The sequence below is a fragment of the Symphalangus syndactylus genome, chromosome 13 (assembly GCF_028878055.3).
Source record: "Symphalangus syndactylus isolate Jambi chromosome 13, NHGRI_mSymSyn1-v2.1_pri, whole genome shotgun sequence".
Classification (NCBI taxonomy): Eukaryota; Metazoa; Chordata; class Mammalia; order Primates; family Hylobatidae; genus Symphalangus; species Symphalangus syndactylus.
This window is the reverse complement of record NC_072435.2, coordinates 79,707,846-79,996,203: the sequence shown is the minus strand read 5'-3', so window position 1 is coordinate 79,996,203 and position 288,358 is coordinate 79,707,846. Positions and strand designations below refer to the sequence as shown.

The following is a 288,358-nucleotide window of genomic DNA, read 5'->3' as shown; positions in this document are numbered from 1 at the left end:
CCCCAAATCCCAGTGACCCTATTTCAAAAAGTATACTTGAGTGAAAATTTAAATATTTAATTCATTCTGCAGTTTAAAACAGCTTCTTACTTTTGTTAAATACTTTCATGTAGGAAAGACTTCAGTAACATGCCAATTCTTTTGTTTCTATGCTGACATATTGCTAATGTACAGAAGATAGAAATCTATTTTGTGAAAATAATTGATCTTGAATGGGATCAAATTTTAGTTCATTCAAATATAATGCTAAATTGTTAAAATTTTCATGGGACATAAACAAACATCTCAAATATACTGGTTATGCTCACAAATTGATGTATTAATGAATTTTCCTCAACATGGCTTATGTTCACAATTTGATGTATTAATGAATTTTCTTCAACATGGTTTTATCACATAAATCCCTTAGGGTTTATTATCTGAAACTCCTAATCTGTTTGAAATTGCTTGGAGGGTGGGGATTATGCTGGTTATTGGGTTCCTCAATACTGTTCTTCGTACGCTGGCATTTTTCCTCCAAAGCATAAAGCATCTTAGCTGAAAATGCTCCTAAAGATTATTTTCAGTACAAATCCATGCCAAAGACTTAAAAAAAAAAAAGACTGAGTATATTTGAGGGTATAAGCAACAAAAAGAGGTCTGACTAAATTAGTGCAAACTATATACAAATTAATACTGGAAGGATTTGTTCCATTAAGTAAATCTGTAACTCTACAAAAATATTTTGATATTTTTGTTCAAAAAGAAAAACAAAAAATTAAGTCAGAAAAAAATAGTCAGATTTATTTATTGTTTTGGTAATCTACACATTTTGAAAAGTCCTTGTAGCTCAACACTTGATATTTACATTTTTTTTTTTTTTAACCAGTATTGAACGTCTCTTTATATGAGAGAAAATGTGTTCACATTTTCACTATGGTTTCTATTAAGGTTAATACATTCTTTTTCCATGTCAGCATCTCTTGTAGTATAGCCAAACTTATCCTTAGAGAATTGGTTATTCACTGCAATAGCTGGACTGAAAAGATGCAGAAAGAGGAAATGTTTAAGGCACTGGAAATTGATCAGTTGCTCAATACAATGCTGGAAAAGATTATGCAAATCAGAAAGTTTAATAAGAGAAATAAAATCTGTATGCAAAATGAATCTCCTGGGAACAACTGTAACATGAAAAGGTTTAATATTTCAGCAACTGCTATTGATTTTTCTTTGTTGTCTCTCCCTCTTCCTACCAGCTGGTGAACTCCCTTAATGACATCTCTCTGTATGATCCCATAATTTGTATTCACATTTGGTTATAATAATGTCAGATGTTAGAGACTTCTTAGGTGGGGAGTAAGAGAGAGCATGGCCTCACTTACTTCCTCTGTCTGTTCTAGCCTGTTTCTGCTGCCAATGCTTCTTCAGCCATTGGGTATAAGAGAATGGCAACTTACTTATTTTGCTTTTCTTCTATTTTTCACGGTAAATTTATAAAACATTTCATCCTGTCTTATATTCAGAAGCAGACAAGGTATATTATGCCAAGAAACAGGCTTTTAAGAGGCTTGGCCTTGAAGAATTCAGTAACTTTGATCTCAACAGGGTGCTCACTGTCTCCACCATAACCTGCATTCTCTGGAAAGCTCTGAAGACCAGACCATATGTCAATCAATACCTCATACAGGCTGTACCTTGTAAAATCATTATACTTGGGGAAATTTATAGTGAAGAGAAATGGTTTTTAATAAGTGTAAAACTAAAATGGCAGCCGAAAAAAGATAATACATTTGGAAGTAATTTAAAAGAGCATTAAGTCAGAAAACCTAGATTCAAAGGCATTCATTGATTAATCCAAACATATCATCATTTATTCATTCAACAAACGTTTTTCAAGCTCCTACTCTATTCAAGGAGCTGTGATGGGAGCATGGCGATTACAACACATAGCTCTTTCATCAACAAATAATGGGTTCAGAAATGTACAATGTTATCTTAGTATCTCAGTATAAACTTAGCATAAAAAACAGAACAGAATAGAAAAACTACTATATAAGATGACTTTGTAAAAAGATCATTTATCCTGCTGTTGAATAATAATATCTTGGAGAATATGAATTTGTCATTATTTATTCTCTTTGGAAGGTCTAAGAACATAAGCCAAAAACTATCTATCTGTCTGTCTGTCTGTCTATCTATCTATCTATCTATCTATCTATCTATCTATCTATCTACCTGTCTATTTATCTATCTAAAAGCAAAGTTAATACAAACAGAGACACTGGTTAATATTCTATGAGTAATTTTTAATTATATCTGTTTATGGAATATTTAAAGAAATTGAAACTCAGATTAGACACAATTAAAAATATTTTAATATAACTTGTAAACATATATTTATGCTAAAACGGTTTATTTTAATATATCTAAATTTTAAAAATTATAATATTAGGCAAAAACATGAATTAACTGACAAGAATTGAACATTCTATATACATTCTAGATATTTCCATATATGTACAGCATAAGTAAAAGGTACAATTTACAATTTGATAAACAGTAGGTTTTTAAACAATGTTAATGGCATTGATTATCATAAAATTTTTTTAAAAAAGCATTCCTTACATAGCAACAGAGGAGTAAAGGGGCACAATAGATTCAAAGGAGCAATACTACGACCTACTGCTCAATATTTAAAAGAAACAATGGAACTCAGAAGGCAATGGGATACTACTTTAAAATCTAGAAAGAAAATAACTGCCAACATATAATTCTCTAAGAAATAAAAATAACTTTCAAAAATCAAGTTAAAGACATTTTCAGCAAATAAAAACTTAAGGGTTAATGGGACAACAGAATTTTAATAAAAGATATCATTAACTGGAGTTCTTCAGGTAGAAATATCGAAATCTCAATGAGAAACACAGAAATGCAAGAAAAAGTGAGGAAAAACAGAAATGGCAAATATGTAGATAAATATAAATAAATATTTCCTCTAGAAGTTGGTAATAACATCTTGTGTTCATTAAAATATAAGTATAATCAAAATGCATCAAACAATAAAATTAAGATGCGTATGAAATAAATGTAACTAAAGAGTTCTCTTATTATAACATTATTGAGGCCAAAGATAAAAATTTTTATTACATTTTAATTAATCAAGGAGTCATTTTAATGTTTAGATAACTAATAATTCCATAAAGAGAAAACAGGATAAGAAAATACTTTTTATTAATTTTAAAAAGGCAAGAAAGCAGATAATAAGTAGTTTATTTCTTCATTCAACAGAAAGTAATTAACATCATATAGACCAAATAGAAAACAAATAAGAAAAATGTTGTTATAGTCCATATGGTTCAGTAATTATAAATCTAAGTTAACCATTCTACAACTATAGGATTGTAAGACTGGATAAAATATAAAACCCAAGTGCATGTTGCTTACCAGAAGTAAACTTTAAATCTAAAGATACGGAAAGGTTGAACTGAAAGGATGGGAGAATATAAACAGCATCAATCTAATCAATGAAGGATGAGATAGGTATAACAATATCAGAAAGTAGACCTTAACATAAGACATTTTAAGAGAAGAAGATGACTTTTCACAATGATGAAATGGTCCTACAGGAAGATATAGCAAGTTTAAATCTATACACATCCAATTTCATAGCTTTACCTGTAGGATAGAAAAACCCAACACAACTAGGAGAAACAAATAAATCCACAATCATAATAGAACACTTTCCATAGTTGATGAAATTAGCAGAAAACAGTCATGATTCAGAGGGTATGACATCACAATTAACAAACCTGACCTATTTGACATTATTTTCCATTCATATCTGTAGCCAATAATGACAGAATACAGATTCTTTCCATGGAGCATTTCATAGAGCACCATGGAATATTGCAAATGTAGCAATTCTTGACATTATGATTAAGCTTCACCAAATTTCACATGATTGCAATCACTCAGCATCTGTTCTCTGACCACAGTTAAATGAAGTTAATTATAACTAAAAGACAACTAGAAAAAATAAGTTGCATAATTGCAACTTATTGTGCAATTGATTCTATCTTATGTAAGATATTAATTCTATCATAAGTAATTAAAAGAAGTCAATTTCTAAAAAATTTTCAAATAGACTTCAAATTAAACTTAAAATGGAAAACCTGCTATATGTAGTATTTTCTAAAATATTTTAGAAGTATTTTAAACATGCTTTAAAACATCAACATTTATGAAGTAACTTGATTTAATTTGAAGGTATTCAGTTTCTCATGTTCAGTCATGAAGGAAACACTGGGCAGTGACTAAGCAAAGATCAGTAAGCCTGGTTGAGATCCTGTCATGGCCTCTTGCTGGCCATGCAATCTTAGACGAGTTACTTAGCCCCACTAAACTCTAGCTAACTCACCTGTAATACGGAGATAATGATGGTACTTACTGCAATAGCCCAGCCATAAAGATAAAAAAGGTAATGCTGATGAAGTGGTTTGTACAAAGCAGAAAAAAAAATTTCAGAAAATGTAGTGGCTTGCATCCCACACACAGTATTTTCCTGTCATGTAGTTGCTTCAATTCCACAGGATGTATTAGACAAGATGTTTCTGGAGATCAGGAGACATGCTTTGAGGCAAATATTTTTCACAACACTAGCAATTCTTTAATCTCCCATCTAACACGACTGCCTTCAGGAAAAGTTACATTTATAAATCCAGGATAAAATTTAAATACCACAATTTTGAACATAATCCACCTGGTAATAATAACTCATAAATTATTATTGTTTGCTTTTTTTTTTCTTTCTTGTGTCTGAAACAGACACCATGATAGCTATGTGGGGCTCAGAGTCCTCTGTTTCTTGGTGAAAGGCTCAAAACTGAAAGTATTAGAGGTTCAAAACAAACTAAAAAATTTTTACATTTGTCTGTCATTATTGTGAAACTGAAGGACAGGTAATATATTAAAAGAAGTCTTATGAAATCATAGGTGTGTCTACTATTTCCCTGCTTGAGAAACTCTGACATCTGTTAAGAATGATGTACTTTAAGTGTAATATGTTCACTATTCAGAGAATTATACTTTATCTGTTGACCAGTATAAAAAGAATAAAATTGACAAACTTAAAATCTTCAAAATAATTAAAAATGCCCAAATGTAAGAAATTTAACATTAAAGAATGTCAGTTTGTATTTGTTTTCTATTGCTTAATAAGAATGACCTCAACTTCAGCAGCTTGACATGATATCCATTAGCTCATAGTTCTGTGAGACAGAAGTCCAAACATAGCATGACTGGGTTCTCTGCTCAAGAATTTCCTGGCTAAAATCAAATTGTTAGATGAGCTAAGTTCAAGGCAAGAGGCTCTGGGGAAGAATCTGCTTCTAACATCATTCAGAATTTTGGCATAATTTAGTTCCTTGTGGTTGTAGGACTGAGGCTTTTGTTTCCTCCAGAGCCATCTTGTAGTTCCTAATTGACACCCACATTCCTTGTCACATGACCCCGCCAGCTTCAAAGCCAATAACGAACTGCTATTGTACAGAATCTCTCTCATGTTGAATCTCTGACTTCCTGATGTTGATCTTAGGTGATTAGGTCAGATCCATTAGATAATCTCCTATCCAATTTTCAATTGATTTGGGACTTTAGTTATATTTGCAAAATCTCTTCACAGCAATACCTATATGAGTGTTTGATTGAGTAGCTGGGAGAAGGTGCGCCACCTACTGGGAATCTTGGGGGTCATGATAGAATTTTGCCTAAGTTTAAATAATATTCTTAATTAACTGTATTTAGTTTTGTAAAATTCATTATTTCCTTTAAAAAGCATCTAATGTAGCAGAAATGGAGAGATGCTATTTTAGCCATCATCTCAATTAATTATAAAATCCGTAACTTCAATTAATTGCCAAAATAGATTCTAGTAATTTTCTCCTGGTTTTATTCAACTTTTCTTCATTTCAATTGACCATTTTTTGTCCATTTGTGAAATATTCCATCATTTATTATGCTTTACATGATCTATCTTAAAGTATTACAAAACCATTTTAAAGGAAGGCCTACTATATGTCAACAAAATTTTACCCATATTGTTCAAAACATGGTCCTTAAATTGAGTTTCTTTTATTATTTTTATTTATCTATCCTGAGTAAGATAATAAATTAAGCAAATGTGAGGGTATTATATGATTACTGAATTCTTTTCACTTTTTCTCCTCAGGTAGATTAAGAGAAACTAAGAGTTTATTAAATACAAAATTAAATATATATATTAATTGCACATAACTCAGCAAAGAGTCAGTTACATTTCTCTCAATGGCCAGGTAATAAACATTTTAGGCTTTGCAGGCCATGAGGTCTCTACTGCATTTTCTTCTTTGTTTTCTGTTTATTTTCCTATGGCCCTCTAAAAATGCAAAACCATTCTTGTGTCATGAGCCATACCAAATGAGGCCATAGACATAATTTGGCCTAAGAGAAGAGTAGTTGCCAATCTCTCTAAAGAACAAGAAGAAGAAGAAAAAAAAGAAACAAAGTGAAGAATCAACAGATAATCTTACTGTCATTCTCATTATTATTATGTAAAATAGATTTAGTGTTTATTATGTGCCAGATTCTGGTTTACATGTATTATGCCAGGAAGAAGGACTAATTTTTATACACAAACTGCAGATGAGGAAAGTTAAGCTTAAAGAGACTGAATTGTCTAACGACACAAAACTCTACTGAATAGTGTTGCCAGTATTTGACAATAAACTATAATTTTAACCCCTATTCTATAACTGAGATTATAATCTACCTGGAGAGAAACATTATTCTTTAAACAATAAGTTATAACATAATTTCAAAAAATATGTGATTTGTGTGAACCCTGAAGATGAATTATTAAAATTCTTAAGACTTTTGATTATTGAAGTTTTCCTTTCTGAGGCAATTGTATTGCTATGAGACAAAAAGAATTTCCTGCTTTAGCTGGGTGCTGTGGCTTATGCCGGTAATCCTAGCACTTTGGGAGGCAGAGGTGGGCAGATCACCTGAAGTCAGGAGTTGGAAACCAACCTGGCCAACAAAGCAAAACCCTGTCTCTACTAAAAATACAAAAATTAGCTGGGCGTGGTGGCATGCACCTGTAATCCCAGTTACTCAGGAGGCTGAGGTAGAAGAACTGCTTGAACCGGAGAGATAGAGGTTGCAGTGAACTGAGATTGTGCTACTGTACTCAAGCATGGGTGGCAGAGCTAGAGTCTGTCTCAAAAAAAAAAAAAAAAAAAAAAAGTAAAAAAGAAAAATTTCCAGTTTCAACAGTGAGAAAATATAGGATTCCATAGACTAAATATTTGTCTAATAACTGGATATTTTCCTTCTATTCTGCTGACCACCTTCTCTTTGAAAGATATTAATCAACTCTTTTTTGATGCTTTCAAAAATGACTTCTGCCTATAATGTACTTTCAAAGCAGTACAACTTATTCTTTTACTTATCGATATTGTGAAATAGTTTTCTCTTCCTTCAGGATCTTCCAAATAAGGTTTCTTAATACACTTCACAAAAATATGTTCTAAATAATAATTTACTTAAAAGATTACTTATATTATTGCTAAAACTAGTATAAAATGATCATATTATTTAGATGTAAATTCTCTACAAGGAAAATTATTAACCATTTATCAAAACTATTGTGAAAATTCCTCGGACAAATTGTTTAGAGAGGCACAAGATGTATATTTGTTGCTGTTCTAAAATAGCATACAAGCTCAGGCAATTTTTTAAAAATTTCCCTTGAGTACTTGAGTTTTAAAATTGCAAATCTTGAGTGGGGTTAGATCAGAACACTAATAAATGTGTAAATTTTACAACTTACACAACAGTAAGTTATACAACTTTTATCAGATAGATAAATTCCATGAAAGACACACTATCAAAATGAACACGAAAATATGTAGAAAGTACAAAGCCTGAAGAAATTAAAATTTTATTTGAAAATCCATCTTGCAAAGAAAAATTTAAGGCCCAGTTGCCTTTATTGATGAATTCTCTCAAACATTTAATATTACGGAATATTGTTGATAAAATAAAGAATATTAGAAATATTTCCCAATTCATTTCATGATAGTAGTATTACTTTACATTTAAACTTTATAAAGTTCTTGCAAATTTTTAAGAAGCCTACATATCAATATCTTTCAGGTACATACAAGCCAAAATTATCCAAATATACTATAAAAAGACCCACCTATAAATGCAAATAGAACATTATGCCAATAGAATTTATGCCAGAAATGCAAAGTTGCTTTAAAATGTATTAAAACAGCTAATACAATTTATTATAATAACATCACAAAGTAGGAAACAGAAGCCCAAAAAGGAATTTATAAAATACAATACCATTATGGTGAAAACTTTTAGTAAAAGAGTAATAGAAGAGAATTTTTCTCAGACTTTGAAAAGACGTTATGAGAAACTTACAAGTACCATCAGATAATGATACCCACCTAAGAAAGCTCAGGAAAACAGACATGGATTTGTCTCACTCTATTTAATATTTTATCTGCAAGCCTACTAAGTATAATAAGGCAATAAAAATGCACAAAAAGCAGATAAATCAGCAGACAAGATGATTATTGACATGGTTTGGCTGTATCTCCACCCAAATCTCATCTTGAATTGTAACTCCCATGATTCCCACGTGTCATGGGAGGAACCTGGTGGGAGGTGATTGGATTATGAGGGCAGGTCTTTCTTGCACTGTGCTCTTGACAGTGAATGAGTCTCCTGAGATCTAATGGTTTTAAAAATAGGAGTTTCCCTGCACAAGCTCTCCTCTGTTGTCTGCCGCTATGTGAGACATGACTTTCAACTTCTGCCATGATTGTGAGGCCTCCCCAGCCACGTGGAACTGTGAGTCCATTAAACCTCTTTCTTTATGTCTTTATCATAAAGAAAGGGTATGTCTTTATCAGCAGTCCTGGGTATATCTTTATCAGCAGTCCTGGGTATGTCTTTATTAGCAGTGTGAAAACGGACTAATACAATTATATATGTAGAGAATTCTAAAGAATGTCTCAAATAGCTACTAGGTACTGATAAGATGACAGGATAAAAGGTCGATATAAACGTAATTTTATGCGTACACAGCAATTTAAAAATGGAAGATAAATTCGTATGGACTATTTATGATAACGTTCAAAGCATTAAACACTTAGAGACAAATTTAGCAAAAGATTATACAGAAAATCACAAAAGTTAAAGAAGTTAAAGAACCAAATGGATGGAATGATATATCATGTTTATGTATTAAAAGACTCAGTATTGCTGAAATGATTTATTTCAAATTAATCTATAGATCCAATACATTTCCACTCAAAGTCCAATCAGGTTTTTTTTGTTTTTGTTTTTTTCTGTCAGGTTTGGGAGAAGTTTAAGAATCTGTTTCATAGATATAGAAGAATATGCAGAGGCCTATAACAGTCAAAACAACTTTGCAAAAGAACAAAGTTGAAGGACTTACATTACTTGATATTTGGACTTACTATAAAGCTACAGGAATCAAGACAATATGGTGTAGTATAAAAGACAGATGAATGGACCAATTGAATACAATACTGAGTGCAGAAATAGAATTGCATTGCCTCATTTACTTAAAAATGCCAACACATGTCCTGTAATTGTATATCAACATTCATAACAGCTTTATTCATATTAGCCAAAGACTGGAAACAATACAAATGTCCCTCACCAGTGAATGAATAAACAACTTATGATGTAGCCATATATTGGAATACTAATCAGCAATAAAAAGGAACAAACGACTGACTCATGCAATAGCCAACTGAATCTGAAAAACATTATGCTGAACAAAAGAAGCCAGACACAAAGAATACTTATTATGGCTCTATTTATATGAAATTCTGGGAAAGGCAAAATTAATATCTAACCACATAAAGCAGATCACTGGCTTCTCGAGGAGAGTAGTGCGTTCAGTTGACAGCAAGGGAGTCACAAGGGACCTTTTTGGTGTGACACTAATGATCTTTATCTTGATTATGGTGGATACGTTGGTGAATACAAATGTTAAACGTGATCATACTGTACACTTAACATGTGTATATTTTATTGTGTGCAAATTGTACCTCAGTAAAGTTCAAATAAAGCAGTTTCAAAAATAACATAGATATTTCCTATGAATTGTTTGCTTCTTTGCACTTCACTTATTTAAAACATTTGTATTACTATTTTTTACATACTTTCCACATTTTTGTGCCACTTTTTAATTATAATTATTTTTTAGTGTCAAGATCATCAGGATTTTACTTTTTGATGTTAATAAATTGTCTTTATTCTCCACAACAGAGTTTATAGCTAAGTCTGATGTCCTCCATTTAAACCCTACTTATTTATGTTTGTATTTTTTGTCTGCTGTATGCAGTAAGATTTCTATTAACATAAATATGACAAATTCTAGGGAGCCCAAAAATCAGGGTGGCATGATATTTACCCATGTACAGTGAAAACTGCATTCAAACAATTATTTTTGTATTTTTTAATTTAGCTTACTTAAAGATGGCATTATATCTTCTTCTCTACAAATCCTAAATCTCCAAATTAGGCAAAAATTTATTTTCTCATTTCCTCTCAGATTGTTGAATTTAACAATTACTGTCACAACCACCACTAACACCACTATCATAGCTAATGCCATCATCATACTATGCCAGAGACTGTGCAACACCCTTATTTGTGCATTCTTTAGTACTTTCATACTAGTTTTACATTCAATGAGAATAGTTCAAATTAGTGAGAGTTTATCTCATCTTCTTTCATGCGAGAAGGTCCTTGTTATGACTACTTCCTATGCAGTAATCATGAGATTAAGAAGAAATTCCTTAGAGTTAATCATCATAAAAATAGATGTTCTGGTTTAAATCCTTATGCCATCTTTGAATATGATGGAATTCCCCTGCATAAAGCAACAAGGCTTTTGTCCGGGTCTAGGAAACCATTTCGTAAAAAACACTTGTTTGCATATAATGTTAACCTAAAATTAAAGTAAGTTAGGTTGTTTAAGAATGTCTCATGACATGCCTTTCTATAATTTCTCTTAAATTACTCTCCTGTATTGATTTTTAAGACATGTTGGGAAAATGTGGAAAAATTAGTTTTAGGCTTGAAGCAGTGATTTTAATCTATAAGCTCTCAAAAAATCATTTGTGTGTGTTTGTACCTCAGGCAGAAAAACTCATCAAAAAAGCCAAAGTTCTTGTTAGCCAGCAAGTAAAATATAATTTTTGTTTACAGTTATCAGAGTTCTCAATGCCACTCTAGGAGTGGGACAGTGTGTGTCCTAATGTATGTCAAGGGAGCTTAGCGTGACACAGTCACTTTATCATAGGAGACACTGTTTACCCGGTAAAGGTGGCAACCACAAACAGAATGAGAAAATGTTGCACTGCTAGCTCAGAAAAATGGATGAAAGTGAGCACGCATCAAAGTTTAAAGATGCAGAAGGGTTCTGATATGTTCTGAAGAAATTCAGGTCTGTTCCTAAAAATAAGGATACATGTCTTTACATCTTCAGCCCTTCAAGTGGCATAAAAAATTAAATTGAGCTGCTAAAAGCTAACTTATACTTAATTGAATTTCACTGGGTTTCAAGCAGGGACCTTCTGTAAAATATATTGCATTCAATTTATAATTCAGTGTAAAAATGATAAGATAGTCACTATAGGAAAAACAGACTTGGATTGAAATGTAATTTTCAAATGCTTTATTCAAATTTTAATAGCCTCTGACGGTGGAAGATGCTGAGTTTTATAGCAGGTCTTGAAAAATCTTGAGTTTGGTCATTATGTATGAAATTCATATTATTGACTGACTATATTACTACTGTAGTCCCAATCTCAGCTGTGAGTCCAGGAATAAATGAAAACACAAAGGTGGAATTGGCAGAAGGGCATAATTAAGAGAGGCATCAAGCTGATTGTTTTCTCAGAAACGGTAAGAGGGTATGAATAGGGTTCAAAAGGGCATATGGACATCCAGAGAAAACCACCTCCTCCAAAGGAAAAAAAAATCCATGGCACACACATAAAAAAAATTTATGGCACACACATACATGGAAATGAAATTATAAAGGGCAAAATTGTAGGCTGATGAGAGTGAAGGAGAGACTAGAAGAGAAGGAGCATTTGATATAGGAAGTAACCCCTGAGTACTATTTGTCAAAGTATTTCCTTTGAAACATATTTTTTAAGAAATGTTGAACAAGGTTTACACTAGTTAAATTAGTTCGGTAAACACATTGCATAATATGTCCCTTATGTTGATTCAAATTATCTTTAGAATACGTAACCATTCTAGAAGTTAGAGTGTAAAGAAATCTGTTTAACACTTCATTTCCCTAACATTACAGAATGTATTTTGGGACACCATACTATAGAATATTATTTGAATGATGAAGTTGTTCTCCAAGAAAATCTTCAGCCCTAGGGTTATAATATTTATGCTAATTATGAACCTTATTGCAGAAGAGTGCATAAACATGTGCAGTAGTCATAAAATTGCATGTTATACATTTGTGAAAATAAATTATTGCTGTATACATCAATATGAATATAACTTACAGGCAAAAGTAAGCTAGATACAAGTGCGAAACTAGTAATTATATTATTTAAGGACATAAATAGATAATAGATATCAAAAAGTGAACTGATTATCCCAAAAGTCAGAATAGTAGTCATCTGTGGGGGCAAGAGAAAGTGAGATGTACTTTATTGCAGGCACACATGGCAGAGAACAGAAGGACTTCTAAGATAATGGCAATGCTCCTTTTCTTAACTAGCATAGCAGTTACACAGGTGTTTGTAATTATTCTTTATTCTGTTCATACACATTTATATACATCTTTAGTCTAAAAACATGCACGTGAGCATGAAAATAGATGTACACACACGCACACACACACACACACACACGACCACACAGCCGCAATATGGCATTCCTGAGCCGTAAAAGGAGAATTTTCTGAGTATCTAATGGAGAAGAGTAAACTTCCTTAGAAATGTTTTGGTAGATATGAAGAATAAAAATAGCTGCAGTTACTGAGATAAAAAGGACTGCAATTTAAAGGCTAAATGTGAACAATTGCAGAGAAAGAATAAGCTAGTTAGGAGTTATATCAAGTAACATACAGAGTAATATGGGAGAGTATAAAATACAGACCAGCATGTGACAAATAAAATCATAACATGAAATAGGGCCAGCTGAATGACAGAAAAATACTTAAACTGGAATTAGAGCAGAGATGTGGGCTTAATACTAATTATATATTGAAGAAGAGTTTGGTTTACTACTGAAAACTCCCTATCAATGGATGAATATTATTCATTAGCATATAAGTTGATAAAATTAGTTACAACTTTTCTTAGCAAAAGACAGGAATCCAGTCCAAATTTACACAAAAGGGGAATGTTTGACTTCTGTGATTAATATTTGGGAATAAAGTGGTGGCACTGACATCAGGGGTTCTTGAATGGGAAACTCAAACATAATGAAGTCTCTCTATATGTATTTTCTTTCTCTCTCTCTCTCTCTCAGTGTTTTGTTCTTTATTCTCTTTCTCTCTTTGAATACCTGAATTTTTTTGTTATTCGGGAAAGGGGCAGAGTCAAGAATTTATAATAATATGAATTATGTATGTATGTGATATATTACAAATTGTTAGCTCTGCCTCTCTTTCCTAACTGACACAAGACAGTTATAGCTTAGGATGTCCTACAAGAACCTATAAACTGACTTCTGCGTGCTTCATCTGCTCACATGTTCTGCCTTCACTTTATCACCTAGCAGTCTTTAACTACTTGGAGGAGTCTTATTATATCCACTATTTCTATTGTACCTCTGTTTCTTGTTTAGGAGACCCATCCTCCATTTATATTGATTGCTTATTTTGTGCCATGCTTAAGATTTTACCTTGGTCAATGATCATTAGATTCTTGAACTCATTTGCTCAAGCCCCAATACTTGGTGTTGTCCTTTTCTCCTTTCTTTATTTAACACTCCGGTCAATCAGCAAATTCTTTTAGTTCTATCTTCTAACCGCATCTTACCACCCTTCACCATGGTCCAAGCTATGATTTTATTTCACTGGAATTATTTCTACTTCAATAGCCTCCTAACTTGATTCCCTTCTTCTGCCACTCTCGCCCTGTGATAAACCGAAGTGATCATTTAAAAATATAAGTCAGATCTTTTCACTCTTCTGCTCAAAACCCTCAAGGTCTTTTCAGCTGGCTCCAAGTAAAGTCACAGCCTTTACAAGGCATCAAAAGCCCTATAAGATAGTAAACCTTGCTCTTTCTCTGAACTCACTGTATGCTTTTCTTCCCAACAGGTCATCTTAGCCTGCCATCTTGGCCTGATTGCTGTTATTGGATATTATGAACAAGAACTTTACACATGCTGTTCCCTCTGCTTGGGAAGCCTGCTCTTCTCCCACATACATGTGGACTTTTGAACTTCATTCAGGCTTTTGCTTAAAAGTCTTCCTTGGCTTTGAAGTCTTCCTTGGCTTTTCTATCTACAATTATAAATTCACTCATTCTTTATATATTCTTTCCAGCTTTTTTTTTTACCCCATTATGAATTATCTTTGGCTAATATGCTATAGGTTTGTTTATTTTTATTTTCTCTCTCCTCAAAACAAACAAACTAAAAGATTCATGAAGGCAGGGACTTTTTTGTCTGTTTCGTTTGGTGCTATAGGCTGAGTGCCCAGAATAGTCCTGACTCCTTAAGTATTTGGTGAATAATAAGTATTGGATCACTTTTGAATATAGGAAATGGATAAATTGACTTGCTTTTGGTCGTAGACCTTAAAGGAGCATAAATAATATTGATTTAAATCTAAAACTGAATATATTTTATCTATTATAAACACCCTTCATATTAAATCCTTAATGAAGCCTATTTTTATCCCTCTTTAAACTTTTTTCTATTTTTTGGTTATAACATACTCATTTGAAGTTAAATATGTAATTAAAATCCCGAACCTATAAAAAATTGAAATGTAGAACAACAGTTTCAGTTATTAAGCAATTTATATGTATTATATTTGAAGTGAAATTTCAAACTTGCTAGTGAAAAAATACTTATTTTTCTTAAAATTCTAGATGGTTTTGCATTTGTCTCTATTTCATTTTTAAAAACAATAATCATTAAATATAATATAATTTTCCTGAGTAAGCCCGATACTCTCCCCATATACACAATGAACTTGCAGCAATGTCAAGGAATGATGCTTGAGTTTATTTAAGTGAGATAGCTTTGTCTTTATTCTTTAGATATAATTTAGTTTTATATGAGGAAACCCATCAGTGGAAACCTCTAGGGTCCTTATATTTTACTCTGTCTTCAGCTTTGTAAAATTTAGTATTAGAAGTAAGCCTTATTTTTTTCCCTTTTAATATATCACTTGGTATAACCCCCTAGGTATATCAAGATTGCTTTCAAACTATTTTGATTTGTTGTGATCACTACAGCTAAAATTAATCTCATAATTTAGATGTCCCTGGAATCATTCGAATTCCCTTAAACTATTTGTGTGTGTGTGTGTGTGTGTGTGATCAAGTCCTGTTTATTTTAGAAGCATGAACAGTAGAACCAGGAAGGAGTGATGAAAACAAGGCTCCAGTCCCCTTGACAGGGCCAGATATGGCACAGGCTCTGTCCGTGCAATCAAGGCTGACCCAGCAGCCTCAATCTGCCTTTTCCTGTGAGGAGAGAGTATGAGGCAACCTGCGCACAGGTGACTCTTCCATAGGGTGAGGTTGGGGTAAGTTGGCTCTGGTTTAGCAAGAGCTGGCCTTAAAAGACTGAGTTAACTCAGCATGGGAATAAAATGATACCTACCACTTAACTCTAGAGGTATATTTCCTAAAAAGCCAATTCCTAGAGCAGGAAGTTCTTGTTGCAATATAGTAGCCCAGATGAGGCCTGTCTTATCTCCTTACAAAAAATGTAGAGCATTATGGAGAAGAATCGCTTTCCTAGAGTCCTCTATAATATGTCTACTCTGTTCTGGCTGACATAGTTTGTGTGTTAGTGCCTTAACTGCCCAATACAGCAGCCTCATAAGGGCTTATCTCCCGACTTTGCAGATTCTCTCTCCTCTCTCCTTTAAATCCTAAGCAATCAGTATAAGTGAAGGAGGGATCTGTGTTCTGAACAGAAAACAAAGGTACAATAGAAATAGTGGATATAATAAAACTTCTCCAAGTAGTTGAAGACTGCTAGGTGATAAAGTGGAAGGCAGAATATGTCAGCAGTTTGATAACTGCTTTCCTTTGCAGTGGTTTTCAATGGGCTGTCTCTGGGGAAAAAGAACAGAAAAATTTTGAAGACTACTATTAAGAAAATGGAAGAAACTAGTATTTAGAAAATGGTGGAAAAAAGAAGGAAGATGAAAACAAATAGAAATAAATAGAAAATAAGAAGAGTGCCTGGTATACCATTTGTTTAGTTAAACCCAATTCAGCTTTAGTAGTCATACTTTTATATAAAGCACAGAGAAAACATCTTAAATTTTTTTAGTTATATTTTTGCTCATGGGAACCATTAGCAAAGTTTTTAGACTATATTTTGAGCATTCCCATAGTAAGACAAATTGTATTACTTAAAATTCTGAAGGCTATTACCATCTTGGCTTTAACTACTGATAGAAGCAGGCGGCTGTTTGAATACATTTTTTTTCCTTCTCCAGACCTTTAATTACTCAAAATCACATTATTTTGTTGAAGCATTAAGTAATTAATAATTCCGTACAGGTCTATTTTATTTGACTGTATTTCCAAGAGCTTTTGATACCTTTAACAAATAAAACAGTAGGTTCTCTCTGCACTACTTAAATTGCCAGATTCTGCAGTATTAGCCCATACAGATGAATTTATGCAATAATTGAGTTAAAGGCATCTATCACCTTTTTACCATAGCACATATAAATAGAAGTAACCAGAATGTCTACAACTTGCATTCTGTTAAATGAAAGCAAAATTCTAGAAGAAAAGGTCATTTATAATTAGGTCACTATTTCCTGAACTATTATCAGAAACATTATAATTTTATTTAGCTGTTGTAGAAGGACATTAGCCAGACCCATAGTTGATACACAAAATCAACTGTTTAAAATTATTGGTTGGGCGTGGTGGCTCACACCTGTAACCCTAGCACTTTGGGAGGCCGAGATGGGCAGATCATCTGAGGTCGGGAGTTCAAGACCAGCCTGACCAACATGGAGAAACCCGTCTCTACAAAAAATACAAAAAATTAGCCTGGCGTGGTGGCATGTGCCTGTAATCCCAGCTACTCAGGAGGCTGAGGCAGGAGAATCGCTTGAACCCAGAAGCCAGAGGTTGCAGTGAGCGGAGACCATGCCATATGCCATTGCACTCTAGCCTGGGCAACAAGAGCGAAACTCTGTCTCAAAGGAAAAAAAAAAAAGATTAAAGATTATTGTTTGTTTGTTTCTTTCTTTCATTGTGTTTGATAATTACTTTAAAGTTTAGAGTGTTCTGACATGAAGGGAAAATGTTAAGTAACACTGCAGCACATTATGTCCCAGTAGTCTATTTTCCTTAAGTCACAAATTATGAGGGATGTGGGTAGTTTTCTCACTAAGAAGATTTGCAAGTTGTAAAAATGAACGTAAAAAACAATAAGCTAGCCAAAGATACCACTAAATAAAATAGCTTCAAGTGTTTGAAAAACTTTAGCTTGCCTTCTTGATAGCAAAGGATAACCAGAACCTGTTTGTGGCTGTCTGATTGTTCTTTTTTCACCATCTTCAGACATTCAGTTTAAGGACTAATTTCTGTTTTGCTTGGGATGAAGTCTGGCCAGGGTATACTTGAAGTGAGAGATTTTAAGCAAGAACTCTGTGCCAGTTATTTGTTGAAACATTTAAGATCCTTACTTTTGGGAATTGCTAGCTTTGAGGAAATACATTCTTCCCTTCTGGAGATATGAAAGTTTCAAACTATTCAAAACAGAATATGAAATACTTATTTTAAACTGACAAGATTTGTTATTACCTCACTTGTATATTGTTTTTATGTCTCATTCTATTAACTTTTATTAGAACTCTGCATGTACAGGCTAATACAAAGTGTTAAGATTTTTCTATAAGGCAGTTATGATGCAAACATATAAGAAATAGATGCAAATTACATTGTAAAAAGATATGAAAACTTATGTATATTTTTGAAGTGAGAAAAATAAAAATTATAATTGAAGCATATTCTAAGAATCATAAATATTAAAAACAGTTATCAGTAATTTATTCATATATTAGTATGTCAATGTTTTCTCATGGAGTAAGTGCTCTCGGATAGGATAAATATTGATGAACAAAAGAGATATAGCTTTGCCTCAGGGAAACCAGAGGTGCTTTAGCAATGTGACAATATAGCAGACCCTGTTGATTGATTCATTCATTCACATAGATAAAACCCTTTAAGCAGACAATATGTTTAGAAAGGTGAAAAGAACATAGCCCCAAGTCATTTACAGTGTGTTGAAAAAGACAGACCTGTAAATAGATATTACATTACAGCATACAATATAATGAATATGATTATCAGAGTTTTATATGGGTACCTTAAACAGTGCCATTAACTTTTCCTGTTGGAATCAGGCATTTTCCCCTCAAAGTATGTAATATTTGAGCAGAGATGTAAAAATATAAGTTGATCATTTTCAAACAGAGAAGGGAGGATATTCTGGGACAAGAGTTGCAATGGGAACGCATGCTTAGGGAGTCCTGGGCTACACAGGTCAGGTGACAGTCAGAGATCAGGAGTGAAGGGAGCAACAGGAGAGAAGCTGCCGCAGGTCCAGATGTTAAAAGACTGTGAGTGCCCTGTTAAAAGGTTAAAATTCACCTCTATCTCAGTCTATGATGCAGATAATATTTTGAAAGAAATAAACCTGGGTTTAGTTCAAAATTTTATAAACGTCTTAATCTTCTTTGCATTGCCAGCACTGAGCAAATCCTGCATGATGTACTAGTTGTCTTAGTCCATTCAGACTGCTGCAACAAAATACCATAGCCTGAGTAGTTTATAAACAACAGAAATGTATTTATCATAGTTCTGGAGGCTGGGAAGTTCAAGATCAATGCACTGGCAAAGACCGTGTCTGGTGAGGCCCTGCTTCCTGCTTCATGGATAGCCATCATTTTGCCATGTCCTCACATGGCTGAAGGGGATAATAAGTTCTCTAGAGTCTCTTATATAAAGGCACTAATTCTATTCATGAGGTCTCTACTCCCATGACCTAATTACCTCCCAAAGGCCCCACCTCCTAATAGCATCACCTTGGGTGTTAGAATTCCAACATATAAATTTTGGGGGGACACAAACTTTCAGACTGTAACACTAGCAGTGTTTTAGTATTGTGGTTGTTTTTAATGGAAACATGACGCCTTTGATAATAAAGGGTTCAGTGTGCAGTTTTGAAATTTTGTGAGCTGACAATGTGTGCTGAATGTGTGTTGTATAATATATTTTTATATAAAGGCTGAAAAATGAAAAAGAGCTAGCAAGTCACTCTAATTATGTCCCCAGTAAGAAGCAAGGAATAAAGGAACCATTGTGATTAGTGTATTCTATGCAAAGTTTGTTTTACACATAGTATTTGAAGTGTAAGAATAGTCGTAAGAAGAGGGAGACAATTGTGAAATGGGGGTTTTTATGAATTATTATTATTGTTCCTATTATTATTAAGGCTTTATAACTGTTGAGCACACTGTACTATGTCCAAGAAGAATTAAAGGCATTTTCTAAAAGCTGGCTACCTCACTTCTTTAGAAGAGAACAGAAAACCAAATATCACATGCTCTCACTTAAAAGTGGGACCTAAATGATGAGAACACATGGACACATAGCAGGGAACAACACACACTAGGGCCTTTCAGAAGGTGGAGGGTGGGAAGAGGGAGAGGATCAGGAAAAATAACTAAGGGGTACTAGGCTTAATACATGGGTGATGAAATAATTTGTACAACACCCATGACATAAGTTTATTTATGTAACAAACCTGCAGTTGGATCACTGAAGTTAAAATAAAAGTAAAAAAAAAAAAAAGAGAAACTATTATAGAGGTCTGGGGCAAAATGGTTCCTTCCAGGCCTACAATAAGGATTCCACACATGGTGATTGCAATATAGAGGGGTGATGCGGGGAGTATCAGACTCTGCTATGGAGCTTGAAAAAATAAAGAATAAAAATATCCTTATACGACTGCAACTCTTTACCGTGTGGGGGTTCCGTGTCAAATTGGATGTGCTCCCCAGAGACATAATAAGACAAAAATTGTAAGAGTGAAGCAATTATAATTGGCACAGACAATTCAGAGACCATTATCCTCATGAACATTCCCATTGTATTTTGCATCTTGTGTGAGGTATTTTCTCTTTCTTTCACTTCCTAGAGTACTATAGGGGTCAAAAATTCCTCCTCAGTTTCAAAATTCCTCTAGTTTTGCAGAGTCTGGAATTGAAGGTTGAGTTTTTAAAAAATTGACCCATGTTTACATATGTTTACTTCATTATTCTCTCGTAATTGAGCTATAAGCTGTAGACAACTAAGGCCAGGGGCCCAAAAGAACAGAAAATGAGGACTGCCTCTAGCTTAGAATGAAAACATTTTTCCTGCGTTTAAATTAAAGCCATAGCTAATAATATAGACAGCAAATTTGCCAAGAGGTGTGTGATATCAGTTTTTTTGTGTGCTTCTGGCTTTACACATGGCATATTTTTGGTGGTATAAATAAAGAGATCAATTGTTCCCTCATTATTATGTTATTTACTTATTTGTACTGGAGAGCTGTGTTGCCATTCAAGAAATATTATTGCTTCTAACTCTGTCTTTTATATGCAGAATTTTTGCATATTTATTTGGGGACAATTCTTGGTTAAAGAATGAGAACTCTCTATCTGCTTTCATCATCATTAATTTATTAATAATTTTTATGAAGCAAAAGAATAACATGTTTGAAATAGCAAAAGACTAGCATTTGTTGGAGAGCAGAGATTTTATTGAAAAAAATGAGAGTAGTTTATTGATTTTATTCCTTTAATTTATTAATATTATTCTTAAATAACATTACATAGTAATTCAGATATTACTCACATGTCTCAGCCCTTAACTAGTGAGGTACTTTGCTTGAATTGCTTAAAAACCTGTGCAGAATTGCAGTTTCTTTTCTTTTGTTTAAGGAGGGCAGAAAAACAAAAGTTTTATCCACAGGCATTGTCTGTGAACATGACTCTGTCCATACTCCCCTATTAAGATGATTTGGTTTGCTCTTTCATACCAGAGAAGATTGACAATACTAACCTTATTTATTTATAACATTTCCTTCTTTAATGGGGACACTTATTTTCAGATAGAAATTCCATAAACTAGTCAGTAGCAAGATAAAAATATATAATGGCTTGAAGCACTGCCTGCTATTGATCCTTCTCTCTTCTGTAAGATAAAACTTATATTTTGAGGGCTGTGTGCAATGGCTTACACCTGTAATCCCAGCGCTTTGGGAGGCTGAACTGGGAGTATTGCCAGAGGTCAGGAGTTGGAGACCAGCCCAAACAACAGAGCAAGACCCCTCATCTCTACAACTAAATTAAAAAAAAAATTAGCTGGGTGTAGTGGCCTGCACCAGTGGTCATGCTACTCAGGATGCCGAGGCAGGAGGATTGCTTGACCCCAGGAATTCAAGGCTGCAATGAGTTATGATTGCACTACTGTACCCCAGCCTGGGTGACAGAGTGAGACCCTGTCTTTTATTTATTTATTTATTTTTTCAACTTTTAAGTATGAGGTACATGTGTAGGATGTGCAGGTTTGTTACATAGGTAAACGTGTGCCATGGTGGTTTGCTACACAGATCAATCCATCACCTAGGTATTAAGCCCAGCACCCATTAGCTATTCTTCCTGTTGTTTTCCCTCCTCCCACCTCCCACCTTCCAACAGGCCCCAGTGTGTGTTGTTTCCTACAGTGTGTCCATGTGTTCTCATTGTTCAGCTCTCAGTCATAAGCGAGAACATGTGGTGTTTGGTTTTCTGTTCCTGCATTAGTTTGCTGAGGATAATAGCTTCCAGCTCCAATCATGTCTCTGCCACCCTGTCTCTTAAAAAAAAAAAAAAAAAAAAAAAGATGTTGAGAAAGAAATGCTCCAAACACTGTTTTTCTAGTGACAGTTTATCAAGGTTGTAACTACTTTTCTGTACAAACAAATAATGAATCCATGGCAAATAGTAAAAATTACTCCCAACCTGTGAGGCAGGAATGGAGTAGATTCACCTAGCAGAACGTTCCAATGAACTCTTGAGCTTTAGTACTACCTGGCTTGTCTGGAGGATTTACTATGTTGTGAAACAAGTTACTTCACATCAGGTTCCATGGCTCTCTAGCTCCTTGGTACATTTTAGAGATAAAGCCATATGTAATGTCTCCTCAGTGTAGCAAGTTAGGAAAACTCAGTTTGTTTAAGTAATGTATTATGAAATATATACTAACGTGTTATATTTATTATCGATAAGTCTATTGACTGAATAACATACTTATTAATATTTTATCTTAAAATATTAAAAATATCAACTGAATTTTCATTTAGACTCGAAAGTTTGTGGCAATGTTATCTTCTTCTAATGCTGCAATCCCCTAAATTTTATGGCTTCATCTCATAGCTACACACAGGAAACATGTAGGAGATTTGCCAAAACACAGACAAAATAATTCTTTGTAATTTTAACAGATATCATTGTTCATGCAATTTGGATCACAATAAGAATAGAGCATTGCCAAATAAAATATCGTTCCCTGACATTTGAATATCTCTTGAATATTCAGCAATGGTTCTTCATATTAGTGGACCTTTTCTGATATGGAAAACCACCAAACAATTTGGAGTTACTCCGTTTCGTTGTTGTTCCTTTTCCAGTAAATACAAGAAAGGTGAAGCAAGTCAGTTTTGAGAGGCATTCACAGATTATCTAATATTAATAGTATAAATTTGTCTATGGTTTCTATATGACTGCATCTATTTAAAAGACACAGATTCACATAGGAAATTAAAAGAATGCTGGTAGATAGGCTCCATTATATCTTTTCAGTGTAGAAGGTCTGTTGGTTGATATTGGCCATTGATAGATGAAGAATAATTATCCCCTTAATGCTATTGATGGGTCTATCGCTGGATTTAAAGTTCAAAAGATCTTCTTTAAAATGATTTTCCAAACTTAGCTTAAACTTGGATTTTGACTCAAATCCGTTCTGTTGGTGCCCCACAGACCCTGATTTGTTTTTGAATAGTGGTATCTCTTAAAATCTCATCATTGTTTTAAAAACAATTTCTTTGTAGGAATGGAAGGAGGCTTTAGGTTAGGCTCCTTTTGCTTGGCACAAACAAACTGCTCTAATCACAGATTAAATGTTTTAGTGTGTTGGAGGCTAGTAGATTTGGAGGAGGCACCCATTTTAGCCAAATGTTTACCCTATTTCATATATGCACACAGCAGAAAACATGAAACTCCCAGTATTTAAAAGGGTAAAAGCCACAGTCTACCTTGGCTGAACCTTTGAAATCTAAAGATGGATTTATGCAAATAAGAAGCCCTGTCTGGCATTCAAAAAGTAGAAATGGGGCTGTTCAATCTGAATGGAAGAAAAGAAGCAAAAAAAAAGTTACATTTTGTTGTGTTTTATATTTAGGTTGATCTGACATCTGGCTCTAATTTGCTTTCCAAGCTGAATTTCTTTCACTCACTTCATATCGATCCAAAATCACCATTTATTAAATCTTGAATTTTTAAAGCAATTACATAAGTTAGAAGATAAAATGCTATTGTAAATATCTGCACACTAGGGGGCACTAAAATATCCTCAGATGAAATGCACCTAATATTTAACCTTAGATGACTTTCGAGGAAATAATTATCATAATTTTAAAATCCTTTAAAAACCACAGGAATAATAATAGTATCAAACATCATTGTAAATATTAGCTTTGAAAAAATCAGTGTACTATTATTTTTTAAATGAAAATTACATTGGATTTCCCTAGTAAGGAATGCATCACTGAACATCAGTGTCTCAGGATATTTTATAAGAAACTCTCAAACACTTTCTTGTGTCTAAACTTCTCTTTTCTGAAGTTATAGTTACCAAACTGATTTTAATTGGTTTTCCATTTGATCCATAATAGTAACTTTTCTAACCTTCTTGGTATAATCACATCAATGTTTATAATGTCATTAAATGGTCATTGATCTACCATTATTAGTTCTGAGAGGCATCAGCTATCTATTGGATGGAAGGCTAAGGTTCAGAGCCACCATATTCAAGTTTTTGTTTTATAGCTTGGAAAGGTGCTTAAAAGCATAAGGATTTTTCAAATAGCCAATAACATATTTTCAACAGTTTTTCTTCATCTTTCTTGTGTGTTTTTTCTTTGTCCATTGTCCTTTTCCTTCTCAGTACTTAGATATTCATTCTTAAACAGCTTCTCAGAAGAAACAGACTTTTTTCCCCCTTTACCTTCTAGTTTTGTGCATCAACTACTAATAAGAAAAGGCAACTAGAACATTGTGTGCTATAGAATAGGAACTATTTCAAATCTGTCTTGATTAAGGAACCATGTTCTTTGAAGTATGCATATGAAAGTGTTAAAGGAGGAGAACTTAATAATAAATGAAAAATCAGCAATCAGAAAGATGACAAAAATGATAGAAAAACAAAGACATGAAAGCATTAATTTTATATTTATAGGTTTAAGGTAGAAATGGTTTTGAAAATTGTGAGTAGAAATAATTTCTTTTATCTGGAAAATAATGTTCAGGAAATTTGACTTGAAACATGCTCATAATAGTTCACACATTCAAAAATCCATCTGTATTAGTCCATTCTCACTCTGCTATAAAGAACTGCCCAAGACTGGTAATTTATAAAGGAAAGAATTTTAACTGACTCATAGTTTTGCATGGCTGGGGAGGCCTCAGGAAACTTAAATCATGGTGGAAGTGGAAGCAAACACGTCTTTCTTCATGTGGTGCAGGAGAGAGAAGTGCCAAGAGAAGAGGAAAAAATCCCCTTATAAAACCATCAGATATCGTGAGAACTCATTCACTATCATGAAAACAGAATGAGGGTAACCACCTTCATGATTCAATTACCTCCCATTGGGTCTCTCCAATGACACGTGGGGATTATGGAAACTAGAATTCAACATGAGATTTGGGTGGGAACACACCCAAATATATATATATATATATATATATATATATATATATATATATACACACACACACACACACACACGTATATCAAATATATTTGATATATATTCATATATATATGTGTATATATATATATATTTGGGTGTGTTCCCACCCAAATATATATTCATATATGAATATATATATATGAATATATATATATATCTACCTATGTACCCTATGACCTTCAGACATGTATAACTAGAGGTTGAAACAAGTGAGATTTTTACATCAATTTTCAGTATTTGTGTATATTTGTGTGTGACTGATGATTTTGAATTTTATATTCCTCTAATGTCTGGGTTCAGTAGAAATAAGAAACATGCATTCATATTAGCATAGCTAGGGTACATGCTATGGAGGACACAGATGAAGAATATCTACAGTAGGTCATAGGTAGAAAGACCTAAATGTAAATAATTTCAACTCAAGGCAGTGTGTATTCAGTATTACACATAATAGAGGCCAGCATGAGCTATGGAAATTGGAAGATGTGAAAGGCATTTTTAAAGATGATGATGTTGGGACGGCATGTAGATATGGGGAGAAAAATAATTCATGCCAAGACAAGCAACTTGGTCAAAGATAAAGAAATGGAAAAATGTAAGACAGACTTCAGTTATAACAATGTCAGTTTTACATAACCAATTAAAGGTATAACTTGGAGATATTGCAGGTTTGGTTCAAGACCATCACATTAAAGCAAATATCACAATAAAGTAAGCCACACAATATTTTAGTTTCCTAGTGCATGTAAAAGTTATGTTTACACAATAGTCTACAAATTGTACAAGAATATTATGTCTAGAAAAGCAATGTATATATCCTAATTTAAAACTTCTAATCACATTTTGAGTCTTCAGTAAGTAATAATCTTTTTGCAGGAGGAAGGTCTTGCCTCAGTGTTGGTAGCTGCTGCCTGATCAAGATTGGGTTGCTGAAGGAGAGGCTAGCTATAGCAATTTCTACAAATAAGACAGCAATGAAGTTTGCCATACTGATTAACTTTTCCTTTCACAAAAGATGCCCCTGCAGTATATGATGCTGTTTAATTTTACTCACAATCAAACTTTCTTCACCTAGCAGAACGTTCCAATGAACTCTTGAGCTTTAATGGAAGAGTAAATTCAAACCACTCAAATCCTGCACTGCTGTAGCAACTAAGTTTATGTAATATTCCAAATCCTTCGGTGTCACTTCAATAGTGTTCACAGATTCTTCACCAGAATTAGATTCCATCTTATGAAAACAATTGCTTTGCTTATCCATAAAAAGTTACTCCTCATCTTAAAGTTACATTATGAGATTGTTGCAATTCAGTCACATCTTCAGGCTCCATTTTGAATTCTAGTTCTCTTGCTATTTTAAACACAGCTGTAGTTGTTGCCTCCACTGACATCTTGAAACTCTCAGTCACTCAAGAGAGTTGCAAAAAATTTATTCCCAACTCATGTTAATGTTGGTATTTGACCTCTTCCCATGAATTACATATGTTCTTAATGACACTTGGAATAGTGAATCCTTTCCTGAAGGTTTTCAGTTTATTTTGCCCAGATTCATCAGAGGAACCATTATCTATGGCAAGTATAGCCTTACAAAATGTATTTCTTAAAGAATAGGACTTGAAAGTCAAAATTACACCTTGATACTTTGGGCTTCAGAATGTCCGTTGTGCTAGCAGGCTCAGCAACATTAATATCTTTGTACATTTCCATCAGAGCTCTTGAGTCACTTAGGTGCATTGTCAATGGGCAATAGTATTTCAAAAGGAATCTTTTTTCCTGAGCAGCAGATCTCAACGGTAGGCTTAACGTATTCAGTAAGCCATGTTACAAACATATGTGCTGTCATCCAGGCTTTATTCTTCCATTTATAGAGCACTGGCAGAGTAAATTTTGCATAATTCTAAAGTGCCCTAGGATTTCTGAAATGGTTAATGAGCATTGGCTTCCACTTGAAGTCATTAGCTGCCTTAGCCCCGACAAGAGTCAGCCTGTTCTAACTGGTGTGAGATGCTATTTCATTGTGGTTTTAATTTGCATTTCTCTGATGGCCAGTGATGATGAGCATTTTTTCATGTGTCTTTTGGCTGCATAAATGTCTTCTTTTGATAAGTGTCTGTTCATATCCTTTGCCCATTTGTTAATGGGGTTGTTTTTTTCTTGTAAATTTGTTTGAGTTCATTGTAGATTCTGGATATTAGCCCTTTGTCAGATGAGTAGACTGCAAAGTTTTCTCCCATTCTGTAGGTTGCCTGTTCACTCTGATGGTAGTTTCTTTAGCTGTGCAGAAGCTCTTTAGTTTAATTAGATCCCATTTGTCAATTTTGGCCCTTGTTCACACCAGTTAGAATGGCGATCATTAAAAACTCAGGAAACAACAGGTGCTGGAGAGGATGTGGAGAAATAGGAACACTTTTACACTGTTGGTGGGACTGTAAACTAGTTTAACCATTGTGGAAGACAGTGTGGCGATTCCTCAGTGATCTAGAACTAGAAATATCATTTGACCCAGCCATCCCATTACTGGGTATATACCCAAAGGACTATAAATTATACTGCTATAAAGACACATGCACACATATGTTTATTGTGGCACTACTCACAATAGCAAAGACTTGGAACCAACCCAAACGTCCAACAATGATAGACTGGATTAAGAAAATGTGGCACATATACACCATGGAATACTATGCAGCCATAAAGAATGATGAGTTCATGTCCTCTGTAGGGACATGGATGAAGCTGGAAACCATCATTCTCGGCAAACTATTGCAAGGACAAAAAACCAAACACCACATGTTCTCACTCCTAGGTAGGAACTGAACAATGAGAACTCATGGACACAGGAAGGGGAATATCACACACCGGGACCTGTAGTGGGGTGGGGGATAGGGGGAGGGATAGCATTAGGAGATATACCTAATGTTAAATGACGAGTTAATGGGTGCAGCACACCAACATGGCACATGTATACATATGTAACAAACCTGCACGTTGTGCACATGTACCCTAAAACTTAAAGTATAATTAAAAAAAAAAGAGTCAGCCTGTTTTTTTTTGAAGCTTTGAAGCCAGACATTGACTTATCTTCTCTAGCTATGAAAGTCCTAGATTGCATCTTCTTCCAATGGAAGGCTGTCTCTCTTTTTTTTTTCTTTCTTTTTTTTTTTTTTTAGATGGAGTTTTTGCTCTGTTGCCCAGGCTGGAGTGCAATGGCCCAATCATCTCAGGTCACTGCAACCTCTGCCTCTTGGGTTCAAGTGATTCTCCTACCTTAGCCTCCAGAGTAGCTGAGATTATAGGCACCCACCAACACAGCTGGGTAAGTTTTGCATTTTTAGTAGAGATGAGGTTTCACCATGTTGGCCAGGCTGGTTTCAAACTCTTGACCTCAGGTGATCAACCCGCCTCGGCCTCCCAAAGTGCTAGGATTACAAGCATGAGCCACCACGCCCAGCCAGGAGGCTGTTTCACGTACACTGAAAATCTGTTGTTTAGTGTAGCTACCTTCATCAATGATTTTAGCTAGATCTGGATATCTTGCTGCAACTTCTCCATAAGCACTTGATGCTTCGTATTGCGCTTGTATGTTATGGAGCTAGCTTCTTTCTTTAAACCTCATGAACCAAGCTCTGCTAACTTCAAACTTTTCTCTTGTAGCTTCCAGCCATCTCAGGAATTGAAGAAAGTTAGAATCTTTCTCTGGAATGAACTTGGACTTAAGATAATGTTGTGGCTGGCTTGATTTTCTACCCAGATCACTTAAACTTTCTCCATATCAGCAATAAGCCTCTTCTGCTTTCTTATCTTTCGTGTGTTCATTGGAGGAGCACTTTACATTTCCTTCAAAAAGTTTTCCTTTACATTAACAACTTCGCTAACTGGTGCAACAGGCTTAACTTTGGATCTACCTTGGCTTTCACCATATATTTCTCACTAAATTTAATCATTTCTAGCTTTTGAATTGAGAGTGTGACTCTTCCATTTATTTGAATCCTCAGTGGCCATTGTAGGGTTTTTAATTGACCTAATTTCAATATTATTGTGTCTCAGGGAATAGAAAGGTCTGAGGAGAGGCAGAGATGGAAAATGAGCTGTTGATGGAACAGTAAGAACACACAATATGTATGAATTAACTTTGCTGAATTATATTGGTGAGTGAAGTTTGGGGCACCCCAAAACAATTACAGTAGTAACACCAGAGATCACTGATCATAGATCACCATAACATATATGATAACAATGGCAAAGTGTGAAATATTGGAAAAATTACTAAAATGTGAAACATGGACATGAAGTGGGCACCTGCTGTTAGAGAAATGGTACTGATAGTCTTGCTGGATGCAGGTTTGTCACAAACTTTCAATGTTTGAAAAGCATAATATCTGACAAGCAAAATAAGTCAAAGCACAATTAAAAAAAGGTATGCCTGCATATATCAGGCACTTTCCTAAATAGATTGTATGTGTTAACTCAGTTAATCCATACTGACACTAAGAGGTAGACACTCTCATTTTCTAAAATATTATATTTAAGAAAATTGAGATATTTAGAATCTTTTTCATTGTATCAGGTTATCAGATGCTTATAATTCTAAAGGGAAGAAAGAGAATGATATGAGAAATAAATGAAGGATAAGTTTTGAAAAGACATACATGCTAAAGCCATATTATAGAGCATTTAAATATCCTTTTGTAACCTATCTTTATTTCTCTTCTCTCAACCCCCACGAATCCCTTTATATTTTACACCATAATCCCGCTATGTTGAATGCCTTTCAATTCCTCCAATAAACCTTTTTTACTCTTAATTCTAGGTGTTTGGAACCGCTATTTCTTTAACCTGCAACACTTTCTTCCCACAAGCACCAACGTAGTTTCTTCTCATCATTCTGGACAATGTAGGTGTTACTATTTTTTAGGATGCTACTCTTTTTTTTTTTTTTGAAACGGAGTCTCACTCTGTCGCCCAGGCTGGAGTGCAGTGGCGAGATCTCGGCTCACTGCAAGCTCTGCCTCCCGGGTTCACACCATTCTGCTGCCTCAGCCTCCCGAGGAGCTGGGACTACAAGCGCCCGCCACCAAGCCCGGTTAATTTTTTGTATTTTTAGTAGAGACGGGGTTTCACCGTGTTAGCCAGGATGGCCTCGATCTCCTGACCTCTTGATCTGCCCGCCTGGGCCTCCCAAAGTGCTGGGATTACGAGCGTGAGCCACCGCGCCCGGCCTAAGATGCTACTCTCGACATTCCTAGTGGCTTTCTGGCCTGTGCTGAATTCTGTCTCTTGGCCCTGAGCTAACGTAGCACTCTATTCTCCTTTCGTGGAGACTATTTGGTGCAATTGCATGCTAAAATGTGTCTTTCCTTAGACTTAAACATTCCTGAGGATCGAGATCTGGTCCAGTTTATCCATTACGGTGACTCTGTATTAATACAGTTAAAATAAGACCTGGATAAATATTTTGGGGAATTTTGGGTTTCTGTATGTAATAACAAAATTATTTTTTGAGATGATCAGTGATATGTACAGATCTGTATTTTGGAAAAATAACATTTTTTAGTGTGAAAAAAGAGAAAGACTAGATAGAAATACAAAGAAGGAGGTGAATGCTGAGACATTTCAAAATTTATACATGTGGCATAAAAGTATATGTTTTATTATTAGGTGCTAAATCTTTAAAGGCATTTTTATTTGTTGCCTTTGAGCCCAGAATATGCTTATCTTTATTTTGGTTATTGCATTTGACTTTTCTTTTAAGAAACATATTTTTCCATTTTAAACCTTAACTAGGTTGTGAGCCAGTAAGAGTTTCTAGCACAGCGATTGTTTCAGAAATATGCATAAAACTAACGGCCATGAACATTAGCCCTGGGGACTTTTCTATATTGCTGCATAAAATACCTACCCTTTTTTGTCAGATTAACCACGCTGAGGGAATGTAAGCCTGCATCTACCTATCTGCCAGTAGTCATCGTTCTTACTCTGTAAGTAGAGCTGGCCTGATGGTATGTCCACAAACAGGACAAAGTAGAATCAAGGGACAGAGAGATTTGATGCCCCTTCTGACATTGTATAATTCATGGACCCATAAATATCGAAGATCATATGGCTTTTCTTGACTTACTCATTACAGGTGTTAGTAAATGCCTTTTTGTTTTTTGCTTAAAATAATGTGAGTTGATTTCTTCTCACAACCAGTAAAAATCTGTCTAAGGTAAATTAATGAGTGGGTAAGAATGGAGAAATGCCAATTCTCTGAAATAAGAAGAAAGAAGAAAGACATAAAGGACATTATGAAACAATTTTCAGGATTCATGCTTCATTTTTTGTTGCAATGTTTTTTCCAGAATAACATTGAAATTACAATATAATTTTAATATACAACTATTACAATTTTTCAAAATTAATTTTATTTAAAAAATATATTGGATGTTAATTTCACATGAGTTTTGCATATAAAGATAAATTTTCTAGATATCTGAAATGGATTCTTTTTCTATCATTGTTTCACCCAGTTACATTTTTATACATTCCATGTTATTTTTGTCTCAGTGCTAATTCTATACTTTGTATATACATCACCTTATTACATTTTAACAACTGAATTAAGTTATATACTGTAGTTTACAGTTGTAAGTTATTGATAACTGTGTGAATTGTTGAGTTTATCTAACGCTTACACTAAATGCTATTAATTACTTTTGGTTTTGCTTTTGATATGATGCTATACACATTAAAAAATATATACACACATATTTTCATTAAACTCATATTTAGAAACAAGGATTGTCATATAATAAATATTTTTTCTCAAATAAGTGCATTTTTCCAAATTTTAAATTCCTTTAATTTTTAACCAAAAAACCATAAGTGGACATTTTCTTTCAATGAAATAAATGTATCACATATCTTTATTATTTTTCACTTCTGTGGATTGTAGAATATAATCTATTGACTTCACCCAAGTAATCAGGAAACAATGTTATTCAAGCCTTGATTAGATAATATTTAGACATTTCCTGTACAAAAAATAAGATTTTGTTTCTCATTAGGAAGGAAATATGAAAAATGTTTCTCCTGATGTGCTTTTAGCAAGATATTTTTAGAGTTGATAGTACTTCGCATAATTGGCATTTATAAATAATTTTAACTATATTTTTTGTCTCTGAAAATGAACTTCATTTACTAATAGCATTTGATACTTGCATAATATATATGGAAAATATATATAAATTATAAAGCACAATACTGTTATGAAGTTAGATTATTATGAACTATCTACTGAATCTAAGAAGTAGAAAATTTATAGTAATTGAGTCTATCCATTAGTCCCTTCTCTAATGCTTCCTCTACTTCCCCCCATCTGATACTCTAAAATTTTCTAAATTAAATATGCCCAAGAAAACAGTAAAATTGTGTAATTTAGGTAATTATATAACTTCTAATTTAGTGTTTCTTAGAACAACTATTATATGGTGGATAGAAAAGGCATATTGTAGTAAATCTAATTTTTTTTTTTATTTTTTAAGAGAATGCACCGTTTTTAAATGATAGGAAATTCGGTGTTTTCATTTCTCTACATATTGAATCACACTATGGAATTTATAGTAACATTATAACAAAACAATGACTTTCTCTTGACTTTAGGATAGCTTGTGAATAGCAAATTTTGAAATATTGGAAAATATATTACTTTTCTAAGTTAGATTGTATATGGATGTTCTTTGGAAAATTTAACAGGCATGCAGTTCCTGGTTTAGTGCAAATAATATATTTTCCCTCAAATTTTACAAATTCCTGAGTGTATAAAGTGCTTGAAGTTAAACACAGTCTTAGATTTTTAATCTAAGAATATGTTCTGTTTTACCTGCCAAAGTAACTTGAAGGAAACATTTTGATTTGACAATGAAGTGTTCAAACAGCCAGGAATCTAAAAAGAAATCTGCAAAATGTATAAAACTTGAAAATTAAATGGATTCTTTTTAGCTCTGATCTATATCTTGGGATTATTCATGTCACCTTTAAGAAATTTATGAAGGATCTGATGGCTTTCTTACAGTATGTCTTTATTTTCTAATTATGTGCATTGTGGAAAATTCTCTGCCGATTATTCCCATGTCATCAAGGAACAATGTTACTCAATTACATAATAACATCATTCATTCAGTCAATGGATATTTTATTAAAACCTTATTTATTAAGCTTATACTCTCTATCAGGCTCTATTCCAGGCTCTGGCAATCCAGTGGTGAACAAGACAAATATGCTCCCCTTTGGAGCATGTATACTCTTAAGTTTGCTAGTATCAGCAAATCTATCCAACCATTTTTTAAATTCTGTATTAAAACAGTAATATAACTTCCAAATAGAAAATATTATTTTTCGTTTAAAATTTTATCTGAATTATCCTTGTTTTGTAAAGTCTAAATTACCTCTATGTTAGGCCAACAATTACTTTTGGAAACATTATGTCATTTATTGTGAATGCATTCGAAGAAATTAATGGTGTTAATGATATTCAGCAAATGTGTAAAAACTGTCCTATGCAAAATGTTTGAATTAATATAGGTATGATTCTAAAAATGCAGATCTTTATTAAGCTAATTTGAGAGAGTAAATAGGAAGTAATAATAATCAATTAAAATATTAGTAGTATAACTTAATTTTCTGGTCTATGTGGGAGATTATACTTTCCAGAATGGACATTAAGGATAATTTTATTTGTTACACATCTTTAAAGAATTCACAATTATATTCTGAAGAACTGCATTGAAGAGAAGTAGATTTTAATGCTTACTTGCACTTCACATTCCTGCTTTTATAATTTTTATGAATTCCCATAGAGGCATATACATGTTCTTACCTAATTATGTCTGTGACTCTATTTCCCTTGGAAAAGTGGCTAAGTGGAAAGATTCTTATTATGTTACTGGAAAGCTTTTCTGCATTATGTGATATAAGAACCACAAAAGATTGAATAGCTTATTAAAATTTAATTTGTTAATGTTCAACTTGTTTCAGAAGTGGTAAAATATGATCATCAAAGTGATCTAAGTAGAAATTTTTTGTTTGTTTGGGAAATAAGTATAATTGCCTCATACTTCAGAAATACAAAGCAGATATACACATTAGTTAACTGTTTATAGAATAATTTCTGCACGTAGGTAATTTGATTGGCTTAGTGTAAAAGTAAAAGAAATTGATTTAAAAACATGAAAATAATTATAGATTCTAAAAATGGTGGCAATCCTTTCCTTTCCTCTGGTTCCATACCCTTTGCCATTTGACTCTGTGGTCCTTGTAACTAAAAAGTCAGAAGTTTTCTGGAACTGTGAAATTAACCTAGCCTTTTAACTTGTTTAGCCACTAAGATGTTGATATGATTGTGTACTATCCTTGCTCTATGCCTCAAAGACAATGTGTGTTTCTCTTGTGCCTTTGCCCTTGCAGTCATGAAAATGTGGCCAGGATAGCCTGGTGCAGGATGAAAGATGAGGAGCTGAGCTGACTCAGCCCAGTCACCCCAGTGTATGTTAACAGCCATCTAATATGCAAAAATGTGAGTTGATCCAATTGAGAACAGCAGTACTGGGTAGCTGATGACTGCAGATGGACGAGCAATATGCACATTGTAATAGTTATCTGGGGTTTTGTGGCCATTTGTTATGCATGATTACTGTGGCCTTAGGAATTGATTTAAAACTATTTAGTATTTTGAACATACTTTAAATTGTTAAGGGTCAAAGTGCAAACAAATTAATTAACTGAAGAATGCTCATATAATCCATCTTTCAGATTTTGTATCCTATGTGATTGAATCATATTGTTTGTTTCCTTTGCATAATATGTTTCAAGATTTGTTCTTGAACAACTAAGCAATAACTTATCAGTAAAGGGTGAAATGAATTAGTGATATAAGAAAAAAATTAATAAAAATATATATAAGGCTATGAAAGATTGCATATGAACACAATCCCTCTTTTGGAATGAAATGAAGTTTCACTGAAACACAGAACAATTTATTCTTAATTTACGTTTCCTTTTTTTTTTTAGTAGATTATTTTCCTATTCTAGACAGAAGTAAATGATAATAGGTTCAAATATGTTTTAATTAGAATACTTACATTTAAAGAAAACCTGGTTCTGATATGTCTATGTTTTTAGATTTTATTCAAAAATCACAAATGCAACTAATATGAAAATTAATTAAATTCATGTTATTTCAGTCATATACTAAAAAGATGAAAATGTGATCACAGAGACATTCACATGACAGACTGAAATGGCATAAACTGCAATTCGAGTTTTAAGAACCAATAATTATGGGGGCTTCATGTCTACACTTCTCTTAACTTTGGATTCAGCTTTCTGAGTGTCATCTCAAACCTGTAATTAAAAACTACATTCGTAAAATATTTCCATAAAATATTCATAATTAACCCATTGGAGATCTTTCCTTTAAACCCTAAACTACATGTGACAGAGTTTATCAGTGTTAACTCCTGTAATTCTATGGTGGTTCAAATAGATATATAATTTTCATTTAGCTCAACTGATTGCAGAAATAACATTACTCCATTCAAAAACTCAACCAATAGTGTTTCAAAGCTATCTGAAGAAACTTGTGCTCTCTCTAAGTCAAAATTTCTTTCAGGCTGTTACTTTGTTAAGGAACCTACTGCTCAAGGGTTGACATTAGTTTGGTGGTGAAAGTAGTAGATAATAAAAATGCTTTATTTTCAGATATATACCAGTGAAAACTATTTTCTCTCTGTTTTTCAATCTCTTTTCTTTTTCATTTATCTTATTCTTAAAATTTTGGCTATAAAAATGTTTTCATATTTCTTCTTTTTAAAAATAGCCATCTCATATGTATTTGGTTTTCAGCACTTTTAAAGTGTTTGCCAATTTCTACATTGCTATGTGATTACCCCTTCTGACAATTCTGTGTTTTCCCCTTGGAGCGTGCTGGATTTTTATGCTTTGCTTAGCTATCTTAAGCATAATGTAGACTAATTCAAAAGCTATGTCATTTTTATATGTATGTTGGCAAAAAAATAGAAACATATTAGAAATGCTAATGTTTGAAATTTAGAAAAGAAATCATTTTTATTGATAATTTCAAAATTATTAGCTAATTTAAACAAAGCTTCTTCAATATCTTATTATAGTTACAGTCATGTCTCATAGGGCTCTAGATCTATAACAGTAATAATAGCCATTATTTATTATTTGTTTAATCCATTCTAGGAAAAGTGTTAAATCAATGATTTTAGAAAGTTGATCTTATAGAGTTATTCTTATTTTAGAAATGTGGCAGCTGAGGCCTAGAAAGGAAGAGTGACTTTACAAAATTTATGGTGCTGTTAAGTAGTAGAGCTAGGGTGACTGATTCTAGAAACTATTTATACCTATTATAGTCAACCACCACTGAATTTCCATAATTTTTTTTCTGTTAAATTTCAGCATCATCTCTATAGCCTTCCCAACAAATGTTGTATTTGGGTTTTTCTAATATATTCATTTTATGAATTATAAGCCAATTAGTCTTTATTTTTGTAGCATTTTTCATAGTGTATTGGAGCAACAGCCTCAATTTCAAGACTCAAGTGTCAGTGTGCTATTTCTGGCTGGCAATATTCACTAGAAAAAGGCCAATTGGAAGTTGTAAGATTATGCTAAATTAGGAAAGAATAAGTTTCTCCATATTTTCAAGCTGCAAAATGATGCAGAAGAATGTCTTTAAATGTTGACATTTAAAAAAACCCACCATACACAATAAACATAATGTCATTCAAATAGACAATGTTTAGTTTTTCAATTAATGATTTTCATACCAGAGCAGACCCACGGCATTGCTGGACTAACTTTAATAAAACTGTACCAGAAATCAAAAAGGTTGCTCTATTCCTAGTTTCATCATGAACTAGATTTAAAGAAAGTCATTTGATTTTGTTAGAGCCTCAGGGCCTCATCTGTAAAATTGAGGTTGTTATAATCTCTGTACTTAATTATCTGTCACAAGCATGTAGTCTATTAAAATCAATTCAGTAACAGGAAGTGATCATTTACCATGGGCAAAATTTAGAAACTACATAAATGAAGAAAACTCTACACTCATCTTAAGAATTTCATGGTCTCTTATTTGAGTAGACATTGAAATACGTAAGTGCAATCGCCTCCCAGCTGCCTGTTACAGATCCCGACCTCCCATGTTATGAAGAGTGATTTGTGCAGCTTCCTCACTGGCTCTAAGAGAAAGTACTGTCTGGGATTTCATCTCATTTTTCTCTTTGTACAGACTAAAATGCAGATGATTCACAGCTCATTGTGGACCACGCCAGAGTCCAATGGCCAATGATGGCGTACAACGTCCAATGGCGTACAGCAAATGATGGAAGGGATCTCTCCCTGAATGACCTCACAAAGCACAACTGCCTAATTATCCAAAACTAACTGAACTGTTTCATGAGAGAAATGCACTTACTTGTGTATTTTTGTTATAACTATCCTAAATTAGCTTTCACCTTAATTAATACAATACTTGAACTAGTACTACCAGATGACCGAGAATGGAGAAGCAGAGAAATAGGAACTGATGTTGACAATACAGTAAGAAATCCAGACCTTTAAGAGGCTCAAATGTCATTAAAAATATTCTGAAGGCAAATAAAATCAAAAGTGAAAAACAATTTTAACTATGAAAAAAAGTTTTTTTTTTTTTTTTTCAGTTGTAATTTGCTTCAAATGGCATAAGATGCGTGGTAGAGAGGTCAAATGATAGCTCAAATACAGGATGGCACACTGAAGTATTCACCATGAACTAGGCAGGCAAGAACATTACATCTTGCCAGTTCCCACAGAAAATACCAATATCTTATGTTGACATGCTCTAGCTGAACTTACAATTCTTGGAAAACTAACTTTTAGAACGGTGAAAGGGACAAGCCATCCATGGATAATGTGGTAACTAGTATAATTTTGCCCAAACTAGTAACTCCAACAGTAATCCAACTTAGAGATTGGGACGTTCAGTTGTAAAGTTCTGGCTTTTACCATACAGTGGACTGTCATTGTCTGGCTTTTTGGTATGTGAAGAAATCAACTCCAAGTATTAGTCAGGTAGTGATAATTTGCAGTTTCACTCAAGTGAGGGCAGAGTTAAAACTCTTCTTCTTGCATATTCTCCTACACCGTTTTCTTTGTGGTCCTCTACAAACAAGAATAGTGGAAAAAACAAGGGGGAGTGAACCTACCGATAAGTGGATGTATAGAGAATCCCAAATTATCACTTCTTTTTTTTAAATGACAAATTAAAGCTAGGAAAGTATACAGAACTATTTACAGCAAAATTTGTTTTCTGTTTTCCTCCCAATCTGGCAATTTCCCTCTCCATATTTAGAAACTTCTAAGATAAGGTGGCCAATCATCCTAATTTACCCAGGACAAAGGGATTTCTGTGGAGTCAGGGCTTTCGGTGCTAAAACCAGGCAAGTTCTGGGGAAAAGGTGAGGAACTGTTCACTCTATTCTAGGGTGGGGAGAGGGAGAGCAATGTGATACATTGAGAGCATTGAGAATGTCTACATTTACAATAATCTCATTTTAAGTGTATTTCAGTCATAAAGCCTTTGTTTACCCTTCTCATCTGAGCTTTGTGACACTGAGGCTGGGACTCCGAAGACTGCATTTTTCCTTCGTCACCCAATTCCCTCTGTCACTGGCGGCGAACTAGAGAGGAAAGGATATTGAAACAGGTAGAGAGAAGAGATACGCTCCCTCCTGTTTATTGGTGCTATTGTCAATATAGCCCAAGCAATGATCTTTCACCTGGGTAACAATAGCTGGTTCCAGGTTTTGATACTTTTAAAACGAACTTCATTGTGTTCTCTCACGTGTATCCACACATGCTGGACGACACTATCTATCTCATCAATTTTAGCCCCAACCCTCTAGGGCCCTTCCTTGGAGCTCTTAACTTACTAGCATCAAGCAGTGCAGCAACCCTTCCTCAGAGGTTTGAGTGCAAGCTCTTTCTGGCCCCTCCCATAAGCTTCTAGATTCTGATCATTCTGCTTTCTACAGCTAGCAGCTGCTTCCTATAGTTTCTGTCTTTGCATTATCTCAGTGTTCCTTTTTGCCTTATCGGCCCTCCACACATGAAACTAATCAGTATATTAAATTCTCTTCTGAAGTATGTAGCATAATTTCTGTTTCACTGCCCAAAGCTTGACCGATGCAAACAGTTATTTAAAATTAAAATAAAAACTTTTATAAGAAATGTTATTAAAAGATTTCATACCTAAAATATCAATAAAATATTTAATAGTTACAAAGCAACTGACTTTTAGCTACGATTGTTTATTGTATCAGGTTTCTCCCAAATATGATTATAATTTCCTAATTAATAACTATGAGATCCTCGTGTAGGAAAGTCTAGTTGTAAACTTCAATATCTGATCAGATATTTGCATAAGGAATTGAAGTAACTTTATCCTTTTAGCTAATATAAATGTATTTGGCTTATTTTTAATAAAATATTAGAAAATACCCACTCGTTTTTATGCTATTTAATTGTAAAGATGAATAATTTATTTCTAGAGCACATTTAGGTTGTGCAGCTTATTTGCTATTTACTGTATAAACATAAAAGAAACAAAAATAGAAAATTAAACAAGTCTTTATTCTGAGCTTTGTGACACTGAGGCTGTTGAAAATAGTGTACAACCTTTAGTGTTCTCTATTAAAAATTGTTTGTCTTATATATTCATATAGATATTTTTTACCTTTTTCTGATAAGCCTCTCTAAGGGGTTAATTAATTGCTAACACAGAGGGCCTACTACTTCAGATACAATTATAAACCTTTTTCTTATGAATTAATTTCATTACTCAGCCAAGGTAGAATTATTATTTCCATGCTACAATAGAGGAAATTGTTGCACAGAGAGGTTACATTACTTGCCTAAGGTCACATAGATTGTCAGAGCTAGTAGCCAAATCTAAGCAGCCTGGATACTTAATGCATGCTCTAAACTACTGCAATGCTGCTCCTTACCCAAGTGGACACTATGATTAATGGTCTATATCTGGACATGAGCAAACACATGAACCAAAAACACTCATCATTTTACAGAATGGTACTTCAAGTAAGCAAGAATGTACACAACAAAATAATGTCATTCATCTTCCATAAGAAGTAAACAAATATCTTTGTTTTAACTTACCATTATTCTCTAAGTAACAAATATTTTTGTTTCTGGTTTTCTATTATACCTACATTGTTCTATTGCAGAAGAAAATAAATACCACCAATTGAGATGGATCTCTTTTTACAAGTTGTGCCTATGAATCTAGTATAAAATATATTTTGAAATTAATGGGACAGTTTACATGCAATTTCTTCAAAGAGTGACTTTAGCTTGTTAGGAAAGTGGAAATTTTTGAGGAAATTGTTTTTCAAAGAAAATAATCTTTGATATATTTCTATTACCAAAGAAGGAACATATAGCACAAATATACATTACTTAATAAGCTCAATATAGCTATAACCTTAAGATCTATTGTATTATAGAATATATAAACATATTAGGTGCTAGATTTAAGATTATAAAACAAAAATAAGAAACTTAATTTTATTCAAAAGAAAAACTATTTACATTTCATTAGAAATTGATACTCATTAACCTTTTATATATTAGGTTTATGATCCATTACAAGTATAGATTAGGATTTTTTTTCTGGTCTTCCTTTACAAACTATTCATCATTACAAAATTTTCATAGGAAAGTTACTCCTAGAAAGCATGCATATCCTAGGAATGTGAGGCAGTGTGACATCTAGGATAAAAGCAAAAGATTGCATATTCAATCGGTCTGGTTCACATCCCTATTTCACTAAAAAGCATTGTGACTTGTGTGACTCATAGTTTTGTCATCTGCAAATGATGAATGATTGCAAGAAGCACTTAAAGCCATTATGTCACATGTTCTTCCAAATGATAATAGCTATTTTATTGTTATGGATGTCTGAGGCTAGGGACAGTATAGAAGGCAAGATGGGATTAACCTGAGCCCATAGATACTGAATTTAGAAGAAATAACTGATAAGAGACTGTGATTTTGGTCAAAAGTTCCATCCCCCACATCAGATCAGACTTCTGACTTGATGTGCTAGCCTTACAGGAATTATGGTATTTCATGGATAATTGTGGAGCACTGTCAAATAGAACTGTCTACAATGATGGAAATCTGTGCTCTCAGATATGGCTATTGAGCACTGAAAATGCAGTAGTGCAACTTGACAAATTGAATAGTTTTTAATCTGATTTAATCATATTAATGGAAATTTAAGTAGCCACCGATGGCTAGTGACTATCACATTGGACAGAGGGAGATCACAGATTTGATTAAAGTTAAACAATGAAAACAACTAAATGCCAGCTGATAATTACGCTACCTAATAGGGGAAGCAACAATGTTATTGGCCTGTCTTACAGAAAACTCAGAGAGGTAAGTTCTAAGGTCACAGAGATGGTACATGGGGACTTCACTGGACACCTCAACTTTGAAGAGCTTCTATGTAGATAGAAAATACCAGTCGTACTAGGAAAGATAGTGGAAAATGTGGAAGTCTTCTAACCTAAAATGAAACGTAGTGACCAAAAAAACAACAACTCCTGAAATCATAATACTTATATTCTAATGATAGGAGAGAGACAATATGCAAAATAAGTTAAACATACAGCATGAAATATCACTTTCTATATAAAAGAAGCCACAGCTTCTGTATGAGTGCTGCTTTTATAACATGCTACAGTGACAAATGGACCCCAAGACTTGGATTAGATTTTCACAAAATCATAGGATGCAAGAGGCCTGAAGGATCATTTGTACCAAAGTTCTCATTAAATACTTAAATGTAAATAAAATCCACAAGCATTAATTAACTTACCTGAGGTCACCTAGGAACCGAATCGGACAGAGAGACATCACTGATTTGAATAAAAATACAGAAAACTCAGAGATATAATTATTGTTCCAAGGTCACAGAGAAGGCACATGAGGATTTCATTAGCAAACTCCAATTTGACCCCAAAATCTCTTTCTTTCCCTCCATATGAACTGCTTCCCCAGACACTGAATTCCACAGTTTTAGAGACCACTAGGGGTCAACATCAAATTTGCCCTGTGGAACTGTGAGCCCCTTTAGGTACAGCATCAGGGACTAACCAAGAATCCACTCACAAGGAGAGCTTAGTGAGTTGCTGCACGACAGAGGACAGAACTAAATATTATGAGTTCTGTATCATAACAATGAGTAAAACAATATCAAGCACATTTAACTGAGTACCTAAGTAATTTTAGCTTTTTAGAAATGTTCCTGGATTAAATTAAAACTAATTATTTTCCAGGCAATCTAGAGGAATTAATATCCCAGGAGCTGATATTCTCAAAGTGATAAAGATACTTGCTTTAGTTGTAAGAATGTTTAGCAGTGACATGCTGAACATTGCATTTACTAGCTTGGCAGACAAGGCTGTTTAATTTTCAGGAATTTTTAAGGCTGGTTGACCCATCTTGGTAGCTTGAAATCAGTGATGGTAGCAGAATTTACACCATGGAAAAGAGCAAATGTTACAGATGATGAGCCTTCCTACTCTTGACAAAGCCAGTTGTTAAATGTTTACCAGTATACTACTGACCTTGAGATTCTGTGATTGGTGAAAATTGCCAAAGGCTAATTATCAATGTAATTTAATTATGAACTTTCTCCAGTTTAGAATTTAATTATTTAATTATTTCTTTGTTTTTTTTTCTATGGCTCTGTAAATGTACTTTTCCACTTTTCCCCTTCTCTATCAAGAAAAATGCTACTTAACATTTTCCAGGGATTTTATTTAACTTCTTCAGTTCATGGTTTCTACTCTCTTCTATTGTTTCTTCTAGTCTTATAGTCTCTTGCGATTTTTCATTTATTCCTTTTCCTTTGTTTTCATGCTAATCTTCCTTTCCAAATAAGTGAAAATTATCCTCTAATTTATCTCATTGTAATTATCTGACACATAGTAGACACTTAATAAGTGAATGTTGGAATAATCATAGAATAAATGAAAAACCTACTAAACGATGGAGACTGTCCTCGGTACGAGGCACATGGCAGTGAATATCAGAATGAGTTCTTGTGGCAGATGGTTTTATTGTTCCCAATTATTTGCTGCCCTCTCTCTAAGAGGAATATAGTCCTCACACATTTCCATATGCCTTGCAATGTACATCCAAGTAGGAATATATCATTTTCTGTTCAATTGGCATCAATATTGGCCATGCTATTGACCAGGGCCAGTGGCCTGTAAGCATAAGTTGTGCATGCCATGTCAAGAAGAAGCTTTAAGAGGCCATGTAGATTTTTACCATTACTCTTTTCTCTCCACTATGAGAATAAAATGTCTCAGACAGTGGCTGATTCTTCAGTCTAGATTCCAGAATGAAGACTCGTACAGCAGAGCCTCAGTTGACCCACAGTTGACCTATAATGTTAACAAACATAAACCTTTGTGTTTTTAAGCCAGTGAAACTATGGGGTTATATATTTCAACAAAATGACTGAGAGAAAGCTAATAGTTCCTGATCTCATGTAGTTTACAGACACAAAAGGAAAGGCATCAAACCTACTGAAACATTTCTTATGTTCTACTTAATTAAGTTTAAATCATAAAGGAATCAACTGGACATGGAAACTTTACACACTGCAAAGAAAACAGAATTCAGGTGTCTGAAGAATGCTAGGCATCTGGCCCATATTTCTTATGATATCTCCTCATTCTGGCGAAACTCACAGTTTCTCACATCTGTTTATTTGATGTATTTCTGTTTTTCAGAGACACTTTATGCAGATGCACGTCATTGAGATGAAGAGGAACATGTAAATTTGAACAACTTGTCACAGTTTAATGTGACTCAGGAAGTTATATTCCTATTACACTGGGCCGTTTTATACTTTTAAAATACTCGTTTATTTTATAGATTTTGACGTAAGTAGCTTGTCACGGAAAAAAAAAAATACATTCTATATATGAAAGAGTCAGGGTTTGAGCCTATAGCCCAACTGAATTTCTGTGAATAGAGCCTTACAATGAGTCTAGTGTATAAGCAAATATGGGGATAAAACAGCAGGAGGGAATGCATACAACTTCCAGCCAGAAAGAATTTCTATAAGCTTACACCTCACACTCTATCCTCAGAGGCCAATGCACAACTGTTTCCAACAGCATGCTTCTTTGTTCTTTGTTTACCTCTACATGCCAAGTTTTACATTTAAACTGAAAGCAATTTTTAATACGTTGTGGCTGCAAAAAAGAAAGCTTGACTTTTATTAAGTTACCTTGCTTCTCAGGTAATTTTTTACTATGTTAGTGAGTGTTAAAATTTTTTTACAATTATAATTATATCCTTGGGAATAAACAAGGAAATAAAATCTGGGTAAAACCAAGCAATAGGAATAAGTACATAGTGAAGGATGATTACAAAATTCAATTTCAGATGTAAACTGAAAGGAAGAGGATGGTGTCATATATTTTTATCTTACTTGATTCTCACATAATTTTTAGAATCTTCTGTAAGCATGGATTCGTAAAGTCTTTCCAGAAAAAAATATTTCTTGAGCTCAAGATTTGTGTTTTTTTAATCTCAAATGTAAAATATCTCATATATTTTATATATACACACTAGTTAGAAAATATTTAGTCAGTAACTTTTTTTTTTTTTTGAGACAGAGTCGCACTCTGTTGCCCAGGCTGGAGTGCAGTGGCATGATCTTGGCTCACTGTAACCTCTGCCTCCCGGGTTCAAGCAATTCTCCTGTCTCAGCCTCCTGAGTAGCTAGGATTACAGGCGCACATCACCACGCCTGGCTATTTTTGTTTGTTTGTTTTTTGTTTTTAGTAGAGATGAGGTTTCACTGTGTTGTCCAGGCTGGTCTTAAATGCCTGTACTCAGGCAATCCATCCACCTCGGCCTCCCAAAGTGCTAGGATAACAGGTGTAAGCCTCTGTGCCTGGCCAACTTCTACTTTTTTTTTTTTTTTTTTTTTTTTTAGAATTTTATGTAATATCTGAAACTTAAAAGAGAATGTGTGTAAAATATATGTAAGCTATGAAGTAGATTAATTAATCACGCTTGAGGACAGACTACCCAACATGAACTAATCATCACAAGATAATGCTATTCCTACAATGCTGCTCCTGTCTTATCTCATACACCTGTTATCCAAGAAGGTAGCAACATCCCTGGATTTTGGTCTATTATTTCCTGATCACTAATACTTTACTAAGCACCTATTACTTATTTTTCAAACCTGTGTTTGAGAGAATGGCATGTGAAAATTTATATATAAAGACTTCATCTTTTTCCATCTTGTGCCCTACTTTAGTGCAACAGATTCAACAAATTATTATAATTAAAAATAATATACAGGGCAATGATAATAATGTTGGGGTTCAATGAACTAATTGTCACAAAACTTTTATGAGCCAAACAAAAAAATATATAGTTTTATCTCCAATTTAGAATTAATGATGTTGATTCTCAAAAATAACTCTCAATTTTTTCAAGGTTATGCTGATAGTAACATAGACATGTCGACGTCCAAGTTCCCTTAGTAATATTCTGGTGGTGAATGGTTAAGAAGCTCCCATTATGTGACAGGAACTATGCCTAGGTCTTGTCAACAAGCCACAAAGTATGTACAGTTACTACCATCAATTTTCCGTTGAAGAAATTGGGACAGAGAGAAGTTTAGCAATTCATCTGCAGTCAGGCATCAAGAAAGTGGCAATACTGATTTTCATGGCAAAGTCTGCAGAACTATGAAACCCATTCTCGTAATGCTTTAATTTTGTGACTCTCGAGTTATTTTGTCAAGTAGTTACTTTTATAATGTACTAAACATAAATGTGGTAGGACTTCAATGAAGGAGGACTCAATATAGGTTAATGTAATAGAATAATGAAATAGAAAAATTTTCTTCAAGGAGAAAGCATAAGATTTAAACATGATGGAAAGAATAAAAAATGAGAGGGAACCATAAGTGAAGTAAACAGGTGAAAAGTAGAACAGTAAAGGTCACAGAAACGAACAACTTACAGAAGGTAAAACCGTGTAAGTTAGTTATGGGATTTACAATTCAAGAGCCTTGACGTCATTAAACATTGAAGTGTGATTAAATTGGAAAATTGTATCCGTTACTTGCATGTGTCAGAATCCAAATACTTATTTAGGTAATGTATACATTGACTTGAAAACTCAACATTAACAACCATGATTTTAGCTCCCCCTTATCTGTGCAGGCCATTTGGATGTAATATGGTGTTTTCTGACCATCTATGTTTGAATAAACATTACTGTAAATGTCCTCTTTAGAATTTAGACGACTGGAATGAAGGGGTGTTCTTCAAGCTCATATCTTCTTCAGGAAGTCTCTGATTATATCATGGTCACAATGTGTCAAAATTGTGTTTTATTCATACTCCAAGTTTGAAGATTTAGGCTGGCATTAATTATCCTAATTATAATTCCAGCCCTTGAAAAGTTCATAGCATAGTCAGAAAAGTAGGCATTAATCAAAAAATATCAGTTTTCAGAGTATTATTAAAGAGGCTCAAATTTGTATGCGAACATAACATGGTATTTTCCTACTAGAAACTCAAAAAACAACCTCAGTATTCAATATCTCTTGATTCACTGCAGTCATGCTTTTCAAAATTTCTCACAAAATCATTAGTGTTTTTTTTTTTTCTAAATATTAATTCACTTATGTTATCAAACTAAGTTTGCAAGGGTCAAATATCAAACCTGTAAAACCCATGATGTTTATAATGATACCATTTATAAAAATTATGCTCAAACTCAGAGTTAAATCATTTAGAAACGTTCAACATAAAGCAATAGGGAATAATTAAAAATGGAAAAAGGAGACATTGTCTCATGCGGCAGAGTAGAATATTGAGATAAAAGGAAACAGAGACAACACAGATGTGTTTGAGCCTCATTTCCTTACTTATGAAGAGGAAAAGCTTCTAGGAATGTTTGGAAAACCTAGAACATGCATAAGGGTATAGTGGATTGATGTAAATGTGAGGATATATTGTTTCTGTGAACTCCAGAAAATATTTGTATTTTTTCTGTATATGAAACCTAGGATGGTGTCATGTTACATTATTCTATGTATTTATCAGTCATTGCCTAAATTATTGGATTGAGACATCAAAAGCCAAATTGAACACATGTGCAGTTTTAAAAACCACACTCATAAAAACACATCCTGGTATGAGAGAGTCGGGAATAGAAAACAGGATTCCTTCTCAGAATCTGTGGCCATGAAGCAAACAGACTCCATTCCCAGAGAGAAAATTAGATATTATTATGAAAGAGTATGATTTGGAAAATGATTTTTCCAACGCTTTAATAATCAAAATATTCATTAACAAAACCTTTCTGACCTAGTAATTCATCCGTATAAATAATAGGAGAGGTCCACCATCCATTATTCTTTTAAGTTATAATAATTGACAAAATTTATATATATATTTAGAGCATATGATATGATATTTTGATATATGTATCCACTGTGGAATGCCTAAATCAAGCTGATTGACATAGGCATTGTCTCACATTTTTTATAGTGATAATACCTTAAATCTACTCATTTAGTGGCAATTTTCAAGTGTAAAATATAATGTTTTCAAATATAGTCACCATGTTCTATAACAGATCTCTTTACTTATTCCTCTTAACTGAAATCATGTATACTTTGACCAACGTTTTCCCAATCCTCCCACTTCCAAGCCTTGTAATCACCATTCTACTCTCTGCTTCTATGAGTCCAACTTTTAAAAATTCCTCATGCAAGTGAGGGATGTGTTATTTGTCTTTCTATACCTGATTTATTTCATATTAACATAATGCCCTTTAGGTTTATTCACATTGTAAAAATAACCAGATTTTATCCTTTTAAAAGGCTGAACAGCATTCTATTTTGTATATATACCACATTTTCTTTATCCATTCATTCATGGATAGACACTTAGACTGATTAAAAAGTTTGGGTATTGTATTTAATGCTGCAATAAACATAGGAACTCAGATATCTCTTCAATATATTGATTTCAGTTCTTTTGAATATATATCCAGTAGTAGGATTCCTGGATCATATGGTAATTCTATTTCTAATTTATTGAAGAACCTCTATACTGATTTACATAATGGCTGTGATAATTCCCACCAACAGTGTAAGAGTTCCTTTTAAATCCACATGCTCACTAACACTTGTTGTCTTTCATCTTTTTTATAACAGCCATTCTATCACATGCGAGGTGATATCTTACTGTGGTTTTCATTTGTATTTCATTTGTATTTCCCTGATGATTAGTGATGTTGAACACTTCTTCATATATCTGTTGGCCACTTGTATTTCTTGTTTTGAGAAATGTTTATTCAGGTCGTTTGCTCATTTTTAATCAGGTTACGTGTTTCTTACTATTGAGTTGTTTGAGTTCCTTATATATTTTGGATATTAATTCCTTGTCAAATGTACAGTTTGCAAAACTTTCTTGCATTCCGTAGGTTGTCTCTTCACTCCGTTGATTGTATCCTTGGCTGTGCAGAAGATTTTTAGTTTGATGTAATTCCATTTGTCTATTTTCACCTTTGTTTCCTGTGCTTTTGGGGTCATATCCAAAAATCATTGCCCTCATCAATGCCATGGAGATCTCCTCCTATGTTTCTTTGAAAAGTTTTTACAGTTTCAGGTCTTACATGTAAGTCTTTAACGATTTTGAGTTGATTTTTGAATATAGTGTGACATGAAGGTTTAATTTCATTTTTCCTCATGTACATATCCAGTTCTCCCAACATAATTTGTTGAAGAGACTGTCCTTTCCCCATTGTGTAATCTTGGCATCTTTGTCAGAAATCAATAGACTGTGAAAGTGAGAATTTATTTCTGGACTCTGTTCTGTTGCATTTGTCTATGTGTCTATTTTTATGCCAGTACCATGCTGTCTTGATTACTATAGACTTGCGGCAGATTTTGGAATCAGGTATTGTGATGCCTCTGGCTTTGTTTTTGTTTTCTCAGGATTGCTTTGTCTATTCATGTCTTTTGTGGTTTTATAAAAGTTTTAGCTTTTTTTCCTATTTCTATAAAAAAGTCATTGAAATTTAAATATGAATTGTATTGAATTTCTAGATAGCTTTGGGTAGTATGGACACTTTGACAATATTACATCTTTCAAACCACAAACAGGAGATATCTTTAAATTTATATGTGTTTTTTTTTCAATTTCTTTCATCAGTGTTTTGATTTTTAGTGTAAAGTTTTTTCACTTCCTTGATTAAATTTATTCCTAAAGTTTTGTAAAGATATTTCAAATGGTATTTTTTTATTTCTTTTTTGGATAGATGGTTGTTAGTATATAGAAATGCTACTGATTTTGCATGTTGATTTTGTATCCTGAAACCTAATGAAATTATTTGTTGGTTCTATGAGTTTTTGTAGAGTCTTTAGGGTTTTCTAGATATAAGATCATGATGTCTGCAGAGAGACAATTTAACTTCTTTTTTTATTCCATTTTGGATAGCTTTTATTTCTTTGTCTTGCCTAATTTCTCTGACTAAGGACTGCCAGTACTATGTTGAGCGGAAGTGGTAAAAATGGGCATTCTTATCTTGATCTTGATCTTAGAGGAAAATCTTTCAACTTTTCACTGTTAAGTATGGTGTTAGTTGCAGGTTTGTCATATGCAGCCTTTATTGTGTTGAGGTACACTCCTTCTATACTTAATTTTTTGAAAGTTTTTGCTTTTTTAATCATAAAACAATGTTGAAGGTTGTCAAATGCCTTTGCTGCGTGTATTGAGATGATCATTTCATTTTTGTCCTTCATTCTGTGTTGTATCACTTTTGTTGATTTGTGATATGTTGAACCATCATTGCATCCCAGGGATAAATCTCACTTGATTATGATGAATGATCCTTTTAATATACTGTTTAATTGGTTTGCTAGCACTGTGTTGAGGATGTTTGGATCTATGTTTATCAGTGTTATTGGCGTGTATTTTTTGTTTTTCTTGTAGGGTCCTTGTCTGGTTTTTGTATCAGGATACTCCTGGCGTCATAAACTAAGTTTGGAGGTATTCTCTCCTCTTCAGTTTTTTTGGAGGAGTTCAAGAAGGATTATATTGGTTATATTTTAAGTGTTTGGTAGAATTTAGTGGTGAAGCTATCAGGTCCTGGAATTTTCTTTGTTGGAAGATTTTTCATTACTGTTTCAATCTCATTATTCATTATTGGTCTATTCAGGTTTTCTGTGTCTTTCCAATTAAATCTTGGCAGCTTATATATGTGTTCAGAAATGTATCCATTTTTTAAGGCTTTCTAGTTTGTCAATGTAGAGTTGTTCATAATAATCTCTGATAGTCTTTATATATCTGTCATATCAGTTTTAATGTACCCTCTTTCATTTTATATTATCAATTTTCATTCTAACAGATTTTTAAACAGCTTTGAAAAATGTACCCTCAATAAATCTCTGTTGATATGTAAACTGATTTATAATTAATAATGTGAACATAATCAAAATTGTCTCAAGATTGGTGAGGTAAAAATATTAATAATTCATAAAATAAATTAGTAAATATAGATAAATCAAGTCTTATATTCTCTTCTGTGATACCAGGAGTGACCAGATCAGTTTATTGATGCTTTCATTTAACATGTTGACTTTTCAAGTATAGGCAGCTCAGAGGTTATTTGAAAACTGGAACACTGAAAGTCATCAGGTAAATAGTTAAGTGAGTAATTTGGGTATTCTTTCTTGCAGTTCTGAAGGTTATTGATGTCCTTAGACTCTAGGAATAGGCCCTATTGGCAGGTACACTTGAAACTTCTACTTAAAAAAAATAAGTCTTGGCAGAATCCAGTAAAATATAGAGAATGTCATTCATGAAAATGAGTCAAGATTTCACTTACGGAATTTTAAAACCTAAATTTTGTAGCTTTATAGTGCACTTATTCTTAGTCCTAGGTGCCTTTTAGCTATTTTTCCTTTTGTGGTCATCAGTTTTTCTCCACTTTCTTATAAATTAGTGCTTCATCTCCAAAGCAAAGTAATAATTGATTTAATATTATTGTGTTATATATATATTTGTTATCACTATTTGAGAAGTAGCTCTTACTATGCCTGTTTCATAGGAAAGAAAACAGATTCCTGAAGAAAATACATAACTTACCAAAGTCAAATAGAAAGTGGCAGAACAAGGAGCAACTCAAATTCTCTCTATCTATATGCCTAGGAATTCTTTGCCAACTATGGGCTAATTCTTCTTCTACCAGTTACATTAGTATTTCAATTAGTATAATAATTTAAACTTTGGGAGTTGAATTGTTATCCCATTACCATCAATGCTTACAGTGTTCTCTCCCCAACTTTCTCTCATGACTTATCTTTATCTTGTAGACTGGATAACCACATTCTCTCAGATAGTTTTTAGTTCACGTGGTTCATCATATTTGATATTTTATGGAACATGATATTAGTTATTTGCTAATTATAAGGGTATTAATATGAAATATATTTTGATCAAAAGATAGCCTAAAACATATCCAGTGAGCTTTGAACATACCTTTGTGGATTTTCAAGATAAGAACATATATCAAAAATTCCATGGTTTGGTTTTAATCTTCAAGTCTTTGGAAATAAAGAACATATATAATAAGGTTGGTTAAATGCCTCTCAATTAGAGAAATAACTCTTGTTAGTTTTCATTGTATAACACTCTTTCTTGTTTACACATCCAAAACCATAAAGGCAAGGGTATAGATATGATCATATATAATTCATTGATGCCCTTCTACTTCTGTAATTTCCAGTGAGCATATGTACATGCAAATGTGTTTGTGTGTGTGTTTGTGTGTGCCACATATTCTTTATCTGGTAGCCAATATGAGTCTATAAATCTTCATCTGGAGGAAATCTTTATCCAGATGCTTCTTGTGGGATTCTGCTCATAGTATCAGGATTAGAGCAAGTAGGAAGGAGACCCAAATCTGACTAAATGAAATAGAACATTCTCTTGCACTCCATGATGACTAAGTGATGAGTGTCCAAATAAAACTTTGAGATACAATGTGATGCTTTCTGTGGCAACTGAAAGAAAGGCACGAACTGTTCTTTGTTAAACTTAAATCTGGAAAACTAGAGACTAAGAACAAAGCCAACATCATATATGTAGAGGCACAACATGTAGAGGAAAATAATTCCTGTTGACAGCATTGGAGGCTGTAGATCAAGCTGCACCTGAAAACTTACAGCTGGATATTTCAGTTACATGAGGCAATAAAAATGTTTTTGTACTGTTGTTTAATCCAATTTGAATTGCATTTCCTGTCATCTGCAAGAAATAATATTAGCCAATCCAAAACAGATGACTTGGATGTAGTGACCTAGTACATCCCAGTTTATATTACTAGTTTAAAAACTCAGAATTTCTAAGAAAAGAAGTTGTGTTTTATATATGGAAACAGACACAAATGGAAAATAGTTTAGAGATGGGGGGCATATGGGAAGAAAGGGAGTCAAAAAGAGTATTCATATCTACGCTAACATTGTTATTGTTATCTACATTAACAATAACATTTGTAAAGCATATTACTATTTAAATAAGAAATCAGATAAGGTCTTGAAATTCAAGGTTCTTATTAGAGCAAAAAACACGTGATTGAAAAAAACAAGTGATTGGATAAATAAATGTAATGATAATTTAGTTAAGCATAGATTTGATGACTTCTAAAAGAGTTAAATTATACAGAACACACAGAAGACTTACCCAAATACAGAGTGTTTAAACGCCATCAGAGGATTTGAGGAGTAAATTTAGGTGAATGGGGTTAGGGGTTTATGTGGATTGGAGGCTGACCCCAATAAGTATGGGGAAAACTCTGTGCCAGGAAAAAATAAATACCAACTTTAAAAGATTGAATAGTACAGTGAAGCGGAGGTGTAGTGAGAAAAAGGAGGTGGAAGTTAGATGCAAAGAAGAAATCAGCCTGCTAAGCCAAATAAGCTATACACAGAGGTAAGAAAAGACAAAAAGCTGTTGGTGGATATACATAAAGGGAAAGAATCAAGGCTAGGAGATCCCAATGAAGCTAGAGAACGGGGATGTAGTAATGGAGAAATATCGTTAAAAGCGGAAGGTAGGAAATTGTGATTCCAGATAAGGAAAGTATGTAGGAACAAAAGAGTTCATAGTGTGACTGAGATTAATTAATGAGATAGATTAGAAGTTTCTTGGAAATAATGAAGTCCAGATCTCAGAAGTGTTAGATGAGTAACCTATAATGGTATTCATATCACCCAGTACAACAGTAGAAATTGGAGTGTCACAGGAAGAAATAAACTGATTGTGAAGTCTTCAGAAAATTAGCAATGTCTGTATATGACATATAGCAAGGGGCAAATAAAATATTGAGAGTTACCTATTATTAAAAAAATGAAGTAATAGGCAAATGCTATGTATTTTATTTATAAACATTAATTAGGTTATAATAGTCTCTAAACTATTTTCCATTTGTATCTGTTTCCATATATAAACACTTTTATCCCTATCAGGTAATTACTTGATACTTTTGATTTATAGATGGGGAATCAAACTATAAAGTGGAGTAATTAGGTCACTTGTCCAGAGTCAGAATTTGAACTTGTGTATTTTGACTTCAGAACGCATGTACTCTTAAAACCTATATTTCAAGTTAAAGGTAAATTTCATGATGTCAATAGAGTAGAAAAAGTGGCAGTGGGGAAGACAAAATATACTGACCCCAGCAGAAGTTTTAGAGCAGAAGTTTGGAGTTCCATATATTAGAAAATAGCATGCAGAGTGAGGAAGAGGAGCATTTACTAAACAGGATGGGGATGCTGATAAGACAAACGATGAATAAAAGGAATACACACTTGGGTAAAATGAAATATGAAGCATAGTGGAATTAGTCCCATGTCTGTTGAGAGTTGAAGAATAGAGGGTTTTTATTTAAGGTCAAGGCATTTTAACTGTAAACTGTTGATTTCTGTACTAATTAACCTGGTGACCAATAACACATTTTGTGTGTATGAAATATCATAATGAGTCTTATTATATTGTATTTAGTTGTAAGACTACATAACCTTTTAAATTAATATGGTACCTATTAATCAGTTTAATATCATTTTTTTGCTTTAACAAATTGAGCTAAGTAATATAGCCTTAAATGTTTGGAACTTACAATGACTAGTTTAGTTGAATAAATAGATAAAAAATAAGAATATAGTTGAATCACACAAAATGTCTGAAAAATACATCTGTAGTATTTAGTAATATGATTTCTCTTTGACTTTCACATTGAAAAAATAACTTGAGTAATTGTAATTGCATGCATTTTGGATTTAGAGAGGACAGCAGTAATTATTTCAGTTTTCCACTTTAATATGGCATGCTGAATGAGGTTCATATTTCTTGTATTTCATGAGATGGTCTATCTATCAGAAAGTCCATATTTGATTAAGTTCTATATAACATTCATAGAAATAAGGATAGAGATTTTTAATTACACGAACTAAGGCCATTTTAGGTCTTGAGATGTGTAATCATTCAAGGAAGACCATAGCTCCATCTTCCATGTTAATCTCGTACCCTGGCATTTATTCATAGGATTTTTACATTTTTATAAGCCATTTCATCTCAAATTTTCAGAAGAAGAGAAATCAAGGTGGATGGTTTTGCATCTTGCCCAGTACTAAGCAGTAGGAAGCAGAAAAGAAGAAAAATCCTGAAGGTAGTAAGAATGAATGCTCAATCAAATGTTTCATAAGCTAATAAGCTGGCTTAATCACTCTGCTTTTAAAATATGAAAATGCAAGAGATATATGTTAATTACAAAGGTAGTTATTCCTCTTCCTTAATTCACAGGCGTTATTGCAACAGCAATCAGAAGAAAAAGAACAAAGTGGTACCAAGGAAAATAGAATGGCACACCAAGATGAATTACAGAAAAACACAAATTATTCTAAAATTGTTTCACTCAATAGACAGAGAAATATGCCAACTACGGAAATGGATACTTTTTCGTTTTGTGTTTTTCCTTTCCTTAGTATTCTTTTAAAATGGATACTGATGAAATAAACAAAATAGTATGTCTTCATCCTCTGTTTAAAATGGCCAATACAAACAAACAAATATAAAAAACTAAGCATTTTATGGACAAAGAGTAGAGTTTAGTTCAGGGCAATGTTTTATTCACCCCCCAGATTTGTGAGAGTGGCATGACATTGTTCTTACAGTATATATTTTATTCAACATGTGTCCCAGGATGTGCCTCATGATCATAAGTTCCACAAGGAAATGCTTCCATAGTGGAATGATACTCTTTTCTTGAGTAGTCACAGTTAATTACCTCACTGAAAATGCCTAGAAATCTTTTGGGATGATAAAGAAGCTTATTAAGCTTTGTTACCCCAGTGGCAAACTTATTTCTCTTTATATTCTTCTTATATATTACTCTCTTCACGGTTAGTATTAGTTGACAGTAAAAAGGCACTTACGGTCAGAATGCTTAGGTTCAAATCCTGGCTCTGCTACATGCTAAATGCTCTATCTATGACAAGTTATATAACATTGTTTTAAACTATTATTTTTATTTTAAGAGTAGTTTTAGATTTAGAGAAAAATTGTGAAGATGGTACAGAGTACCCAGTTTTCCCTGTTGTTAACGTCTAACATTAATATGACATATTTGATATAATTAATGAACTTATATTAATAGATTATTATTAACTAAAATCCTTACTTTATTCAGATGTCCTTGGTATTGAACTAATATTCCCTCTCTGTTTGAGAATCCTATCCAGATTATCACATTACAAGTACTCATTATGTTTCCTTAGAGTCCTTTTGACTATGACAGTTTCTCAAACTTTCTTTGTTTTTGAAGACCTGTCTTGATATTTTTAAGAAGGAATGGTCAGGTGTTTTGCTTAATTTCCCTCAACTGGTATATGTCTGATTTTTTTAATGATTAGACTGTGGTTATGGGATTTGGGGAATAAGACCACAGAAATAAGGTGACATTTCTATCACATCATATCAAGGGTACGTACTATTAACATGACTTATTACTGTTGACGACTTCAACATCAACAGTAATACGTCATGTTATAGCTTGATATTGTGCACATTAGAAGGACGTCAGTGTGCAACCCACACTGAAGTGGAGAGTTGTGCAAAACTTACTTGAGAGTGGAATACCTACATAAATTATTTGGAATTATTTTGCAGAGGAGATTTATCTCTTCTCTCCCGTTTATTTATTCATTTATTTATTTATGTCATCATCGAGTAATTAACATTTATTTTATACTTCGGGTTATAATTCAATATTACTTTATTTTGTTGCTCAAATTGTGTTAGTTTTGGCCATTGAGAGCTCTCTCAGTTGGCTCAATATTGTGTTGACATCCCCATCATAGTGAGATTTTTAAATTTGAGCATTCCTTACTTTCTCGCACTACAAGATTCTCTAAGCTCATCTTGCATACTTCATTCATCAGTTATTGAGCTATGATCCCTCTTATTACAAACCAAGATTTAGGTTATAGATGGATAGATGTACTGCTTGCTACTGAGGTGTCATTGCTTCTAGGTCCTCTCTGTTGGCACGACATGAAAATATATATGTGTATGCTAATCTGTGCATATACAAAGACACATGAATATATCTATGTTTAACCATCTGTATCTATGTTAAAGCAAATATGATTTCATTCTGATGTCTCTGACCACAATCCATTACCAAATGAATTACTCTGGCCTATTTATCCGTAAATCCCCACTTTAACCGTGAGAAACTAGAGTTCCAGCAACTGCCATCCATTTAAACAATTTTTCAATTTCAGTATGCACACAGAGTGATGTCAGAATTGTTAACCTGTGCCTTTTAGAAACAAATTGTATAAACCAGAATGCAGTACTAATGCATAGTTTCTTTTGCCTTTAGTCTTATTGACTTGACCCTTTTCCCAAATTACTTATGTAAGTGCTTATTCCTCCTCCACCATTCAGTGTCATTGTTTTAGGCATTCTTTATACAGTTGATGGTTTTGTCATCTTCTGCATGCATATTGATATCCTCTGACCTCCTAAATATTAAGGTTCACTCTTTGCAATTTAAAGTAATGTAAGTATTGACAAATGTATAGCGTCAAGTATGCACCATTATAGTATCATATAGAACAGGTTCACTGCTCTAAAATATTTCCCTCCATTTAACCCTCTTTCCTGCTCTAAACCCTTACCTTCCATTAATATATTTACTGTCTTTATAGTTTTGCCTTTTCCAGAGTGTCATATTCATCAATGAAATCAAACAGTATGTAGTCTTTTCAGACTGGATTCTTTAAAAGAATGTATTTAAGATTGATTCATTTTTATTTTAATGGCTTGATAGCTTATTTCTTTTTCATAATAAAATTATTATATTGTATCGATGGATATACCAGGTTTGTTTATCATTTGCCTATTGAAAGATATTTTGGTTAGTTCCAGTTTTGGGAAATTATAATAAAATTTATATAAACATTTGTGAGCATGTTTTTTTTGTGTGAACATACATTTTCAAATTAATTGGGAGACAAATAGGAACATGACTGCCATATCATATGGTAAGACGATATTTAGCTTTGAAAAAATGCTGAACTGTGTTCCAAAGTGCTTGTATTATTTTGCATTTCCAAAAGTAATTAATAAGTGTTCATGTTGCTCTGCATCCTAGATAACAATTGATATTTTCAGATTTTTTTCTCATTTCAGCCATTCTAATAGGTATATGAAATCAAAGTAATATTTATTTGTAATTTCCTAGTGACAAATGGTATTGAGCATGTTTTGTGGTTTTATTTTATATGCTTATTTTTTTTGGTGAAAAGACTGCCCAGATTTTTTGCCCATATTAAAACAAAATAGCTTGTTTGTGTATTTATTCTTAAATGTTAAGAGCTTTTCATATATTTTGAATACAAGTTTTTTCTTTCAGATATTTGTTTTCCAAGTGTTTTATCTCATTCTGTAGTTTGTCTTCTGATTCTCTTAAAAATATCTTCCACAGAAGAGAAACTTTTCATTTTAATAAAATTTGACTTACAAATTTTCCTTTCATGAATTATGGTTTTGATGCTGTAACTAAAATCTCTATACCAAATCCAAGATCACCTAGATGTTAACATATACTTTCTTCTAGATTTCTTTTATTTTGTGTTTTACATTTAGATATGTTATTATCTCAAGTTAAATTTTGTGATCTTTGTCTTGATTCATTTTATTGAACATGGATATATAATTATGCCAACACCATTCGTTGAAAAGACTGTCTTTTCTGCATTGAATTGCTTTTGCTGTTTTGTCAAATCAGTTAACTATATTTTTAAGGGGTGTAATAATAAATCATACTTATGGTAAATAAGAGTATTAAATCTTGAACTAAAGATTTTTAAGCTACAAATACAGTGTACTCTTTCATTTTGTTTCACTAAAAAGGAATAAATCTCACATCTGTTATAAACTTTTGAATTTTCCATTGCAAAAACACTATAGGTACATGTGACAGAGTCTTTATGAAGACTGTAAGAGAAATACATATGTAAATGTGAACTGTGGTCTCTGGTACATAATTGATATCAAACAGGTGGAAAAAGAATATAACATTTCTTATTTATTATGTGTTAGACACTTTAGATATATTTTTAATAATGACATTAGGACAACCTAGACAGTTATCTAGAATGACTGATGGATAGACCAATAGACACAGTACACCATGAAAGATGTACACCAGGAAAGATGTACATCATGAAGACAGCTACATAGAATAGGAAACAGAATAGTTTCTTACAGTGCTTCCCAGGTGCCAATGGAAATATCCTAACTTTGACAGAGTCTTTAAGGATCCATAAGTAGCTCTGTTTGCCATCTCAATGAGTTTTTAGTTTTAATATCCTCTTTTATGCTCTTAAGTTCTGGCTACATGCCTACCTAACAGGTATGATTAACTACCATGAACCCTGCATTAGCCTGCATGATAGTTACAAGAATTGGTGAAACAAAGGACCATGTTCCAGCCTTGTAGACCTGCAGACCCAGACCAAGGCCTTTCTTTATATCTATTTTTGCAAACTTGAAAAGTTTTGGCTATCCTCATTAAGAGATGCATGAACTGAGTCATAGATGTTATGTTAGTTTCCCAGTTACAGTATAATTGAGTTTTAAACTTAGTTCAGTCTGTTTCTGAAGTCACTACACTCTGGAAAATATTAAGTTGTAGTAATTCCTTCCTATTCCCATTAACACAGCTGACTCATACGGAACTTAAACTTATTTTTAAAGTTATCTTTGTTGGAAGATTGTTTCTTTTTATTAAAACACTAAAAATTGAAAAGCCTTAGGGCAAATAACAAGTTTAAAGTTTTTTTGTAACATGGAAAAATGAGAAAACTAAGGATGACTGACTCGCTAGATTCCATTGCATGTCAGTAAGCATGTTATTGATTATTTTGTGTGCAAAGTTCTTAAGAAATCTTTGAGACTTGGTTTCTGCTTTCATGCAAATGAAAATAGTTATAGCAATTAAATGAAATAAAATGAGTAATTGGTTTGAACTTAATGAAGTGTAATGCAATCTTAATAAGAAAGGAAATAGATTTTATATTTGTATATTTTGGGAAAGAATCTTTAAAATGTAAGTTGAATTCTGAAGAAGATTTCAGTATTCTTGAAAATTTAGACTTTGAAAACATTATGTTAAATAGGAGGCCATAGCCTATTACTATAAAAGTACACTTTATAAAGATTTTACTCTCTTACCAAATATCCCATAGCATTTCAGAGAGATTTTGAAAAATATTGGCCTTTGGGACTACTAACACCCATTTCATATTCTGCAAGGCAATATTTGCCTTGAATTGAACCATTTATTTTGTCCTTGTCAAATGTCAGAGTTGTCCTTTCCTTTAATTTATTAGCTTTATCACCTATAAGTTCTTTTCAGGAAAAACTAGTGAACATCACAATGAACCAAAATAGAACTAATTTAGTCTAAGTCTGTACAACTAGTAATTGGAGACCAATAAAGTATACTGGTTCCCAAAAGAGCTATTTAAATCTAGGCTTCTGGATGTGTAAAGAACTCCTCCTGTTGAGGCCGTTCAATATATGTGTTATACTGAAACAAGAAAACAGGCATCTCTTCATTAAAGGGTCTAAAGGCACACATGAAATTTTCTAGGGCCACAGTTGTTGACTTGTCTTTTTCCTTTAAAGTTTCACAAAATCAGATTATTCTTCAGGAATGAAAGACAGTCCCTGAAAACAACATTTTCTATCTTCAGAGATGGTCATAAACTACAATATTGAAGCACTTGGTGTGACCTGTAAGACAGTCCCTCAATCGTGGTGTAATGGTGTTAATATATCTTTTTTTTATATCTTCTTTCCTTTGTCTCAAGGTTTGTTGTCTTTGAGTCAAATCTTTTAAGTGTTTGTTGTGTAAATATATTTATTGGATCCTTTTTTATGGTGGTTTTTTGAGAATAAAGTGAGTAAAATATGTTTAGACTCTAAAGTAGGAAGTGCGAAGGAACGGCACAGGTATGGATAGTCGTGAAAAGCTCATAGAGAAAAAGCTAAAGAATACAAAATACAGTATGTCTATACTCTTTTTTTTTTTTTTTTAGTTTTTAAGTTCCAGGATACCATGTGCAGGATGTGCTGGTTTGTTACATAGGTCAACGTGTGCCATGGTTGTTTGCTGCACCTATCAACCCATCACCAAAGTATTAACCCCAGCATGCATTAGCTATTTATCCTGATGCTCTCCCTCCTTTGGCCCCCACCTCTGACAGGACCCAGTGTGTGTTGTTCCCCTCCCTGTGTCCATGTGTTCTCATTGTTCAGCTCCCACTTATAAATGAGAATAAGCGGTACTTGATTTTCTGTTCCTGCATTAGTTTGCTGAGGATAATGGCTTCCAGCTCCAACCATGGCCCTCCAAAGACATAATCTCATTCCCTTTTAGAGCTCCATAGTATTCCCTGGTATGTACTTACCACATTTTCTTTATCCAGTCTAACACTGATGGGCATTTAGGTTGATTCCATGTCTTTGCTATTGTGAATAGTGCCGCAATGAACACATGCATGCATGTATTTTTTTTTTTTTTTTGAGATGGAGTCTTGCTCTGTTGCCCAGGCTGGAGTGCAGTGGTGCGATCTCGCTCACTGCAAGCTCCGCCTCCTGGGTTCACGCCATTCTCCTGCCTCAGGCTCCCGAGTAGCTGGACCACACCCAGCCTGCATGAATCTTTATAATAGAAATATTTATATCCCTTTGGGTATATACTCAGTAATGGGATTGCTGGGTCAAATGATATTTCCCCCTCTAGGTGTTTGAGGAATTCCCACACTGTCTTCCACAATGGTTGAACTAATACCTTCCCATCAACAGTGTAAAAGCGATCTTATTTCTCCACAGCCTCACCAGCATCTGCTGTTTCTTGACTTTTTAATAATCACCATTCTGACTGACGTGAGATGATATATCATTGTGGTTTTGATTTGCATTTCTCTAATGATTAGTAATGTTGAGCTTTTTTCATATTTGTTTACCACATAAATGTCATCTTTTGAGAAGTCTCTGTTCATATCCTTTGCCCACTATTTAATGTTTGCTTTTTTCTTATAAATTTGTTTAAGTTCCTTGTAGATGCTAGATATGAGACCTTTGTCAGACGAATAGATTGCAAACATGTGCTTCCATCCTGTAGGTTGTCTTTTACTCTGATGATAGTTTATTTCGCTGCACAGAAGCTCTTTAGTTTAACTAGATCCCATTTGTCAATTTTTGCCTTTGTTGCAACTGCTCTTAGTGCCTTGTCACGAAATCATTGCCTGTGCCTATGCCCTGAATGGTATTGCCTAGGTTTTCTTTCAGGGTTTTAATAGTTTTGGGTTTTGCACTTAAGTCTTTAACCCATTTTGAGTTGATTTTTTTTTAATATAGTGTAAGGAAGGGGTGTAGTTTCAATATTCTGCATATCGCTAGGCAGTTCTTTCCACACTATTTATTAAATAGAGAATCCTTTCTCCTTTGCTTGTTTTTGTCAGATTTGTCAAAGATCAGATGGTTGTAGATGTGTGGACTTATTTCTGAGTTTTCTATTCTGTTCCATTGGTCTATATGTCTGTTTTTGTACCAGTACCATGCCGTTTTGGTTACTGTAGCCTTGTAGTATAGTTTGAAGTCAGGTATCTGTAATGCCTCTATCTTTGTTCTTTTTGATTAGAATTGAATTAGCTATATGGGCTCTTTTTTAGTTTCATATAAATTTTAAAGTAGTTTTGCTAATACTGTGAAGAATGTCAATGGTAGTTTAATGGGAATACCATTGTATCTTTATGTTACTTTGGGCAGTATGGCCATTTTCATGATATTGACTCTTTCATGAGGATGGAATGTTTCTCCATTTGTTTGTGTCCTCTCTGATTTTTTTTTGAATAGTGGTTTGTAGTTTTCCTTGAAGAGGTCCTTCACCTTCACTTCCTTTGTTAGCTGTATTCCTAAGTATTTTATTCTCTTTGTAACAATCATGAATGGGAGTTTGTTCATGATTTGGCTCTTTGCTTGTCTATTGTTGGTGTGTAAGAATACTTGTAATCTTTGCACATTAATTTTGTATCCTGAGACTCTGCTGAAGTTGCTTATCAGCTTAAGAAGCATATGAATTGACAGGCTGAGTGTGGTGGCTCACTCCTGTAATCCTAGCACTTTGGGAGGCTGAAACAGGTGGATCACCTAAGGTCAGGAGTTTGAGACCAGCCTGGCACACATGGTGAAACCTCACCTCTACTAAAAATACAAAAATTAGTTGGGAGTGGTGGCAGGCACTTGTAATCCCAGCTACTTGGGAGGCTGAGGCAGGAGTATTGCTTGAACCTGGGAGGCAGAGGTTGCAGTGAGCAGAGATCGCACCATTGAACTCCAGCCTAGGCAACAGAGTGAGACTTTGTCAAAAAAAAAAAAAAAAAAAAAAAGCATATGGGCTGAGACAATGGGATTTTCTAGACATAGGATCATGTCATCTCCGAACAGAGACAGTTTAACTTCCTACCCTCCTATTTGAATGCCTTTTATTTCTTTCTCTTGCCTAATTGCTCTGGCCAGAACTTCCAATACTATGTTCAATAGCAGTGGTGAGAGAGAGCATCTTTGTCTTGTGCTAGTTTTCAAAGGAAATGCTTCTAGCTTTTGCCCATTCGGTATGATACCAGCTGTGTATTTGTCATGAGCGGGTCTTATTATTTTGAGGTATGCCCCATCAATACCTAGTTTATTGAGAGTTTTTAACACAAATGACTGTTGAATTTTTTCAAAGGCAATTTCTGTATCTATTGAGATAATCATTTGGGTTTGTCTTTAGTTTTGTTTATGTGATTAATTACATGTATTGATTTGCATATGTTGAACCAGCCTTGCATCCCAAGGATGAAGCCCATGTGATCGTTGTGGATAAGATCTTTGATGTGTTGCTGGATTTCGTTTGTCAGTATTTTATTGAGGATTTTTGCATCGATGTTCATCAGGGATATTGGCCTGAAGTTTTCTTTTTTTTACTGTGTCTCTGCCAGATTTTGGTATTACAATGATACTAGCTTCATGAAATGAGTTAGGGAGAAGTCCCTTCTTTTCAATTGTTTGAAATAGTTTCAGAAGAAATGGTACCAGCTTATCTTTGTACCTCTGGTAGAATTCAGCTGTAAATCTGTGTTGGCCTAGTCTTTTTTTGTTTGGTAGGCTATTTACTACTGCCACAATTTCAGAACTTGTAATGGGCCTATTTAGGGATTCAACATTTCCTGATTCTCTCTTGGGAGGTTGTATGTGTTCAGGAATTTATCTATTTCTTCTAGATTTTCTAGTTTATTTGCATAGAAGTGTTTAATAGTATTCTCTGGTGGTTGATTGTATTTCTGTGGGGTCAGTGGTGATATCCATTTATCATTCTTTATTGTGTCTATTTGATTTTTCCCTCTTTTCTCCTTTATTAGTCTAGGTTAGACTAGATAGCAGTCTATCTATTTTCTTAATTTTTCCCAAAACCAGCACCTGGATCATTGATTTTTTGAAAGATTTTTTGTGTCTCCATCTCCTTCTCCTTCAGTTCTGCTCTGCTCTGATCTTGGTTGTTTCTTGTCTTCTGCTCTCTTTGGGTTTTTTTGCACTTGATTCTCTAGCTCTTTTAGTTGTGATGTTAGGATGTCAATTTGAGATCTTTCTAGCTTTTTGATGTGGGCATTTAGTGCTATACCCTCTTAACACTGCTTTAGCTGCATCCCAGAGATTCTGGTATATTGTCTTTTTGCTCTCATTGGTTTCAAAGAACTTCTTAATTTCTGCCTTAATTTTATTATTTATCCAGGAGTCATTAAGGAGCAGGCTGTTCAATGTCCATGTAGCTGTGTGGTTTGAGTGAGTTTCTTAATTTTGAGCTCTAATTTGACTGTGCTCTGGTCTGAAAGACAGTCATGATTTCAGTTTTTCTGCATTTGCTGAGAAGTATTTTACTTTCAATTATGTGATCAATTTTAGAGTGAATGCCATGTAGCACCAAGAAGAAGGTATATTCTGTTGTTTTTGGGTGGACAGTCCTGTAGATACCTGTCAGGTCCACTTGATCCAGAGCTGAGTTCACGTCCTGAATATCTTTGTTAATTTTCTCTCTCGATGATCTAATATTGACAGCAGGGTGCTAATGTCTCTCACTATTATTGTGTGGGAGTCTATGTCTCTTTGTAGGTATCTAAGAACTTGTTTTATGAATCTGGGCACTTTTGTATTGGGTGCATATATATTTAGGATAGTTAGCTCTTCTCATTGAACACTTTACCATTGTGTAATGCCTTTCTTTGTCCTTTTTGATTTTTGTAGGTTTAAAGTCTGTTTTGTTAGAAACTAGGATGGCAATTCCTGCTTTTTTCTGTTTTCTATTTGCTTGGTAAATTTTCCTCCACTCCTTTATTTTGAGGCTATGTGTGTCTTTGCATGTGAGATGGGTCTCTGGAATACAGCACACCAGTAGATGGGTCTTAACTCTTTATCCAGCCTGCCATCCTGTATCTTTTAATTGGGGCACTTTATAATATTGGTTACCTATTACATTTAATACCTATTACTCATTAAACTTAATATGTATTAATATTAAGTTTAAGTTTAATAGGTATTAATAGTAATAGTTTAATATTAATATTTATATAATAATATTATAAAGATAACCGATATTACATTTAAGGTTAATATTGTTATGTATGAATTTGATCCTGTCATCATGATGCTAGCTAGTTATTTTGCAGACCTGTTGATGTAGTTGCTTCATATGTCATTGGTCTTTGTACTTCAGCGTGTTTTTATAGTGGCTCATAATGGCTTTTCTTTCCCACATTTAGTGCTTCCTTTAGGAGCACTTGCAAGGCAGGCCAGGCGGTGACAAATTCCCTCAGCATTTGCTTGCCTGAAAAGAATTTTATTTCTTCTTTGCTTAGGAAGTTTAGTGTGGCTGGATATGGAATTCTGGTTGGAAACTGTTCTTTAGGAATGTTGAATATTGGCCCCAATCTCTTCTGGCTTGTAGAGTTTAGGCTGAGAGATCTGCTGTTAGTCTGATGGGCTTCCCTTTGTAGGTGACCTGGCCTTTCTCTCTGGCTGCGCTTAACACTTTTTCCTTCATGCTGACTTCGGAGAATCTGATGATTATGTGTCTTGGGGATGATCTTCTCATGGAGTATCTTACTGTGGTTCTCTGGATTTTCTGAATGTGAATGTTGGCCTGTCTTGCTGTATTGAGGAAGTTCTCCTGGATGATATCCTGAAGCATGTTTTCCAACTTGGTTCCATTATCCCTGTCTCTTTCAGGTACCCCAATCAATTGTAGGTTCAGTCTTTTTACATAATCCCATAGTTCTTAGAGGTTTTGTTCAATCCTTCTTATTCTATTTCTCTAATCTTGTCTGCCTGTTTTATTTATGCTGATGTGCAGAAACCACAGCCACCCCCTCCCCACAGGGGCACCACCCCAGGGAAATCAAGAGTTCCGTCCATAAACCCCTGACTGGAGTTGCTGAAATTCCCACAGGGAGCCCCCACCTGGTGAGGAAGGATGGGTCTGGATATGGCCTAAAGAGGCAGTCAGGCCATGATCTGCCACAGCTGCTGTGGTGCACTGTGGGAAATTCCTCCTGGGTTCAAACCACCTAGTCTCCCTGGCACCAGCAGGAGAAAACAACAGACTGGAGCTGAAGTGATGGCTGCTGCTCTTCCCCCTGGGAGTTCAGTTATCTTAGGCAGAAGGCAGCCACAATGATAGTGGACACACCTCCCCCAGGTAAAGTGTTGGTGTTTGTCCCAGAGGATGGTGATCCTACTCTGTCAGATACCTCTGTTGCCAACACAGGATTTACTGACCATTTTCATTCTTCTCGGTGGGAGCCTCTGACTGCACCTCCCATACTTGGGCATCTTGCCTACCCTCTATACTCTTTAGCAGGGAACCCAAAGGAAAATAGTCAGTAGCAGGAAAAGTAAATAAGTTGATATGGACTGAGACAATTTTGAACTTGAAATCTAAAATAAATAATCAAATTGCATACAAAATGTAGTGAAAGGCCTATATTATTCATGAGATATTACATGGGACAAATTATGTTTTATACAGAGAATATTAGAATCTGAATTTGACACTGGAGAAGAGTAGCAGGGACTATGTGAGGAGTTCAGAACCCTCAGCTAACCACGCCAGCACACAGAGCAGAGTGACTTTCTAGTAGGGTCCTGGAAAGGGATTATATGCCAGTAATTTATTCAACAAATTGGGTGCATCTATGAGACAGGTAGGGAAGCTGCAATCCAGTGTCCCTGTGGAGCTGGGGAAAGTAAATTTAACACATTTATTATTGAATGCCACCGGATACCCGGGAGTGGAATGTGAAGACTAGCTCCAAATTCTATTTTACATGAGTGTGAAAGTAATCTCTAATGTAAGCAGAGCTCTGTGTCTCTGACAGTGGTAATGTGAACTGAAGCAAATTATGAAAGCTTTTAGTACACATTGGTTGGGCAGGTAAAGAAAAGGCAAAGGCTGAAGAAGAAATATCTGAATGTTAATAACATCTTTCTTTGGTTTATGAGAAACTACCAATCCTGCCAGGGTATATATGACCCTTTGTATTATAAACGTGGTGCAGAAATTTGGATACTTAGCCCAGAGAGTTGGCCTGTGAAAAGAAATGCCTTAAATTTAAATGGAAAATAATCTAAGGATTGTCATCAGATTAGTGATGGAAAACAAAACAATAATAACAGCTGCAGAACATAAATACATTGGAGTTTTCAAAACATTTTGGAGGAAACTAGCATTTACAGATATTATTTTGAATATATAAAGGACAGGTAGTAGACAATTTTCATTTTTCTAAGCACTCACAACAGTATTTTCCTCTATTCAGGCTGCCAAAATATGTTAAATACTTTTAGCAAAATAATATTTAGATTATCCACATTTGAGAAAATTCACATTTCCTGAACAAATTATGCTAGTGTTTACTTAGGGTTTTGAATCATAGAAAAAATAAAAAATAAATTGAAAATATTAAAATTAAAATGCCAAATTAAAGATTTTGTCCATTAATATTAGGTAATTGAGCATTTGTTGAACCTTTATAATTATTTCTGGATGCTCTGCAGAGTGGAGTATAACAAAAAGATTCAGAACCTGTGCTTGGGCAGCTCTATGACTTATGTTGAATGGCTTATTCTCTTGATCACTCACTTTATTTTTTAGTGCAAATGAAGAAAATACCTATATCTAGGCATTTTAAGATTAATTGCTTAATTTAATTCTTATTTTTTAATATTAAATGAGATAGTGCATATTGCAAACCCCACCTTGACCTATACTTATGAATACAACCAAGATGCTCATCTGAGGCCAGTAGGTAGGGCCCACCAGAAGGGCAGTTGCACAAGGATCTTCAGAGGCTACCTATACTGTAGGTAGAGAAAGGCATGTAGGTTTGATCTATTAATAATGCCTAAGTCAGTGATACAAAGGAACACTCATTTAGAATCTCACTTAAAAATAATTATATCTCCAAGCCTTGGTCTTCTGTATTATAGATAATGAGACAACTTCATTAATGTCACCTAGACTTATTAAAAGTGCATATTCCTGGACCTCTTCTTAAGAAGACATTCTGAATCATAATCTTATTTTTTAAAACCTTTCCACGTAGTTTCTATTTGAGCTAAAATTTGAGAACCACTGCTTATATTAGGTTGGTGCAAAAGTAATTCTGTTTTTGCCATTAGACTACAATTACTTTTGCAGTAACCTAATAAAACAATCTACAATTTCTTCAGACAAAAAGGCTTTGAGTGAAAAGTAAATAAACTGTTTTTACTGAAAGTTCTGCAAAGTATTTGCAAACCTGCCAGAAATGCTTAGATTCCAACTTAATTGAGTATAACAAGAATGGGAAAGAGGTATTTTTGATGCTTATAGTAAGAGTACCTCTCACTAGCAACTATAGGTAGGAATCACCCTACCTATAGTTTTTTCAAACAGTTAAATTTATTTATAGTCATGTTAAAATAAACACCATTTTTTATGGCTGTATAGTATTCCATGGTGTATATGTGCCACACTTTCTTAATCCAGTCTATTGTTGTTGGACATTTGGGTTGGTTCCAACTCTTTGCTATTGTTAATAGTGCCGCAATAAACATACGTGTGCATGTGTCTTTATAGCAGCATGATTTATAGTCCTTTGGGTATATACCCAGTAATGGGATGGCTGGGTCAAATGGTATTTCTAGTTCTAGATCCCTGAGGAATCGCCACACTGACTTCCACAATGGTTGAACTAGTTTACAGTCCCACCAACAGTGTAAAAGTGTTCCTATTTCTCCACATCCTCTCCAGCACCTGTTGTTTCCTGCTTTTTCAATGATGGCCATTCTAACTGGTGTGAGATGGTATCTCACTGTGGTTTTGATTTGCATTTCTCTGATGGCCAGTGATGATGAGCATTTCTTCATGTGTTTTTTGGCTGCATAAATGTCTTCTTTTGAGAAGTGTCTGTTCATGTCCTTTGCCCACTTTATGCAGCCATAAAAAATGATGAGTTCGTGTCCTTTGTAGGGACATGGATGAAACTGGAAAACATCATTCTCAGTAAACTATCGCAAGGACAAAAAACCAAACACCGCATGTTCTCACTCATAGGTGGGAATTGAACAATGAGAACTCATGGACACAGGAAGGGGAACATCACACTCCGGGGACTGTTCTGGGGTGGGGGGAGGGGGGAGGGACAGCATTAGGAGATACACCTAATGCTAAATGACGAGTTAATGGGTGCAGGAAATCAACATGGCACATGGATACATATGTAACAAACCTGCACATTGTGCACATGTACCCTAAAACCTAAAGTATAATAAAAATATATATATATATAAAAATAATAATAAAATAAGATAAAATAAACACCTTTATCGCTCTCCATATATCAGAGTCTTAAAATACATCTCCTCTTTTGTAGTTTTGCCTAGGGCTGCAACACTAAGAAACATACATTAACAACAGAGCAGCTTTTGAAGAGCAAGCCAAAACATATTCTAATCTAGTTTTTTATTCCAGTAAAATATTTTTAAATTTTTAAATTCAGGTCCTCTACTTGTCCCATGTAATATCTCATGTCGCCAGGCTGGAGTGCGGTGGCCCCATCTTGGCTCACTGCACCCTCTGCCTCCAGGGTTCAAGCAATTCTCCTGCCTCAGCCTCCCAAGTAGCTGGGACTATAGGCGTGCTCCACCATGCCCAACTAATTTTTGTATTTTAGTAGACGTGGTTTCACCATGTTGGCCAGGATGGTCTTGATCTCTTGACCTCATGATCTGCTTGCCTGGGCCTCCCAAAGTGCTGGGATTACAGGCATGAGCCACTGCATCCAGTCTAACAAAATACTATCTAAAAGGACTCCCAGAAGAGGCATTATAACTTCCACAAAAAAAGAGACCTAGCAGAAGTTAGAGGAATAAAGAAGACAAAAAGTTACTGGCAGGATGAGGCAAAGCTCACATTTTGCATTAAGCAAACTGCTGTAGAAAATGGTAAGAGATGAATCTCTGAGGGCCTTGCAACAGCCCCTGTAATGGAGATGGTGGATCAGTGCTCAGGATCCATTCCATCTTCCTTTTAGTGTGTCTCCTTGTACAGCAGAGGATGAAAAGCTACATTACATTCGCTTATATTTTCCAGATTATCTGCAGTTTGCTTGTAGATAAAATTTAGATTTAGCCAACTAGGTGTATTTCTGTGGGATGGTGAAGGTGGAAGTAGGGTGGGGTTGAAACTTCTGCTGGTTCTGTGGTTTCTATTGACATGCACAATTGTAGATGTCCTTGTTTTTCTGTGTTAGTATCCGGAAATTATCAGTCACTAACTTACAGATGTCAAGGGGGAAGAAATGTGGCAACTGTTTGCTGATGTCACTCACTTTCAGGAGCCTGAAATTTTCTGAATGTAATAGGTTTCCGATACCGTGATTTTTGATTGAAGCTATGGCAATGCCAATATTCTCTGGATTAGACAAATCAGCACCTTTTTGGTGTACTGCTTCTGTAATTTGTAACTTTGGGAGACATTTCTGAAAGCCACTTTTAAGAGTCAACTGCGTCTGCTCCCCTCATTTCCTAGATAACAATAAAAACTTAACATTTTCTAACTACTTATTTTATCTTAAAATCGCTGGCATGGACACTTATATAGAATGGAATCATAACTGGTGTAATATTTGATGCTAGAAGTAGTTGCAGAACACAGGCACTCAGAGAGATAGTAGCCTGAGATTGGTTCGTTCTGGCTGAGTTTGAAGTCACTGGTGTATACATGAACATCAGAAAATGGAGGCTGATATTTCTATAGAAAATTATGGCAAAACAATTATTTTAGTCTGAAGTGCTGAAATAAAATACCTATCAATGTAAGGTTTTGGTAGACTGAAGTTGTTCTACAATAGCTTACCATGGCAAAAATAAAAATATATACAGATACTACAATAAGCTGACAACTGTGAGGGAGAACTTAAACATAAAAAGAACAAGTCCAGGGAATAGCCAAGTCCAGGACTTGTCAAAAGAACAAGTCCAAGGTCTGTGGGAACTCCCTTGACTGTCCTTATTCTTACCTTTGATCATGTGAGCAGCCCAACTAACACAGATATGCCTTGTCTTTTATGTAAGAAGTAGGGCTTTGTTTGAGAAAGAGAGAATTTGCATAATGGCTTTAGGGTATATTTGGATAACTCCAAATACCCCAAAGCCCCAGTTTCCCCTGAGTGTTAAAGAATTGAAGCAGTAGTCCTCATCTTTTGTCAATTGGATGGATTCTGCCTTGTTTGGAAATACTGTAATGACCACATCTGAGACAGTTACCTATTAGGAAGCTGTCAATCATCTTCATTATCTACCGTGACAATTTCTCAGTGTCAGAAGACATATAATTAAATCACATCACATCCTGCACCAGCAGGGCATATGGGCTGTGTATCCAATAGATAAATAGGAAGAGAATGAAGAGAAGACAATGTAATACATGAAGAGAAGGCTTATACATCAAAGAATTGTAAACTTTGCTAACTTACAGCAACTCAAATCTGAAGAATATATGTAAAAAATGGTTCTCAAAATGAGATAGAATTGTAAGAAATTCAGTGTTAGAGAAAGTGATTGATATGGGTAGCTTTATTATGAGTAGTTTCTTTTTTTTTTTTTTTTTGAGACGGAGTCTCGCTCTGTCGCCCAGGCGGGCGTGCAGTGGGGCAATCTTGGCTCACTGCAAGCTCCGCCTCCTGGGTTCACGCCATTCTCCTGCCTCAGCCTCCCGCGTAGCTGGGAATACAGGGGCCCGCCATCACGCCCGACTAATTTTTTTGTATTTTTAGTAGAGACGGGGTTTCACCGTGTTAGCCAGGATGGTCTCCATCTCCTGACCTCGTGATCCGCCCACCTCGGCCTCTCAAAGTGCTGGGATTACAGGCGTGAGCCACCACGCCTGGCCTATGAGTAGTTTCAAATAGGTATTTCAGTTGAGTACCTGGAAATTGTCTTACCATTTTCTTACCTGGTTGACTGAAATGTGAACTCAAAAAATCCCCACCCTAAATGAGGTTGATATTCCAGAAACAATACTATTCTCTTTGCATGTGCTCCAGATCAAGAGAGTGGATTCCCTTGATTTAAGCCATGGCGAAGCAACTCTGCCACTTGATCTTTATGGCCCACAGATCCAATGTTACTCAAATATCTACATGAAATTTGTGATAAACACTGATAGGAGAACCATTGCAAAGTTCCCTAGTGTTTAGGAAAGAAGCAAAGCATGCTTTCTTTGGTTATTTATTTTAATCTTGAGAGATAGCTCCTGGCTTCCTAGCAGCAGTAAACATTACTATTAAAAGCATTGATTCTGGAGCTAAATTTACTGTTTTCAAAAAAATGGCTCATTCTCTCATTAGTTTATAACTATAAGCAAGTTATTTAACATTTTTGCACCCCAGCTGAGCATCTCTAAACTGAGAGTAATAATAGTACCTATCCAATAAAGTTTTTGTGAGGACTAGACAAATTAATATAAAACTTCAGATTTCCCTACAATCTTTTCTGCTGTGCTTTTCCTAATCTCAGATAATGGGCAAATGCATAGGTTTGTTCTTTTTTGTTTTTTTCCTTAGGTTTGTTCTTCATGTTATCCTCTCTTTTGTACTGTATGGTAAATCCATACAAAATTTATGTTTTTTTCTGTCTTTATATCTGCAACTAACTTCTTACTATTTCTATTGATATAATTTCTATAATTATCACCTCCAGCTTGCATTGCTATTTTAGCCTATAAGGGGCCAGTTGTGGTGGCTCACATCTGCAATCCCAGAACTTTGGGAGCCTGAGGCAGGAGGATCGTTTGAGATCAGGAGTTTGAGACCAGCCTGGGAAACATGGCAAGACTCTGTGTTTACAAAATACATTTTAAAAAAAGAAAACTTTAGCTAGGCTTGGGGGTGCGTTCATAGTCCCAGCCACTTGGGAGGTTAATGTGGGAAGATTGCTTGAGCTCAGGAAGTCAAGGCTGTAGTGAGCCATGTTCACACCACTGCACTCCAGCCAGCCTGTGGAATAGAATGAGACCTTCTCTCAAATAATAATAATAATTCCTGACAAGGAGTTTCTGTTTTATCTTTGATGATCTACAGCATATTCTGATCACAATAATCAGAATAATCCTGTTAAAATTTAAATTAGATCATGTCAAACCTCTGCTAAAATCATCTGGTTGTACCCACTCTGTGCACAATTAAAATCAATGTATAACAAGTATCTACAAGGCTCCACACAATCTGTTCCTGTGTTACTTCCTGGAACTTATTTTCTTTGCTCAGTTATCATCTTTACAATGACAGAATAGCATAAACCATCATATTTAAAATAGGAGCTGCTCTTTCCCCCTACAATTGGCACTTTTTAGACATTTTTCTCTGCTCATTTTTTTTCAATCACTCAACACCTTTTAACCTAATGCATAATATTCTTACTAACTAAATTATTGCATTTTTCAAATCCCACTAAGATGTGTGCTCTATATGGAAAGTTATTTTGTCTACATTGAGAAAATTCCAGTTTCTAAATAGTGTCTGGTATATAAAATAGCCACTCTAAATGATAATTCAATGATAAGTCATCAAACAAATGAAGATATATTAAGTGCTTAATGCAATGCCTGTAAATATAATAAAACTGTTAGCTATTACTATAATTATTATTACTAATCATGTTTGTCCTTTGTATTAAGTCTGTTCTCATACTGCTATAAGGAACTTACCAAGGCTAGGTAATTTATAAAGGAAAGAGGTTTAATTGACTCACAGTTCAGCATGCTGGGGAGTCCTCAGGAAACTTACAATCATGGTGGAAAATGAAGTGGAAGCAAAGAACCTTCTTCACGAGGCAGCAGAGAGGAGAAGTGCTGAGTGAAGGGGTAAGAGCCCCTTATAAAACCATCAGATCCCATGAGAACTCCCTCACCACCAAGAAAACAGCATGGGCTGGGCGCGGTGGCTCACGCTTGTAATCCCAGCACTTTGGGAGGCCGAGGCAGGCAGATCACGAGGTCAGGAGATTGAGACCATGGTGAAACCCCGTCTCTACTAAAAATACAAAAAAAATTAGCCGGGCGTGGTGGCGGGCGCCTGTAGTCCCAGCTACTCGGGAGGCTGAGGCAGGAGAATGGCATGAACCCGGGAGGCGGAGCTTGCAATGAGCCAAGATCGCGCCACTGCACTCCAGCCTGGGTGACAGAGCAAGACTCTGTCTCAAAAAAAGAAAAAAAAAAAAAAAAAAAGAAAACAGCATGATGTAAACTGCCCCCACGATTCACTTACCTCCATCTGGTTTTTCCCTTGACACCTGGGGATTATGGGGATTACAATTCAAGATGAGATTTGGGTGGGGACACAAAGCCTAACTACATCAGCGTTGATTAAACCACTAACCGTCACACATCATGTAAACATCCAACATGCATCCTGAGTTGACTATCATTCACTGAGTGTTATTTCATCTATTAAGCCATAGGGTTGGCTTATTCAGTAGCACTGCATAATCAAATAGATGAGGGCATACATACATTTTATGAGCAGAAGTTTCACATTTGTAGGAGAACTATGCCAGCAGCAGTGTTTCAATCCAAAACAATGGTTTCATGGGGGATTCTTGGTGAAAAGATTGTTAAGTAAATAAACAAATCCAGCCTCCTTTTTAGTTTTTGTTTTCTACAAATAAATACCAGTCAGAAGAGGACCGCTGTAACATTAGGGCTCTACTCAATACTGACCCTGAAGTGTAATGGAAAAAGAAAATCTCTTCAGTAGGAAGAACTTCAGGTGTTACATATGGATGTCCACTTTGCTTGAAAGGTGAGATGTTCAGGGTTATGAATCTGTGCTGATTTATGAACAGTGTCTATCATTTGCCCAGTTAGGAATTTGAGAGGAAAAAGATTATAGAAATGGTGACTAGGGGAGTAGAGAAAATATAGGAGGATGGGCTTCAGGATGGGATATTTTCCATGATGTGAAAATATCTGAGACTCATCTGGATATTCACAAAAAGACATCCAGAGGAATGATAACTTTTAATAATTTGGTGGAAAAGACGACCTAGTCAATAGATTTCAGCCATAACCTTTTCCTAGTTTTTTCAGCACTTGCTGAATGGACTCAAGAACCAAATGATCATAGTAGTAGAAATGGAAATTCCACATTGTTAAAAAAAGGTTGATGGTAACTGCATCTTCTGGTAGTAGAGACTAATGCTAAACTACTAGTATCTTGCTGTGGGATGACTAATCATCTGGTAACAAGTTATCTTCAATTTGATTGTGGAAGACAAAAATAACATTAGATGTGATAGGCTGGTTATATATTGTTAAAGAATGTCCACCTCATAGTCTTCATAACCTGTAAGTGTTACCTTATGTGGCAAAAGTGTACTTTGTAGATGTGATTAAATTAAAGATCTTGAAATGAAGAGATTATCATAGATTATCCAAGTGGGTCTTCAATTCAATTACATGTATCCTTGTAAGAGAGACAAAGGGAGATTTCATATACACAGGAAAGACAATGTTAAGACAGAGATTTAAATATTCTGGCCTTGAAAACTGGGGAGATGTGGCCACAAGCCAAGGAATCTTAGCAGCCATCAGAGGTGAAAGAGGCATGAAAGAGACTGTTCACTAGGACTTCAACAGGAAGTACTGCCTTGCTGACACATTGACTTCTGGCCAATAATACTGATTTAGGACTTCTGACCTCCAGACTGTATGAGAATACATTTCTGTTGTTTTAAGTTTGCAACCATTTGTTACAGCATCTATACAGAACTCATACACCAGAATACATATTTATGCTAGAAAATAATATTTCTTCTTTACTTGCCATACCACATGCCTTATTCTTATCATAGTATTTTACACAATAGTGATGAACTATAAATAAATTTTAAAGAAAATGATGTAAGGCAATTGACTATTTCTCATGAGATTCACTGTTCTCTTACTCTGTATTCCACAATCCTGAATCTTCTAGCCTTATAGAATAATATTGTGACATTTATACGTTTCTTTACAGCAGATAGGAGGGAATTTTTATTACTATTTTAATTGTTTTGAAGTTTTAACATCAAAAGAATAGATTACAAGTAGACCAGTGCTAGCTAGTGATTTTTGTGATAGATTGACTGGAATAATCCTTTTCATCCTTATTATATTTTGTGTTTCTATGCTATGAATAATAGCAATTTAAATGTTTCATTTCCTAGACAACATTGCAGCTGAGATATTATAGATCATGTAGATTTAAGGGCAGAGGGTAGATAGAAACTATACTTTCTATGTTGCTCTCGCAATTCCTCCTGAAATAAGGAATTTAAATTTTTATTTTTCCTCTGAGACACCATGAGCACAGAGGATAGTTCATGAGTGGTTGCTGAGAAACAGGGCTCAGGGTATGTATGTTTCCCATGAAGATCACAACAAGCACACACATGACACAGAATTAAGCAGTAGTATAAGTAGCTTATTGATCATGGTGGCTTTCAGATGTTTGTCGTTGCCTAATACTGGCAATGGTGGTGGTGGTGGTGGTGTGGATCTGGGGCAGCTGTTATAGCAGCCTACTTCTATGATGCAGCTATGAACATTATACATGGCTTATGATTACTGATAGAGAAGTCTGTCATTTTATGATTTGCTTTTTATATATTCTATTCTTAAAATCTTTTTTCTAATTTCTAACTTTTTTTGAAATTCCATCTATCCCTTTTGTTGGAATCTGTCTATCTATCTATCTATCTATCTATCTATCTATCTATCTATCTATCATCTATCTATCATCTATTTATCTATCTGTCTATCATCTATTTTGCAGACAAGAGCAGTCTATGCAAAATACAGGGTGTAATGTTATTAGTGTGGGACAGAAAATAATGCCTTATAGAAACTTCTTGTTCTTAGTATAATTCCTTCTTATAAATTGTCAAAAGTAACAATTATACCAAGTTGAAAACAGAGGAAAGAGAAGAAACACAAAGAAATGTATATGTTGATTATTTTATGCATTGGACTTACAATTTCTTACAATTTGTTTGTGATTTTAATTTCCTGGCTTCTCACAATTTATACTACATGTTGCAGTATTTCTTTGAAAAAAAAATGTACTCAAGTAAATAATCCTCTAAATCTAAAGAAAAGTAACTGGTTGTGAAAGGAAGTTCTTAATGCTTACAACAGTAACATAAAATAAAAGGAAAAGAAGAAACATAGTATTTAGCTCTGTGTGTTGTGAATAAAGTTTGTACCCAGGAGTTTTTAAGGTAAATAAGCATAAAATATTCAATAAGTAGAAATTTTCTCCAATGTACTAGGGACTGCTCAAAAATCATAAAGGATAATAACAGAGGTATCTATAGAATGTAAAAGGCTAGAGAAACATAAATTAAGTTGTGTAATAGTAGACCTTGTAGTCTTTTTCACTCCACTGAGGTTAGATCTTAAAGTTCTAACAAGAAATGTCAAATTTAAGCAAAACAGACTCACACTGTTTGTTTTATTTTCCAGTACTGAGGACTGTATCTGAAACCAGATCTCTTTCTTCTTTTCTATTCTGCCTTTAAATGTCGTTTTAAATAGAATAACACACACATTTACCCGCCTTGTTCTCTTTTCCCCTTTTTGATTTTCAGCTTTTATATCACTTTGTGAAAAACATTCTTTACAGATGAAGCTTCCTGAATGGGTCTTTCATTATTTCAAAAAAAGCATGTATTATAGGACTTAGTCTATTATATTTTGACTAAGTCCTATAATTTACAGCTTTATTCTTCTTTGTAAAGTACCCGAAAAATGTGATGACAGATATAACATTTTCCCAATAAATATTTAGGAGCATGTCAAGGAAATCTCATGTTTATTTTACACAAATAACATACATATGATTTCCAAAAGAAATGATTTTTGATGATTAATTTTACTGGGTGAAGAGAATTTTGTATCTGAGATTTAAAGTGAGTTTTACAATTACAAATGCTATATATATGTTAGATTTATATGCTTTTTCAGAATTAAAAGAAAGTCACAGAGTCCTCATTGTCCTGTTTTCTTTTTCTGTAAAGATGTATGTGAATGTGTGTGTACTTATTGCATATGCATGTATGTAGGCGAATGTGTAAGGACATGAGCTCATCCATGTGTATGTAAGTATGTGTGTGTATGTGTATTTCCTCTCTGATAAAATCAACTTGCTCTTTTCTAAAGATGAAGTGGACATTTCTTCCTTCAGTCAGTTCATTTCCTGTACTTGGAAAACTCTTCTCTATCATTCTCCACCCATGGAAACCCATGGCAGCTGGGATCCTGATCTAATAATGCCATGTGGTGGAGCCAGTTTTACCTATTTCATCTTGAGGCTATGTGTTCATTTCTTGAAGCTAAGAACTTGATTTCTTTCATCTTATTTACTGCAGTGTCTCATAATTGGTGGTTGTTCAAAAATCGTTTGCTATACACATGAGTGATTTTTGTCCACATCATCTAAAGTGTCTTAATTCCTTGTCGTCTCTGTTTGAAAACAGGTTTGTAGTTTCTTTGATACAATGTTCCCACAGATGTTGAGATTCAAGTGCTCTATAAAGTCCCCATGGAAAGAAGATTTATAGCTGTTTTTCATTTATTCTGCTACTTTAGTGGCCTTGTTAGGAAAGCATACAATATAGCTCAAAGCAGTGTAAGATACTAAAGCATCATAATAAAGTGTTTGGATTTCATCTTGTTTTTTTTCCATAAGCAAAATAAAATAATATCTATCTCACATGCTCTTTAAAATAATGAAGTGATACTTGTAAAATGCACAGGAAAGGACAAGCACATAATAAGCAGGCAATAATGGCAGAATAATAATAAAGAACTTTGTTTTTAATGAATACAATAATTTTTCCCAGTCAAGAGAATCTTAGAATTACTTCTGTAATATCCTTTATGGCCACTGCTGTGTATGGTTTACACCACTTATTGTTACATAACTAGTAGTAGTTAATAAATAAGGCTTTAAGAAGTTTTTTAGTTTGGGAAGTAAATTATATGATCATCCTACTCCTAGTCTGCCTGTCTTCATTTCCCCTCTACTGTTTAGAAGTATAGTGATCCACCTACACATTGTGGAACTGGAAAAATCTGATGATTCAAGTAAGCAAAATTATCAAGCACTACTTTCTTTTATCTCCTATTTAGGAAGAACATAAATAAAGTTTTATGTTATGCCATATTAAAATATCTTCCTATGTTATAAGAATAATTGCATTTTCCATGTTTGTAAAACTGCCATTAAAAAGTGCATACGTCTTTTAGTATTGAAATTGCATCATTTCATATTTTGCTTAATACAAAATTATTTCTTTATTGTATAAAATGACTTCTTACCATGAGACACAATCAAAAGCTATAAAATCCACTGACATAATCCAACCATAGAAAACCTGTCTTCATTGTTATTGGTTTCCCTTTTGATGCACATAGTGCCCTGTCCTGACCATTGATCCTCAAAGGGATGTTTGCTATTTGTTTTTAGAAGAAAATTTTATTCCCTTATGGAAAGAAGAGTAGAGAAAGGATACAGCTGGCTTTGTTTTGTTTTGTTTTGTTTTTTCCCCATCTTCTCTTTTCATTGTGCAGTGTTGCACAGTAATTGATGCCTAGGTCTGCTGCATTATCATGTGAATAGTACTCTTATTCTGAAGATGACAGAGCAAAATGATGAGAAAAACCTGCATTCTTAATAACATCATTAAGTCACTGAACTATGAAATGGCCCACCTCCAGCATTCTTGTTAATTTATGTAACGAATGTCTGAATTGTTTAAGTCATTATTACAGTGGTATTATTTAACTTATAGTGAAGCATTATAATGGCTACAGATTTAAAGCCAGTTATTCTGGGAGCAAATTTTAAACCATTTCATACTTTTTATCCCCGCTTACTGTTTGTCTGTTACATTTTCTCTTTTCCTAGATTTCAGATCTTAAGATAATATTTGCATTACTTACATCAATTTACTTCATTATTATTATATAAACTTTCTCCTTTTCAGATATTTTTCTGTCCTTTAAAAACATTAATTATGATTAAGATCAGTTACTTCTTCAGTTTGATCTCGAGGCTAATACTCAAACAGACTGAATGATTAAGAGATGCTCAGCATCGAGAATATTAATTTCCTCAAACTTGGATATTATTGATCTGTTTAAATGTTGACTTTCCGTTAAATATTTCTTTCAAAATGTCTTCAAAATGCCTTTCCTTTATTTTGTGAAATTACAGATGTTCTAACTTATTCCATTTTATTTATTCTTATGCTAAACCTTGTAGAAGCATGAGCTATGACTTATAAAATTATTAATTTCCATGGTAAGTAGGGTGAAGGTAGAATTTAATTCTAATGAAGCCTAGTGTAACAAACATTCCACTCCAGTGAAATCTTACAAAGCACCAGCTGGAAAACAGCTGTGTCCCATGCTCTTTGACTGTTGTGAAATCTTACTACAACCAAATAAAACAGATGCATCCTTGAAAGTTTTGATGAACTTTGTAAATCTTCAGATCAGGTCTTTCATACTTTATATTAGTTAAAAGGCAAAAAAGGTTCATTCTATTTGGAAGTTCATTAGCTTCTCTTTGAGGCTCTGCCAAAAATTCAGTTCTCTGTTAACATATGGAGGTGATACCACATTTGCCTGTTCGGGTACTAGTGTCGTTCCTTCAATATAGATAACCAAATACATCAGCACTATTTACATCAAAACACACTCTTTATTAAAATGTATAAGCACAAATATATAATTATACATCATAAAGAAGTACAAATTCAGAAACTAATGCTTTGGTTAATGGAGGTTCCTCTTTGTTAAAAATTCAGATGAGTAATTCAACAGCCTCAAAAGGCAAATAATTTACATAATCATAAAACTCCTAGCAGAAGGCTTTAATAGTAAAGTATCATGAGTTATATGACCCAATAAAAATTACAGACATGCTGATGTGTTCAATATAATGTTTGAGAATTTGAAATTTAAGGCAATAATTTTAATGCCATAGATTTGTACAGGTGTCAGTGTCCCATGAAACTTAGGAAAACCAAATATTACAAAAAATATTTGCTTCTAATTAAACAAAATGTATTCCAAAATTGTAATTGGACTCTTTTCCTAGATTCCTCTTTAGGTAAAGCATGCTTCTTATTCATATCTATATTCTTACAGCCTACCAACTCCAGTTTTGGTTGAAAATTAGTAGCTAATTATTTAACATGTGGTTGGTTTACATAATTCTCTATTTAATCTATGTAAAAGGTACATAAGGATACCTACAACCTGGGTCATAAATTTTAGTATAAGAGAGTCACAGAGCACAGATAAAATGCAAACAAGAAGCTCTGCCTATAAATCTTGACGGATGTTTTTGAGCAGTTTGAATTTAGTCCCTATAGTTATGATATAGCCTATTTAAATATGGTATGTGCACATAGAAGATGAAAGTAGGAGCTTTTTAGGCAAAGAGATGAGCATGACATAGCCAACTGGTTAACTTGTGAGAATGCTGATATAAATAATGTCAAGATTTGGGATTCAGTCTCTGTAAAGGCAGAAGGTTTTGTTTTAGGGATTCAATCATTTGTAAATGAAGCAATAATTTCCAGCACGCCTATTTTGAACCAGATATTATGATAATCTCTTAAAACAAGACAGTTACTGTTTTTACTATTGTTATTATGCTTAAAGTCTTACAAAGACCTATGCTATAAAAAGTTACCTACAGTTGGGTGAAAAATCCAGATATATTATTAAATATATGAACATCAAGTCTCAGTTTACTTATAATTCAAAATGTAATAATAATATTTTAAAAGTTCGATAAAGTGATGTGTATGTGTGTCTATATAATACACATAATAAGTGCTTAGGTGCTTAATAAATAATAGATAACATAAACACACAAATTTGAGTTCAATAAAGAGTTATATAATAATGTTGTCTAGCTAAAACAGTTCTCTCAATAATTAACACAATACCTGCTATACAATGCACATTTTCTGAATGAATAGATAACTATGTAAGTGAATTATTGAAAATTAAAAAAATTTTCTACTACATAGCAATACACTAATAAACATAAAAAGAAGGGAAGACTTCCTATTTCTGAAATGATGGAACAGCTGATAGACTTGCCTCCCACTGAAACTATAGAAAAAATCTGAAAAAGAAATATATAAATTTAGCAATTTGATGCATTGGAGAGCAACCAAGGGAGATCAGATTTGAGGAGGCAAAAGCCACAAGACAAGAAAATCCATTAAGATGATACAAACGTTAGCCACTTTTCTCCACTTCGGGAAATTTTATGACTGCCTGCATGATACATAAGAAACTGCAGACTTTGTGGTACTCCCAGTCGGTTTTGAGAGGAAGATGGAATTTTAGGGCTAACAATGCAGAAAGAGTCTGAAATAATGGTCAAAATTCTGAGCAATTTGCCAACTTAAGACGGAATCTTCCTCTGTCACCCAGGCTGGAGTGCTCGGCTCACTGCAAGCTCCGCCTCCCGGGTTCACGCCATTCTCTTGCCTCAGCCTCCCAAGTAGCTGGGACTACAGGTGCCCACCACCACGCCCGGCTAAATTTTTTGTATTTTTAGTAGAAACGGGGTTTCACCGTGTTAGCCTGAATGGTCTCGATTTCCTGACCTCGTGATCCCCCTGCCTCAGCCTCCCAAAGTGCTGGGATTACAGAAACTCTGACTCTTAAAATGGAATGGAGATGCTGAGGAGCTAAAAAGCAGAGCTTTTAACAGATGATGAAACTTTGATGACTAGAAAGGGAGCCAAGGGTCCAACAAAAAAGTTAGTCGAAACTACTAAAACAGATTCCCTAGGAGTAAGAGCTCGTTAAGGTAGACTCCATAATTAACTATCTTCCAGTTCTCTACTTAACATTCTTTAAAGGAAGATAGAGAATTGAGAGTCTTTTTAATGTGCTATCCACCATAACTAGTTCATAAAAGGAAACTTCTAGCCATGCAAACACATAATTTAGAGATAAAAATGATCGATAGAATCAGACCTATATATAACTTAGACATTGAAATTACCGAATAAAGACTCCTAAATACCTCTTTTGACGTGTTTAGAATTTATAGAAAAAGGTGGATATGATAAGTGAAGACTTGGCATATGTGGTAGAAGCATGACAATTCTAATAGAAAAAAGTAGAAATTATAGGATGAAAAATACAACATTTGAAATTAAAATTTTTAGTACCACCAGATGGTATTATATAGCAAAATTAAATATTACAAATGAGAGAGACAGTAAATATGAGATCAAGTAAATTTTTTCCAAGCTGAAACTCAAAGAAAAGAAAGATTTAAATTTAAAAGAGCCTCAAAGACATGTATGGCAATATCAAATGCTTTGCCATTTGTATACCTAGAGATAAAGAAGGAGAGGAGTAATAAGGTTAAACAGAAACAAATATTCATAAATCAATAACTAAATTTTTCTAAAATTAAAAACATAAGCTCAACATAAAATTAAATTTAAGAAAAATCATGTTAATTAAACATATTTAGGCACAACATAGCTAAAATGGTAAACCTCAAAGTTAAGAAAAGTAATTACAAGCAAATAAAAGGACAAATTATTTAAAAAAATTCAAAAATGGCAGCATGCTTCTCATTAAATGTGTATTCCAGAAGTCAATGAATCAGTATACTGGCAGGAAAAAAAGCAAAATGTCAACCAAAATTTTATATTCATTTAAAATCTCTTTCAAAAATAGAGCTGAAGTTATTATTATTATATATAATATAAATATAAATATAATAAGTATATATGTATTTATACACCTATATACACAAAGTTACACACACACACACACACACACACGTATAAAAGAAAGCTTAGAAAATGTATTACCAACAGATCCAAACTTCCAAAAAGTATTAAAGGAAGTTTTTAAGCTGAAGGAAAATTCTTACGGAAATTTGGATCTACATTGATGAATAAGGAGCACTGGAATTGGTGAATATGTGGATCAATATAAAGTTATTTTTACTTTCCTTAATTTACTTAAAACAAGATTGGCTACTTATACAAAATTATATTTTATTAGGAGAAAGTTACATCATATGTAGAAGTGTAATATATGACAAAATGTCATTAGCATGGGAAGGGCTAAATATACATGCTACTCTGTGATTCTCACATTAAATGTTAGGTGGTATATAATTAATCCCAGATAAGGTATGACAAAGTATATACTCTAAATCCTAGAGCAACTAGTAAGTCATATGAAGCCATAGCAATAGAGGAAATAAGATGACATATTAAGAAATATATATTGAAATAAATAAAGGTAGAAAAAGAAGAAACAAAAAAGAACATATAAGACGAATTGAAAATAAATAAAAAGATAGTAGACTTAAACCTGCCATATAAATACTTTTATCACATATAAATGTAAACATCCCAATTAAAATGTAGGGATTTTCAGACAGGATGAGAAAGCAATGCTTAACCATATACTGTATAAGAGACACACTTCAAGTATAAACTCTGAGAGCTAATAGAAGTAAAAGGGTGTTTCACTTTTTCACACAGTAATAATGACACACATAAAAGACAAAAAATCAGAGAGAAAAGACAAAAAATCAGAGAGAAAAGACAGCACTAGATATTTTATTACTTTATTATAAAAATAAAGTAATTATTATAAAAATATATAACCAGATTCAAACTTCCTATACTATACATAGGCTAGATTCTAAGTTAAAAGTATGTACTATATTCCTAAAACAACCACTAAAATAACAAAACATATGATTATGCTAAATAACACTTCGAAGGAGATAAAATGAAATAATAAAATTATCAAATAATAAAACATGCAAAAAAAGTAAAAAGGAATAAAGAACACAGGGAACAAATAGAAAACATGCAGCAAAATGATATATTTAATCATAACCATATAAATAAACACCTTAAGTGTAAATGGTCTAAATGGCCTCAATAACCTACTTACTAATGATTCATTTGAGATGAAGAAAAACCTACTAATGATTTAAGATGAAGAAACTAATACATGCTGCTTACAAGAAAGGCACTTCAACAATAAAGTTACACGTTAATTACAATTAAATTAGTAGTAATATATATACCATGATAGCACTAATAAAACAAATTATGAATGGTTATTAACATCAGACAAAGTATATTTCAGAGTAAAGAATATCATTAGACATAAAAAATGGAATTTCATAATGACAAAAGGGTCAATTCATTAAGAGGACTTAACAGTTCTAAAATGTTATATACCTATCAACAAAGCTCTCAAATATATGACAAACAACCTGATACAACTGTAAAAACAAACAAGCATATCTAAAATTTTAGGCAGATATTTCTATATTTCTCTTCCAATAATAGAGTAGAACAAGGAAAATAAAAGCCAATAAGTACATGGGAGATTTGAACAAAACTATAAGCCATAAGATGAAATTTAGATTTTTAAACGTTCTGTGGAACAATAGCAAAATATACATTATTTTCAAGTACACATGGAATATTTATTTAGATATACTATATTTTGACCAAAAATAAGTCAGTGTGGCGATTCCTCAGGGATCTAGAACTAGAAATACCATTTGACCCAGCCATCCCATTACTGGGTATATACCCAAAGGACTACAAATCATGCTGCTATAAAGACACATGCACACGTATGTTTATTGCGGCACTATTCACAATAGCAAAGAATTGGAACCAACCCAAATGTCCAACAACGATAGACTGGATTAAGAAAATGTGGCACATATACACCACGGAATACTATGCAGCCATAAAAAATGATGAGTTCATATCCTTTGTAGGGACATGGATGAAACTGGAAAACATCATTCTTAGTAAACTATGGCAAGGACAAAAAACCAAACACCGCATGTTCTCACTCATAGTTGGGAATTGAACAATGAGAACTCATGGACACAGGAAGGGGAACATCACACTCTGGGGACTGTTGTGGGGTGGGGGGAGGGGGAGGGACAGCATTAGGAGATATACCTAATGCTAAATGACGAGCTAATGGGTGCAGCAAAACAACATGGCACATGGATACATATGTAACAAACCTGCACATTGTGCACATGTACCCTAAAACCTAAAGTATAATAATAATAAAAAAAAGAAGAAGAAGAAGAAAAAAGAAATAGATAATTTGAATAATCTTGTGATATGATCTGGATCTGGGTCCCCCCTGAGGCCACAAATCTCAGGTTGAATTTTAATCCCCAATGTTGGAGGTGGGGTCTGGTGGAAGTGATTGGATCATGGGGGTGGATCCTTTATGAATGGTTTAACACCATCCACTTGATGCTGTCCAACAAAAGAGTTATTAAAATGTGTGTTGCAACTCCCCACTGCCTCTTGGCTCAGGTTCTGCCACATAAGATGCCTGCTCCAATTTGCCTTCCACCATGAGTAAAAGATCCCTGAAATCTCCCTCATGGAAGCAGATGCTGCCATGATTCCTGTACAGCGTGCAGAATCATGAACTAATTAAAACTATTTTCCTCATAAATTACCAAGTCTCAGGTATTTCTTTATAGCAATGTAAGAACAGATTAATACACTCTGTATTTATTAAAGCAATTTAACTTTAGTTAATTTGCTTTACTTACACTTAGTGCCACAGAGAAAACTGCAGGCCTTGGTGTCCTCTAATGAATCCTATTAAATATTGCAAAAATATTTACTCAAATCTTTACAAATATTTAAAAGAAGGAAATATATCCCAAATCACTCTATGAAGATACCATGATCCTGATTCCAAAACCAGACATACACATAATTCAAAAAAAGAAAACTACAGATTAATATCCTCTTCATATATATAAGTAAAAATATAGGTATAAAATTTTAGCAAATTAAATTCAACAATACAAAACAAAGAGTAATGATTCATGATTGAGTGGGGTTTATCCCACAATTTATCTCACAAATGTAAGGCTGATTTAACATTCAAAATCTAGTCCTCTATATTAATAAACTAAAGGATGAAAACCATATAATAATTTCAGTAGATGCAGAAAAAGCAAATGACTGAATTCAGCATCCACTCTTCAGAAAAACTTTAAGAAGAGTAAAACAAGGATAACTTTCTCTAAATATATGTGCCTGGGGGGAGAAAAAAAAACAAAAAACAAAAAAAATCTATGACTAACATCATATTTAAGCGTGAAATGTTGAATGTGTCTACCACTAAAATACAGGAAAAATACAGGAATGTTCATTTTCACCACTTCTATTCAGTATAATTGTAGAGGGTGTTATACAGTACATTCAGGTAAGAAAAATAAAATACTAGCCAATCGTAAATCTAATAAATGGCTTATATCCATAATGTGTAAACAAGTCTCACTACCTAATAATAAGGAAGAATGAAAATGGCTGAAAGATTTCTACACTCACTTCCTCAAAGAAGACAAAAAGATTGCAAATAAGCACAGAAAAAATCTTTTTGTTGATGTTGATGCTCAACATCAGTACGTATTAGGTCTAAGACAAATTAAAACTACAATGAGATACTACTATTGTACATCCGTTAGAAAAACAAAAGCCAAAAACCAATAAAACAAAACTAACAACATCCATTTTTGCAATGATATAGAGCAACTGAAATTCTCATAGTGGGAATGTGAAATGGTGCAATCATTTTAGAAATCAGTTGGGAAATTTCTGAAAAGTTTTCTCAATTATCTGTAGTTCCAGCTACTTGGCAGGCTGAGGTGCGAGAATCTCGCCAGGTCAAGCCCAGCCTGGGCAATAGTGAGACCTTTTCTAAAAAAAATTAAAATAAAATAAAATAAAATAAAGGCCGCATGCGGTGGCCCACACCTGTAATCCCAGCACTTTGGGTGGCTGAGGCTGGCGGATCACGAGGTCAGGAGATCGAGACCATCCTGGCTAATACCATGAAACCCAGACTCTACTAAAACACAAAAAAATAAATTAGTCGAGTGTGGTGGTGGGCGTCTGTAGGGCGCCTGTAGTCCCAGCTACTCGGGAGGCTGAGGCAGGAGAATGGCGTGAACCCGGGAGACGGAGCTTGCAGTGAGCAGAGATGGGACTACTGCACCCCAGCTTGGGCAACAGAGCGAGACTCTGTCTAAACTAAACTAAACTAAACTAAACTAAACTAAACTAAACTAAACTAAACTAAACTAAACTATAAAATAAAATAAACCACATAAACCAGCTATTCCACTCCTAAGCATTTACTCCAGAGAAACATATGTCCATGCAAATGCTTGTATTTGAGTGTTCACAGCAACTTTGTTTACAAATGTAAACAATCCACATGTCCATCAAAGAATGAAGGAATAAACAAATTGTGGTATATCCATACAATGGAAGTATACTCAGCAATAAAAATAATTTAACTATGAAAACACACAGAAACATGGATAGATATCAAAATAACTATAATGAGTGAAATAAGTCAGATAAAAGATACATATCATATGATCCTATTTATAAATATTCTAGAAACTCAAATGGAAGAACTCAGTTTTGTGGCTGTGTAGGGACTGGGATGGGTGTTGGGCAAGGAGGAAAAGGAGGGAGGGAACAAAAAGGGATATGAATAAATTTGGGGGAGGACAATAAATGTGTTCATTATCTTGATTGTGATCATGGTTCTATTGTTTCATGTATGTCAAAACTTTCAAGGTGCACATATTAAATATGCAGTTTTTAATGTTTCAATTAAATTTCAATAAAGCTGTAAAATACAAAATAAACTAATATAAAACAAAAATCATAAGAATGCAAATATCTAGTGCAACTGATTATGATTATCTGAATAGAGACACAAAATTCAGTATACCAAAACACCTCTCTAAATGCTGTGTAAACAGAATTTGGAAGTGTTAGAAAGTGTTCCATAACTGACCTTTCCAGGTTTTTCCAGATGTTTTATATAATGGATATAATCATGAATAGATCATTATGTTGAAATTTGTTAGAATGAAATAACAGGGAAGAAGGTCTTGATAAGTGATGAGTGTTGCAGACACCAAGAAGAAGTGAATGTGTGAATTAACTCAAATTTCATATTATAACCATACAGAGGTTATGAAGAAATAAGTAAAAAATATTGCAATGATGACTGAAAATGCCATTTTGTCACACAATTTTTTTTTACATTTGTAAACAAACCATTTATTGTTTTGGCATGTCATTAATGATTATGTGAAAACTCCTTTGAAATATTCAATACTTTTTAAGATATTGTCATTATTTTTTTCAATTGTGTCAGCAACAAAAGATGAACTAGTAATAACTTCTGTTTTTCATTTATTTTTTATATTTAATAAATTGCTAAAATGTTCTAATGTTACAAAGAAATACTTGAAAAACATTTCTAATATTTACTAAACCAATACTAATCTTTAAATTGCTTTAAATATTACTTTATGCAATGAAATTTTTATGACTATAAATGCAATTGTGCTTCCATTCATCTTAACAGGGCACGTAATATTTTATCTTTAAATGACATTGCAAATGAAATTTAAATGATTACAAAACTTAAAATTCAAGTGGCTATCCAGTTTAGGCTTCTGATAGTATAATTTTATAATTTCCTTCAATCAGACTAACCAGAGAAATAGAGGAACAATGAAATACTTTTCTTAAGTTATGTCTTGGTAGTATTCATTAATATCATTGTACACTTTCATTCCCATTCACCTTAGTGGCAAATCATTATTTATCTTTGAGTGGTATTAAGAATTAATTAAAATATTTTTAAAAGTCCAAATAACCTCACTTGACTGCTGTATTTACATCAAACCTTTCAAATTACTGTGGTACTTATGAATAATAAAAGATATCAAGTTACATAATGTATACTCAAAACTTTTGTTTAAATAAAATTTGATTTAATTATATATGCTAAAATAATATGTACTATGTTACAATTTTGCTTGTTTGAACAAATGTTATGATAGAAATTTAGAGAAATTCCATAGGGAATTACTGCTGGTTTACACTCAAAGCAATCAATTATATAAAACATGTTAAACAAAAAAATGTGAATGCTTGAAGCAGTGTTTGAAGTTTCTCAATTAAGGCTATAAAATTATATCTTACACTTGATGCCAAAAGTTTTATCTTGTTTTTCATCACGAATATAGCCATTTGCTAAAGCTGTCTATTGCTTCCAAAATGACATATTGCACTGTAAATAAATGTGAAAAATGTGATGTGTTAGACACAAAGAAAATGAGAAGGGAATGGAAATGAAAGGAAAAAAAGTGAGACACGTGAAATTGCACAAAACTTTGAAAATGAGTTTTGTATTACAAAAATCTATTCTCTAATGATACGATATTCAGTAGAGAATACAAAGTATTGCTCCTAATAAGCTTTTAGTACTACCTGTCGTAGCAGAAGCTTTTCTGGTTAATACTGACACCTTAGAAAAGCAATTTGCTTTGTGGAATAAAAACGAATCAGCAGAACCCAGACAGAGAAATCCAATTTTATCCTCAGACAGACACAAAGCTGTATGCCTTCCATTTTAATGACTGACAGCTTCTATTGCTTTGTACAAGAATCATGTAACAAATGAACACAACCACCAGGAGAGGCACAATCAAGCCCAAAAGCACTAGTGTCATCTTCTGTGTGAGCACACCTTGGATTCAAACCCAGAGAAAGCTATTACAAGCTCATGAATTTGTATACTGTGTTTCTATGACAAAATGAGCAATATTATATATTAACCAATGTATCCTTGAAAAATAGCACTGGATTTATGAGGAGGAACTCCTTGATATATTGCATTGAGGAAGACCTCAGATTCCCGTAGGCCTGAAGGTTAAGTAATTTTTTTCTGTGGGACAAAATAATAAAAATATTGAGAGGGTTGTGTGTGGAGAGAAAAAATGGAGGTTGAATAAAAAGACAGCAGAGTACAATTGCCTGTTTTGTTACTCTTTCTGAATGTGCAGTTCTTCAGTAAAATTATTAAGTTCAAGAAATATTTCATGAATGTGTTCATGTGGAAGCCTACGAAAGAACTAAATTTTGTGATCTGAGGAAGCATCTGGACCAGAAAAAGGAGAGCAAATGCAGACCAGAGAAGAAAGGCAGAGAGATCAAGACAAGGAAGGCAAGGGCAGATAGAATAAGCAATGTGTAGAAATTGAGGGAATGGCTCAAAACATAAGAAATTGGAATTGAGGGTTAGGCCAAATTTATACCCTGTGGATCTTTTTTTAGAGCTACCTAAAGTGACCACTGTAAACTGAATTACATTTCTATACCTAATAATTTAATTTGTGATTTAATTTCATTTGCCGTTATGGTTTTGACTTCCTTAAACTGAAAAATGTAATCACCAGCTTGTGCACATCTGAAATTAATTTTGTCAGCAGAGGCAATTAGTTAATTGAAAACTGGAAAGCAGTTTGGAAAAGAGATATCCTTCAAAAGTATTATTTAATTTAATATTTATATTAATGAGATGAGAGCAATTAAAGTACTATATTACATTGTTGTTTTGAAGTGACTAGATACACATCTATTATGAAACTTGAATTTCTTTCTTATTCCAAAGCAAGATGAAGGCTAAGTGCATTTGTTTTCAGCTCATGGTTTCATTTTTCAGTACATGCCATGCTTAGTTTTCCTCTTTGCAGGGTTCTTAAGCCTTTTCCAGTAAAAGTCCAATTTTTAATATAATTAAAATCTTAAGCCAAAGGAATGAAAATGAGGACATTATTTTTTAGAGTCCAATGTCAGGTTTACTAATAGGGCCTCAGAATTAGTAAATAAAACCAACAAAAATTGGATCCCTTGGGAGTGTTTCCAAAGCCCATTAACTACTCATGACTCAATGTTGATACTGAAGTCAGTGATTATCACTAGGTACTGATAGGCAGAATTTTTTTTTAAAGAATCTCTTATTACTCTTCTCTCTCTCTATGTGTGTGTGTGTGCGTGCCTGTATGTATGTATATGTACTTTATGTGCATATGATTAAATATATAGTTTCTGATAAAATTTAGGGAATATAGTTAATCATAAACAAAATATCTTTATAAAGCTGATAATATTATTATTTGTCTTGAATTTAATACAAAGGCACTACAATATTTTGGCCTAATTAAACTAGACTGTAGTCTGTGGTATCATATTTGAATAACAATATTAGTTATTTTGAATGTATTTATTATTGTAGTGTTAGTAAAAAGTTCATTAGCTACATATGTTGTTGAATACTTATAAAGGGAATTGTTTCTATAGTTAGTGTAGTTTTAAGCTGGCATTTTGCATTTATTTAAAGGTGAGGATATAGTCTCAGTAAAAGCAAGCTTGCTGTAAAATTTTAAAACTCTATATTCTAGGTCATTTTTTCCTCCTTTTTATTTATTACTTTTGGATTTGGTTATTTTTGACTTGATACTTCCTTTCTCACTCCAGCGTATAACCAGTAGATTTTGGAGTCAAGGTACTGTGTTTGAATACAATCCCTTTTGACCTACCAGGTAGGGGTCTCAGTAAAATTGCTTAAAATCCCATAGCCTATTTGCTCATTTATTCAAATGAGATGATAGATAAAAATCTCACTAAAAGAACAAGGCACGTAGTATGCATATGAACATGGTCATCATCAACATATCACCAATAACACTGTTATTATTAATTAATAATGTCATCATTGGTTTGCTCCAATTATAGATTGACATTATGTCTATATGTCTGTTTTAATATTATTCGTCATTTGGTTTGTGGCTAAAATCTTCATTATTGTCTTTATTATTATTGATTTGTACCTACCTACTGACAATATATTTCAGGATTATTCAAAAAAATACTAGGAATTCTTAAAAGGTACTTTTATTGTATCAGAAATAATCTTTATATTTTGCCTTAATAAATGTAAATTTATAAGATCAATGTGAGTATAAACATAACCACAAGTTAGTCAAAGGAAGATAGGTCATAAATGGTTCAGATAACATGGTTATTGGCTATGATTAAGTGTCAATAGAGTTGGGAAGAAAAGGCCAACAGCACAAACAGAAATGTAGGCCTCTGGTTAACTGAATATTTAAGATAAGTTCATAGGACCAATATATTTGTTCAAGTTTATATTATACCCTTACATGCCATATCATGAACATTTTAGACCTGCTTGGCTTACTTTATCTATCCTCTGGGCTCTATGGTTATTGAAGAGAGGAATTTTTCTGCAATAATGCCAAAATTTGTTCCATTAAGGTTATGAATTAAATCTCAAAGTTTTGTAAGCATTTGTTCTCTGACTCTTTTGATGAATTACTTCTTCTTAAATGAAAGGAACCCCAGATAGTTTTCATGAGTTCATGGGATCTGATGCACTAATCACTTTTGGCCCCATTTTATTAACATTTTAAAATTTCCTGGCCCTGGACTGTAAACTGCATACTACGGTTTTCCTTATTCTCTTTTGCTTCTAGAAAACGGAATGTTTAGATAACATCTTACGTAAGTAAATACTATCTACCCAACAAACTTAAAACTATAGAAAATATGCAAGTATGCAGGAAAAAAAACAAAATTTAAAAATCTGAAAAGCATTAAAAATTCAGAAACTAAAAGTACAAAGATTATAAAATCATAAAGTGATTATAGTGTGATTAATAGACACAATTTAACAAGTTAATTTTGTTGATTTCCAGTATTTAATGTTTTAGAATCCATAACCAATAATGAACAAAGGAAACTCCACTAGAGAGAGTTTCACCAAAGCAACTGAAATCTCAGCTAATAGAAAACTAGAAATAATTGTCACATTTTTACTGAATGTATCATAATTTAATTATTAATATTCTAAAAATATACCATGCTCAAATTTGTAAGAAGCATTGGGTCACCAAAAAGTAATTTAAATGTCTATAACAAAGCAAATCTCAAAAGAGAAAATAAGGCATTTTAACATTAAAAGTACACAGTATCACAATTAATTTACAACATTGAAAATTTCTTTGAATTACTATTCAGCCACAAAAGAATTAACATATTTTTGAAATTAACCTGTCATTCAGACATTATCTTCATCTATAACTATTTGCCCAATGAGCAGGGATGCACTTTTCTACTTTGCTACTAAAAATATGGTTTTATTTGCACATCAATGTGCCAGACAAAAGGTATAAAGCATAAGTGGTCTAGCCCAATTCTGATTGGATTAGATTTTCTAGTCCTTTGGTCATATGATTCAGTTCTGGCAAATAAGTAATAAGAATGTACTAGTGGTCTTCTGGAAAGATATTTCCTCTCTGGCCAAAGGAAAAAGACATATTAAGAAGTCACTTTCACCTGGTTATGCTTTGTACCTTCTGTCTTTGAATAGGAGTTGTGTAAAGAAATAAAACCTGGGGATTTTGCAGCCAGGGAACGTTTAAGAGAATGGGTAGAGAATTATCTTTCTGTGTTGGGTTTATTTCACTTAATGTAATATCCTCTGGGTTCATCCATGTTGCTGCAAATAAAAGAATTTCATTTTAAGGCTGAATAGTATTTCATTATTTGTGTGTGTGTATATATATATATTATATATAATATTTTCTTTATCCAGTCATTAATTGATGAACAACAGGTGGATTCCATATCTTGGCTATTGTAAATATTGCAGCAATAAACATGAGAGTGAAAATAGCTTTTTAAAATACTAATTTAATTTTTTAAATATATATCCAATAGTGGGGCTTCCAGACCTTATGCTAGTTCTACTTTTGATTTTTTTGAGGAATCTCCATACTGTTTTCCATATGGCTATACTATAGCTCCACAATGTGCAAGAATTCTCTCCACGTCCTAACCAGCACTTGTTATCATTCACCTTTTTAATAATAGGCATTCTAAGAAATGTGAGGTGATAGCTCATTGTGTTGAATCATAGAAGAAGAGAGTAGAAGTAGAGAGTAGAAGGATGGCTATCAGGGGCTTAGGGTAGGGTTGGGGAAGATATTGGTCAAAAGATGAAAGACGTCAGTTAGGAGAGATACGTTCAAGAGATATATTATGCAACACAGTTACTATAATGAACAACAATATTGTTATTGAAAATTACCAAGAGACAGGGGCTACAAAATGGTTAACTAGAGACATTGCCTCCTCTGAAAAGAGAATCAAAGTAGCAAGTAGATAATCACGCTCAGAATAGATTGTTTAAGAGAGAACACTGGAATTCAACAGAGAAGTGGAATTCAACCTTTTAAACATGGAAAGAGAGAGAAGTAAAGCAGCTTAAGGGCCTAGAGAAACTCCCCAAAGTGAGAAAAGGTTAAGAGAGTGACTGCCAGTGGCCCATATTCCCACTACAGACTCCTGCATCTCGGCTACAGAAAAGCCCTTAGACCCTTGGCAGGCCCAAAGACTAACATGGAGATCTGTCTGGAGAATGTGCAAAGGCATCATTCCAGAGAAGGAGCTCATGCTCGGTCCCACATATCCCCTGCAAGCCTTAAGCAGTTACAGCAATGATGTCATATTGAAAGCCCAATCCCTACCAGACCGCATCTTGCCTGGGGGCCCAATAGCCCTGCATCTCCACATCTCTGGACCCCAATGGAAATTTGCTGCCCTCAGACACTTGCCACTGGTAGCTGCTGCCGCTAGGGCTGTACCATGAGCTATTTTCAAAGATTCCACTACCCTGATCATCAAAGCTGCCACACAGTTTCACTTGTTCCAAAGACAAGCCTTTCCTGCGGAAGCCACCACTGGCCAAGGGGCCAAACTATTAGCAAAGTGCACAATCCCCAGTTGCCTGCATAGGGCTGCTCTCACTAAACACAACCCCACCCTCTGCAGTACCAGGCTTGCAGCATAGCTGCTGCTAACACTATCCAAGCATTCTACTGTGAGCTTTGGGATTACTCCACACTTGCCTACCACAGTCAAAGAATGAGTATGAGTCTGCCCAACCCAGCTTCACCATCTCCTATAGTGCCTAAACAGCCATGAGAGTGTGTTGGGACCACCCAATCCAGTCCACCACTGTTGGTACCTAAACACTCCTCCCATGGCTTGAGGTTAGACCCATGCAATCTGCTGCTACTGTCACAGCTGGCACCTACCTGCACATGCCAACCATGGGCCTGCAAACTAGCCCCATTCAGTCAGTCACAGCCATTGTGAACACCAGCATGAACTGCTTGAGAGTCAGAGGTTTGTCTCACTGCTGCTATTGCCATCAACCATGCCATGCTTCCTGCCCAGAAGCCTGAAAAACTGCTTATCTGCCCAGCTACCACTGATACTACCAGCACTGACCAAGCTCCCTGAGGCTTAAGAATAGGTCCATCTGGACCTATTAACTCCCGTGACAGCATACACCACCCTGAAACCCAAGGTTAGGCACACGCAGCTCACTGTTACTATCACTGGGGCCTTAGAACAAACACACCTTGTGCCCTCATTCCAAGCAAAATTTCACTATAGCCTCCACTAACAACTGTACCATAAAACACTTAGGAAATGACAGCCACAAATGACACTGTTCACAGACAAAGAAATCACACAGAGACTATGCTGTTGCATGCACCAAGAATCAAAACCAAAGTGCTCTATCCAAACAACATACCTCTTCAGAAAAAGTCTTCTTATATAAAATAAATTCAAAAAATTGGAAGAAGTGACTGTTACACCAGACTGTTACATCAGAAAAACAACTGAGGATATTTACCAAAAGAGATAAATACAAAACTTAATCAAGCAGAAATTCTGGAGCTGGAGAATTCATTAACTAAAATTCAAAATAATTAGTTAACATTATAAATTAATCAATAATATTATTTACTTATTAATCAATTTAATACAATTAACTAAAATTCTAAAGTTTTAACAGTAGATAAGATCAAGCAGAAAAAAGTATTCACAACTAGAAGACAGGTCTCTTGAAATAAACACAGTCAGATAACAATTTTAACATAGAACAAAAAATAATAAACCTATATTACATATGGGACACCAAAAAGTGACAAAATATTCAAATTTTTGGCATCCCAGAAGGTAAAGGGAAAAGAAAAGGAATAGAAAACCTATTAACAAAATAATAACTAAAAATATCTCAAATCCAGCAAGAGGTGTAGACATCCAGATATGGGAAGCTCAGAGATCTCCAAACAGTTCCAATGCAAAAATGCCTTCTCCATGCCACATTATAGTCAAACTGTCCAAAGTCAGCCGGTCGTGGTGGCTCACTCCTGTAATCCCAGCACTTTGTGAGGCTGAGGCAGGCGGATCACAAGGTCAGGAGATCAAGACCATCCTGGCTTAACACGGTGAAACCCCGTCTCTACTAAACAAAATACAAAAAATTAGCCGGGCGTGGTGGCGGGCACCTGTAGTCCCAGCTACTCGAGAGGCTGAGGCAGAATGGCGTGCACACGGGAGGCGGAGCTTGCAGTGAGCCGAGATCGCACCACTGCACTCCAGCCTGGGCGTCAGAGCGAGACTCCGTCTCAGAACAAACAAACAAACAGAAAACAAACAAACAAATAAAAAACAAGAAAACTGTCCAAAGTCAAAGACAAAGAGAGAATTCTAAAAACAGCAAGAGAAAGCCTCTAGTCACTTATAAGGAAACCTACATCAGACTAACAGTAGATGGGTCAGCAGAAATCTTACAGGCCAAGAGAGAATGGAATGATATATTCAAACTGCTGAAAGAAAAAAAAACCTGCCCCTCATGGGTACTAATACCAGCAAAGTTATCCTTCATTAATGAAGTAGAAAGCTGAGGGAATTCATCATTACTAGACTGGCACGACAAGAAATACCTCAGCAACTTTTATACCTAGAAGCGAAAAAACACATCTATTATCATAAAAGCACAAAAGTGCAGAACCCTTTGGTAGAGTACATACACACAATTGAGGAAGAGAAATAACTCAAATGTTATGACTACAGAAAACCACCAAACCACAATGATAAACAATAAGGGAGAATAAATCAAAGAAAAGATATACCAAAAAAAACCCCAGAAATTAATTCATATAATGATAGAAATAAGCCCTCACATATCAATAATAATCTTAAATGCAAATGAATTAAACTTTCAAAATATATAGACTCTATAGACTGGGCTGAATTGATTTTTAAAAGTGGCCCAACTATAAGCTTCCTATAGTAAACTTATCTCACCAGTAAAATACACATGGACTGAAAGTAAAGGGATGGAAAAACGTATTCCATACAAACACAAACCAAATGCAAACAGGAGTAACTATATGTATATCATATAAAACATAATTTAACTCAAAAACAGTATAAAGAAAAAAAGCCATTATATATTGACAAAGGGATCAATTCAGCAAGAGGATATAACAATTCTAAACATATATTCACCCAACACCAAAGCACCCACATATACATATATATTATATATGTATAATATACATAATATATATGTATATATACTATTATTGTACTAGAATCTATCTCTCCTTTTAGATGTAAATATATATATACATATTTATATTTACATCTAAAAGGAGAGATAGATTCTAGTACAATAATTGTTGGGATTTCAACACCCCACTGTCAGCATTAGACAGACTATCTTGATAGAAAATTCACAAAGAAAAAATGAATTTAAACTTTACATTGGATCAAAAGGACCTAACAGATATTTACAGAACATTTCAACCAAGAGCTACAGAGCACACATTCTTCTCATAAGCATATGAAACATTCTCCAGAATAGACCATATTTTAGGAAACAAAACAAGTCTCAACAAATTTAAGAAAATCAAAATCATATAAAGTATTTTCTCAGACCACAATAGAATAAAACTAGAAATCAATAACAAAGGAAACTTTGGAAACTGTACAAATACATGGAAATCAAACCACATGCTCCTTAATAACCATTGGATCAAAAAATAAGGAAAAAATAAAACAATTTCTTGAAACATGAAAATTGCAATACAACATATCAAAACATAGGGAATACAACGAAAGCAGCGCTAAAGAGGTAGTTCACAGCAGTAAATGACTACATCCAAGAACTATGATTGGGATCTAAATCCACCAAGAAAGGACCCACAAATGGCTTAGATACGATTTCATGAGTTTTGTATTTTAAATTTATTATTGCTTGGTTGAATATAACATATGCTCATGTATTTTTTTCCATAAAAGTTGTGTTTTTCTTGCCCATATATAAGAATACCTTTATCCTCCCTCCACATATTACAAATAGTTTTGTTAGAATAAAATTATTGAATCCTGCTTTTCTTTACTAAAAAAGTAGAAAGATTTCAAATAAACAATCTAATGATGCACATCAAAAAACTAGAATAGCAGGGAAAAAAACAAATATAAAATTGGTGGAATGAAAGAAACAAAGATCAGAGCAGACCTAAATGAAATAGAGACTAAAAAGTAACATAAGGGATCAATGAAACAAAAAGTTGGTTTTTCAGAGATAAAGAAAATCAAGAAACTGTTAGACTAACCAAGGAAAAAAGAGAAGATTCAAAGAAACTAAATTCGAAATGAAAAAGAAATTACAACTGATGCCACAGAAATGTCAATAACTATCAGAAACTATTATGAACAACTCTATGCTAACAAACAGGAAACCCTAGAGGAAATGGATAAATTCCTGGACACATAAAACCTATCAAGATTTAATCAGGAAGAAATAGAAAACCTGGAGAGACCAATAATGAATAATAACAGTGAATCAGTAATAAAAGGTTTTTCAATAAAGAAAAGTTCAGGATCAGATATCTCCACTCCTGGATTCTACCAAACTTTCAAAGAAAAACTAATGTCAGCTTTTCTAAGAATATTCTGAAAAGTTGAAGAAGAAAAAATACTCCCTAACTCATTATGTGAGGCCAGGGTTACTCTGATACCAAAATCAGCAAGGATGCAACAACAAAAACAATAACAACAACAACAACAAAACTACAGGTTAATATCCTTGAAAAAAATAGACACAAAAATCCTCAACGAAATAATAGTAAAACTAATCCAACAACACATAAAAAAGATAATACACCACAATCAACAAGGATTTATTTCAGGGATGCAGCGATGGCTGAACATATGCCAATAAATAGATGTGATGCATCACCTCAACAGAATGAAGGACAAAATGTATATGATGATCTCACTAGATGCAGAAAAAGCATTCAATAAAATTCTACACCCCTTCATGATTAAAAAAACCTCTCAAAAATGAGGCATAAAGAGAACATATCTCGACATAATAAAGACCATATATGACAAATAAACAGATAATATTATACTGAATGGGGAAAAGTTGAAAGTCTTTCTTCTAAGAACTAGAACAAGACAAGAATGCCTATTTTCACTACTCGTATTTAACATGGTACTGGCAGTCCTAGTCCAAGCAATCAGTTAATAGGAAAACAATAAAATTCATCCAGATTGGAAAAAAGCAAGTCTAACTGTCCCTTTCTGCAAATGATACGATCTGCAATCTGGAAAAACCTATAGCCTCCACCAAAAAATGCTTAGGTCACATAAATAAATTCAATAAAGTAACAGGATGCAAAATCAACATAAAATAGCAGTAGCATTTATATACAGAAATAACAGAGGATCTGAGAAAGGAGTCATAAAGACAATCCCAGTTACAATAGTTATGAAAAATTTAAATACTTAGAAATAAATTTAACCAAAGAGGTAAAAGGCTTCTACAATGAAAACTACAAAACACTAATGAAATAAATTGATGAGGACACAAATAAATGGGAAGACATCCCATGTTCATGAACTGGAGGAATAAACATCATTAAAATGTCCATGCTGCCCAAAGCAATCCACAGATTTAATGCAATCCCTATCAAAATACCAATGTAATTTTTCACCAAAATAGAAGAAACAGCCCGAAAGTTCTATATATACCTAAAAACCCAGTAGTCTCTGCTCAAAGGCTTCTAGAACTCACAAAAAACTTCAGCAAAGTTTTAGGGCACAAAATCAATATACAAAAGTCAGTAGCATTTCTAATACCACCAACAATGCCCAAGTCAAGGGCCAAATCAAGAATGCAATCTCCTTCACAATAGCCCCCCAAAATAATAAAATATCTAGGAATATAGCTAATCAAGAGAGGTTAAAGATCTCTACAATGAGAATTACAAAACACTGGTGAAAGAAATAAAAAATGACACAAACAAATGGAAAACACTCCATGCTCATGTATTGGAAAAGTCAATATTGCTAAAATGTCCATGCTGCCCAAAGCAATTTATAGGTTCAATGCTATTCCTGTCAAACTACCAAAGACATTCTAAACATATTTAGAAAAACCTATTCTAAAATTCAGATGGAACCACAAAAGAGCCCAAATAGCCAAAACAATCCTCAGCAAATGTAATCAAGCTGTAGGCATTACACTACCTAACTTCAAAGTATAGTACAAGGCCATAGTAACAAAATAATGTAATATTGGTACAAAACAGACACACAGACTGATGGAATGTAATAGAGAACCCAGAAATAAATTCACATATTTATAGCCAACTGGTTTTAGACAAAGGTGCCAAGAACATACATTGGGGATAGGATACCTTTTGCAATAAATGGTTCTGGGAAAATTAGATATAAATATGCAGAAGAATAAAACTGATCTTTATCTCTCACCATATCCAAAAATTCACACAATATTGATTAAAGGCTTAAGTATACAATCTGAAACTATAAAACTACTAGAAGAGAGAAAATGCTCAAGGACATTGGTCTATGCAAATATTTTATAGCTAAGACCTCAAAAGTACAGGCAACAAAAACAAAAATAGACAAGTGGAACTTAACCTAAATAGCTTCTGCACAGCAAAGGAAACAAGCAAAAGTGAAAAGACAACATGATGAATGACAGAAAATATTTTTAAACTATTCATCCAACAAGGAACTGATATCCAGAATATAAAAGGACCTCAAATGACTCAACAGTAAAAGAAACAAATAAATGAATAGAAAATTATCAAAAGAAGACACACACATGGCCAATGGGTATATGAAAAATGCTCAAAATCACTAATCATCAGGGAAATGCAAATTAAAACCATAACGAAATATCATCTTACCTCAGTTAGAATGGCTGTTAATAAAAAGACAAAAAATAACAGATGCTTGCAAGAATGCAGAGAAAAGGGAAGTTTTATACACTATTGATGAGAATCTTAATTGTTAAAGCCACTATGGAAAGCAGTATGGAGATTTTTCAGTAAGTCAGAAATAGAATATGATCCAACATCTCATACTGGGTGTTTTACCAAAGGAAAAGAAATCAGTATGTCAAAGATATAACTATACTCCCATTTTTATTATAGCACTAGTCACAATAGCAAAGATATGGAATCAATTGAAGTGTCTGTCAACAGACAAATAGGTGAAGAAAATATGGCATATGTACACAGTATGAAATACTATTTAATCATAACAAAAAATGAAATCATGGAATTTGCAACAACATGGATGAAACTGGAGATCATTATACTAAGTAAAATAAGCCAATCATGGAAAGATAAACATTTCATATTCTCACTCATATGTGGGAGCTAAAAGCTTTAATCTCAAGGAGGTAGAGAGTAGAATGATAGATACCAGAGGCTGGGAAGGATGTGTGGGTGGGAGCAGCAAATGAAGAAAGAGGTTGGTTAATAGGTACACGTTAGATAGAAGAAATAAGTTTCAATGTCTGAATGCAGAGTAGCATGACTAAAGTTAAAAATAACATGTATATTTTAAAATATCAAGAAGACTTGAAGTGTTGCTAATACATAAAAAATGATAAGTACTCGAGATGATGGACTCCTAAAATACCCTGATTTGATAATTATATAGTCTATGTACATAATCAAGTATCACATGTAACCTATAAATGTGTACTAAAATTATATATCAATAAAGAAAATTGCTGAGACTTCTGAGTGTTGTCATCCCCCCAAAAAAATGCACATGAAATAATGTATATGTTAACTAGATTTAGCCATTCCACAATGCATACAGATTTTAAAACATTATGTTGCATATGATAAATACAAATGTTTTTGACAATTTAAAAAATAAAATAAATGTGAGCTAGGAAGGTAAATGAAGAGAATTATTGAGAACATAACACAGGCCTAACTTTACTAAGTCACTAGGCTGCCTTCCTTTAGATGACTTTTTATATAAGATTATAAAATATGTATACATTTATTGTCTTAAGAATAAAACATACATTATGAGGTGAAGGAAAAACCTAGGGACCACCTAATTATCCAGCAATATATGCTTTAACACAATAAAAATGAATACTATTTCATTAAAATCAAGTTTTTGAAATAATAGAAATGTGCTCATAATTGTGTGTTAAGTGAAAAAATACAGGATGTTTAGTTTTATGGAAATAATACTCTAAGCATATGAAAAACATAGAAAAAAGTCAGAAAGGAAATATGGCGATAGGTAGTGACTTATGGATTACTTTTTCTCAGCTTCTTTCATTCTTATAATTCACAGTATTTTCTTGATGAGTTTATGTTATATTCTATAATCAAAAAAATAGAGCAAAGGTCATTGCTATTGGTGTTCTTTATTGTTGAAGCATTTGTCTTTCCATATACAAGTGGGAATTTCTAAGATATTTCAATATATTATAATACTTGATAATTGTAATAGTGCACTGCAGTTGCTAATAAAAATATCAATCATGTCTGGAATTATTTTTGTAAGACAGCAGAAAAAATATCTTCTTTTATAAAACTATTAGGCCAAGTTGCTGTTTAAAATATTTATTAATAGAGATATTGATGTATATGGACAACTTATTTTGTCTATGGTTATTAAATAGTGTTGTTATTTTATAATAAAGCCTCTGGGAAACATGGAGTTAAGAAGTAGGATGAATAGACATACTCTAAATAAATAATATTCAGCCTTATAAAAATTATAATTTTACTTAAAAATATTATAACTGAGTTTAGCTGTTTCTATAATTTTTTAAACATCATCTGTTATTTTATAAGTATTTTTATAGATATTTAATATGTAGTTTATGTTCCATAACACAGTATTATTCATTGTTTAGATCAGAGCATAACTTTTTAAGATTTTAGTCACCATTTGGAGGAAAGGCATTAGTGCACTTGATATTTAAAAGTGCACCAACTCTGAAAGTGAGATGCTCTGGGGGAGTATTAAATGTTCTATACTCTACAAGAAGTTGACATCATCTTGGGGATGTTGCCAGCAGATATTTGAAGTGTCAAACACTAAATAATTTTAGTGTCTGCTGACAGTCTCTGATTTCTCTTATTCAGGCAAGGGAATGAAAGACTATAAAGAGAACATACTGTTTAGAGTTTCAAAATTGCTTTTTTGATATAGTTAGTCTTTAGGATGGCTAATACTATTTTATTTACTAAAGATATCATTCCAGAACACATACAAATGCCTCTAAAATCCAATCTCTTGACTATTAGCTTGTAATCTTAACATTTCACAGGCAAATTTTGAACTGAAACCAATCTTTAGAGCTCATCCAATCTCAAATTCTATTTTACAAGTAAAGACATTGAAACAAACATTCTTAGTGATTTGTCAAAAAACTTTGTATGTCCTGGTCTAATAATCTTTGTAATATACCACAATTATAAAGTTTGGGGATATTTTAATATTTTTATTGGAACTTATTTTTTCCCACTTTATTAGAAACCAAAAAAAAAGCAACCAAAAACCAATGGCGAAATCTTAATAATATTCACAATGTAATTGTCTTATTATTCTACCTGTATGTATCCTTGTTATAGGAAAAGATTAAATTTTGACACAATCTCAGCTTATTTTGAAGTTCACTGAATGGAATGGAATACTTAGATATTGACTTTCATTTTATTTCAAAGAGTAATTTATCTCTTGTTTAACTTAAATATTTTTCCTTTGTTTACATGTTTCTGAGTTTGTATATTCAATGTCTTTTAAATATGGAAGACATAAAAACAGAAAAGGAAGACAAGTCACTATCATTTTAGAGAATGAACTTGTTATTGTTTTTGTGTATCTTGTCTTATGCAAGGCTGAATTGTAACTTTATTTTAATAACTGTGTTGCAAGACATTTTAATTGTTTGCAGTAGTATTATATCTTCTTTCAGGTTCTTAATTGATTAGAGGGAACTCTATATAATTTTATGTAAAAGAAGACACTGAACGGGAAGAAGAAAAATATGCTAGAATAGCAACCACAGTTAAGTAGAGTCTTCTTTGAAAAATCTGTAAAGATAAGGATGCGTATTTTCTGATTTGTTTCATGAGACATACTAGCAATTCATATCTCAAAACAATATTACATATAATATTAGTGAAGACTTTTTTTACTCAGGACAATAACACAATATATAATTAATTATAAGAAGCAAACATTAATTTGTGTCATGTGGTCAAAAGACATGGTCAAATGACTACATTTTCAGACAATATTTTACCATTTATAGATGTAACATCATAGTTTGATGATTTTTATATATGTGAATAAACATTTGAAGTTACTTCTTAAGTCAAAGTGGTTAGAATAGCACTTGGGTCTTGAAATATTCAAGAATTTGACTTTTATGAACATTTATGTAAATGCATTTGTATAATTCTACATTGATTTAAGCTTTGATTCTTTGTCAGATTGACATTCTCAGATTTCCGTCTTAAAGTTTTAAACTAAATTACCTTGTTGCATATTTTACAATTTCTAAATCTATTTAAAATGAAACACTAAAGGATTGGTGGACAAATATTTTTCAAAGTAATATTTTGTCACATGAAATATTAGTACAATATCAAATGGAGCCCCAAATCTCTCATCAGCAAATGAATCTGTCTGCGGTGTGTTTATTTCATTACACTGTTATAATTTCAGAAGACTCCTACAGGAATGGCCCCCAAGGGTATAATACAAATCACACACATGAACATACACTCTTGAAAATATAGCAAATTTTTATTTATATCATGATCGAAATAAGGCTTATTTCTCTGTAGATTAACATAAGACTTTCCATCACATTTTGAAAATAGTTGTTTTTAGAACTTTACTCATTAAATTTCCATTTTTTATTTCTAGCTTTCTGTCTACTTTTCATTACTCTTTAATGCCAATGATAAACTTTTATTAGTAAATAAATGCTTTGCACTTGAATTAATAATGTATTATTTTTCTGTTGTTCAATGAGTACAAAATTCAGTTATGATAGAGAAATAAGTTACAGAGATCTGCAACGTAATATAATGCCTGTAGTTAACAATATGATATTATGTACTTCAAAATTTGTTAAGAGGGTAGATCTCATGTTAAGTGTTCTTACAATAAAAACAATACAAAAACAAAGGGACACAGAGAAACTTTGGAAAGAATTCATCATGCCTATTATCTTGACTATGGTGATGTCATCATAGGCATCTCTGTCCAAACCCATCAAATTGTATACAGTAAATATGGGCAGTTCTTTTTACATAAATTATACCTAAATGTAGCTGTTAGTGAAAGAATTATGTCTTTATCCTTCACATTTTCTTGGTTAATATCTCACTATGCCATTGGAATTATAATTAACTAAGGCTAAAATATGTCTAAAGCCAAGTATTTACTACGTGTGAACTCTTTGAACTTGGTAGGTTTTGCAGCAGTAAGAAATAATCCCCCAAATATCAGTGGCTTACAAAGAAAAGATTTTCACTTGAGGGCAGTAGAAGTTTGCCCCCTACTGCTTCTTCAAAATCCAGTGCTCCACTATCTAGGTCATTGCCATACGTTGTATCAGATAGGGGATTGTGCGTAAACGTGACACATCACATCACTGATGTTTTTTAGCCAAAGAAAATACTTTAGCCAAGACTGAATTCAAAAGGACAGGTATGCATAATCATATGACATAAGACAATATCATAATTATATGACATAAGACAATATCATAATTATATAACAAAAGACAATCATCAGTGTCTTCTATGTATATATTTGTAAAGAAAACAAAGTGATTTCTCAGAAAAAAGTAAGGAATTTAGAGTTAGCACAGTGTTTTTAAATTACACTTTAGCAGAATGTTGAAAAATCTGGACAATCAAAAGCAACAATCAAAAAAGTATAAATACTTATGTCTTTTATTAACTTTGTGAGTCTCTGAGAAATTTATTAACATCTCTAAAACTTAGTTTCCATCTCTGAAAAATATGCTAGTAATTCATTGTCTCATGGAATGATTATGAAAGTTAAATATGATGATCTATGAAAAACACACAAAACATAGTAATTTATGGGTTGTAACATAATGCTAATATACAGCAAGTGCTAAAATGACAATTATTGATATTTAATTACCATTATTATAATAATTAATGAAATTCATCAGAAATTCACCAAGGAATATGTAGTGAATTTAGAGTTAGTTCATAGGTAGAATTATTCAGGGCCGCAGCATGTAAATTGGGCAGTTTAATTCAATCAATTATTTTTTAGCTCTTCTTACGTGGAGTACATTGTGTTAGATAAAGAGAATACGAAGATAAGCAAGATTTGGAGCTATTCGTAATCTCAAGTATAATTTTGATGCAACATGGTCAAGTGTTATGCTGATGACTTATGTAAAAGGTAAAATAAGAGCATGATGGTAAAGTATCCAACCTGACTACGTCATTAGAGGATTTATAAACTGAGAAAAACAGCAAAACATTAGGCAGAAGATCATGGACAGATGGATGTATCTGTGGTTATTTGTGTGTGTGTGTGTATAATTCTTTTTCTTCAAATCTGCAGATAGTGTGACATATTAGTCCATTCTTACCCCGCAGTAAAGAAATACCTGGGACTGGGTAATTTATAAAGAAAACAGGGTTTAACTGGCTCGTAGTTCTTCAGGCTTTACAGATAGCATGGCTGGGAGGCCTCAGGAAACTTTCAATCATGGCTGAAGGTAAAGGGGAAGCAAGTATATCTTACATGGCTGGAGCAGGAGGAAGAGAGAAAAGTTGGAGGAGCTACACACTTTTAAGCAGATTTCATGAGAACCCACTCACTATCACAAGAACAGCAAGAGGGAAATCTGCCTCATGTTCCAATCACCTCCCATCAGGCCCCTCCTCCAAAGTTTTTTTTTTGGGGGGGTGGGGTGAGGACACAATTATAAACCATATAATTACACTCCTGGCCCTTCCCAAATCTCACGTCCTTCTCACATTGGAAAATACAATAATCCCTTCTTGAGAGTCCCCCAAGTCTTAACTCATCCCTGCATTAACTCAAATGTCTACAGTCCAAAGTCTCATCTGAGACAAGGCAAGTCCTTTACGCCTTATGTGCTTGTAAAATAAAAAAATATGTTAATTACTTCCAAGATAAAATGGGGAAACAGGCACTGGGTAAATATTCCCACTCTAAAAAGGAAAAATCAGCCAATAAAGAGGGTGTACAGACCCTGTGCAAGTCCGAAACCCAGAGGCAGTCATTCAATTTCAAAGCTCCAAAATGATCTCCTTTGACTCCCTCTTTCACATTGAGGCCACATTGTTGCAAAGCATGGGCTCCCAAGACAGGTAGCTCCACCCCTGTGGCTCTGCAGGGCTCACCTCCCATGACTGCTCTCAAGGGCTTGCATTGAGTGCCTGCAGCTTTTCCAGGTGCACTGTGCAAGCTGTCGGTGGATCTACCATTCTGCGGCCTGGAGAACTGTAGCCCTATTCTCATAGCTCCACTAGGCAGTATCCCAGTGGGGATTCTGTGGAGCTGTAACCTCATATTTCCCCTCCACGCTGCCCTAGTAGAGGTTCTCCATGAGGGCTCTGCCCCTGCAGCAGACTTCTGCCTGGAAATCCAGGTGTTTCCATACGTCCTCTGAAATCTAGATGGAGCCTCCCAAGCCTTTCTTCTTGCCCTCTGCACACCCACAGGCTTAACACCATGTGGAGGCCACCAATGCTTATGGTTTTCACCCTCTGGAGCAGCAACCTGAGACATATCCAGGGTCTGTTTAGCCACAACTGGAGCTGGAGCAGCTGAGACGCAGGGAGCAGTGTCCTGAGGGGAAGGAAAATGCATGGAAGTGGGGCCCTGGGTCTGGCCCATGAAACAATCCTTCCCACCTAGGCCTTGAGGCCTGTGATGGGAAAGCCTGCTATGATGGTCTCTAAAATGCCTTTGAGGCATTTTCCCCATTGTCTTGGCTATTACCATTTGACTTCTCTTTACTTATGCAAGTTTCTGTATAGGCTTGAGTTCCTCCCCAGAAAAGAGTTTTTTCTTTTCTAACACATGATCATGCTGCAAATTTTCCAAAATTTTATGCTCTGCTTCCCTTTTAAATAAAAATTCCAGTTTCAAGTCATCTATTTGCCCATGCATGTGAGCATACACCATTTATAGCATCCACACCACATCCAGAATTCGTTGCTGCTTGGAAATTTCTTCTTCCAGATACCCTAAATTGTCTCTCTCAAGTTCAAAGTTCCACAGATCTCCAGAGCAGGAGTACAATGCCATCAGTTTCTCTGCTAAAGCATAGCAAGGGTGACCTTTACTACAGTTCCCAACAAGCTCTTCATTTCCATCTGAGACCACCTCAGCCTGGACTTCATTGTCCATTTACCATTTACCTATCAGCATTTTAGTCACAACAATTTAACAAGTCTCTAGGAAGTTCCAAACTTTCCCTCATCTTTCTCTCTTTTGAGCCCTCCAAACTGTTCCAACCCCTGCCCATTACCCAGTTCCAAAGTTGCTTCCATGTTTTCAGTTATCTTTACAGCAATGTTCCACTCCTAGGTACCAATTTTCTGCATAAGTCTAGTCTCACACTGCTATAAAGAAATACCTGAGACTGGGTAATTTATAAAAATAAAAGAGGTTTAGTTGGCATATGTTTCTGAAGGCTGTACAGGTAGCATGGCTGGGGAGGCCTCAGGAATCTTTCAATCATGGTGAAAGGGAAAGCAGACATAGCTTACATGGCCAGAGCAGGAGGAAGAGAGAGAAGGGGGAGGTGTTACACACTTTTAAACAACCAGATCTCCTGAGAACTCACTCACTATCACAAGAACAGTAAGAAGGGAATCTCCCCCATGATCCAATCACCTCCCTCCAGGCCCCTTCTCTAACACTGGGGATTACAATTTGAAATGAGATTTGGGTGGGGACAAAAATTCAAACCACATCATGTGATGCATAAAGGTTGTGGTTATCATCTATGATAGTAGCTTAACTATTAAATCTCCACAAATATAGGCCATATATGGAATCTCATCAAAAGCTAGAAAAGGGAAGGTCTTGACAATTGTCTTTGCTTATTTTGTAGAAAAGTATTCATTTCATTTGAAAATGAAAGACTAAATATTATAGTATTTTTATTTAAACTGAAATCGATGTCATTCATTTATTAAAATTATATGATTTATGCTTTATTTTATGTGGATTTATATTATGCAATATAATGTGAGTACCTCAATCTTCTAAAGAGATTTATTACACAGACTCTAGGTTTTTGTTTAATTAATCACTGTTGTGTTGGGAATAGCATTACGGTTCAATGTCAGAGATTGTCATGTATCCAATTCTTATTACCACTTTTGGCTAAGGAAAAAAAAATGTGACAATAATAAAACATGGGAAAAAACCTATGGAAGAATGGACTTTCAGGGTTTGATTTGACAAGGCATCAAGTCATTTTGAGTGGCTTGGTCTAGGCAAAATATTTTGTCAAGCAGCATTTCTCATTGCTTTATCTTGTTAAATAAAATTTAAAACATATGGTAATGATTACACACATCTTAGCAAAATATTGGTATAAACATTTTGAATTATGTGGACACTTGTGAATCACATTCCTCTCCTAAGTTTTTATAAAATTTTAACTTAGATTTGGGATTCAAAATATGAGAGCACTTAAGCTACTTAGAAGATGGAGAATGACATGTTCATCAAATAATTTATCACTGGATTTGCATCTGTACAATACTTCTGGAGGTGATTCATGAGCAAGTGTGGCACAGTATAAAGAAGATTGAAACAAGAGTCAAAAATAAGGTTTGAACCATGACTTCTAACATTCTAAACTTCAGTTTTCTCATCTATATAATAGTGATATTGCTTTGTGGTCTACGGGATTGTTCTAAACATTAATTAACATTAATTTAGTAAAATAAATTGAAATGCATAAATAATGTCATATGTGGCAAGCATATTTGAAGTTCTCTTCGAATGAAACAGCATAACTCTGGAACTTTTGTGTGTTAAAACTTAATGTAACACTCCAGAAGTCTTTTTTTATTAATTCTATGTCTCTACGTCTCTATGTCTCTATTTATGTCTCTATCTATCTATCTATCTATCTATCTATCTATCTACCTACCTATCTATCCATCCATCTGTCATCTCTCATTTCTTTTACTAGGATTTTCAGAGCTTGTTCCATTGATTGTTCTCCTTCCTAATAGGCATGGCATCCATACCCAGCCAAATCCTTATATATAAATGGATAGGATGTATGTATATTCAATGATCACCTCCTCTCCCTTTTAATCAGCATTGCAAAAAAGTTCTTAGTTAAGTTTTAGTCAAACAAGGATGCAGTACTCATTAATAGGAACCCAAAAGGAAAAAAATGGAATTATCACCAATGTGAATAAGATATATTTTACATGATAAATACAGAGAATTAAGATATTTGTATATGCTTCATTTAAATATTCTTAATCATTTAAAAAATTTGATAATTTAGCACACACAAAACTGGAACTCCAACTTAGAAGACAAATAAATCTCTTTTAATTTTAGGAAACATATTTCTTTGATAAAGGGGCTAGCCTGAACAAGTTCTATCATTCTATATTATATCTACTTCATGTATGTAACCCCCACCACCATCAGTGAACTCCCATTGACTTCAATATGGTCAATTTAATTGAAACTTCTGAATACCCAACTCCTACTAACATAATTGAAGAACAAAATAATTAGTTTCAGTGGGAGTTATGTGAATGCACAGATTGAAGATTGGAAGCAAAGCAGAGTCATTATTCATTTTCACGGCTTTGATGGTCTCCCAAATTAGAACCCTGGTCTTATTTTTTAAAACAAAATAAGACAAATTTTTGAAAACAAAAAAACTATTTAAAATTATTTTAAAATTATTTAATAAAAAATTATTTTTTAAAACAAATTTCTACTCTATACAGGTTAGCAGTGAGGGGAGGGGCTTGCTTTGTGTCCTCATAGCTTTAACCCATGTGTTTTCAATATGTCATGAGGAAACAGCATACAACATGTGAAGATTGATCATAGTTTTCTTAGAGGAATACCCAGGTAAGATATATTCGTTAGGTGAAAAATTTTCTCGTTTTTATTTTCTGAGGCTATTGTAAGTGAAATTAGTGGCCTTGTTGAATCCGGCATTTTATTTAAGAGGACAGCACATAAAACCTATTTTATACCATGACACACAACACTTAATTAAATTAACATTTTTAATATAAGTTAGTATTGTATTATATTTTAAATGTATTCTGTTAATGTTTAAATTTTTGAAGCTTGAGTTAACAATTCCAAGTGTTCTTTTTGAGATTTGATAAAACATGTTTTTTTTTTTTTTGAAGGGAGGTCAACATCTTTGTCATAAGTCAGGAGGCCAAATATGTATATATATAAAAATCTACAGCAAAATTTTAAAAGTGAAAATCTTCTTATTAATAATTTTTAAAAGCAAAGGCTCTAAGAAAATTTAAGCCATGGTATAATGACACTATTATGATATCTTCGTTTGTTAAAATGATGAATATTAATTATTTCTTCAACTTCAATAATATTTGGCTTAGTCTGTTACTTTAAAATAGATGGTTATATGTGAATAATATAGATGAAGAAAATTTGTTTAGAAAAAGCGAAACATGAAATACTATGTTACAGCAAACTAGTATGCAACTTTATTAGTAAGCAACTCTTAAGTACATTTGCAAAATAAAAGATGTTTTATTTGTTTAATGGTGAGGAGTCATTTATAAGATATTTATATGATAGAAATGGCATAACTTAATTCTGGGGACTAGGTTAACTGAAAGAAATAAAGACATTATTGAGAAGATTATATGATTTTAAAGCAATTAAACAAAGAAAAAAGTAGAGAAATGATAAAAAATTAACAACATAACTGAAAGAGTAACAATTTCTTAGATTGGAGATATATGCAAATAAAAAATAAAAGGTGCTACATTCCCTCGAATTTTTTCATATTAAGTTATTATGCTTATGACTGACAAATTTATAACAACATTGAGTTAAGCCTGTGGGATTACGGTTTTTTGTCTTATTACGACTTTGTTTCAATTTCTAGATGCATTAATTGTATAATAAAATGAGTAGTTTTCATTGCTAAATGTACTTTTGAACCTGATAAAGTTGTTAAAACCAATTTTATCAGAAAACCAAAATACAAAGTTTTACACCATTTTTTCACATATGTTAATGTTTCTTAGAAAACATTTTTGTATTTATTTTAAAGTATTAAAGATAAATTAACATGTATATTTTACTTTTTTAATGATGAAGCCAACAACAATATTTTTAATAACTATCCATGCCTACATAGTAGTATAAACTATGATAAAATGTATAAACATTTTAAAAACTATTTTTAGAGGAAGATTACAAATGTTTATCCATAATGCACATTTTGGCAGGAGCAAAATAACTCTCTAATCTTTGAAAATTTAATTTACTTGGCTAATTTTAACTTTCAATGTCTTCTAGTATCATTTGATGTTGGAAATATCTCAATTTGAATGAAAAATCCCTAACATTCTCTAACACTTAGGGCACAGATAATTCAGCAACAAGGCTATATAATAATTGAAGAATGTATAGAAATAAAAAAAATGAATGAACAAACCCAGTAATCTTTGAATAGATTTAGAGGTTAACTTGTGCTCAAAAGGTAGATCTACAAAAGGAAAAAAAAAATGTAAACAAATAATAATTAATAGATTCAGGCTCAAGAAATATTTAATGAACTAATTCTGAGAACAGTATTCTCTAGATTGCAGACTGTATATTAATCAAACCTTAAAATGGCTATCCTTTCTTTGCCCATAATCCGTGCTATGAAAAACACAGTAATTTTATATTAGCCTGACTCAGATAAAAAATAGATACATACTTGGTAAAAATTCAAAATACTAGTTTTTCTTTATCCTTTTTGGTGAGTCAAGTAATATGTATTTATTATAATGATTGAAATATAGAAATATAAATTTGATCACTTTATATATTCTCATTTACAAACATAAAAATTCACAAAACAATCTCACGTATCAAAATATAATTGATAAGTTTAAACAACTTATTTATTTCCCGTAATTACATTTTCTTCCTCCAAAAAATAAAAAGCACTATTACTTTGAAAGTTATCTCTTGAAAATTGTTTTCTTCATGTAATATATATGTCTGTCCTCAACATTTTTCTTCACTATAAAGACCAAAATCTATAGGATTTGCCTATAATGCATTATAGAGAACTCTTTATATTTATCTTAAAATTTTATTTCAGTTATCCTTAACTCTTCTACTTTATTGCGTCAATCCTTATTGCTGCAGATCCTTATATAGATATGCCTCTCAGCTATTAATTCCTGAGAATCTATTCTACCTTAGAAACCAAAGGTTTGGAACCAAGTGTGATGATCTTGCATGTTTAAAAATTTATGAGATATTAATTTCAGGCCAGTATACTTGAAACCTAAAACTAACTCCACATCTGAAATAAAAGTCAGTTAGCACAAGACAAATAATTCCCCCGAGGGCACAATTTCTTCAGAAGATGCAATTTGTCTTAAATATATGCTGATAATTCAAAGAAACTATAACACATCTGTTTAGTTCTTTGCAAAGCAACTAATTACAAACAGAAGTTAGAGCAGAACATGTTGTGGAATGGTGGAAAACAGACCCATAGTTCAGTTTCACAGCATCTGAGTTCAGGGCATGTGCTCTACTTATAGTTTTCATAAAGACTCAACAAATAGCTGAAATAATTTATGAGATAGTTTATCACATTTTTTTTACATTAAAAAAAAGTACCTCACATAGTACTGCACCTTGAATTGTTGTATAAAGATGAGTTTCTTCATTCAAGAAGCCAAAAGTCTGGCCAGCAGCTTAAATAGTGAAAATGGGTCTGGATGCAAAGTTTATTGTAAAAACTTTTAAAACATAGAAAGCTCCCCTCTTTTTAGGCTTTGGCTAAATACATGGAAATATTTTTAGTGGAAAGGTAAGGAAGAAAATATTTTCTTAACTTCTCTAAGAGAGTGCATAAATAAATAAATAACTGATTTCCCTTTGGCCTAAATAATATTGTTCATAGCACTGATTGTTGCCAGTAGTCTAACCATGACACACACTGGAACATCTCCTTCCCAGTGTTTCCTCCCCAGATCATAAGCCGATGTGTTCTGGCCCAGTTCCCTAACTCTGGATTAGCTGTAAGTCTCTAGAAACATTGAGACTGATGCACATGCATACACTGGCCACATTGGTTTAGATTCACCATAGACAAAATAACTTTGCAATAATATTTTGTATAGGTTTGAGTGATGAAGTCAATATTTGAGCATGGATTCGTGTTAAACGGGAATCATATAATGGTAGGATACATTTTCTGAATTGCAGTCTAATATTCAAAATTTCCCATGATATCTAAGAACACGTAACTGCCAATTGGAACACATAATGGGTGTGGCAGAAGGCTTGGTATTTACGGCATTTCTGTCATTTAGCATTGTCATATCAGGTAATGAGTTTGAATTTGTGCCAGTACCATTAGGACTATCTTTAAGTACTGGATCATTGGAAAAAAGGTGATGTGGAGAGTTTGGAGTTACAGTAAGATTCTGATTCATTCTGGAACACACTATTTTCCTAGACTACTGGAACCTAAAAGTACATCATTTTCTATTTCCAAGTTTGACTGAGTATCCAAAGAGCTTAGAGAAATGTTTAGAGATCCTGGGGGTATGCTGCAAATAAACTATTTTTGTATTTCTGTTATTTGCTGTTGTTGCAAAAAAAATTCCAAATTCAGAGGCTTAAAATAACTTCAAATTTTTAATTTGCAAAATCTTATTGGTTGGCTGGGACTGAGAAAGGTTTTTTGTTTGTTTGTTTGTTTGTTGTTGTTGGTGGTGGTGGTGTTTTTTTTTTTGTTCCCCTACTAGTTGTACTGGCAGTTGGTTTCTCATTGACAGTAATGAAGTAGAAGCATGGCTGGAGCTGGACTGTTCAAATGGCCTCTCATTATCCGGATCCTCTCTACACATGGCCTCTTTAAAACAGAATTACAAAGAGGGACCTGGAAACTTGTTTATTATTTAAAAAGAAATTTTCATAAGTGATTCTGATCCACTGAGTCTGGGAATCAGTAAAGAAATCAATGAGGAAATGACAACATGTATCCAGAATGGTTCAATGCCATTTTTGAGGCATTGCATCTGATTAATGAGAGGTCTAATCTAAAACTCATATTTTTGGAAATTATAGACTTAGACAATTTCCCCACATCATTTATATTTTGACATTGCATGTAGAATACTGAAGGTTTAATATACTGAGTACTGTCACCGGTCTTTATGGCTAATGTGACAAAATGTTAAATCTTTTATAAAATTATGGATTTTTCAAAGATAGACACAAATCTTTGAAGTTTTTGACTCCACGTGAGTGTGTGTGTGTGCGTGTGTGTGTGTTGTATGTGTGTATATCTAGTTAAGGGATCAGAAAAAATGTTTTTTTTTTTTAATATAGATCAACATTGGCTAGTCTTTATTGGGATGTTAGTTTCTCTAGGCCTCCTCTTTTTCAGTGATTTTGATGTAGATGAGCCAATTTTCAGTTGCATCCTTTTCAAGTTTAATGAAGACAAGGGTCTTAAGACATCCCAATAGGAATACTTTAGGAATCTTAATGCCCACCCCCCACCAAAAAAAAAACACCCCACCAATTCAGGCCTAGCTTTGTAAGAAGATATTTTCTCCAATCCAAGATGAACGTTACCCTCTGTCAGAAGACTGACTTTTTAACAAGGAGATTTACAAAAAGTTTATTCTTTGTGTTTATGGCAAATCATAACACCTATGTCTTCAAATGTGCTGGTTCCCTTTGCTCTCTTCTCCCCCAAACCAGAGCACAACCATCCAGCATCTAAGCTATTTAAAGTGAGTCAAACAGTTTAGTACAGTTACTTTTCATATATACTCCTTAAGGTCATGATGAAGTCTAAGTCTACACGTCCAGTTTATCTGCAAGCCATTCCTTGACAGATAACCGAGAAACAAAGATGCAATGAGAACTAATAAGGTGCTATGTAACGCAGCCTAAGTGAAGATTTAGAAAAACGAATTAATTCTCAAAAGCAAATATATTCATCTCAACTCTGACTACTATAAGCAAGGAAAAATATTTTTGTTGCTAAAAATAATAATGTGGCATATTGGAGATAAAAACTCAAATATCTCAAGGAAGAAGCTTCTACTCACTCTTAGCTTTTCTTTCCTTGTGGACACACAGGTACATCACAGTTTCGCTTTGCTTTACTTAAGAAGGGCCACATGACTGGTTATGGCCAATGTGTCATGGGAAGAAATGGAACCAACGTGATGGTCTGAAGTGGTCTCTTCCCTAGCCAGAACAACCACTTCAGCATTTACTGAGATGGAGTAATAGGATTGGCATAGTCTGGACCACTGAGTAACAACATGGAAAATAGTTTACTTGGAGAGTCACCAGGCTTGTAGTACACTTTGTATGAAAACCAAAAGTTTCATTTTTTGAGCCACTAAGATTAATGAGTTTTGTTTGTTTTTACTACAGCATATCCCTGCATACTGCAACCAAGAAAAGTTCACTCTAAAAAAGTGATTTGTTCTACATTTCCAAACATAAATAACAATTACAGTGGTTTCTCCAGTGGTTGCTCTTAAAGGTAAATTAAACCTTTCCACTGGCATCCTATAATATATCCTATGACTGCTTTTCTAGAAATTTATGTTGCTTTGGGTGAGAGATGATGTGAAGGGGGTTTCTGTGGTGTTAGTAACAGTACGTTTTATAACCTAGTTTTTATTTACACATAGGTGCATAACTGGTGAAAATCCATCAATGCTAATTACAAAGGTATATTCACTGTTAAAATCCGTCAATCTGTATACTTAAAATTTGAGTACCTTTCCAGATAAATATGTTACTTTCATAAAAAGTTTATTTGAAAAGAAACTAACTTTAAAACTCAAAATTATATTGCTGATTGGTTCATATTTGTTTCCAAGGTTCTCCTTCTCAAAATTATAAAATCTTTGATATCTGATAATAACAAATTATTTTCTTTAAATCTCCAGAGCTGTAGGCTCAATTTATTCTTGTAAAAATTCATAATATCTTTTGGAGTAGCAGAACCAGAATAAATGAATAATACCTTATGTCTTATGTCAACTGAATTAACTAGCTATCTCTTGAGACCTAGATAAAATCAGTTCAAACTTCCATTATATTAATTCAGAGATCTGAGTATTCTGTAGAATTTTTGCAGTGTTGGGGGATGTGAGTAGACTTGTGTCATTTCTACTCTGGGCTTCTAATTCCACAGAATATCATCCTATAGCTCCTATAGTGTGTGTGCCCTATGTGCCATCTCTTCAGAGATACATTGACAAAAACATAAAATTCATCCAGTTATTTAACTAGAACAAAATAAAACAGCACATCAAACTCTCACAAGATACTTGATGATATGGTTTGAAGGTGTGTCCCTGCCCAAATCTCACGTCAACTTGCAATTCCCAATGTTGGAGGAGGGGCCTAGTGGGAGGTGATTGGATCACGGGGCTGGAGTTTTCATTAATGGCTTAGCAGCATACCCCTGGCCCCTTGGTACTGTCTTCACATCGGTGAGTGAGTTCTCGTGAGATCTGGTCATTTAAAAGTATGTAGCTCCTCCTCTATTCTCTCTCTGGCTCCTACCCCTGCCATGTGAGACACCTCACACTTGTTTTGCCTTTTGGCATAATTGTAAGTTTTCTGAGGCCTCCCAAAAAGCTGAGCAGATGCCATCATCATGCTTCCTGTGTTGCCTGCAAAACCATGAACCTATTAAACCTCTTTTCTGTATAAGTTACCCAGTCTCAGGTCTTTCTTTATAGCAATGCAAGAATAGACTAATGCACTTGAGTGTGTAATAGGTTGATCAAAGATGGAGTAGGGCTAGATAAAGAAGTGCATGTTAAATCAGTGTATATTATTTGAAATTGGTTATTTTTTTCATAAAATAACATTAGTGTGTATCTGATTTCAGTTCTCGCACAAAGTGAAGAAAGGAGAAATACTCTCATCTTTACAAGAAAAAATTGAACAAACTGAACACCAACTTTTCTTGAACCCTGCATAGAATATCAATGTTGATTTTGGTTAATTATCAAAGATGTGTGTGGCCAAGCTCAAGAGTGAGAAACTCTTGGGGTCTGCAGTCTTAGAAAGGAACAAGCTTTTGTGGATCTTAGTTCCCAGGACCCCACCATGGTCTTCTGCATCTCAGGAAGATCTCCTCTTAACTCTAGCGAACAGAGAGTAACAGTATTTGTTGTAAAATACATCTAGAGCATTATTCCAAACAATGGACTACTTCCTAGGTGAAGAGAATTTACTAGAATTTTATCCCATTAGGAAAGAGTATTCCTCCCTCTCTAACAACAATCTCCCTTAACCCTCAGGCTTTTTGTCCCACATAAGGAGAAAACAAGCTGTATCAATGAAGAAGCTGCTGTGAAGATCACAGTCTAGAGATACAGGCCTACAAAATGTTTAAGATGTAATCATGAGATTGTAGAATGCTTCTTTTCTACACCTTACACTACACCAACAGAGCTACAATAAAACAGTCGATTATACCTGATAGTGCTGTAAGATGCAGATTCCGTCTGAGGAAAAGTAGATAGGGAAGTCCAAACTAAAGAGTGGATATAAAAAAGGAAACCACAGACATTTGATGATTCTGGAACTTATAGCTATAGCAAGCATTAAACTTAGCCCAACTCCTAGCCAAATGAACACAAAACCTCACACTAGAGCCTTTTTTTTTTCTCTCAGTTCTCATTATCAATTACATCATATCAGGTGTCCAAAAAACATGGCAATGCATGTCAAAGGCAAGAAAAAAACACAGTGTGAATACACAAAGCAAACATCACAACCAGACTCATACATGAGACAAATGCTAGAATTGTAAGATGGGAAATTTAAAATAACTATGACTAATATGTGAAGGGCTATAAAGGAAAAATAGACAATGTAAAACAGGTATGCATTATAAGAAGAAAAATAATTCTCAAAACAATTTGGAAGGGAAATCTACAAATCAAAATTACTGAAAGAGGAATGAAGAATCTTTGTGTTATGCCCAAGAATAAATAAGACACAATGGAACAAAGAGCCAGTGATACTGAAATTAGGTCAACAGCAACTTTCCAAATAAAATGCAAAGAGAAAATAAATTTAATAAAAGATAACAGAATGTTCTAAATGTGGGATAATTTCAAAGTTTCAAAATATACATAATTGGAATACCAGAAAGAGAGACAGAAGAAAGTAGAAGCACTTGAAATATTAACGTCTGAGAAGTTTACAGATTAACTGCAGACACCAAACCAGAGTTATAAAAAGCTCAGAAAACATCATGCTGGATAAGTATTACATAAATTAAAAAAAAAAAAACAAGACCAAAAAAGTACACATAGGTATATCATATTTAAAATGTAGAAAACCTAAGATAAAGAGAAAAAAACATAAAAGCAGTAGTAGAAGCATAAGCACCTTACCTGTACAAGTGCAAGAAAAATAACCACAATGCACAATGGCCATCATATTAAAGAACACGGACATCAAGACAATAGAGTAAGAAATTTAAGTATTCAAAGAACAATAACAGCCAGTAACCTAAAATTCTATGAGGACAAATTATCCTTCAAAAATAAGAGAGAAATAGACATTCTGTGAAAGACGTAAACCACAGGAATTCATCACCGTGAGGCCTTCCTTGCAGAAACTGTTAAAAGAAGTTCTTAGGCAGAAGACAACACCAGACAGAAGTTCAAGACAACAAAAAGAAAAGAGATGTAATAAATGGAAGTAAAATAAAATCATTTATTTTTCTTAATCTTAATTAGTGTAAAGGAATAACTGTTTAAATAAATGGTAGTAATGTAACTGTGCAATATTAAAGTAAACATAGAACAATGTATTAGGATATCATAGGATATGGATAAGGGATATGAATGGCAGGAATATCGTAAGAGATGGGAAGGACAGGAAATAATTTCTCATAAAGTATTTACACTATGTGTAAATTCATATAGTGTTATTTCAAGTTAAGAACATTTAGAAATATATTTTGGAAGAAGAGCAATGTAAGTCGAAAGCAAGCAGAACCAAAAACCTAATAAATATTTGAATAAATATCTGTGAAAGTGAAAGCAGAAAAACAATATAGAAAATAAAAATAAAAGCTGGTTCTTTAGAAAGATCAATAAAATTTACAAATCTCTAAACAGGGTAACAAAGAAAAAAAGAGAAAAGATGCAAATTTCCAACATGTTAAACAATGAAAGAGGGGCAGGAAATCACTACTAAATATATGGATATTAAGAAGATACTCAATATAAACAAGTCTATACCTACAAATTTGCTAACAGATTAAACTGACAAACTCTTTGAAAGACACATAGTACCAAACTCATTCAAGGAAAAATAGATACTATGAGTGGGCCTATATATATATAAAGTAAATTGAATCAATTATTAATCATCTTCATAAAAAGGAAACACCAGGCCCAGATTGTTTTTAAATTCTATCAAGCATTTAATGAAGAAATAGTATCAATTCTCCACAAATTATTTCAGAAAATAGAAGCAATGATCATTGTTAACTTATTCAATTAGGTCAGAATTACCCTTAAACAAAATAAAGTCATTGCGAGAAAGAAATTCTGATATGTCTCATGAACATAGATGCAAAAGTCCTCAACAAAATATTAGCAAATCAAATCTAACAATGTTTTAACAAAAGTTATACATTCAGGCCTTGCTTAGGTAAGAAAGGATTATTTATTCAATATCCAAATATGAATCTGTTTAATATAATACATAAAGAGGCTAAAAAATAAAAATCATATATCATAATGATTCAGAAAAAATTCAGCAATAGTCAGCACCCATACATGATAAAACTCTCAGCAAACTTAACACATAAACTTTCTCAACTTGAAAAGAAACACCTACTGAAAAACTTGAGATGTAACTTCGTACTCACTAATGAGACATTAGACACTTTCCCTTTATGATTGAGAACAAGGCAAAGACGTTCTTTCTCATTGAACCTATTTAATGTTGTATCGGAAGTCTTAGCAAGTACAATAAGACAAGAAATTAAAATAAAAGGTAGACTGATGGGAAAGGAAAACATGAAACTGTCTTTAGTAGCACATAGCATAATTGTCTATGCAGCAAATCTCAAAGAATTGACAAAATCATATGAAATAAGTGAGTATAGTAAGGTTGTAGAATACAAAGTTAATATGCAAAAGTTAATTGCTTTTTCAATACATCAACAATAAACAGTTGGAACTTGAAATTTAAAAAGAATGCAAATAACAATTTAACATAGCTTCAAAAATAAAATAATTAGGATTAAAGTAACAAATATGTAGGATGAACAAGTATAGAGATATAATGTATAAAATGAAGACTATAGCTACTAAAATTGTATTGTATTAGGAATTTGTGTTAAATAAGTACCTTTTACTTGCTCTTGTCACACAAGAAAGTAACTATGTGAGAGGAAGGATATGTTAATTTGCTTCACTATAAAATAGTAACCATCTTACTATTATTTGTATCCCAGAACCTCATAATGTAAACCTTGAATAACCACAATAAAATTTATTTAAAAGAAAAACTATTTAGGTATAAATCTGACAAAATACGTACAGGATCTATATGTGAAAAAAATACAAAATTTTGATGAAAGAAATAAAAAAACTAAATAAATGGTAGGATTTTACATATTCATATTTATAATAGCTTTAGACTGAGATTTTGGAGGCTTCTTCTGCCATCTAACCCCAATCAATAGGATGGAGACTCCAGATATAGCATGTAGAGGATACTGGGGCCTGATTAACTTTTCCTTTAGTCCTCTCTTAGGGTAGACGTTCCACACTGAGTGAGGTAAGTCAGTAAGACCAGAGGATACTGCCCCCAACTCCCTGGTATGGTATGTAAATTATATCTCAATAAAGCTGTTATACAAATGGAAGTTGATATTTTTCAAGTTATTTTCTTCTTAATTTGGATTTAGTGTCTTCATATATAAGTAGCTCTTTGAAGTGGAAATTTAGATAATTAATTTTAATATTTTTTCTTGCAATATAAACATTGAAAGTTAGAAATATTCATCTAAACCTTGCTCTAGCTGCTTCCTACCACTTTTAATTAGAAATTTTCATATACTTGTTTGACATATTTCTAATTTTTCTGTACTTTTGTCTTCCTCTCCAAAGATATATATATATTTCAAGTTGTATTCCAATGTGGTCAAGATATATATTTGGTGAAATATAAATCCTTTAAAATGTATTTTTAAATATTTTATAAATCCAGTCTATCACTCAAGTACAAATGAAAATAAAGTATATTTTGAAATTGTTGCCTATAGGGTTTAATGACTGTCAAATAGGTCAAGGCTATTGATAGTATTTATTAATATTCTACATTCTAAATATTTCTTTGTTCCAACAATTACTGTAAGATGGCTATTGACATCTCCATTTGTACTTATGCATTTGTCTATTTCTCCTTTGAGTTCTGTCAACTTTTACTGCACCTATTTTAAAGCTCTGTATTCAAGTGCATAAACATTTATGGTTATTATGTCTTTCTAATTAATTGACTGTTTATCATTATGAAATATCCTACTTTATATCTTGTAATTACTCTTTATAAATTTTATACTTAAGGTACTAATTAGTCACTCCATATTTCTATTCCTATCCCTCTTTTCTGTCTTTTTTTCTCTCTTTGTGTTATGTTTAATCAACATGTTTTGTATAACAATTAAAGTCCTCTATTGAATTTTAAACTTTTTCTCTTTTGTTTTAGGATTTGATCTATGGATTGCATGGGCATCCTTAGCATATCAAAGTCTCTGTATAGATTTTTCTGATAACTTCATATAAATAGTATAATTCTATTTTCCACCATGATATATTGTATATTTTTGTAACATATAATTACACACTGTATTTAGTCTATTCTCACACTGTTATAAAGATATTAACCAGGATTGGGTAATTTATAAACAAGGGAAGTTTAATTGACTCACAGTTTTGCATGGCTGGGGAGGCCTCAGGAAACTTACAATCATGGCAGAAGGGGAAGTAGGCACCTTCTTCACAAGGTGGCAGGAGACAGTAGGGGCATGTGAAGGAGGAACTGTGAAACACATAAAACCTTCAGATCTTGTGAGAACTCACTCACTATCATAAGAACAGAATGGGGGAGACCAACTCTGTGATCCAATCACCTCACTCTATGGATACATGGTGATTACAGATCCCTCCCTTGACATGTGGCGATTAGAATTTGAGATGAGATTTGTATGGGGACACAGAGCCAAACCATATCACACACATTAAATATCTCAGATGACAATGTTTTAATATGTATCATACCACACATTTTTTAACAAAGAAAAAACACATCTGAAAATTTTAACCATATATTCACAACTTTTCATTTAATTGACATTTCTTTCTCTCAAATCTTTTCTTATATTTGGTATCATTTTTGTTTCATTTAATAACATCATTTCTAAGAGTGCAGGTATACTATTGATACATTTTTCTCAATTTTTCTTTATATGAAAATGTCTTTGTTTCTATTTGTTTAATAAATTATTTGTAGAATACAGAATAAGTATCACTTTAATGCATTTTCTTGTCTGTTGACCTCTATTTTTAAATTAAATATCAAATATAATTTATATAAAATTTTCGCTTTTACTTAATGTGTTATTTTTTTCCATGACTTGCTTCCAAGATTGCCTCTTTACTTTTAGTTTTAATATATTTGACAATGTTGTTCTTAATTGTAGTTTGCTTATATTTATTACACTTATAGTTTGCAGAATTTAGTTATCTGCAAGTCCATGTTTTTGTAAAGGTGTGCAACATACATTATTTTTTATTAAGTATTTTGTGTCCCATTAATTTGTCTCTTTTCTCTTTATCTTTGACTCAGATTATACATGTATATGGTCATTTACTATGGCAGTAAAACTCACTACAGTGCTGTTAATAATTTTCATGCTTTATTTCTCCCTGTTTTTCATTTAGAATAATTTAAATATCTATATTGAAGTTCATGTATGCTTTATTTGCCATAAGAAATCTGTTCTTAATTCTATCTCTTGACACATTAATTTCTGATGTTGTACTTTCAAATTCTATAATATCTACTTACATTTTCCTATCAAGAGTGCCTATGTGGTCAATAATTGTGGTCCTTTTTTTCTTTAAGTTTTAAAAATTATATTTATAATACATTATTTGAAGTCCCAGATTGCTAATTCCAACACTTAGGGTAGTTATTTCTTGACTATTTTCGTTTGTTCTTTACTACGGGTCAAACTTTCACATTTCTTTCATATACATGAATTTTGTATTGTATACTAGACATTCATGGGTGACAGAACTCAGGACTCTTTCTAAGAGTAGTTTGTTTTATTTTAGCAGAGTTAATTTAGATATTTTCAAGCGGCAAATGCTATCTCTGGTTATGATTAGCTGATGAGAAGCCTCTCTCATTGGTTCTTTAGTTTATCCAGTTTTTATTTTATTTACTTATTTATTTTTATTCAGGTGCCAACAAAATATTGGGTTGAGTTTAGAAGCATATTTTTGGGAACCCCTTTTGGGGGATTTTTGGCAAGCACCTCCCCTCAAATTTTAGCAGTTCCGGTAGCCACAGTACTCTGACTTCTAATTTCAGAAATCAGAAGAAACAGATTTCTCTGAGTTTGTTTGCTTGGTTCAGTGCTTACTAGAGAGTAGCCTCATGTGAAAAGTTGTACAAATATGAACATCACTCTGTACATTTACTTTCTTTCTAAGATTGAAATCTCACCAGTTTCTGATTGCTATTTTTAAAAACAAATGTATTCAACAGGTTTCTTTTAAAATTTGTTCAGCATTTACAATTTTTCATAAAATTTTAAGTCTGATAAAAGGTAATCACTCATTACAAGAAGTATAAATCTCCAACTTAATCTTTTGTACTTTAAAAAGACAAACAACAGTAATAAATTATTATATATAATAAACAGTATATATAACTATTGTATATATAATAGTTTGCTCATTAATTGGTTACCATTTTAATATATATTATGATAAAGCAAGAAGATGTTAATAAGATTATATTTCAAGCCTTTGTGGAGCTACATGTTTATTCCTCAAAGGAAAATAGAAAAGAAAAATAACAGTTTTCATTTCCAATGTTTAGAAGTTTTGCTTCAGATAGATAATAATATTTAAAATGGAAAATATTCTTCAATATTTATATAGCTTTTGTTTTTGGAAGTACTTGCTGACCAACTATAAATTAGAAAACGGTTTTTTGTTTGTTTTTTTCAGACAGAGTCTCACTCTGTCACCCAGGCTGGAGTGCAGTGGAAGATCTCGGCTCACTGCAACCTCTGCCTCCTGGGTTTAAGCAAGTCTCTGCCTCCGCCCCCCAGTAGCTGGGATTACAGGCATGCACCACTATGCCTGGCTAATTTCTCTACTTTTAGTAGAGACGGGTTTCACCATGTTGGCCAGGCTGGTCTCAAACCCATGACCTCAGGTGATCTACCCACCTCGGCCTCCCAAAATTCTGGGATTACAGGCGTGAGCCACCGTGCCCAGCCAGAAAAAGGTTCTAATTAATTTATTTATCTCTCTATATGTGGTCTGTATTTACTAATCTAACCATATTTTAAAAATTATATGTATTATCCCAATTGGATAATACACGCTAATAGAAAACTTATTATTTTTGTCATAGTTCAAATATAATCAGAAACTTGCAATGAACTTCAGTTATTCTTGTCTAATTGAGACAGTATGATTGTCACAGTTAAAATATTTTATGAGCAATCTAACTTGTAGGAAACTATGTATATGCTGGCAAAGATCATTAATATTATGGTTTACTATTTAACCATTCAACAAACTTGAAATATATGTCCATTTTTGTCATATAATATTGTAGATGAAATTAAAACTTGTAAGTATAGAGGACAGTTAATGCATTCAAAGATTATCAAGACTATTGTGGGGACTCTTGCCTAGAAGATAGTTTCAATATAAGTCTAAGTATAAAGCTAGGAAGATAAACATATTTTTTTCTTTTTAGCTAAGTACTCATTGTGGGAAAATTCTCACATTTATTCTCCTTATGAGTACTACTCACTACCTCTTCCTCAATTATTTGACAATGTAAATTTGCTCCTTTCCCCTCAAATCTATATCTCATACATACCAAATTACTACATTTTATTGTTAATTTTTAAAGTATTATCATTAATCAGTGTGTCAATTCAAATACAGGTTGGGAATTCAGCAATCTATGCGTGTTTTTGTATGTGTGTGTACATATGTATACATATATACAAATTATTAATAATATATTATTATATATTTACATATACACTATTAAATACAAATTTAAATATTTAACACAAACTTAAATATTTGAATATTAACATATATTTAAAATATTTGTAAGAAAAATATGTATATATTTTAGCAATTTACCTTAATTCTTCCAGGATATGGAGCATTGCTTGTTGTTGACAACTGTATGTGTGAGCAGAACTGGTACCTAACACTTGATTTCTAATACCATTCTACAAATACTGAAACCAGTGCTTCCTGGGGAAATGGCTGATTCTAGGACTGGGGAAGGACATATACAAGGTGATCCTGGATCACTACTTAGAGACAGAAAGTAAGGAAGTGCTAAATAAATAAACAAACACTCCACACTGATATTGTGTTATAAGGACATGGCCAATTAAAGGAACTCCTAATGGCCAAAGCTGATTCGATACGAGCAGTGAAACAAATTTAGTAGCATTGGATTATAATGCAAACCATAAACACCCCTGAGGCCATACCGATATAAATAAAGGGTTAGATAAACAAATGAGTGAGGAAGAACAATCAAATGCCTTTGCAGAAGAATTAGAAATACTTTAATGGCTACTAGGAAGGCTGAGGCAGGAGGATTGCTTGAGGTAGGAGGATAAAATTAAGACAAAGAACTAGACCCATATGATTTACCATATATTCATAGTATAATGAGGCTGTAGGATTCCTGGAGGCTACGAGTACACGAACAGCCTGGGCAATGTAGTGGGACTCTGTCTCTAAAAATAATAGAAAAAAAATACCGTGGCATGGTGGTGTACTTGGCAGGAGTTCAGGAGCTCAAGGCTGCAGTGAGCTATGATGACAACACTTAACACCATCTGAGTGACAGAACAAAATGCCGTCTCTGAAAAAAATAAAAATAAAATTTAAATTAAAAAATAAATAATTCACACACGTTGCCCCACTCCTTAAGTGTGGGTTGCACATTTTGACTTTCTTTCCAGGAGTACAGTATGGAAAGGGGGAAAAGAGTTACTCTAAAGTGAAGAGATGTCCCAAACACTACTTCATCCAGGTGATCAAAGTAAACATCCACAGTCACAAAGCATCTAGATAGAATAAACACTTGATATGTTATAATGAAAGTAACACTTTGTTTCTGAGTTATTTCACCTAAAAACCCATAAATCTAGTCTAATGAGAAAAACAACAGACAAATTTGAATTACAGTACATGTTCCAAAATAATTTCCCAACACTCAAAACTATCAAGGCCACCAAAAACACAGAATGTGAGAAACTGTGATAGCCAAGAGAAGTCTAAAGAGACATGAAGCCTAAAATACGATGTGGTTTCCTAGAGAAAACAAAGGGCATTTGGGAAAAACTAACGAAATCTGAATACAGTATGGACTTTATTAAATAGTAATGTGTCAGTATTGAGTCATTAATTGTGATGAATGTTGACTGTGAATGTCAGATATTCATAATAGAAGAAACAGAGTGTGGAGGATATGGGAACTCTTTTTTATTTTTTACTGTAAATCTAAAAACATTGTAAACTAAAAAGTTTATCTTAAAAACCTACTTAAACATATAACCTGAAATAATAACTAAGCAGTTTGAAGTTATTAATATGATTCATATTTTATTTTGTTTTAACTAAACCAACAACTTCAAAAGTATTTCCAAGGCTTATTATATGCTTGAGCAACTACTTGAAATCCATTTATTAAAGTATTTGTTTTTCTTCAACAACATTTGAACAGCATCCAAAGGTTTTTGTTGCATCATGAACAATTCAGATAAGTTCGCTATACTCATGGAGCTCACCTTTTAATATGAAATTGGATACCAAATGAAGAAAATGGTCTTATAAGACAACTGACTTAATGGTCTAGTATGTTTGCATGTGATACATGACATGGATAAAAAGAAAAATAGAGCAATGTAAAGGAGACAAGGCTACATTTGAGAATAATTGTAGATATTTTCTTGCTTACATACAAATTTGACTATTACCACTTTAGTTTTAAATAAAAAGTGAGTGCATTGTCATAATAAGAATAGATTAAATTAAAAACTGGAGGAAGCATAGAAACTGGCACTTGGACTCTTGCATAAAGTTAGATGGAAACCTGAGTATGAGTCCAGGTGATTTAATGGACTGTGGTGATCAAATCCAATATCCTGTGAAGAAATAATATGGGATCTTATATTTCCTTAAAGTAAGAATTAGAATGGAGAAATGACTAGAAAACATGGGTCCTCATTGGGCTGCAATTTTAATAAAAATAGACTAATAAAATGCATCTATACATTTGGAAAGACCACAGAAAATTTGTCATTCTCTTTCCTTGGGTTCAGGTTGAAACTAAATCTTCTATAAGAAGACAGATGGGCACATTCACATCCATGCTGAATGAATTGAGAATAACGTACATAAGAAAACAAAATATTAAATACAGAAAAAAGATTTAGAGAAATAATAAAGCAAAGTGAGTAAATAACTCAATATACATACATGGAAGTCCAAGAAGACATTGTTCATAAAACAATAATAATAATTGCTAATTTGTTGTTGTTGTTATTTTAAAAGTTGTTGTCCTAAAAGAGAATATGAAAGATATGTGAGGGAGATTATTTTGTTTAAGATATTTGAGTTATTTTTATGGCTTCAGATAATAGAAATAATAAATAACTTCGTATGTTGGTAGTCAATTATTCATTTTAAAGGTTTTAAATAACCACCAAAAACCCAAGATGTAATTTGTAAGTATTATCAGTAGAAAAAAATTAAGAAGAAAGGAGAGAAATTTTAAAATTCAATTAGAGGCAACAGAGGATAATAGAACCTAAATCTCTTCACAGTATGTATAAAGTTATAGACTTGCAGAGGACACAAACTCCGAAATTGAATGTTAAACAATATCCAGCTATACTTAGTATAAAAGGTATAAATGAAATATTATTATATGACCATTAAAAAAATAAAAAGTTTTGCCAGACCCTTAGTCAACAAAAGATAGCTGGAAAATGAGAATAATCGCATATACTTGAAGTAAACAGAAAATAATAGGATTAATAAAGATCCCTATAATAATGATAAGAGGAATATTCACCAAGAAAAGTAAACATGCTTGACTTGTATGTGTCTAATACACTCTCATATATATAATATATATATATATATACATATGAAGGTCTATTAGGAAAGGGTATAGTAAGAAAATGGGATATGATGTTTGATACAGTAGATAATTCTCACATTTGATAATTTGTATAAAATGAAAACTTTCCTTGGACACATATAATGATAAAATCTGAATCATAATTTGAAAGTAGTTATAGATATATGACTCTAAGATAAATTAAATTAGTAATTGCAAATCTATGCAGAAAATAAAATTAAGACAAAGAACTAGACCCATATGATTTACCATATATTCATAGTATAATAATTGGAAAGGACTTCAAGAAGACTATTATATTAACATAACATTTTCTACAAAGAAATTGAAAATAATCTGAAAAGCGCTACCATACTAACAAGAAAGTTCACATAGTACGTACCTATACATATTACTTCAAATACACTACTTCTCCAATGGCAATTAAGAGTTCAAAACTATAATTTAAGGATATACAACTTATGGTAGCAAGAGAAACTGTAAAGTTATTGAGAATAAACATTTCAAAAGATACAAAATATTCAATGAAGAAACATTAAACTCTAATGAATAATAGACAAAATAAGAAATAAATATAAAATGGAGATGTATCTGATTTGTACATGGTTTGACTTAATATAGCAAAGATGTTTATTTCTTCAATATAATTCACAAATCAAATTCTTTAATGTTTTCAATTTTAGATTCTATAAGTATTATCAACATAATACATAATTTGATAAATTAAGCCAAATATTCATATAGAGAAGCAAAAAGCCCAAAATAGAAAATTTGAAATAGGAGAAAGAAGAGGGATAGAATATTAAGACACATTATAAAATTACACTTACTATAAAGTTATTATTAAAAGTAGACAAAATAAAATGATATGTAACATTTGTAGGACTCAATTTCAGAGTTAGAAGAATTTATGTGTATGCATGTGTGAAAAATGTACTATTAAATAATATTGCTGGGAAAATAGCTAGCCACATAAGAGTAATAAACTTAGATTTGTACTTCACACCATAACTAAAAGTATGGTCTGATATTTTAAATATTATTAGTCTTCTAGGGCTACTCCAACAAAGTGTCACAAACTGGGTGGTAAAAAACAGAAATTTATTCTTTCACAGTTCTGGAGGCTAGAAGTCCAAATTCAAGATGTCGGCAGGCTCATACTCCTTTGGAGACTCTGGGTAGAATCCTACCTTCCTGTTTGTGGTTTCTAATAACCATTAATCCTTGGCACCCCTTGGCTGAAAGGCACCTCACAGCAATCTATGCCTCTTTCATCATATGGCATTATACTTATATTGGTCTCTGTCTCTGTGACCAAATTTCCTTCCTCTTAAAAGGACACCAGTAATATGGGATTAAGGCTCTACACTACTCTAGTATGACCTGATTTTAACTTAACTAATTAGACCTACAAGAGACTTATTTCTAAATTAGATCAGATTCTTAAGGAGTGGGGATTAGAACTTCAACACATATTTTTGAATACACAATTCAACCTCTAACAGTCTGTTAGAGCAGCTAGCTACACATGAGCAGGGCAGGAAAGACAGTGCCTGGGAATGTTGGGCATTTATCAAGTCACAGTCAGGCAATTATAAATTGTCCCTCTGAAATAATGGGCAGGAAAAAGGGAGGTACCCCAGGGAGGGACTCCTTTCTCTTTTTTCCTTGGTATCTCATTGAGTGAAGGACAGGTGGGCATAAAACTATCCCTCTGAGATAATAACTGGCCATGACTGGTACTGGGAATGAGAGGAGTCTTGCAACAGACAGAAAACCTAGAGTTAGTAAGCCATAATTCCTGATAAGGTTTCAAGCATGCCCAGTAAAAGGGTAGAAGATGGCAGAATTTGACCAGTATATGACCTTCCTCTGGGAGTACTTGACCAGTAATGGTGAATTGCCACTAATAAGCATGTACAGGGCCTCAGTAAACACACTGCACATGTGGCCCCTGCCAAGTGCTGTCAGGCCACCTTACATGCAACAGTTAAGCAACAGCCCACCCAGGGGAAGAAGAAAGGGAGGAGACAGAGAGCCTGGGAAACATTATGGGATATAAAATCTCTAGAGTCTAAACAAAAAAAGAGAACAGAGAAGTCGATTTTTCAAGTCATCCACTTGGCCCTCTTCCCAGAGTATCCTACTTTCTCTAATAAATTCTCACTTTGCTTAAAAGAAATTCTCTCTCCTTCTTTAAACCTTGCCTGTGTCTCTCATTTGAATTCTCTCCTTTGAGAAGTCAAACGACCAAGTTTGCTGCAGAGTTGCCACTCTGGAGTTTCTTCGGACAGCTCACCAGCTGGTAATGTACTTCGGTGCCATGACTCAGATCCATCATCTAGTGGTAAGGCCCTGCAATGCCTCACCTTCTTCCACTAGAGACATTCAAATCTTTGTATGTGGTTTCTCCTCCTTTCTCTTTTTTCTTTTCTGTTTCCTACCTTTTACTTTCCCTTCCTCTCCCCTTTTTCTTCTTCCTGCCTATTTCTTTCTTTTCCTTTTTCACTTCCCTTTGCCTTTCTCCTACCTACAAACTGTTCCCCAGAAGCACTCCCCTTGGCCACAGTGATTCTGTTCCCTCTGGTTTCTCTGTTCATCCTGACGGGTGACTCACAGAGGTGGAAGGACTTTAGGGTCCTGAGCTACTATGCCCTTCCGAACAGGGAGTGTGCAAGGGTGGTGGAGCTAAGCCTGCACTGTGAAATTTCTGGGGAACTTCCCTGATTCTCCTTCAACTAAAATCTGCTCTTTCCCTAAACCTGCACCTGCTCTTTTCTCTGTACTCTGAAATGGCCTTGCACATTGGCAGGAATATTGGCCTCAAGGGCAAATCATCCTCCTGTCTGCTCTCACTGTGTGCTTGCAAGTTCTTTTCCTGCTTGAAACATACACTCTCTGTTTGTCATTTGTGTGCTGGCAGCCCTTGTGTCTGCCTGGCAACCAAGAGGCGGAAACCTTTACTGGTGTCCCCAGAGATCTGCACTTGATTTTACTCCCCCAGTCCAGATGATCTCCAGCCCATCTCCTGCCTCTTGGCTCACTGTCAAAACGAACACTGGTGGGAGCCCTGGTTTTGTCAACTCCTGGTTACTTACTATTCACTCTTTATCCCCATCATGTTCCAGGACTTAGTTTTCTGCTGGTTCTTAAGGAGGTTTATCAACTTTCACAGAACCTCTATTTGTGGTCCACTAAGGACATTCCCTACCTCAATACTGGAGCTAGTTTTTTTTTGGGAGGGAATAAACATTTTTTTTTTCTGTGCCTGATGAGAGCTCTTATTCCAAACTCTCTGGTTCTTCAGAGTTTTCTCCTTTACTTCAAGAATGCTGACAAGCACTCTCTCTAGGGACCAGAAGCTGGTGTTTCTGTGAAAGCACAAGAGCTTTCCATGAGTATCCCCAATGCTTCCTTCCTTATCTGCCTATTACAGAGAGATTGCCCTGCTTATTTTAAACACTTCTTTTGCACATTGCCTATCAAGGGTAACATTTTCCTATTTTCTTCTGACCTTCTTCAACTCATTCTCAACATCCACAAAGATTGCCAAGGCAAGGCTATGCAGAGTAAAAGGGAGCCCAGCCTCGTTACAGCTCTTGGCTGGAAACAGGGTCCTCATCTGCCTTAAAGGACCTGAGGAATGGGAACACAAGAGGATGGGAAATTATTTCATTGCTAGGATTCTCTGGACAAGGGTCAATGCAAGGTCCTAGAGTCAAGCGTATAGGCCTGCCTGAGGCCAAAAACACAGGAAACCAAATTATCCACAGGACAGAGATGAAGGCTGGTGCGAGGCTATAGGCACTGTACAGATGACCATTAGAACAGAGATAAAGGTAAGGTTCAGGGTACCCAGTGATACCAGTTCATTCAGGAACCCTAGGGATGATTAGAGGGCCCTTGTTCATTCCCATATCCCCTCTGTTCTCAAGTGGATAATTGTGCCTCCTTAAAACAAGGTGGGACCAAGATTAAGGGTACCCGGTGAGACTGGCTCATTCTGAAATCCCAGGGATGAAAGACAAATGCCCTATTCAAGGATAATAGGGAAATAGGGAAATAATAAAGATAATAGGATAATAGGGAAATAAAAGGGGATGCTTTTTTCCCTTTCTCTCCTCTGTTCTCTCTTTATGGATGGTTAATTGCATCTCCATACCACAGGACATGCCTCTCAGATATATCGTCAAGAACTGGAAAAAGTTTGACCCTCAAACTCTAAGGAAGAAAAGGCTCATATTTTTCTGTAACACAGCATGGGTTCGATACAAGCTCTGGGGCCAGAAATCTTGGCTGCAAAAGGAAGCATAAATTTTAATATGATGTATCAATTGGAATTGTTTTGCTGCTAGCAGAGGAAATGGACAGAAATCCCCAGTGTGCAGGCTTTCGTGGCCCTAGGAAACAACCCTGACCTTTGTTGGGCTTGAAAAATTGATTCAGCTATAGTATCAGCCAAACTCAGCAACCTCCTCTAGTCAGTCTAAGAGACCCTTCATCAGGCTTTCCCAGAGCTCAAACCCCAGAAGAGCAAAAGGCAGAACCTAGCTTAAACCCCACGGCCCCTTCTAACTCGTTACATCCAAGTCTTTCAGTCCTGGAGTCTTTCCCTCCCTAACCAGAGCTATTCTCAGAACACCTCCCCTTTGGCTTATGTTCCCTTCAGGAGGTTAGCAGCCCCAGTTGGCCCACTGGGGTTCAGGCTCCATTCACTATGCAAGACCTGAGACAGATTAGAGCAAACTAGGAAAGTGTATGGATGACTCTGACAAACACATTGAAGGGTTCCATAAACTGGGCCTAACATTTGAACTCACTTGGAAGAACCTCACAGTTATACTGGGCCATTTTCCAAGGGAGAATGTGACTCCATTATGGAGGCAGCCCAGCAATTTGCAAATGCAATGCAAACGATTAACCCTTGTGGCTACTCTGTAGGGGCCACCACAGTTCCCAGGTTGACCCCAACAGGGATTGCAATACCCAGGGCGGGTATTTGGGCAAGAATCCATGTGTTCATTTGTTTAATTGAGAGACAGAGCTAGACCCAGTTGTATAGGGGTGGTCACACAGTCTCAAGGAAGTGGCTGCAGCAGTCCTCCTACTTGGGGAAGCCTTCGAAATCACCATGGGGCAGTCAACTCAGCTCCTAATGTTCCACCAAGTTGGCCCCTTACTGGACAAAAAAGGGCCACAGTGGCTCACTGACAACAGATTGTTGAAGTATCAGGTTTTGTTATTAAAAAAACCTACAGATAACAGTTGAGTGGTGCTTGACCCTCAACCCAGCCACCCTCTTGCCCCTACCAAGAGACAATAACCTGGCACATTCATGCTGTGAAGTACTTAGCCAAATTTATGCCAGCAGGGCTGACTTAAAGGACCAACCCCTGGGTAATTCCATCAAAATATGATTTTCAGATGGAAGTAGTTTTGTCTGGAATGGAACTAGATATGCAGGATAATGCTTTGGTGTGCCTTTACCAAGTGACCAAAGCTAGAGCTTTATCCCCAGGGACCTCAGTTAACTAGAGCTTAACTCATTGTGCTAACCAGAGCCCTAAAACTAGGGGAATGAAAAAGAATAACCATTTATACAGACTCCAAACATGCTTCTTTGATCCTTCCCACCCAGGCAGCTATCTGGAAGGAAAGGGAATATTCCTATTAAGTACAGGCCTCAAATCTTAGAGCTGCTAGAGGCTGTTCATTTGCCCCAGGAGGTGGCAGTAGTGCACTGCAAGGGACACCAGAGGGCCATGATGAAACCGCACAAGAAAATAGTGTGGCTGACCAGAAAATTAAAGAAGCAACTGTTCCAAAGGTTACATTCCTGGGAGCCTTGTTCCCTTCTCTCCCCACTGAACTACCCCCACTCCAGTACACCCAGGAAGGAATAGATTTGGACTACCCAATAGGGATATCAAAAAGAAACCAATGGATGGTATAGCCTGGGGGCACTTTTCCATCTGCCAAAGGCCTCCCAGTGGAAGGTCATCCAGAGTCTGCGTGACTCCTGTTACTTTGGAAAGGGCAGTCTAGGGCAAATTTGTAAGTGGGTGTTTAGCAGGAGGGGACTGAACAAGGCTATTGAAAAGGCTTGTCAGACTTGCTCCTTGTGTGCCATAAATAATCCCCAGAGAGGGAAGCCTCCTCCATTAATAAGTCCAATCCAAAGAAGAGGTAAATACCCTGGAGATGGGAAGATGGGTTTCACTCAGATCCCCACATGCCATAGATATAATCACCTCTTAAACCATGTAGATAATTTCACATAATGGGTAGAGACCTGTTGCACAAAGACTGAGAAGGCACAGTTAAGTAGCTAAATTCCTCCTCAAGGAACTCACTCCCGATTTGGGCTTCCTAGGTCATCGCAAAATGACAATGGCCCATCTTTAATTCCCCAAATGACTCAACAGTTTGGTAATGCCCTTGGCATGAAATGATACCTTTAGTCTGCCTGGAGACCACAATCTTCAGGAAGGGTGGAAGGAAATAACCAAGCCCTCAAACACATCCTCAATAAACTGTGTCAGGAAACAGCAAGTCATGGACGGACCTCTGACCTCTAGCCCTCCTTTGAATCCATGTTGCCCCTAAGGCTCCTTTACAATTAAGCCCCAGTAGGCCCTATACGATAGACCATTCCTATATTCTGACTTATTGGTAGATGAAGAAACTACCAAAGTCACCCAGTATGTCGTTCTATGGTAGGCTTCCAACAGGCCTCTGGGAATACTGGTTACAAATAAACCCAAAATCGAAAGAGGAAGAGGCTCAGACTTTATACCCTCCAGGCTCACTAGTTCTCATGAAAGGTTGGAAGGATGGAACCCTGAAATCTCAACTAACTGGAAGGTCTGGAAGGTCCCCTTCACTGTTCTATTATCTACTCCCATAGCTATTAAAGTACCAGAGGTTGCCATCCAGATACACTATACTTAAGTGAAGTGAAGCTGAGGTCCAAGACAAAGGACTGAGATTCCTGCAGAGATGTCCCTCTGGAGTTCTCCGGATAGTTGCAGACTCACCCACCAATAATAAGTCTACCTCCTGACTCTCCAAAATTTGTGTCCTTCCCCTGTGCAAAATATATCCATCAATCCCAGTATCTCCAGGATCCTGCATTAATTCTAAGTCTAAAGTCTTATCTAAATATCATCAGTTCAAAGTATCATCATCTAAATCATTTAAACCAGTATGGGTGAGACTTGAAGTACAATTCACCCTGGAGCAAAAATCTCTCTTTACCTGTAAACCTGTAACACCAGACAAGTTATCACCTTCTGTGCCCGGAATTGGTGGGTTGTTGGTCTCACTGACTTCAAGAATGAAGCCGCGGACCCTCACAGTGAGTGTCACAGTTCTTAAAGGCGGCGTGTCCAGAGTTTGTTCCTTCTGATGTTCAGATGTGTTCGGAGTTTCTTCCTTCTGGTGGGTTCGTGGTCTCGCTGGCTCAGGAGTGAAGTTGCAGACCTTCGCGGTGAGTGTTACAGCTCTTAAGGCAGCCTGTCTGGAGTTGTTTGTTCCTCCCGGTGGGTTCGTGGTCTCGCTGGCTTGGCTTCAGGAGTGAAGCTGCAGACCTTCGAAGTGTTACAGATCACAAAGGCAGTGCAGACCCAAAGAGTGCGCAGCAGCAAGATTTATTGCAAAGAGCGAAAGAACAAAGCTTCCACAGAGTGGAGGGGGACCCAAGCGGGTTGCCATTGCTGGCTCGGGCAGCCTGCTTTTATTGTCTTATCTGGCCCCACCCACATCCTGCTGATTGGTAGAGCCAAGTGGTCTGTTTTGACAGGGCACTGATTGGTGTGTTTACAATCCTTGAGCTAGATACAGAGTGCCAATTGGTGTATTTACAATCCCTTAGCTGGACATAAAGGTTCTCCAAGTTCCCACTAGACTCAGGAGCCCAGCTGGCTTCACCCAGTGGATCTCGCACTGGGGCTGCAGGTGGAGCTGCCTGCCAGTCCCTCGTCCTGTGCCCACACTCCTCAGCCCTTGGGTGGTCGATGGGACTGGGCGCCATGGAGCAGTGGGCGGTGCTTGTCGGGGAGGTTCGGAGTGCACAGGGGCCCATGGAGGCGAAGCGGGGGAAGCTCAGGCATGGCAGGCTGCAGGTCCCGAGCCCTGCCCCGTGGGAAGGCAGCTAAGGCCTGGCGAGAAATCGAGCGCAATGCTGGTGGGCCAGCACTGCTGGGGGACCCAGCACACCCTCCGCAGCCTCTGGCCCAGGTGCTAAGCCCCTCATTGCCCCGGGCCCTGCCCCGCGGAGCCCACACCCACCCTTAACTCGTGCTGGCCCGCAAGCACCGCGCGCAGCCCGGGTTCCCGCCGGCGCCTCTCCCTCCACACCTCCCCGCAAGCTGAGGGAGCCGGCTCCGGCCTTGGCCAGCCCAGAAACGTGCTCCCACAGTGCAGTGGCGGGCTGAAGGGCTCCTCAAGTGTGGCCAAAGTGGGAGCCCAGGAAGAGGAGGCGCCGAGAGCGAGCCAGGGCTGTGAGGACTGCCAGCATGCTGTCACCTCTCACTTCCACGTTAAATGGTGAGACAAACATATAATAAATATCCACATTTCAAAAGGAAGAAATTGGAAGAAATAAAGAGGTTACAGTCCCTGAACAAGTTCAAACACCAACAGAGCAAATTCTGTCAGATTTCAAGCCCTGAGACTCATCCTCTGTGGCCCCATGCTTTGTCTTCTGGGTCCACTGGGTGACTATTAATCCTTAGCTGTCCTGGAATCCCAGCTGTATCATACATGGCATTCTCCCTGTTCATCTCTGTCTCTGTTTTGAAATTCAACCCCCCCCCCCCTTTTATTTTATAAAGGATACTAGTGATATTGGACTAAGACCTTACCCTACTCCAGAATGACGTCATTTTAACTTAACTGATTTCATTTATAATACTTTTCAAATTAAGTCAAATTCTGAGAGAACAGGCGTTAGAATCCCAACATATTTTTGGAAGGATGAAATTCAACCCATAATAAATATGTGCATTTCTAAGACAAAATTACAAAAAAAATAGCTTGAAAGAAATTATAAAAATACTTTTAGACATTATGGTACATGAAAATTTTCTTAAAAGACCCAAAATCTAAAATAATAAACTATAAACTTGCCTATATTAAAGTTATATACTTCTGCATAAAGCAATTATTTTACCACTTGATGACAAAATCTGCATTCTCAGAAAAGCATATAGAATTTGCATTGCTCAATAAAGTAATAGCAATTTGATTATGTAAAAATTAGTAATTACAGCAAAACTCCATGTTAACAAAAAGGCAAATTATTTTAAAATGTGGAAATATGAGAACTGAATTCATAGAAGGTGCTGAAAATCACTAGAAATCTGAATACTCAATTTGAACAGGAGCTAACTAATCATTCGATTGGTAGGAAAATAAAAATATGACACTGTCAGCATGTAAGAATGTGAGATACCTGATTTTCTCAGTCATGCTAAGAGGAGAATAAATTGACAAAGTCATCTTGAAAAACAACTTAAGTGTATGTTATAAAAATTATAATGTAAATATCTCATCCTTTGATTCATTCATAAGGTTATATTTGTATCAGTTAGCTAGTACCATGACAATGCTATATAAAAAGCACCCCAAAACTGAATGGTTCAAAGCAAAACTTATTTTTTCTCATGGATCTGTGGGTCAGCTGAACTATGCTTTTAAAATAGTGTTAGCAAAGCACAGATGACCAAGCAGTAATCATTTGAGGCCACATAAAGTTATGTGCAGAACTAGCACACTGTCACTTCCATCCTCATCATTGACCAAAGCCAACAGAAGTGCACTTAACCTTTTTTTTAATGAGGAAAACTACAAAATTATCTATCAAAGCACACGGAAACAAGGAGGAATAGAGAATGTTAACCAATAATTCCTTTGAAAGCAGTGTATTCTCCTGGTCATAATCATAATATTTAAAAACATAGTAAAACACAGTCATCTCAGGACCCCTAATCTAATCACATCAGCAGGCCTGAAGTTTCAGATCCTACAATCTATAACAAGTTTAGATGAGTTCTTCATGGTTCAATGATTTATGAATTTAAGAGGAAACACTCTCCCAACACACAATGGTAGGAAAGGGTAAGTATATTCTCAATAATAACTCAAATTTAGAAAATTTGAGACACGTATTAGTCACTTATCCATTATTCATAACCTTTGTGAAATCCTGTTGGACAAGCGATGCTATGTCTTGGTATCTGTGGGGTATAAAATACATTTTATATGCTGATTCTGCTTCCTGGGTCTACTTCACCATTCCATTATTCTCCGAGGTTCTTTGATCTGCCCTCAGGAACATATTTCTCTTTTCATCATTTTCTTTGGCCATTCTTAGAGAATTGTAAAATATGCCTTTTGGTGGATGAACCACTTTTTTCTATCCTTCTTCGTGCCTATAGAAAGTTGAAGACCAAGATAACTTTTCTCATCTTGAACCATCTCAATCAAGGCATGATTTACATTTCCTTTTTTAAAAGACATGTAAATCTTGTGAACATTTTTTACATTTCTTTTAAAATTTTCGCGGGCTTTCTATGTATTTGATTTCAATCAACTTTATTTACCACAATCTATATTCATATTTTTAGATACATTTCTTTCCTTCTAGATATAAGTACAAGTAATGTAGGCACAATGGCCTTCAGCAAAACCATGTACATATTCCTTTTGTAAGTCCTTTTGCCCAAATGAAAAGATTAACTAGATGTCATCTTAATTATTTCACAAATGTTATTAAAATGATTCCCTTGACATTGGTTATTTCTGTGTTTTAAGGCTGTATCTTAATTTGAGAATATTTTATGACTGAAGAGATAGGAAATAAGAGACTTTTATTTTCCCATCCATAATATTCTGGGTTCTCTCCATTACCTCTAATTCTGCTTGCAATCTGTTCAAATCTTTTTGAGCTTATCAATTTATTGTGGGTAGTTATGTAGCAGGAAGCTCAAACTTTCAACATTTTGCCTAGAAATCATTTCACCATAAGTTCATTTGGTATTTTCTATTATTAATTGACTAAAAATGAAAGAACACACACATGTGCACACATACACACATACACTGTGTGTGTGGATTTATATCAGACCTTTCTTGCAACAAAAACATCATGATACTACTAGGCAGCATTTTCCAGAATTGTATCATCAGTAAACAATTTTTTTAATTTAGTCTGTATGATACTTTTATTATTGCTCGAGAAATATCCACTGGTTTTATGATATAAATCAGGATATACATTAAAGATTTTAAGCCACATTCTATTCAGACATATACAGGGAAATATGAAATGCTTAAATGAAGTTTATGAATGCTGTCTTTTACATTTGTATAGGTTCTTTGTATTCAGTATGACAAAAAGCTAATTGTAATCTAAGAATAATTATATGGAACCTATGGGAATATAAATGTCATACACATATTTTTACAGTTATGCTTTGAAACAAATGGGTTTTGAATAGTGTAAAGCACAGAACACTTGTAAATAACTAAACATCACTGGGTATATCCCAATAGAAGAATTTGCCTTTTATAAACATTGGAAAAAATAAACCTTGAAAACATAGACGCTTTTTGTAATTCATGTGGTTCCATGTGCAGTTTGGCTAAATTAAAATTTAAAGATTGAGTATAAATGTATGTAATACTATAAAATTAGTTTACTATAGTACTTTCTTAAAACACGTACTAACATAGTAACTAAAAGTTCAAAAAATTGCTGAAACATTACAGATCCTTGGATAAGAAGAAATTTCATTTTAAGGTTAAAATATTTCCACAAAAACAAATGGTCTCTTTTAAAACTCTTTTTTTATCTTTCTTTTCTTAAAATCCCTTTGTTTACATTGCATATGATCATAAAATAATTTGAAAAATATTTTTGCTATAAAAGTTTATATATTGCCACATCGTTGATACTGTTTTACACATTTTTTTTTTAGTTTACCCCACCTGTGTTTAACAAAGAGGCCACCATCTCACCTTGAGGTAGGTATTCTATTTATATCTAGAATTTGCTCCATATTTGAAACATTAAGGTATTACTTATTAGTCACTACTTAAGTTACAAGATAGGGTTCCAAATATTGACTAAGTTAGTCTTTTTTCCATTCTATACAGCATAATAAAATATGTGAAAGAGACATATTGTTGCGTGTAGCCTTCTTAGAGTAATGCAGTCTCTGTGACTGGGAAACCTGGTGTTGAATCCTGATTTCATGTTGTACTAAATGTTCTGGGTAAGAGACTATCTTTCTAAGCCTCTGTATCTTCTGCCTTCACTAAGGAATGTTTGATTATCACTAGTACGTTGTTTAAAAAATAATTTTGAATTATTTCTCCTATATACATCTTAGTGATTCTGAGATTCTGCAAATTTCATTTCTCCATTATCAGCTAATTCCTGTTGGACTCTGCCAACAGGGGGCTCTAGTGGGCAATTAGAAGACAGGAGAAAATACATGTCCATTTCCTTGCTGTTTCTGGCAGGAAGCTTCAGTAACAGCCTTTCCATTGACAAAGGTAGTTGCTTCCAGTTTTCAACTTTTGTATATTATATTTATTTTTACACGACTCCCAGAACTAAGCTTACTATGCTGTTCTTTCAAATTTCTGAGATACCACCACCACCAACCAGGCGTTACCTCTCCTCAGAGGTCTGAATTTCAGCTCTCTGGTACCCCTGTTCCAGGCTTATATTTTGACAACTTCAACTGCCCATCCTGAGGGAAGAATAGTGATCAGTGGTAGCTTACAGTGTTTGCTATCTCATGTTTTCTGTGTTTCTTTTCTACTCTTTTGATTCTCCAAAACATTTATAACTGCTTATTTATATCAAACTATTTTAGTCTTAAAACCTAGTAAAGTTCTGCTTCCTAATATGACCACAGGTGATACTTCCTAAGGTTTTGTGAGAACAAAATTCATTTACCTTTGTGAGGTAAATAAGTGATGCTATGATCACCTGTGGCCCTGTGGGCCTATGGTCCTGTTAGCTTTCATTATCAGATTAATTTTTTTGATTCTCAAGGATTCATTTCTTAACCCATTTCATTTGCACCCAAATCAGTGCTTTTTCAGTGGATGAGCTTCGTATTATATTGTTAAATCTCTGAATAAGTTCTGCCTTTTAAAAAGCATATGTACACATTTTTAAACAAGTTGCTTTCTTTTTCTTGAGATCGTTATGATTATTTTATAATGAGATATTTTACATGTTTCACAATGTTTGACTTTTCCTTTGTTCCCTTGTTATCCTAAGCTATTAGACATTCAAATAACCTATAGAAGATAGCCTTAATTTTTAAAATCAGTGCTAATTAGGAAAGGAATATAATTGTAAATTCTGTTAGTGAAAATTTGTTCTTCTCAAGTAAAGTATTTTCAGTTCTTGATATGCATTTATGCTTAAGTACTAGTTTAAAGATAATAAATAATTTTACACTTTTTAATTTTTTTAACTAAGTGAAGAAAAATTCAGCATTTGCCAAATGCTTACATTTACCCAGATTTCCATTTTTAGTGCCTTTTTCTCTAAAAAAAAAAAGTCTAATCCATACAACCAAGTTATTTTGTGGACATTTACAGATAGATTCCAAAGGTTATATAAACACGCAAAAGACCCAGAGTAGCCAATATAACATTAACGAAGAACAAAAATTGACATTACCCAACTTTAAGCCTTATCATAAAAACTAGTAATCAAGAGAGTGTAGTATTGATAAACCAATAAACAAAATAATACATAGAATTCAATAAAGAGCCTAGGCATAGACCCACACCAATATAGTAAACTAACTTTTGGTAAAGAAGCAAAGGCAATTCATTGGAGAAAAGATTAAGTCTTCAACAAATGGTACTGGCCCAACTGGATATCCATATGCAAAAAACAAACACAAAAACTAAATGTAGACATGTATTTGATAGACATAAATGTAAATGCAAAAGTATACAACTTCTAGAAGATAATCTTGGGTTTGGTGATGAGTTTCTAGGTATAACAATTTATAACAAACAGAAAACAAGTTGTCACAGTGGATTTTATTAAAATTGAAAACTTCTACTCTGTTAAAATTAAAAGAATATAAATACACACCACAGACTGGAGAAAGTACTTGCAAAACACATATCTGGAAAACATCTATCTGATACGTCCTTTATCACATGTATTTGTACATCAAAAATATACAAAGGACTCTTAAAACTCAGCATAAAAAAAATCTAAATAAAATAAGAGCAGAACAACATGAACATGTGAATACTTTGCTAAGGAAGATTTATATAGCGGGCAGATAGGCAAATGAAAAGATACTCATCATATGTCATTAAAAAATTGCGAATTAAAACAACGATGAGATACCACTTTACACCTATTAAAATGGCTAAAAACCAAAACACAGACAAGACCAAATGCTGACAAGAATGTGGAACAACAGGAACTTTAATTCAATTTTGTTGAAAATTCAATATGGCACAGCTGCTTTGGAACACAGTTTGGCAGTTTCTTATAAGCTAAACATAGGCTTACAATATGATCCAGCAATTATGTGCTCCTAAGTATACAAATTAGTTGACAACTTATGTCCACAGAAAAACTTGCACATGGATGTTTATAGCAGCTTTATTCATAATTGCTTTAGCTTGGAAGCAACCACAATATCCTTTAGGAGATGGATGGATAAACTCTGTTACATACACATAATGAAATATCATTCAGTGATAATAAGAAATTAGCTATCAAACTACATAAAGACATAGAAGGACCTTAAATACACATGACTCAGTGAAAGAATCCAGTCTGAAAAGGCTATATGTTGTATTTTTTCCAATGATATGATACTCTGAAAAAGAAAAACTATAGAAATAGTTAAACAGTCGTTGGTTGCCAGGGGTTCGAAGAGAAGGAGGGAGGTATGGATGGGTAGAAAGAAGGGGAGTTTTAGGGCATTTAACCATTCTATTAGATACTGTAATCGTGAATATGATATTGTGCATTTGTCAAAACCCATAGAACTATATAACACAACTTGTGAATCCTAATGGAAAACATGGATTTTAGTGGATAATTACATACTAATAGTGGTTCATCAATTCTAACAAATATATCACATTAATAAAAGGTAGTAATAGTAGGGTAAATGGTGTGTGGGAGGAGAGATGGAAACTCTTTAAGTTCTTCTCAATTTTTCTGTAACCGTAAATGTTGCTCTGAAACATAAATATATTAATTTTCTCTTTAAAAACCGTGTATTTTCTGCTATTAGACTATAACAAGCTGGTTACTATACTGTACTATGTGTTATTAGATGTTTAGATAATGCATTCTTCTTTATTTACTTTTTGCTTCAGTTACATTTAATATGGAAAATATTAATATGTGTATATCTAGTACATAGATATTGCCAATACTCAATCATAAGTAAAAATTTAATTCTGAGTAATGCTGCCAGGTTACAGAGAATGTTTTATGGATATGTGTTTTAAAGATAATGCTGTTGAACTATCATCATAAATATGATATACTTAAAATATTCCCTTTTGCATATTAGTGAAAGATTATAAATATTCTATATTTTTAAATCACCCATCCCTTTGTAAATAAGATAAAATAATGCATGAACAATCTCAGGGCAAAACATTTGTTTATGACTGAGATAATTTCTTAATTGTAGAAAGGTATCTATATTAGTTTCCTAATGCTGTCATAACAAATTACCCCAAACTAGATGGCTTAAAACTACACAATTTTATTCTCTCTCAGTTTTGGAAGCCAGAAGTCTGAAATCGGGATTTTGGCAGGACCACTACTCTTCTGAAGAAGCTAGAGAAGAATTCTTCTTTGCTTCTTCCAAGCTTCTGGTTGTACCCATAACCCACGGTGTTCCTTGGCTTTTAGCTGCATCAATCCAAGCCCTGCCACTGTTGACAAATAGCTGTTTTCCCCATATCTGTCTCTGAATCTTTATCCTTTTTTCATAAAGACTTCAGTCACTGGATTTAGGGACCACTCTTATCACCTATGACCTTATCCAAACTTAGTTAATTATTACATCTGTAAAGATTGCATTTTCAAATAAGTTTATATTCTGAAGTTTTAAGTAGAAAAAAATTGGGATGTGGGGGCATTTTTCAACCTCATATAGTACCCTTCTGCTACTCCTGTGTAGCTTGCTTATTTAGTACTGTCTTCCCATGAGTCTGAATGATATACCTTTTTTTTCTAATGTCTGCTTTATAATTAATTCTAATCAGAGACTACAGGATAGACAATTTTACACAGTGATAAAAGAGTGACTTTTAACTGGGTCTTCATTTGCCTTTCATCCCTAACTGAAAGTTAATTGTGTTTATCAATGAAAAATAATTTTATATTAAGTAGGTTATAATAATTGAAGATAATGTAAAAGACTATTTTACACAAGTGTTTATCTTATAATTAATTCCAAATTTCTTAAACTATTTAATGATCTCAACTTAGCCTGCATTTGGATATTTTAATGCAATTTAAGTTTATTTTCTGGGCTAGAGGTCTTATCAATATTTCCATGTTTGTATGTCAATCCAATAAAATTATCACTTTAAGTACAAAAAATAAAGATGCAATGACATATGAAAGCTAAGATTTTAACATAGATTGATTTGATTTATTGGATTATATAATGAGAAAAAAGCATAATCTGCTTATGGATAATGTGTTCACTATATAAATATATAAATGGTCTCATGAATATCATACTTGTAAATTTATTCCATAGTATTCTTTATTGTTTATTTTCACTGACTTCTTTCAATAACTCAGATTTACAGTTGTCAGATAAATTTTTATTTTTTTGAGATGGAGTCTTGCTCTGTCGCCCAGGCTGGAGTGCAGTGGTGCAATCTTGGCTCACTGCAATCTCTGTTTCCTGGGTTCAAGTGATTCTCCTGCCTCAGCCTCCTGAGTAGCTGGGATTATAGGCGTGAGCCACCATGCCTGGCTAATTTTTGTATTTTTAGTAGAGACGGAGTTTCACCATGTTGGTCAGGCTGGTCTCTAACTCCTGACCTCTTGATCCACCCACCTCAGCCTCCCAAAGTGCTGGGATTCCAGGCGTGAGCCACTGCGACCAGCCTGTCAGATAAATTTTTAAGAGAAAAGAAATATCTCCAAGCTATATATCATTACCTGAGGACATGTGTTTTAATATAGGTAGTTCTGTACCATGTTAAACAATATTTCTGATTGAAGTTAATCAAAATAACATTAAACAAAAATTCAAAATCATGCTACATTATTGTTCTTCCTACATTTAATCTTGCAAGTTCCTAGGAAAAGTCAGCTATTTGCTGATAAGATTTACAAAAATTAAAAATAAAAGTAATCCTGAGAATGGATATATTACCAGTAAATTTCCTACACCTTGGTTGCCACTGTTCACTCCCTGAAGTAACTTGTTATACAAAATGCATTCTTTCTGCTTCTCTAAGAAGCAGACATCCAGACAGCATTAGATCTGCAAGAGATTTATTGGAGAAAATGACTGTGAAGAATAAAAGAAAAACTTCAGACCACAATGCAGATTTGACCTGTGTGAAGAAGAGTGGAAAGAAGGAGGTTTGAGCAGAAAAAGCATCAGACTACAGTGAAGTTCTGAGAAAAATATGGCCAGGGTAGAGCATCCTCCAGTCAGTCACCTGTCAGAGGAGTCCTACTTTCCAAAGGAATGATTCAGCATCTTACAGAGTTCTGCTCAGTAATTGGCTGGGATCAGCATAGGAGAAGGAGAGCTTTGATATAGATGTGAGTCTACAGAAGCCTCATCTGGGATTGTCAGTCAACTATTCTCCCTAAAGCAGGAGATTTGAGTGGCTTATTTCCATGGCCGCTACTCAATAAGTAGTACAGAGGCTTAAGCAATCCACCTTGGCCTCACAAGTAGTTAGGACCAAAGGCTCATACCACCACACAGAGCTAATCTTTATTTTTTTAATTTCGTAGGGTCAGAGGTCTCACTATATTGCCCAGACTGCTCTCGAACTCCTGGGCTCAAGAAATTCTCCTGCTTTGGCCTCCCCTCAAAGTGCTTGGATTACAGGCATTAGACATTGTGCCCAGCCAGTATTTTTTTTAACGAAAGAGGAGAATCTTGCTGAGTCTTCTGAAATGACATTTTAACATCTTTCTTTTGATGTAGACTTTGATGATGCTTTATTGCTTCTTTATTTCATAAATCGACTTTTTTTAATTTGTAAAATATCAAACTACCAAAATTCCAGAGAATACTTCAAAAAATTTCTGGATACATAAGATTTATCTTTATTGTTTATTTAAACCTTTGGGCCAGCCATTTTCTTCCTCTATTAGGGAATCTTTTATTTCTATCACCCTGCCTTAGCTCCAGATTTTTTTTTAATTTTATTCTAAAGTATATGAGTAGATTACTTGGGCATAAAAGGTTACCATAATGCTGAACATCAGATGTTTTCTACTCTTTTTGTTTTAAAGCATTATAGAAGACTTTTACATCAAAACTAGGATGAAAATATTAAAAAGTGGTTGTACAAATGAATTACAAATAACGTTTTTTCTTCTGATTGTGTTTGAAAACTATAAATTCTCTCAGATAAATAATATTTATTACAATATAAACGTTTTAGTCATATAGCTATTTAAAGATCACTGAATTTAATAGTAATACATCACTTCCAGTTTTGTTATTTTAATTATAATGATTATTTTATGACATATCAGAAATGGGTTAGAATTAATCTCTATAACATTTTAAACTAGAAAATTTTAATATAGCTCTTCAAAATTAGATTTATGTATCCAATATACAAGACTTGGATGAATGTAATTTATTCATAGGATGATTTCTAACTATCAGTAGGGACACCCCTCATTTATTAGAGCAATTCATTTAATGAATTCTCAACAAATTCTGCCTTGGGCTGGATATGCATAATTTGTATCCAGTGACAATTAGATATCTTCATCTCAGGAAGTATTTTACCTAAAAATAAAAGACAATATTGGCTTTATACTACCCTTATTTTTTTTGATTCTTTTCATTATTTCAGATAAATTTCATTATGGTCTTGTTCCAGGTTGTTCACATTAAAACCTATTTCAATCAACATGATTTTTCTTTCTTTTCTTTTTTTTGAGATGGAGTCTCGCTGTCACCCAGGCTAGAGTGCAATAGCACAATCTCTGCTCACTGCAACCTCCACTTCCTGGGTTCAAGTGATTCTCCTGCCTCAGCCTCTCAAGTAACTGGGTTTACAGGTGCACACCACCACTCCTGGCCATTTTTTTCTATTTTTAGTAGAGACAGGGTTTCACCATGTTGACCAGGCTGATCATGAACTCCTGACCTCAGGAGATCCACCCCCTTGCCCTCCCAAAGTGCTGGGATTACATGCATGAGCCACCGTGCCCAGCCGACATGATTTTTCCTTTGTACTTCTTGCTACTTTATTGACATGAGCATGTTGCTGTATCAAATCGAGCTCTAACAGTTAATAGTTATGTAAACTTGGGAACGATTTTTTTTTGTATCAGTTTTGATAATATTTAGGTATATACCTACAACAAAGACTGCTAACTCAAACCTAATATTTGTTTTCCTCCTGATTTAGAATAAGATAACATTTGAAATAACTCCAATTTCCTTTGTGACTACCTATGACTGAGTATAATATGGCTTTTGAGATATAGGAAAAGGGAAATGTATAAAATTCAGGACGGTTCTTTTCAGATACAGCTTGGGTCTCTTATTTTTCCCCCTTTTCTTTTTCTGATTGACTAAAATGTAGATGTCAAGTCTGGAGCATCCAAATAAATCCTGAGGAGACTTGGAGCATATAAACTCTGCAGGGTGGAACAAAATAATAGAAAGTTATGTCACGGAAGATTTTCTGGAATTTAGCCTCAATACAAGCTCTGAACTAATTTTTCCTCCCTAAAAATAGTAGTAAACTGAAATCACTGTATTTTCTTTTCAGATCTCCTTCTTCATTTTTTATAAATTTCTCAATTATCTGTATGAGAATAAATATTTATAGAGACAGATTCTTGATCCAGGCTCCTATAATCAAATCTTGCTTTTAACACTTAATAATAGCTGTGTAAACTTGGGCAAGACATTTTGCCTATTTGTGTTTTGGTTCACAATAGCAAAGACTTGGAACCAACCCAAATGTCCATCAACGATACACTAGATTAAGAAAATGTGGCACATATACACCATGGAATACTATGCAGCCATAAAAAAGGATGAGTTCATGTCCTTTGTAGGGACATGGATGAAGCTGGAAACCATCATTCTCAGCAAACTATCGCAAGGACAAAAAACCAAACACCACATGTTCTCACTCATAGGTGGGAATTGAACAATGAGAACACTTGGACACAGGAAGGGGAACATCACACACCGGGGCCTGTCGTGTGGTGGGGGCGGGGGGAGGGATAGCATTAGGAGATATACCTAATATAAATGACGAGTTAATGGGTGCAGCACACAAACATGGCACATGTATACATATGTAACAAACCTGCATGTTGTGCACATGTACCCTAGAACTTAAAGTATAATAAAAATAAATAAATGAATAAATATGTTCAAAGAACTAAAATCACATCTAAAAAAATACCTATCTCACTGGGTTTCCTTAAACCCTTAAAATGGTACTTTATACAAATTAACTGATACATTATTATTGTTATTCAGCAGTTGTTTTTCAAGTATATTTTTATAAAAGATCATGAAATTAAAGTATAAAGACTATGTAGATAAAATAAAATGTAATAACTTCTATAATTTATGTTGTTTCTATTCATTTATTTAATAATTAAAGAATACTTATTCAATGTTTAATATATAACAAATGTATTAAACCAAGAATTAAATTAGAAAAAATAATTACTTTGTACTACTTATTTTCTTGGTTATTCTGCAAAAATAGTTTTTGTTGCTTTTTTTGCTTATTAGTATGTTCTAAATTTTCTACAGTGAACATATACATGTAGTACAACATTAAAATATTCTGATTATATTTTAGACAAATGTATAGTCAACTACATGAAAATACGTTAAAATGGTTATTTAATTTTTAGGTTGTTTTTGCCACCACATATTTAGGCCAGGAATAATCTAATTGGTTACATATTACATTTACAAGTAACATAGAAAACTTTAGGAAATATGAAAATTGATAATATTCTGTAATTTTTTAAGATATAGGATTTCCTGTTTTGCTGAATCATGGCCTATTTGGAACTTTTGTTTTGTTAATTCTCAAACACAAGCTGTGTTAGAGATGTGGTCTGTTCACTCCTTCCCCAAGGACATGCTGTGTTTATCACACATCTCATTTCATCCCATTATTCTACCAAGCCATCTTGAGATGTGTCTTTGTTTGTTTGTTTGTTTTGTTTTTTTAAAATTCATTTTACATCTGTGGTAGAACTTCAACAGAGAGAAATATCTATTTTTATTTTTAATAAAGTTGCCTTAAAATATAGATAGGATGCGTTATGCTAAAGTAATATATTCCTAACAATATATTAAAATGGTGTTGACATTATCAGCAATTATCTCTAGGCTTTTAAACGTAGTGTTATGAAACAATTAGTGCTTCCCATGTTATAGATCAATTGTGAGCATATTTACATAAGAAAACAAATCATATTTTATTAGAAGTATACATTCCTACTGTAATGCACATGATCACAAATTGAACTACAGGATAAGGAGAAAATAAAGTTGTTTGACAATATGGGTATATTTTTCCCTTATGCTTTAAAAGTGGTCCAAAAATGTCTTATTGGCAATCTATGGCAAGATCCTTGTAAAAGAAACAAAGAGAAAGGTAATATCAGGCTGGTGTTTCAAGATACAAAAGAAAGCAAACACAGCTGCGTTCCATACATGTTCATGGGTAAGTTCATCTGCTTTCTCTCTCTTTCTGTTTTTCTTTTTCTCTTTATTAAACTAAAGTTTTAAAACATGTTCCTTTCTTGGTGTTCTAAAAAAGTAAAGGGGGAAAAAACAGATGGCACTATGAATAAATTAACTAAAGACTGGAATCTTCAAAGGAAAAAAAGAACCTATTCAATATTTACACTGTTAAAAAAAAAAAGGAAGGGGGTAACTTCCTGGATTAAAAAGGAGTCAATTTCTTTCTACTTTCATCTAAATATTCCCAGAACATGAACACCTGAAGTTTATTTAAAGTGCAATATCTAAGACCAATAGAAAACTAATAGAAATTGTGTTAAATATCAATTAATATAAATTACAGTTATAAACACCATCATTGACAGACTGTCTCATCATCTCATGAGACATGGTGCCATGAGTGGTTTTTGTTGTTGGTTGGTTGGTTGGTTGTTTTCCACTCTCTGCTCTTGATTCAGAAAAATCAGAGTTTGTGCCAAACAGAAAACTTGGGTATCATCTTTCTTCTCTCTCCTGCTGCTACCTTTTTAAAGTAAACATCTGTTCTAAGTAACTGTTTCCTAATCTTGTCTCTCCAACATTACTTGACATCTTTTCAAAAACTGCAACTTCTACCAATTAATGTGGCAGGAAATATCAAGTGTTTGGTGATACCATATTTTTTCCTGAAAGGTGTAAAATTTAACAATAAAGTTCTTTAGACGAGTAAGAGGCCGAAAAGTCTGGACAATGTGTGGTCAAGATTATATGAACTCTCATTTGCTACCTTTCAGTGCTTGAGACCCAGGCAATGGGGACAGGAGAATAATCATATTTGGGAGATGAACTGAGAAGCTGCATATTACACTGCTTTTCACAGGCAGTTCTGAGATGGACTTCACCCCCACCTAAGTGCACAATGAATTACCCAAAATCAAACTGGCAAGAAAAAAGGCTTAATTAACTCTTGTCTTCGGCAAATGAACAGATGAGGTTTCTCCTGGATAAAAACTAGTAATAATAAGTAAAGGAAACTTAACAGACTTACAATAAAACATCATAGAAAATAAGCAGAAAAATATCCAGAGACTCAAAAGACTGCTTTACTAGGCTATAGGTTCAAAAGGCATCCCCAGCTCCAACAGTGCTGGGTACCCAGGACAGAATGACTGTGCATAAATTATGTAAGGATTTGTAATGATGGTGTGGTGATGGAAAGTGTGTGATTAAAGTGGAATATAAAATTTAGCACATGTGGAAAATAAGAAAAAGAGAGAAATGGTAGATGAAATGATTCAATCCTGGGTGTTTGAGACAATGATGGTACCAAAAATTCAAATGTGGCTAACAAAATAAGATGTGAAGGGAAATGAGTTTTATAATATAAATATATAGTAGTAGATACTATTTCTTTGCTTAGATGTTGATAAAATTATGTTATCTGATTTAAAAAGAGGAACAAATAGTGGCTTGTTGGATAGTTTTGTTTGAAAATTTTGACAATACTTTATTACAGGGAAAAAAATGTTAGGCAATGGTTTAGCATCTTCTAAATGATATAAGAAGATGGACTCTAAGAGTAAGATGCAAAATTTCATAATAAGAGAAAAGGTTGATTTCAACAAAAAATTTAAGAATGAGAAACTTGGTATAAAGGACTCGAAGCTGATCTTTGAGACTGATTGACCATACATTTCTCTTAAATTGTCACGTTTGCGATTGCAAAACTGAATGCCAATATTCATTTACATTTAAAAAGAATAATATAAAATAATGTAATAAAACATGAATGTAAAGTGCGAAAATTTGCATGTTCTTTGATTATAATTTATATATTTTTAATTAAACATATTTTAATCATATAACTGTTATCTCTTCAATCCTATCAGGCAGATTAATCACAAGCAATTATCTTTATAATATAGTGGTGTAAAGATCAATGTTTTAATAACTTCCACAAAAATAGGGAACTTTTATGAAAATATTTTTAAGTTGATCATTAGCTCTGAGCAGAAATAATCCTTCTTTTATAATAATTTTCAAAAAGAAACAGAATGGGGTAGAAGTAGCTATAGGCAATATAGCCCATAAGTATTTCTTATCTGCCAAGGTGAAACTTACAAACTTGCATGATAGTATAATACACATTTTGAATGTGACTTTGCCTGAATAGAAAACATCACTGTAGGTACTGTAATCTTTCTCTTCTTAAAGAAAAGGAGCCAAACCCCTTTTTTATGTTCTTTACTATAAGATTTTAAAAATCCCAGTGAAACTTTAACATATAATTCAATATTTGTTAGCTTTTTATTTCTACTAGTAGTATGTATAAACTTAGTTGGTGCAGGTTTCGTAGGTGTAGAAAATATGACATGTTAAATAATACAGTCTATAGAAATGTATGAATTTTGCACATGAGTGTTTATGATCCTAAGAACTCACAGCCTATACACATCCCTAAAATTGCTGTGGCACCTGAAACGTCAGTAGTAGAACTTATGGCTCTGTGTTTTTAAATCAGAGGTAATTATTGAGATAGAAGACTTTAACTGTTTAATTCACATCTCTATTTCTAGGACCTAAAGCAATACAATAATATGACAAGTGCGCATTCAACATTTATTGAGTAAATGATTTTTCTAATCACTAAGTAAACTACCTGACAAAACTTAGATCCACATAGGTAATAAGTATTATCATTTTAAAAGTTCTCATCACTAAGCAACATATTAATATGAATCAGAAGTTCACAGTTCAATGAAAATATAGAATGTTGGTCAATATAGAATAAATATTACATCTAGTGGAAAGAAAAATGAATCTGTTTTTAGTACCTCTGGTTTAGAATTTCATGTTTATGGAGTTATAAGTCAGATTAAAATTGGGAGAGAGAATTTACATAGAAGTTTGAAGAGGAAATTTTATTTTAAAGAATTATTAACTAAAAGAGGGAACTGGAGTAATGAGCAACTGACCAGTAAGAAGTAAAGAGAACACTAATGAATATAAAAACTGCAGATGTAAAGAGCAGCCACTGTCACAAGGAAGCATCCCCAAGTGCTGATACTCAGATCTTGTTAAAAACCCACCCCCACCTCACCAGTATGGCTCACTGAATGTGGAGGGTTTAGGGAAAATACAGATGGTTTTGTTAGGTTTTAGTGATTAGGGAAAGGGATTTCAAGATTGTCATTTGTTTTTCTGTCTTTGACAATCAGTTAATTCTAGCAACTAATTGAGGTAGGAAATAGAATGAGATTGAAGGAAACCAAGTGAGTTCACTTTGTATCTGTTAATTTTGTGAAGATATTCTTACTTAATTGGAGGTGTCTCTTCTGTTACAGTGAAGTTACCCTCTTTCTGTTGATTGCTAGTTCTTCAATTTCTACAATTTCTACCTTGGCACACACTCTTAACCCTAATTTAGAATTTGGCCTCTAAAATTATTTCTGTTCTTTGCCGTGTCACCATATTTTCCACCATTAAGAACATCTTTCATCAGTGAACAAAGTACATAATAGAACCATAAGAAAAATGCCTTGGATTCCACATGCCTATCCAACTCAAGCTACCACATACTTTTTCCATTCCCAGGAAAAGTTTTCACAACTGTTATCCATAAACTTAGACCTACACTTTTCACCACTTTATACTGTTCTCAAACTATTCAAATTGGGCTTTCTTCTTTCCTCTCAATTGAGAGGATCTTGTTGAGATTTCCTTTCTTCTGTTTTCATCTCTTTTCTTGCTACACTCTCAACTAAGGTGGACTTATCCAAGATCACTGTTCTAAAAGTAATTTATTTGCTTATAATCATTTGTCATTTCTTTGCATGAGATTTATTATTACCTAATATTTTATTTCAAAATTACTTGGTTATTTATTTATTTATTGCCTATTTTTTTCTGAGAATGTATTATAAAAGACAAGTAGAAAATATGTTTTATTCTCCATTGCATCGCAGCACTAAAAGATATGAACTAGCACAGAGCAGGTGTTCAGTACATTTTTCTAAAAATTAAAAAATAATTATCTGTTGCATAACATTTCCAATTTCTTCCCAGTGATATTAAAAGAAAGAACAAATTTCATAGAATGATCTAAAGCCCTATATTGTATAACACATGCCAGTCTCTTTAGCTCATCTCCATATATTGTTGTACCCAGTTGAGTACTTCCCACTGGACTTATTTGCGATGCTGAACACACCAAATGAATTTACACATTAGAATATTTGCTGGGTGTGTTAGTCAGAGTTCTCTAGCAGGACAGGACTAATAGCATAGCTGTATATATGAAGCGGAGTTTATTAAGGAGTGCTGACTCACATGATCACAAAGTGAAGTCCCACAATAGGCAGTCTGCAAGCTGAGGAGCAAGGAAGCCAGTCTGAGTCCCAAAACAGTAGTCGAAAACAATAAATAGTATGGGATAATGCACTAGAGAGAAAGAGCAATGGCAAAGTTGGCTAGTGATAAGCAGGCAGGAGATTCCTGTTCCAGAGGATGTGACACTGGCTCAGTCCAGCAGCAGTTGAACTTCCCCTCCTAATTCAATCAATGAATTCATCCTGAAGTAAAATCTGACAGCATCATATTCCTCTATACACAGAAAAAAGCTGTGGTAAATATATATAGGATTAAGTTAACATACAGAAAATGAGCAACACAAAAACAAGAATGGAATCAAGAATAATCAAATATTTAAAGGCAAGCAACATTTTAAGAGACAAGAACTAAACACCTATCAAACCACTGGCACAAAGGCAAAAGAATGCTCATAGAAAAATGTTTGGATTGCTTTGTTTTAAATAAGAATGATAAAAAGACATTACTAGAAAGTAATTTGCCGTAGAGAAACCTGAATTAATTAACTAGAAAAACAATTGTATAAATTATTAATACAAATTAATATTCTTTACAAACACAATTTAATCAAGAAATTTATTGCAATTGTGATTACAAAAGAAAGGAGAATACACTAGCAAGTCTTGGGACAAAAGAGTATATAACTGAAGCTTTAAGGAAGAGAGATAAAATAACAAGTCAATATTGTGTTCAGCTTAATAGCAATAAATTTGACAACACAGGCAAAATAGTCACTCTTCTGAGAAAAAAAAAAGTAGTTCTCTAAAACTGGCTCAGAAGCAAGCATAGGCCCTCAAGAGATCAATAAATGCAGGAGATATATGAAGGTAGTGCATTTTCTACCTATAAAGAGAAAGATAGTGCCAAGGCAGTTTTAGAAAAAATTTTAGCAATCATTCAAGAAAGAGATCATTCTCATCTTCATAAAACATTTTGAAGGTGGGGAAATGGAGACTTATCCAAACAGTTTACAAAACTTAGAGTCTTTTTTAAATTTATATTTTTAAAAAAGAGTATCAACGATCAAACTGATAAGCCAGCAAACAAATAAATCTATTGGCCAGTCTCATTCATGATCAGAAATGCAAATGTTTGCATGAATAATTAACATTTGCATGAAGAAATGAATGTTTGCAAAAGTAATTAAATATTATTAAAATGGAGTAATAATATATTAATAAAATATATCATGATCATGTAGAATTTATTTCAGGATGATAAGGGTAATGTAACAATAATAAATATCAAAATGCAATCTTTGTGAATTTAGTTAATTCTACCAGCAGTGCCCTAAGTTCAAGTTGATGATCAGACTCTTAAAACAGGATAGGAATCAGGCAGCGCTAAGCTTACTTAGCTTTAAAAGGAAATAGTGAAACTTGCAATAGGAGAGCAAAGGTATCATGATTCCCAGCACAGCTATTCATGTCCCACTCATCATATATGGGATATTCAAGGTTATGAGAGATGAAGTGAGTTTATGTATATAGCTCAAGGAATCCAAATAATTCTGTCCCTTCACCTTTTTTATTTAACTAATCAGGCATATATAACTAACAGTCACATAACCACCTCAGGGATATGTGACAGTAAGTCATTTTCTGATACAGCTGCTTAATCTCAAAACCTGTTACTTGTCATACAATAAACAATCTTGACAATAAATTTATGTAGTTGGTCTAGGATATATTCTTCACCTCTATTACCGTTTATCTTGTGTCTGGTATGAATATCCTCTTAAAATTTTGACTTAATAATGCAATAAAATTTTAATTAAATCATCATATGTCACTAACCATACTGTGCTATTTCTTGTATTTTTTTCTTAAAAGTAAGTATACTTAGTGTGTGTGAAACCTACTATTTCTGATGAATTATATTATTATTCTGAACTCAAGACCACTATTAGTAGTAGAACAGAGAAGACGCTGTAATGTGACAAATAGATTTACATTAATAATTTAATAGAATTTAACACACATTCATATTAAAGACTTACATAATTAGGAATAAACAACAAAATTTAAAAGACAGATATGGGATACACACAGTAACAGTATATTTTATGATTAAATATTAAAAGCATCACAAGTAACAGAAGGGTTTGACAAAGCTGTCTTACTATTCAGTATTAAACTGGAGATTGTAGTTAGTTCAGTTAAATAAAAAGAAAACCTATAACCAGAAATAACTTTATGGAACAATCAAAAATGTCATACTAGGGTATGAGGATATTCCATGAGTAGAATACATAGATCATGTAGAATATATAGATCATGTAGGTGTTTTTTGCTCAAGGACACTCTTGAAGAACTAATTGGATAAATGGGAAAATTTATGCAATGTACACATGTGTACTAAAACTAACACATAGATTGAGCAGGGTTGTATGACACAAGGTCAATATGCTAATTGCATTTCTATATGAACAATAAACAATTGAAAGACAAATTTTAAAAAATGTTAAATGATTATTAAATGCATAATTCTTAGGAATGAGTTTGACATGTCATATTTAAACCTTCTACATCAAAAACTACAATAATTACATTAAAGAAGATGTATATTAATGAGGAAAGATACTGCAGTCATGAATGGGAAGACTCATTATGTAAACTTATGCTGTCCAAATCAAAATTATTGTACACTTTTTTTCTTGCAGAAACCGATGGACTGATTTTAAAATTTATTTGGAATTGAAAAGTGTTAAAATAGTCTAAATATTATGTAAAGAGTTGGTAAATATGCATTTTCTGATTTTAAAACAGTAAAAATCTATAAAAATCAAGAAAGCATAATACTGGTATAAAGATAGATAGGTAAAGTGATGGAACAGAATAGATGCCGGAAGACTCATACATATATGGTCACATTATTTTCTTCAAAGGCTCCAAAGAAGTTTAACTGAGGGAAAGAAATCTCTTGAAAAAATTGTTTTCTGGTAACTATACAAATATAGAAAACAGATTGATCCTAGACTTAATTTAAAAAGCTAAAATTATAAAGACTTACAAGATAATCTTAGAAAAATATTTTGCTATCCTAGTTATATTAGGGTGTTTTGCATTACTCTAAATAAATACCTGAGGCTGGAAAATTTACAAAGAAAAGAAGTTTAATTGGCTCATGGTTCTGTAGGCTTTAAAGGAAACACGGTGCTGGTATCTGCTTCTGGTAAGACCTCAGGAAATGTAAATCATATGTATAATCAGTGTATAATTGAATGTATAACCAAAACAGCAACGGGGAACCATTATGTCACAGGAGAACAGGAGGAAGAGAAGGAGAAAGGAAAGGTTCCAGACTGTTAAACAGCCAGATTTCTTGTGAACTAACTGAGAGAAGACTCACTTATCATGAAGGAGATAGTGCCAAGCCATTCATGAGGGATCTGCCACCAGGATCCAATCACTTACTACCAGGCTCTACTTCAAACACTGGAATCTCATTTCAACATAAGATTTGGTGGAGACAAATTCCAAACAATATCACTTGTGGTAGAAAACAATTTTTTTTAGACAGAATAAAAAAGCACTAATTATAAAGGAATAAAAGTGACATACTGGATTTTAACAACGTAAATCATTTCTTCACATCAAATAAATAATTTTTACAAATGAAAAGAGAAGACATAGACTTAGAGAAAATATTTGCAGTGTACGTATAAAAAAAATAACATATTGAATATAAAAATCACCACTACAGATCAATAATTAAAAGACAATGTACTAAAATATTGGTGAAAAATCTGAATACATATTTTATAAAAAAAAGATAGTCAAATAGCCTATTAGTCCATAGAAAGTCTGTCAAGGTCATTAGCCATCAAGGAAATGCAACATGAAACTGCAATGAAATATGATAATTATTCATTAGAATAGCTGAAATTAAACAACTGGCAACACAAAATGTTGCTAAAGATTTGGGATAATTAGAATATTCATATCTAGCTTGTTGGGATGTAAAACAGTGAAACAACTCTGGAAAACAGTTCAAAATTTCATACAAATTTCTTTATAAATTTGGATATATTTATGGAGTAAAAGTATAACTGTGTTGCATGCATAGATTGCATAGTAGTATAGTAAAGGCTTTTAGGGTATCCCTCACCTGAATAACACACATTATATTCATAGCAATTTGTCATCACCCATCCCTCCCACTCTTTCACTCTTTCGAATCTCCATTGTCTATCATTTTACACTCTACTTCCATGAGTACACATTATTTAGCTCCCATTTATAAGTGAGAACATGAGCTATTGGTCTTTCTGTGTCTGATTTTTTTCCTGTTCCATCCTTGTTGCTGCAAAATACATGATTTCATTCTTTTTCATGGTTGAATTGTGTTCCATTGTGTATATTATTCCATGGTGTATTTTATATTTTATTTATTCAATCATCCATTGATGGTCACTTAACTTGTTTCCACGTATTTGCATTTTGAATAGGGCTGTAATAAACATATGAATCCAGGCGTATTTTTAATAATACATTTTATTTTCTTTTGGGCAGATTCCCAGTAGTGAGACTGCTAGATTGAACAATAGTTCCATTTTTAGTTCTTTGAGAAATCTCCATCTTTTCCACAGAGGTTTTACTAACTTACATTCCCATCAACAGTGTATAAGAGTTTCCTTTTTTCCACATCATGCCAACACAAAAATTTCTTATATGGCTTTCCTAAATATTTATCAAAGAGAAATAAAAGCATATGTTCAATAAAGACTTGTATAAGAATGTTAAATAGTAGCTTAATTTACAATACCCCAAATTTGGAAACAAGCAACAGGAGAAGGGATAAACTGCTCATGGAATACCACTCAGCCATATAAGGAATAAGCTACTGACACGCTTGTTGCCCTGAGGCATGAGAGTCAGGGATTGAAGTTTTAGGGAGGAACACTGATTAATCTCACAGTTATAATGCTGAGCCCAACCAAAAGAGTTACAGAGTATGATTCTATTTATATAAAATTCAAAAAAATACATATATTACATATGCTATTTAAAGTCAAAATACAGTTTGCCTTGGGGAGCAGACATTGCCATTAACTAGAAAGAGTCAGAAGGAGCTTTCTGGGATGCTGAAAGTGTTCTTTACTTTGACTACGTGGTGGCAATAACTAAGTATATATTCCTCAAGTCTCTTGAAACTGTACAAGTAAGATCTTAACATTTCTTTATATATAAACTATATCTCTCTATCAAAATAAACACCATTAAAGTAATTGAGGATTGAAGACCCAAAATGTATTAGAAAAATAGGCCAAAAACATAGATGGCCATGGTTGATCCTAAAATAAATGTAAAGTTGCTCAACCTCACTTATAGTAAGATAAATGTAAATTAAAATTACAGTATGTGTTTTTCACCTTTTAGATAGTCAAGTTTCAAAAGCCTGACCACACATTTTGCTGACAAGACTGGAAAAGTAAAAGAAAAACTTTCATAGATTGCTGGTGAGCGTGAACAATGGTACAATACTTATGGAGGAATTTTGGAAAAATTTTATGAAACTATATTTGCTTTTAGTCATTGGTCTAGCAATTTTGCTTCTAGGAATTTATCCTAAAAATAAACATACACTAAGGACAATAACCACAATAAAAACATAGACACAAATTTATTTATAGGAGCAATTTTGCTATAAATATCCTGAAAATCATCTGGCAGGATACATAGGTTATTGACTGGAAAAATAGTTACGTCTATGCATTCAATAATTATGCAGCTATAAAGAATTAAGAAAAATATTTGTGAACTGATATAAAAAGCTTTTCAGGCTATAATATTAAGTTAAAAAACAAGGTAAGACAGCTTATATGATATGCTTTTTATTAAAAATGAAAATGAAACTATATTTTAAAGTAGTTGTTTATAAACAAACAGTAGGCTTTGGAAACTAATAAAAATACAAGAGGTGAATTGAAGGTGTTAAATATGTGGATACACTTTTTTTGAATATATTTTTCCAATGATTTTGAATTTAGAACCATTTTATTATCTTATACATCAAAACATTAAGCTAAATTTGTTTATTACAGTAAGAAGTAAATAAACATTAACATGCTTGTGAACAACTGCTCATATTCTGGTGAAAAGAGATAAAAATGTGGAGTGGGGAAAAGAGAGGAAGAGTGATATTGAATTATGATTTGATTTGGAATTAAAGGCATCGAAGTGCAGTCATTATAAAAAGGCATGAAAACAGACACCTTATCATCAATGAGCAATATTTGAGGCAAATCTAGATACTACTACCTACTAAAACTAATAGTGTTTGTAGTAGAAATGACTGGTTTCAGGTCTGGGACAGTGGAATTTAAAAGTTAACTGAAATATTTTATTGTCCAAGAAAGTGAGAAAATGCTCCCTATTAGTGGAGATCTGTCAAAAAAACATTGGAGTCAGATTAAACAGCTCCGCTGGACAAATATGATTATCAAAATGAATAATGACTAAAATGAAATCTAAATCTATCGATTTCAAAATAGAAAAAACACACAAGTCCATACTTTTGCTAAATTCAAGTAACAATTAAAAAGTGAGAGAAGAACAAAAGAAAAGCTTTCCTTATAAAAGAATGCTGCTCAGTAAGCTGTGGACTTCATTTCTCTAAAAATTCAGGGCCTATTTTATAGAAGACATCCATGGACTTCACACAAATAAATTTAAAAATAAGTATGATGGAATTTTCTTATCTGAAACTTCCTGTTTGTTGATGAGCATTCATAACGAGCTATTATTTGAAATGTTCATAAAGAATAGTGGCATAGGCTCATTTGGAAATTGGTATAATTGCAAGTCACAAAAGCTTTTGCAAATGTAAGTAGGACAATATGTATCTACTTTAAATTTTATTAGCAAAGATAATTATTTTAAATATGCATAACATCATAAATGATGGATTGTCAAATATACTTTAGAAAATGCAAAGATTAAAATACTAACCTATGCCTCCTTAAAAAAAATATTATCTTTCTACTACGATTATAATAAAATTCAAACCTCTTAGCAGATCCTATGAGACCCTGCCTAAATGGCCCTTCCCACTTCTACTTTCTTATTTTGCTCTGTTCATGTCAGCCCTCTGTCATATTGAAAAACCTATCACGCTCTTACCTTCATCAAAATCTACTTGCCTTTTGACCCCACTTGTGATGATTTTCCTCTATATCTTCTCACGACCATTTTTATTCCCGCTAGTTTTGGTTCGCAAATTATATTTTCCTGACCACCTCATGCTCTCAGTTTCTTTATTCTCTCATTAAACTATTATTCCTTCGGATATATTTTTAAAATCTGTCAATATTTACTTTTGTTTTGTTCCTTTGTTTAGCGTTTATTTCTTCCACTAGACTGTGATCTTTATTCTACTTAGAGAATGTTCTAGTCACCATTATTCCCCCAAGGGCCTTAGTATGGCGTGTAGCACATATTGAGAGTATCAAATATAGAATTTTAAGATACAATGGGCTGGGCACGGTGGCTCATACCTCTAATCCCAGCACTGTGGGAGGCCGAGGTGGTCAGATACCCGACGTTAGGAGTTCAAGACCAGCTTGACCAACCTGGTGAAACTCTGTCTCTACTAAGAGTACAAAAATTAGCAGACATGGTGGTGGGCAACTCTAATCCCAGATACTCAGGAGGCTGAGGCAGGAGAATCCCTTGAACCCAGAAGGTGGAGGTTTCAGTGAGCCAAGATCGTGCCACTGCACTCCAGCCTGGACGACAGAGAGACTTCATCTAATAAATAAATAAATAAATAAATAAGATACAATAATGACTCAATGTGAGTTACTATTATTAATGACTCATAATTCAGAATAAATAATTGCTTTATTCTTTAAAGACATTTTATTTAATAAACAAAGCTTTAATTATCTGTATATTAAGTTTAGGAATTTGGTTGGTGCTGCAGTAATTACAAGGATTAATGTGCAGCAGACAGTTACATCTTGAATCTATATTGCACGTCTGGAAGATCACGGTGAGCTACCAAAATTTTGTTTGTATGAAGAATGTAGAAACATCTTATGGGAAGAGATGGGATAGTGAAATTGGCAATAAATAAGAAACCAACTGCACATGCCTAGTAAAATGTTGCCTTAGTAGACAGAAGGAAGGAATTCTGAATAAACTCCCTCAATGGTCAACTTCCTTTCTTAAGAAGGAAAAAGCTTGTTGTTTCTCATTAAAACTTGCCCTTAGCTCAATCCTACGAACTCATATCTGAATTCTGGGAAGAGAAAGACAGGTGCAATAAGTTAAAAATGATGCAACTGTTTTTAGACAAACTTCTGTGAGATGTTGGGATCAGAATGTAGCATTATCTTGGGAATAACACAGAAAAGAATGGTATCAAGATTGAGTAAGTTATTAATAGACGTAGTCTCCTTGCTTCAGCCCAATGCTGCCTAAGTTAGAGAAGGGATTGGCAGGTGGATGGCCCCAAACCAAGTGTCTGTCTGGATAACAGTTATCCTGACCCTCAGAGGAAGATGAGAGCTTCAAGCTGTCCTCTTACAGCACTATTAGATAACTCCCTGAGCTCTAAAAGGTGAGAAAGAAGACTTACTGAGGAACTAGTATTTGTAATTGTGGATGGAAAAAGAAAAATTTTGTTTATCACCATGCAACTCAGTTTTTACTTCCAGGTCATTATGACCCAAGGGTGCCCATAGCTTCTTGTTTCATGGAATACACAGATGAATTCATCTACTAGTATATTGTACAACATTTTGAAGCCAAAAATGTACATGTTTTTGAAGAGCTCTCAAACATTCATACGATAGGTATTAGCCTTACAACTTTCTTTAACAGAGTGTTTATAGAAACTAAATTTAAATAGAAAGCATGACAAATAAGGTATAACCGGAAAAGTTAAAAGATAAACTGTCTCTATCAAGGGAGTGGAGATGTACTTTGGAGAAGAAAAATTTTGAAAAGGATTCAAATAAAAGACGTTGTAGAGTATTATCATTTGTACAAAAAAAAAAAATAAAATAGACTGTTGGCTTACTGAAGTCCTCGTAGCTGCCAGAATTTTTACTAGGAAGTAAAAAGAAACATTTTCTTATATAAGCACTTCACCAATGAAGATCAGCAAAGAACACTTAGAAAATTCCTGACTTTTAGTTTGAAAAGAGATTAAAGAAAATAGCACAATGCTGAAAGCATGCATTATTTTAAAAATGTGTTATGGTTCTGATAACACCTATTTTATTATTTTGACTTCCACCTGATTGGTAAATTTTCTATCCAACAAAATTCTAAAGTTGCCTCAGTGATTTGTGCTTTAAGAACTTTCAACATGCAGGGGAATTTTAAAGTATAGAATAAATCATCAACATATTTACTAATACTTACGATTATTAAGGTAATAGAATTTCACTTACAAATTGAATGAGACAGAAAAGTGTTTCCAAAATATTTTTATAAATTGACACACATACAAGTAAGGTTTGTGGTCTCCAGTATAAGCACTTGTATTCACTCAACAACATTTCTATAATTTCTACACTTCCCGATGGTGTCCAGAAGTTACATTTTGTGGTTTTCTGAGAGGAAAGACCCTAAACATGCTCTCTCTGTACCATAATCCTTAGGAACCTACTTCATCCTTTAAACTCCTTCCAAGTAATTTTATTTTATTAATTGCACAAATTTTTGCAATGTTGGGGATTGTTGAACTTAGTATTTTGTTTTCTTTTGATCAGGAGGTGTTAGACTTTATTGCCTGAAGTGGTACCATTTGTTCTCTGTGAAATATGGTTAGCATCACCTTACTTTTTTATTAAGTGTATATTTATAACCTTTAGAAGCAAATGTACTCTATCCACATGGCTAGCGTTTATTGTTTTATGTTCTGCACGCAAAGCTGCTTTTCTTAATAATAAGAAACAGCTGTTGTAAGCACAACAATGAAAGCAATGGGTCATACATGCTTAAATTAGATACAAGGGGAGTCCAAAAGGGCTAAACTCTTTAATTCTGTCTCACTCTTCCATGATTAATGCACTCTAGAAAGAACAGTTATACACTGTTGAGATTTAACAGATGCTAAAAAGAACCCATTCCAGTGTACATTTGTTAGGCAGCTGTATTTTACACCAGCAGTTATTACAATGTGGAGTCAATGTTTCCATGACAGTAAGTAAAGTAAAATAATGGAAAATATTAATGTGACACATAAATGCAATCAATCAATTCTATGGTGTGTGTATACACACACACACACACACACACTATATATATATATATCTCACAAAGATATCAGTACATTGCTTTGTTTTTACATCAGTTTATGTGGATCACTCATGTCATCTAAAGCTTAGTTATTTGCACAATGACAACTGAGTAACTGAACCATGTATGATAGTGGTTACAAGACATGTGGAGCTAAGTATATTTTGGGTAAAACTAGAAATAAACTTAGAATTCATGGTATGTATTAATAGTATCTGGGAAGAGCAAAAATTTTGTTTCTATTTTAATGTCTGTTTTCATGGATTTGAAAGTCATCTTTTGATTATGTAGTTCATATTTTAAACCTAAAATTTTCATATTAAGAAAAATAAGAGATAAAATCAAGTCATTTCTGATGCATACGTTTTCTACTTTGGAAGGAGGCAGAGTTATATATAAAATAATGTCTACAAAGTATTTACAAAACATGGTTTTAAAAAATTCACAGTTAAGAATATAGGTTTGCCCATATTTCCATTCACATAGTTAATTGTTAACATACAGTCCTTTCAGTTTTAAAATATATTTTTCAAATGTGTATTAAAGAAGGTAAAATAGTTTTTTTCATATATGAACTGGAGCTCTGTATATTTGAGTACATGTATAATTCTTCACTTCTGTAATATACAGAAGCACTTTGGGTCCTTTGATGTTAGCTGAAAGTTTTAATGTAACTTTACTTATACTAAATAGACATTGTTGGTGCTCTGAAACGAAATTATTTTTGAATGACTCAAGAGTCACAATAAATAACTGCTGCATCTATGTCTTATTTTGAAAAGTGCTATCTAAAGACAGAAATACCATTCAACCCAGCAATCCCATTACTGGGTATATAACCAAAGGAATATAAAACATTCTGTCATAAAGGCACATGCACACATGTGTTCATTGCAGCATTATTCACAATAGCAAAGACATGGAATCAACCTAAATGCCTATCAATGATAAACTGGATAAAAACAACGTGGTACATATACACCATGGAATACTATGCAGCCATAAAAAAGAATGAGATGATGTCTTTTGCAGGGACATGGATGGAACTGCAGGCCACAATGCTTAGCAAACTAACACAGGAACAGAAAACCAAATACTGCATGTTCTCACTTATAAGTGAGAGCTAAATGATGAGAACACATGGACACAGAAAGGGGAACAACACACACGTGGAACTTTTGGAGGATGGAGGGTGGAAGAGGGAGAGGATCAGGAAAAATAACTAATGGGTACTAGGCTAAATACCTGGGTGAGAAACATTCTGTACAACAAATCCCCATGACACAAGTTTACCTATGTAACAAACCTGGTCATATACCCCTGAACTTAAAATACGAGTTAAAAAAAATCCAGAAACATTACATCTCAATAGCACAAAAACAAATGACCCAATTTAAAAACGAGCAAAGGACTTGAAGAGACACTTTAAATGTTCAACAGGTACATTATAAATTCTCAACATTACTGTTTATCAGGAAACACAAATCAACCAATGAGGTTCTCACCTTACACCAGTTAGAATAGCTGTTATAAACAAGACAAACAAACACAAAAATATAACAAATGTTAGGATGTGGAGAAATTATAACCTTCTACACTATTTTTGAGAATGTAAAATTATTCAGCTGCTATGAAAAATAGTATGGAGATTTCTCAAAAATAATCAAAAGTAGAACTGTAATACAGTCCAGCAGTCCTACTTCTGAGTATGTACCCAAAGAATTGAAATCTGGATCTGGATGAGCTATCTGCACTTCAATGTTTTGTGTAGCATTATTCACAATAGCCACGTTATAGAAACAAACCAAATGTCCATAGACAGATGAATGGATAAATAAAATGTGGTATATACACACAATAATATATTATTCGGCTTTTAAAAATAAGGAAATCCTGACACTTGAAACAACACAGATGAAACCAGAGGTCACTATGCTAAATGAAATAAACCAATAATAAATGAACAAATACTGCATGATTCCACTTATACAAGGTACCTAAAGTCCTCCAACTCATAGGAGCAGAGAATAGTGGTTAGCAGGGGTTGGAGGATGGGCAGTTGTTGTTCAATTAGTATGAAGTCTGAGTTATGCAAGATGTATTAATTCTAGAAATCTGCTGTACAGCATAATGTCTATTGTCAACAATACTGGACTATGCACTTAAAGTTTTGTTAAGAGGAGAGAGCTCATGGACTATGCACTTAAAGTTTTGTTAAGAGGAGAGAGCTCATGTTAAGCATTCTTAACACGGACACACACACACACACACACACACACACACGCAGAAACAAGGAAATTGGGAGGTGATGGATAGTCTATTACCTTGGTTGTGGCGGCGGTTTCATGAATGTATGCACATGCCCAAACTCATCAAATTGTAAGCATTAAATATGTTCAGTTTATTGCATATCAATTATACCTCAATAAAGCTATTAAAAAAAGAGTTACAGTAAGATCTAGAGTTGTACTGCCTGCAATTCTGTATCTTTGTAATAGAACACTAAACACAGTCATGGATCGCTTAATGACAGGGATATATTCTCAGAAATGTGTCATTGGGTGATTTCATATTGTGAGAATATCACAGAGTGTGCTTACACAAATCTAGATTGTAGAGCCTATTACACGCCTAGGCTGTATGGCATAGCCTGTTCCTCCTAGGCTACAAACCTATACAGCACGTTACTCTATTGGGCACTGTAGGCAATTGTAATATAACATTAAGTATTTGTGTGTCTAAACATAGAAAAGGTACAGTAAAAATACAATATTATAATCTTCTGAGACCACAGTTGTATATAAGGTCAGTCATTGAGTAAAAAGTTGCTACGGGGCATGTGACTATACTATATACTGTATTATAAATATTTCCCCTTTTACTTAACAATGTGCATATATCATATGTGCTAATGCATACTGAATATAAATTATCTAATTATTACATATTAAAATAATTTAAATAGTTAACAAATAATTTTACTAATAAATAATGTCTCTTTAAAAATCTTCGAATGAGTAACTTAGAATATTAATATAATAAACACATCTAGAATATTGTTTCACCACAAAGGAAATACATTTACCTACTATTTCTTACAAAAATATTGAGATGAAATTTTAGATAAATTACTTTTTCAGAAGGTAATTGGTAATAATTACAGACAATTTTTTTGTTGTTGTTTAAAGAATTATCCATGCACTCTTCTAATAATATGTGATATGAGGGCTGGGCGTGGTGTCTCACGCCTGTAATCCCAGCACTTTGGGAGGCCGAGGCGGATGGATCACGATGTCAAGAGATAGAGACCATCCTGACTAACAGGGTGAAACCCCGTTTCTACTAAAAATACAAAAAAAAAAAATTAACTGGACATGGTGGCAGGGGCCTGTAGTCCCAGCTACTCGGGAGGCTGAGGCAGGAGAATGACGTGAACCTGGGAGGCAGAGCTTGCAGTGAGCCGAGATCGCGTCACTGCACTCCAACCTGGGCGACAGAGCGAGATTAGGTCTCAAAAATAAATAAATAAATAAATAAATAAATAAATAAAATAAAAAGGTGGTCTGGAGTCAATACTCACTCTTTCCAAAAGGAAATCACTGTTCCTTTTTCTGTCATCATAAATTAGATTTTCCTTTTATGAAATTCTTATAAATAGAATAATCCTGTATGAGCCTTGTTGCTGCTGGTATGTTTGGTTATTATAATATTTTTAAAAATTCGTTTATGTTATTGCAGAGTAGTATTGAATCACATGAATGCACCATAAATGTTTTATCCATTCACTTGTTGCTGTCCATTTTATTTGGGTTACAACAAAATACCGGCTTCTGTGAATAAAACTGCTAGAAATATTACCGTGCAAGTCATTTTATGAGCATATGCTTTAATTTTGCTCAAGTAATAACCTGGAAATTTAATACATTTTATAGGTTAGGTGTGTATTTAACTTCATATCAATATGCTGAAATGGTTTCCAGAATGGCTGTGTCATTTTACTCTTCCATCAACAATGTATTAGAGGTCCATTTTCTCCACATCATCGACAACATTTTGTTCTGTCACTTATTTTCAATTAGCTACTCTACTGTATATGAATTAGTGTTATATTGAATTTATGTGGCAAATAGAATAAATTATGATGTTGACAACCTATTCATATGATTATTACCTCTTCATATACCTTAGTTTTGAAATGTATGGTGAAATATAAAGCTAAACATAAAAGCTAGAAAAATAAAGCTATAATACAAACATAAAAGGAAATCTTTGTGATCCTGGGTTATGCAAAGATTTTTTAGGGGACCCAAAATAATAAGTAATTAAAAATAATTTATTTCAATTATAAGTAATTTTCTATTTTTATTGTATTTACAGCAATAAAGGGCTTTTATAAAAAATATGTAAATAACAGTTGTGAAGCAATAATTTTAAAATGCTGGTTTTTTTTAATTGAAGAGGACTAAAACATTTTTTCAAATAATATATGCAAGTGACCAAGGAGCACAAAAAATCTTTAACAGCATTAGACATGCAAATTAAAAGACTAAAGTACCATTAGAAGGATTAAAACGTAAAAGACTGTAAACACCAAATGTTGGAGAAAACTAGGAGTTTCATACATTTTTGGCTGTGGTATGAACCGATGCAACCACATGAAAAACAATTTGGCCATTTTGTCATAGAAGTTGAACATCCATTTATACAACAGTGCAGTAATTACAATCTCATATATGTAACTAAGACAAATGAACAAATATGTTTATAAATACTTTGTATGTTAATTTTCATAGCAGCATTACTCATAATATTCAAAACTCAGAAACAAACTAGAGTACCATCAATAGGAATATTAAATGCTATATACATATATTCATGAAATCTAATACAACACAGCAATTAAAAGGAACAAACTATTGATACATGTAACAACATGGATAGTTCTAAAAAATACTGAGTTGAGTGACAGAAGTCAAACACTGAAGAGAACATACTCTAAAACTCTATTTATATGAAAATGCATATGGGTCTTAGGTTGCTCCCACATTGATTGAGGAGGAGACTATGAAAAGCATTATTTCCTAGGGTTCATCTTAAAATTCTACCTACTGCACTAACATAGGGTGATAAATATCAAACCAGTGGTTGCCTCTGGAGTGGGGGAGTAACTGAGAAGAGACACAAATACATTTGGGTGATGAAAATGTTTGGGGCCTTTATTTACAGTTTTCAAGACAGATTGAAGAGTACCCTTAGGATATGAATGTTTCTCTGTTTGAAAGAAAAAAAAATACAGAATAAAATAATAACATCTATTTATACAGAAGTATGTATATGCTGAACATTGTATTAAGAATAACATAATAATATATTTTAATCTTCACAATTACCCTATATGGTGAATATTATATTTATTCCCATCTTCCAGATTAGGAAACTGAGACTCATATATCTTAAGTAGTATGATTAAGTTCTGATGATTAATATATAAGAAATCAGTGTTGAATATTATATTTGTATAAATGTAGAGACAAATATCCTATATAGCCTTTTTCTAGAAGGCTAAATTAGTGGATATATTTGGATTTTATATTAGTGGATAACTTTCAAAGATTCAACTTATTCTAATATATATGATAAATCTGATGATGATTGGGAATGGAATTATATTGATTGTTTAACAGTAGGTTAATTGACACGTAAGAAAGCAGATGGAGCTATGGGGTAGGTGAAAGTATAGAGTGCCCTGAATTGACAGAAATATATGGGTTTTTTTACCAGTATGCTAAGTAATGCTTTTCTAGTTTCTGTTGTTCAAGAATTCTAGTTTCTTGTTAAAGCAATTATTTTTATATGGCCGACTTGCCAGTTGTACAGGTTAATGGCATATACATTTACATAATAATTTATTTGCAAAGCACAGCAAGCAAGTTCTGTGAGTTTGTTCTGGGTCAAAGTTTCAAATGCTGATTGTTGTTTATTGGGAGCTCAGAAGAGAGTCCAAGACTTGACAATGGTTATATTAGTTTTGGTTACCAGAGTGGTTATTCACATCTGGAAGGTTCAGGCAACAGTTACTGAAATTTAATGAGTAATGCTTTCTAATTGTAATCTTTATAGTTAATCAGCAAAGCTAATTAACACAATCATATGTGTTTATGAGTATTGGACCCAGTTATTGCAAGAAAAGACAATTTTATTGCAGAATACCGTCAGCAAGTTAACACCATTAAGGCTTATTGGCATTCTCTCCTGCTTTGCAAGGACATCTGCCATGCATGCAATGTGGTCCTTTCCATCAACTTAGAACACAGGAATGTCATTACAGTCTTATAAATTTACTGAAAAAAAAAAGACAAAAAGTTATTGGTGAAAGTGGAGGAGCGAAAAGTCATTTTAGTAGTCTTATTACTTTGTACTCGTGTGATAATTAATGTGATTATACTACTTCCTGCACAGATCTTGCTTTTATGAGGAGGGGTAGGAAAGAATATGCTCAGGTTTGGGGAGTTTGGGGATGATGGTTGTTTCAGCTGACGTTCAATTAAGAAAGTACAATCACTATGAGGATTATGGGACAGATACTTATTACAGGAGTTAGAGTTTGCCCAATTGTGGGAGGAGATGGAGACACAAGGTATAAATGGTAACTGAAAGATCAGAGAAAAGATACACATTAGCCCTGACACAGAAGAAAAAGGGTGTAGCTTTCTGGGAAACCTGAAAATTAGAAATATCTATATCCAGCTGCTTGATTAAAACTAAAGAAAGGGATTGTTGTGGAAATTTAGATTCTTCATGGTTTCTGCCACTATAAGATTACAGCAAATTTCCTGGTAGGGGCTAGTGTCAGGAAAGATAGCAGTAGGAGAGGAGAGTTGCCTAAGTGGGAAAGGTGGAAGACAAATTTGAACTCATTCTTAAACCTACACCTCCCTCTTACCATCTCAGAATGACCTTCAGAGAGTGAAGGTCATTAATTTTTGAGTCCCCAATTTGGTGTCTATTTACTTTTGGCCAACTCTATGCTGACACTTTAAAAGAAGAGCAATTATAGCCAACATATTTTTTGGCAAAACCAAATCAATGATAGAATAATCTAGCATGCAGGAGAAGGTCAACTTCTGGAAAGCACGTTGAGGTGATGGAAGAGCTTAGTTTAAGTGTATACCACATCCTGAGAGATCAGTCAGAAACTGGGTTAGCAACAAGGCATATGGAATTCCAATATGAGTGAGCTTAAGAGAGGTGTTCTTGGGAAAATATGACATTAGAGACAAGATAGATGTCCCAACGGTAAAGAATTATGTTTTAATTTGACAGAATTTAAGTTCATTTCTTTGAACAGCTCTTTTTTTATGGTGCAATCTGAAAGATGCACCTTTCTTCCTCTAAGCAGGTGTGAACTTATCACATCTTAGGTTTGTCTCCAAGATCATTCTCTTCTATTCTCCACTTCAACATTTGTGTTCCATGGCCTCATAATCGTATTCCCTTGTGAAAATTATATATCTGCACACATGCATACATCTCTAAACAATATTTAATCTGTTTGCCAGTGTCTCATTAATATTATTCTACTACAAAAGTCCTTCTAAAATGTTCTTTTTTCCCTTAATATTTGATTTGAGATTTGTTTAAGTTGGTAAACGTGCTTTAATTTATACATTTAATTGTTATTCCATTTTATTTATTTTATGTATAAGCCATATATACTGAATTATTCATTTTAGTATATTCTGTCATAGACACTCAGCAAAATAAAATTATCGTTGTACTGTTATTGGGCATTTTGTTTGTTTCCAAGATTTCACTGTTGTCTTCAATGCTGCCATAAACATTCTCAAACCTTTGACCTTGTGCATACGTAAAAGCTTTTCTGAAATGTGTAACTACAGTTCAAGATCTAGGAACAATTGATCTTGACTGTTGGATCAAGGATGTGTTGCTGAAGAAGATGACATTGAGTAGGTCTGCAAGGATGATAGGCTTTGAGGAGTTGGAGATGGAAGAAGGACATCTGCAATGAGAGGAGCAAGAAGGGACAGGTCTTACAGAAAGCAGAGAGGAGAAACAGAGGGAGGTGCATACTGACAGAGTCTGTTGTTGCTCAAAGCGTTGCCCTTAGTAGAGACAAACCCTAATTGTGTCCAGATGGAATGTAGAGAAGTTAGAAACTGTCATAAAAACTTCGAGATCCAAAAGATAATGCCTACAGTATGTGGAAAGAATAAAAGATTAAGAAAATTTTGAGAATCAACCCAGAGTCCCAGAAATATTTACTGTGGACAGAGCTAAATCTGAAGGCGGATTGAATACCCTTAGTGTTCTTTGACCCAGTTGGCCAATAGTATTCATCATAGCTGGGGAATATTTTACATTGGAGATCCCAAAGATGAAGTTCCCACTTCTGTAGTTAGAGGTGAGTGAACCCATATGCCATGGTGAAACATTTTCTGATCTTGTTTCTCAAAGTTAGTTTTGCTACATAAATAATGTATTTCAGATGTTTGCTTCTATATTCTGTCTTCCCCTAATCTTCAATTCATCCTGAGAATGAAAGGTTTATAGTTCATAGTTTTCATAAAGGATCTGTGACCTTTTATAAAATGTAGGGCATATTATTACCTATTCCTAAAACCTCACAGCTAACCACTCAAAGACAGGTCATTGGAATAATTCCCATTTTAAATATGTAAATATTGGACTGCCAGTTAGAGCTAAATAGTGTTATTTAGTGGAAGGTAAACAGACAAAATTATTTAGACCTTGGAGTGAACATTGGAGCTTTCATTCTCATGGAAGTGAGAACTCTAAATGTGAAACCTTGGAATTCACTTCATTTCAGGTGACCGTTCTACACTAATCGTAGCCACTCAAGCACCATGACCGTGATTGGCTAGATAATAGACACATGACTTGATTTTGGCCAAAGTAAAATGCTCTAAAGTCTCTGGGAAAAGTTTCTTCACTCCTTAAAAACTCAAGGAAATTATCCCCTCCACTCGTTCTAGTAGTTGTGTCAAAAAGTGATGCTTAGAACATTAACAGACATATTGCTACCTTCCATATGATATTTATTAAGGATGTCAAATTGGAGAGTAGAACAAAACTTGAGATATTTATGACCATGTTGAGCAACTAATTAGCTAACCTTGGAAACCAATCTCCTCACAGACTTACAATGGTCTCTATTCTCTGTACATTTGAATTTCCATCTACTATCATTTCTTTCCAGATTAAAAGATATTTTATCATTTCTTGTAGTGACAAGCTCTTTCAGTTTTCATCTTTTATAAAAAATGTCATTTAAACATTGCTTTACAAAGTATTTTTACTGCATATAAACTTTCTGTCAACAATTTTATCCATTTTTCGGTTTGTTCTTTGTTGTTGTTATTTTTTAGTTTTAGCACTTAAAATGTCACTTAAAAATAAATGACTTGTGGTTTTGACTATTTCTGATGAAAAGTAAACAGAATCTGTTTTCTTTGTTCTCGAGTAAATCATTTTTTTTTCTCCTATGAATCTCATTGAGGCTTGGTTTTAGGCTCTTTTTTGGGGAGGTAGATCAAGAGTAGGTTTGACTCCTATCTCTCGTCGTACACAAAAATCAAATAAAAACGGATTAAAGACAATCTGAGGCTGAAACCATGAAATTACCTAAAAAAAACCTTTAAGGTAACTACTAAGATAATTGGAATCCCACTTTGTCTGATATTAATATAACCAGTCCAATTTTCTTTCAGCTGGAGCTTTTGCCACATATTTTTATATTTTTATATTCTTTTACTTTTATCTATGTCTTTGTACATAAAGGGTGTTGCATATGAGGGTGTTGGCTTTGTATCAAACTGGACAATAGTTGTCTTTTAATTGGTGTGTTCAGACTATTTACATTTAATGTAATTATTCACATTGCTGGGTTGAAATCTACAATCCTTTGGTAGTTTTGTTCTATATCGTCGATCTTTTTTGTGTCTTTGTTCCTCTTTTTTTTTCTGTCAGCTTTTTGTTGTGTTTTTATAAAACCCTTTTAGCTTCACTATTGGCTAATAGTTATTAATTATGTCTATTTTCCTACTTTTATTTAGTTACCTTAGAGTTTACAATAAACATTGTTATCATTAATCTTCAAATAATATTATACCACTTCATATATTGCTTCATAATTTTGTAAAGGGATAGTTTCAATTCCCTCCTTCTGTCATTTGTGTTACTACTGTAAATCAAAGGTTCCAAACAAGTGTCCTTATACAAGAGAATTGAAAGAGCTACTCTTGTGATACCAACAAACATTTGGGGAGTAGAAACATTATTGGATCAAAAGGTTAAAAGGGGCTATGGAAATTCCAGAGAATATAAGCAAAATTCAGTCAGGAAAAAAAAATTGGGCAATCATACAATTATAACACAAAAATAAAGATTTTAAAAATCAGCTTGAAAACTTAATACAGATATTACATATATATACTAGAATGTAAAATAAGCATAAAATTAATTTCTATAATTCAATATTAGTTTAGGAAGCAAGAGGATTAAACTGTATAAATATTTGAAAGAATATTTTCAAAAAGTTTAAAATTTCCATCGAAAAGGTTTTATTAGGGAATGGTTTAGATTTCTTTTCTCACTTTAGACTAAGAAATGCCTGGTTTCCCTGATTAGCCTTTGAATTTTATTTTTTGCTGAGTATACTTTTTAACGATATAGACATTCTAGAATTTATTTTACCTTTGAATTAGATTGGTAATTATTTTATTCATTTGATAGTGTGCTCCATAAAACACCACACTAGGCAATATAAATGATAAAATCCAATAACTTTACTTTGAATCAGATCACTTTACTTTGAATTAGAATGTAGTGAGGTGAGTGCTATTATAGAGAGAAACACATTTTATAGAAATAATGCTGATATAGCACCTAATATTTCCTACTAAGGTGATATGTTACTATAATCTCATCATCAAACAGATTTAAATCACATCAATTGCTCCAAATATACCATTTATAGCAAAGTGATCCAGTTGAAGGACTCCAATTGCACATAGGCTTTGTGTCTCTTTTGTCTCTTTCAGTCAAGAACATTTACTTACTCTTTTCTTAATTTGCATGATGTTGAAGTTTTTGAAGATTATAAGGCCAGTTATTTCATGAAATTTTCCTCTATTTGAGTTTGTCTGCTATTTCTTCAGGGTGAGATTCATGTTATGCATTTTTGGCAACAGTAGAGATGTTATGCCTTCTTATTGCATTCTATGAATGGACACACAATGACAATTTGTCCCATTTCAGGTGAAATTAACAGTAATCACCTAATGAAGGTGGGGTCTCCAGGCTTCTGCACTACAAAGATACTCAGTTTTTTCTCTATGTAAATAAGCATTTCATGGAGGGACACTTTGAAGCAACATAATTATCCCATTCCTCATCATATGATGAACTTAATTATTTATGTCAGTGTAGCTTCATCGGTCTTTATTTTAATCAATGATTTATAAGCCACTAATATAATGATTCCTTTTGATGCTCAGGATGTTCCTGTTTTGATCAGTGGGAGATTCTTTGAACTAATTTTTGGGTTCTTTTGACATGGCTGTATCATTCTTTAGTCACTTTCTTATATTCTGGAATAACAAGATGTTCAACGCTCATTTGTATTTTTCTTTTCCCCTAGGCTTGGCATCACCCATTTCTCCAAAGGAACTCCAATTTCATTTTCAGTAAAAATTGGTATATAAGGCCAAGTTCTGAGGTGTGCTTGTTAACTTTCAGCCCTTTTGGTGGACAAAGCTGGTAAGTAAATACATCCTTTTACATTTATTTCTCTACTTATTTACATTTATTACGTTTTAGGGGTTATACCCAAGAACAAAAAGGCAAACGAAATAAAAACAAAGATAAATAGCTGGGACCTAATTAAACTAAAGAGTTTTTGCATAGCAAAAGGAAGAGTCAGCAGAGTAAACAGACAACCCACAGAGTGGGAGAAAGTCTTCACAATCTATGAATCTGACAAAGGACTAATATCCAGAATCTACAACAAACTCAAACAAATCAATAAGTAAAAAAAGAAAAACCCATCAAAAAGTGGGCTAAGGACATGAATAGACAATTCTCAAAAGAAGATATACAAATGGCCAACAAACATATGAAAAATGCTCAACATCACTAATGATCAGGGAGATGCAAATCAAAGCCACAATGTGATACCACCTTACTCCTGCAAGAATGGACATAATCAAAAAATCAAAAAATAGCAGATGTTGCCTTGGATGTGGTGATCAGGGATTAGTAAAGAAGAAGTCAAACTGTCCATTTGCTGATGATATGATCATTTACTTGAAAACCCTAAAGACTCCTCCAGAAAGCTCCTAGAACTGATAAAATAATTCAGCAAATTTCCAGATTCAAGATTCTACACTGCTGGTGGGAATGTAAACTAGTACAGCCACTATGGAAAACAGTGTGGAGATTCTTCAAAGAAATGAAAGTAGAGCTACCATTTGATCCAGCAATCCCACTACTGGGTATCTACCTGGAGGAAAAGAAATCATTTGAAAAAGGTACTTGCACATGCATGTTTTTAGCAGCACAATTCACAAGTGCAAAATTGTGGAACCAACCTAAATGCCCATCAATCAATGAGTGGATAAAAAGACTGTGATATATATGGAAGAGTGGGAGGGGGGCGAGGGATAAAAGACTACAAAAATGGTGCAGTATATACTGCATGGTTGATGGGTGCACCAAAATCTCACAAGTCACCACTAAATAGCTTACTGATGTTACCAAATACCACCTGTACCCCAATAACTATGGAAAAAAAAGTTAGCTACTTCCAAGGTACAATGGGAGTATGAGTATTGGGTAAATGCTCCTGTTGCAAAAGGAAGACATTGGCCATAACGAAGGGGTTACAGGTCCCATGCAAGTTCAAAACCTATCAGGAGAGTCATTAAATCTTAAAGTTCTAAAATAATTTCCTTTGACTGAATGTCTCATATCCAGGGCACGCTGATGCAAGGGGTGGGCACCATCCAATCAGCTGCCAGCACCGCTAGGACAAAACAGGTGGAAGAAGATGGGATAACCATTCTTGCTGAGTCTTCTGGTTTTCATATTTTTCCTGTGCTGGATGTTTCCTTCCGTTCCATCAGACTCCAGGTTCTTCGGCCTTTGGATTGCTGGACTTATACCAGTGGTTTTCCAGGGGCTCTCAGGCCTTCAGTCACAGACTGAAGGCTGCACTGTTAGATCCCCTACTTTTCAGGCTTTTTGGACTTAGACTGAGCCACTACTGGCTTCTCTCTTCCCCAGCTTGCAGACGGTCTGTCATGGGACTTGGTCTTGTGATCCTGTGAGCCATTTCTCCCTAACAAACTATTCGTCATATATACATATCTCCTATGAGTTCTGTGCCTCTGGAGAACCTGGACTAATACAGGAGAAGAAATAAGAAGAAACAAGCACATGAAAAGTTGTTCACCCTTATTAGCCATTAGTTAAATGCAAATTAAATCCACAAAGATATGTCAGTACACACCTATGAGAATGGAATAAAGAAAATAGCGATGACACTGAATGTTGGCAAGAATGTGGAAAAACTGGATCACTTATGCATTACCAGTGGGAATGTAAAATAGTACAGTCACTTAGGAAACCAAAATGGCAGTTTCTTAAAAAAACTACACATATTAACTATCATACAACCCAGAAGTTTTCTGGGAATTTTCCCCAGAAAAATTAAAATTTATATTCACACAAAAATCTGTAACAAATGTTTACAGCAGCTTTATTCACAATAACCAAAAACTGGAAATAATTGGAATGACCTCCAATGAGTGACTGACTAAATGAACTAGTACACCCATACATGGAATACTACTCAGCAATAGTAAGAAAAAAACCTCTAATAATACACATAGTATACTGGAGGAATTTTGGATAATTTTGCAGAGTAAGGAAAGCCAGTTCCAAAAGGAGCAGACTGTATAATTTCATTTATATAACAATCTTGAAATGACAAAATTATAGAAATGGAAAACAGATTCGTAGTTGTCAGGTATTAGGAATGGTGAGAGTAGAGTTGGGAGTGTGAGAGGAAAGTGAATCTGGCTACAAAATTGCAGCCATTAGAGTTCCTTGTGGTGATGAAAATGTTCTGTATCTTCACAGTATTAATATTAATTCAATACCCTGGTTGTGATATGGTGCTACAGTTGTGCAGGACATTACCATTGGGGAAAACTAAAGTACATTAAATCTGTCTATATTACTTCTGTAAAATCAGATATATGGGATTCTACCATTAATTGAAAACATAGGAAGAGATCCAAGGAAATAAAGTGGAAGCCAGCCTTCACATGCAGCTTCTCACTTACATATTCAGTCTATTTTTGAGCTGCCATTTTTTAATCCTAAGAGACCAGAGCTCTTATTCTCTGAATACCAACCCATATGTTTCTGTGGGCAAGTCTTGTGTGTACTCCCTGCCATGTCTCCATTCCAAACACACTTCTACAGTGATAACATGAAATATATCATAGATGATGTTCTCTTCTCAATCTCTGCTGCCTCTGAAATAGCTGACCTTAGTAACATCATGAATAAATTGCTGAAGGACAAAAATTAATTCCACAAACATGTGGAGTTTGATTTCCTTACTGAGGGCCAGTTTCTGCTAATTTCCTTGGTCAAACACATGGACCTGGAGATTATCTCATCAGAAGAGGTTGTGGAACCAGAATATGTGGAGAAGTACACTGCCCACCAGCCAGAGCAATGCATATTCTATGATGACTACATCAGTTCAATTAAAGGGGCAGAGTAATGTACCTTGACTGGTTCTTATGATGAGACTTCTGGGTTCTGATCCTTGGAAGAAAAGTTAGTAATGATGATTGTGAAACATACAGATGCTGTGAAAAATGTGGCCTGGGTGAAAAAAGACAGTTTGTCTTGCTTTTACTGAATTCTTCCATTGATCAGAGTATTGTCTCACCGGAGTAGAATTTAATGAGAAACAGCGAAAGCCCTACACTGCTGCAGAAATCATAATGGAAGTGTAGATTATATAGCTGTTGATAGCTCAGAAACTATATTTTGCAGTGGCTGATGAGATAAAATGTTAAATATCTAGTTTACAGTCTCTATAGATAAAGAAGATGAAATGGGGGAATCCACAAATTGAGAAAGAAACAGAAAACAGAGCAATTGGGACTAACAAGGACTCCCATGCTGACCCTCTCTGGCCACAAGGAAGCAATTTCCTTGGTTCTGTGGTCAAATGTTGAAGGAATCTGCAGTGCATCTTGGGACCACACAATTAGAGTGTGGGATGTTGAGTTCAGCAGTCTTAACTTTGTCAGGAAATAAAGTATTGTATTTTCTATTCTCTACTTTGTAAATGTTTAGCATCTGGAAGCAGAGACATGCATATAAGACTGGGATCCCCAAACTAAAGATAATTTTCTGCTGTCGTTTTCCCCAACTTCACATACAGGCTGGGTGACATCAGTAAAATGGTCTTCTATTCATGAACAGCAGCTGATTTCAGTATATTTAGGTGACATTATCAAGCTGCAGAATACAAGAAGTTTTAAGGCTCCATTCTATGATCTAGCTGCTTATGAAGACAAAATTCTGAGTGTAGACTGGACAATCACAGGGATACTTCTCAGTAGAAGAGCAGACAATGAATTATATTCCTACAGATATTCACCTACCACTTCCCATGTGGGGCATGAAAGTGAATGATTATTTGATTATAGAGATTCTTACTATAAATATTGGTAAAGAATCATGAAATTACATTGATGCAGATGCAGAAAGCAGCTTTTTAGACTAAAGTTTATATAATAGTTTCACCCTTTATAGTAGTTAACATATCACTTTTTTATTTTATAATAGAATAGTTGGGGTTTAAGAAATATAAAATGTGGCCTGCATTTACTACCCTATATAAATTCTTGAAGATAAACTGAGTTTTTAATTTATTTTTAAAGGTATTAATTTGTATTAAGATTTTCTTTTGAATTTCTATAAAAGAGTACGTTACAAATACAAAAATAAAAAACATAAACCTTAATTTTTAAAGAACGAGTAGTGGTAAAGTTGTAGCACCTGTCTCCAGGTCCCACATTCTTGACATTGCACTATATAGCTGTCTGCAATGTTTTGTCTTGGCTGTTTTCAACATTTTTTTTTAAACATAGTATTTTGTTTTGCTTTGTTTTTTATTATCTGATACTATGCTGATATTGCCTAGCATTTGTTTTTTTCTAGACAGCACTATAGCTGTCTGCAATGTTTTGTCCTGGCTGTTTCCAACAGTTTTTTTTTTTTGAACATAGTATTTTGTTTTGCTTTGTTTTTTTATTATCTGATACTATGCTGATATTACCTAGCATTTGTTTTTTTCTAGATGTCCCTTGAAGTTAATTCCAGTACCAGACAACTACATAAAACTTCATGATTTAATGTCTATATGCTCTGGGAATGTTGTGGACAAAAGGGTTTCGTTCCAAAGAGTTTATGGATTTTAAATCGGGAAAAGATAAGGAAGTAGCTCCTATGTGAGCCCATGTGAGACTGTTTATGATGGCCCTCTTTCTTCAGACTCATTCATGCCAATGCTACTTCCAAAAGGGAAAATACTCTGGAAGATTGCTTCGCCTTCTAACTCAATTTATCAAAAATATTCTCAGCATTAAAAAAAAATCCATGATAAATTTTACTAGTTTCATTTGAAAAGAATGGGAAGGTAGAAAGAAACATATGGATTCTTTCCTTTCCCAAATCGAAAGAATTGGTTGGATAATATGTCCTTTATTTTGTGAATTTTGTAATGTGCCTATCCAAGTTGGCAGGAAAGAGCAGATGGCCTTTTTCGCCTTCGTTGATTTTTACTGGGCAGGGGAAACTCCCAAATTACTAAAGAGATGAGGAGAAAGTTTGAGAAAAATTAGTCAGAAAATGCAAAACCAGGATGTATTAGGATTATTCAGAGAAACAGAACCAATAGATTGTGCGTTCATATAGAAATATATTTATTCATTCTAAATAATTGGCTTACCCAATTCTAGAGGCAAGCAAGTCCAAAATCTACAAGGTGTGTTGTGAGAAGTCAGGGACCCCAAAGAGAGGGACCAGCTGGAGCCAAGGCAGAACATAAACTGGAAGATTTCATGGACATTTATCAGTTCCCCAAGTTAATACTTTTATAATTTATTATGCCTGTCTTTACTGCAAGCTCTGAACATAAATTGTGAAGATTTCATGGACATTTATCACTTCCCCAATCAATACTCTTATAATTTCTTATGCCTGTCTTTACTTTAATCTCTTAATCCTGTTATCTTCATAAGCTGAAAATATACGTCACCTCAGGACCACTATTGTACAAATGGATTGTAAAACATATGTGTTTGAACAGTATGAAATCAGTGCACCCTGATAAAGAACAGAATAACAGCGATTTTCAGGGAAGAAGGGAAGATAACCATGAGCTCTGATCGCCTGCGGGGTTGGGCAGAATAGAGCCATATTTTTCTTCTCACAGAAAGCCTATAGATGTATGTGTGAGTAGGAGAACTATCACTGAATTCTTTTTCCAGCAAGGAATAACCCTGGGGAAGGAATGCATTCCTGGAGGTAGGCCTACCAACAGCCACTCTGTGAGTGTCCATCTTACGCAATTGAGATAAGGACTGAAATACACCCTGGTCTCCTGCAGTACCCTCAGGCTTACCAGGACTGGGAAATTCCAGCCTGGTAAATTCTGGTCAGACTGGTTCTCTGCTCTCCAACCCTGTTTCCTGTTACCATGTTTATCAAGACAATGCATGCACAGCGGGACATAGACCCTCGTCAGTAATTCTAATTTTGCCTTGCCTTATGATCTTTATTGCCCTTTGAAGCATGTGACCCTTGAGACCTACTCCCTGTTCGTACACCCCCTCCCCTTTTAAAAATCCCTAATAAAAACTTGCTGGTTTTGTGGCTCGAGATCACCATCACGGTCCTACCAATATGTGATGACACCCCCGGAGGCCCAGCTGTAAAATTTCTCCCTTTGTACTCTTTCTGTTTATTTCTCAGACCGGCTGGCACTTAGGGAAAATAGAAAGAACCTACGTTGAAATATTGGGGCTGGTTCCCCGATAAAGGTGGCCAGCAGGCAAAGACACAGGAAACAGCTGAGGTTGCAGTTCAAGTCTGAAGGCAGAAATCAGGAAGAGCAGATGAAGTCTGACAGCAGTCTGCTGGAAAATTTCCTCTTCCTAGGGTTTGGGGTGGTGATGGAATAGGATTTATCAAGCCTTTTTTTCTATTAAGCTTTCAACTAATTAGATGAAACCAACTCACATTATGTAAGGTAATCTGGTTTACTCAAAGTCCAATAATTTAAATGTAAATCCCATCCAAAAGCACCCTCACATAAATATCGAGAATAAAGTTGGACCAAATATCTGTGTAATGTGGCCCAGCCAAGTTGACACATAAAATTAAGCATCACACAGAGAAATTATTTTAAGTTAGAGAAAAGAGCTAAATAACGAGAACACATGGGCACATAGAGGGAAAAACACACTGGAGTCTATCAGAGGGTGGAAGGTGGAAGAAGGGAGAGGATCAGAAAAAATAACTAATGGATACTAGGCTTAATACCTGTTGATGAAATAATCTGTATAACAAACCCCCACATTTACCTATGTAACAAACCTGCACATCCTGCTCATGAACTTAAAATAAAAGCTAAAAAAGAGAAAAAACATAAATACTGAAAAGGAAAACTGCAGAAAATTCTACTTTACTTAGAATAGTAAATCCTTAGACTGAAGGATTAAGATGAAAAGGGATTGCTAGGAATGCACAATGTCTTGTTTGTAGAAGATGCACAGCAATGAACAAAAAAGATGCTTTAGCTTCTAGGACAGAAAATTATCCTCATCTTATCCACCAGGTTTAATTTTAAGCAGCAATATTATTAGCAAACCTATAAAGCTCTTATTGTGAACCAAACACTCACCTAGATATTTTACACATATTAACTGATTGAATAATTATAATAAATTGAGAAGCAGAATGTATTATCCCGTTGTTACAGATGAACTATCTGTAGCATGGAGAAGTTACATAAATTGCCCAAGGTCGTAAACTTAATATATCTCAGACCTGGATTTGAACCTAGGACACCTAATGCGGGAGCCTGTGTTCTTAACCACTATCTTCTAACACCCTTTATTATTCTAACTGAGATTTTTCACTTGACTTTGAATTCACTGCTGTAATATTGACAGTGTTAGCACAGCATGCCCTAGTTTGCTGGAGGAGAACTTGTGGGGTAAAGTCAGAATCACCATGCCTGATCCTGTTTTCCAATTTGCCAAATCAGGACAATTACTGCTTGGTGTTATCAGGAATTAAAGATAAAGTAACCATCACAATGCTTTGTACGCAATAGAACACAACACTTTATTTCCTGTCTCTTCTTCCTGCCTTCCTTCCTGGTAACAATTTATTCCTCCTGCCTAACGTCTCTATAGATGTTACATATTCCGAGAAATGTGTGTCTGCTATATAAGTCAGAATTTCAAATCAAAGGGCTAGAGAACATTATGACCACGGAATACCTGACATAGGAGTCATACGTTGTTGAATGAATATGACTCAGGTTAAGCGAGAATTAAAAACATGAATGGTATAAGTAGAAAAAACAAACTCAGCTGCTCCCATTGTACTCTCACAACATGCTTCTGACACCACAAGTGTGGGGATTTTTTCCACCACCAAGCAAGCAATCAATTTTGTAGCAGAGACCAACCAGGTGTCTTCTACTCCAGTTCAATTCTGAGACTCTCTAACCTGAGATAGCATCACATCTCACAGGTTGAGGACTCAGAACCACAAGACAGCCCACATGTCAGACACCAGTCACAAATCCAGGCCTCCAGAACTTCAGACCAACTGGCTCAGCTTCAAGTTTGGTTTCCACAACCTCTTCATCAGGTTCCATTAATTTGCTATAGTAGCTCACAAAAAGGGAAGCAAAGAAATAACGTAGGGTGAGATCTGGAAGGATCCTCAGCGCACAAGCTTCAGTTCCCATGGAGTTGGGGTGCACCCTCCCAACAAGTACATAAATTCCTCTTCACCCTCCTGTAAGCCTCCATTAGTTCAGCTGTCCAGAAGCTCACTGTAGCCCCACCTCTTGGGTCTTTTTTTGAGACTTCATTGTATAGGCATGATTGAAGCATGGATAATGATGTAGAAATGTGATTGGACAAAAAGGGTGTGATCTAATACTAGTAGACTGAGTGGGAAAACCCAGCGAGGTCTGCCTGTTCAGATTCTTCTTGGCATCTCTGTACAGCATTATTTCCTCCTGAGTATGGGGCAGAACCTCTCCTGAAATTAGTCTGACTTACAATCTCTTTCCTCCTGAGTATGGGGCAGAACCTCTCCTGAAATTAGTCTGACTTACAATCAGGCAAGGTGGGTCAGAGAATAGGTGGCCAGCTCCAAGACAGAAAGGCAAAGGAAGAATATATTTTAAGTTTCTATGGAAGGCCTTGAGTAGAAAAAGGAGCAGGTAAAAGGAGGGCAGGAGAAGGTCAGAGAGATTCTATTTTCTGAGTCTTGCTTCTAAGGCCTAAAGTACCCCAACATTATAACCAGAGACTTTCACCTTTTTCGCTAACAATCTGTTTCAAAGTTGCTTCAGGAATCAAAGACAAAAGATGCTTTAACAAAAGATATCGCTTTAGTCACTTAGTAAATATCAAGGGCTATGGGAGTTATGAGACAGAAACCATGGAAGAAAACCAATACACACAAATAATATCACATGGTATAAAATGAAGAAAAACATTATTTTTTTAACCTGCAGAATCCTTACCTCTTCCTTAAAGTTATATTTATTTTACATTTCAGAGATTGACCTTAATTATGTCATATTTATTTTACATTTCAAAGAATTTTTTAAATTTTATTACAGTTAAGCATACATATAGGCTTACATATACATGCACTATGTTTTGATAGATATGTAGGTAGGTACATAGATAGATAATTATCCCTAGATTAGTACCAAACAGTGGAATTTTTATTCCTTATCTGTTTGAAAGCAGCTTCTAAAAAAAAATATTAGGCAAGACTGGAGTCATTTTCACCTAAAAATGCTTCTCAATTTTTTTCCAGACTGTGATTTTTTTCTTCTAAATCTAAAGCCAAGAAGATAATTTATTTTTATCTTTTATTTTTATTTTTTTATGGAGTCATCTGTTTAATACAGGCAAATAACATTTTGTCAATACTAGGCACCATAAAATGTAAACACAATTACTGTCATAAACCTGGATATACCTTCAAGGATTGAAAGTGGCTTTGTTTTAGTTACCCTGTTTGCATATAGCGCAGAAAAAGGTCTTCATGTTAGCACTATGTACATTAAGAAGAGATCCAAATTACAAGAGAGGCAGATAAAATTTGAATTCTTTAAACATTCATTAAACTAAGTTTTGGAGTAACATCAAGGTTTATCTTCCTTTCACTAACCACGTTCCCTGTTAAGCACATCATAACAACAGCACAGTGAAGTGAATGATGAAATAAAAGAATTTTGATACACTAGAAAACAGTGCTCAGTGAGACATTTACATTCTATTTATATGATTAAACATTTGATCATACAGTACCTTCCTACAGGATTACTGGCTAATTTATTTTTAACAAGAATGCTGTTTATTTCAACTAGATTTTTCATAGTACTTAGCACAACTGTATATAATCAATGATTTATAAAATTTTCATTTCTTTTTCCTAGATGGATTTTTACCTTTGATTATGTTAATAAGATAAAAACTGAAATCTAAGATAACATCAATGAAATTATCCTATTTAAATTTAAAACAAATTACTTTTCTTTACTCTGTTATTTGGAACCAGCCTTTCCTTCTGTTTGGCTTAATTTGAACTTGATTTATAGATAAATTTCCTTAAAATTTCTGACATATGGATACAAAATCTCTTATTTCAGCAATGAGTTAGGATCATCACAGTAGATCTCTGGAAAATAGTTATGTATATATGCCTAAATTACCCTATTGTCTACAGTTTCTCTCACTGGCTTTTAATTCTTTATGCCTTTAACCCCTGTATATGTCTATCACGGTTAATGCAGACATTCCACAACAATTTATGTTTCTTCTCAGTTAAAGGGAGATATTTGTTTGGTTTGGATTTTGTTGTTGTTGTTACAAGGAACAAAAACTTCCTCAAATAAGCTCAAGCTAGTGTTTTTGTAATATGTCACTCTGGTCCCCACCCATAGACGGATCAAGATATATCCAGGCCTCCCATAGAGTGCCAGTGGGAATTTGAAAGCCATTAGGAATGGATATTTCTATCTATCATGGGCCAGAAGTTCTTTCAGTCATTAGATCTCTGTTCCTTTCTGTGTGCCTAAATTATTTTGTTCTTATAATTTACAGCCAAATCTGAAAATTTTATGTTTTTTACCTCAAGTGTCAGTAGAAACAGACTTAGTCTCATGACTTCCAAACTCTAAATTTCTAAAAGGTAAATCTAATTGCCCTAACTCATATTTTGATTAGAGCTTCAAAAGTCATAGGAAATGATGCAGCCTACATCTTCTTCATACTTAACATCAAGAGTTATGTCCTATATATTTTAAATATACATCAATTATATCCATACCTCTCTTGTCATGATTATGGGTGTTTCTCTATTTTAGAACCCCATTGCCTCTAGCTCAACTATTACGGTGCCTTCTACCTGATGCCATTTCTGACAACTTTTAACTGATTTCATTGCATTTTCCAGGACACCATGAGTGTGATTTTTGTAACTTTTAGGATTGAGGACTATCTGCCTGTAGGATATTGATGAGAATAATGGAGAATAGTAAGGAAGAATGAAAAATCATGGACTTTGGAATCAGGTAGACCAGATTTGTAATCATGGCTCTTTCATGAATTATTTGTCACTATGAAATTTCCTTAACTTCTAAAAAGTTTAGATTCTTTATCTGAAAAATTTGTGGATTTTTGCAGTTAAAATAGAATGTAAAATAGAATCACTGAAGAATAGGACAAGAAACCTGACAAGACAGAATGTTTTTTCATGAATACCGGAGAACCCAGAAACTAGTCTGATTTTTCAAAATGTGTCCTTCAGTAATTTTATAGCTGATATTTCACATAATTATTATTTTACAACATATTCTTCTCACAGTATTATTTGGACATGCAAATGAGACCTAATTACTAAATAGGACAAAAATATTATAGATATTTATACTAAAATACTATATTTAAGGGTACTGGAATGCTACTGAGGCTAACTTCCGTATCTGCTTCTCATTTTCTAAAAAAGTACTTTGAACCTAGAATGAGAATAGAGCTACATTCCGGGTTTTCCCAGTATGCATATGCTTTGTGCTATTTGTAGCATCTGAACAGTAATATGCTTGTGGTTAGAGAAAATTCTAGTGGCTGTCACCAGTGGGAAAGGTGGTATAGGGGAAATTAACTTGAGGCAAGTAAAAAATAACAGCCTGAAACATGGATTTTCATTTTTATTTAGACGGTAATTTTCCCAGTCAATAATAGCATTCATGGTGCCATTTATTTGAGATTTGGTTTCAACAAAGTTCCCAATTACCGATGTTATTAATTTCCCTCAGAAGCCACAGACTACCACATATTGCATAATGTTTGATTTATCTCTTTCAGAATATCACACAAAATTTTATTTTCAGTGGGGAAGAAGCAAAATAGAAAATCTTAAAAAAATGTTTGCTGTGAAAACTGGGTATTCTTTAGTGCAAAACTTTGGTTTTAAAATCAAAATTAAATTTTATAGGAACCCAAACCTAAAAACACAAAGCTGAAAAACAAATTATATTTAGCTATTTAAGCTCGCATGTCTTGTGCCCTACATATTACTTACCCAATTTATATTATCAATTTCAAGATATAACATTTAGCAATTAATAGCTGAGAAAGAGTAATGGTACTCAAAGTTTAAAATAAAGCAACTAAAAATGTATACAGTAGAAATGTTTAGAATGATTTCTTAAAACTTCATTTTTTTAATACCAAATGTTTACTTATATGTCCATAAGAACCCTATCCCCATGTTTTTCAGAAAAGCCAGGGTCTCTGTCATTCCTCAATACCAAAGTCACATGTCTGTGTGCTGCCATCTCCATTCAACTGTGTCTAGCTGTCCCTGGACAAGGTTTATGTCTAGACTAGACAATTAAGCAGCTGGCACATTCTCATAATGCAAATTGGCCTTCTAGCCCTTAGGTGAAATCAAACCGATATGACCCAAACTGGTATGACTGCTAACACCCAAGGAATGGAAAGATACTGAAAAAATAGCCTCAGGTAATCTACATTACACAATTGGAATTCCGGAACGATGGACTGAATCTATGAAAAGAGAAATTCCTCCTGTCCTTGAAGTTAGTTCTGTATAATGCAGTGGAAATATATAATGTCCTCATATTAAAAGGGAGATATCACTTAAGAATTTTCCTACTTAAAGTTGGAGTGACTATATATCCCCCTAAATCAGGCTTCAAATGAAAGAAAATGTCCAGTGGAAAGAGAAGTTGCTTAGCACAAATCCATCAAAGTGACATCAAAATCCAGAAGGGAAAGGGATTTTTAAATACTATAAACAGTGTAGAAAGAGTTGTCAGACAACTCTTGGGAAGTATTGGGAAGTCTTTACATACCTTTTTGCCATAATTGGAAATGTATAAACTATGAAAAAGGACTGGTTGTGAGAGAAGAGTTCAGCAAGAAGAAAATATGTATAAAATGGAAATTATAGCAGCAAAAATGACTGTGAGAAAATCTTACACCACCACCAAAAGAAGGATTCAGGATAATTTCTCCTGGTCTGGGTTTACTTAAACTCTATAGTGAGTGAGCAATTGAGCAAGCGAGAATGGCAGCAGATATACAAAATAAAATGTAAATTTTAAAAGTTCCATAATAAGCAAGTGAAAGAGTTAAGAATGCCTAGGGAATTAGAGAGATCTAGTTAGTGACTAGCGTCTTTTGAGCTGTGTAACTTAGTCTATGAAGAACTAAAATATTTTACTTGCACTGTTGAAGTTAACCACCCAGAGAGTATAATCTTTCTGGGATTATGATTTGTCTGAATAATAAACTATTGAAAGAGGTGCAAAAGTAAAACATATAATATTGTGTTACTTCTTCCTCTACCTCTCCTATGATTTTACTGAGTCCTTATAATTGGTTATAATTCACATTTTTAATGTATCAACTTGGTCTGAATATATTTATTATATCAAGCCTCTCAGGTTGGCAGTAATGTTGAGTATTTAGACTGGATGGTAAGCCACGCGACTATTCCTCGTTTCACATAAATTTTAGATTCTACATACATAAAGGAAAATGTGATTCACATTAATATAGACTATTCCATGCCTAATTTGCAAGTTCATAGCCAAATGACACTGTTAGTAAACACTTTGTTTTCTTCTGTTTAACCAAGCTGTCTTCCATTTATTAATTATACAAATGTTACTTTAGAAGTATTGTAGATTTTCAAGTCTGCTTTTTCAACTCTGGGTTTCTTAAAGAAAATAAATATGTCTGCCTAATTTCCTTTTTAAGAGTGTGAAAAATAATTTATATATACACACAACAGTGCATAAAATTGTATAATGCAGCATATCATATAACTGAAATCAATGCCATGTAATCACCATCTAGGTTGGAAAGAAAATTGTCACCTCTCCAGAAGTCCCTCATGATTTCTTGTCTAAACACACATCCTCTCTCAGGAGTAACCACCCTTCTAACTTTTATGGTAATTGGCTTTTAATTTTCTTTGTATTTTTACCACCAATATGTATGCCTGAAAGATCTGCAAATAACACATATGATGGCTTTGATGGTAATTACTTTTTTGTTTTTATTCTAGTTTTACTGCCTATTTGTATGTTTCTGTAACAGTGTTATTTATTTCTTTATTCAGAGACAGGGTCTCACTCTATCACTCAGGCTGGAGTGCAGTGGTGCTATCATAGTTCTCTGCAGCCTCAAAATCCTGTGCTCAAGGCATATTCCCACCTCAGCCTCCTGAGTAGCTGGGATTACAAGTATGAGCCAATCCTCCCAGCTATTAATGTATCTTTGACCTTTTTATAAATGTACTCGCATTGCATATTTTATTTTGTGTTAACATCACATGCAATGGTACAAGTTCCTAGGCAATTTCATTCAATAAAAAGAAAATGTTGCAGAAAAGAACACAGAGTAGCTAGTGCCTCTAGGATTTAAGGAGAAGATAGAAAAATGAAAGAAGATCAGCACTTAAAAATAATTGAGTAAAGTTTCTCTGAGTTCAAGAGACTAAATCTAAGACCGAAAGAGCTTGGAAAATTCAGCATGAATAAATAATAAAGAAAAAAAACAAATAAACTCCCCCCAAACAAAACAAAACGAAAGAAAACAAAACAACTCTAGAATATCCTGGTCGAATCAGTGAAGCATAACCATAAAGAGAAAAAAATACCTAATGTGCTTTCAGGCACAACAAATAACTATTAGTACTTATAAAGTATAAAATATTAGTCTGGCATTACAAACTTGATGATTATTAACTAATATTCATAGATGATGGAGAGGATATGGCCATAACCAAATTATGCGATATCCTTCCAAGGTACCTATACTGAAGGGGAAAGAAAAATCTATGCAAATAAACAAAATTTTAGAGACATCAAGCAGGCACTACACCTGAGGAAAACACTTGAAAAATAATTTCAAGAAAAGTCAGGCTTCAGTGGAATAAAAAAGTAGCAATAAAGACTATAACAGATCTCCTGTAACAAAGCTTAAACACAAGCCTCAAAGAAGTCAAGCTTATTCACAGATAACTTAATGACTCAGTCATAAGAAAAATCATACAAGATCCAACATAAACAAAAATTTACTAAAATTGAACAAAATAGAAAATGTAACCTATGACTTAGGACGAAGTTAACAGCAATTTAGAAATGGTACAGGAATGACCAGTGACTTTGATGATATAGCAATATAAACTATCAAAACTGAAGCACAGAGAAAGAAAATGCTGAAAAATATTATATGGGAGATTCAATGAGCTGTGGAGCAGTATCAAGTACTCTAAGAAATGTATTTGGAGACCCAGAAGGAGGGTTACAAATAAATATTTGAAAAAATAGTTTCTGGAGCAACTTCTGTCTGTTGTCCTTTAAAACTTCATGTTCTACCATGTGAATGATAATGTCTTACTTTTTACTTTTATTTATACTAACTTTAGGATGGGGCTTTAGCTTTACTAACTTGGACAAGGGGAATATTGTCATGTTCTCACAGTCAACTTGGACTGCTGGCCACAGGCTGAGAGGCTTTTTTAGCAAAGTTATTACCTTATCTTTATGCCTTTGGAGAGGTTGCAATTATACCAATTGTATCTCTGTGTTTAGAACATTATTGAACACTTGAAGAAGTAGACAATATGGATATCTGGAATTTTTCTATGTAAATTACATGTTATTCATAATAATATAGTTTTCATAAGTACATGGTCTATGTCCCAAAGTGCAATGGCCAGTGTTTATCAAAATATTTTGCAAATGTTTATTAAGGTTCATCTATTTCTAGCCTAGAAGATCTTCAGTGCCTTCTAGTTTACTTCTTACAATGGACCAGTTACTTTATTAGGACCAGTTACTTGCAGTGTCTCAATTTACGGTATCTGAGTTTAGATAGGAATGATGAAAATGTGGCAGGATTAAAACATCCGTGAAAGTTTTTCAAACAGAAGAAGCATAAAGCAAATGCAAATGTCATTATAAGTGACTAAATCTGAGGAATGGTCACAGAATTTAAAAAGAAGGCAAGTTGAGTTTGAGCATAGGGCTCAGGGAGGACAGTAGAAGAAGTTGAGAAGAAAGCAATAGCCAAATCATCCAGTGCTTTGTAGGGTAGTGAAATTGTTAATTTTAGGTGTCAGCTGACTGGATTAAAGAATGACGAGTTTCCTGATAAAGCATTATTTTTTGGTGTGCCTGGGAGGATGTTTCTAGAAGAGATTAGCATTTGAAACAGTGGACTGAATAAGGAAGATCTGCCCTCACTCAGTGAGCACTGGCACCATTTGAAGTTGCACATGGAACAAAAAGGCAGAGAAAAGGTGAATTAACTCTGTTTCCCTCTTTCTTCTGGAGTTGGGACATCCTTCTTCACTTGCTCTCAGACATCAGAAGTAGAGATTCTCTGGCCTTTGGACTTTAAGACTTGCACCAGCAGCCGCCCAGTTTCTCAGGCTATCAGACTCAGACTGAGAATAATGCCATCAGCTTCTCTGGCTCTGAGGCCTTAGACTTGCACTGGGCTATGACATTGGCTTCCCTGGTTCTCCAGCTTGCAGAAGGCCTAAGACTTATCAGCCTCCACAATTGTGTGAGTCTACTCCTGAGATAAATCTATTCTCATATGTCTATGTCTACGTCCATGTCTATGTCTGTGTCAAAGTCTATGCCTATATCTATATCCTATTGGTTTGTTTATCTGAAGAACCCTGATGAGAGGAGGGATAGCATAAACCTCTTTAATTTATTAAATTTGTTTGGTGGGACTTTTGCCTCTGAGTCTGATGGAATAGCTTACTTAGCCAAAGCTCCCACTGAGAGAGGAAAAAGAAGGCCAGATTTAGAAACAAAAAAGACAAAAGAAACCAAATAATCCCCAAACAGACAGACAACTTTAAAGGCAATGGGGAAATAATGAAGTAAACAGGATTAGGGAAAACTGGCTGTCATTTCACAGCTGCGCTGTCACCGAGCATGGCTGTGATTGGAAACTGGGCAAAGGGCTGATAATGAGGATTATCACAGGGAGAGGGCAGAGGGCTGCTGCCAGAAAATAAAGAATGCCTAAACATTAACTCTCAATAATAAAAGGAAATTAAACAATAAAAATGGCACAATTTTAAATGGACAATTCATTAGAAATGATCTCTGAATGATAAAGTACGTGAAAAAGTTTTCACCATCATTATTCACCCAAAAAATACAAATCCACTTTGGGAGGCTGAGGCAGGTGGATCACCTGAGGTCAGAAGTTCGAAACAAGCCTGGCCTACGTGGTAAAACCTAGTGTCTACTAAAAATACAAAAATTAGCTGGATGTGGTGGCAGGTGCCTGTAATCCCAGCTACTTGGGAGGCTGAGGCAGGAGAATCACTTGAACCCATGAGGCAGAGGTTGCAGTGAGCCGAGATCGCACTGTTGAATTCGAGCCTGGGCAACAGGAATGAAACTCCGTCTCAAAATAATAATAATAATACAAAACAAATCTATAACAAAGTCAGAAAAGAAAAAATGATGGGGAGATTGTGGAGTAAATGGAACTCACATTATTGTCAGTATAAAATGTCACAACCACTTTAGAAAAATCTCTGTAAGTTTCTAAAATTAAAGCTATACTACCCTATGATCCTACCATTCCAATCTTAAGTATTTACCCAAGAAAAATGAAAACATGTGTTCACAAAATAATTGTCAAGAATGTTCATAGCAGCTTTACTCATAATAGCTTCAGATTGGAAACATTTCTATCAGTAGAAGAATGAATAAATATATGGTGGTATATTAATAAAATGGAACCCCCACATAGAAATAACAAACTACTGACACATGCAACACCATGGGTTAATCTCTATAAACTTATGCTGAATGAAAGAATCCTTAAGCAAAAGCATAATATTATATGATTCAATTTTTGTGACCTTATAAAACAGATAAAACTTATCTTTAGTGGAAAAAATTAAGAATTGCCATTGCTTCCATGCATATGGGTCATGGGTTAATTGTAAAGGGCATTAGGAAATGGTGATGGTTAGTTTTATGTTTCAACTTGACTAGGCTAAAAGATGCCGGGATAGAATAGGGATAGCTGGCAAAACATTGTTTCTGGGTGTGTCTGTGAGGGTATTTCTGGAAGAGATTAGCAATTGAATTGGTACACTGAGTAAAGAAGATTGCCTTCACCAATGTGGGCAGACATCCTCCAAACCACAGAGGTTCCAAAAATAACAAAAAGGCAGAGGAAAGACTAATTTATTTATTTTTTTTTTTTTTTCTGAGACATCCAGCTTTTTCTGCTCTCCAACATCATCATCCCTGCTGAAGGTTCTTGGGCCTTTGGAGTCTAGGACTTACAAAAAAAGATCCCTACTTCTCAGGCCTTTGGATTCAGATTTAATTACACCATTGGCTTTCCTGGTTCTCCAGCATAGGGAGACGAGATGGCAGGTCTTGAGATTTCTTGGCTTCTATAACCACGTGAGACAATGCTCATAATAAATATCAGTTTCTCTCTCTTGCTCTCTCTCTTTAATTTATAACAGCTCCCATTGGTTCTGTTTCTTTAGAGAACCTGAGTAATAAAAAAAATCTTCTGGGATGATGTTAATATTCTACATGTAAGAAGTTTGTAAAATATATCACTTAAGACTGTTTCTCCCAAACTTTTATAATTATAGGAATAACTTATTTATTAAAAATACAGATTCCCATTTCTTTTTTTCAGAAGAGCCTTACTTAATAGTTCTGGATTGCCATTCATCATTTTTATAACTCTAATGAAAAATTATTTTAATTTGAAAAATATTGAAAATTCTGCTTTAAGAAATACACAATATTTGCCTCCATGCTATAAGCCTGGAAATTCTGTGGCCTCTACCAATTTTTGCCACAGGAATATATTTTGACCATTTTATTTACTTTATCACTAATATTCAAAGTAATTTTTCACAATAATGTTCATGTTTTTAAAATATGTGGCTTTTCATGGTCTTCTTTTCAAAGTACTAGTTCCTATCTATAGAAAATTTTAGTGTTAGGGAGCAAATAATAAAGTATGATTTTTAGAAATACTTTGAAAATTGTCAAGAAGACTGATTTTCAAACATTACTCTGCAATTACAAATAAATTTTGATGTTACAAATTCCAGAATTTGTTAATAGCCACTTAATCATGTAGCCTTAATGAATCTAAACATTTTTCCTTAACAGTAAAAAAGAAAAAAATTATATTTCCCTATTAGTTAAGCATTGAATGATCAATTCTGTAAAAGGACCATTTTCTAAACTATAAATGCAATATGAGTATCAGTTAGACTGCTCTGGATTTTATTTTTAATTTATAACTTTTGAGCATCATGTGCGAGTGTTTAACAGAAAACATTTAGAATATAAACACTGCAAACAGGCCATTGCTTAATAAGGTAGATTTTCTGACAAGCTTGAAAATAAAGATTTTATTCTATTTCTCTTCCAAAAGTTTATCATTCTGTGTGTGTGTGTGTGTGTACGTTCTGATGCAGACACACATGCACTAACAAAACTGATATTGTATGGATATTAATTGGTTCTTTCTAGAGTTTGGATATAGTAGACATCTGCTTATTTAAGAAAGAAAGGGGGAGAGAAGGGAATCACTTGGTTAAAGTTGTCTGCACTGTAATGTATATGGTCTTCTGTTTTTCACCTTCACACTCAGGATTGCTCCAACATGTTTAGATTGAACTTGCCTCAACCTCAAGACTCCAAGTGCCCTGTGACTTTTCATTCAGACACATGAAAGCTGGGAGTTGTCAGGATCACCTAGATATATGCATAGCTCTCATAAGCAACATTAAATGTTCAGGTGGGAGCAGGGGTTGGCTTATTTAATATTTTCTGTCAAATATACATAAAAACAACCATTGTGGATGAAAGGTAGAATCAACCAGGCTACTACTGTAACTAGAGGGAATTTAGTGTCGTTATTAGAAAAAAAGATGAATTTTATAAATACTGATATATTACAACAACCATGACAAACAGTGTTTCTGGAGCAAATGGAATGTTTCCTACATGTTTAGTTTCTGCTATTCTGGTCTTTATAAGCATCTCATTCTTACACTGACATAATTTATTTTATTCTATTTGGCTAATAAAATGTTACTAGCAAAAAGGCAAAGCTTTCAATAAAACTACCTTTTTATCATCAAAAATATCAAATAGCCAGTTGGATGATTTTGTTGTTGATTTTTATGGCAATTATTCCATTCTCAAAAGCAGGAGTTTTGCAGAAGTTCAGATACACTTGTTTTACTTATTATAATAGTTGAAAAGCATTTATTAATGAAGGGAAGATTAAAAAGGAAATTATTCCTTGTCATTTTTGATTTGTTTATTCTTTGACCAATGAATAAGTCTGTTGGTCTTCTACATACTTCATAGTTTATATAATTATATTTTCATAAAATTAGAATTACCCACATTCCTTTTGAAGACAGTTGTATGCAATGAAATAAGAACTAATTTTGAAGTAAAACAAGTCTACTTTAAGAAAATTTATAAAAATATCAGTTCTCAATCTCTCAATACCTGATTACTTCTGTGTGAAACAGCTGTAAACATGAAAGATAACTTGAGATTTTTTAAAATGGTGCTTATTTAGAGTATTTAACAGTATAAACTTTTTAAAAAGCCTTTTCAAAAATTTTAAAAAGGAAAGGAACAAAGGGATAAAATCAAATCAATTTTTAGTATTTGTATTTAAATAATCCCTGAATTATTTCATGAATTATTTGTTGTTTTACCTTTCACCTTACTATCCATGTCTAGAAGTAAAATTAGGCTAGCTGTTCTGTACTTATATGAGTGATTAATTATTCAACAATGTTCTTTTCATCATTTTAACTTGCAATACTCACCTTCTTTCAGTTTCCATTAAAAATAATTGGCTAATGTGATATGATAAAGGCAGACAACACTTTGAGTATCCTTGAGTATATATTATTGAATCCTGTGGATATGAATATCTTGAAGTTATTTAGGCTTCTTTGAATCCTTTTTCAATTGTTTTGGTTCAACTTACACTCTTCCCAACTCTGCTAGAATTTGTTTAGGTCATCTGGTTACACATATTTATTATTATTATTTTTGCAAACAAATGCTACTCGACATTTTTTATCTTTATGCTGCATTTTGTTGTTAAAATCTATCAAGTTAACAAACGTATTGCTATTTCATTAATGAATTCCAAAAATGTTTTAAATATATTTGTAGAATTTTGAGATTTGTTTTTTTTTTTTAAAAAAGGCTATTTTATTTGTCTTAGTATTAGCCGTACTAATTCTTTATATGATTTTTTATTCTACTACCTTGAAAACATTCTGGAAAAAATTAACAAGGAATTTATTCTTAAGTTTTTGTAAACAAATATTTCCATAAAGATGTTTTTAGTTTCCAGTGTGGAAATATTGCCCATTTTCACTCGTTAAAATAATCTTTGGTTGTTAAATTCAGCTTCATTGTTTAAACACAATTTACGTGACACTTTTATATTTATATCTCTAGTCCAGACATCTCTTCAAAGACGTATAAAAATCTCTACACAAACTTATCTCGGGTAACTTCTAGACATTTAAATCTCAACATATCCATAATGAAATCCAATATTTACCCTCTTTCTTCCGATATTTACCCTCAATCATTAGTAACTTCAGTTTTTCCGTTTCTAACATCAATAATCTTGGAATTATACTTGACTATTATATTTTATCTCATACTGCACCACACTCCAATCAATCAGGAAGCCTTCTTGCCTTCATATTTAAAATACATCCAGAAGTTGAACATTTCTCAGCAATGCACACTGGTATCGGCCACCTTTACCTCTCTCTCTCTCTCTTAAATTAAATTCATCCTTCTAACAGGTCTTCCTTTTTCTATCATTAGAAGACTAGCCGTATCATTCCTGTAAAATCACGAATTCAATTGTTACTTCTCTATTAAACCCTGTAAAGTCTTCTCATTTCTTTCAGTTCTCCTTATTCTTCCTCAGTCAAAGTGTATTTTTGTCTTAGGGTTGTTGCTTCAGCTGTTGTCTCAACCTTGCATATTCTTCAACACATTCACTTGACTAATTGCCTTATACTCTGCAAATCTTCATGCAAATCTCATCTATTCAAAGAAGATTATCCTGACCATCCTATTTAATATTATACCTCAAGTATCTCCACTTTCTACTAATCAGCATTCCTCATTCTCTTCATCTTTTTTCACCTTTTTTCCAGTCTTTAACAGTATCTAACATAATATAAAATTTACTCACTTTTATTATTTATTGCTTATTCTCTGAATATTAGCTGTTTATTATTTTTCTCTTCCAGTATGATGAAAATTCTGTGCAAATACATTTTAATACACTAACAAACAAAGACGTTTATGTTGTTAATAATGTTGCCAAAAGGCAACTTGATGTCTTTGTTTACTAATATACTAAAATACAGTCTGGTAGTAGTGAATTCTCATAAAATGTTGGTTGAATGAATAAACAAATACATGAGTAGTTTATTTGCCTGTATTTGAGTATTACTCATGTTTTTAGGAGATTAATTCTTCTTGGACCAGCTATGTCCATGAGGTTTGTACAGAGCTAAAGTCAAGGTCTCCTTTGAAGGAAACAAGAATTCTTTTTTAACAATGTGTATATATGTAAGTTAATTTCTAGTTTTCATAACTAAAATATAAGCTCATAATTTAGAGGGATTGTCCTGTATTCTATTTCTTGCTCCATCTTACATAAATTGACTTTCTATGTGATTCATAATTTAGTCCTCCACACTCACTTCAAATGGCATTCAAGGATGTTCTCACTTCCAGATAACTCAGTTTTATCCCATTTTTCTGAATTGGATTTTTTTTCCTCTCATGTTGTGTGACTCACTTAAGAGAAAAAAAATAAACAATAATAATAACAATATTAACTAACATTTAGAAGCAATAATAATAACAGCTAACATTCCAAAAATGCTTACTATGTGCTTTGCATAGTTCTAAGTGATATGTGTAGATATACAGATATATAGTAACTCATTTTTCACAATTACACTATGAAATAAGTCATATACTAGCATCGATTTTATATTGAGGCAATTAAGGCAAATATTTTAGGTCAATTTGTTTAAGTTTAAAAATATTCTAAGTGTTATAGATGAGATTTATAATTTAATGTCTCGCTGCTCTTGAATGTCATGCACAGAAATCCCATCTGTCTCATTTTATAAGATGCACATCTTTGAATATTCCCTCTTTTAAGGACAGAAACTGAACAAGTAAAGAATTTTATTTTATCCAGGCTGTGGTAATAGGCATAGCACCTCAGATCTGAAGAACAGAGTATCTTAGCAGGATGTTTTGCCTTACACTTTTATAAGGAGCAGTAGACAAGGTGTAGTTGAGATGACTTAAATTTGGGATTCATTTTGCAACCAAGGAATGTCTCTGTGAGTCAGCTAAACAAGAAATATTTATCAATGTGTCTAGCTCGTTTAGAGGGAAAACACAGTTCAGCTAATCATTCATCAGACAAAAAATGGGAAGTTAAAGGGTCTTTGTCTGCCTTTGTTAGGTTCAGAAAAAATGAGAAAGATATCTGTTCAGCCTTGTCAGAGGAAAGCAAGGAGACATCCATATGTGTTATGGGAACCATGAAAAAGAATGGGGAGTAAGTCTAAATAGTCACACGAGGAAAGATGGTTCTTTGTGGTAAGCCATTTCCATAACAGGAAAGGTTGGGGGGATTTCTTAACCACTGCTGTTTTCAGGGCTCATGTGAAGTTCAACACTGTCAACTTTATGGACTTCCCGTACCTCTACTTAATCTTCATTGCGTTTGTCCAGTTTTCTTTTTGTGTTATAGTTTTGGGTTACAGATATCTCCTAATATTATTCAAACATTCTGAAAGAGAAGGTGAAAATTTTTTTCTTGATTGTGCTACTTAAAACTGGAAGGTCTAAAAATAAATATTGTGTCTAACACCAAAGAAATATTTTAAAAAGCAGTGAAAGTATTTCCATAATACGTATGTTACTTATTTCTGTTCTTTAATATACTGGTTTCTTTTTTTGGCACTTTTAAAAAATTCCCTGGAAACTTGTTCTCATAATGGCTCATGTAGAAATTTTATAATCATGTTAGTTGTAAGAATTGTGTTTTATTTCTACAAAAATTCATTCATGAAGATATCGTTACTATTCTGTTAAGTCTTATAGAATCAAAACAAAATTTAAAATTTCGGTTAGTTATATGAAAAATTTATTACTGGAGTGTATTTTCTTTAAACTATTACCAAAAATATTTGGTATTTAATTTATGTTTTACAGATTTGCAATGTACATATAATTATAAGCTATGAAGTGAAATGCAGACCTATATGAATTGGTTGGGATTGTTCATTTGATTATTGTTGCGTAATATATTACAAACATATTAAATATGTGTTTTACCATTTTTTTATTATTTCAAAAAAACATTTTTGGTTTGGCTTCTTTATAGAATGGGTCATTTATTGGAATTCACAACTTGAACACTTAATTCATTATCTATAAGCTGCCAAGTGTGTGAATGAACTTCTATTCAGACAAGAAAAGTCCAAGAAGGACTCAAAAATAATTATAATAACTTTGTAAGGACATCATGAAGCCCCCACTGACCATGTACCTCCCTTAGAATTGAACTAAAGAATTTGCGTTTTGCTAAATGAATAATCATGGTATTAATTATTATTTTCCATAAAAACCTTCCTTATTGACATTAAAAATGTGATTTTATTTCAGCATGTATTTTATATATTTACTATACCATAAGTGAACAATAAATGTGAGGCCTTTTGTAATATTACTGACCACCCATTTATTTCCAGCCCGAGGGAGCTAAATTGGGGGGCAAAATTACAAGGTATTTACATGTGAAGTAATGTAAGAAATTGATACCATATCCTTTCATCTCTATGAGGCTTATATACATTTTCTCACTTTGTGGGAATAGATTATAGCAGATGACCAATATTTATTTTTAAAAATAAATGGCTACCAATTAAAGTGATAAATCAAGTATGAGTCTCCAATATTAAAAATTATATTACTCAGAAATTTGGAGAAGTCACAATAATTACGTCATTATTTGAATAGTGTTTCTAAATTCAGTGCCTCAAACTCAATGGAAATAAGAACAAATAAGAAAAAAATGAGCAGGGTTTAGTGGAAAGAAAAAGGTGATGATTAAACAGCTGGAAAATCAGGTTAGTGAGTACAAACTAAAGGAATTATATTGCCTTGACTTAGACAAAAGACAGCTAAAGAGATCTAATAATAGTATGAAATGAAGTGGGCGTGCATAATTTGGTAAAGGTGACCAACTGTTTTGCATTTGCATGAGTGGAGAACCACAGAACTGAAATAAATTGCAATAGGAACCAGTCAGACTAGCAATTAGAACCTGTAAGTGATTAACCATTGTATTCAAGTCTATAAAATATTCTCCACAGAATTTCAAAGAAAGAGGTATATGGACTATTTTAGTCCATTTGGGCTACTCTAACAAAATACCCTCAACTGTGTAACTCATAAAAAACAGAAATGTATTTTTCACAATTCTGGAGGCTGAGAATTCCAAGATCAAGGTACCAGTGTTTGGTGAGGGCCCATTTCCTGGTTTATAGAGGGCATCTTCTCACTGTGTTCTTACACAATGAAAGAGGCAAAGTAAGCAACCATTCCTGAAGGTTTCACCCTCATGACACAATTACTTCCCAAAAGGTCCCACTTCCTAATACCTAATACCATCACCTTAGGGATTAAGATGTCAATATATGAATTTTGGAAGATATAGACATTCACACCATGGCATTCAGGGCTTTAACCCACCAAATTTATGTCCTTCTCACATGCAAAATACATTTGTGTCACCTCAATAGCTCCAAAAGTCTTAATTCATTCCAGCATCAATTCAAAAGTCTAAAGTCCAGACTTTAATCTAAATATCATCTAAATCAGACGTGGATGACACTCAAGGGCATCTCCCAGAATACCTCACCTCCTAGTATCATTACTTTGAAAATTAACGTTTCAACCTATGAAGTTTGTGGAGACACAGTCATTCAGATCACAGCATGAACCTTTTAAAGATGATAGTCTATGATAATTAGTCATTTAGTCTAAGTTTCCTCAAGAATAATCAATATTAAAGTATATTTTTGTAATGATTACAAGTTTTTGCTGTTATTTCATAATCATTATCTTATTTGAATTACAATAAAATCTATTAATTAGATGTGGCAAGAACCCATATCTCTTTTGCAGGTTAGAAGACAGACGCTCCAACTTCCCGGGATGCTCAGGAGTGTCAGCCTAGCTCCTGGGATTCTTGAAGCACTTGAAATCCTACTACATCATGCAAAATTGGATTTGGATTATTCAACTTCCAATTTTATTTTTTGTTTTAATTTTATTATTGCATATTGGCCAGTGCCTTGGAGAGCAATACAAATCAGTAAGTCTCTCCTGGCATTTTCCCGATCTCTGCTATGTCATCTCAAAACCACAAAATTCAGATGTACAGAGTAACAAAACATTACTTGAAGTTGATATTAATATATAGAAAATAGAAAGTTCACATCACATTTATCATATTAATGGTGAATAAAATAGAAGTTACTGACCCAAGGACGGATTTAATCTCTTCAAAAAATTCAGTGCAAAATACTTATGTATTGTTTTGCTTAATAAAGCTTAATTTTATCAATAAATTATCTGATAGTTTTATTTTGTAAAATAGTTTAGTAAATTTTGATTTAGCAGTCAGGGTCTTGCTTCTATTGCACTAGGAAAGAGTTTATTAATTAAATCACAGTTATTAATGTTGATGGTAGAAAAAATTGAAAATGTGAAGTTGTTTATAGGGAAAATGTTATACATAAGTGTAAAGTTTATTGTCCATGTAATTATACTAAAAATAGAAAAATAAACAATTTAAGGTGATTAGTTTAAAGCTTGGAAAATGTACACTATTCATGTATAAAATACATACATATATACATATATGTATAAATTTGTTATATATCTATGTATTTATGTATGTATATATGTATGTTTTATATATATACAACAAATTCATACATATATGTGTGTATATATATTGAATTTATATATATATAACAAATTCAGAAAAAAATTTTACCAAGCAGTTTGCTGCTGTCAAAAGTCATCTAATGGCTAACAAATTAATTTATATTTTCCAAGTTTACTTAAGAATGTTCTAAAGTTGTCTTTGATATCATTAGAATACTGAATGAAAATACCAAATATTAATAATTACAAACACTAAATGTTAATACATTTTGAAATTAAGCAAAAATTCTGTATCTGGAAAGAAATGTCTGCCCCAAGGAGGGCAAATAGTTGGATTAGTTTGATTCTCTTCTTTGGGAAATCACACAAAAATGTACGTTGAGATTTCATTTGTTGATAAAGGAAAGAGCAGAAGAAATATATGCAGAAAAAACAGAGTCAAATTGTTTTTAAAAAAATAATAATGATGGCAGAATGTAGAAGAGACTTGTTTGTAAGATGACAGCTATTAGACTTATCAGAAAAATCACCTGACCAACACCACCTGTTGGTTGAACTATATGAGCCTTTATTTTTTTGCTGTTAAAAAAAAATCAAATATTAGCAATGTCATTTGGTCCAATTAACAGAATTTCTGATGGACCCTACATATATTATCTTCTTTGGATAGCCTGTTGTCCTTATTCCAGATAATTTTCTCTGTGAATCTGTGATCTTTGCAGGAATAGTGGATGCAAAATTTATGTCTGAGAAAACACTAAGGAACAGTTGTGTATTTTGAAAAGGAGACAGGAAATTTATTTTGAAGCTTTGTTTGCATAATTAACACACTTATTTCATTTATATTTCATGTTTTTTCAATGTGTCCTTGGGAAAGGGGTGCATTACAAAAAGTAACTCCCTTTCTCCTTGGCCGTCACGGCTTAACTATGAAAAGAGGCCACTTCCCAGAGCATACAGAAAAGACAAGTAGTAGGAATTGCTTAAAATGTAGACTGGAGACAGGCAAACACAACTTCAGTTTCTTTTTCTTTTTTAATCCCATCACTCTAGCCTTTCCCATCTTAAATAATAGCACCATCAATCATACAAGCTAGATATCTATGGGTCATTCTTCGGTCCTCCCTTTACCTTACATTGTTTATCTATTTGTTCAAGAATTTCTGGAAAAATTTAACTCTAAATTTAACTCTAAATCCATTAACGTAATTCTATTATGGCTACTGTACTACTACACAGCACACACACATACACTCATACACATACACATGGAAATAACTACAAATGTAGAGTGCTTCCTAGACCAACCACCATGTATATGTGTGCACGCATGTGCATGTGTATGTGTGTATATATACACACCTATTCACATATATTTAATAATCACTGTAACCAAATAAAGTAGCTTTATTTTTCCTATTTAGAGTTGATGAAAATAATGCCCAGAGAGTTTATACGTGGTGCTCACCATTACATAGCCAATAAAGAATATAACCAACATTTGAACCTAGGCAATTCTGCTGTAGTGTCAGAGAGTTTCTAACCACTAACCACGGAATGTTTCTTTTTCTTGACTAGTCATGTTACCTTCAACATATGTGTGTACATAGGGATTAATCACAACACACTCCTTAATTCCTCTCTATACTACCACATATCAAATTCCTCATAGAGGCTATATTGAGAATTTAAAACTTAAATAAGATAATGTCAGCTAATCAGCAGGCAGATATGGAAGTTGAACCTTTTTAAATAGTCTGGTATAGAAATACAAGTGTCTAACATCCCACAGAATGACAAATGCAAGTGTTTCCAGTCTAGTAGTTTCTCACTTTGTGTAGATGGTGACACTTATCCTATTTTGTCTTTGTAAGACACAGAAGCTATAAAACCCTGTACAATGGGAAGGATACTTCTGTGCCTCCTCCTTCATAATACATGCTTGCATTTACTACAACCTTAAATAAATTATTGTATTTAGCTATGTATCTTGACAATTTTCATTTATCTCCAAAACTGAAATCATGAAATGAGTAGTAAAATGATAACACTGGAATTGAAAAATCTACTCAGAATCTTCTCCCAATTTGGAGCCACCTACTTTACAGGCAGATATTGGTCAAGTGTTAAGGTATAAAATCATAAGTGAGAAACTATTTGAATCAGGATATCCTGTGTAAAGGGAAAAGATATATATATATATCTTTTTTTGTCATTGTCACATATATCATAATAATCACTGTAACCAAATAAAGTAGCTTTATTTTTCCTATTTAGAGTTGATGAAAATAATGCCCAGAGAATTTATATATATATACATAAATATATATATAAAAATATATATATAAATATATATAAATATATATAAATATATAAATATATATAAATGTATATATAAATATATATATAAATATATATAAAGATATATATAAAGATATATAGATATATATAAATATATATAAATATATATAAATATATATAAATATATATATAAATATATATAAATATATATAAATATATATAAATATATATAAATATATAAATATATACATAAATATATATAAATATACATAAATATATACATAAATATATATAAATATATACATAAATATATATAAATATATATAAATATATATATAAATATATATAAATATATATAAATATATATATAAATATATATAAATATATAAATATATATAAATATATATATAAATATATAAATATATATAAATATATATATAAATATATAAATATATATAAATATATATATAAATATATATATACTGTCATATATAAATATATATATACTGTCATATATAAATATATATATACTGTCATATATATATAAATATATATATATACTGTCATATATATATAAATATATATATATACTGTCATATATATATAAATATATATATATACTGTCATATATATATAAATATATATATACTCATATATATAAATATATATATATGACAATGACAAAAAAATTCTTAGATTTAGTTTCAATAATACTGTGTTATATTACATTAAAGAGCCAACTGCTGTTTGGAAAGTCCTATCTTTTGTTGATAATGAAAAACCAAACAACAAACAAATAAAAAGAAGATGGTGATTCGTGAACTCTTTGATTTCTGAAAATTGAGTTTAAAAACATTTTGTAATAATATTCACAGAGCTATCAAACATATTCCTCAGAGAACTAGGCCTACAATACAATTTCTCTTTAGATTATTTGCCCATTAAGTTAAAAAAAAAAGGTTAATTATCAAGCCATAGATCTGTCATTGGTGAAGGTGTATGAAAGATTTCCCTTTTCATAATTCTGCCTAAAAGTTGAATGATTGTGTGCATGGTATTTGGTCAATTAAAATACTCTAAGTGGCTGAGAAGTTGAAACTTCAGTTTCATAATTTTCAGATGAGCCATGGTCCCTACAAATACTAGATTGAATTGAACAAGGATCAAGAAAATTAGTGTCAAAGAACCAACTTTACATTTAACAGATAAATTTGTACAGATAAATTTGCCTCCCTCCACTGGCACTAACTGAAATAAAGCGGCAGAAATTAACACTCATTCTTTTTTATTTTATTCATTTTTGTTTTTATTTTTTGTTTACTTTTGTTTGTTTTCTCTTTCTTTTAACATTTATTCTTTATTTATATATTTCTGTAAGTCTTAGAAAATAAATGAAGAGTCAATGTCCCCATTTTAGGGGCTGTAGAACTTAGCTAAAACTCCACATTTCTAAGCCAAGAATAAGAAGGCTGTTCACTTCCACTCTGATATTTTGGAGTATAAATAAAAGTTGATATGAATTTTGAAAAAATCTTTTGAAAGTTTATTAAAAGTAATTGAACTTGGAAACAATGGCTACACTTTCTTAGACCCAACAGATGAGACGTGGGCAGTCTAAAGAATTGTTTAGACTGTGAAACTCTGAAAAGAGAGGCTGGCTGGACCTTGCCCGCAAGTAGATAGGGGTGAGGCCAACTGTCAAACAGAATTTCAAGCCATGTTAGTAAAAGCAATCTAGTTGTCAAAACAATAATTTATTCTTACTACTTTTGCTGGAGGGATCTTGTAACACCTATTAAGTCTATGCCATTAACAATACTTTATAGCCTTTAAAATATAATCGATGAATTTAACAGTAGAGTTCACAAGGATGACTCTGTTTTGTTTTGTCTTGCCCCCTTATCCTCTGTGAATGTTCTTAGATACTGATGATGTGTTAAACAATTTAACTGGTGCAAGAGCTCAGTACAAACCAACTCCCAAACGTTTCCTGATGTTCACCAGTTGTCTGTTTCACAGGTCAATTTCTCAAACATATCATCTCCTCCTGGAAGAGACAACCACTGCCTGAGGTCCAGTTTCTGAAACCCACCCCTAGGGAATACCACACATGATTTCTTCTTTCCTCAGGTGCTTTGTAATTTTGGATTTTGAATCATTTTTACTAGGTTTTTAAATTTTCTTTATGAGATTTTCTCTATGAGTGTCCTTTGCATTTACTTTTGTGAGTTATTCCTGGGTGCTACCAAATTTGAAACTATTTAATGTCATTTCCTCAGCATGAAATCCTTTAATCATATTATCAATGACCAGGTAAATAATTTCCCTTTTCAGGTGCCTTTGTTGGCCAAGAAGATTTTTGGAAACATTTTTAAATGGAGGAACTAGATAGTCTATGGTCTAGCATTATATCCCAGTGCTTTTAGTTATCACAACTAATAAATGCCCCAAGTGTGACTATAGCTTGCAATGTTTTTGTACAATTTTCTTTCTTTTTTTAGCCTCTGGGGATTTTTCTTATTCTCCTATAAGGATGTCATTGCATTAACAAATGTCTGCTACATTTTTTCCGGAATTTGTAGGTGTTTTGTATCAGAAATTTCCTCAGAGTATCTACTTTGGCATATTAATAGAAAAGTAAGTCCAGGTACTCCTCTGCTTTTCGCCAATATAATAAACAAGAAATGCTGAGCTTTTAACTTCCTGAGAGAGAACATATGGTTCTGAAAAGACATAAGAATACAAAAGTCAAAAACCTTGATAACAAAAATATTCTTTACATTGGCCACAAATCTCATAAATCAACAGAGATAAATAAAAATATCTCACTGATGGAAAAAAATACTTGTCATTTATGTAAGAGATGGATTTCTATAGCCAATAAACATAATTTTTATTTCTAAATGTGGTGTTATTTTTAACCTTTGAAATCTTTATAATCGCTATATTTCCACTATGTAAATAAGAGTTTCATCATAAAGTAATATAAAGAAAAACAATACATCTCATTACACCTTTGTTTAGAAGACACTCTACAAAGAAATCGTTTGCGTAAGCCAAGAATTTCTGTTCAGCTATAAACATAAATTAAAATCATTAGAAAATTTCTATTAAGTTTAATATAAGATCTACATGAACAATTATTGAAATGTTACAACTCAACTACTGCACATTGTCAAATACCTTCTCCAGACACACATTGTTTATTTAAGCACAGGATTAAGTTGTCATCATTCTCTTCTGTTTGTGCCAAATTAACTGACATTCTTCACTTGGGTTGTTTAGTCTGTGCCGGGGAGGCCTACCATACTCTTATTAAAAATCTATATTATTCATATATATTATATCACTGGGAATCTTTCTGAACTATTAGGGCCCTAAATATTTTGTGCCTTAATTGCATTATGATTTATCATTTCTGCTTTACAAATGTGTAATTAAAAATTAAATGTATTCACACATCTCATCTTTCCTATTGGACTGTATATACCCTGATGATCAATATGAGCAATTTTTTCTTAATATCAATATTTTTGATTGACTAGCAGCTCTAAATTTTATAAATGTTCCAGCTCATAGAAAATGTAGATATTTCATAAAGTAAGCAGAACATGACATCAAAGTTGCCAAACGTTATAAACATTACACTATAAATTCATTTACAATATATCAACTCTTATTTTCACCTACTTCATTATCATACTTACTTCTTATCATCACCCACAAGAGTATAAACTTCAAGAGACTAGTGATTATCTAATTTGTTCACTGGTACAGGCTACATTTATAAATTTCAGCCAATCAAAATACCTTTTTCATACTTAAATTAGCTGCTTATAATATTCACTTGAAAAGTCACATCTCGCTGACTCGTAGTTCATGCTTTAATCAGGAAGGGTTTCAGTTCCTGATTCAAAGATACTGTTTTGAGAGCTAAAACTAGGCAAATGAATGTATCTCATTGACCTGGCCATGAGATTACTTCCAAACATAGACTCCTGGCTTAAACTGGGCTGACTAGAAGTATTTAGTTTCAGTGTTGTCACTTTATTGAAGCAAATGGGTAAGCACAACTCCTCTTCTGCTGGATTAAAATTATGAAAATATGGCACAGAAACTTATTCAGCCATTGTGTCAATATAGCTACAAACCATCTTTCTAAAAATGAAGACAACACAGACAAAAGAAACAACAAATAAAGCAGAATAAGAGTGTAATTTGTGATACTAATACACCTCATGCATTATAAAATAACCTAAAACGCCATAATTATTGAAAAAATATGTGATAGAAGGAAATTAAACTTAGAAATATGTAGGTAAAATTTAATTTCAATTGATTATTAAATATAAAGTATATATTTAAACAAGTATATGTTAACTTTCCGTTTAAAATGATTAAATATATTATTAGAAGTATGTCTACATATGTACAGAGATATAAAGATTGATGGGTTCAGAAAGTGCTCCCAATGCCGACAGAGCTTGCTTAACATCTGCAATCCAGTTAAATAAGGAAATGATACAACCCCTTAATGTATCAAATTGGCTAAATATATCTATACTACTGAAAGCTCTCTTGCTGACTCTGGAGAACTCTTTTTGCGCAATGGTTTATTCAATGGGAGATAATGTGGCAAATATATAAGAATAGGAATTCCAGTGAGACTACTGATTCACATCCTATATTAGTCTATAAAGCTATGTGACATTCAATTATTTATTTAACTGTCCTGTGTCTACTTTCCTCCTAATTAAAATAGAAATAAATGTACCTGCTCCTAAGGCTATTTTGATTATTGTAAGATAATAAATGGAAAAGATCAACCACATCCTCCAAGTACAGAAGGTCTGTAGTGTATGATGGTTTGACTTATGATATTTTGACTTCGATGGTTCTTAAGTGATACACATGCAATAGAAACCTTACTTTAAATTCTAAATTTTGATATTTTTCCTGGCTAGTGATATGCAATAAGATACTCTCTTGTGATGTTTGGTGGTGGCAACCAGCCATTATGTTTTTCATTTTCAATATAGCATTTAATAAATTACATGAAATACTGAACAATTTATTATAAAACAGGTTTGTGTTACAGGATTTTACCCAACTATAGGCTAATATAAGGGTTTTAAGCACATTTAAGGTAGGCCAGGTTATACAATGATGTTTCATATGTTAGATGTATTAATCGCATTTTCAACTCCTGACAGATTTTTTTTTTTTTTTTTTTTTTTTTTTGAGACGGAGTCTCGCTCTGCCGCCCAGGCTGGAGTGCAGTGGCGCAATCTCGGCTCACTGCAAGCTCCGCCTCCCGGGTTCACGCCATTCTCCTGCCTCAGCCTCCCGAGTAGCTGGGACTACAGGCGCCCGCCACTACGCCCGGCTAATTTTTTGTATTTTTAGTAGAGACAGGGTTTCACCATGTTAGCCAGGATGGTCTCGATCTCCTGACCTCGTGATCCGCCCGCCTCGGCCTCCCAAAGTGCTGAGATTACAGGTGTGAGCCACTGCACCCGGCCCCCCAGATAGTTTTAAACCCGATTGGTTTGTTGGAACATAATCCCATTGCAGGTCAAGGATCATCTGCATTGACCATAATTGATAGTATTCCTATTTATACCTGATATTATACAATCTAACCCTTCACAAATAACAAAAGGATAGGTACATAAAGATAATAGTATTGTATGCATTTTTAAGCTGAAATTTAAACGTACTTTTCATAATAGACTAAAATTTATGATAATATTTGTGTTAAACCTGAAGAAAAATTTCGTATAGAAATCATGGGTTTAACTGTAAATATAAATGTAACTGTAAACGTACTTCCATGGCATCTGAACAAAAGTAAGTAATAATATTTCATAACATTTTGGAGTGCCTTTTTTTCTTCCTTGAAATTCTATAGTTTCAGTGACTGTATAAGGAGTGAGAGCACAGGCTCTGAAACTGGCTCCATCACACTAGCTGAGTGACCTTGGGTATGTTCCTTAAGCACTGCATAGCTTAATTTTCTCATCCATAAAATGGTGATACTAATAGTAGCTACTTTTTAGGGGTGTTATGGGAATTACCTGAGTTAATACATGAAACAAAAATGCTTGGCTTTTATTAAAACATGTATGTTTTCTTAAATAAAATAGACAAGTAAAGCACTTTGTAGAAATAAATAGAACTAGAAAAAATATTTTAAAATTCATAAGGAACCAAAAAAGAGCTCGAATTGCCAAGGCAATTCTAGGCAAAAAGAACAAAGCTGGAGGCATCACTCTACTTGACTTCAAACTGTACTACAGTGCTATGGTAACCAAAACAGCATGGTACTGGTATAAAAACAGGTACATCGACCAATGGAGCAGAATAGAGAGCCCAGGAATAAGGCTTCACACCTACAACTATCTGATCAACAAAGCTCTCAAAGAAAGCAATGGGGAAAGGACGCCCTATTCAATAAATGGTGCTGGGATAACTGTCTAGCCCAGTGCAGAAAATTCAAACTGAACCTCTTCCTTACATCATATACAAAAATTAATTCAAGATGAATTAAATAATTAAATTTAAAATCCAAAACTATAAAAACCCTAGAAAAAAATCTAGGCGATACCATTATGTACATAGGACTTGGCAAAGATTTCCTGATGAAGACACCACAACTAATTGCAACAAAAGCAAAAATTGACAAATGGGATCTAATTAGAGTTTCTGTACAGTGAAACAAACTCAACAGTGAGAACAGTCAACCTACAAAATGGGAGAAATTTTTTGCTAACTATGCATCTAACAAAGTTCTTACATCCAGTATCTTTAAGGAACTTAAACAAATTTACAGGAAAAAACAACAAACCACATTAAAAAGTGGGCAACGATATAACTAGACACTTTTCAAAAGCCAAAAAGCATATGAAAGAAATGTCAATATCACTGATCATTAGAGAAATGTAAATCAAATTACAATAAGATACCATCTCACACCAGTCAGAATGGCTATTACTGAAAAGTAAAAAAAAACAAAAAACAAAACAAAAAAACACGTGCTGGTGAGGTTACAAAGAAAAAGGAGAACTTATACGCTGTTGGTGGTAGCATAAATTAGTTCAATCATTGTGGAAAACAGTGTGATGATTCCTCAATGACCTGAAGAGAGAAACACCATTTGACCCAGCTGTCCCATTACTGGGTGTATACTCAAAGGAATATAAATCCTTTTATAATAAAGACACTTACATGCAAATGTTCACTGCAGCACTTTTCACAATAGCAAAGACATGGAATCAACCTAAATTCCCATCAATGGTAGAGTAGATAAAGAAAACGTGGCACATATACACTATGAAATACTACGCAATCATAAAAAGGAATGAGATCATGTCCTTTGCAGGGACATGGATGGAGCTGGAGATCATTTTCGTTAGCAAATTAATGCAGGAACAGAAAACCAAACAGTGCATGTTCTCACTTATAAGTGGGAGCTAAATTGTGAGAACACATGGACACAGAGGGAAACAACAGACACTGGGGCCCACTAGAGGGTGAAGGTTGGGAGGAGGGAGAGGAACAGGAAAAATAACTAATTGGTACTAGGCTTAATATTTGGGTGACAAAATAATTTGTACAACAAACCCCCATGACACGAATTTACCTATATAAGAAACCTGCGCATCTACCCCTGAACCTAAAAGTTAATAAATATAAATTAAAAAACATTCCTACTCTTTTTTCCGATTAAAATATTTCTACACTGTAATTCCACATATTTTCTTGATAATGTATCATGCCTTTGTATGAAATCTACTTTTTAATTTTATGCTAATGCCAAGAATAACTTTTTTAGGAGAATAAAGAAACATTTAAATTTGAGACAGAACTAAACTTCATTTTAAATTTAGAAATGAGGATATAATGCTGTGAATAAGGATATTTTACGAACACCATATGTCCACAGATGGACATGATATCGTTCAACAGTAAAGTGTTTTTTCCCTCTATAAAATGTTCAGAGTTATTAGTATTAATAAACGTAACAAAGTATAAATCATTTTTAAAGCTCTAGTGTGCTGTTTTATATTGTTGTGTAACCTTCTGACCCATTTGAAATGAACATGTAGGGAATCCATTTTAATAGCTTCTTCCTGTAAGCTTGAGGGATTCTATAGCTAGCACAAGTACTAAACCAAAAATGTAGTTGGGTATTTCCACTCATTTAAAGATCTCTCTGCCAGAAAGTTTTGTGTTGAGTTGGCATCTCCTAGGAATACAAGTGAATAAACAACACAGAAAGAGGTAAGAGAACAGAAATATTTGTTCAACACTCTGCATGTTGTAACAACATGCAACATCATTTATGATATGTTATCTCAGCCAAAAATGACATGATGTTATAAATCACTAATTTCTCAATTTTGAAAAGGAAGTTGGAAATATGGGATAAGGTCATGTTCAGTTCAGGTCATGAAAACTAAAAATGTGCAGGTTGGACTTTGTATAATGTTTTACCAAATCCCAGAGGCAGTTCAATATCATAGTTATTACTATTATTTTCTTCTTAGAAAAGAAAGGAAATGAAAACATTTTTGCCTGATATTTGAGGCATTATAAAAGGGCCTGGAAAAGTTTTATTTTGATTTAATACTTATAAAATTCTGGCTTAGTCTTTATTTCATAAGCTAATATTTCAGCAAATAAATATGAATACCTGCTTTTTTTTAATATTCCCTATTCTTGATAATGCATTTTTTAACGTATATTGATCATTCTAAATTTCTGCTCCCTGGACTTTATTGTAATCTTAAAGAATATTTCAAAATCATTATTGAAATAGACACATATATGTGTATATATATATATATATTTATTTGTATATATATATGTGTGTGTATGTATGTGTATATATAAATACATCATTTTCAAAGGTAAGATAATATATGTAATAAGATCTGAGGGATCAAATCAAACAGCTGTTTTGACTTGGAAGGACTGCTGTGCTAGAAGAATGAGAAATACATGTGTTTGCAATGGCCGTCTCCTGTCATTGTGCCAATGGAACTTCTTTCAACCTCAGTAAGACTTCTATTTCTCTCACTTGATCTAGGTAGAAAAAAGTCGCACAGAGAATCACAGGTCATAAGATGAATTATCCAATAGAAGAGAGAAAAAATTTATCCATGTGTGCTTCAGGGGATGTTTAATTGCCTAGAACAGTCTCCCTGATTCTCCTAAGTTCAGCAGGTTAAGGATTGAGGTTGGCTCCCTGTTATGGTCCCTCATAAAACTAATCTATCACCTTTATGTTTTGTATTCCAGTAAACAGCAGCAAGCCTATTGAATAAGTCACTGGACCTTTATTTCAAAACTTGTAATATATATTCAAGATAAAATTTGTCATATGGAATTCTTGGGGCAGTTTTCATCCATTTACTCCACAAACATTTATTCCCTGTTTCTTATATGTAAACCTTTTAAGCAATAAAAATGGGGCGATAGAATTGACATCCCCTACCTACAATGGAACTGATAACTTAAGTGAAAGAGATGGATAAATTAAAAATGCAATAGAATGAAACAAGAGCCATCATGAATATATACAAAGAGTGTAACAGGACAAAGTGTGGCCTAGATGCAGGAGTCAGACAGATGGAGATAAATATATCATCTTTATGACAACCACTAGGTTGGAAGACATAGCTTGCTAACACTGCATCAAAGAATTACACTTATCCACCCAGGTACACACATAGCTGGAAAACCACAAACTTCCTCTGTGGAGGTTACCCCTGCAAAATCTAAATCATGAAGAGACCCCTGAATCTAAAAAAGCAAAGAGCTAAGCTAAGCATGTCCAGCCCCTTTTTGTTAAATCTGAAATCAGAAATATCACTCTTCTGCCCACAGAGAGAAATGGATACCTGGTGGGAAAGGAGCTTTGAAGTGTTATTCTAGTAAATTCTTCCACATGGAAACTTGAAGAGCTATAATAAACAGCAGTTTACGAAGCGGTTTGACTCTAAGAATTAAATGACTGTAAGGTAGACCCTCTATGGGGATGCTTGAGCCTTACCTCTCTTTCACAAGTCTCATTACTCCAAGAACAAAGCAAAATATAGGGAACCCTGGACTCTGATACCTTACCCTCACCAGATCACTTCCCAAATACGGCACAGGTTTATGTAGAATTTATAATCCTTATAATGCTCAATATTCTGGGACTTTTGACACACATTAAAAAAAATACTGGCCACACAGAGCTTTGTATAATAATTGAGGATCTGCTTTGTAACTTAAGAATAAAAGTAATGAACTGGAAAGTAATTCTTCTTATATAGTTTGCTTGATGAAGGAAATGATTTATTTCGCTCACACTCCTAAAAAAAGTGATTTAACTATATATTTAATGATGTCCTCCTGAGGTTTATAAAAGCATATTTGAGCCTAATAAATATTCTCTCTTTTTGTCTTTCCCTCTCTTTCACCTTCATAGAATTACAACTAAGACAGAATTTTGAATGAGGCATCATAAATGTTACTCTACATTAATGAGCAAATGGGGAATAAATTCAACCCTGTTGTCTCTTAATTTAGTTAACTCTACAGATATCCTGCATTTCTACTTTTAGAGTACATGTAAATAGAACTTGGTTTACAATTTCATAAACTTACATAGCCTTAATGGTTTTATCTAGGAAAATCTCAGAAGAATCTTCCTCCGGCAGAGGCAGAGGGTCACAGCTATAGAGAGACAGTTCTTTTCAGCTAAGTGGATGTCTTCTTGTTTTTTAAGAATTACAGACCTAGTTTTGCTGATTAACCTCACTTCTGTCACTGCATCTCCAGTTTGGGAAGCAACTAGTCTTTCATGCCTTGAAAAAAACTCTCCTGGAACATTTAAATTAATAGCAGGGAAATTTGTTGTTCTTTTGTTGTTGGTTACCAGAGAGAGAGAGAGAGTTTAAATTTCATTTTCTGATAAAGCAATATCAAAGACCAATATGGCATTATAGAAACATTAAATTGTTAATATGGGTTATGTGTTAAAGTTTGCAATCTCAAAACCAAATAATTGGTCAGCAAAATGATTGTCTACATTTTCTTCAAAATTAGAAAATACGAACCAATTAAAGTATTGTTGACACACTGACAACTGTTAAACCCATGTGAGACGTTGCCTCAAATGCACCTCTTCCTTTAAAAAAATACTAAAATAAGCAGATTTGTCTAGGAGTTATTCTTCCTTCTAATTTTACACTGCATTTTTAAGTTGTGAATCATTGAGATTCTTGAACTTGTCAGTTTATATTTTCATCAAATTTTGAGAACTTTTGGCCAGTATTTCCTCAAATATTCTTTAGGCTCACTCATTTCTTTTGAGTACTACAATTACATATGTTGCATATATTACGCTGTTTGTTATTTGAAATTGTCATCACTTTCTGGTGCTCTGCTTTTATTCATTTTTTAAATCCTTTCTGTCTGTGTTTCACTTTGGATGGTTTCTTTTACTATGTCTACATATCTAGTGTTGAGGGTATATTATATTTTATAATAGCTTACTCAAGTATAATGAATGTCTGTAAAAGCATTCTTAAAAACTTGCAAATTTACACTGAATAAATAATTCAATTTTAATACTTGATTTTTCTTGTCAAAATAATTGCTGACAATGTATATGGTAATATTTATTGAATAACTATGGGATGTCATTTTAACAATATTCAAAAATATTGAATGGTTATTATTGAGTGACTTATATGCCAGTTACTGTCTTTGGTACTTTCAAGTACAGTACTGTGATCAGGTGATTTTCACAGCAAATTTGGAGGATAGTCGCTGTTCTCATTTAACAGGAAAAAAATTTATCAGGGCTATGGCAAACAAACTATCATAGCATTGGTAAACTGTAAAGCTAAAAGTAGATGCTTATTCACCTAGATATCTAAGTCCATGTTCTTTTTCCCATGAGTCATGACCTCTTCTAAGAATAAATAAAATTTTCTAAGAGTGGAAAGGCGAGGCATTCGTCTTTGAAAACTGACACCAAACATTATAAAATTAATTTATATCTAATACATTAAAATATATTTATAGCATAAATTCTATAAATTAAAGCTTTTCAAATACTAGTCAGTTTTGGGACATGAAACAACATAACATTAAGAAATATTGTGTTAAAAATTCCAAATTAAAATGAAAATGCCATTTCCAAAGAAATCAATGGTCTCCACCAAATCCTGTGAGTATAAAACGCGGAAATAAAAAGTTTTATTTTATGTTCTATGATTAATATCAGCAGATACTTCTATGTCTGAATTTATTTAGTGACAAAAAATAAAGGAGTATTTTTTTAAAATCCAGTTTACATTAGCCTGCACTCCATCTTTGAAGCACCAACACAATTATGCAGTTAACTGGTAACTAAACATTAAAAATATTTTGATATTGTGTTGGTGTTACAGAAATTTGTACTTGTGTTCATTGGCTAATGGATTAGGCATTTGCTATCAGAATTGCAACAGTTGGGATAAAGAAAGCTAGACCAACCTCTTTTTTCTGACTCTAGAAACAACTACATTGTGTAATTTTAAGCATACCTCAAGGAAAAAAGTTGAATGATATCTTGAAATATGTGTATCGCCAGCAGATATATTTCTTACAATAATTATTTGCAGACCTAGGCTTACTTCTCTATTGAAAGAATAGTTTCCTTTATTTTTTTTTTCTTAAATGGCAAGTTTCATGTTTCCTAATTCTTGTGATAACCACCACAAATCAAAGCAGATTTTTGGACAAGCACATAGGGAATACATTCAAATTGAAGGTTCTTTCACATTTATTGTTTCACACTTAATTTTACACAGTTAAAATATTTAGATCTTCCGGTATGCATTATTCACTGAGGATTTCATGGCATGCATCACATAAGTGAGAAAAAAACCAAAAATATTTTTTCAGGATTCCACAACTCTTCCTCTCAGTAATGAATTTTTACAAGGAAGAAAACCCTACCATTATTCTCTTATTTTCTCTAGGCCTTTTATTCTAATATCTTTCATCACATTTCTTGTTTATATTTTGTCTTAGTTAGAAAATTAGAAAAAAATTTCTGAAAGAGGTAAGCAATTTTTGTATTACTTTTGCTTGAAATTGGACATATTATATAAAATGACACTTTATCCTAACTCAAATGGCTTACTTGAGTACAAACCATGAATTAGAGACCATTAGTGTAAGATCTTGTTGAGATTTTGTTAACTCATCTATATCAGATGGGTAAAAAACAGAAACTAATTAACGATTTATGATCTAAAATGTGCATTGAAGAGATGTATTCATTTTTCTCAAAACAATAGTTCACCATTTTTTATTCCCAGTGTCAAGAAATGTTTGAAGATGGAGCAAATGTGGAATTGCCTAATGAAAGGATGAGAAACTTTTACTAGAACCTTATTCAGAGTGATTTCTCTTTCTCTGAGATTGGTTCTGTATTAGTCCATTTTCACACTGATATACAAAGCTACCTGAGACTGGGTAATTTATAAAGAAAAAGGGTTTCATTGAATCACATTTCAACAGGCTGTACAAGAAGCATGGCTGGGAAGGCCTCAGGAAACTTACAATCATGGCATCAGAAGGGCGAAGGGGAAACAAGCACATCTTCACATGGCAGCAGGAAAGAGAGAGACAGAGAGAGAGAGACAGAGAGAGAGAAAAGAGAGAAAACACAGGGGGAAGTGCTACACATTTTCAAACTACCAGATCTCTTGAGAACTCTATCATGAGACAGCACTAGTGGGATGGTGCTAAACCATTAGAAACTGCCCCCATAATCCAATCACCTCTCAACAGGCCCCACCTCCAATACTCAGTATCACAATTCAACATGAGATTTGGGTGTGGACACAGAGCCAGACTATATCAGGTTCCATTAAATGTTATTGGAACCAAGAGGCTATTTCAGTGCTAAGAGCACCATTGCTTCTTAAACCAACACGCATCCTTATGTGACCCAAACTGAGCTAATCACATTAGTCATGCATCCATGACTGTGATTATGATTCAGAGCTGGTAACTCTAATCAAATTAAGTCAATCATAAACCTTTCTTTGATTTTCCAATCTATAACAAAGAGCAGAGGAGTCCTTTTCTGTTGGTAGTTACTTTGAAACATGAGTTACAGAGGCTATTGATGACCACTGGTGGGGAGAAAGAAGAAAATAAGCAGTTCAGAGGTAAAGAATAAAAAGGATGAGATGGAGGAATGATGCATGGCAGTGTTTCATTTCCTTCCCAGCTTTCGTGAATATTCCAATACTTCCCAATAATTCTCACCTTTACTCAGCTATTGCAATATGACTTGGACTGATATGATAGTAAATGTATCCTAATAGGAAATTCCCAATGTCTGGGGAATTTATTTACTTTCTTGAAATAACTACTTCATTTATTCCATAAATATTTATTAAAATTCTTCAAGAATGAGAATCAGAAAATATTTGTAGTCATACATATCTTGATGACTAAAATAATCTAAGGGGGGTTAACTCTGATCACTAATTTTGAAATATACTCCATGCCAAGTGAAACTACTATTACTATAAATTCAGTGGGGAAAGCAAAGAGGAAATATACTTGATTTTTAGGAATTTCAAATTTAGATTGGTTGTATCTGGCTTATTTTTAGAGATTTGATGCTCTGACTATTATAACACCTCCCTGTTATCACTAAATACACCTAAATATTAATTTATGTTTATAACCTTTACCACTGTCAAACACACAGAAAAAAGTATGACTTATTCTGTGTTATTCATTGAATCGAAGGGTGCATTTAAATAAATATATATGTGTACTGTCTCATAAAATTTAGCCTATTTTAGAAAACAAAACAAACAATAGCTTTACATGAATTTTTAAAAATTCAGTGATTAGTTTTCTGTCCTGACTAAAGTCTTTCATAGAAAATAACTATTATTTAACCATAAAATATTGTTTTAAAAAGCCAAAATTCCAGTTACATATGGCTATTTTTCTCAGACAATTACTCTGCATTGTAATTACTTCTAATACATTCTTATTATATTAAAAAAGACAGACAATGATTAAATATATGCAGAAATTATAAATTGGCAACACAAATTTATAAATTTGTGCACAAATACTGACAATTTCTTCTATTTTTTGCATTTTATATCAGGCATGCTATATTTACTAGTGACATTTAATGTCTGGGTTAACAATATTTTTTCTGGCTGTGCATTTCTCCCCTGATTAGGACAGGGAAACAAGAACACATCACTCTCATCCTCTTCAGACAATTCCCCTGAAGCTGTATTTATGTTGGGATGGATTCAAAATCACTCTCAACATTTTAAGAATTGTGTTTTTCCAGCCTAACTTATGGGTCTAAATTATCATTTCTTTATTTACTTAGCTTTGTACAAGGTCTGTTCTATAACTTTCTTTTTCCTTTGCAATTTATTTAATACTGACGATATAGTTTTATTTTATTCCACTTTAATAAATAAATAAACTACATCTATCTAGGGACATAGCAAGTGCCTCGTATTTATGTAAGTGCTTTATTCAACTCCCTTGTTGTAATGGGGGCTTGACGTCTATATACAGATTGGCTGGTAAATCAATTCCCAACACATAATTACAAAAAATAGGAGTGACATAGAAAGATAGGGGGTGACAAAAGAGAGAGAAATAGACAAAGTTTTTAAAATTTGTTTTATTGTGTTTATGGTTATAATTAAATTGCTTCAAATTTCCAGTTCTTCCATAAGCCAAATTAGTATATTAGGGTAGACAGTAAACAGGTCACAAATAGTTCTGCTATTTCTCCTTCCAAAAAACCTTGATTATATTGAATTTCTCTTACACTTGAATTTAGCAGTAGCCTTGTTTTGGTTAAAAAAATACGTGTGTGTGTCCCTTCTAAATGAGAGCTTTAAGAGTGAGTGAATGTCTCACACTCTTTTCCCTCCATTGTGGTTACTGGCAGTGGCCCAGATAATGGCCATACCAGCCTGGTTCCCATAGTGAGGATGATAACAACAATAGGAAGAACCCACAACTAACACAAAGAAACACTGAGCACAGACAAACAAAGAAAATCATAATTCTTCATAATTCTTACAGTCACTGATATTTGGGAGTTGTTTATTACTTCAGAATAAGCCAGACTTCCCTGTCAGATATAATTGTCTAAACTTGAATGAAATTAAATTATCTCTATTATTTAATATGAAATGGCTATACTTATAATTAACATACTAACACTAGCCAATATGGTTTCGTAACTCTGTTATCTTGTAATTTTTAATTTATGATAACAATATTTACTAAAATAATCAATCACTTTTTCCTGATAGGGAGTAATTTAGAGTAATGGCATAGCAAAGGCCATGTTTCCTTGACACACAGAATCATGATCTCTTTGTTGTTTTGTTTAACTTTTAATATATTTTTTCTTTCTGTATCACTGTATTCAAAATTCTTCAGCTAAGTCTTTCAGCAATTATCACTTAAAATTTTAGCTTTCTTTTTATTTTTCTTGGAATCTTATCAGTTTTCACCATATTTAACTTTTTTACTTCTTTGTAGTTTCTAGCTCTTTATTACTCTCTACTGATTATACTCTTTAAATATATTTTCTAGTTCTTTTTTTAAAAAAATAATTACTTTTGTAGAGACAAGATCTCACCATGTTGCACAGGCTGGTTTCAAACACATGGCTTCAAGTGATTCTCCCACCTTGACTCCCAAAGTGCTGGGAATTACAGTCAGGAGCCACCATGCCCAACACTCTTCTAGCTTTTTATTTCTATATTTCGCTGTATCTGTTTGCATTTCATTTGTCTGCTGACCTTTCATGTTGAAAGTGACATTTTATTTCTAGAACCATTTTTTTTCAAATTTGTTTGAAATTTCTATGCACATATTTTGATTGCTATATGTATTAGGGTTCTCTAGAAGGAAAGAACTAATAGAATATAGACAGGAGTTTAGTAAGTATTAAGGCACAAGGTCCCACAATAGGCCATCTGCAACCTGAGGAGCAAGGAAAGCCAGTTCCAGCCCCAAAACTTGAAGAACTTGGAGTCCAGTGTTCGAGAGCAGGAAGGGTCCAGCATGGGAGAAAGATGTAGGCTGGGAGGCTAGGCCAGTCTAGTCTTTTCAGGTTTTTCTGCCTGCTTTATATACTAGTCACTCTTGCAGCTGATTAGATGGTGCCTAGTCAGTTTAAGGGTAGGTCTTCCTTCCCCAGTCCACTGACTCAAATGTTAATCTCTTTGGCAACACCCTCATAGACACACCCAGGGTATCAGTACTTTGCATTCTTCAATCCAATCAAGTTCACACTCAGTATTAACCATCATAAGTCCACACCTTGTCAACTTGAACCCATATACGTCTCCTGAGATCATACATAATCTTCAAATAAAAACAATAATAAAATCATAATTATGCCTAACATAATACAACTATCTTTCATTCAACTGGAAATGCACCAGTCACCAACCCAATTACTGTTATATAAAGTTAACAATACTTACATGCTCATGTGAAGTCAAAAAATCTTATGTCACATGATAAAGGAGAATGGAAATAAAATGAAGATATTTTCTTAGTACAAGCACAAACATGTTTTTAATAAAATAAGGAGAAAATACCCATAACAATTACAATCCTCATTTCTGCAGCTTGACATATGGTCTTAACTGGTTTTGATAACTACCTTCTTCTACTTCCCACTCTGTATTCCCTTTGCCTGCAGCAAGCACCTCAGCAGGTTGTGGTTATTTTCCTGGTGGAGTGATCCAAATGTTGATTCCTGAAGTGTCTGGGCCATTTGTAGTCCTACCTAGATTGATCTGTTGTAGTTTCCCATTGACCTTAATCACATCATGGTAATACTAAGAGATGCCCTCATAGATCTCCTGTATTCCATGTATACTCTTCCCTAACTCTCTTGTAGAGTACAGATTGATTTCATCTTGATAGTCTAGGTCAATCACCACAGCCAACACTATAACTCCCTTCTTAGCCTGTTTACTTAAGGGTAGGAGGAACCCAAAGTGTGCAGGTGGCAAACTTAACTTCCAGTTTAATGAAATTTTTGTTTCTCCTGGTGGCCGCATTCCTTCATCTGGAACTAAGACCTCTAAATCAGCAGAAAGTAATGTCGTGAAAACAAGAAGCAAAAATTTTGCTGATGAATCATTATGGGTGATGGTGAGTGGTGCCACTTCTACTTACACCCCCTGATTCCTGAACCTGTGAATCCTGGCTATGGGAGAAACAGTACTATATATTGGATGCTGATTCAGAGCATACATGACCTTCTGGAGAACTTTGCCCCAGCCCTGCAATGTATTGTCACCTAATTGGCATTGTAACTGTGACCTCAAAAGGCTATTCCACAGATCTATCAATCTATCTTTTTCAAAGTAATGGGAAACATGGTAAGACAAGTGAATTCCATGAGCACAAACCCACTGCCACACTTCTTTAGCAGTAAAGTGAGTGCTTTGGTCAGAGGCAATGCTGTGTGGAATACCATGATGGTGGATAAAGAGTTCCATGAACCCATGGATGGTAGTCTTGGAAGAAGCACTGCATGCAGAATAGGCAAACCTATATCCAGAGTAAGTGTCTATACCAGTGAGGACAACTGTCTGCTCTTTTTATGATGGAAGAGTCCTGTATAATCAACCTGCCACCAGGTAGCTTGTTGATCACCCTGAGTAATAGTGCCATATCAAGGGCTCAGTGTTGGCTTTTGCTGCTGGAAAATTGGGCACTCGGTAATGGCAGTAGCCAGGACAGCCTTAGTGAGTGGAAACCCATGTTGCTGAGCCATGCATAGCCTCCATTCCTGCCACCATGACCACTTTGTTCATGGGCCCATTGGGCAATGACAGGGGTGGCTGGAGAAAGAAGTTGAGTAGTGTCCACAGAACAGGGAATGGGTCATTCTATCCAATTATTATTAAACTTCTCCTTTTATGTGGTAACCCATTGGTAGACACTCACATGGGATACAAATATCTTCACAGTTATTGACCAATCAAAGAGGTCCATCCACGTATGTCTTCGCCATATTCCTTTGTCACTAATTTTCCAATCATGCCTCTTCCAAGTCCATGAACATCCAGCCAAATCATTGGCTACAGCCCATGAATCAGTATATAATCACATATCTGACCATTCCGTTTTCCATGCAAAGTACACAAACAGGTGTACTGCTTGAAGTTCTGCCCAATGGGAAGATTTTCCTTCACCACTGTCCTTCATAGATGTCCTAGAAAGGGTTTCTAGTGTTGCAGCTGTCCACTTTTGGGCGGTGCCTTCATATCGTGCAGAGCCATCTGTGAACCAGGCCCTAGTCTTCTCTTCTTCTGTCAACTGATCATAGGCAACTTCCCATGAGGCCACTGGTACAGGCTGGGGAAGAGAAGGTAGGGTACCAGAAGTGGAGACCATGGGCATTGGAGCCACTTCCTCATGTAACTTAATTGTGCCTTCAGGAACTGCTTGAGCGTGATCACATATATATCACTTCCATTACATGATGGAATGCTGCTGTGCATGATCCACTTTATGGATACATGGGTTAAAAAGCACCCAGTTCATGATAGGAATTTCAGGTCTCATGGTGACTAGACAACCCATACTCAAATGTTCAGCTTCCACAAAAGCCCAGTAATAGGCCATGAAGCTGTCTCTCAAAACGAGAGGCATCTACAGAAGATGGCAGGGACTTGCTCCAAAATTCTAGAGGCTCCATTAGATCTGCTGAGTCATATGACCCAAGTGGCAGAGCAGCTTGCACAGCTGCCTGGTCTTATTGCAGAGCCTTCTTCTGTTCTGGACCCCACTCAAAACTGGCAGTCTTTCAGGTCGCTCAATAAATGGGCTGGAGTAACACACCCAAATGAGGAATGTGTAGCCTCCAAAATTCAAATAGGTCCACTAGGCCTCTTTCTTGTGCCTCTTTCCTGGTTATAGGAGGGGCCAAATACAGCCACTTATCCTTCACCTTAGAAGGAATATCTCAAAAGGCCCCTTACCACTGGATCCCTAGAAATTTTACAGAGGTAGAAGGTCTCTGAATTTTAGAAGGATTTATATTTCATCCTCCGGCATGCAAATGCCTCACCAATAAGTCCAGTCTGTTTTCTACTTCTTCCTCACTGGATTCTATCAGCATAATGTCATCAATGTAATGGACCAGTGTGATATCTTGTAGAAGTGAAATGCAATCAAGGTCTCTCTGAATAAGATTATGACACAAAGCTGGAGAGTTGATATACCCCTGAGTTAGGACAGTAAATGTATATTGCTGGCCTTGCCAGCTGAAGGCAAATTGCTTCTGGTGGGTCTTATGAACAGGAATGGAGAAAAAAAGGCATTTGCCAAGTCAATGGCTGCATACGAGGTACCAGAAGATGTGTTAATTTGCTCAAGCAATGAAACCACATCTGGTACAGCAGCTGCAATTGGAGTCACCACTTTGGTTAAGCTTACAATAAGCCACTGTCATTCTCCAAGATCCATTTGTCTTCTGTACAGGCCAAATGGGAGAGTTGAATGGGGATTTGGTAGGAATCAGCACTCCTGCATCTTTCAAGTCCTTGATGATGACACTAATCTCCACAATCCCTCCTGGGATGCATATTGTTTTTTATTTAAAATTTTTCTAGGTAGAGGCAGCTCTAATGGCTTCCATTTGGCCTTTCCTCCCATAATAGCCCTCACCCTACCAGTCAGGGAGCCAATGTGAGGGTTGTGCCAGCTGCTAAGTATATCTATGCCAATTATGTATTCTGGTACTGGGAAAATGACCACAAGATGAATCTGGGGAGCCACTGGTCCCACTTCAAGTCAGACCTCAGCTACAACTCCATTAATTACATGACATCCATAAGCCTCTACTTTAACTGGAGATCCACAATGACATTTTGGGTCCCCAGGAATCAATGTCAGCTCAGAGCCAGTGTCCAGTAGTCCCTGATGTATCTGATCATTTCCCTTTCCCCAGTGCACAGTTGCCCTGTTAAAAGGCTGGAGTTCTCCTTGGAGAAGAATGGGACAAAGATTAATAGCATAAATTGTCAGTAGTGTAGTGGGGTCCTTCCTCAAGGGGACCAAGCATCCCCTTTATTCAGGGGATTCTGGGTCTGTAAACTGGCTCAAGTCTGGAAATTAATTGAGAGGCCGTGATTCCCTCCTATGTTTTTATAATTCAAATTAGTCTTTAGTCCATTTGCCCTAAAAGTTTTCTGCTTATACAAATTAAGTAGGAATGCAGTAGGCTTTCTATCAATTTCACTTATGGGATCATGGCGATTACTTAGTCGATGCCGGAGTGCTACAAGAGTCAAACTATTCTGATTGCTGCTTTGCCCCTGCTGTCCATTACGGAAGCTCGCCCACCTTGCCTCTGATGGTTGACTGCCAGCCCTTGGCCCCTGCCACCTTGGGATCCAATTATTCCCATTGGATTTAAGTTTTGTAGTTGGGTGACTGTGATTCCCACTGTTAGATCAGACACACAGAGAAGAGCAATTACAGGGCCCCCCAAAGATGCAGGTGCTGACCTCGCAAATCTATTTTGCATTGCATTGTTAAACTGTATATCTTCTGGATCCTTTCAGCTGGGATGAGTAGGTCTAAAATGACTAATCCACTCCACCATCCCAATCTCCCTAATCCTTTGGATCTCTACTTCTACATTAAACCAAGGGGATCAGGCATTTCCGGCTCACTCACAGTGGGCCATCTTGCAATTCCTATTTCAGCAAACAAACTATTAGAACCCTTTTTAACTCTCCAAGCTGCAACATTAAATGCAGAGTCCCTACTTAGTGGGCCCAAATCATTAAATTCAGCCTGATCCAACTCTATGTTCCTTCCACCATTATATCTCACCCTTAGTATATATTCCCATGACTGTTTTCCAAATTTCTGCTTATATAAATTAGAAAACTCAAGCAGTTCTTTTCAAGTGTAGTGCATTGCCTCATGGGTAACACTCTTAACCTCACCTCTAGTGGCTTGCCAGGACTTAAGTCTAATTATAGGTCTAGAAGCAAATCGGGTGTTGGGGTGGATCCTGAGGAGAATCAACATTATCTCGCCTGGCAACTGCCTCAGGCGGGGCCATCACTGTTGCCTCAGGCAGTGCAGGGCTTATCTCCTCAGACAAAGGTGGAAAGGCTGATGGAAGCCTGGGTTGGGGAGGAGATGTTGCCACTACTGGGGATGGGGAAGCTGTTTCTTCTGGCAAAACGGTTCATCAGAGTTTACAAACTCAATGTCCCCAGCTTCATCATGGTCCCCCCACATGTCCCCATTCCAAATTGCAGGGTCTCATTCTTTTCCAATCAATGCCCTCACTTTAACAGTAGACACCTGGCAAAGCTGTGCATGCACCTTTCATTGCACATCAGCCACTTGCATGATAAGAGCTTGTGTTTGTTTTTCCACAATTTCAGCTCTTTCTCTATAGGAGATAAGGCTCTCATTCAGGGCAACCTTAGCAGATTTGTAGCTCAGTATCTGCTTCTGAAGCTGGGTGTTAGAATCCTGAGTTCATCATTTTCTTTCATCAATTTGTCCACTGAACTAGGAGCAACCAACCAGTTTCATTATATTCCTTGGTTCTCCATATATGATCAAATGTGTTATGTATAGAGTCAAACTCCTTACCTCTCATGAGTGGCAAATCAGGAGTGTCAAATGTACTTATTTTGCATAACTCTCTAAACTGTTCATGCCAAGGACTATCAGTGTTCTTCATACTATTAGAAGTGATGTCCTTAGCATTTTTGGGTCTAATCATATTAAGAAGCCAATTCCAGAAACCCCAAAACGAATGAAAGAATGTTATCCTTAATATTCTGTTCCTTTATAACCACACTTGGTACCAAATCTTTATTAGTCAGGGTTCTCTAGAGGGACAGAATTAATGGGATATGTATGTGAGGAGTAAGCAGAGACAGTCTGAGTCCCCAAACTGAAGAACTTGGAGTCAGAAGTTCAAGGGCAGGAAGGGTCCAGCACGGGAGAATGATGTAGGCTGGGAGGCTAGGTCAGTCTTGTCTTTTTATGTTTTTCTTCCTGCTTTATATTCTAGCCATGCTGACAGCTGATTAGATTGTGTGCATGAAGATTAAGGGTATTTCTGCCTTTCCCATCCCATTGTCTCAAATGTTAATCTCTTTGGCAACATCTTCACAGACACACCCGGGATCAATACTTTGCATCCTTCAATCCAATCAAGTTGACACTCAGTATTAACCATCACACTATATATTGTGTTTTTTTCATTTTCAATAACCACAGTCCTATAAGATATATATATATATATATTTATTATTATTATTTCTTTATTTAAATAAGGTAGTTGCCTTCATGTGTGTTTGGTAATATTTTACTATAAGAACATTGTTATATCTTCATCTGGCAGATGCATATGAGACTAAACTGGCATAATTTTTGTACAAAGAAGATTTGCATTTGTTTCAATTAGACAACAGGTGACATGCCTGAATTGGTTGCATTTTAGCTCTCCTCAAATTTCTTGTCATCATATAAGAATACCAGGTTCAGAAATTGGCTCAAATTTACTAACCCAAAATCAATAATAGTCTGAGTAGCCAATCTCTGGAAAATTTCCCCCATCAACTTATGTCTGGGCTTCTAGATCTGGTGCCAGCTTTCGAAAAAGTATTATATTTACTTCAGGAGTGTTCTTCAAAAACTCTTCCAATTCTTACAATACTACCAAAGCCTCAAAAATTGCATCTTTTCAGCATCTAGTTGGTCTTCAGTGGATGATTTCTTAAAGCATTCCCTCACCATCTACAGACCCAAGATTCTGTATTTTCACAAGCTTACCCCTTAATGATCTGAGAAGTAGGTGGATCTTTGAAGAACTTTTGAGAAATACTGCTGTTAAAATGTAAGAAATTTATTTTGATAGCCATCTAAAGGGAGTTGGGGAGATCAATAACAAGTTAAAATTATATATATATATTTTATATAATATATATTAGATATATATTAGATATAAAATATATATATACGTGTATATATAAAATATATAATATATTATATATACATATATACGTATATATATAGTATATTATATAATATATATATTATATATATAATATATATATTTGTTTTATTTTGTATTGGTTTCTTGGGTTTTTTTCCAGCTTTTATTTTAGATTCAGGGGTACATGTGCAGGTTTGTTCCTGGTATACTGCATGATGCCGAGGTTTGGGGTATGAATGATCCCATCACTCAGGCCCTGAGCACACTACCGACAGTTAGTTTTTCCATCTTCCCTTGGTCTCTTCCTCCCCTCTCTAATACTTACCAGTGTTTATTGTTGCCACCCTTAGATCCATGATTACTCACTGTTTAGCTCCCACTTCTAAGTGAGAATATGTGGTATGTGGTTTTCTGTTCCCCTGTTAATATGCTTAGAATAATGGCCTCCAGCTCCATTTATGTTGCTATAAAGGACACGATTTTTTTATGACTACATAGTATTCCATGGTATATATAATGGAAAAAAAATACTTTTTCTTTATCCAATGAACTGTTGATGGGTACCTAGGCTAATTCCATGTCCTTGCTATTTTGAATAGTGCTGTGATGAACATACAACTGCATCTTTTTGGTAGAATGATTTATTTTCTTTTGACTATATACCTAGGGATGAGGTTTCTGGGTCGAATGGTAGTTTTATTTTAATTTCTTTGAGAAATCTCCACATTGTTTTCCAAAGTGGCTGAACAAATTTACATTCCCACCAACACAGTATTAGCATTCCGTTTTCTCTGCAGCCTCACCAGCATCTGTGGTTTTTTCACCTTTTAATAATAGCAATTTAGACTGGTGTGAGATGGTATCTTATTGCTCTTTTGATTTGTATTTTTCTGATGATTAGTGACGTAGAACATTTTTTCAGGTTTGTTGGCTGCTTTTATGTGTTCTTTTGAGAAGTATCTGTTCATGTGTTTGATGTGTTTGGCCCAGGTTTTTTTGTTTTTTGGTTTTTTTTTTTTTTACAGAGTCTTGCTCTGTCACCCAGGCTGGAGTGCAATGGCGCAATCTCGGCTCACAGCAACCTCTGCTGCCCAGGTTCAAGAGATTCTCCTGCTTCAGCCTCCTGAGTAGCTGGGATTACTGGCACGAGCCACCATGCAGGGTTGATTTTTGTATTTTTAGTAGAGACGGGATTTCAGCATCTTGAGTAGGCTGGTCTTGAACTCCTGACCTCGTGATCCACCTGTCTCGGCCTCCCAAAATGCTGGGATTACAGGTATGAGACACTGTGCCTGGTCTGGCACAGTTTTTAATGAGATTATTTGTTCATTATTAGTTGGATACTCTAAGTTCTTTATAGGTTCTGAATATTAGACTTCTGTCTGATGCATAGGTTGTGAATGTTTTCTCTGACCGTTTAGGTTGTATCTCTACTCTATTGATGGTTATTTTTGCTGTGCAGAAGCCGTTTAGTTTAATTAGATCTTAGTTGTTAATTTTTGTTTTTGATTCAATTGCTTTTGAGGACTTAGTCATAAACCCTTTCCCAAGGTTGATGTCCAGAATGGTGTTTCCTAGATTTTCTTCAAGAATTCTAATAGTTTGAGGTCTTGCATTTAAATCTTTAATCCATGGTGAGTTAATTTTTTGTATGTGGTGGAAGGTAGGAGTCCAGTTTCCTTCTTCTATATATTGCTGGCCAGCTATCCAAGCACCATTTATTTAATAGGGAATTCTTTCTCCATTGCTTATTTTTGTTGACATTATTGAATATCAGAATGGCTATATGTTTGAAGCTTTTTTTCTGGGTTCTCTATTTTATTCCATTGGTCTATGTATTAGTTTTTGTACCACTACCATGCTGTTTTGGTTACTATAGCCTTATAGTATAGTTTGAATTTGGCCTTTGGTTTGGCTTTTTTCTTTTTGCTTAATATTGCTTTGTCTATCCAGTTGTTTTTTGGTTCCATGTGAATTTTAGTTGGAATTTTGGTTCCATATGAACTTCTTTATTCAATTCTGCAAAAAATTACATTGGTAGTTTGATAGGAATCGCATTGAATCTGTAGGATGCTTTGGACAATATGGCCATGTTAATGATATCAATTCTTCTGAGCCATAAACGTGGAATGTTTTTCCATTGGTTTGTCATCTATGATTTATGCTGTATGCTTAGGTTTTTTCATTTGTTTGTTCATTTGTTTGTTTGTTTTTTGGTGGCCATTGTAAACGGGATTGTATTCTGGATTTGGTTCTCAGCTTGAATGTTATTGGTGTATAGAAATGGTACTGATTTTTGTGCATTGACTTTGTATTCTGAAACTCTACTGAAATAAAAATATTACATTTTAGTATGATCACTTTGATATCACTCTATGAAGTAAAGGGAATAGACAGATTGGAGGGAAACAATTGGCTCCAAGTTCAGAGACAGACACGTGGAAGGCCTGAGCTAAGGTAGTTATGTGGTGAGAAAGATTTACATGCTTTAAAATTTAAGAAGCGTAATTAAGGTGACTTAAGGACTCTTAAGTTGTGAGAGGTCAGAAAATGAAAATGTTAGATTTGGACCTTTGTTTCTTGTTTAATTTTTGTGGATGCTGGTTATGTTTCCTAAAATAGGGAAGGGAGAAATTTTGATACTTTTTATTGGAGTTAGAGATACAATATGAGTGCTTTAGATTTGAGGACACTGAATATCTGAGGATGGTTAGAAGGCAATTTCATATACCAGTTTGGGAAGTAAGATGGAGAAATGAGTTTGTTATATACATTTTGAAGATATTTATATTGAGAGAGTACCAGAAACGACTGAAATTAGTTAGGTGATCCAGCAAGATTGCAAAGAAAGGGAAGGAGAAGAGACCAAAAAATGTTAGAGTACAATAGTATTTAAAACGCTCATAAAAGCAGAACTAGTGAATATTGTCATGCTAAATATATATCTAACCACAAAATAAACCATACTAAGACAATATTCTGTAGTAGGTTTTGTTTGTCCAGTTTTGGACAATCTGGAAACTAGTCTCTGTGTCTAGATAATGATTTACAGCAGCATTATCAGCCATTATTGCATATCATAATAACTTACAGAGCTTTGGAGGGATACACATTCTTGGACCTCATCTCTGGAAACTTTTAATCAGAAGATTTTTGATACACAGCCAGGTTTGCAAATCACAATTTTATACTTACCAAGGCAATTTCACATGGAGTTAAAAGTTACAGCTTTAACTTATAATGACTTAGATTGTACTATAAATATACATACTGCTATTTCATTATTTTAATCTTTTTATATGAATTATTTATAATTAAGTGTCCCAAGTATTTACCTGTTGTTTCTGAAATCCAATTCAAACATTCTATACTTATGATAGACTTAAAAAAGTAACTTCTAAGAAATACATTTTATTTTCTTTCTGTTTCAATTTAATGCTTTTAAATGTTTAATGCTTTATAGCTCAAGGTAAATACTTAATATTTCAGGGTGAATACTGGAGAAAGAAAAAGAAAGAGAAAGATATGTAAATATATAGGAAAATTGGATTACCATTCTTTATGCATATGTTTCATATTATATGTTAGTTATACTCAAGGGACTTTTTTTATTCAGAAATCCACTAGGTGGTATTATAAACTATAATGTTTTAATAATGCATTGATTAAACACTTAATAAAATTGTGTTATAAAACACCTGTTCATAATTTCTTTCAAATAATCTCAACTACATTTTCAACCTTTATGTTAGGTAGTAATAATTGAAGGCTTTTGTTAAAATTAGGATTTATCAAAACTTTTATTGAAAATCTATAAATTTGCTGGAATATGTATACAATACTGAAGAACATAGTTTAGGGAACATTCTTATAATGTTATATCCTTATTCTCCTGAGATACATTTAAATTCTCATAGGCTTTATATTTCAAAATCCCACCTGTTTTTAATGAATATTATCTGAAAAAGGAAAAAAAAAATGAAAAGAGCTTAGATAGCAAAATGTCGAGAACATTTATTAATGAAATTTGGCATGTTTAACTTGAGGCTAATCTGATCCAGGAATATTTTTTTCTCATTTCTACTTAAAATTGTTAGACATTCAGACTCTGTCTACTTAAAACCATAAGATTAAACTTTTGAGTCACCTGAGGAGTCATTTTAATCAGACATCCAATTGAAATAATTTCTTGTTCCTTATATAACTGAATTTTGGTTTAGGATTTTCATAGAAAAATTAGTTGTGTAATGCTCTCTCAATGTGGGGAATGAATGTGAAGCTTGTTGGGAATTATTAGAAAAAGAGAGGAGAGAACCTTTGGAAGAGAGACTAAATATAAAGTGGATAGAAAAGTAGAAATCTGTATTTGTGAAATATGGACTTTCAAAAAATAATGGAAGCTGCAGAAGTACACTTCCGTGCCTTGAAATTGCATTTCTGCATCTCTGAGGGAGGCGGGAATTGAAATGAGAAGGACAAATCAAGTTCCAGCTACATTTGCTGGCAAGAATTTCATGTAAAAAGAGCTGAATTGAAATCAGCTAGTGTACTGGGGTAGTGGTTTTAGAAATGCCACAAGGTATATATGAAAATGTTTTACTTAGTTATACCAAACTATGTAATTTATGAATGCTACTTAATTTTTTCTTGTTTCATATGGTCAGGAAATTTTTACATATTGTTTAAGGAAAAGAGTAGAAAGCTGGTATTAATCATATGTTTAAAGCAACGCCTTCATGGAGTAAAATTAATTAACTTACTCCCAGTTTAATAGTACTCTTCTGTACCCAAACAGAACATGCAAAATTTTAAAAGAGCATTGGGATGTGTGGATGAACAATAGATAATAATACTTGTTTTGCTAAGAAATGTGATAGAAGAGAGAGATGACAATTGGGTAAACGTGGTTGAAAAATAAGTAGTAGTATACTCAGGAGATTTACTTAATGGTATAAAATAGGAAATGCCATGCATTTGTGTTTCTCAATGATGGAGTAAATCCATTTCAATTCAGATAAAATATAAATGTTAATGAAAATATGCTGAAAGGGAGCAAAAGGAAACAGGGTAAAAACAGAAACTGCAAAGACAATTTGAAGAAAATGAAACATAGAAAAGAAAAATATTGCACTTTCAAGTGAACAGGTGGACAAAAATCACTCCCTCAAAAAGAAAAAAAATCACAAAATAAGAAATGAATGCATTTTCCCATATGTATTAACTAGAATATAAATCTGGTTTTTAGGTATATATTTAAGACACAGTAGTTTCTGCAACTAAATTTCTTTATGAACTGCCATCGCAGCCACCTGATCTGCTCTTCCATCAGTGCCTCTGTCTTGGCTAACTCATACAGTTCATATGCTCAGCCAAAACACTTGATTTATTCCTTAAATACTTTTTTTCCACACCACACATTTAATCTGTCTGTAATGCTAGATTTTGTCTTCAAGTTATATTTATAATTCAGTCACATTGAGAGGTGAAGCCAGCTAAGCTTCTGGGTCAGGTGGGGACTTGGAGAACTTTTGTATCTAGCTAAAGGATTGTAAATGCACCAATCAGCACTCTGTAAAAACGCATCAATCAGCACTCTGTAAAATGGGCCAATCAGCAGGATGTGGGCAGGGCCAAAGGAGGGAATAAAAGCTGGCCACCCGAGCCAGCAGCAGCAACCTGCTCAGGTCCCCTTCCACGATGTGGAAGCTTTGTTCTTTCACTCTTCACAATAAATCTTGCTGCTACTCACTCTTTGGGTCTGCACCACCTTTAAGAGCTATAACACTCACCACAAAGGTCTGTGGCTTCATTCTTGAAGTCACTGAGACCAGGAACCCACTGGAAGGAAGAAACTCCAGATACATCTGAACATCTGAAGGAACAAACTCCGGACACACCATCTTTAAGAGCTGTAACACTCATGGTGAAGGTCCTCGGCTTCATTCTTGAAGTCAGCAAGACCAAGAACCCACTGGAAGGAATAAATTCTGGACACAACATCTTATTACTTCTGATGCAATCACCATGATTTCAATGGACAATATGTCTCATGGAGATTACAGTTTTATCCTCCTCACAATATTCTTGTTTTCACTATTGCCACCACCCCAATACACAAGACAGCAGCTTGATTTAAACTGATAATACCTCCTCTGAACACTCCACTGTCTTCCTGTCTCATACAGAATAAAAACCAAAGTCATTTTAATGGCATCATAGTTACTCAATCTTCCTCCCTTCACACACTCAAACACATAACTGTGACCCTATCTCCTAATATTATGCTTCTTGTTTTAATAAAATGAACAAACTTTTCATAACATTTACCCGAAGAAAAATAAAACAGAAAATAAATAAAGAAAATGAATGTAATGAGAATACAAGCAATATTAAGATTTATTATTGAAGTGCATAGTCAACTTTATGACAACCAATTTGAAAACTTAAAGGAAATGGATAAATCTCTCATAAAATTAAATGTATTAAAACTGACATAAGATTCCTGGTTTTGGGGCTGACATGTAAGAAACTTGGAAGTCACCACTCCACCCTAAGAACAAGAAATAAGCTGAATAAGCCGAAAAATTAGCAATTCTTCTTACATCCATTAGAGAAGTAAAGTTACATGGCAAACAACTGCCCTCAGAATTAAAGAGACAGAAAGATGGGTACAGAAAATCACTACATACTGAAACAGAAACCCATAAGCAAACACCTCCCTATGAATTAGTAACAGGAGGAAAACCCAAACTGTAATTGACAAATTGCTTAAAGCTCAGTATAGTTGAGTCTGAGAGTTAAAAACTCTGGGGAGTGGCAGACCCCTCTGAGATTTACCTCCTGGATATCTTCAGTGTTCACAGTAAATACATAAGAAAAATTCCCTTAGGATTTCAGTCGGTGGAGGACAAAATAACCGTTTTGAAATACTCCATAGTATCTGTTCTTATTAACAAGACCTGTCCTCAAGAAAAACCATTTTACCAGAGCCTAACCTGTTGGAATTTCATCAGAACCTAACCAACCAGAGGGAAGGTTAATGTCAAACTTCAGCTTCCTCTAACCTTCTATGTGGGGGAGAAATACTCAATTTCATCTTTTCTCAGCCATCCTGTTTCTCCAAAGGTATTGGGGGAGGACTGAGAGGCAGTTGTAACATTCACAGCTCAGAGACACAAACTCACTAAAACAGAGATCTAATCATAAGGCCATAAAATGCTTCCCCTTACCCCATACCTTACCACCATATAACTATAGATCTATTACAGGGTTCCTTTTACCCAGTTTGCCATAACCAATTTTTAACTAAAAATTACAAGGCATACTAAAAGAAAAAAAAAATACCCGGTTTGAAGAGACAGTTAGCATTAGAACCAGATTCAAGCATGATAAGGATTTTGAAATTATCAGATCATGAATTTTAACAACTATAACTAGTATGCTAAGAGTCTAATTGAAAAGATAGACAGCAGATGGGTTATGTAAACAGAGAGAGAAAAATTTTATGAAGGAATCGAAAGGAAATGGTGGGATCAAAACCATTGTATCAGAAATGAAGAATGTCTTTGATGGGCTCATTAATAAACTGGATACAGCTGAAGAAAGAATTTCTGAATTTGAGGATACATCAGTAGAAATTTCTAAAACTGCAAACAAAAAGAAGACAAAAAGACTGAAAAAATAGAACAGAATATCCAAGAACTGTAGAACAATTACAAAATGTGACTATGTATACAGGAAATATCAGAAGAAGAGGAAAGAATCATAAGCAATAATTGAAGCAATAATGAATAAGAATGTCCCCCAAATTAATGTTAGACATGAAGCAACAGACCAGGAAACTCAGAAAAACACCAAGCAGATTAAACACCAAAAATAAAATTTTACTTGTAGTTATATTATATTCACAGTGCAGCAAATGAAAAATAAGGAAAACATCTTGAAAGAAGCCATAAGAAAAAGAAAAATAACAACAAATAGAGGTGTAAAGATAAGCATTACAATTGCTTCTCATCAGAAACTATACCAGCAAGGGAGCAAAGTGTAATATTTAAGGGTTGTGAGAAAACATAAACAACAACCCCTAATCTGGAATTCCATACCATGTGAAATTATTCTTCAAAAGTGAAGAGGAAATAGACTTTCTTATTTCAACAAAAATTGAGAAAATTTCTAGCCACAGACTTTCATTGCAAGAAATGTTAAAAGAAGTTCTTCTTAAAGAAGGAAAATAAAATAGTTTATAAACTCTGATAAACATTAAAAAATAATGTAAAAAATAAGATAAAATAAAATAAAAGTTTTTATTTTCCTTCTTTATTGATCTAACACCATTTGTTCAAAATTAAGAATAGCAATAATATATTTAATTATATATTATATAAGTATGTACATATTATATATATGTGGAAAAAATTACAGCAATGATACAAAGGATAGGATTAATACATTATTATTATTTTGTTATTATGCAGTACTTCCCCAACCTGCAAAGAGGTGTAGTGTTATTGAAAAGTGGATTTGGATTACTCTAAATATATATTGCAAATTGTAAGGCAACCATAAAAAGGTGAAAGAAAGTACGACTGTCAAAAAAAGTTTTAAAAAGTCCAGAAATGTGAGAAAATAAACCATACAAAATATTCAGTTAAAACTACAAAGTGCAGAAAAAGAGTGGAAGACAAAAAAGGAACAAAGAAAAAAGGCAATAAAAGAAAACAGTAACAAGTATTATAGATATTAATCCAATTATATAAATAATTACCATAAAAGTTTAAGTATACCAATTAAAAAAAGACACTGAGAGTAAATCAGAAAACAAGAGTAAACTCTTTGTTTTTAAAATAAGAAATGCACTTTAAGTATAAAATGACACAGATTAAAAGTAAATGTATGAAGAAACAGCACACTAATAGTACTCAAAAGGCAGCAGAGTAACTGTACTAATTTCAGACAGAATAGCCTTCAGAGCAAGGAAATTTATCAGTGATAAAGAGTGGCATTACATAACGATAAAGGAGTTAATTCTCCAAAAGACATAACAATCCTTAATGTTTATGCACCTAACAATAAAACTTTAAAATATGTGAGGCAAAATCTATTAGAACTGCAAGAAGAAAGAAAAATTCATCATTATACTTGAAGAATTCAATATCCCTCTATCACAAAATTACAGACCTAGCAGACAAAAAATCAATAAGGACATAGCTGACCTCAAAAGCAATATCAATAAACTGCATATAACTGAAATTATAGTACATATAGTACTTGCAATAGTTGATAAAACTACTTTATTCAAGAACAGTAGAATATGCATTTTTCTCAAGCTCATATAGAACATTCACCAAGACAGACTACATTCTGTTTTATAAAGCATACATTACTAAATTTAAAAGAATAGAAATAATACAATGTCCTCTTTCAGACCACAATAGAATGAACTAGAAATAATAGAAAGATACATGAAAAATCCCAAAGTATGTGGAAATTAAACAATACATGTTTAAATAATACATGAGACAAAGACAAAAATCCAAGAAGAAATTAAAGGTATTTTGAACTAAATAATAAAGCAAAAATTATCAAAATGTGCACAATGGAACAAAAGCAATGCTTAGAGGGAAATCTATAGCATTGAATGCATACATTAGAAAGGAGAAAAGAGTTAAAATCACTAATCTAAGCCTCCACCTTAGAAAACAAAAAATAACTTTAAATTAAATTTAAAGGAGAAGGAAAAATCATAAATATTAGAGCAAAAATCAATAAAATTGAAAATAAATCAATAGTTTAAAAAACTAAAATAAAGTTTTTTGAAAAAATAAAATAGATAAATCAGGCTAAGAAAAAAGAGGATACAAATTGCTATCATCAAAAACAAAAGGGAGGACATCATTACAAATCTCATAGGCATTAAAAACACAGTAAAAGAATACTATGAACTAATCTATGACCACACACTTGATCACCTAAATGAAATAGAAAAATTTCTTAAAAGACACAATCTCCAAAACTCTCAGGAGAAAAAACAATTTGAATAGGCTATTTCTATTAAAGAAATTGAATCAATAATTAGTAGTCTTCCAAAATGGAAAGCACAAGAGCCAGTTAAGTCTACTAATGAATCTACTCAACATTTAAGGAAGAAATTGTATTAACTTTTTACAATCTCTTTGAGAAGATAGACGCAGAGGAGATATTTTCTAACCCCATTTTATGTTGCCAGCATCACTGTAACACCAAATTAGATATAAGTATTATAAGAGAAGAAAACTACAAATGAGTATCTCTCATAAACATAGGACTAATAAGCCTTAATAAAATATTAGCAAATCAAATTAAACAACATATAAAAAAATCTTACATCATGACCAAATGGGATTTATCTAAGGTATGAAAATCTGCTTTGATATTTGAAGTCAATTAATGTAATCAATCACATCAACAGGCTAAAGGAGAGATACCACATAATCACATAAGTAAATACAGAAAAACTTTATGAAAAAGTTTCATAATAAATAATCTCAGCAAACTAGGAATACAGGGAAACTTCCTCAATTTGATAAAGAATGTCTACAAGAAAACTTGCAGCTAACATCATACCTAATTGTGAGAAAGAAAAAGCTTTCCAAGTAAGATTAGGAAAAAGGCAATTCTATTTTTTCTCATCACATCTTTTCAACATTGTATTGACAGTCCTAGGGAACTACAGATTAAAACAACAATGAGATGCTATTATGCATCTTTTAAAATAGCTGAAATCCAAAACACTGACAAAACTAAATGCTGGAAAGGACGTGGAGCAAAGGAACTCTCAATCATTTCTAATTGCAAATGGCAGGGCTACTTTGGGAGACGATTTGGCAGTTTGTTACAAAGCTAAATATTCTCTGACCATATGATGCAGCATTCATTCTTCTTGCTGTCTACCAAAACGATTTGAAAATTTTTGTTCACACAATCTGCATAGAGATTTATAGCAGCTTCATTCATGATTGTTCAAACTTCAGAGTAACCAAAATGTCTTTCCGTAGGTGAGTGGACAAATAAACTGTGCATACCTACATAATGGAATATTATTCAGTGTTAAAAGCAAAATAAGAAGAAATGGAAAAAACAGGGAGAAAACTTAAATGCATATTACTAAGTCAATGCCAACCTGAAAAGGCTGTATGTGTGTGTATACTTATTGGATGATTCCAAATGTATGATATTCTGGAAAAGACAATACTATGGTAATAATAAAAAGATCAGTGATTGCCAAGGTTTTGTGGGGAGGGAGAGAGGGTGGAGCACAGAGGATTTTTAAAGCAGTGAAACTACTCTTTATGGCATCATCTCAGTGGGTATAAGTTATTTATTATATATTTGTCAAAACCCTTAGAGTGTACAACACCAAGAATGTATTGTCACCTAAAGTTTGTTAAACCACAAACTTTAGGTGACAATAATGCCTCAGTGTAGGTACATTGGCTGTAACAAATATGATTTTGAAGAAGGTCCATAATAGTGGACCATAAACTGGACCATAATAGTGACAAAACCTATCAAAGCCTCTGGGATACAGCCAACGTGGTGCTAAGAGGAACGTTCATAGTATTAATTGCCAACATCAAAAAGCCTGAAAGATCACAAATGGACAATCTAAGCTCACACCTCAAGGAAATAGAGAAACAAGATCAAACTAAACCCAAACCCAACAAAATAAAAGAAATAACAAAGATCAGAGCAGAATTAAATAAAATTAAACAAGCAAACAAAATATAAAAGATAAATGAAATAAAAGCTGGTTCTTTCAAAAGATAAACAAAATCAATAGACAATTGCAAGTTTAACCAAGAAAAGAAGATAAAAGATCAAAATAAGCTCAATTAGAAATGAAACAGGAGATATTACAATCGATACCACAGAAATAAAAAAGATTATTCAGGGCTACTATAAACACCTTCATGCACACAAATTAGGTAACCTAGAGGAGATGGATAAGTTCCTGGAAATATACAACTTTCCTAGACTAAACCAGAAAGAATAGAAACTCTGACCAGACCAATAACAAGCAGTGCAATTGAAACAGTAATAAAAAATACCAACAAAAAAATTCCAGAATCAGATGGATTCACTGCTGAATTCTATCAGACATTCAAAAAAGAATTGGTACCAATCCTACTGAAAGTATTTCAAAAGACAGAGACAGAGGAAATCTTCCCTAAATCATTATATGAAGCCAGTATCACCCTAATAAAAAAACCAAGAAAAGACTTAACAAAAAAAAAAGATAACTACAGATAAATATCACTAATGAACGTAGATGCTAAACTCCTCAAGAAAATACTAGCTAATGGAATCTAACATCATATCTAAAAGAAAATCCACGATGATCAAGCGGGTTTCATATCAGAGATGCAGGGAGGGATTAACACACACGAGTTAATAAATGTGAAACACTATCTGAACAATTAAAAATAAAAATTATGTAGTCATCTCAATAGATGCAGAAAAACATCTGACAAAATCCAGCATCCCTTTCTGATTAAAACCCTCAGAAAAATCTGCATAGATGGGACATCCCTTAAGGTAATAAAAACCACTTTTGACAAACTCACAGCCAATATGATACTGAATGCGGGAATGTTGAAAGCATTCCCCCTGAGATCTGGAACAAGAAAAGGATGCCCACTTTCACCACTTCGCCACAGTACTGAAATCCTACCCATAGCCATCAGACAAGAGAAAGAAATCAAGGGCATCCAAATCAGTGAAGAGGAAGTCAAACTCTTGCTGTTTGCCAATGATATGATTGTATACCTAGAAAACCCTAAGGATACATCCAAAAAGCTTCTATATCTAATGAATAAATTCAGTAAAGTTTCAGGATGCAAAATCAACGTACACAAATCAGTAGCACTGCTATAAACCAACAGTGACCAAGCTGGAAACTTAACCCCTTTTACAACTGCTGCAAAAACAAAAACAAAAACAAAACAATTTAGGAATACAAAGGAAGTGAAATATTTCCACATGGAAAACTACAAAAAACTGCTGAAGGAAATCATAGGTGACACAAACAAATTGAAACACATCCAGTGCTAATGGATGGGTAGAATTAGTATTGTGAAGATGACCATAATGCCAAAATCAATTTAAAAAATCAACACAATTATCATTGAAATACCATCATCTTTCTCACAGAACTAGAAAAAGAATCCTAAAATTCATATGGAATGAAAAAACAGTTCACATAGCCAAACCAAGGCTAAGCAAAAAGTATGAATATGGAAGACAGTGTGGCGATCCGTCAAGGATCTAGAGCCAGAAATACAATTTGACCCAGTGATCCCATTACTGTGTATATACCCAAAGGATTATAAATCATTCGTCTATAAAGACACATGCACACGTATGTTTATTGCAGCACTGTTCACAATAGCAAAGACTTGGAACCAACCCAAATGCCCTTCAATGATAGACTGGATAAAGAAAATGTGGCACATATACACTATTGAATACTATGCAGCTATAAAAAAGAATGAGTTCATGTCCTTTGCAGGGACATGGATGAAGCTGGAAACCATCATTCTCAGCAAATTAACACAAGAACAGAAAAACCAAACACAGCCTGTTCTCACTCATAGGTGGGAGTTGAACAATGAGAACACATGGACATGGGGAGGGAACATCACACACTGGGGCCTGTCGGGGGGTGGGGTAGCAGAGGGATAGCATTAGGAGAAATACCTAATGTAGATAATGAGTTAATGGGTGCAGCAGACCACCATGGCACATGTATACCTATGTAAAAAACCTGCACATTCTGCACATGTGGCCCAGAACTTAAAGTATAATATTTATATATTAATATATATTTATATATATTTTTATATATATTTACATATATATTTATGTATATATTTACATATATATTTATGTATATATTTATATATATTTATATATATATTTATATATTTATGTATGTATATATTTATATACATTTATATATACATTTATATATTTATATATATTTATATATATATATATTTATATGGAGGCATCACATTACCTGACTTCGAACTATACTACATGGCTATTATAATCAAAACAGCATGGTACTGGTATAAAAATAGGCATGTAAACCAATGGAAGAGAATACAGAACCCCAAAATAAATGCAAATAGTTATAGCCAACTGATCTTTGACAAAGCAAACAAAAACATAAGGTGGGGAAAGAACCTCCTATTTAAGAAATGGTGCTGGGATAATTGATAAGCCACATGTAGAAGAATGAAACTGGATCTTTATCTCACCTTATACAAAAATCACCTCAAGATGGATCAAAGACTTAAATTTAATTCCTAAAACCAGAAAAATTCTAGAAGATAGCGTAAAAAAACTATTATAGACATTGGCTAAGGCATAGAGTTTATGACCAAGAACCCAAAAGCAAATGCAATGAAAACAAAGATAAACATATTGGACTTAACTAAACTGAAAAGCTTCTGCACAGAAAAAAAAAAAAAGACAACCCATGGAGTGAGAGAAAATATTCACAAACTATGCATCTGACAAAAAAACTAATATCCAGAATCTACAAGGAACCCAAACAAGTTAGCAAGAAAAAAACAAATAATTCCTTCAAAAAGTGGGCTAAGGGCATGAATAGACAATTCTCAAAAGAAGATATATATACAGCGAATAAACATATGAAAAAATGCTCAACGTCACTAATTATCAGGGAAATGCAAACCAAAACCAAATTGAATACCACCTTAATCCTGCAAGAATGGCCATAACTTAAAAAAATAATAATAACAAAAAATAATAGATGTTGGCATGCATGTGGTGGAAAGGGAATACTTTTACACTGCTGGTAGGAACGTAAACTAGTACAACCCCCTATGAAAAACAGTATGGAGACTCCTTAAATAACTAAAAGTAGAATTACCATTTGATCCAGCAATCCCACTACTGGGTATCTACCCAGAGGAAAAAAAAATTCATTATATGAAGAAGGCACTTGTGCACACATACTTATAGTAGCACCATTCATAATTGCAAAAATATGGAACCAGCTGAAATGCCCATCAACCAGGTGAATAAAGCATTATATATATATATATATGCATATATATGAGACTATATATAGTTGTATTCAACTCAGCCATTAAAAGGAATGAAATAATGGCATTAGCAGCAAACTGAATGTAGTTGGAGACCATTATAGTAAGTGAAGTAACTCACGAACGGAACACCAAATATCCTAGGTCCTCACTTACAAGTGGGAGCTAAGCCACGAGGATAGAAAAGTATAAGAATATATAATGGACTCTGGGGACTCATGGGAAAGGGTGGGTTGGGGGTGAAGGATAAAAGACGACACACTGGGTACAGTGTACACTGTTCAGGTAACGGGTACACCAAAAACTCAGAAATCACCACTAAAGAACTTATCCCTGCAACAAAACACCCCGTTACCCCCAAACTATTGAAATAATAATAATAACAATAATGACTGGACCTATAATTTGAATACATTTATGGATCCAGTCTTTTTTTTACAAAGTAATAAAATATTCTGTCATTTATGTATAATGTTCCCTTCATACCTACGAAGATTTTCATTGTCTTCAGTTGTCATGAAAAATGTCCTGAAAGAGTCTTCTGCCTATTTCCTCTTGGTTTACATTTTGTCATTCATGGACATATATGTTTTAAATCTTTCATGGTATTAATGAATATGAAAGCACGAATGAAAACATTAATTCCAGGAAATATGATAAGTGCTTTCTGTGCATCATCGCGTAATCTTCACAATAACCACACAAGAGGTGTATTTTTTTTACTTCTCTTTGTATGGATGAAAAAACTTAGTCCTACAGAGCAAATCCTAGAGTACTTGCTCAAGCCTATATTTGTACATTTATAAGTGCATAATGAAATGTATAAATGCACAAAGAAATGTTGCATCACCTTTCTATATATGTGAGAACACAATAGTGGAATTTCTCATTTGATAACAAATGGACATGATAGTCAATGTTCTTCATGACAATATCAATGTCATTTGATATTTTTAGAAGTAATTCTCATTTTTATATATATTTTATTAAAAAATTAATAAATCTTTAAATACACGTTATAAAGCATAATATTAAATAAACATAATAAAATTAACATTTGTGAACTCATTTTTTAACTTATAAACTTGAATATTTTCAATATTTAGCACCTATTGATGTGCTTTTTTAATATTCTCATCCTGCCTCTTCCACTAAATAACTATGCCAAACATATCACTTATGCACACTTTATCTCATTTGCATATATTTACCAGTGTATTGCTTAATTTTTGTGTGTATTTGAAGTTAATGTCCATATGGTCTTCTCTGAGTATATTACATTTCTAAGACTTTTCCTCTTCTCTCTGTATAGATGTTCTTCTATTTTTTTATTTCCACATAATATCCTTTGTATGAACAGACAATAGTGTATTTATCCATTCTACGTTTACTAGACTTTATTATTTATTTATTTTATGGTGAAATGATTAATAGAAACATTTTATTTTTCTTACAGTCAATTGTTTTCTGAGCAGCCAATATCTACCAATATACTATTTCTTGTCCAGCTTCTTCCCTTTAAGCCACACATCCATTAGCTATATCTTGTGAACTACAAATTATCCTATTGCAGTTGACAGTTTTACTCCTTATTTTGTTACTGCATAACAGAGATTATCATTATCTTCACATACTTTTCTGTTGTTTTGTGTTTTGCAGAAGGTTCTACTTGACACATTGAGAGGAGACGGTAGTATTTGTGCCCGCTGGAACGTAAATTTTCTCAAAGTAACAGGGTATAATAGACACTGAGGGATCTTGCATGAGAGTTTTAATACCTCAGCTCAGAACTTACACATACATTCATATACTGCTGACCAGAGCTAGTCACATGACCCTGCCTAACTACGTGTAACAGAGCCTGTGGGAGAACAGATAGAATACTTGCAGAGCATTACTTTATCTGCCATAATCTGTATACTCTTTTAGGTTTTCTATGTAGACAATCACATTACCTGCAAATAATGAGATTTGTTCCTTTTTTTTTCAATCCTTACACAATTTATTTTTCTTGTCTCACTCTATAGGCTATGCTGTTATAATACTTAAATGAGAGAGTTGTGGAACAGTGGAATATGGACAGGCACACAGGGCCTGCTAGAAAAGCGTGTATTGGGAGAAATCTCATGGTAACAGATATATAGGTTTATTTGCCTGTTTCACTCTGGTACCAATACCTGGCAATCTGTCAGAATAATGTCAGACTGAAAAAGGAGGAGAGGAACTGTGATCCTTGAATTGTGAGTCTTCAAGAGTACATACTTAGAGAAGCAGGAGTTCATTCTCTAATGTTATCAGAGACTAGGACAAAGTAGACATATGATGTGTTTCACCCTTAGCTTCAGTCCTGTTCTGTCAGCTTGGTATCTGTAGCTGGAGGATCACCAGCCCCTCAACTTGGTAATAGGGAATGGGGGTAAGATCAAGTCTTATACACAAAGTGGCATGCTAGGAGGTTTTGCCACATTTATGTTTTTCCTACATAGAAAGCACTGATTTACTTTCTAGCATGATAATTGGCTACAAATTTTCTGGTCCAGTTAGTCCTAGATAAGTTTACTCTTCCTGTTCCAGTGTGCTAGAGAGTATTTTGCCATCTTTTCAGATGTTAAAAAAGGAATAGCGTTTGCTGTAGAGTTTTGGCAGATCATTTGATTAGAATACCAGCATTTCTTTTAGATCTTTATTGTCTGTTGCTTTTTTAAAAATATTGTGAAATAGTATTAAATTTGATACAATGTTTTATGGCATTTAACAATTAATATGGCTTTTAATTGTTAAATGTAGAATTACAGTCATTTATTTTATAAAATCAACCATCTTTGCATTCTTTGGATAAAATCAATTCTATCTTCTCATTTTTACACATTTCTGAGTTTAGTTTTTCTTTTTATTTATTATAATTTAAGTTCCAGGGTACATGTGCACAAGGTGCAGGTTTGTTACATGTGTATATATGCGCCATGTTGGTGTTCTGCACCCATTAACTCGTCATTATACATTATATACATATAATATATATGCATTAGGTATATCTCGTAATGCTATCCCTCCCCCCTTTCCCCACCCCATGACAGGCCCCAGTGTGTGATGTTCCCCTTCCTGTGTCCAAGTGTTCTCATTGTTCAATTCCCACCTATGAGAACACACAGTGTTTGATTTTTTTGTCCTTGTGATAGTTTGCTGAGAATGATGGTTTCCAGCTTCATCCACGTCCCTGTAAAGGACATGAACTCATCCTTTTTTATGGCTGTATAGTACTCCATGGTGTATATGTGCCACATTTTCTTAATCTAGTCTATCATTGATGGACATTTGGGTTGGTTCCAAGTCTTTGCTATTGTGAATAGTGCCACAATAAACATCTCAAATATATTTTTATTTATTCCTTTCTTAATAGTTCATTTATTTCCTTTCTTAATAGTGGTTTCTATTGTGTTTTGAGAGAAAAGAATGTTGCATTTACAAATTAATCCCTGTCTTTCTTACTTGCTATAAATTGGCAGCTTTGTCTGTAGTTTCAAGAGCATAAAAACATGGAGATACCGTACAAAACTTGATAAAACTCGGAGCCACCTAAGTGATAAAAATACCTAAGGAAAAACTGTTGAATCAAAATAAGATGACTGAGGTAGAATGGAAGGACATAGTTTAGTAGAACTATAGATTTTCCAGGAATATACATGCAGTCATGAGCAAGACAAACATCAACTTGGCTTGGTAGTTTTCTTTTATAATTCTATTTCATTCTTTAAAACATTGCGATAAAATTTTCTTATTGTATATTTATCAAGGAACAAAACCTCCCATTTCCCAGCTAACTATACGTAATGGAGTCTAGATATCTTGTGCACTATAGTCCTTTGGGGATTGCTAAAGCTAATTTCCATTGACTTAGAAAGCATATAGCTTACATGGTTATATAATTCATGGAAAATGATGGCCATTGAAAGCTTTAAAAAAATATAGTAGAGGATTTGTCAAATTTCTCTCTAGGGTCTCATACATAAAAAATTTGGCATGTCGGGTGTTCTTGTCTAAAATATGTATTCTTGTTTCTACTCTGCATTTACTGAGTCAGGTTAAGCTTAAAATATTTAAGTTCTTCAGGTTTTTATTATGCACATTAAAATTGAAAACCCGTGACCCAAGAAATACAGTACTTTTGCACACGATTTTATAAAACTTTAGATTGTACTTTTTAAGTTAGAATGGAGTCCCAAACAGCTGAGGGTAACAGAAGTCCTACCTCACATATCAAATATTTTATTTAATACCTTGTTTTTCCATTCTACAGATATCCATTTAGAACTTACTTAGTACTGGTTGAGAATCTGTATGTGGTACTGCAGATATAATGATGGCCAGAATACTACTGCTTTTAAGTAAAACGCAAACTACTTAAAGATATAGGCTAGCAAATCATTACTTATAAACATACTCTTCTTAATTTGAACTCCTGCTTAGCTAAGCATAGTTCTTTGTCCAAAATAATATTTAGATAAACATTACTGGCCTTCAATTGACCTATGAACTTATAAGGTCATATTTTATATTTTATTTGTTATAAATAAGATATTCCTGTAACCAAAGTATTTAAAAGCATATTAAAATAAAGAAACCTTTTTTTGCAAGAACATGAATCTGTCCTGATATGCGATTTTATTTGTACATACTTTATTACTTTAATTGTATAGTATAAACATATAAAATATATCTGCATTTATGTTTTCTCCGATTTCTTTCCAGTGTTTTGTAATTCTCCTTTTGTAATTCTCCTATAGATCACAAAAGACAGAGGGAAGTTTTGACTAGATACTAAATTACTTGTAGGAAAAAAATAGGGAGAAGCATCTAGAAAGGATCATTTTGTCTCTCCATAGCTGGTTACTTGCTCCAAATTCAAAGGTAAAAGATTGCAAGGGAGAATGCATTTATTTCCTTCCTTAATAGTGGTTTCCATTGTGTTTTGAGAGAAAAGAATGTTGCAATTACAAATTAATTCCTGTCTTTTTTATTTGCTATAAATTGGCAGCTTTGTCTGTATAGTTTCAAGACCATAAAAGCATGGAGATACGGTACAAAACTAGATAAAACCTAGAGCCATTTAAGTGATATTCTCCTTGTAGAGCTCTTTTACCTTTCTGGTTAGATGTATTGCTATGTATGTATGTATGTACGTATGTATGTATTTATTTAGTGTGTGTGTGTCTGTGTGTGTGTCTGTGTGTGTGGCTATATGAATGGGACGCATTCTTGAGTTGGCTCTCAGCTTGGACATTGCTGGGTATAGAAATGCTGTTTATTTTTAAACATTGGTTTTGTATCCTGAAACCTTGCAACTACAAATCAATCTATGGATTCAATGCTATCTACAGCAATCTACAGATTCAATGCTATTCCTATCAAATTACAAATGATATTTTTCACAGAATTAAAAAAATTCTAAAATGTGTCTGGAACTGAAAAAGAGGCTGAATAACCAAAGCAATCCAAAGCAAAAAGAACAAACCCAGAGACATTATGCCACCTGACTTCAAACTACACTACAAGGCTACAGTAAACAAAACAGCTTGGAGACACAGAGACCAATGGAACAGAATAAAGAATCCAGAAATAAAGCTGCACAACTACAGCCATCTGATCTTCAGTGAAGTCAACAGAAATAAGCAGTGGGGAAAGGATTTCCTGTTCAAAAAATGGCACTAGGATAACTGGCTAGCTATGTGCAGAAGACTGAAACGGGACACCTTCCTTCACCATATATAAAAATTAACTCAGGATAAATTAAAGACTTAAATGTAAAACCTAAATCTATACAAAGCCTAGAAGAAAACCAAGGAAATGAAATTCTGAACATAGATCATGGCAATGGTTTCATGACAAAGACTCTAAAAGCAATTGCAAGAAAAGTAATACTTGACAAATGGAACCTAATTAAACTTAAGAGCTTCTGCACATCAAAAGAAACTATCAACAGAGTAGATGGACAACCTACAAAAGGACAGAAAACATTTGCAAACTATGCTCCAACAAATGTCTAACATTCAGGATCTATAAGAAACTTAAACAAATCAACAAACAACCCAACTGAAAAATGGGCCAAGGACCTGAACAGACACTACTCAATAGACGCCATACACATGACCAACAAGTATATAAAATATGCTTAACCTCAATAATTAGATAAATTTAAATCAAACTCACAATCAGTTACCATCTGACACACAGTCAGATGGCTAATTATAAGCGGTGTCAGAATGGCTATTTATAAGTGGGAGCTAAGCTGTGAGGATGCAAAGGCATAGAATGTTATAGTGGACTTTAGGTACTATGGGTGAGTGGGGAAGAGGGAGAGGATAAAGGAAATCATATTGGGTACAGTGTACACTTCTCTGGTGACAGGTGCACCAAAATCTCAGAACCAAGTGGTTCTTGAGGTGGTAACCAAGAACCACCCGTTCCCCAAAAAGCTATTTAAATTTAAATTTAATTTAAATTTAAAAAGTTCTGAAAAAAATAAACAAAAAAGAACTGATGCTGGTGAGGTTGCAAAGAATAGGCAACACACACTGTTGGTGGGAATGTTAATTAGTTCAGCCACTCTGGTAAGCAGTTTGGAGATTTCTCAAAGAACTTAATGCAGAACTACCATTCAACACAGCAATCCCATTACTTGGTATATATCCAAAGGAATATAAATGGTTCTAACACAAAGACACATGCAGCAGTATGTTCATTGTATGTTCTTTGCAGAGCTATTCACAAAAGCAAATACATGGAATCAACCTAAATGCCCATCAACAGTGGACTGCATAAAGAAAATGTGGTACAAATACATCATGGAATAGTACACAGTCATAAAAAATACATCATGTCCTTTGTAGCAACATGGATGGAACCAGAGGCCATTATCCTAAGTGAACTGATGGTGGAACATAAAACCAAATACCACATGTTCTCACTTATAAGTGGGACACAAAGAAGAACACAATAGACACTGGGCCTACTTGAGGGTGCAGAGTGGGCAGAGGATGACTGAAAATCAACTTATCAGGTACTATACTTATTACCTGGGTGGCAAAATAATCTGTACACCAATACATACATACATACATATATATATATATATATATATATATATATATATATATATATATATGCAAGCTATCCAGCCAAATACTTTACCTAAACAGATAAAAGTTCCCTTCAAATAACATTTTTTTAAACTTTTTACATTGTGAAAATGCTAATTATTCGATGCTAGCTGTCTAGATATTTGTGTCTCATTTTTGGATCAAAATCAAACAAGGTAAGCCAGGACAATTATATCTTGATCAATGGGAAAGTGAACATCTTACACTGAAAGTATAAATTGTTCATATTAACATATTCTTTATTTACTTGACTGCTCTGCTAAGAAGATCAAAACTGTCAATAAATATATTTATATATTATGTTTTTTCCTCAATAAACGTCTATTGAGTAATTTATGTTACAGTCACTATTGTAGCTGCTATTGATGTTCTCATGCAATGTACATTCTGGGAACAGAGGCAATAAATCTCCCACTATTTTTGTGTGAGAGTCTAAGTCTCTTTGTAGGTCTCTAAGAACTTGTTTTATAAATCTGGGTTCTTTTGTATTAAGTGCATATATATTTAGTATAGTTCTTCTTGTTGCACTGATCCCTTTACCATTATGTAATGCCCTTCTTTGTCTTTTTTTAATCTTTGTTGGTTTAAAGTCTGTTTTATCAGAGACTAGATTGCAACCCCTGCTTTTTTTTTCTTTCATTTGCTTTTTAAATATTCCTCCATCCCCTTATTTTGAGCCTATGTGTGTCTTTGCATGTGAGATGGTTCTCCTGAACACAGCACACTGATGGGTCTTGACTCGATCCAATTTTCCAATCTGTGTCTTTTAATTGGGTCATTTAGCCTATTTACATTTAAGGTTAATATTGTTATGCAATGTAGAGTAGTAATAAGTGTCTAAAGAAAAAAATCAAGCCAAATAAAAGAATAAAAATCATGAGGTTATGAAAATGGTGGTTATCAGAACATGGCGGGGCTGGGGAGATGGGCATAGAAATGGGGAGCAATAGGTCAAAGGATACAAACTTCCAGTTATATGATGAATACGTTCTGGGGATCGAATGCCCAGCATGGATAGTGATAGCTTAATTTGATTTTAACAATCATTACACAAGATATTCATATATCAAATCATCATATTGTGTATCTTGAATATATGAAATATTTGACAATTCAAAATATATACACTTTTTTTTTCTTTGAGATGGAGTCTCACTCTATTGGCAGGCTGGAGTGCAGTGGCGTGATCTCGGCTCACTGCAAGCTCTGCCTCCCGGGTTCACGCCATTCTCCTGCCTCAGCCTCCAGAGTAGTTGGGACTACAGGTGCGTGCCACCAAGCCCGGATAATTTTTGTATTTTTAGTAGAGATGTGGTTTCACCATGTTGGCCAGGATGGTCTCAATCTCTTGACCTCGTGATCCACCCGCCTCAGCCTCCCAAAGTGCTTAGATTACACAGGTGAGCCACCACACCCGGCCAATATTTACACATTTTTAAAAAATAAAGGAATAATTGAGAAATAGTAATTTTTTTTCAAAATCATTATTTAACTAAACTACGAAAACTGATACTAAGTTCATTTTTTTTTATAAAACTAGTAAATATTTATATAGTTATATGTATCACTCATAATGCCAGAATGTTGATCCTGTTTTTATTAGCAACATTTTATTAGTGGTGAAAAATAAAGAATCCCAACTAAGGCAATTTCACAAGCATAACAAGCCATAATGGGGAATAATAATTTCATTTAACATGGTTAGAAAATGGCTTGACACTATGAAATTTTATACAGTCATCTCTTGATATCCCAGGAAATTAGTTCCAGATCCTCTAACCCCCATGTACTAAAATGTCCAAAATTTGATGTGATTCTCATACCAAAATATTCCTGATATAAAGTGTTGTAGAATTTGCACATAATCTACTCATTCTCCCTTATACTTTAAATCATCTCTAGAGTAATTGTAATGTCTAATACAGTGCTATGTAAGTAGTTATTATGCTGTATTTTATAATTTTTATTATTTTATAGTGTTGTGCTGTTATTTATTTTCTGAATATTTTTGATTTCGCTCATTGGTTGAATTTGCAGATGCAGACCCTGCAAATTTGGAGGACAGCCTGGAGTTGTAATTTTACCTTGGTCGAAGACATTCCTTTGACAAGGGAAGATTATATTTTTTATTTTAAGCTGAATGATTATTTGAGAGCCATCTTGTTCTTTTGTGTCCGACATTAAAACACAACCTGTTTTTATCTAGAGCAAACATAAAATAACATTTATTTTTACATTTTTAGAACTTACTTAAAAACTTAAAACTCACTTTAAGGACAAAACTATGTGTGTCTTTTAACCTTAGCTTTCAGCATGCATGAGGGGAAAAAGCAGTTATGTAAAAATTGCTAATCTTCAGAATTTAATCAATAAATATTACAAAAAATTAGCTAATAAGGATTCTTACATTTAATTTCACAACTAATATGTTATTATGTTATTTACAAATATATTTTCACTGTCTGTATTAATTCTAAAATGATGGATTAAATGGTTTTTTGTCACTATCATTAAGCTCCACTGGATATTCAAAGCATATTAGTAACAACGTACAGCCACAACACTTTGTTATTTCAACTATGACCACATGTAGGAAATTTTACCATCCTCTCTGTCATTATTTTAGTGACAAGTGGTAAATGCTAATGATGAGTTCTTCTACAATGTTTGGTCAACAGATGATAGTGAAATCATAGGAAGCAGTTCAATGAGCATACCCTAACCTTACATCTGAGATTAGAAACTAATCATTTGCAAGTTACCTCAAGGAAGTGAAGAAATCTCAATTTCTTACTGCCAGTTTTATTAATAACAATTCAGTTGCACTGTTTATAATTATTAATTTTCTAACCTTACCAAGAAAGAAACCTAAGCAAATTATAGAAGACTTTTTTCTTGATAAGTTTGATTGTAAAAAGAAATGCAACAATTTCCACTGGTAAAAATTTCAGAAATTATCCTTTCTAGAGTATGTCTCTTAAAAATTATAAAATCAAAAAAGATGAAGCTCTAATTATGTAATCTTTTGATATAAAGCCCATTTTGTAAGCATAAATAGCTAGATATGTTCCAGAGCCTACAATCAAGCCACAGAACTAATATATTTCATATACTTATAAAATCATTCTTAATATTTTTTAACCTTTGTATTATCTCCCAAATCTCCCTCCTGAAGTTTTATGATATTCATCCCCATCCCCAACTATAGTCAATCATCTGCTTCCTGGAACTGAAAATTAATTCAGTTATTTTAATAATCTCACATAAATAGCATTATGCAGTATGTACTTTTTTGTATCTGGCTTTTCTCAGCAGAATATTTTTGAAATCATCCAAATCGTTGCATGTTTTATTAGTTTGTTTCTCTTAAGTACTGAAGAGCATCCCATTGTGTACACATATCATTCGGCCGTATCAGTTTAGCAGGTTTCTATTGATGGGCACATGACTTATTTTCAGTTTTTTACTCTTATGAAATATGCTACTATAAGCTTGCATGTACAAGTTTTTGTTTGAAGATATATTCTCATTTTTATTGGATACCTACTTAGGTATAGAATAGCTGGGTGATGTCATTCTTGTTCACACTTGGTACTGGCAATTTTGTTTGTTTGTACTTAATGATATTTTATATACTAGCTATTCTAGTGGGTGTGCAATTGTATCTTTGTGGTTTTAATTTGCATTTCCCAGATAGCTAAATCCATTTTATTATTTTTTCATGTTAATCAATTATCTAGGTTTCCATTTTAGATGACTCAAGTTGCTGATGAAATATACAGCATCTCACATGTCACCAGAGGAAAGGCAGAATTATAGAGGATGGATTAGACCTTATGTCTAGAATGGTGAATACTGGAAATACTTTGCAAAAGTGCTGATGATTTTCACAGTCACTTACTAGTTGTCCCTTACTAGCACAGCAGTTTTTAAAAATTTTACCTTTATAAATATTAGTAAATCTTTTTAAAAATGATATTTGCCAGTTTTAGTCCTCAATCATTAAAAAGACCTTCATGTGAGAACCTATAGTCTCATTTTCCTTCTGCAAATTGAATGAAATTACCCCTAGCAATCTTGGAAGATGTGTTTTGAAGATGTCATAGTCTTCATAAGTTGGAGTCCCTGATTAATGACAGTAGTTACCCTCATATTACTAATTTGTATATACACCTTGCATGGTTTATATGAATGAATACGATAAATTTCTACATTTCAGTCTCTGTGGTGGCTCACTCAACTTACTCTAATAGTATTTAGTGTAATTTTCTGTAGTAAAGAATAGATAAATATCTACTTTTAAACAAATTTTTTCTATAATCAACAAATAATATTTGTATATGTTTATGGCATAGGGTGTGATATTTTGATGTATGTATATATTTTGAAATAATTAAGTTAAGCTAACATATGTATCACCTAACATACTTATCATTTTTTGTGATGAGTACATTTAAAATGTACTCTTTTAGCAATTTTGAAATATACACTACATTTTTATGAACTATAGTCACTACTCTGTGCAATAGACCACTAAAACTTGTTCCGTCTCTCTAATTGAAACTTTGTGGCCTTTGACGAACATCTTCACATCTCCCCTCCAACAGTACCACTAAGCCTCTGGTAACCACCATTCTGCTCTCTACATCTATGAGTATGGCTTTTTATTAGACTCAATGTATAAGTGATATTTTGCAATACTTGTCATTTGTGCCTGGCGTATTTCACTTAGCATTATGTTCTCCAGGTTCATCTATGTTGGCAAAAGTGGCAGAATTTGCCTCCTTTTATGACTGAATATTATTCCATTGTGTATATGTACCACAATTTATTTCTAAATTCATCTGTTGATGAACACTTAGGTTGGTTTCATATTTTGGCTATGGTTAATAAGGCTGCAATGAACATGGAAGTGCAGAGATCTCTTTGACACTCAGATTTTATTTTCTTCGGATATGTATCTAATATTACAATTGCTGGATCATATGATGGCTCTATCTTTAAATTTTTGACAAACTTCTATAATTTTCCATAATGACTGTAGTAATTTACATTCCCACCAAGAGTGTACAAGGGTTCTTTATTCTCTACACACTTGCCAACATTTATCGTTCTGATAATAACTATCCTAGAAGATATGAAGTAATATTTCATTGTGGTTTTGATTTGTATTTCCTTGATGATTTGTGATGTTGAGTACCTTTTAAATACCTCTGGGTCATTTGTATTTTTTATTTGAAAAAAAGTATTAATTTCCTTTTTTTGCCTATTTCTTAAAACTTGGTAGGTTTTTGTTCTTTGCTGTTGAGTTGTGTGAGTTCCTCATGTATTTTGGATATTAAACCTTTATCAGAGAAATAGTTTGCAAATATTTCTGCTCATTTCATAGGTGCCTTTTAATTTTATTGGTAGTTTCCTTTGTTGTGTGTAAGCTTTCTCCTTTGATGTAGTTCCACTTATTGATATTTGCTTTTGTTGCCTGTGCTTTTTGTGTCTTAAGTAAAATAATTTTAGCCAAAGCCAATGTCAAGGACAATTTTCCCTATGTTCTTGTCTATGAGTTTTACGGTTCCAACTTTTAAATTTGTCTTTAATCCATTTCATTTTGTATATGATGCAAAATAAGAGTCCAGTATCATTTTTTGCATGTGAATACCCAGTTTTCTCAGAACCATTTATTGAAGAGATTTTTGTTTCCCCATTGGATATTCTTGGTGTCTTTGTCCAAGATTAGTTGGCCATATATGATTGGATTCATTTCTGAGCCCTCTATTCTGTCCCTTTGGTCTATATATCTGCTTTTATGCCAGTGCCACACTGTTTTTAATTACTATAGTTATGTAATATACTTTGAAATCAATCAGCATGATCCCTCCAGTTTTGTTCTTTTTGCTAAAAATTGCTTTGGTTATTCAGATCCTTTCCTGATTCCATAAAAATTTAAGATTTTTTTCTATTTCTGTGAAAAATACCACTGGAATTTTTATAGAGATTTAAGAAGGTTATCATACGATGATAAAGGTGTCAATTCATCAAGTAGATATAATAATTATAAATTTATATGCAGCTAACATTGGATCACCTAAGTACATAAAGCAAATATTAGCAGAACTGAAGGGAGAAATAGACAGCAATATAATAATAGTAGGGGACTACAATATCCCACTTTGAACAATAGATAGATCCTATAAAGAAAAGCAATTGGAAAACAGAGGACCCTAATAACAGTGTAAACCAAATGAACCTAGCAGATATACACAGAACATTCCATTCAATAGTGGCAGAATACACATTATTAAGCACATAGAAAACATTATTTTAGTTTTAAGACAATAAGTTACATGCAAGAAATTTTAGAACAAAATTTTAGAACATATTTCTTCCCAATAAAACAATTTTGATATATTAAAAATACAATATCTTTGTTATAAATATGTAGACTTAATGTAATATTTTATATATTATATAAAGTGTAATAATGTCTTTAGTAATTATTAGAAAGTGACTTAACCGTGTGAGTTTGGGCATGTTAGAAATAGATGTTTACAATTCCAGTAATCAGTCCTACCCATAGAGAAATTGTCAAGATGGCTTCATCTTGAGTTTCTATGTTTACTTTACAAAAATAGTCATTATCATTGAGTTGTATAAATGCAAAGAAAATATCCATGCTGTGACTAGAATAAAAGTTCTTTTAATGAGAACAGAAGAAAGTAATTATTTCTCTTCTCTCAATACTAATTGCTGGTTCGCCTAAGAACGAATGAATGAGTATGGTGCTAGGTAGCCAAAAAACTTTGTACTGTTAGCATTTGACTTTTTAAGAAGAAAAGTAGATCCCTGGCATAAGCAAATATGAGTGAATAATAGGAAGGCCTTTTTAGGGTAGCTAAATCTTGTTTGTAGACACTGGCAGATATGTTGCATCTGGATTTCAAGTGAGCCCTTTCTTCATGGTGCAGTTTAATTTCAGCTGGAAAGTTTCTAGATGATAACATTGGTATTGTTTTAAGTAACTTTTTTTTTCTTTAACCAAGTAATAAGTTAATTCATTTCAGGAATGTTAGTTGGTAGCATAGCACCAGTGAATGTTCTTTCTTCGCTCAAAGGTAAATAAAATTTAGATTAAAACTGTATTAGTCTTGCTAGCGGTCTATCCATTTTGTTGATCTTTTCAAAAAACAAGCTCCTGGATTCATTAATTTTTTGAAGGGTTTTTTGTGTCTCTATTTCCTTCAGTTCTGCTCTGATTTTAGTTATTTCTTGCCTTCTGCTAGCTTTTGAATGTGTTTGCTCTTGCTTTGCTAGTTCTTTTAATTGTGATGTTAGGGTGTCAATTTTGGATCTTTCCTGCTTTCTCTTGTGGGCATTTAGTGCTATAAATTTCCCTCTACACAGTGCTTTGAATGTGTCCCAGAGATTCTAGTATGTTGTGTCTTTGTTCTCGTTGGTTTCAAAGAACATCTATTTCTGCCTTCATTTCATTATGTACCCAGTAGTCATTCGGGAGCAGGTTGTTCAGTTTCCATGTAGTTGAGTGGTTTTGAGTGAAATTCTTAAGCCTGAGTTCTAGTTTGATTGCACTGTGGTCTGAGAGACAGTTTGTTATAATTTCTGTTCTTTTACATTTGCTGAGGAGAGCTTTACTTCCAACTATGTGGTCAATTTTGGAATAGGTGTGGTGTGGTGCTGAAAAGAATGTATATTCTGTTGATTTGGGGTGGAGAGTTCTGTAGATGTCTATTAGGTCCACTTTGTGCAGAGCTGAGTTCAATTCCCGGATATCCTTGTTAACTCTCTGTCTCGTTGATCTGTCTAATGCTGACAGTGGGGTGTTAAAATCTCCCATTCTTATTGTGTGGGAGTTTAAGTCCCTTTGTAGGTCACTCAGGACTTGCTTTATGAATCTGGGTGCTCCTGTGTTGGGTGCATATATATTTAGGATAGTTAGCTCTTCTTGTTGAATTGATCCCTTTACCATTATGTAATGGCCTTCTTTGTCTCTTTTGATCTTTGTTGGTTTAAAGTCTATTTTATCAGAGACTAGGATTGCAACCCCTGCCTTTTTTTGTTTTCCATTTGCTTGATAGATCTTCCTCCATCCCTTTATTTTGAGTCTATGTGTGTCTCTGCACATGAGATGGGTTTCCTGAATACAGCACACTGATGGGTCTTGACTCCTTATCCAGTTTGCCAGTCCGTGTCTTTTAATTGGAGCATTTAGCCCATTCACATTTAAAGTTAATATTGTTATGTGTGAATTTGATCCTGTCATTATGATGTTAGTGGGTTATTTTGCTCGTTAGTTGATGCAGTTTCTTCCTAGCCTCGAAGGTCTTTACAATTTGGCATGTTTTTCCAGTGGCTGGTACCGGTTGTTCCTTTCCATGTTTAGTGCCTCCTTCAGGAGCTCCTTTAGGGCAGGCCTGGTGGTGACAAAATCACTCAGCATTTGCTTGTCTGTAAAGTATTTTATTTCTCCTTCACTTATGAAGCTTAGTTTGGCTGGATATGAAATTCTGGGTTGAAAATTCTTTTCTTTAAGAATGTTGAATATTGGCCCCCACTCTCTTCTGGCTTGTAGAGTTTCTCCCAAGAGATCAGCTGTTAGTCTGATGGGCTTCCCTTTGTGGGTAACCCGACCTTTCTCTCTGGCCACCCTTAACATTTTTTCCTTCATTTCAACTTTGGTGAATCTGACAATTACCTTCCTTACACCTTATACAAAAATTAATTCAAGATGGATTAAAGACTTACATGTTAGACCTAAAACCATAAAAACCCTAGCATAAAGCCGAGGCAATACCATTCAGGACATAGGCATGGGCAAGGACTTCATGTCTAAAACACCAAAAGCAATGGCAACAAAAGCCAAAATTGACAAATGGGATCTAATTAAACTAAAGAGCTTCTGCACAGCAAAAGAAACTACCATCAGAGTGAACAGGCAACCTACAGAATGGGAGAAAATTTTTGCAACCTACTCATCTGACAAAGGGCTAATATCCAGAATCTACAATGAACTCAAACACATTTACAAGAAAAAAACAAACAACCCCATCAAAAAGCGGGCGAAGTACATGAACAGACACTTCTCAAAAGAAGACATTTATGAAGCCAAAAAACACATGAAAAAATGTTCATCATCACTGGCCATCAGAGAAATGCAAATCAAAACCACAATGAGATACCATCTCACACCAGTTAGAATGGCCATCATTAAAAAGTCAGGAAACAACAGGTGCTGGAGAGGATGTGGAGAAATAGGAACACTTTTACACTGTTGGTGGGACTGTAAACTAGTTCAACCCTTGTGGAAGTCAGTGTGGCGATTCCTCAGGGATCTAGAACTAGAAATACCATTTGACCCAGCCATCCCATTACTGGGTATATACCCAAAAGACTATAAATCATGCTGCTATAAAGACACATGCACACGTATGTTTATTGAGGCACTATTCACAATAGCAAAGAGTTGGGACCAACCCAAATGTCCAACAACGATAGACTGGATTAAGAAAATGTGGCACATATACACCATGGAATACTATGCAGCCATAAAAAATGATGAGTTTATGTCCTTTGTAGGGACATGGATGAAACTGGAAACCATCATTCTCAGTAAACGATCACAAGGACAAAAAACCAAACACCGCATGTTCTCACTCATAGGTGGGAATTGAACAATGAGAACTCATGGACACAGGAAGGGGAACATCACACTCCGGGGATTGTTGTGGGTTGGGGGGAGGGACAGCATTAGGAGATATACCTAATGCTAAATGATGAGTTAATGGGTGCAGCAAACCAACACGGCACATGGATACATATGTAACAAACCTGCACATTGTGCACATGTACCCTAAAACCTAAAGTATAATAATAAAAAAAAGAAAAAAATAAAACTATAGAATATTATTTGATTTTAAGTTATGAATTGCATCTATTTCAAAAGTCCTAAGATTCAAATTTGAACATAATTTAATTAATTATGCACTGGTTTATACTATTCAAAAACAAATACTATATAATAATATAATCAAATAATTCAAATTGGTGGTTCTGAAAAACTAAACTAACAAGTCGGTAAAGAAATACAACGCTTCAGTGAAATATAGGCACATAAATAAATAGTGGAAACATGACATTATAGGCTTCAGTGTAGTGTAGAAGAACATAATCCTTCCGTTCTAACAAAGGTGAATTGTATCAATTGAAGCTTCATAATCATTATTTTGTAAAAATCAAATCTTGAAAGATGAGTATTTGTTCTCTAATACATTAGCTTTCTAATCTTCTTCACCATGAAGAAATTATAAACACAGTTTACATTGCAACCCAGTATATACACAAAGACATACACATAACTACATATGCATACATAATAATTACTGTATTAGCCCGGGTTCTCTAGAGGGACACAATTAATGGAATATATATATATATATATATATATATATATATATATGAGTTTATTAAGTATTAACTCACACGTTCACAAGGTCCCACAATACGCAGTCTGCAGGCTGAGGAGCAAGGAGTTTCAGTTCCAAAACTGAAGAACTTGGAGTCTGATGTTCAAGGGCAGGAAGCATCCAGCACAGGAGAAAGACGTAGGTTGAGAGGCTAGGCCAGTCTCTCTTTGCACATTTTTCTGCTTGCTTATATTCTAGTTGCCCTGGCAGTTGATTCGATTGTGCCCACCCAGATTAAGGGTGGTTCTGCCTTTCCCAGCCCACTGACTCAAGTGTTAATCTCCTTTGGCAACATCCTCACAGACACACCCAGGAACAATACTTGGTATGCTTTAATCCAATCAAGTTGACACGCAGTATTTTACCATCACAATTACTGAAACTAAAGATTCACGAAATTATACTCATCTCATTATGTTTAATGCACTCGTATTTTTTTTTCATTTTTCTTTGTCTTTATTTTATTTTTTTCACTTATTTATTTTTTTTTATTATTATACTTTAAGTTCTATGGTACATGTGCACAACGTGCAGGTTTGTTACATATGTATACATGTGCCATGTTGGTGTGGTGCACACGTTAACTTGTCATTTACATTAGGTATATCTCCTGATGCTATCTCTCCCCCCTACCCCCACCCCATGACAGGCCCCGGTGTGTGATGTTCCCCACCCTGTGTCCAAGTGTTCTCATTGTTCAATTCCCACCTATGAGTGAGTACATGCAGTGTTTGGTTTTCTGTCCTTGCGATAGTTTGCTCAGAATGATGGCTTCCAATGTCCCTACAAAGGACATGAACTCATTCTTTTTTATGGCTGCATAGTATTCCTTGGTGTATATGAATGAACTCATATTTTCAATGGTATTCTATTCAATTCTGCTCCCTAAATTCATTTCACCACCCTATTAATGGGTCATAATGTTCTAATGCATTATCCCAGTTTTAGGAACAATGTGGTAATTTTGGTAGTGAAGCAATTCTAAACACAGGAAGTTATGGGACAAGAAAGCAAATTTTATATTTACAATGGAAGTATAATGAGATGAGGAAGCCAGAAATTGAGGCATTGTGAGAGAGTGACTGTGTGTGTGTGTGTGTTCCTCTTACCTCACCTTTCTTTTTGACTTCCTGACAAATCCTTTGAAATAAAAAAAAGAGAGAGAGAATAAAACTTGAGATGTGTGAGTTTCACTCTAGTCTAAGCATAGGAAAGACAAACCTGATTGCGGTTATTAGTAATGAAATCTCGTGGGGAAAAAAACAGTGTAATCATTAAAAGTGGTCTATACAGCAAAACATGGCTGAAAGTGTGAGAAATATATACATTCAAGCTAGTTTCTTTAACTCTGGATCTCAGCACTTGAAAAGAGATTTAGGCAAAATTTTTAGGCAAAATTCATGTGATGAGCATGGAAATTTAAAGAAAAGAATCAATTCCCAGATCATCTCTAGGAATCACCTTAGGGTTGACAATAGTTAGGGAAAAGTTGTCAAATAATCAAACATCACTGCCATATATAAAGTTCTCTGGAATTGTGTCTTGAGAATATTAATTTAGGTTGTGGCTACAAAATCAATTCTCTAGAAATCCTCCTTGTATAACTACCCTTACGATATTGGCAAATGGTGAAATAATCTTCTCTCTACCCTTAGTCTCAGGAATAGATTCTATAATGCCATCTCCAGTTTGACTGTTTAAATCTTCAGAAATAATTCTGTCAATCTTTGTGAACTTAGAAGAGGCAGAGGACATAATGCTGTCAAACTTAGACTAGATATATGAATGATCTAAATGCATTTTTGTGAAAAGATATAAACACAAGGGCATAATGTGTTATTATTATTGGAAGTTAAGTTAAAATAAAGAAGTACGTTTTATCACGAGTTTCATTCCTTAACTGAGCAAAAGAGGTCTACTTTGCTCCTACTCACTTTCTTTCCTCTCCATCCTTTATAATATGAGAACAGAACCAACCATAAAAGTAAAGTTTTTCTTTTTATAAATCTATATTTATTGAAAGTAAGTCAGGCACAGTGGCACATGCCTGTAGTCCCAGCACTTTGCCAGGCCGAGGTAGGAGGCTGACTTGAGCCCAGGAGTTCAAAACCACCCTGAGCAACAGAGTGAGACCCTGTCTCTAAAAGAAAATTAAAGAAAAAAAAATTTATTGAAAGTAGAGAATATAAATATCAAAAGTACTTTAAATAGAGATCTCCATTCTAATATATTTTGGAAGAAGAGACTTGGTCCCTGGAAATTTGATTCCACGGAAAATGCCTTAGACAAATGCAAACCAGAGAAAGTGGTGCAAAATGCAAAATGCAAACGTGTTATGATTCAGCACAACTTGCCAAATCCTAATGTGCCAGCCTAAGTTCCTCTGACCATCACTGCACCCACCTTAAGAGCTCAATGGGACAGAATGAAGTACCAGGTAAAAAATATAATTTTGCTGTCAGACACCTGGTACAGTCCTTTATCTGACCACACAAGAGACTTTAGACCTATTGAGAAGGCCCCTACTTAGTTCTGAGAATTCATGTGACTCTGGAGGACAGATGTGATTTAATATATAGTCCATCAGTCATAAACTATTCCATATAGAGCCACTCATAAGCCACAATCAGCAACCATGAAGGTTATTCTTATGCTCTTACTACATGCCTAAAATGATAAAAATATGTATATCTTGATTATTTATACATATATAATGCTACAAGCTTCATCTCTAGTGACTGAAATTGACACTTTTCTCTCTCTCGCTCTCTCTCTTGCTCTCTCTCTCTCATTATTATCTCTTAAAGTTCCAACATCCCTTGATTGAAAAACTCTCTACTTCCTGCCCTTAACTGACAGTAGGATCTCCTTCGAGGATATTCATTTCCTATTTGTTTAATCTCATAATAATAACCTTAGACCTAAGCACTTTCTCTTAGTTCTCATTATCAAGGATAAAAGATGATTAAAACTCCTCCTGAATGTTATAAAGAAGAGGTAACTATAGGGAAGGTAGATAGATTCAGGCTATTACATGAATACTGAGAGTTCAATAACATGTTTTCTTAAAATCCATCAATTTTTTTGTAGATAAGAATTTTTAGGTTTTCATTTTTTTGTTTTAAGTTAAAGTTGAGAATTTATATTGTATTTTCCCCTATTTTCTCCCCCCTCACACACACACGAAATATCTTCCTTCATACAAATTTTACTATGAACTGGCTCATTAGAATCAATCACTGATATAGCCCTGCTTGCATAGGGTACAGATCATAGTTTCTGGTGCGCTGGTATTCTCATACAGGAACTAAATAAATGTATTTGCTATGAAATAACATCCTGGGTATTTCTCTGATTACCACTGAAGTATATTTAATATCCAGAGAAATCTTCTGAACTTGAAACCACTAATATATAAATGAATTCCTCAGTGAAGAGATCTTGAAGTTAATGGCTTTATACTTTTCCGAAAGGTGGTAATACTGGAAAAGCTAATTCACGACCAATAGTTAAGAAATATATAAACATTTTCACTTGATGAATGCATAAATAAATTCATAATTGTTCTCTAAAACTAATATTCTCTTCAACAAAATTTAAAATAAACTGGGCAAAAAACAAAATGAGAACAATAAAAAAGTATAAAAATCAACTTAAACTAGAAATTATAAAAATATGATCAAAATTAGATATTAGTAACTATTATTTAATAATTATACCACTACATATTATTTACATAAATGAATAAAAACACAAGACAAATAATAGTGGCAATAAATTATCATATGTAGTAAAAAAGATTAATTTTGTATATAATAAAAGCATTAAAATATTTTTTAAAGACCTTAAAATTATTTTTAAAAGTACTAATACATTTTAAAAATGTTAAATATTTTGACATAACCTAGAAGAAACATGAAAAATTTAATTAAGTGGATATATAACAAAAACAAAAACAAAACTTAGTTAAAAGAAAGACTCTAAAGATAGGATGGTAATCTACAATTCTATGATTATAGTGAAGTTTGGTACTGCTATACTGAATCTTACCAAGAGGTCTCCTCCAGGTGTTTCTGTAACAATCTAAAAGAAATAGCATTGGACAAGTAGGAGGTCATTAAGTTAACAGTCCCAAGTCTGTAATGAATTAAGATATTCTAGAGGCCATAAAGTACATAAAAGTGATATTAGCTATTTTGAAGGAGTTTTTAACAAATGATATATGTAATATTTAAGAGACAATTAACGCTTCCTAAGTAGAGGACAATGATCCAGTTTAATAGCCCTTATATTTAAGTAACTCTAAATAAGAAAGCAATCATAATTAAGAAAAAACAAACTAACAACAACAAAAACAGACTCTCCATCTTTTAATAGCAAAACACTTGTGAGAAGGATAAGAAAGTACAAGTACTGCCAAGGAAGAAGACATCAATAGGGTGCTGCAGCCCAGGAGATGGGAGCTTAGACTCAAATCCATTGTCCTGAATGACTAAAACTAACTAGGAGTTAATATAGCAGGGAAGAAATGTAACAATGTCTAAGAAAACAATAACTAGGGAGGGGCTATAAGGCATCTGGTGCCCTGATCTGTTGAGTTTCAGTTCTTTGATACTGTTTTTGAGACGTCTGAGGGTCCTTTCCTGAGGAAGAAACTCAGATGCCATAAATACAAGTTTCAAGCTTTAACAGCAGATGGGGCAATTTCTACGTTTATCTGAAAGAACAGTCTATGGGAGTACTGAGCCAGTTTCACAGCAGCATCCCCAGAAAAGGTTGATGAGGCTACCAGCATCTCCTGATTTCTGAAGGTCTACCAGCTGGGTGGGATTTGTGAAGGTCTTCCCCTGTACAAAGTCACTCCATAAAGATTGGAAGAAGTGGTTGTTTTTTGAAATGCATAATCAGCAAAAATAACAAGGCACATGAAGAGAGAGAAAAACATGGCTCATCAAATTAACAAAATAAATTTCCAGAATTTTATCCTAAAACACCAGAGATCTATATATTGTTTAATAAAATTTGAAAATTATTAAAGAAAGTAATTGTTCTAAAAAAAAAAGGAACAGAGATAGACAACTGGATGTGATCATTACAACAATGTGTGAACAAAATAAAAATATCAACAGAGTAAAAGAAGCTATAACAAGACAACAAATTCTGGAGCTGAAAAATGCAATAATTCAAAAATTCACTAGAGGGTTTCAATGGAAAACTTGATCACATAGAATAAAACATTAGTAAACTCAAAGACTAATCACTTGAAATAATTATGTCAGAAAAATAAAAAGAAAAAATAAAGTGAAAAAAAAAAGCATTAGGGACTTACGGAACATGTCAGTAGACTAATGTTCACCTTATGAGAGGTCCAGAGAAGAAAAGAGAAAGAACGGGGTAGAGAGTGCATTTGAAGAAACAATTGCCAAAAAACTTTCCAAATCTTATTAAGAAAATGGACATTCAAATTTAAAAACCTCAAAAGTCTGCAAATAGAATAAGCCCAAAGTGGCCCACACTGAGATACATTTTAATAAACAATGAAAACACAAAGTAAAGAAAAAAAAATCTTAAAAACAACAAGAGGAAAGAAACTTACCACATATGAGTAACTGATACAAGATTTCCAGTGGCTTTCTCAGCAGAACTATTACAGAACACAAGGGAGTGAGATGATATATTCCAAGTACGGAAAGTAAAAGTAAACTGCCAACCCAGAATCTGACAAAATGTTCTTCAAAAATAAAGGAGAAATAAAGACTTTCCTAGAAAAAACAAAAGCTGAGAGCATTCATCACACTAGAATTGCCTTACCAGAATTCCTAGAGGGATTCTTGCAAGTTGAAATGAAAGGACACTAGCCACCAACACAAAAGCACAGGAAAATATAAATCTCTCTGGTACAAGTAAATATCCAGCAACACAGAATTTTGTATTATTGTAATGGTAATAGGTAAACCATTTTAAATTCTGGTATAGAGTTTAACAGATATAAGCATAAAAATAAACATAACTATAAAAATGTTAATATATACAAAATATTAAAATATGTAATTTATGACATTGATTATGCAAAGTGAGGGAAGCAATATAAAAGAGTAGTTTTTTTGTATGTTTGATGTTGTTATCAGATTAAAATAGATTATCATAACAATTGAATGTTTGATGTAATCCCTAGGGTAACTGCAAAGAAAATATATATAAAAAATACACAAAAGAAAATGAGAAAGTAGCCAAAGTATATCACTACCAAAAAATTAATGAAATACGTAGGAAGGCCCACAAGAAAGGAAAAAAGAAACGGAGTAACTACAAGACATACAGAAAACAACAAAAGGGCAATAGCAAGTCATCCTCCATCAATAATTACTTCAATTATAAATAATTAAATTCCTCAATTAAAAGACAGAATGGCTATGATATTTTTAAATTCAGGATCTAACTATATACTGTCTACAAGAGACTAGCTTTAGATATAAGGGTATATGTAAGCCGAAAATAAAAGGATAAAAAAGATACTCCATGTAACCTAAAGAGAGCAGGCAGGGTTGGCCATATATAGACTTTAAGCAAAAAACTACCACAAGAGTAGAAAAAGGATATCATAATGGAAAGATGGTCAGTTTTCTTGGATTATACAATTATAAATATATGCGCACCTAACAGCAGAGTGCTTAAATATATAAAGCAAAAATTAATAGAGTTGAAGGGAGTAATAGTAACAAAATATTAGAAGATCTAAACATGTCATTTTCAAAAATGAATATATTAGCCAGGCATAAAATGAATAGGAAAACAGAGGACTTGAACAGTGATATGGAACAATTGGATCTAACAGACATGTATAATATTCTAATCAACAATCTCAGAATCATATTCTTCTAAAGTACACACGGAACACTCTCCAGGATAGACTACATGTTATACCACAAAACAAGCCTTAAAACTCTCACAAGATAGAAATCATACCAGGCATCTTTTCCAATTACAATGGAATGAAACTAGAAATCAATAGTAAAGAAGAAGTGAAAAATTTACAAATGTGAGGAAATTAACACACTTTTCCACGACCAGTAAAAAATTACCAAAGAAATTAGAAAATATTGTCATACAAATGAAAACTAAAACACAATGTATCAAAATGTATTAGGCACAGCAAAGCAGGAGTAACAGGAAAGAAAGATTTAAAACAAATAGCCTAACTATACCTTAAGGAACTGTAGAGGAAGAAAATTAAATCCAAGTTAGTAGAAGAAAAGAAATAACAAATATTAGAACAGAAATAAAAAAGAGAATAGGAAAATAATTTAAAGATGAACAGAAATCAAAACTGTTTTTTAAGATCAACAAAATTGCCAAACCCTTAATTAATGAGACAGAAGAATTATATAAATAAAATCAGAAATGAAAAAAGTGAGACTACAACTGATACCACAGAAATTAACAGGCCATGAGGTTACTATGAAAAACTATATGCCAACAAATTGGATAACACTGAAAAAATGGACGCTTTTTAGAAATATACACCTACTAAGACTGAATCAAAAAGAAACAGAAAATCTGAAGACACCAATAATGGACAAGCAGATTGAATCAGTAATCAAAAACTAAACAACAACAAAAACAACAAACACCTTTATGACCAAATGTCTGTAATCCAGAATTCTATTGAACATTTAAAGAAAAAATAGCACCAATACTTTGCAAATTCTTCTGAAAAATTAGAAAAAGAGAACACTTGAAAATGAATATTATTTTTCCAGCATATCCCTTGACATTAAAATCAAAGATAATACAAGAAAAAAATACAAATATTCCTGATGATTGTTAATATATAAATTCTCAAAAAAAGTACTAGCAAAGCAAAATCAACACATCAACAGATTATACACTCTGACACAGTGGATTTATTCCTAGAATGTCAGGATGGTTCAACAAATAAAAATTCATCAATGCAATATATAAGTTCAATATAATGAAAGCTAACCATATAATCATCTCAATTCATGCATAAAAAGAATTTGCCAAAATTCAATACACATTCATGATAAAAAGAGTAAAAAGAAATTATCAAAACATAATACAGATAATGAATGAAAAGCATAACATTATACTCAGTAGTGAAAAACAAAAGCTTTTCCTCTAAGATCAGGAAAAATACAAGGATTTTCTCTCTCACCACGTCTATTCAACATAATATTGGAAGTCCTATGTACTGGATGTACTAAGTAATAGAAGACCAATTAGGAAAGAAAAAAAGCAATAAAATGTATCTAAAATGAAAAAAGTATAAATTATTTGCTGATTTTATGCTGTTAATACTCACACCATGACCAATTTCAAGATATAAATGTGTTGTTACTAAATATGAAGATGAGGTGAAACAAAATTTCTCTCAAACAAAATACGACTTGACTTCAGCACACTACTGTGAGACACAAAATATGCAAATGTTCTTTAGTCCAAATTAAAACCACTTTTTATCCATTAATCTAACTAATATCTAGGACAGGTAACTATCCTTATATATGATAGCAGAAGACAGCTTCAAATTTGTAAACCACACACAGTTAACCTTTGAACAATGTAGGTATTAAGTTCACTGACGCCCCGTACAGACAAAAATCTATGTATAACTTTTGATTCCTCCAAAACTTAACAACAAATGGCCTACTGTTGACCAGAAGCCTTACCAAAAAGAGCAATAGTTGATTAATACATATTTTATATTCTGTATGTATTATATTCTGTATTCTCGCAATAAAGTAAGGTAGAATAAAAATGTTATTAAAATTATAAAAAAAGAAAATATACTTACAGTACTTCATTACATTTATCAATACCATAAGTTTATGGTGTTTTTTACATACAAGATTTTGTATAAAAATTTACAAAATAGATACAAGATAGATCATGTGTCTGGAATGGCGGGTGACTCCAGCTGCAAACTTCAATCCATGGTACATATCAAGCAATACAACTTTTTCTTGTAATGCCATACTGTTTCTCTGCTTCTTAGGAGCCTTTCTAGTGCCACTTTGTATGGGCTTTATGGTATTATTTAAGATTTACAATATTGCATTATATATGATGAAAAATATGTGAGAACTATGACAGATCACTTTTTACTGCAATATGCAATTTACTAGAGAAATGCGCTGCTCACATGGGGAGGATTAGCATCACTCTACATATTAAGTAGATACCTGCAACACTTGAGCTCACTGCAACAGCAACAGGAGGTAGCTAAGAAATCAGTACAGTAGTGCGGTATGTACCAGAGTTAATTTTACACAGTTACGATTTAATACTCTATCTTTACATTTGTTTACATTTCTCTCATTTGCAAATGGCACCATGTACGGTATGTATTTGTATGTGTACGTTTTGATAAATTTTAACTTTTTATAAAGGATTTGCATATTTTTAGGGTAGTAAATAAAATAGGCTAGCATCTAAATATGTTTTATGCATTCATAATATTCCTTTTTCTTAATTTTTTCTATATTTCTAAGCTACATAATTTGCACATTTTGCAAATTTTCACAAATCCCCAAAAAATTTCCAGACATCTTTAATTTTTTAAATCCATGCATAAAGGGGTATGCACAATTCAAACCAGTTGTTCAAAGGTTAATTATATTTGGTTAAGCCACATTTATTTATTTTCTATTCTGTTAAGTATATCTTATTTTAAGGAATGTTTTTAAAAGGCCACATTACTGCCATTGACATGTTGAAATCTACTGAAACAAGATCTTATTACTTAGGGTATTTCCAAATGCATGATATAATTACTTAATATCACCTGACCTCAGAATTGGATAATTATCATTGTTAAATATATGTTTCTATTTTGATGGTTTTAGCTTGTTAGCATAAAATCTGTTGATTCTGTTAATTTTTACTATGCAATTACTTACTAGCAGATTCAGTGATCAAAATGTATATACATTTTAGCCCAATATGGTGCCTCACACATGTAATCTCAGCAGTTTGGAAGGCTAAGGAAAGAGGTTGGCTTGGAGCCTAGGCAGCAAAGTGAGACCCCATCTCTACAAAAAATAAAAAGTAGCAGAGGATGGTGGCAATATCTGTAGTCCCAGCTACTCAGGAGGCTGAGACAAGAGGATTGCTTGAGCCCAGAAGTTCAAGGCTGCAGTGAGCTATGATCACACCACTACACTACAGCCTGGGTGACAAAATAAGACCTTGTCTTAAGAAAAAATAATAATAAAAATTTACGTGGTATTTAGCAAAAGCTTCTGGCAGAGAAAGAGTGTGTCAGTATTTGTGATTATTGTAGAGCTGATTTTTAAAAATTGATGTTATACATTTTCATTGTTTTTCAGATTTTATTTTGTTTTCTACCCAAAATTCTATTCCCTTTTACCCTTTTGACGGAATTCTCCATTTATTCTTATGGTTTTCCAAAACTTTGTAAGAGTATATTTGATGTATCTATGTGTATGTGTCTTCCCTCTTGTTTATAGATCCTGGAATAGCTACATTTTTCCTTTTATGGACAGGCACATTCTTGGTTTTACAAAACAAGAGGATGCAATTTCTAAATAAAAAGATAAAAATTTTAATGATTATAAGGTAGAGAAAAATAGATGCAAAAAGTAGTTATCCTAGTAAAACTAGAAGTCATTTTCTGCTGTCAATGGTGATTATAAGAAACTGTTTTCAATTGCTTTATGCCTGTTGGAGTTCTGTTGTGATTGCAGCCCAATTACAGTGTACTAGAGAGATCCACTTAACCATTTTAAAAGAAAATGTTATTTATTACAGCAAACATATTTTAATGTTCATATTATGAATTTCCTATAACAAAAATTTTTATACTTGGAATACATGTAGCAATGTATCATTTTCTATAAAACTTTTAATTTTGTTAGAAAATAGTCATACTTCTAAATAAAAATATCTAATATGACTGATGTTTAAAACTTTTCTAATATTTTTGAAATGTTCCATTTTAAAATCATATAGGCTTTCTATGCTAGATACAGTTCTAAATGTTATTCTCTGAGCGTGTGTGTGTGTGTGTGTGTGTGTGTGTACGGAAACAGGTACTCATTCATCACTGATTTTTGTCCTGAATTAAGGTCTACTGTAAGATGAAGAAACTGAGGCAAAAAGAGATTAAGTCATCCATGCAAATTCACATATCGGATAAGTGATGAAGCTGAGATTGAAGCACAAGCACCCTGGATCTCAACCTAGGCTTTTAAGAGTTGCTCTATCTTTCATCCTTACCTCAATTGGCAAATTATCAGACAGGACACTGAAAGTATATGAGGGGCTGAAAATTAGATTTTTTTTTTTTTTTTTTTGAGACAGAGTCTCACTCTTTCGCCCAGGCCGGACTGCAGTGGCGCTATCTCGGCTCACTGCAAGCTCCGCCTCCTGGGTTCACACCATTCTCGTGCCTCAGCCTCTCAAGTAGCTGAGACTACAGGCGCCCGCCACCGTGCCCGGCTAATTTTTTGTATATATATATATATTTTTTTTTTTTTTAGTAGAGACGGAGTGTCACCTTGTTAGCCAGGATGGTCTCGATCTCCTGACCCCGTGATCTGCCCGCCTCAGCCTCCCAAAGTGCTGGGATTACAGGCTTGAGCCAGAAAATTAGATTTTAAAAAGGATTTGACTCAATAATTCTCAAACCATAAACTTTTTTTAGTTCTGTTATTTTTTAATCTTTCAGTTCTGTGCGTTTGTGCTTATTCGTTGTTTGCTATAATTGTCTTTTCTTAAAAAACTGTGAAGAATACTACTTTATTGTAAAAGTTACAAACATTTTTGATAGCTTGGCATTTGATACTCATTTGTGTTTATTAGGCAATGGGCATAGAGTTCTAACATATTCTTATGATGTGGCAATTATCAATATCCTTTAAAATCTGTTCATTTTCTACCAAGCTTTGAAATATTTTAAATAAAGCATTTAACAAAAAACTCCATACCTTTGCACATTAAAAAGAACCAACAAAGTAGAGAAGGAATTTTCACCAACATGATAAAGGTCTATGTGACAAGCCCACAGCTAAGGTCACCTTTAATAATGAAAAACTAAAAGCCCTTTTTCTAAGATCAGGGACAAGACCAGAAATGCTGACTCCTGACACTTCTTTTCAACATAGTACTAGAAATTCTATCCAGAACAATTAGGCATGAAATAAATAAAAGGCATTCAAAGTGGAAAGAAAGAAGTAAAATTATCCCTGTTTGGACATAACATGAGCTTATATGTAAAAAAAAAAAAAAAATCTTACGGATTCCATTAAAAACCTTTTTATAGCTAACCAACAAATCAAGTAAATGTACATGATTTTTTCTGTACACTAACAATAAACTGCGTGAAAAAAATTTAGAAAATAATGCCATAACAATATCATAAAAATAATAAAATACTTAGGACTAAACTTAACGAAAGAGGTGAATGATTTGTACCTATAGACTTAGAGAAAATATTTGCAAACTGTCTGATAAGAGATTAGTATCCAGAAATCTATAAAGAACTCTTATAACTCAATAACAAAAATCAAATAACCCAATTAAAAGCTGTATAAAGGACTTGAATAGACATTTCTCCAAAGAAGATATATGAATGACCAAAAGCATATAAAAAGACATTCAACATCAACATCACTAATGACCAGGTAAATGTAATTCAAATCCAGTGAGTTATCTCTCACCTGTTAGGATTACTACTATCAAAAGAAAATTAAGAAAAAACAAATATTGGTCTGGATGTGGATAAATTAGAATCTTTCAGAATTGTTGAGAATGTAAAATAGTGCAGCTGCCATGGAAAACAATGTCAATGTTTCTCAAAAAGTTAAAAATAGAATTATCATATGGCCCAGCAATAATACTTCTGGCTACCTACCCAAAATAAATGAAAGCAGTGTCCTGAATAAATGTTTGTATACCTATGGTCACAGTATCATTATTCCCAACTACTAAAACATAGGGGACATAGGACAAACATAGGACAAACATAGGACAAAAAGTATTCAATGTCCAATGAATGACTATGCAAAATATTATATATAATACAATGAAGTATCATTCAACCTTAAAAAGAGGGAATTTCTGTTATATTCTATATCATGGATGAAACTTGAGAACATTATGCTAAATGAAATGAGCCAGTCATGAATACTGCATGATTCCAGTTATATGAGCTATCTAAAATTATAAACGTCTTAGAAACAGAAAGCATAATGGTGGTTTCCAGGGATGAGGGTAGAGTGAAAAGGGATGTTGTTGTTTATTGGGCATAGAATTTCAGTATTGCAAAATACAAAAATTATAGAGCACTGTTGCATAACAAGATTCATATAGTTAACACTACAGTGATGAACACTTAAAAATGGTTAAGATGGTAGATTGTATGCTATGTATTGTTCATCATAACAGTAATAATAATAAAGGAATAAAGCTCTGAGACACGTTAAAACGCAGATGAACCTTGAAAACTTCAAACTTCTTGAAGGAAGCCAATCACAGAAGACCATAGTATGTATAACTCCATTTATGTGAGATGTCCAGGATATGCCAATATATAGAGACAGAAAGTAGGCTACTGATTGTTGGCTTGTGGAGGCATGGTGGTACAGGGTTCTGGGGAAAATAGAAAATAGAGAGTGACTCATGGGTACAGTGTTTCTTTTCTGGGAATAATAAAATGTAAATTTTCTTGTGGTGATGGTTGTACAACTGTATTAGTCCATTCTTACATGGATACAAAGAGCTACCTAAGATGGTAATTTATGAAGAAAAGTGGTTTAGTTGACACAGTTCCATAGGCAGTAGTGTCCAAAGCTTCATCTGAGGAAAGACAAGTTCCTTCTGCCTATGAGCCTATAAAATGAAAACATGTTAGTTACTTCCAAGATAGAATGGGGTTAAGGCATTGGGTATATGCCCCCATTCTAAATGGGAGAAATTGGCCAAAACAAAGGGGCTAAAGGTCTCATGAAAGTCTGAAACCCAACAAGGCACTCATTAAATCTTAAAGCTACACAATAATCTCCTTTGACTCTATTTCTCACATCTAGGCCATACTGATGTAAGGGGTGGGTGCTGAAGGCCTTAGGCATCTTTCACGCCTATGACTCTGCAAGGTACAGCCTCAGTGGCTGCTTTCATGGGCTGGTATTGTGTGCCTGCAGCTTTTCCAGGTGCCTGACACAAGCTGTTGGTGGATCTACCATTCTGGAGACTGAAGGACAGTGGCCCTCTTCTCATAGCTCCACTAGGCAGTGGCCCAGTGGGAACTCTGTGTAGGGGATCCAACCCCACATTTTCCATCTGTACTGTTTTAGTAGAGGTTCCACCTCTGCAGCAGACTTCTGCCTGGATGCCCACGCATTTTCATACGTCCTCTGATACCTAGGTGGAGGCTCGCAAGCCTCAACTCTTGCCCTCTGTGCACCCACAGGCCCAAAACTATGTGAAAGCCTTCAAAGCTTTGGGCTTGTACCCTCTACAGAAATGGGCTAAGATGTACCTTGGCCCCTTCTAGCCATCGCTGGAACTGGAGTGACTGGGATGCAGGGATCCATGTCCTGAAGCTGCAGAGAAGCAGGGCCCTGGGCCTAGCCTATGAATCCACCTTTTTCCTCTGAGGCCTTCAGGCCTGTGATGGCTGGGGCTGCCGCAAAGATCTCTGAAATGTCTTAGAGACATTTTATTCATTGCCCTGGCTGTTAACATTGGACTCCTCTTTACTTATGCAAATTTCTGCAGCCCTCTTGAATTTCTCCCCAGAAAATAGGTTTTTCTTTTCTACAATATGGCTGGGCTGCAGATTTTCCAAACATTATGCTCTGCTTCAGTTTTAAATATAAGTTCCAATTTCAGATCATTTCTTTGTTTATGCAAGTGAGTATAGGCTTTTAGAAGCAGATCACACCTTGAACGTTTTGCTGCTTAGAAATTTCTTCTACCAGATACCTTAAATCATCACTCTTGAGTTCAAAGTTTCACAGACCTCTTGAGTAGGGTCATAATGCCTACAGGTTCTTTGTTAAAGCACAGCAAGAGTGACCTTTACTCCAGTTCTCAATGAGCGTGAGTTCTTCATCTCCAACTGAGACCAACTTAGCCTGGACTTCACTGTTCAAATTACTGTCAACATTTTGCTCACTACCATTCAACAAGTCTTGATGAAGTTCTAAATTTACCATCATCTTTATGTCTTCTTTTAATCCCTCCAAACTGTTCCACCCTCTGCCTATTACCCTGTTCCAAAGTCACTTCCACATTTTCAGCTATTTTTATAGCAATACTCCCTTTCTCTGGTACCAATTTTCTGTATTAGTCCATTTTCACACTGCTATAAAGAGCTACCTGAAACTGGGTAATTTGTAAAGGAAAGAGGTTTAATTGACTAACAGTTCCATAAGCTGTACAGGAAGCATGGCTACGAGGCTTCAGGAAACTTACAATAATGGTGGAAGGTGAAGGGAAAGCAAGCACATCTTACCATGGCAGAGCGGGGAAGAGAGAAAGAGAAAGAAATGATAACACAAAAATTGGAATATCACAGTTTTATAATCACTAATTATATGTTGGATATAGTTAGTGATTATCAGTGGTTGCTTACACTGGTAGGTAAAAGATTAAATAAGAAAGTTATGGTGGATATATCAAATGTACAAGACATTAATCTAAAATCCATTGTGTTTAATATTATAAGCTCCTAATATTGTGGAACAAGAAGTACTCAATATAACCTATGAAGTATTTTAATCAGACTAATAAACAAAAACAATCAGTATATATATAAATTATTGGAACTAGAAGAACATGTTAAGCAAATGCATAAGTAAAGATAGATGGAACATAAGGTAGTTTTAGGGCAATGCTGATGATACTGTAATGGTGGGTGTATATCATCATACATGTGTCAAAACCGACGGAATGCACAAAGCTAAGAATGAAGCTTAAACTATGCACTTTACTTAATAAAAGTGTATCAATATTGGCTCATCAAGAATAACAAATGTACTACACCAATGCAAGTGTTAACAATAGAATCAACTGTTTAGAGCTGCTAGGAGATGAGGTATATACGAACTCTATAATGTTCCCTCAATTTATCTATAACCCTACAGCTACTCTGAAAAACAGCCTGTTAATTTAAAAATATCAGTAAAATTCAATGTGAAAACACTAGCTTTTATTCCGTTAAAGAACAAATGACAAAATGAAAAGGATCATCTCTTAGAGTTTAATAGTGATTGAAAAAATCAAGATGTTATTTCACCTTAATTTTATTTATGGCACATGTTTGTGTACAAACACTGGAAGATAAATTCTGCAGTCAAATCTAACCATCAAATTATTTTACAGTGCATGCCATTGGTTCCATATTCAGGAAGACCTTTCCTAATCCAAGATTATATAAATATTTATGAACAAGTTTTAGTAATACATATGTATAAGTGTGTGTGTATGCATGTATGTATTGTGTGTGCATGTTTCTTAGCTTTACTGTTTGTTATTTCAAAACACCAGCATGTAATTATACAGTGATTGTGGCTCTATCAATAGCTTACTATTGTATTATTTAGAACTTGTAATGCTGTTTTTACATTTTACTTCAGTTTTAAAATTGTTATTCAATATTATAAGCCTCTTTCTCATTAACTCTTTTATACTATTTTTATAATTACTTTGTCCTTTAAAAAAAAAAAACTTCTTACCTATTCATTTTGAGTTCTTTCTTGTATCTGGTTGAAAGTTGTGGTCAGGACGTTCTTCGCCCAGAGTCGTCAGGGTTTCCTGCTTCAACAGTGTTTGGGCGGAACCCGGCGCTCGTCCTCCACCCCGGCTGGCCGCCCACAGTCAGCCCTCCATCACCTCTTCACAGCGCCCTCGGACTGCCCCAAGGCCTCTGCCGCCGCGCAGCCGCCGCCGCTCCAGCGCCGCCGCGCAGCCGCCGCCGCTCCAGCGCCGCCGCGCAGCCGCCGCCGCTCCAGCGCCGCCGCGCAGCCGCCGCCGCTCCAGCGCCGCCGCGCAGCCGCCGCCTCTCCTTAGTCGTCGCCATGACGACCGCGTCCACCTCGCAGGTGAGCCAGAACTACCACCAGGACTCAAGAGGCCGCCATCAACCGCCAGATCAACCTGGAGCTCTACGCCTCCTACGTTTACCTGTCCATGTCTTACTACTTTGACCGCGATGATGTGGCTTTTTTTTTATTTTTGAAGAACTTTGCCAAATACTTTCTTCACCAATCTCATGAGGAGAGAGAACGTGCTGAGAGACTGATGAAGCTGCAGAACCAACCAGGTGGCCGAATCTTCGTTCAGAATATCAAGAAACCAGACTGTGATGACTGGGAGAGCGGGCTGAATGCGATGGAGTGTGCATTACATTTAGAAAAAAATTTGAATCAGTCACTACTGGAACTGCACAAACTGGCCACTGACAAAAATGACCCCCATTTGTGTGACTTCATTGAGACACATTACCTGAATGAGCAGGTGAAAGCCATCAAAGTATTGGGTGACCACGTGACCAACTTGCGCAAGATGGGAGCACCCGAATCTGGCTTGGCAGAATATCTCTTTGACAAACACACCCTGGGAGACAATGATAATGAAAGCTAAGCCTCAGGCTAATTTCCCCATAGCCATGGGGTGACTTCCCTGGTCACCTAGGCAGTGCATGCATGTTGGGGTTTCCTTTACCTTTTCTATAAGTTGTACCAAAACGCCCACTTAAGTTCTTTGATTTGTACCATTCCTTCAAATAAAGAAATTTGGTACCCCCCCCCAAAAAAAAGAAAGTTGTGCTCAGATTGACAACTAATTTTTAAAATCCTTTTTTGCTGTTGATGTGAGCAATTTTTTATTCTAAATTATACTAACCAGTTAAATAGAGGATGTAGCAAAATATATTTGTATATTCATTTTATAATTGACTAATGTACCTTAATCAAATTTCATTCTTTATGTAGTCACATGGTTTTCACTTTCAAACTATCGTAAATCCACAAGAAATGAAAATTTCAGCTATCTATTGAAATATGTGTATTTGTTATTTTGTTTTATTGTCTCATTACTTTTGGTAGAATATTTGAAACAATGATTATTGAAAATATTTTCTGAAAAATTGGCCTCCGTTTTTAATATGTCGTATTTGAAAGTAGAGTTTCAAAACCCACTCACATATTTTAAAAATTGTATTTTATACTGGAACCATTTTATAATTCAGTGAAATTTTCAATTCTTTTCTATTCTCAATAATAGTTATGCAACTTATTTACCCTTCTAAATCTGACACCTGAAAGAGTACATGTTCTGTGAAATAATACATCAATGAATGAATGAAGTGCACAATTATCGAATATCATGCTTCTTAATGCTGTGTGTTTATGTTTTCATAGAATCTTTTCTAATACTACATATGGCATTTGGAAACTTGAAGAAACTTAATTTTACATACAGTGTTATGTTATGTAAATTCATATTGTCAATCAACATTTATAATTCTTACTATTAGGACATTATTGTTTAGAGTTTTTATGGAATGTACATATAGATGCTTAACAAAAATTATTTTCATTTTTCAGTAAATATGCCATTTTTCTTTGACACTGAAGTGATGTTACAGAATATGTCTAGCTTTTAATTTAAAGTAAGTTTTATCCAAGTCTATATTGCTCATACTAGTTCAAAGGTTATTCTCACACATATCACAATAAAATATGCATCATCAATTGTACATTGACTAAAACTGGCTCTATATCTGTGAAAAATTTTAGACATATTACCAGAATATCTTTGCATTCTTTAGTTGATGACTAATTATTCACTGACTACCAGCAGAGGGGAAATATACAACTCTTATCGGGAATTTAATGGCCAGGTGAAAATAAAATGTCTGAGATGAGGGAGCTATTTTCTTTTTATAAAATAATTGCTATACAGTCAGCAAGATGGCAGAATAGGAGGTCCTAGATTTTATAACTCCCTACAGGAAGTTCAAATAGCACCTATCCACAGAAAAGAACACCTTACTAAAAATCCATCAACTGGGAATAAGCCTGAGTCACCTTTGTGGTCTACAAAACAAAATAAAAGGCAAATAAATAGTGAAAGATAGTCTCACTTTGACTGCATTAGTCCTCTGCTTTCTTCATGTCAGCACAGAGCCACAAAATTCCCAAAATAATGTAAACAGTGTCACACAGTTCATAAAACAATGTGAACTACAAGTATATACCAATAAAAATTGCATACAAATTGGAAAACATATGAGAAGTTTGAAAAAAATTAAAAAAGGAAATCTTGAAAATAATGAGTACAATGATTGAAAAGTGCAATAAAAAGCTTTAACAGTAGGCTCCATAAAGCTGAAGAATTAGTTAACATGAAGACAGAACATTTGAAGTTACCAAACTGGATGTGTAAAATTTAAAAAAAAAGCATTAAAAAACCCTAAAGGAGTTATAGGACATGATTAACGTATCTAATCTGTACATAATAGGAATTAAAGAAGGAGAAGAAGGCACATTTAAATAAATAATGCCTAAATATTTTCTGAATCATGAGAGTAATACCAACATTCAGTCATAGGAAGCACAGAAATCTCTAAACAAATTCATTCCAAAGAGGAGTTCAGCAAGACATCTAATACTGAAACAATAAAAAAAAAAAAACTAATTCTGAGAATAGCAACAGATTTTTAAAAATCATATAGAGAGTGGTAGCAATGTGACTATTAATAGATTTCTCAGAAGAAGACCTACAGGCTAGAAGAGAGTGGGATTATATAGTCAAAGTGCTGAAGGAAGATATCTGTCAATCAAGAACAGTTTACCAAGAAATGCTGCCTTTTCAAAGTGAGGAAGAAATAAAAACTTTCACAGACAAACAAAAGCTAAAGACATTCATCACCACTAACTCTGCCTTACATGAACTGCTAAAGAGAATTATTTAAGATGAAACAAAAAGTCCCCAAATGTTATGATTTGGCTGTGTCCCATCCCCCAAAATCTCATCTTGAATTGTAACTCCCATAATTGCCATGTGTTGTGGAAGGGACCTGGTGGGAGATAATCAAATCACGGGGGCAGTTTCCACCATACTGTTCTTTTGGTAGTAAATAAATCTCATAACATCTGATGGTTTTTTGTAAGGGATTTCTTTTTTCACTTGGCCCTCATTCTCTCTTGCCTGCCACCATGTAAGAAGTCCCTTTTCTCTTTTCTTCATCTTGCTCCATGATTCTGAGGCCTCCCCAGCCATGTGAAACTGTGAGTTTATTAAACATCTTTTTTCTTATACTCAGTCTTTGGTATGTCTTTATTAGCAGTGTGAGGACAGACCAATACAGTAAATTGGCACCAGTAGAGTGGGACACTGCTGTAAAGATACTCAAAGATGTGGAAGTGATTTTGGAACTGGGAAACAGGCAAAGGTTGGAACAGTTTGGAGGACTCAGAAGAAGAGAAGAAAATGTGAGAAAGTTTGGAACTTCCTAGAGACTTGTTAAATGGCTTTGAGCAAATTCTAATAATTATATGAACAATGAAATCCAGGCTGTGGTGATCTCAGATGGAAATAAGAAACTTGTTGAGAGCTGGAGTAGAGGTAATTCTTGCTATGTTTTTGCAAAGAGACCCATGGAATTTTGCCCCTCACCTAGATTGTGGAACTTTGAAACTGAGGGAGATAATTTAGGATATCTGTCAGAGAAAAATATCTAAGCAGCAAAGCATTCAAGAGGTGACTTGGGTGTGTTAAAAGCTCTCAATTTTTAAAAGGAAACAGCATAAAAGTTCAGAAAATTTGCAGCATGATGATGCAGTCGAAAAGAAAAACCCATTTTCTGAGAAGAAATTCAATCCAGCTTCAGGAATCTGCACAGTGACCAGGATCCATATATAAATCACCAAGACAATGGGAAAAATGTCTCCAGGGCATGCCAGAGCCCTTTGCAGCAGGCCCTCTCATCACAGACCTGAAGGCCTAGGAGGAAAAAATGGTTCTGTGGGCTGGGCCCAGGGGCCCACCTGCTGTGTGCAGCATAGAGACTTGATGCCCTGTGGCTCAGCCATTCTAGCCATAGCTAAAAGAGGCCAAGGTACAACTCGGACTTGGTGTTGAGCCTGTGGGTGCACAGAAGTTAATAATTGAGGGTTGGGAAGTTCCGCCTAGATTTCAGAGGATATATGGAAACACCCATGTGTCCAGGAAGTTTGCTGCAGGGGCAGAAGACTCATGGAGAACCTCTGCTAGGGCAGTACAGAAGGAAAATGTGAGGTTGAAGCCCCCACACATATCCCTACTGGAGCAAGGCCTTGTGGAGCTGTGAGATGAGGGCCACAGTCCTCCAGACCCAAGAATGGTAGATTCACTGACAGCTTGCACCATGCACCTGGAAAAGCCACAGACACTCAACACTAACCCATGAAAGCATCCAGGAATGGGGCTGTAGCCCGCACAACCACAGGGGTGAAACTGCCCAAGACCATGGGAACCCACCATTTGCATCAGCATTACCTGGATGTGAGACATGTAGTCACAAGAGATCGTTTTGGAGAGATCATTTAAAATTTCACTGCCCTGCTGGATTTTGGACTTTCATGGGGCCTACAGCTCCTTTGTTTTGTCAATTTTTCCCAGTTAGAATGGCTGTATTTACTCAATTCCTGTACCCCCGTTGTATCTAGGAAGTAACAAACTTGCTTTTGATTTTACGGGCTCATAGACTTGCCTTGCTTCAAGTGAGACTTTGGACTGTGGACATTTGAGTTAATGCTGAAATGAGCTGAAACTTTGGGGGACTGTTGGGAAGGCATAATTGGTTTTGAAATATGAGTACATGAGATATGGGAGGGTCCAGGGGCAGAATAATATGGTTTGGCTGTGTCCCATCCAGATCTCATCTTGAATTATAGCTCCTATAATTCCGATGTATTGTGGGAGAGAGCTGGTGGGAGATAATTCAATCATGGGGGAAGTTTCTCTCATACAGTTCTCATGGTAGTGAATAAGTC

At 33.9% G+C, this 288,358-nt stretch overlaps 1 long non-coding RNA gene and 2 pseudogenes across 1 annotated transcript; 2 read left to right on the top strand and 1 right to left on the bottom strand.

The window, feature by feature from the left end:
- Nucleotides 1–125,141: 125,141 nt before the first annotated feature.
- LOC134732199 (uncharacterized) lies at nt 125,142–283,129 on the bottom strand. Its single transcript, XR_010115134.1, has 3 exons — nt 283,055–283,129; nt 129,241–129,344; nt 125,142–125,237 (listed from the first exon to the last, which is right to left on the bottom strand). It is a non-coding gene; the product is annotated as an uncharacterized lncRNA (long non-coding RNA).
- Nucleotides 182,711–183,972, top strand: LOC129460247 (ribosome biogenesis protein WDR12-like; annotated as a pseudogene).
- Nucleotides 283,130–283,354: 225 nt separating the features above from the next.
- Nucleotides 283,355–284,098, top strand: LOC129460246 (ferritin heavy chain-like; annotated as a pseudogene).
- Nucleotides 284,099–288,358: the final 4,260 nt, after the last annotated feature.